The following is a 249,920-nucleotide window of genomic DNA, read 5'->3' on the forward strand; positions in this document are numbered from 1 at the left end:
CGTGCTATTTGGACCTGTGCAGTACCCTCAGACCGTGAGAAATCCCCATGCCTCCCTAAAGCTAATCCCACCTCTGGCGGCCACCCCTGGCCACAGAAACCAGAGTCTGACACACTGCCTGACCCCCGTCCTCTACTCAGCACCCCTGGGATCCCACCTAAGAGCCATCAGATTGGGTCTACCATACCCCTAGGACCAAACCCTACTTTGGTTTTCAGAATTGTGTCCCCAGAGACCTGGCCCCCAATCCCTCCAGGTTAGGGAACCCTGAGCCACACCCCAGGATTCCGCCTGCCACCCAGGTGGAAACCATGGCGTTTAGAGCAGCGTAGAACCCTCAGAGTATGAGAAACCTGCATACACCCCGGAGACTCCCAGCACATTCGGCAGCTCCCCTGGCCACAAACCCGGGGCCTGAGGTGCCGCCTGACCCCCATCCTCAACTCAGTCCCCCGGAAATCTCACTTCAGCATGGGCAGATCAGCCCTACCATGCCCCTAGGCCCTCACCATAACCCTAGGTTGGGTTTTCATGCTCCTGCCCCAGAGGCCTGGCCCCCAAGCCCTCCATATTGGGTACCCCTGAGCACACCCTAGGACTCCACCTTCCCTACAGGCGGAAACCATGCTGCTCAGAACTGCACAGAGATCTCAGAGCGGGAGAAAACTGCATGACCCCTGAGACCACCCACTTTGTGCCCCCCACAGACCACAAAGCCAAAGCCTGATGCCCAGCCTGACCCCTTCCCTAAACTCTGCCCCTGGGGAGCAAGTCTCAGCAAGGACCCTCAGGCAAGTCCTGTGGGTCTAGCCCTTGGTTCCAGATGGTCGCAACATGCCCTTGGCAAGAAAGTGCTCCAAACACCACACACGCACACCCCGAATCACTACACAATGTCAGCCAATTCTCTTCATCTTTCTGCACAAATTGATATGGACTTGGACAGAAACCTCGTGAGAATTGGCAAGAAACCCCCCGGCAAACTCGCTTCTGGCACTAGGAGCCCTCAGGGGAGCCGACTGGATCTAGACGGTGGTCCCAGGGGTCACAGCCTGAACCTTCTGAAAAAGTACTCTCAACAACAGGCACTTGCTGGCCTGAATCACCCCAGAACACTGGCGACCCCTGCCCTCTACTCAGCCCCCTGAAAAGGTCATCTCAGCGCTGGCAGATCAGGCCTTCCAGGCCCTTAGGCCCTAACCCTAACCCTAGGTTGTGTTTTTAGGTTCCGTCACCAGAGGTGTGGCCCCCAAGCCCTCCAGACTGGGGAACCCTGAGCCAAACCACAGGACTCCGCCCATTCCCCAGGAGGAAACGGTTCTATTTGGAACTGTGCAAATCCCTCCAAGTAGGAGACTCGTACATGCCCCCCTGAGATCACCCCTACATCCAGCGCCCCCCCGGAAGAAAAGCCTCATCCTGACACTCTGCTTGACCCCTGACCTCAACTTGGCCCCCCAGGGATCTTGCCTCAGTGATGACAGATCAGGCCTGCCAGGGCCCTAGGCCCTAACCCTGACCCTATGTTAAGTTTTAATTCTTCCATCCCCACAGGCCTGCCCCCAATCCCTGCAAACCATACCAGAGGATTCTGCTTGCCGCCCAGAAAGAACTGTGTCATTTGCAACTCCATAAAGGCTTCAGAGCAGAAGAAATCCACATACCCACATGAGACCACCATCCACCTTCAGCCGCCTCATGGACACAGTCCTGGAGTCTGACCATCAGCCTGACTCACGCCCTCAACTCAGCCCCCCAGGGCCCTTGCCTCAGCGCAGGAAGATCTGACCTTTGTGCCCCTACACCCTAACCCTTTCTCTAGCTTGGGTTTTCAGGCTTCTGTCCACAGAGTCCTGGCCCTCCAGCCCTCCAGACTGGGGACACTTGCGTCATTGCCGTGGCATCCGCCCGCCACCCAGCAGCTACCCGTGCCATTTGGAACGCTGGCAAAAAATTCATAGCAGGAGAAGTCAACATGCCCACCAGAGGCCACCCCCACCTTCACTGGAACCTGAGTACGAACCTGGAGACTGACATTCAGCCTGACCCACGCCCTCAACTCAAGCCCCTAGGGTGCTCGCCTCAGCGCCAGCAGACCCTAACAGTCTGTGGTGTTCTTCGGGGTCTGTCCCCAGAGACCTGACTCCCAACACCCAGAGACTGCATATGCGTGAGCGATACCAGTGGCCTCCTCCTGGCACCCAGAAGGCGTCCATGCCATTTGTTGTTCGAGAAAAGATTCAGAGAGGGGAAATATGTATGCCCACTTAACCCGCACCACCTTCAGCGTCCTCCTCTGGACACATGGAGACTGATACTCAGCCTAACCCTTGCCTTCAACTCAAGCCCTCGGGAGTGTCACCTCAGCACTGGCAAATCAGGCCTGCCATGCCCCTAGGCCCTAACCCTAACTCTAGGTTGGATTCTAAGGCTTCCCTCCCCCAGAGTCCTGGCTCCAAATCCCCAAAGCCTGGAACATCTGAGCCGTGCCAGAGGACTCAGCATGCCGCCCAGAAGGAGACCGTGCCGCTTCGAACTCAGCAATGGATTCAGAGTAGGAGTTATCTGCATGACCCCTTGAATCCACCACCCTATTGAGCGGCCCTCTGGACATAAACCCTAAGCCTGACACTCCCCCTGACCCATGCCCTCAATTCAGCCCCCTGGGAAGTTCACCATACTGATAGAAGATGGGCCATACCATGCCACTAGACCCTAACCTTAACCTTGGGTTGGCTTTTTAAAGAACCACTCCCACTGGTCTGGCTCTAAATCCCAGGGAATAGGCCACCTGCGGAAAGCAGAGGACTCACCCCACAGCAAGGTCAAAATCATGCCTTTTCAGAGAAAGGATTTAGAGCAGGAGAAATCTGAATGAAATCTTAAACTAATCCCTACTTATTTATACTTTAATACCATACTGACCATAATATGGAGACTCATACCCTCCTTATCTCTACACCTCAACTCAGAGCTTGTGAAGGTCTCCGTACCTAAGCAGATCACACCTTCCATGCTACTGGGTTTACCGCCATCCTAGCTTAAGACATGGGTATATACATAACACACCTTTCCACAAAAAGGACATTCGAGTGACCGACAGACACACGGAAAAGTACTCCACATCAGTGACCATGAGGAAATCGCAAATCAAAACCACAATTAGATACCACCTTACAACTTTCGGCATGGTTAAATATATCAAGACAGGGAGCAACAAATGTTGGCAAGGATGCAGTGAAAGAGTAACCCTCTTACACTTTGGTGGGAATGCAAGCTCATACAGCCACTCTGTAAAATGGTATTGAGTTTCCTGAAGAAGTTAAAAATAGAGCTACTCTATGATCTAGCGATTGCACTACTAGGTATTTACCCTGAAGATACAGATTTAGTGAAAAGTGGCTACACCTTCTCACCAAGGTTTCTAGCAGAAATATCCACTATAGCCAAACTACAGAAAGAGCCCAGATGTTCACGGGCAGATGAAAGCATAAAGAAGATGTGGTTCATATCTACAATAGAATAGTATTCAGCCATCAGAGAGGATGAATACTTACCATCACATCGACCTGGATGGAACTAGACGGAATTATGCTGAGGGGAATAAGTCTATCAGAGAAAGACGATTATCATATGGTTTCACTCTTATATGAACTATAAGAAACAGCACAGAGGATCATAGGGGAAGGGAGGAAAAACTGAATGGGAAGTTATCGGAGAGGGAGGAAAACCATGAGAGACTCTTAACTACAGAGACAAGCTGAGGGTTGCTGGAGGAGATCACTGGGTGATGGGCATGAAGGAGAGCTTAGGACGCAATGTGCACCGGGTGTTATACACAACTGATGTATTATTGACCACTACATCGGAAACGAATGATGTACTGTAAGTTGGCTAATTGAATTTAAATTAAACAGACAGAGCTCAAATAAAAATTTGTATGGAACCACAAATGATACTGAATAGCTAACACAATGTTGAGAATAAGAAGAAAGCTGGAAGAGTCACGATTCCAGATTTCAATTTATACTACAAAGCTATAGTCATCCTAACAGTGTGGTACTGGCAGAAAAATACAATAACCAAGGGAATGGGATAGAAGCTCAGACATAAACCCACAATTATGAGGCCAATTAATCTTCCACAAAGCAGGTAAGAATATCAAAAGGGAAAAGGACAGTCTCTGTAACAAATAGTGTTGGAGAAACTGGACATCTATGAGCAAGAGAATGAAATCAGACCACTTTCTGACACCATACAGACAAATAAACTCAAAACAGTTTCATGACCTCAGTGGGAGACCTGAAACCATAGAAATCCTACAAGACAGCACAGACAGTAACTTCTTGACATGGACAATAGCAATATTTTTATCAACTGTCTCCTGAAGCAAAGGAAGCAAAAGAAAGAATAAACCATTGGGACTATATTAAAATAAAAATTTTCCACATGGTGGTAAAACAATGAAAAAGTAATAATAAGATGACCTATGGAAAAGGAGAAGATATCCTATGCAATAAAGAGATACTGTCTAAAATATATAAAACTGATACTGTTCAACACCCAAAAAAACAAATTGTCCAGTTGAAAAGTGGGCAGAAGATACAAACAGACATGTCTCCAAGGAATACAGATGGCCGACAGAAAAGATGTTCACCACCACCCATCATCAAGAAGATGCAAACCAAAAGTACAGGAAGATATTACCTCCTACTGTCAGAATGGCTCACATACAGCACAAGAAACAGCAGATGTTGGGAGGATGTGAAGAAAGGGGAACTCTCATGCTCTGTTGGTGGGAATGAACCTAGCGCAGCCACTCTGGAAAACAGTATGGAGGTTCCACAAGATGTTAAAAATAGAGCTACCCTGGGATCCAGCAATCACACTACCACGAATATGCAAACAGTAACTCAAAGGGATGCATGCACCCCTATGTTTCTTGCAACATTATTTACAAGATCACAATATGAAAGCAACCCAAGTGTCTGTTGATAAAGCGATAAATGAGATGATAGATGCTTACACACATACACACACAGACAGTAGAATATTATTCAGCCATAAAAAGAATAAAATCTTGCCATTTGCAGCCACATGGGTGGAGCTAGAAAGTATTATCCTAAGTGAAATCAGTCAGTCAGAGAAAGACAATACCATAGGATGTCCCTCTTGTCTAGAATTTAGGAAATAAACATACATAAACAAAGGAGAAATAAGAGAAAAAACCAAAAACAGATTCTTAACAATAGAGTAAAAACTGATGGTTACCAGATGGGAGATTACTGGAGGGATGAGTGAAACAGAGGAAGGGGACAGAGAGTACACTTCTCCTGATGAGCACTGAGTCATATATGGAATTGCTGAATCACACGACTGTACACCTGAAACTAATACAACACTGGGTTAACTCAACTGGAATTAAAATAAATAATTTTTTAAAAAAGATTTTTCTTCCAATCACCTGTTTGAAAGAGCTGTTGCTACATAATGTTCATAAGCCCTACTTGGGAGTATTTACTCTACGATAATTACTTGCGCTATGCCTGGAATTCAAATTTCACTGAATTCTTATACGATTTTTTATTTTATTTTTTCAGTATTCCAAGATTCATTGTTTATGCACCACACCCAGTGTTCCATGCAATACGTGCCCTCCTTAATACCCATCACCAGGCTCACCTAACCCCCCACCACTTCCCTTCCAAAACCCTCAGTTTGTTTCTCAGAGTCCACAGTCTCGCGTGGTTCATCTCCCCCTCCGATTTCCCCCAACTCACTTTTCCTTTCCTTCTCCTAAAGGCCTCCATATTATTCCCTATCCTCCACAAGTAAGGGAAACCACATAATCGACTCTCTCTTCTTGGCTTATTTCACTCAGCTTAATGTCCTCCAGTCCCATCCACGTTAATACAAAAGTTGAGTATTTGTCTTTTCTGGTGGAGGCATAACATTCCGTTGTATGTATGGACCATATCTTCTTTATCCATCAAGCTGTTGAAGGGCATCTTGGCTTTTTCCACAGATTGGCGACTGTGGACGTTGTTGCTATGAACATTGGGGTACAGATGGCCCTTCTGTTTACTACATCTGTATCTTTGAGGTAAATACACACTAGTACAATTAATTGCAAGGTCACGGGGTAGCTCTATTTTTAATTTCTTAATGAATCTGAACACTTATTTCCAAAGTGACTGCACAGACTTGCATTCCCACCAACAGTGTAAGAGGGTTCCCCTTTCTCCGCATCCTCTCCAACACTTGTTGTTTACTGTCTTGTTAATTTTGGCCATTCTAATTGGTATAAAGTGGTATCTCAAAGTGGTTTTGATTTGAATCTCCCTGATGGCTAATGTGTCTGTTAGCCGTTTGTATATCTTCTTTAGAGAAGTGTCTGTTCATGTCTTCTGCCCATTTTTTGACTGGATTGTCTGTTGAATTCTACTTTGCCTGTTAACCCTAGTCCATGGGAGCCATAGTCCCTTTCTGTCCAGTCTCAGCACCTATGCATTCAAGAGTATAAGTAGAGACAGATGCCACTTCATAATCCAAAAGGCTAATACTGTTACTGGTTTAGGATGAGATAGTCACAGAGTGTGGGACAGGTTTCAGAGAAGGTCTGTTATACATCCTGGATATCTAATTCAGTGATCTTCACCTGGATCCATTTGGCTAATAGTTTCCCCGTGGATGGGTTTGCTTCCAAGCACATACATGGAAGATACAAATGTGGATGGGCTCGGTGCAGGACAGGAAGAAGACCAAGTACAGACCAGGGTACAATCCCTCCCCTGATTGAGTAAATGCCATGGGTGCGGGTATAGGAGGCAGAAGCAATGTGAAAACACCAAGGTCACCAACTGAAGGCAGGAGTACAGATCAAGGGATCTTGAGATACGGGGCTTGGAGGCTGCTCTGAGCTAACTCTGGGAGGAAGAGGGGGTAAAGAGTGATAAAGAGAAAGTATCTGCCCCTGTCCTGGCCCACGCCAGCTGCCCACCCTCCCGGCCACATCAGTCTACACAGATGGCACATCCTGGTCTCAGGATGGGCTGGCTCAAGTCCTGCAACCATCAGGGGGACAGCTGGCTCCGGGGCTCAGGGATATGCTGAGGGAATTGAGAAGGAAGGCTTACCCTCTGAGGTCATCCCCTCCTTGAACAGACAGCCCTACAGGACTGCTGAAAACCCACTAACAGGTTCGAAAGACATGGCATGGACAAACCAGGGTCATGAGAAATTGAAAACAATATTCATTTTTTAAGTTTAGAGCTGTAAGCTCAGGAAGTGGGGAGAGAGTCCCTGAGGAGGACTGAGGGGAGGGCAGGCCAGGCTGAAAAGGGAGATGGATCTCTTGATTGGGGACCTGCAGCCCCCTTCCAGGGCAAGGTATTGTCCTCACCTCACAGGGGATCCATAGAAGTGTTCCATCAGGGTACTGACAGGGCTACCTCTTTAGAAGGCCACCCTGGCATCGGGTTTCACAGAGCAGAAGAGGAGGACCAGATGGAGGGAAAGCAACACCCCAGAGGTCATGGACAAGAGGGCAAGAATAGAGGCTCATGACCATGAAGATGATGAAGAGTAGGAAGTGACAGCATGGGAGCCCACTGGCACAAAAGTACCATGGGCACAGTGTCCACAGCTACAGTGACTGGGTGTCTCTGGCCAGGCATGACTGACCTCGTGACCTCCAGATTAGTCCTGACCACCACCCCGGGAAGTAGGCACCACCACATCCCTCCTCTCCCCATGTTGCTCATAGGAATCACAGTCGCCAGATCCCGATCAGCTTTCATGGAAGTCAAATAGTGGCTCTCCCCACACACTGCCCTTCTAGTGGTACTCTAGTGTGACCCTGTGCCTGGCCAGGGACTGCTGTCTACCTGACTCCACACAACTCGATAGACAGGAGGGTGTCCCTGATTTCCACAGGACATGATGAGACAGATCCACAGGCCCTGCTACCCCACCCACCACCAACACCCAGTGGGTCACTCAGGACCTCAGCTATTGTCATGAAGCGCACCATGCCCTGTTTCAGTCACTTTCAACAGAAAGCCTAGTTCGAATCCCCCACAATACCATACATCCTGGTCGCTGACCTGGGGCCATGCCACGAACTCACATGGCACCTTTCTGTTAGAGAAAGGCACCCCTGCACCTCATATAAAATGCTTCTAATGAAGTACACGTCCATCAGGACTAAAGTGTGAACAGTGGTATACAGCCTGCATGGTAGTCAGTACTTCCGACTCCAGTCTCACAAAACCTCCCTCTGTCCCCACAGAACTCATGCTCTTCCCTCAGCCAAAAAAAAAAAAAAAAAAAACCAGGAAACAAACATTTAATATGAATGGTCCCCCTTCACCTTCTAATTCAGATCTTGTCCAATCACAACGATATGAAACTGGCCATCATTCACAAAAAGAAAATGGGACTGTCAAGAATATGGGGAGATTTAACAACATGCTACTAAACAACCAACTGTCAAAGAAGAAATCAAGAAATTTTAGAGGTACCCTGAGACAAAAAGGAGAACCTACAAAAACTTATGAGATGCAATAAAAGTAGTTCTAATGGGGAAATTCATAGAAATTCAGATCCCTGTCAATCCAGAAAAAGGCTCTCCAATACACTTCCATGGGAAAAAAGGAGGGGGGAGAAAAGCAAATCCCCAAATCAGTAGGAATAAGAAAATAACAAAAAGGAATGTGGAAATAATTCAATGGAGACTAAAAAGACAAAAGATCAATGAAAATAAGAGCTGGGAGCCTGGGTGACTCAATGGGTTAAGCCTCTGCCTTCGGCTCAGGTCATGATCTCAGGTTCCTGGGATCGAGCCCTGCATAGGGCTCTCTGCTCAGTGGGGAGCCTGCTTCCCCCTCCCTCCCTGCCTGCTCTCTGCCTACTTGTGATCTCTCTCTCTCTCTCTCTCTGTCAAATAAATAAATAAAATCCCTTTTAAAATAAAAAAAGGAGATGTGGTTCATATATACAATGGAATATTACTCCACCTTCAGAAACGATGAATACTTACCATTTGCATGGACATGGATGGAACTGGAGGGGATTATGCTAAGTGAAATAAGTCAAGCAGAGAAAGACAGTTATCATACGGTTTCACTCATATGTGGAATATAAGGAATAACACAGAGGATCATAGGGACAGGGTGGGAAACGTGAATGGGAAGATATCTGAGAAGGAGGAAAACCATATGAGACTCTGGACTCTGGGAAACAAATTGAGGGGTGCAGAAAGGGAAGTGAGTGGGGGGATGGGATAACTGGGTGATGGGCATGAAAGAGGGCATGTGTGGTGATAAGCACTGGCTGTTGTACTCTGTGAATCATGGAAGTAATTGAATCATGAATAATGAATCATCGAACACTACATCAAAAACTAACAATGTGGGGCACCTGGGTGGATCAGTGGTTTAAAGCCTCTGCCTTAGGCTCGGGTCATGATCTCAGGGTCCTGTGATTGAGCCCCGCATAGGGCTTTCTTTAGCCTGCTTTCCTTCCTCTCTCTCTGCCTGCCTCTCTGCCTACTTGTGATCTCTGTCTGTCAAATAAATAAATAAATAAAATCTTTAAAAAATATATATCAATGTATTATACCTTGCCTAATTGAATTTAAATTTTTAAAAATGAGGAACTTTTAAAAAAGGAATGAAAGATGATCCATGATGATGAATACCACAAAAATACAAAAGATCATCCGAGTACTATGAGCAAGTAGAGGCCAACACACTGGACAACCTAGAAGAAATGGGTAAGTCCCTACCAACAACCTAGAAAGACAGAACCATGAAAGGGACAAAATCTGAACAGACTGATCACTAGTAAAAAAGATTGATTTAGGGGCACCTGGGTGGCTCAGTGGGTTAAAGCCTCTGCCTTTGGCTCAGGTCATGATCCCAGGATCCTGGGATCGAGCCCCGCATCGGGCTCTGCTCAGCAAGGAGCCTGCTTCCCTTTCTCTCTCTGCCTGCCTCTCTGCCTACTTGTGATCTCTGGCTGTCTAATAAATAAATTTTTTAAAAAAAGATTGATTTGATAATCAAAAACCTCCCAAGAAACAGAGGTCCAAGACCGAAAAGTTTCACTGAGGAGTTCAGCCAGACAGTAGAAGAATTAATACAAATCCTTCACAAACTCTTTAAAAAGTAGAAGAGGAGGGCATCCATTCAAACTCATTTTAGGAACTAAGCACTATCCTGCTACCGAAACAATTCAAGAAAAGGATTCCAGAAACATACAAGAAAAGGAAATGCCAATATCCCTCATGAACATTGATGTCAAAATCCTCAAGAAATTAATCAGCAAATCGAATTCAACAATACATCAGGAGAATCCCACAACATGATCCACTGGGATTTTTCACAGTGAGGCAAGGACGATTCCACATCTGCACATCTACCAATGGGTACATCACCTCAACAAAATAAAAAATAAAATCATATGATTGTTACAATAGATGCAGAAAGAAGTTCTCACAAATCTGGGTATTGGGGGAACATTCCTCAACACAATAAAGGCTCTATATGTTGCATGGAGCACTGGGTGTGGTACATAAACAATGAATTCTGGAACACTGAAAAGAAATTTTTTAAATGAATAAATAAGTAATTTTTTAAAGGCCCTATATGAAAGGCCCATAGCTGACACCATACTCAAGAGTGAAAAGCTGAAAACTTTTCCACTAAGACCAAGAACAAGACAACGATCGCCACTTTCATTCAACACAGCACTGAAATTCCAAGACAAAACATTTAGACCAAAAAAATTTATGAAATCCAAATAGGAAAAGAAAACAGTCACTATTTGCAGATGACAGGATACTACAAATAGAAATCCCTAATGATTCCACCAAAAAAACTGTTAGAGAAAACAAATTCAGTAAAGCTGCAGGATACAAAGTTGACATACAGAGACCTATTGCATTTCTTCTTTTAAAAGATTTTATTTATTTCTTTGACAGAGGAAGCATGAGCACAGTCAGGGGGAGCAACAGAGGGAGAGAGAAAAGCAGGCTCCCCACTGAGCAGGGAGCCCGATAAGGAGCTCCATCCCAGGACCCCAGAATCATGACCTGACCTGAAGGCAGATGCTTCACCAACAGAACCACCCAGGTGCCCCAACTTGTTGTGTTTCTATATACTACAGACAAACTTTCACAAAAAGAAACTAAGAAAGCAATGCCATTTACAATTGCATGGAGAAAAAATACCTAGGAATAAGAGTAACCAAGAATAAGAAAGACCTGGTACACTGAACACATGGTGGAAAATAAAGGAAGTGCATGTGTGCATTGGGGTGGGGAGAAATGCGTGGGTCAAAGAAATGGAAGATGACACAAATAAACAGAAGCGTATGCCATGCTCATTAACTGGACATTAACATGTTCCTCATAGCCAAAGCAATCTAGAGATGTGATAAAATCCCTATCCGAATCCCAATGACATTATTCAAAGAAATAGAAGACAATTCTAAAATTCATATGGATTCACAAAATCCATATACCCAAATACCCAAAGCAATCTGGGGAAAGAAAGCTGCAGTTGCCACACTCCCAGATTTCAAACTAGAATACAATGTTATAATCATCAAAACCGAATGGTACTGGCATAAACACACACACACAGAATAGAATCGAACAAAATAGAAAGCTCAGAAACTAACCCACATGTATATAGTCTTAACTTACAACACAGGAGCAGAAAATGTACAATGCGGAGGGGACTTTCTCTTCAGTGAATGAAACTGAGAAAACTGGACACTGAATGCAGAAGAATGTAACTAGATCACAACACCGCACACAGAAATTTTAAACGGATGAATGACTTGAACATAAGACCTGAATCCATAAGCCTCCAAGAAGAAAACACACGTAGTAAGTTTCTTCACATTGGTTTTGGCAAAGTCTTCAGATCAGACATCAAAAGCAAAGGCAACAAAGGCAAAAATAAGCAAGTGGAACAACATCAAACTGAAATCTTCTTCACGGCAAAAGAAACCAACAAAAACTTAAAAGGCAACCCACCCAGTGACAAAATCATCTGTAAATCATACATGTGAGAAGAGGCTAATATCCAAAATACACAAAACACACATACAAATCTAAACAAAAACTAAATAAAAAACGGGAAGAATAAGTGAATAGATACTTTCCAATGATAACATACATGTGGGAAACAGACACAGAAAAAGTTGTTCAGCATCACTAATCGTCATCAGGGAACTGTAAGTCAAAACAGGAGTTAGCTGTCACAACTTTTGGAACGGCATTTGTCCCAGAGACAGATACCAGGTGTGGTCAAGCATGTGTAGATGAGGGACCCAATGGGCTGTTGGTGGGAATGTACATTGGTGCAGCCACAGTGGCAAACAGTAGGGAGGTTCCTGAAAATAATAAACACAACTACCGTGAGACCCAGTAATTGCTCTATCGAATATTTTTTTGAAAACACAAAAACACTCCCTCAAAAAGAGAGATGCACTCCCAAGTTCACGGGAGCATCGTTCACAATAACCAGTCACGGAAACAAACCTTGAGAACATTGTGCTAAGGAACGTAGACACAGAACGACAAACCAGATGCTCTCATGTCCAGTCCACATGGAAACAAAAACATAATGAACACATACATACTGAAAACAAATTGGTGGTTGCCAGATTCAGGGAAGTTGGGGGCGGGAAACAGATGAAGGTGGTCAAAGGCGCAATGTTTGAGTGATAAAATCTGCAAGTCATGAAATATTCTGTGTCACAGAGAGACTAAAGCTAACCCTGCGGGAGGGGTCCAGGTTCCCCTGTTCTTTGAAAGTACATTTTTCCTAGGAAACCTTTCGAAGCAGAAATTGTGTAAAGAAGTAATTACCATTAAACTGTACAGAAAAATTAGTGAGTATGATCGGACTCTAAAAATTTCTTCTCCTTGGCCTTTCTTCAGCCTCAGGACACAACTTCCTAATGGATACCCAAGATAAATGGAGATAAAGCACAACGGATGCTCACAGCCACGATTCAAAGCACTGGTGGCTGGATATGGAGAGCACTGCCCAGGAAGGAGCTGGTTGGGGTGCACGCTGCCTCTGTAGGGGTTCCCCACAAAGCAGGTGCTGAACGCAATGTCCACTCTTTGACTTTTTTCATAAGAGGGAAATCCTCTTCAGGTTTCTTCCTGCTACTGAAGCTGGGTGAAAATGTAGATCTTTCAAAAGAGCCAAGTGTCTTACCATGAACTTTGAAAGTGGGGGAGACTTGTACTTGAAAGTTGCTGAGGGGGCAGAAGCTCAGAGTTCTCCCAGACACGAACATCGGCAGGTCCACTGTGAAAGGTACTTTCCTCAGCATGTGGAACTCAGACTCCCTCCTACTCCCAGAAACCTCCTCCTTCCCCTCACTTGGGGCAACCAACAAGAGCTGGGAGTTCTCTCAATTCCTCCTTTCTCCCATTCCCAATATCCAGGCCATCAGCAAATCCTGTGAACTCCGTCTTCAAAATGTACCCAGAATAGGATTAACCACTCCTTCCAAGGCCACCCATCTGGTCCACACTCGAACCTATCTCTTGCCTGAGTTCCTAGAAAAGCTTCATTATTGACCTCCCTTGTCTATCCTCAACACTGTGTCATCTGTTCTCAACACTGTAGCCAGGATGGCCCAGTGAAACAAGGTCCCATGGGGTCACAGCCCTGTAATGGCTTTCTGTCACCCTACTGTCACCTCCTGGAGGTCACGTCCTAAGCTGCCTCCTGTGACCACAGGGCCTTCTTGCTGCTCCTGGACATACCTGTTATGCTCCGTCCCAGGGCTTTTGCACATGCTTTTCCTTCCATTTAGAATGCTCTTGATGTGATATCAGTCACCTTCTTTAGATCTTGATTCAAGTATCACCTTCCTAGGGAAATACCACCTTCCCCCATGTGAACATCGACCACCACCCCACCTCCCTTTCATCACCCCGGCCCTGCCTCCTGCTTTATATTTCCAGAGCAGTTATCACAACCACCAGTCCATCTTGGAAAGGGAGAAACAGAGGCCTACATGGATGGTTTCACTTCTGACTCACTCCAATTTCCTACTCCAGAGCCCTGGGGGAAAAGGTGACCAAAGCTCTTGCACAGTCAGGATGCCTGGGCCAAGGAGTCCACCTAATGCACCCTCCACACCATCAGGGAGATGAGCCATAAGGGGAATCCACTTGCACATGAAACCTGAAACCAGACACCTTCCTCGATTACAGGTGAGCACACACACTTCCTCCCCTTGCCTGATGAGCTCACCTGAGAAAGCTGAGCAGAAAAGCATCCCAGGGCCTCAATCTCCCTCTGGTCCACGTCCTGGGAAACAGACATCTCTCCTCCCTACACCAGCTACCTGTGACCGACATCCAGCATCCTCCTGTGGTCAGGCAGAGTGCTGCACCTATCCCTCTTTCCTGGGATGTCATGACAAACCAGACTTTGGTGCACAGTTTTCCGGAAGGAACCTGCAGCAGCAGCAGCAGCAGGCTTCCCAGGTTTGGCCTCAGTCGTGCACATCAGGCCCCAAGCGGAACTAGAGCTTCCTGGAGGCTGGTGTGCTGTGTGCCCTTGGAACCGAATAGCAGGAGCTGAGATTTCAGTTCCAAATGAAAACTGGCCTCTTCCGCATAGCACAGGAAAGTGGAGGATCTCTCAGGTGTGTGGCTTTGGAAGAAGTTCTTCTGCTGGTTGAATTCATAGACACCAGGCAGAGGACACCTGCTGCACCTCATCTGAGAAAGCAAGGGGCACCGGGGCAGGATCAATAAAGTTGCCTGTGGACTGCTTCCCACCAACCACCCTGCTGAGCCGAGGGCATGAGAACCAAAGAGAAAGTAACGATAGTGGTGCATCTGCAGCAGTAGGGCTGGCCAGGGAGCAGAGCCCTGTCCCTGGAGCAGGATGGCCTGCCCTCAAGAGTGGTGGTCCACCACCATGGTCTCACGATCTCCCAGATATCTGATCTGACAATGCTACCAGGCTCAGACCTGCTCACATGATGAGTCATAAGATCCAGAGAGTGCTTTCCACCCCGGCTCAATGCTACTCACAGAGAAGCAAACTCCAGCCTCAGAAATGTATTCATCATTAGCCCTGGAATTCCCTGAGTTTGTCTACACTGGCCCACCCAGGTGTCCCATCCGATCATTCCTCAAGTGCCCTAGGGTTCCAAGCCACTTTCAAGCTGCCTGTAGTGAGTGTGAACCTTTAATTAATAAATGCAATAAATAAATAAATTAAAATGGAGTAGGCCTCCCCTACTCCAACTAAAAGTAAACAGGTAAAAACATTCATAGCAAGCATGGCAGGTACGCCTAGACCAATGTGTGTGTAGTGATAAGACTAATGTGTGTGCAGATTAACGTAGAGCAATAAGTTGTAAATATTTTGACCAGTGAAATGATGTTGCAAAAATGTTGCAAAAACACGTTTACGTGTGTGTGTATATTTGTGGAGTGTAAGCATATGAAAAACAAGTGATGTAATACGTTCATGAAGGAGACTTAGCACAGCATATAAGAGAGGCATCGGGTTGGACTGAGGCGAAGCGAGTTCCCTGTCGGGAGAACATCGTCGCCGGTGCTGCCGACGCCCCGACAGTCTCGTTGCCGACCACTCGCTGGTTCTTAGTCGCAACTTCTGCGATGACCTCTCTGTCTAGATTGTGAGGCGACGTCTCCTTCATCGTGACAACTTGACGAGCTGCCAAACCGCGATGATTGCGGTGCGGACCTCGTCCCAATAAATATCAAGTGAGTGACATCTTCCAAATCTCTCTTCATTCTTATAAGCCGCGACCTCCCGGCGGGACGCAGGGGCTTGCTCGCGACACGGCCCTCATCAAGGCAGGAACTGGTCCGAGTAGAAAGACCAGCCAAGTGACTCTGTGTGCTGGAAACTTGGACAACATCCTCCCTGTACACCAACACTTCCAAGTCCAAGCTTCAAACCTTCGCTCACTGTGCACTGAGGACCGTGTCAGCATGAACACTGCTCTTCCAAATCTCTTATCTCCCATTTCTTCAAATCAGAAACCAGGCTCCAGTCTCCACTTCCTTTTCCCTCCAGAGAAGTAAGGAAAAGGACAGAATAAAACACTACCTGTGTGGGGCACCTGGGTGTCCCAGTGGGTTAAGCCTCTGCCTAAGCTGAAGCTTGGGTCCTCTCTCAGCATCCTGGGATCCAGCCCCGCATCGGGCTCTCTGCTCAGCAGGGAACCTGCTTCCCCCTCTCTCTGCCTCCTGCTCGGCCTACTTGTGACGTCTCTCCCTCTGTGTCAAATAAGATCTTGTAAAAAACACACACGCACGCAAGATGGTGAAGTAACAGGCTGAGACAACATCAGTAGCAGGAGACCAGCTAGACCGCTTGTCCAACCATTGCGAACACCTAGAAACCCGACAGAGATCGAAGAGAAGAAGAGCAACAATTCTAGAAACAGAACATCGACCGCTTTCGACAGGTAGGACGGCGGCGAAGTGACTCCAAAGCACAGGACCTAGACCGCGGGGGAGGGGCGGCTCCCGGCGAGCGGCGGCGCCGGAGCACAAAACGGGACTTTTACAAGTCGGTGCCGCGGAGGGACGTCGCTCCAGAGGCTGAACCGGGGCGAGCCCCGGCGGGGTCGGCGTGGCCCCCGGTCCCGCGGGGTCGCAGAAGGATCGGGGTGTCTGAGTGCCGCAGCTCGCGGGTACTGGAGCGGGAAGCCGGCTGCGGAGACGGAGCCGACCGTGAGCTCGCCGCTCGGGCTCACCTTGACCGGCCGCGGGCTCGGAGGGCTCGGAGCGCGGCGGAGCCCAGGCGGACGGGAGGGCTTGAGCGCTTTTCTCCGAGGGCGCACTGGGGAGCGGGCCGGGCTCTCGCTGCTCCGCCGGAGCCCGGGGCCGCCAGCTTCATGCCCGCCCTCCGGAACTCCACCGACTCCGGGAACAAAAGCTCCTGAAAGCAAAGCCGAGCGCGGCCCCGGGTAAGGGCGGTGCGATTCCGCCCCGGGCAAAGGCACTTGGGAATCACTGCAACAGGCCCCTCCCCAGAAGATCAACAAGAAATCCAGCCAAGACCGAGCTCACTTACCAAGGAGAACAGCGGAATTCCAGAGAGGAAAAAGCAAAGCACGGAATTCACGGCTTTCTCCCCATGATTTAGTCTTGCAGTTAATTAATTTTTCTAAATTTTCTTTTTTTTTCTTCTGCTATTTTTTTAACTTTTACCCTTTCCTCTTTTAACGTTTTTTAACTAGTTTATCTTAACAATACTTTCATTAAAAAAGATAATCATAATTTTTTTTAAGATTTTATTTATTTGACAGATAGAGATCACAAGTAGGCAGAGAGAAAGAGGAGGAAGCAGGCTCCCTGCCAAGCAGAGAGCCCGATGTAGGGCTCGATCCCAGGACCCTGGGATCATGACCTGAGCCAAAGGCATAGGCTTTAACCCACTGAGCCACCCAAAATTAAGTGGGTGACCCTGTTCTAGTCACCAGTCTAATACATATATATTTTTAATCCAGCTTCCAGGCCCCCAACTGGGGAAGCTCCTGCAGGATCCTGACAGGCTATGACCACCAACCCCAGGGCATGAGGCACGGTGCTGAAGTTGAAGGACTACTCTGAAGTTTGTTGCCACCACACCTGTGCCTGGGGGAACAGGGACCTGGAGGACCCTCCTGCACAATCCTGACAGCTTATTGCCACCATCCCTGAGGGACACAGGGAACAATGCTAAAATTAGGAGATGCCTCTGGGGATGTTTCCACTACACCTGTGCCTGGGGCGGGAGACAGGAACCTGGAGGACCCACCTGCATGATCCTTACAGGCCATTACCACCATCTCCAAGGGACACAGGGCACAATGCTGAAGTTGGGGGATGGCTCTGAGGCTTGGTGCTGCCACACTTGTGCCTGAACAGGGGGACCCTGCTGATCTGGAGGTGCTGCTCAAGGTCCATTACCCGCACTGTGTCAGGGACCGGGGTGCCGCCCACTGACGTGGGGACTGTGTGCCATCCTTACATGCAGTCTTCCAGGGGAACACTGGGAAACCTGAAATGTCCACAACTCATCCCACAAAACCAGGGGTGAGTGGGCGTCCTAGAGTTCAAGGATCTGGGGGGTATGGCCAATTAACGGATATAGGGCAGAAGGGACTTTCAAGGGAAAAAGGAGAACGCACCTGAGTTCCCAGGATTAGCTCATTCCATGCCCCCTTCCAGTACCCCCACTTCCCACGTGGAGCTCAACCTACCACCCGGGTCCCCACCCCAGCCCCCAGCGTGTACTCACCCACCAGGGAGCCCCCACAGGTCAATCTCACGTTCTCCTGCCTCACTGCTGTATCCAGGGGCAGCTGGGGGCCCACCCACAGAGAGGTAGCTCCACCCCCACACGGTGACTGGTCAGGGAGGGTGGTGCCCCAAGCCCATTGGTTGCTACACCTGCCTGCATCCCAGCACCAGAACTTACACCGGTGCCTCCCTGTAACTGCAGGTGGTCCTGGGGCCCTTCCCACCTGTACAGCTGGCTGCAGCTGGCTGGGCCGCACAGGCATTGGCGGAGTTTGGGGCGGGTCCCCCACAAGCAGGGCCCCTTCCCCGGATTCCTCTAGCTGCAGACCACCCTCAGAGCCTTGCCCCTTCCCTTCCTGCACCAACACTTCTGAGGAGTTGTGCCTGGCTCCTGACAAGGTCAGCTATTCTCAGACCTTCTGAGGCTTGGACTTCAGGAAATGCAAGGTTTCCCACATTTCCACGACAATTTTAAGACCCAAATAGTAATGCTCCAAGTGGGAAGAACTTCATTTTCTGGTCTCACCCATGGAGTGGATAGTGCTTCTTAGACCTTCAAAGCACCCTTCTAGGATGAGCCCATTTGTGATGGAATATATATTCCCAATTAAAACTCTTCAGAGTGTAGGGATAGAGGAACATTCCTCAATTTCATAAAAAACACCTATGAAAAGTCCATGGCACATGTCATTCTCAATGAGGAAAAGCGGAGAGCTTTTCCCTTAAGCTCAGGAACACAACAAAGATGCCCCATTCTTGCCACTATTTTTCAACATAGTCCTAGCATCAGCAATCAGAAAACAACAAGAAATAGAAAGCATTCAAACTGACAAAAGAAGTCAAGCTCTCTCTCTTCACAGATGACATGACACTATATGTAGAAAACCCAGAAGACTCCACCCCCATATTACTAGAACTCATACAGCCTTCACTCATGTGGCAGAATACAAAATCAATGCACAGAAATCAGTTGCTTTTCTATACACTAACAATGTAACTGTAGAAAGAGAAATTAGGGAATCAATTCCATTTACAACCGCGCCAAAAACCATAAGATACCTAGGAATAAACCTAACCAAAGAGGTAAAGGCTGTATACTCTAGAAACTACAGAACACTTATGAAAGTAAGTGTTGAGGAAGACACAAAGAGATGGAAAAAATATTGCATGTTCATGGGTTAGAAGAATAAACATTGTCAAAATATCTATGCTGCCCAGGACAATCTACACGTTCAATGTCATGCCTAGCAAAACACCATTAGCATTTTTCAAAGAGCTGGAACAAACAGGAACCAGAGAAGACTCCACATAACAAGGGAAAGGTTGAAAAAGAAAACCAACTCTGGGATCATCACATCACGATGCCTGACTTCAAGCTGTATTACAAAGCTGTGAGCATCGAGACAGCATGGTATTGGCACAAAAACAGAACATAAATCAATGGGACAGAGTAGAGAACCCAAAAATGGATCCTCAACTCTATGGTAAACCCATCTTTGGCAAATCAGGAATGAATATCCAGTGGGAAAAGAACAGTCTCTTAAACAAACGGTGCTGGGAAAATTGGACATCCACATGCAGAAGAATGAAACTGGACCATTCTGTTACACCATACACAAAGATAAACTCAAAATGGATGAAAGACCACAATGTGAGACAGGAATCCATCAAATTCCTAGAGGAGAACATAGGCAGTAACCTCTTTGACCTCAGCCACGGCAACTTCTTTCAAGACACGTCTCTAAGGGCACCTGGGTGGCTCGGTCATTAAACGTCTGCCTTCAGCTCAGGTCATGATCCCAGATTCCTGGGATCAAGCCCCACATAAGATTCCCTGTTCAGCAGGAGGCCTGCTTCTCCCTTTCCCACTCCCCTTGCTTGTGTTCCCTCTCTCCCTGTGTCTTTCTCTGTCTAATAAATAATTTAAAATCTTAAAAAGAAAAAGACATGTCAAAGGAAACAAAAAAAGAAATAAATTTTGGGGACATCATCAATATGAAAAGCTTCTGCACAACAAAGGAAACAGTCAACAAAACTAAGAGACAACGATGGAATGAGAGAAGATATTTGCAAATGGCATTACAGATAAAGGGCTCGTATCCAAGATCTATAAAGAATTTATCAAACCCAACACCCAAAAAAACAAATAATGAAGTCAAGAAATGGACAGAAGACATGAACAGACACTTCTCCAAAGAAGACATACAAATGGCCAAAAGACAGATGAAAAAGTGCTCCACATCACTAGCCATCAGGGAAATTCAAGTCAGAACCACAATGAGGTGCCACCACATTCTAACACCAGTTAGAATGGCAAATATTAACAAGACAGGAAACAACAAATGTTGGCAAGAATGTGGAGAAAGGGGAACCCTCTTACACTCCTGGTGGGAGTGTAAGCTGGTACAGCCACCTTAGAAAACAGTATGGAGGTACCTCAGACATTAAAAATAGAGCTACCCGGGCGCCTGGGTGGCTCAGTGGGTTACGCCGCTGCCTTCGGCTCAGGTCATGATCTCAGGGTCCTGGGATCGAGTCCCGCATCGGGCTCTCTGCTCAGCAGGGCCTGCTTCCCTTCCCCTCTCTCTGCCTGCCTCTCTGCCTACTGTGATCTCTCTCTGTCAAATAAATAAATAAAATCTTAAAAAAAAAAAATAGAGCTACCCTACAACCGACCAATTGCACTACTGGCGATTTACCTAAACATATAGATGGAATGAAAAGAAGGGACATGTGCACCCCAATGTTCATAGCAGCGATGTCCACAATAGCCAAACTGTGGAAGGAGCCAAGATGCCCTTCAACAGATGAATGGATAAAGAATATATGGTCCATGTATACGATGGAATATCACCCAGCCATCAGAAAGGATGAATACCCGCCATTTGCATCAACATGGGTAGAACTGGAGGGGGTTATGCTGAGTGAAGTAAGTCAACCAGAGAAAGACAATTATCATACAGTTTTACTCATATGAGGAACGTAAGGAATAACATGGAGGACCATAGGGCAAGGGAGGGAAAACTGAGTGGGAAGAAATCAGAGAGGGAGACAAACCATGAGAGACCCTGGATTCTGGAAACCAAACTGAGGCTTACAGAAGGGAGGGGAATGGGATACCACAGTGATGGGTATTAAGAAGGGCACGAGTTGTGATGAGCCCTGGGTGTTATACACAACTAATGAATCATTGAACACTACATTGAAATCTAATGTACTATATGTGGCTAACTGAGCATAATAAATAAATAAATGTGCTTTCTACATGAAAAACAAATAACAATGGGAACAGAAGTTCAGATTTGTAAGATATAATGTTCAGATTGTACGATGAAATGCTCTCAAGCTCTGTTTCACAGCAGTGTAAACACACTTACCACTGCCAACTTTATACTGAAAATGCTTAAAATGGCAAAATCAATGTTCAATTCTTTATAATTTTTTTAAAGTACATTCTCTATGATGCCATTTTTATATTTTACTCATTTATTTCAGAGAGAGAGTGTGTGGCATGAGAGTGGTGGGAGAGGCAGGAGGGGGAAGGGAGAATCATGAGCCCAAACTGCACTGAACACAGACCCTACACTGGGCTCGGTCCCACATCCTGAGCCAAAATCAAGACTCCGTGGCTTAATTGAGGCACCATCCACCCCCACAGGGACTGGCGTTGTTTACTCCGCTATCTCCACCACCGCTGTGTTGAACTCTGTTGAAAATACATCTATGAGGGGCACCTGGGTGGTTCAGTGGGTTAAAGCCTCTGCCTTCAGCTCAGGCCATGGTCCCAGAGTCCTGGGATCAAGCCCCCTATCGTGCTCTCTGCTCAGCAGGAAGCCTACTTCTCCCCACCCCCCCACTTGCCCCTCTACCTGCTAGTGATCTGTCTGTCAAATAAATTAATTAATCTTTTAAAAAAATACATCTATGAAAAACTGTGCCAGAGCTTCCAGGGGTGAGTCGGAGTATAAGCACTGCCAGGTGACGGGTGCCCCTGTGGCCTAGGAAGGATGCTGCTCACCATTCTCCCAGACAGGGGTGTCCATCACTCTTCTCTCCGGGGGAACTGCAGGAGACCCTCTGTCCTCAGGCACCTGAGCTCCACCTGACCCAGGAATTCACCTTCTCTAGCAGAGGACAGATGGGACTTCCTTCTGTGATGTGTGCAAAAAGAGGCAGGCAGGGGTGGAGGCTTCTAAGCCACACCAGTCTCTCCCTTGGTCCTGAAACCAGCAGGAAGAGAGCGCTGAAGACAGAGACTCCAGGGGGATTCCCATCCAGGGAAAGGGGGTCCACTGGAGGGCACTGAAGCTGCCAGGCCCGCTGACCACAGGCCATTTGCACAGGATCACCTCTGGCACTTCCTTAGCACGTTGTCCGTGTTCATGTGTGGCTAGTGATTGACCCACTGGTGCACTTCCAGAGTCAGACTGGAAAACTTCCAGTGCCTGCTCATGGGTCAGAGGACCCCACCCCAGAGAAGCAGAGGATGTCCCTCTTTCTCCAGACCTGGAGAAGGCAGCCACCACCCTGGGGCAGGACCTGGTCCAGGCATATGTTCTTCCTGAAACCCCCACTTTCAGTGGGCATTGCTGCACCTGAGAAAGGCCCCCTCAGCCCCAGAGTCAGGAGCCGTAAGGGGCTGTCTCCCATTCTGGCCCAGGATCATGACGAGAAACAATCCTATCTTTGAGATGATGGGTCTTCTTCAGGAGCCAGAGAGAGGACTGGTCCCTCCCCCTTCCCAAGTCCAGGACGCCCAGGACCCTGCAAGAGCTCTTCATTCAAGGAGGAGTCATGGAGAGCGTGTGTGTCTTGTCAGCCCAGCAAGTGAAAGAACCAAACCCCAGTTCTCAGGTTCTAACAGAAGCAGAATTTCAATGTCCTGCTTGGGGGCAGCCACCTCCCCTCTTACATGGCCTTGGGGGACCCCAGGGGAAGTCTTCCTTGCTCTCCTGCCCTCAGAGTGAGGAGATGACCCCGTGTTCCAGGGTCCCACCGTGTCCCACTGCTGAAGAAGAGCCACACATAGGGACCTGGTGTCAGGAGTGTGGCCTCCCAGGGGCCTGGCAGCTGTGTGGAAGGGCTGAATGGCTTGGGGAGGAGGGGTGCTCACTGGCAACACTGAGCACCATCCCCCACAGCACTCTGCAATCCAGACTCTGTGCCCACAATAGGTCAATCACCAGCATCCCATATGTTCCTGCCACAGGAGTGATCGATCACTCAGGATCACTGCATTGCACAGAGGCAGAGAGTGAGGCCCAGAGAGGGGAGGCAAATGACTCCAGTCACAGGGCTGCTCAGCAGAGGGGCTGGAAGGCCAGCCCTCCCGAGCCACCATTAGCCCAGCCAGGGATTCCCTGAGCCCAGGGTGAGCTCTCCCCTGCCTGCTCGGCCACACACTGGCCCCTGAGCTGGATGATGGGCTGTTCTTGGCTCTGAGGGTGTTGCTGACCAACTGGAAGAGGGAGTCCCGCTGGCAGGACAGGCTGTAGCTATAGGACAGAGTGACAGTCTGAGCTAGCACAAGCCACACTCTGGTTTCCCTTCCGGAGCCTGCCTGGGAGCTGGAGTATGGGTGCCCTAGGGGCCAGCACACAACAGGGTCTGTGCAGACCAGGGAGCCATGGCCCCCAGGGAGAGTCCATTCTGCCCTCTCCCTGCTCCTGTGCCACATAATCTCTCCTCACTGTGGGACTCCAGGACCTAAAATCAGGCCCCATAGGGCTGGCGTGGCTCCAACTTGTAATGAGTTTAAAGCCTCCTGGAGCAGCAGAATTCCCTGGGGCTGGAGGGAGGACTGGCTGCAGACAAGGACTGGGCTGGGGGAAATGCGGGACCTCATGGAGGGTGAAGGATGGGGCAGGGGCCGAGTCCTGGGGCCACTGCTCATGGCTAAAAAGGGCTGAAATCCATGAGTGTCCACAGGGTCCCTCATTACGGTAACAACACGCTCACACTTGGGCATCCTGGTGGTGACCCCCTCCTTCCTGCCCTCCTTCCCACCCCTCTGACTCTAGCCAGGGCTGAATCCAGGGACAGGCTAGAACTCTGTCCCAGGGCACAGCCAGGAAGACAAGCAGAAGGAGGGGAGGAGAACTGGAAGGGGCAGACTGATCTTCGCCCTGCCCTGACTAGGCCTCCACTGATGTCGCCAAGTCCTCTGGCTCAACCCCGCATTTAGCTGGGCCCTGTAATGGATTCTGAATTCCAGACCAGCTAGGTGGGGGGAAATCAGTGACTTTTGCATCCCCAGATGTCCAACCGACCTGGCCTTTCACCCTGAGCCTTGCTTCCCAGGGTAGGCACGGTTCTGATGCTCAGCAGACTTTGAAGTCACAGAGCACCTGGCAGTGATGAGGGCACATGAGGGACCACTCAGGTACAGAGCCATGGGTCGCGTACACATCCACTGCAAGGCTGGGTCATGGTACAGGGACTGTGTGCAGGTCTCCTGGGTACACCTGGCCCTCTCGGAATGGAGGTCTGTGTACCTGGTGTACCTTTCCTCCACCTCCGCCTACCCCTGGAGCAACGGCCAAGTTCAAGCATTTCCATGACCAATCCTCAGGGATAGTTGGGAACCTGGGCTCAAGAGAGGCAGGGACTGTCCCAGGACAAAAGACGGGTACAGAATCCAAGGAACAGAGCTTCCCTCCAGTCCTAGGCAAGCCCTGATCCTCTCATGAGGTTTGCTTTGAGGGTGAGAGCTCCTCAGATCCTTGGGGAGAGCTACCCACCCCATCCCATGTGGGGACATGACCTCGGGCATCCCAGACAGCTAGAGGCATATGTGTTTGAGCGCGCCCACGAGCGCACGCGCACGCACACACACACCACACTGCCCAGCTAAGGGTCAGAGGGGGAGACACCCTGGGAAAATGGTGGGTAACAAGGGGGAAAGAAGAAAGAGGTAGGAAACAGCTGGGCCATGGGGTCAGGGGCATCAGGACTCCTGGCAAAAACCGAGATCCATAGCATGGAGAGGGGAGACAGGATGGTCAAGAGGCCCAAGGGGCCCAGGGGCTTTGCCAGTACACTGGGTGGGGACAGGGTCTGGGGCCTGGTGTCCATCACCACCCTGGACTACTGGAAGTAGGAAAAGGTACCCCCTCCCCGTGTGGACAGGGCTACAACAAGGAAGGCCTCCCCTTACTCTTCTATCAGTGGGGCCATAGAGACAGGGTGTCCCTAGTCTCCCACAGGCTTGTAGAAGAGCCTGTTGTCCTTGAATCTCTATCCCTGACCCACTGTGCTCCCAGTCTTGGGAAAATGCTTTGGACTCCCTCGAGGTCCTTCTGAGCAGAAGACAGCCTGGAGGCTCGGGGGGCTGACCTTGTGGGCTTGCAGAATGTGGCAGAACACTAGCCCCCTGGTCTAGGGACCAAGGGCAGGACCCTCCTTGTTGCAGCCTCAGGGTCCCCACTGGGAAGAGGTTCCAGAGTCAGTGCTCTGCTCAGGATGAGAAGGCCTTACTTAGCAATGAACCAACACCAGCCCAGGAGAGGGAAACAGGAACAAGGAAGACTTCGGAGGTTTCTCCCATCACCCCTGGAGCCCACAGATCCTGCTCCTGGGAGACACACACGAACAGAGACAGACGCAGGCACAGAGACAAAGACAAAGACAGAGACAGACACTGAACACAGGAGAGAGGGAACCAGGAGAAGTCCCAGACTTTCCTCCATCGGCTGGGAAATGACAGCCAAACATTTTGTCCCCTTCTCAGTCCCACAGGCCATCCACCCTGGGAGGACGGATTCGGGAATGCCCGGGGTCCCCTGTGGGGGCTGGCCAGCACAAGGGCGCAGTCTAGGCCCTTGGACCTCAACCTAATGGGAGCCCCGGGAAGTCTGTGTCACCAAGGTCAGAAGCCATGCACTGCAACCTTGCCACTGGGGATGGGACACAGGCAAGAGGAGGGTGGCTTTGCCTGGATCCCAGAGCAGATCCAGGCCCCTCTGGGCTGTGTTCCATGCCCCCGCCCAGCCCCTGGCTCACCCGTGCCTGGCCAAGTGTGTGCACCAGCCTCCTGGGAGAGCAGGGATGGAACGAATGGAGAGGTCCTACCCCTGATGGCATCCCTAGAAGGAGAAGCCAGAACAACCCCAGTGTGCAGACGGGGAGACTGGGGAGGCCCTGAGAGCCGCAGGGTGTGTGCGGGCTCACGGTCCTGGGCAGGAGCAGGAGCCCGGTCTGAACCCAGCTCTGTGCCCCCCCAGCGGGGACAACAGCTGCACCCAGGCCTCCCAGGGGCTGTGGGGAGGCTGTGTGGGGGTCCCTGGATGGACAGGGCATGGTGTGGAGGGGGAGCCTTGAGCAGCTGGGGGAGGGGCGCCCTCAGGGAGCTCTGGTGGGAGCAGGAAGTCGGGTAAGGAGCCCCCAGGCAGTGGTGACCTCACTTCCTCGACGACGGAGCCCAACAGAATTGGAACCCACGTATCCAGGCACCCACATTCCAGAGCAAAGCCCCCTGCCCAGCTCATTTCTGGGCAGATCCTGAAGGAAGCGACATGTTCTGGTGCTGCCTACCGAAGCCCAGAGGATGCAGGCAGAGGAGAGCTCGCCCGCCCGACATGTCCCCTCACTGGGCGGGTCGTGTCAGGCTTCCCCGACGACTCTGGACCTTTGGCAAAAAGAATCGAAAGGTGACCCCGGGAGGCTCAGAGTCAGACAGCCCCACACCTTCTGACCGACCCGTGTAGGCCTAGGTCTCCTCCCCGTGTGTGTGTGTGTGTGTGTGTGTGTGTGTGTCAAGAGAGCTCATTGGGGGTGGAGACGCCCCGAGCAGGAGCAGGCTGATGAGGGGTCAGATGCCTGGTGGGCAGGTCATGTTCACACCCCAGGTTAAAGCTGGCGAGGTAGGACGGGGTGTGGGGGCTGCACCCTTCTGCCCAGGGTTGATCCTGAGACCCTGCAGGGACGGGTCACCGACCCAGGTGCGGGGCTGTGCACACACAGGTCTGCTGCGTGGGATCCGGGACAAGCAGGGGCACTGGGCAGGGGGACGGTGGGTACGGCCGGGCAGGGCTCTGACGCCTCTTGCACACTCCCCGTCTCTGCCTTGGCAGGCCACGGATGAACGAGGAAGGAGGCGGGAAGACACGCCCTCCTCCCCGACCCCGGAGTCCCCGGTCCTGGGAAGGCCTCCGCTACCTCCCAGACCACTGCCCACGGGACTCCACTGGACTGCGGTCCTGGACACGGAGCGCACGGAGGCCAAGTCCGAGGGTGAGAAGGCTGGGATGGGGTGTCTGTGGCTGTGTGGGGAGGGGTCGGTGCTGGGCCCCACAGGGAGAAGCCCCCACGGGCTGGTGTGGGGCCAGGAGCCTCGACTGGGCTCGGAGCACCCAGGGGGTGGACTGCAGTCGGGGAGACGTCCCCAGGAGGGTTCCTTCGTGGCTGCGGCTTCTCCGGGAGGCCCTGGGCTGTGCTGTCTCTGCAAAGCCACAGGGAAAGGCAGGCCCGCGGGTGACCTTCTCTCCTCTCCCAGCTTCTCCAGCGGAGGAGCTAGACCCACTCCCAACTTCAGCAACTCGGGAGGGGCAGATGGTGTCTGGAGTCACTTCGGCAGGAGACTGGGAGCTGACAGGTGCCCGGGCTCCTGCCCACGGAGATGCTGATGCTGTCCAGGGAGAGCTGGCTCCTGCTCCTGCCCCCACCCCTGCTCCTGCCACTCCCCCTTCCCCTGCCCCTGCCAGAGCGACTCCCACTTCCCCTGCCCCTGCCTGTGCTCCTTTTCTGGCCCTTAACCCAGATCCTCCCTTGGTCCCACCCCTTCCCCGACCCCTCCCTGGGCCCCTGTTCCTGCCCCAGACCCAGCTCCTGCCCTTGACACTGCACCAGTCATCACCAATGCACTTGCCTCTGTTCCTGCTCCTGCCCCTGCGTCTGCCCCTGCCCCTGTCCTTTCTCCTTTCCCTGCCAGGGCCACTGCCCCTGCCCCTGCACCTGCCCCAGACCCAGGTCCTACCCCTGTTCTTGCCCCTGGCCCTGCCCCTGCCAGGAAGGCCTCCACTTTCCCTGCCTGTGCTCCTGTTGCTGCCCCAGACCCAGGCCCTGTCCCTGCGTCTTCCCCTTCAACTGCCGCCATCCCTTCCCCTGGCCCTGCCAGGAACACTGCCCCTTCCCCTGGCCCTGCCTAGGCCCCTGTTCCCGCCCCAGACCCAGCTCCTGCCCTTGACCTGGCACAGGCCATCACCCCTGCCCTTGCCCCAGCTCCTGCCCATGCCCATTCCCCTGCTCCTATCCTTTCTCCTTTCCCTGACAGGGCCACGGCCCCTGCACCTGCCCCAGACCCAGGTCCTACCCCTGGTCTTGGCCCTGGCCCTGCCCCTGCCCCTGCCCCTGCGTCTGCCCCTGCCCCTGCCAGGAAGGCCTCCACTTTCCCTGCCTGTGCCCCTGTTCCTGCCCCAGACCCAGGCCCTGTCCCTGCATCTTCCCCTTCAACTGCTGCCATCCCTTCCCCTGGCCCTGCCTAGGCCCCTGTTCCCGCCCCAGACCTAGCTCCTGCCCTTGACCCTGAACCAGTCATCACCAATGCACTTGCCCCAGTTCCTGCTCCTGCCCCTTCCCCTGCCCCTGCGTCTGACCCTGCCCCTGCCCCTGTCCTTTCTCTTTTCCTTGCCAGGGCCACTGCCCCTGCACCTGCCCCAGACCCAGGTCCTACCCCTGGTCTTGCCCCTGCCCCTGTCCTTTCTCTTTTCCTTGCCAGGGCCACTGCCCCTGCACCTGCCCCAGACCCAGGTCCTACCCCTGGTCTTGCCCCTGCCCCTGCCAGGAAGGCCTCCACTTTCCCTGCCTGTGCCCCTGTTCCTGCCCCAGACCCAGCCCCTGCCCCTACGTCTTCCCCTTCAACTGCCGCCATCCCTTCCCCTGGCCCTGCCAGGAACACTGCCCCTTCCCTTGGCCCTGCCTAGGCCCCTGTTCCTGCCCCAGACCCAGTCCCTATCATTTGCTCCTGCTCCTTTCCCTGCCCTTGCCTGTGCTCCTGTTCCTGTCTCTGACCCAGCTCCTGCTCTGGATCCTGCACTGGCCGCTACTGCTGACCCTGTCCCCGCCCCTAGCCCAACCCCTGCCCCTACACCTTCTCCTGCGGGACTCCCAGACCCGCATCCAGAGCCCACAACTCTGCGGGGAGATCTCCCCAGAAAAATACCGTCAGTTCCATCCCCTGACCTTGACATCCCCCCAGAATCTCTCATCCCCTCCCCTTGTGTCCTTCCTCTCCTGTATGGAGTCACCGTTATCGTCGCCGTCCATCTCCTGTATGCCGTGTATTATTTATTTTAAATAAAAGTTCTTGTTTTCCCTTGAACACGTCTTGAGCATGAAGTGCATTCCCAGTGCTGGGCCACCACGCCACGGAACATCGTTGCAGGATATCTCCTTCCCCAAAGGAGACCCTGAGCCCAAGCCCTCCTGCCCATTGTTCCCCCAGCCTGGCCCCTCGCAAGCCCTAAGCTGCTTTCTCTTTCTGGTCCTGCACGTGTTCTGGAGGTTTCTGGAAGTGGAATCCCTCAATAGGTGCCTTTGTGTCTGCACCTATTTTCAAAGGGCCCTTGTTTGGGGTTTGGTTTGGTTTGGTTTGGTTTTTGTTTCTTCTCTCTGTTTGACATAGAATTTCCCTTATTGGTTGTTGAGATGCCCAATGGATTACAGAGGAGATGTCCTCCTAGGGACCCCTTTAGGAATTCTGGGCACAATCTTGGGGCCAAGGCCCCCGTTCCTGCTGGGACACCACAGTCGGTCCCCAGACAGGACACGGCTGTTTCCTCCTGTGGCCCACACAGAAACCAGGGAAATGCAGAAAGCTGGAAGACACACCGCAGAGGGCAAAAGCGTCGCTCCCAACCCTAGGCTGGAGAAAGGTCTCCCATGGGTCTGCTCCGATCCATGCTCCAAGTCACTGGGTCCCACAGGGACAGAGACAGGGACAGAGACTAAACACGTGCAAGATCAAGGGGGAGGAGAGGCACACAGGCACAATGTGTCAGGAGATGCAGGAGCTCCCGGGGAAGGACTCAGGCAAAGGAAACCCTGGGGAGGCAGTGCTGGTCACCCTCAGACTGGCAGGTGTCTGGTCTGGGGACCAGCAGCCCTGGGGAGAACGTGAGGAAGCAGAAGTCCAATGCAGGGCCCCTGGAGAGAAGGCGGACAGGCACCCCTGTCTGAGATACCAGAGAGCGGCGCCCATCCCGGGCCACAGGTCCACCTATGACCTAGGAGGGCTCAGCCTGGGACTCACCCCCAGAAACTCTGGCTCGGTTGGCCACGGATGTGTTTTCAGTAGTATTGGGCACAGCTCCTGCTGTGAGACAGCAGGGAATGGAACAGTGTTCATGCCCAAGGAGATGGAGGGGATCCTCATCCCAGTCCTCATGACACAATGTCCTGGGGCTCCTTTCTCAGTGTTGCCTGGGGCACAGGACCACGGCAGGCCCTCCTGAACCCCACTCCTGCCACCCTACTCCTGGGGACATTCATAATAGTTTAAGGAGGACGTGGAGAGGATCCAGGATGACAGAGGGCCAAGGAGAAGGAAGGTCAGCACTGGGAGGACAGATGGGCCAGCCCAGAGCCACCATTCAGGGCCTGATCCTAACCCGAACCAGAACCCTAATACTAAGCCAAATCTGAACCGGAACCCGAACCCTAACCCATAACCCTAACACCAAAGCTCAACACGAACCCAAATCCTAACCTCAAATCCTAAACCTGAACCCAAACCCGAACCCTACCCTAACCCTAACACTAACGCCTAACCCTGACCCAGACCCTGACAGTGAGCCTGACCCTAACCCTAACCATACCCTGATGCTGAACCTGACCCTAAACGAGACACAAACCCTGACACTAACACTGACCCTGACCCAATCCCTGACCTGACCCTAAACCTAACCCTGACCCTGAGCATGAGCCTGACCCTAGCCCTGACCGTAACACCAAAGACGCTGACCCTAAACCTAACCCTGACCCTGACCCTAACACGGACCCTGACCCTAAACCTAACCCTGAATCTAAGCCAAACCCTAACCCCTACCCTAACCCAACCCTGACCCTAACCCTGTCTAACCCTACCCTAACCCCACCCTAACACTAACGCTAACCCTAACACCAGACCCTACCCTCACGGGGTAGACCATGATGGTGACCCTGAACCTAACCCTAACCCTGACCCTGACCCTAAACTGGAATATGAACTGAACCCTGACTCTGACCGAAAACCTAACCCTGAACCTGACCAGAACACTGACCCTGAAGCTGACCCAGTCCCTAAACCTAACCCTGACCCTAACAATAACCCTATTCCTAACCCTGACCCTGACCCTAACCCTGACCCTAATCCTAAAACTTACCCTAACACTGACCTGGCCGTGACCCTAACCCTGACCATAACACTGACCACGACGCTGACCCTAAACCTAACCCTGACCCTGGCCCTAACACGGACCCTGACCCTAAACCTAACCCTGATTCTAAACCTAACCCTAATCACTACACTAACCCTAACCCTGACCCTCACCCAGTCTAACCCTACCCTAACCCCAACCCTAACACTAACCCTAACCCTAACCCCGAGCCCTAATCCTAACCCTAACCCTGACCCTGAACCTAACCCTAAACCTAACCCTAAACCCTAACCCTAACCCTAACCCTAACCCTTACCCTACCCTAACCCTAACCCTCTAACCCTAACACTAACCCTAACCCGTACCCGTACCCTAACCCGTACCCGTACCCTAACCCTAACCCTAACCCATACCCGTACCCTAACCCTAACCCTAACCCTAACCCTAACCCCTAACCCTAACCGTAACCCTAACCCGTACCCTAACCCGTACCCTAACCCGTACCCTAACCCTAAACCCTAACCTGTACCCTAACCCTAAACCCTAACCCTAACCCGTACCCTAACCCATACCCTAACCCGTACCCTAACCCGTACCCTACCCTAACCCGTACCCTAACCCGTACCTGTACCGGTACCCGTACCCTAACCCTAACCCTAACCCTAACCCTAACCCTAACCCTAACCCCTAACCCCTAACCCCTAACCCTAACCCTAACCCTAACCCTAACCCGTACCCGTACCCGTACCCGTACCCTAACCCTAACCCTAACCCATACCCGTACCCTAACCCTAACCCTAACCCTAACCCTAACCCCTAACCCTAACCGTAACCCTAACCCGTACCCTAACCCTAAACCCTAACCTGTACCCTAACCCTAAACCCTAACCCTAACCCGTACCCTAACCCATACCCTAACCCGTACCCTAACCCGTACCCTACCCTAACCCGTACCCTAACCCGTACCTGTACCGGTACCCGTACCCGTACCCGTACCCTAACCCCTAACCCTAACCCGTACCCTAACCCGTACCCGTACCCTAACCCCTAACCCTAACCCGTACCCTAACCCGTACCCGTACCCTAACTCCTAACCCTAACCCGTACCCTAACCCGTACCCGTGACCTAACCCCTAATCCTAACCCGTACCCTAACCCGTACCCGTACCCTAACTCCCAACCCTAACCCGTACCCTAACCCTAACCCATACCCTAACCTGTACCCTAACCCGTACCCTAACCCGTACCCTAACCCCACATCAGGCTCTCAGCTCAGGAGGAGACTGCTTCTCCCTCTGCCTGCCACTCCCCCTGCTTGTTCTCTCTCTCTCTCTCTCTCTCCGTCAACCGCAGGAGTTCCCGGCGACATGACTGGTGTCGCAGCTTCGTGAAGATGACACGTCATCAAATTAAGTAGACGTCGACGACTCCTAGCGGAGGAGAACCAAGAGCGTGCTGCAGAGATATGGTCGTGTATTCAACTCTCTAATGTTCTGGCTGCTTGGTGGCCAGTTCTTGGTAGCCGGTTCTCCAAAACAGGGTCTCAATAGCAGGAAATATTTAAAAATTTGCAATAAAAAATGCTTTTTAAAAAAATAGGGCTCTTGGGTAGTTCAGTGGGTTAAGCCTCTGCCTTTGGCTCGGGTCATGGTCTCAGAGTCCTGGGATCGAGCCCCGCATCGGGCTCTCTGCTCAGTCGGGAGCACTGAGGCTTGCTTCCCCCTCTCTCTCTGCCTGCCTCTTTGCCTGCTTGTGATCTCTCTCTGTCAAATAAATAAATAAAATCCTTAAAAAATAATAATAATAATTGGGCGCCTGGGTGGCTCAGTCAGTGAAGTGTCTGCCTTTGGCTGGGGCCATGATCCCAGGGTCCTGGGATCGAGCCCTACATGGGACTCCCTGTTCAGTGGAGAGCCTGTTTCTCCCTCTGCCTGCTGCTCCCCATGCTTGTGCTCACTCTCTCTTTCTCTCTCTCTCAAATAAACAAATAAAATCTTTTTAAAAAACATAAAAATAGACAAAATATATGAACAAACTTATTCACAGAAAAGACAGTACAAATAGCCCTTGAACATTTAACAAGAAATTCAATTTCGCTCACAAAAAGATAAATGCAAATTGTACGACACAGGCCTCATCACTTATTTCTCACTTACCAAACTGACAAAAAAATCCAAAATGTTGACCAAATCCATGGGTGATGCTGTGGAAGAACAGGCCCTCTGTGCATGTCAGCAACACAAAACAGTAGGCTACCAAACTGGCTGCATCCCGCAAAGTTAAGATACATCTCCTTTGACCATCCCACTACTAGGAATCTAACCTGAAGACTTGCCTCCACAAGTAAAAATAACATCTGCATTAGCTTCTCACTTGGAGCAGTATTTATTTGTAAAGGCAAGATGTTAGAAACAACCCAAATGACTATCAGTAGGAACTGGTCGAATACGTAGCTACATTCACACACCACAGTACTAGACACCACAGCAAGAAAGAGACGTGTCCCTGTGTGGGAAGGTGAAGAGGTCTCCAAGGTATGAGCAAGCACAGAGCAGGCCACGTGGCGTGCCAGCTTCTCTGAGAACAGGGGAGTGAATAAGAATGCACACGTAGACATTTTCTTCCAAAATAAGAGTACACCAGCATTGTGTGTGGAGGGCAGGCAGAACAGCACAGAGACATGGATGGAAGCAAGACACCCAGGAACTTATCTTTTCTTTGAACCATGTAAGCAACTACAACACACGCACACGGCATTTCCAGATTGCTCCCTCTGAGTGTCTTGAGTTCTTGTACACCTGCCGCTGTGTAGAAACCCATGGGGAGGGGCGTGTGGGTGGCTCAGTGGATTAAAGCCTCTGCCTTCAGCTCAGGTCATGATCCCAGGGTCCTGGGATCGAGCCCCACATCGGGCTCTCTGCTGAGCACGGAGCCTGCTTCCCCCGTGGGGAGATAGGGGTGAGGCACCTGCCACGCCAGGCTCCTGGCTCCTCTAAGCGCTTATGGCAGCCAGGCCTTGTCCAGGGCCCTGTAGTTGCGTCATTTACTGTAATCGTCACACAATCCGGCAAACCAAATATGGCCAGTCCCAGGTCCTCCTCAGGTGAACAAGATGAGGCTCGGAGAGGCTAGCTGACTTGCCTGAAGCCACACGTCTCCCATATGGCAAAGCTAGATTCCTGCCTAGGTGGGGCTCCTGTCCTTGCTGCTCTCCTAACCTGCTGACTCGCCCTTTGGCTCAGCCATGGGCCGCTTCTCCATCTCACTCACTCCCCCAGTGGCCTCATTCAGCCTGGTAGCTTCAAAAGCTTTTATATCCCGATGACTCCCAGATTCGTCCCTACAGACGGTACTTCCCCCAAATTCCAGTCTCATATACAAATGCCTGCTCAACATTTCTACTGAGTGTCCAACAGGCTTCCTGAGTATAACATACCCAAACCTCAGCTCCTGATGCTTCCTAACAGCCAGCTTTCCCGGGCCTCCCAAGCTCAGGAGATGAAACCATTGCTTTCCTGGTAGTTCAGGCCAAAACTCTTATGTCACGCCCTTCACCCAGCTTCTCGGCACAATGTGTGGGCTCCACCTGGACACTGGCTCCAGAACATGACTCCTTCTCATGAGCCCCATTGTTAATGTTACTGGTGGGAGAGTCTGGGTTGTGTGAATGGAGGCTTGAGTTCTTGGATCCCCCAGGAAAGATTTACATGAGGATTCACGCTCAAATAAAGACAGCCAGAAGGAAGGAAACAAGAACAAAGCTGCTTATTAAAGACAGAACACTCTCTGGGGCACTGGGTGGCTCAGCGGGTTAGCGTCTGCCTTCGGCTCTGATCATGATCCCAAGGTCCTGGGATCGAGGCCCTCATTGGGCTCCCTGCTCAGCGGGGAGTCTGCTTCTCCCTTTCCCTCTCCCTCTCCCTCAGTGCTCTTCCTCTCTCTCTCTCTCTCTCATTCTCTCTCTCTCAAAGAAATAAATAAAATCTTTAAAAAAAAAAGAAAAAAGGCCAGACACTCTCAAGAAGGGAGGGTGGGCAGCAGAGAGATGGCAACCACAGCGGGTTAGGGATGTCTTGTCTTTGTAGGTTTACAGAGCTTACGGGTCATAGCCAGGGCAGCCTCTGACTGAGGTTGTTTCCAATCACCCAAGGGAATCCTACTGGTTGGGAGGGGGAGTTTTTGGCCCTACAGGTTCTTGCTGGGGCTGTCAGGGCTATCTTTCCCCATGGGGGAGGTAGAAACCGCAATGTAAATATATTGTAATGAAGCTATAGGCTACCCTGGGGCAAAGGCTGAAGAGGCGAGTGCATGTCTGCTCTTGGCCTGTCAAAACCCCGGGGGTGTTGGAAGCCACAAAGTCAGGATGTTGGGCCCTCAGTCTTCTAACTGCCTGCTCATCGCCACTACCTGGCCAAAACCAGTGTCCCCTCTCACCTCGCTGGTGGCACTGATTTGAATCATGAGAATTATTAAATTGGGCACGGAGGTCTCTCTACTAGGCACTACTCTTAAAAATTCCCCTTCGTTAATTCTGTACAAATAAAATTCAGCTGAGTAAATTTGAAGACCTAATTGGCTATATTAAATGATTTGTGAGCAGCATCCCATCTACCAAACAGAGGAGAGTTTCCCTGAGTTAAGCATAGGAAAGGGTTTTAAAGACAGAGAAGGAGAAGGAAAAAGGAAATTATTCGCAAAGAATCCTTTATTTTAGGCAAGGTCACACGCCTAAGGGGAACAGAAGACATCTATCGGTTTCCTAATACTCACCAACCATGTTGACTGGTTAAAGGGGACATTCCTGGGGACTTGAAACTGCAGTTACACTAGATAATAAGTCTTGGTTTACTGACTTGGGGCCTGGGTGGATACTATTATTATACTCAGTTTTAAATGGGGAGACTGAGTCATAGAGGTGTTCACTGACTTGCCCAAAGTCATGCAGAGAGAAGTCTTGTTAAATAACAAAAATTCAACAGAATAAATTATAAAGCTGTATTGCCTTTCTTAAATGATTCGTGAATGGATTTTCATTCCATTTAGCAAATAGAGGGGCAGACAAAATGGGAGGTTTTTATAGAAGGAAGGAGGCCCAAGAAACTTATCAGCAAAAGCAACAGATTGTTCCAGGACACTTTCCCTTGGGGAAAAAGCAAAGGTATCGTGCAGATTACCTGGTCTTTCTTCAGAGGATGGAGAGGGCCCACCTGGCGGACTCAGGGATGCACGTGAAAACCCCTGACTGATGGGCTGAGACTCCATTTCTGGGGGAGGCTGGATCTGCAATTAGATTCGGTGCCCAGGGGCGCCTGGGTGGCTCGATCATTAAACATCTGCCTTCCGCTCAGGTCACGATTTCAGGGTTCTGGAATCGAGTCCCTCGAGAGGGAGCCTGCTTCTCCCTCTCCCACTCCCCCTGCTTGTGTTCCCTCTCTCACTGTGTCTCTCTCTGTCAAATAGATAAATACAATCTTTTTCTTTTATTAATCACATTAAGTCCCCAGCCTCAATTGTGTCTAAGCGACCCCACTTGAGGCCGGTAGTTTTCTTCTTAACTGTTTCTTACCGGGTTGCCCCTCTATAGGCCATTTTGCACACAATAACCAGAGTCGTTCAGTTAGAGCGACCTCACATTTGGGACGCAGCGGGTCACCTGTCTGTTATTGGGCTCCCGGGCTGCCTGTGCAGCCTAGTTCGCAGCTGGCGCTCAAACGCCGCCGAAGCAATGAAGGAGATGGTGCGCGCGGGCTCTCCGTGCCGTGGTGTCCAAGGAGAGCGGGCGACACGCCACTTAGGTGATGGCACCTCACGTAAACGCCCCACAGCTGAAGGCGCGCAGAGAATGAGGCCCCTGCCAAGGGCGCATGGCCCACCCTGGGAGGGAGGGAGCCCAAAGACACGCCCCCCCGGCCCCCAGCCAGGCGAAGAAGGCAGAAATGTGTTTCGCGAGCGGGTACCCTGCTGACAAAAGCAAACAGCCAACAAGTGGGAGCCCGACTTGGCTCCCCAAGGCTGTGCGAAGTAGGCGGAGCGGCACCGACTACAACTCCCAGAAGGCTCGGCGCAGCTTCGGAAAGGACGCGCACGACGCAGGAGGCGCGACGTGTTCTGGGATTTGTAGTCCGGGGGCCCCCCAGGTCCGAGCGACTCCTGGGACAAAAGAAGCGGCTTCTCCTCCTCGGGTGGGTCCCCCCAGCTTGCAGAGCTGGTCCCCGGGATGGTGGAGGGCCGCGAGCTGCGGGAGAGGCGGCCCACAGTCAGCCGCCGGGCTCCCTGCACGCCTGGCTCTGCTCGCCCTGAAGACAGAGGAGTCCGCCCTCCGAAAGCCGGCCCTGCGCGCAGGCGGAGTGACCGACGCCAAGGAGACCAGAAGGCGGGCAGAGGGCGGTCCTCGCGGGGGCGGGGCCGGGGGCGGGGCCGGGGGCGGGGGCGGGCCCCTTTCGGCCGCGGGGGGAGAAGGGGAGGAGGGGAGGGGGCGGGCGGAGAGGCGGGCGCGGCTACGAAGACAGGGGCGCGGAGAGACCCAGAGCTGACCCGCGGGCGGGCGAGTCAAGGACGCGCTGCGGCTGGGGCCAAAGCAGAGGGGCGCAGGGGGACACAGCGGGGTCGGGTTCCCACGGAGGGGCCCAGGGGGACACAGCGGGGTCGGGTTCCGAACGAGGGGCCCAGGGGGACACAGCGGGGTCGGGTTCCGACCGAGGGGTGTAGGGTGCGGCGAAAGGGAGCAGTTAGCGGGAAGGCCTGAAGTCGGCCCCGGGCGAGCTCGGTCCCGGGCCGCGGAGGTGTGGAACAGACCCGGTGTGGGAACCGAGGGTTCAGAATGGGTTTCAGGCTGTACTTGGGCGCAAGTCGTTCCTTTGGGCGGAGGATCCTGGGCGAGAGGTGGGCAGGCAGGTCATCAGCGAGGGCAACTGGAGTCAGTCCTTCCGGGGGCCTCAGGGAGCTGGAGAAAGGCCTCCGACTGGCACCCGGGCACGGAGGGTAACCCGCACCCCTCTCTGTGAGGAGGCCGTTCCTAGGGCACGGATTCTGGCACTTGGACAGGCACAGTCCCGTGAGCAGAGAAAGCCCTGGGTGCAGAGCCGAGGCTCGCGCAGGCAGCCGGGGGCGGGCGTGGAGGAGAGGCGGGCGGGGTGGGCGCGGAGAACGGGGCGCGCAGGCATAGTCCGTGCTATGGGAGGCAGGTGGGGAGCCGGCGGCTCGTGTGCGACCCCGGGGATCAGCGCAGTCAGGGTGGACGGCGGAAAGGTTGTCCTCCGCAGGAGGAAGAATGAGGAAAAGACACGGAGAAGCCAGGACCAGGGAGACGGGGGAAAACCCGGAGCCGGTGGCGTCCTGGACACCCAGTGTGAAGCAGTGACCAAGAAGGTGCCAGCTCTGCGGTCTGTGTGCCGTTCGCCCTGCGGTGGTCGGTGACGACCTTACCGTCGGGGCTCTGGGGGACTGGGGGGAAGCCCGCCTGGAGGAGGTTCGTTCTTCCTTCTTGGAGTAGCTGCTCTCGTTAAAATCACACTGGCAGTCTAAACATTGACTTTTGAATGTAGAGAACTGCTGACCAGGAGAGCTGGTTCATTTTAAAATGTTCATTTTCATAACGAAGGGCTAAAAGGCTCCTCCAGGCCCTCCCGCGGCCCAGATTCGTAGTCTCCTTGGCTTGATCTCACCTGCCCTCTCTTCTGTGTCAGATGCCTTTTCAAAGGATACCACGTGAGTCTCTGCCTCAGGACCAAGGCCTCAGAGGCCGCATCTGGAAGTCAGGAAGGGGAACAGGGACAAGTGTTGGCCTCAGGTTCCTGAGCTGTGTGCCCAATTAGTTGCTGCCTTTGTGGCAGGACAAACAAGGTCCCCAAGTCTCCTGGGCAGAGCAGGGAGGGGCTAGGAACATTTTTCTATGAAAAGAAATTACCCCAGACTGCCATGGCCACCCGTACCTCGGCCTACAAAGAGCCCTGTCCACTCTCGCAGGCCCAGAGTCTCTGGAAAGGGTCCCAGGGCAGAGCTGCACTTGGAAAACCCCTTTCTTCCCTCCACGCGTGTGGGGGACGGTCTATGTCAAAGGAGAGTCTGCACAGGCAACCGAGGATGGGTAGGGGTTAGGGGTTAGAGGTTGGGGCTGGCGGTTAGTGTTAGGGTTAGAGGCTAGGCTTAGGGATGAGAGGGTTAGGGTTACGGTGATGGGGGCATGGGCACATGGGGGGAGCAGTATATACTGTGTGTGTAACCTGTGGGTGGGGTAGGGTCCGTGTGGACTGAGTGTTATGGGGCAAGGGTGTCTGGACGGGAGAAGGGTCACCTGTATGTGTGCGAAGAGATACCACGTCTGTTCAGCCCACGTAAGAACGTGTCTGTGTGCGAGGTCGTGATGGGGTCAGCATGCGTGACGCTCAGCAGTGCTGCGGCTGGGCGGGTAATTTTATTGACTAAGAATGTCGGTGTGGAGGTGTCCTCCTGCGGCTGGGGGGAGAGCTCAGTCTCTGCACGCTCCCCTGGGTTGAGGGACTGCCCATGTGCGCTGGGCAGGGAGCATTCTGCGTTCCGTCCTTGAGGAGCAGAGTCTTGGGGTGGCTGTAACACCTGGTTAACCAGCAGCCCCAAGAACGTGACTTGATATCTGGGGTGCCGTGGGGAGCAGACAGGAGGAGCACTGGGGGTTTCCCTGGCCCGGAGTCCTAAGCTGCAGCTGGGCGAGGCCTCGGGGGCTCCTGCGGACAGGCCTTGTGCTCACCGTCAGGGTCTCATCCTAGTCCTAGCTGACGGAGGCTGCCTGGGCCTGGTGAGCTGCTTGTCCACCTGTACCACCGCGCTCTCCTGCACTTCAGTAGAAGTGAGCGGGCCTCCCAGAGGGGAGAGGAGTGAGGTCCCGGGAGCCAGTCAGTGGCGACCCCTTCTCACCTGAGTCTGGGAAATCAGTCAGGGCTCCCCCTTTGAAAGGCACAGCTGGTTTTCAGACCACAGCGTCGCATGGGGCGGGCTCTAGGTTTTTATGGGTGACTTAGTGTCACTCCTTGTTTTCATCTGGCCGGTGCCATCACAGATACCGCAGATGACGTGGCTTCAAAACAAATTATTTTCTCACAGTTCTAGAGGCTAGGAGTCCATTTCTGTTAGTCAAGTCACCCAGCTATTCAAACGCCCAGGTGTTTGCTTGTGGCAGCCCAAGCCATTAGACAGTGAACGCTGGCTAACCAAGAGAGTCAGTCTCACCTTTGTGCAGTGGAGAGTCTCCGGCCCCACTGTGAGACTCCAGGTCCCCGTCTCAAGCAGGTTCAGCAGGGATGCTGTCTAGATGGCAGTCCTGCCTGCAGGGCAGGAGAGGTAGGAGGACAAGTGGCCCCTGCAGAGAGGCTGATCACGGTTGGTGGGGCAGCTCCTTTTGGGACAGGCCAACCCTGGGTGTCTCCAGCCTCCAGATACGTGGCTGGAGATGGAGCTTCAGGAAGGCCAGTGGGGGAAGGTCAGTGAAACGCCACCGTGTGGGCCATGCAGCACTGTGTCCTGAGGAGCACCCCTCCACGGACTCGTCTGCAGAAGTCCTACCGCACTTGCCCAGAGGTCCACCTCTGCCTGTCAAGTCCATCGGCACATGGGACACTCGTTGAAAAGCAAGGGGCTCTAACTTGGAGACAAAGGAAGGAGCAAGAGACAAGACCCACGTGGGGTGTGACCCTCTGGCCACAGTCCCCTACCCCAGTAGGAGAAGCACGGCCATGAATTGGTGAGGCTGTAGCGTCCACTCTCTGGAAAAGCAGACTGATGTCCTGCCGGCCCCAGCAGATGAGCGGGGGTACCTCGTCTGTTTTCAACAGAAACCAGGTAAAGCCACTCCTTTCTAATGCCCCTGAGTCCCAAGCCCCCTTCTCCTCCCCTGGGCCCCCAACATACCCCAGGTCAAAGCTCCTAAGGCCCCCTCTCATTTTCTTCCCAACAGCCCTCCTGGAAGTGAGTCATTGAGAGACAGGGAAGGAGGAGGGGTTGAAAGTGGAAGGAGAGTGTAACGCCCCCACCAGACTACATCCGGGCAAGAGGACACCAGGGTACTAACTGCTCGGACACAAGCAGATACCAGCGTGGCTCAGGCAACCTGAGAAAAAGGCAAGCTGAGAAAAAGCAGCAGGGAAGGAAGAGCCCAGGTGAGGAGGCTACCATGGGCGTGGGGCATGCCACAGCTGGGACATCTGGGAACGTGGCTGGCTCCAGGCATTCCCACCTCCGCAGTGCAGTGTCAGAGCTGAGGCCTCAGCCATGAGCATGGCCCCATAGACTGGGCACCACAGTGGCTTTGGGGGCACCGTTGCAGCTTAAACACTTCACCTGGATAAGGAAGGGAATGTAATTTTTTCCAAAGGAGGAGAGGTGAGTTTGGTGGCAGGGGAGCCTAGGGAGAGCAGAGAGGAGACGTGGAAACAGTGGGAGAGTGGCCTAGCATTTACACAGCATGCAATAGTCTTGGAGGAGCTACTTTGTGGAAGCTTTGAGAGGTCTGGGCACAAGCAGGGGACATGGGTTCTAGAGGATGTAAGCCCCTCATGACTCTGTCCCTGATCAGAAGAACCGAGGCAGCCATCAGGCCTGCCACGCTGTCAAGATACTGATGGAAATGTGAATTAGAGAGGAGCCCCAGGGACATCTGAGTGGACATTGCAGTGGCTGGGCCTCAGCTGGTGTAGACCCCTGCCTGCTTACTCTCCTCCATAAGGACAATCTGATCTCTACCTTCAAGTATTTCACTATAACTGACTTCTTCTGGTGGCTATTGTATCCAGGATTGGGAGAGTCGAATGCCTTTCCTGCAGCCTGCTTTATGCATTCCTTTTCTGCACAAGTGGCTTTCATTCCCCCACCTCTCGCACCTCTCATCACTGTAGTCAGGGTCTGGTGTGGTGACAGCCACTCCCAGACAATCCTCCTCCCTCACTTCTGGGCAAGGGTCCCAAGCTTTGCTGACTACACAATCCTTGTCGGATCTTCCAAATGTCCCTCTGGCTTCCCTCCTCTGCCCAGAGGCCACTTCCCCCACAGGGAAAAGTTTCCTGGCTACCTTCAGAGCTTTGAACACACACACACACACACACACACACACACACACCCCACCGGAGAGTGCACACATGGCTTCAACCACTTGTGGCTTCAGTTTGCTCATACCCACCCCCCAAATATGCATCTACACACCAGACTCATGTTCTAAACTCCAAACATACATATTCAAACTGCCCACTCAACACCTCTACTCGGATGCCCCACAGAAACAGAATGGACACTTTTAGTGCACGTCCTCTCCCTGTAATAAACTGTAACTGTGAGCTAGCTGCTCCTCTCAGTCTGTGAGGGCTTCCCGCAAATCCTTGAACCTGGGGGTGTTCTTGGGCCCCAAGGAGCAGTTTCAAGCCACACTGTGCACTTGCACCTTCCCTACTCAAGCCCATCCTCCCTCACCGGGTCCAGTGAAATTCTCCCCCTGCTGTCTCTCTCTCTCACTCTCTATGCTCCAGCCATACCAACTTTCTCTGTCCCTGAAACATGCCAAGCTTGTCCTGATTCAGGGTCTCTAACACCAACCCCCTTCCACCTTCGAATGGCTGACTCTTCATCATCAAACTTCAACTCAAACGTCACTTCCTCACAAAGCCTTTCCTGACCTTACAACCCAAATCATCCCACCTCCCAGGCCCTCTTTCTGTCAAGCCATGGGTCAGGGTTAAGGTCTCATCTGAAGGCTTGACCTGAAGAACTTATCTTCCAAGCTCAGTCTCATGGTTGTGGTCAGGTCTGGTCCCTTGTCACATGGGCCTCTTCATGGGGTTGCCTCGCAACATGGTAACCAGCTTGCTCAGGGTCCGTGTGAGGCCAAGGTGGAAGCCTTTTTTTTTTTTTTTTTTTTTTTAAACTGAGGCATAGTTGACATAAAACACTATTTTAGTTTCAGGCATACAATGTAATGATTTGCTATTTGTGTGTTTTGTGAAATGATCACCACAAGTCTAGTTAACACCTGTCACCACATATAGTTACAATTTTTTCTTGTGATGAGAGCTTTTAAGATCTACTCTCTTAAATCGACTCTGTCAAATATCCAATACTGTCTTATTAGCTATAGCTGATACACGCCGTATATTACGTCCCCATGACTTACTTTTTTTATAACTGGAGATTTGTACCTTTTGACACCCTGCACTCATTCCACCTCTGGCAACCACACTAATCTGTTCTCTGTATCTATGAGCTCAGGAGATTTTTGTTTTGTTTTTGTTTTTAGATATCAAATATAAGTGAGATCATACAGTATTTGTCTTTCTTTGTCGGGCTTACTTCACTTGGCATAATTCCCTCAAGGCCCATCCATGTTGTTCCACATGGCAAGACTTCATCTGTTTCTGTGGCTGAGTAATAGCCACAATAGTGTGTGTGTGTGTGTGTACTATCCCACATCCTCCTTATCCATTTTTCTGTCTGAGGTTGTTTTCATGTCTTGACTCTTGTAAATAATGTTGCAATGAACATGGGGGGGGTGCATATATTTTTTCAAATTCGTGTTTCTACTTTCTTTGGAGGAATACCCAGAAGTAGAATTTCTGGATCATGTCGTATTTCTATTTTTAACTTTTTGAGGAACCTCCGTACTTTTTTCCACAGTCGGTTGCACCATTTTGGATTCTCACAGCACTGTACCAAGGTTCTCCTTTCTCTACATTCTAGTCGAGACTTGTCATGCATGAGGTCATATTTCATTTTGATTTGCACTTCCCTGATGATGAATGATTTGAGCATCTTTTCATGTATCTGTTGGCCATCTGTATGTCTTCTTTGGAAAAATCTGTTCAGATCCTCTCCCGTTTTTTTCATTGATTGTTTGTGTTTGCTATTGATTTGCATGAGTTCTTCATATATTTTGGATATTAACCCCTTATCAGATATATGATTTGTAAATATTCTCTCTGACTCTGTAGGTTGTATGTTCATTTTGCTGTTGGTTTCCTTTGCTGTGCAGGAGTTGTCCAGCTTATTTATTTTTGTCTTTGATCCCTTTGCTTCTGTCATCAAATTTAAAAAATCATCACCAACACCAAAGTGAAGGAGCTTTCTGTCTATAGTTTCTTCTTTCTTTATGGTATCAGGTCTTACATTCAAGTCTTTAATCCATACTTAGTTAATTTCTTTGTATGGTGGAAGAAAGTGGTCCAGGTTCATTCTTTGCATGTAGCTGTCCAGTTTTCCCAATACCATTTATTGCAGAGACTGTCCTTTCCCCATTGTATATTCTTGCCTCCTTCATAGTAAATTGACTGAGCATATGTGCATCGATTTAATTCTGGGCTCTCTGTTCTCCTCTTTTGATCTATGAGGCTATTTTCATTCCCGTATCATACTGTTTTGGTTACTATAGTTCTGCAATATAGTTTGAGATCAGGGAGCATGATTCCTCCAGGTTTTTCTATCTCAAGATTGCTTTGGCTATCTAGGGTCTTTTTTGGTCCCATACAAACTTTAGTGTTGTTTGCTCTATTTCTGTGGGAAAATATCACTAGTATTTTGATAGGAATTGCATGAATCTGTAGATTGCCTTGGGTAGTATGGACATTTTAACAATACTAACTCTTGGGGCACCTGAGTGGCTCAGTCAGTTAAGTGTCTGCCTTCAGCTCAGATCATGATCTCAGGTTCCTGGGATGGACCCCCGTGTCCAGCTCCCTGCTCAGTGGGGAGCCTGCTTCTCCCTCTCCTTCTGTCCCTTCCCCCATTCATGCTTGACAGCGCTCTCTCTCTTTCTCTCTCTCAAATAAATAAATAAAATCTTTTTTAAAAAAACATTAACTCTTCCAGTCCATAAGCACAGCATATCTCTCCATTTATTTACATCTTCTTCTATTTCTTTCATTACTTTCTTATAGTGTTCACCTTCAAATCCAAAACAGTTTCCCTGAGCATGAAATTGTCTTTCCATTTATTTGTGTCATCATCAATATCTTTCATCAGTGTTTTTACAGTTTTCAAAGTACAGATCTTTCACCTCCTTGGTTAAATTTATTCCTAGATATTTTATTCTTTTTTTATTTTATTCTTTTTGATAGAATTGTAAATGGGATTGTTTTCTTAGTTTCTCTTTCTGATACTTCATTATTAATGTACAGAAACGCAACAGATTTTTCACATTGATTTTATATCCTGCATCTTAACTGAATTCATTATTAGTTATAACAGTTTTTTAGTGGCTTTTCTATATATAATGTGTCATCTGCAGATAGTGACAGTTTTACTTCTTTGGATGCTTTTATTTGTTTTTACTGCCTAATTGCCTAATTGTTTACTGCCTAATTGTTCTCTATAGGACTTCCAATACTATGTTGAATAAAAGTGGTGAGAATGAGTATTCTTGTCTTGTTCATGATCTTAGAGGAAAAGCTTTCAGCTTTTCATTGTTGAGTATGATGTTAGCTGTGGGCTTGTCATGTATGGCCTTTATTATGTTGACGTATGTTCCCTCTACACCCACTTTGTTGAGAGCTTTTTTTTTTTTAATCTTAAATGCATGTTGAAATTTGTCAAATGCTTTTTCTGTATCTATTAGGATGATCATGTAATTTTTATCCTTCATTTTGTTAATATATCAATTGATTGATTTGTGAATATTGAGCCATCTTTGCATCCCTGGAATAAATCCTGCTTGATCATGGTATATAATCCTTGATTATATAAGGATTACTGAATTCAGTCTGCTAACATTTTGTTTGGGATTTTTTGCATCTATGTTCATCACAGAGTCTGCTTGTCCCTCTCCCTCTGCTCCTCCTCTCATTCTCTCTCTCTCTCTCTCTCTCTCCCTCAAATAAATAAAATCTTTAAAAAAAAAAAGAAAAGTCTGGGGCACCTGGGTGGCTCAGTGGGTTAAAGCCTCTGCCTTCAGCTCAGGTCATGATCCCAGGGTCCTGGGATCAAGCCCCGCATCGGGCTCTCTGCTCAGCTGGAAGCCTGCTTCCTCCTCTCTCTCTCTCTCTGCCTCTCTGCCTACTTGTGATCTCTGTCAAATAAATAAATAAAATCTTTAAAAAAAAAAAAAGTCTGTTTTGTCTGCTCTAAGTGTAGCTAGCCCATCTTTCTTTTGGGTACCATTTGCATGGAACCCCCCCGGTCCATCCCTTCACCTTCAGAGTGTGTGTGTGTGTGTGTGTCTGTGTCTGTGTGTGTGTGTGTGTGTCCTTATATCTAAAGTGAGTCTTGTAGGCAACATATAGATGGGTCTTGTTTTTTATACATTTAGTCATGCTATGTCTTTTGATTGGAGAATTTAGTCCATTTATATATAAAGTAATTATTTGATAGGTGTGTCTTTTTCCATTTTATTAATTGTTTTGTGGCTGTTTTTGTAGTTTCTCTCTGTTCCTTTGTTCTCTTGCTCTCTTCCTTTGTCGTCTGATGAATTTCATTAGTGCTATGCTTAGATTCATTTCTCTTTATCTTTTGTGAACCTACTATAGGGTTCTGGGTTGTCATCACCATGAGGCTTACATATAATAGCTTATATTTTAACAGTCTATTTTAACTTGATAATAACTTAAGTTTGAATGCATTCTAAAGTTCTACATTTTTAGGGGCACCTGTGTGACTTAGTCAGTTAAGCATCTGAGTCTTGGTTTTGGCTCAGGCATTGACCTCATGGGTCATGGGATCAAGCCACAAGTCAGGCTCTGTGCTCAGCAGGGAATCTGCTAGAAAGAGTCTCTCCCTCTGGACCTCTTCTCTCTCTCTCTCTCTCTCTCTCTCAATCTCTCTCTTTCTGTCTCTCTCTTTCTCTCTAAAATAAATACATAAATACTTTTTTTCTTATATTTTATTTTTTTGAAAGAGGGATCATGAAAGAGTATAAGCAGGGGAGGAGCAGAGGGAAAAGCAGGCTCCCCACTGAGCAGGGATCTCAATGCAGGGCTCAGTCCCAGGACCCCAGGATCAAGACTTCAGCTGAAGGCAGACACTTAACCAACCAAGCCACCTAGGTGCCCCAATACATAAATCTTTTATTTTTTTTTTAAAGATTTTATTTATTCAGGGCACCTGGGTGGCTCAGTGGGTTAAAGCCTCTGCCTTCGGCTCAGGTCATGGTCTCAGGGTCCTGGGATCGAGTCCCGCATCGGGTTCTCTGCTCCGCAGGGACCCTGCTTCCTTCTCTCTCTCTGCCTGCCTCTCCGCCTACTTGTGATCTCTGTCTGTCAAATAAATAAATAAAATCTTTAAAAAAAAAGATTTTATTTATTCATTTGAGAGAAAGAGAGAGAGCATGAGAGGGGAGAAGGTCAGAGGGAGGAGCAGACTCCCCACAGAGCTGGGAGCCCAGAGCAGGACTCGATCCCAGGACTCCAGGATCATGACCTGAGCCACCAACTGAGCCACCCAGGCGCCCCTACAGAAATCTTTTAAAAAAATAAATCTCTGGGGCGCCTGGGTGGCTCAGTGGGTTAAGCCGCTGCCTTCGGCTCAGGTCATGATCTCAGGGTCCTGGGATCGAGTCCCGCATCGGGATCTCTGCTCAGCAGGGAGCCTGCTTCCCTCTCTCTCTCTCTGCCTGCCTCTCTGTCTACTTGTGATTTCTCTCTGTTAAATAAATAAAATATTTTTTAAAAAAAATAAATAAATCTCTACATTTTAACTCTCCCACATACAGAGTTTATGTTTTTGATGTCACATTTTACATCTTTTTATCTTCTGTGTCCCTTAACTAATTGTTGCAGTTACAGCTGTTTTAATCTCTTTTGTCTTATAAGTGGTTAATCCGCTATCTTTACTCTATGATTCCAGTGAGATTTATACTTTCATATGTTTTCTTGTTCATACTTAACATACTTTCTTTTGCACTTCAGGAACTCCCTGTACTGGTTCCTGTAAGGTCAATCTAGTGGTAATGAACTCCTTTAGTTTTTGCTTGTCTGGGAAACTCTGTATCTCTCCTTCAATTCTGAGTGATAACTTTTCCAGGTAGAGTATTCTGGGTTGGAAGGGTTTTGTTTTTTTTTCAGCACTTTTTTTTAAAAGTAATTTTTTAAAAAATGTTTAAGTAACCTCTATGCCCAGTATGGGGTTTGAACTCACAACCCCAAGATCAAGAGTCGCATGTTCCACCAACTCAGCCAACCAGGCACCCCTTCAGTACTTTAAATATATCATGCCACTCTCTGCAGGTCTGGCAAGATTCTGCTGAAAAATCTGCTAATACTCTTGTGGGGGTTCCTTTATATATAACAAGTTGTTTTTCTCTTGATGCTTTTACTATTCTCTCCTGTCATAACGTGTCCTGGTGATGATGTCTTTGAGTTCATCTATTTAGAAGTCCGTTTGCTTCCTGGATCAGAATGTCTGTTTCCTTCCTCAGGTTAGGGACGTTTTCAGGCATTACTCCAGATTAATTTCCTGTTGCTTTGTCTCTCTCTCTCTTCTAGGAGCCATATAACATATATGTTAGTGCACTTGATATTGTCCTTGAAGTCCCTCAAGCTATCTTTACTTTTTTTTCCTGCACTAATTTTTCTTTTGCTTCTCTGATTGGGTGAGTTCCACTGCCCTGTCTTTTTTTAATTTTCCTAGGAGAGGGAGGGGTAGGGACAGAGGGAGGGGGTAGAATCTTCAGCAGACCCCATGCCCATCCCAAGCCCAATGTGGGACTCATCTCATGACCCTGAGATCATGGTCTGAGCCAAAATCAAGAGTTGGATACTTAACTGACTGAGCCACCCAAGTGCCCCACCACTGCCCTGTTTTAAATTCACTGACCCTTTCTTCTGCTTCATCCAGTCTGTCATTGAACCTCTCTAGTGTATTTTTCAGTTATTGTTCACTTCCAGACTTCTATTGGACAGTTTCTCTCTTTTTTGAGGTTCTCACTGTGTTCATCCTTTCTGCTTGCCAAAATATTTTCATAACTTCATCTCAGAAGTGCCATTACGCAGAGCATGGCACCATGAGGGGGATACTAGGGCAGTTTAGAGGCTTTCCCAGGCTCTCATTTTCCTTCACACTCTAAGTCCTGCCTCTGAGCTGCCCCTAGCATCTATCCACACTGGGCCCTTAGGAGCTGAGAATAAAGGAACACCCCACATCTATGCACTTCTGCCGCCATATGTTCATCTCCCTCCTCTAGACTGTTCTCCCCACTTCCACATACAGCTCTAGGGGCGCCTGGGTGGCTCAGTCAGTTAAGCGTCCAACTTTTGGTTTTGGCTCAGGTCATGATCTCAGGGTTGTGAGATCAAGCCCCACATCAGGTTCCCAGCTCAGTAGGGGTCTGCTTGTCCCTCTCCTTCTGCTCCTTCCTCCGCTCTTTTTCCCTCCCTCTGTGTGTGTGTGTGTGTGTGTCATAAATAAAAATAAAATCTTTAAAAAGAAAGAAAGAAAGATATTTCTAAAATGTTCTAAATGCCAAAGACCAGGTTGAATATGAGGCATTTGCATGGGGAGATGGGAGAGTGTCCAAGCCAGAGAGGGATATTGCAAGCCCTCTCCCCTGCTGGTGAGGAAAGAAGTGACAGTGGAGGGCGCACCAGCAAGCCACAGACAGCATCACCAGTGACCAAGCCCAAGAAAGAGCTTGGATCTGGGCTAGGGGGACCTGGAATTTAGCCCAAATGACAGGTCTCTCAACGAGACAGATGCGGCTCTGGACGAAGCCCCTGTAGCCCAAGTACCTCTGTCAGTGCAGTGTCCTCCCAAGCCAGGAGAGTAACTGGATCACGCAAAGCCACCCGTGCTCATGGATGAACACCATGCCAGCCTCACAGGATGGTGCAAGTCCCAGTGGCCCCAGACCCTGGTCTTACAGTTTTGTGATTGGAGAAAAGGCCTTCTACCCCTCACAGCCTCATCTGCCGTGTCATCAGATTCTTGTCAGCAGCCCCAGGAAGAGCAGCAGGAGGGTGTAGGGCCCACGCTGGGCCACTACTTCTCTAGAGACAGAGCCTTGAAAAATGAGTGTGGAAACCCCTTCCCACCCTCAAACCTGTGAGGTCCAAAGAGGCCCCTGTTCCCTGGAGTTGGGTGAGGCTCCAGGGCCACCCACTAGGCCTTCCCATCGCCCAAGAAACCAGGGCCCCTGGGGCTCGGGGCGTGCTGGGCCCATGTGCCTGCTCACATGTGCCTGGCCATGTGCCATGTGCCTGGCTTTCCTCCTCCGGTGCCCGGATGGCTGAGGGCTGCCCGCTCCCACCCTCCTCGCACCTGTGTCCTGTCCCTAGATACCACAGGCACTTCCCTACTGTCCCTGAGAGGGTGTGGGCCCCCATCCGTGGTCCTGCTTTCCCAGGGTGGGACAGCGATGTGGGTCCTCTGGGAAGGAACACAGCGCAGCCACGAGGGGGCGCTGCCCCTCCTTGAAATGCCTTCCAGCCCTCCTGGATTTCCCGCACAATAAACGTGTGGAAATGAAGGTGAGCAGAAAGGAAGCTGGGGCGTGGGCGGGGGGGGGGGGGGGGGAGCATTATAGCATTGGCCACGTTCCCAAAATTCTGGTCCTGTTTTAGGCCTCAAATTCACAAGAAGGGGCTCATGTTCCAGAAGGTATCTGCCTATAGAAATTCGGTTCTGACATGGAATCAGAGCCCCCACTTCTGGGTTGGAATCTTCTTGCCATGGTGTACATTGGCCACTTGAACTCATCCAGGGACCAGCCTAATTCCTAAGACTTAGAGGGCCAGCAGGGAACAGAAGGAAAGGCACCTTCGGAATCAGCAAAATGTTCCCCGGTAAAAAGCTGAATGTCCCTGAGCAAGTCACCCACTTGCTCAGGAACGAGCAAGAAGAAGAAGAAAGAAAGAAAAACAAGTGTTGGTGAGAATGTGGAACGGTGCAGCCAGAACAACCTAGTGGCTCCTCAAAAGTTAAACACAGAATTGCCATGTGATCCAGCAATCGCGCTCCCGGCATAAACCCCCCAGAAAACCGAGAACTGGTACTCAAATACATACACAAATGTTCACTATTCTCAATGGCCTAAATACGGAGACAACCCAAGTACCCAACAACTGGTGAAAGGATAAAGAAATTGTGGTGGACCCGCACAACAGTGTGGAGGGAGGGAGGGAGAGAGGGAGGGAGGTCCCGAAGGGGACCGAAGGGGACATCAGTCCTGAGCAGGAGACAGGATCCTGTTCCGTTTCCTCCACTGCGACTTTGGCCAAGCTCTTAGCCTCTCTGGACCTCTGTTTCCTTCTCCAGAACCTGGGCAACACAGTGATTGTTGGCTTCAGGGTTCGAAGGAACACCACCGTGCCTACCACACTAATAACACTAGGAAAAATAGTCATCGTTACTGCTATGTCATTCCTGCTGTCCCTGTGATGTTGGGAGCAAGGACAGGAGAACAGACAGGGCTGCAGAGAACCTGGAGGGATGGGGTAGGGGCGTGTACGGGACCAAGTAATGAGAGGTGGTCTCCTTAGTGACCGGGCAGATGACACTGACCACAGATAGGGCCGGAGGACCCAGCTGGGCTGGTCCTCCACCTGCGGCTTGCTGAGGCTGCCCACCAGATCTCGGTCCCGGCAGCGTCATCAGGCCCCGGGGACACTCGGAGCTCCGAAGGCCAGACTCGGGCCCTCCCCCACCGCAGCTCCGCGCCGAACCCTCAGCCTGAATCACCCGGGATCCGAGCTGCCAGTCCCCTGGCCCACAGCCCGACCTGGAGGGGCACGGAAAGGGAAGGGTTAAGCCGCCGCGCGCCGGGTTGGGGGTTGGAAGGGGGAGCTGCCGCCGCCGGCGAGTCGTCGCGATTGGCTCGGCCGCAGGACCCGGGGGCAGCTGCGGGCGGACGGCCGCCCAGACTTCCCGGACGCGCCTGGCGCCTCCGCTGCGCCGCCGGCGGCCTCCGGGGACGCGCTGCCCGGCTGCCTGGGGACAGCTCTGCTCCAGCGCCAGCCCCCTCCCTCCGCCCAAGTCTCCCGCCCCCGCTGGGGGGCGGCGGGGACTGTCTTTCTCGGTGCTTGTCAACCGCGGCAACAGCGAGGTTGTCAGCGCGCTCCAGCGCGCCACCGGGAACGGCGCCACCAGCCAGCGTAGGGGCCCCTCCCCTCCGACTCGGGTAGGGCTGAATCGGTTTGTCCTGACGTCTAGGCATGGGGCGATCTGCCAGGTCCCCCGAAGCTGGGCGTAGGAGCAGGCCCTTGGGCTGATCACTCCAAGGAAAAAGCCAGGTCTGGATGCTTTGCCCCCGCCTCTCCCCACACCGCCCCCCCCCCACCCCGGCCTCCAGGAGCTTCTCATACCATACAAATAGGGGTGGACTTGTTCCCTGGGCACACAGCGCCTGCCAGCACCCTCCTGGGGAGCCCTCAGCCACCCCCACCATGACCAGAGACCTGGCTGTGGGGAGCAGGCCGGCAGGCTCCCCCTACCACCACTGGCAGCCCTTCAAGCTAGAATCCTAATGGGAGATGGAAGAGGCTCCAGAAAATCCGAAGCTGGAGGCTCTAAATGTATGTGACAAGTGTTGATAGTCACGGTTGTTACTTTTAAAAGTGTAGGTTTGCTTGTGCTGGTGAGACGGACACTGTTGGAAAGCGTATCAATTCAGAGAATTTCAGTGCAAATAGAAGACAAGGTTAAGACTAAAATGAGGAAGAGATTATGGACAAGTTTTCTCCACTTCCTCTGTCTGGACACTGCAGCCGCGTGCCTGCACTACCCCCACGAGGACCCTGTGGGCCTCAGCCCTGAGCAAGATTTGGGGGAAGGACATCTACACTTCCTTACTTGGGCCTTGCCCCCCTTTCCTCATGAGGAGCCTGGACCTAGTCTTCATCCTCTGCCTCCCGGACCCTCCCTCGCCCCTCTGCCAGCCACCTGTGTTGGCTCCTCCCTCCTCACCCCCTCCAAGGCTGCTCTCCCTCTGTAAAAGGGCGAGACTCTCCCTCCAGCCCCCCTCTCCAAGGGGAGGAGGCAGCGAGGCGATCACCTGTCCCTCATCTATCACCCTGAACTGTGTTTCACGATAAAATTACTCATCCTCAGCCAGTGATAAATGAAATCAGTCTAGAGGCAACCACACAGAGTGGGGGTGGGGGTGCCCCATTCAGGGTTTCTGGGCTCAGGCGAGGGAAACACAGGTGAATTGTCTGTTAGCACGCAGCCTGGCGAGGACCAAGTTAGTAGATTTGTGTACCCTAATGTGTACTCTCGGTACAAAGACGGTATGCGATTAGGTGTTTGTGTGTGCTGAGCCAGCCTGTCTGCCCTGCAGAGGGGTGATGCTGGATGGGCGTGGGGGCCGAGCCCTAAAGCAATTAGAATGCAGAGTCCAGGCAAGGCTGTAGAGAGAAGAGGTCGTATCCCCAGAGGAAGGGGCTGGAGGGATCAGAGAACTGTGGTGAGCCGCGGAATGGGGTGCTGGGGCGGAAAGAAGGAGGGGCTGGGTGTCTATGAGCTTCGCTGGTGCCGGAAGGAGGAAGCAGGCGGCTCATGAGCACGGAGGCAGGGTGACCCCTGACCTTGTCGCTGCAGGGACGCACCTCCAGCAGCTTCAGAAGTCAGAGGATCCCATGCCCATACTAACTGGAGCCTCTGGACTTGGAGGTATCCAGAGGTCAGGCAACCCACAACCCCAGGCAACAGAATGATATCCAGCGTCTCCTCTGGATCCTTCCAGGTCCCCTGCTTTCTTCTGCTTGCAGCCCAGGAATCCATGAGAACTCCTTAGCTGATAACAAAAGGGTTAATTAATAATCAAAATGATGAGCTCAGGGGCAGGGCTTGGCCCAAGCAGCTGTGGGCTCCTTTGCTAAAGCACAGAAGTCCAGAGGACCAGACCCCAAAGCTACTCTGTCACCTGCCAGCTGTCATCTGTAAAAGGCGGAAAGGGCACCTATCACACAGGTTTGTCTAAGAGCACTTGAGAGGATGCTTATGAACAGCCGCCTCATTATGACACCGGCTTGCAAGGCCTCCTGAGCGCTGGCTAGCCCCTGGAGCAGAGGGGAGACCCCTCGGGGGCTCACAGTGTTCAGGTAGAAATAGCAGATTCCTGTGCAAGTCCAATCCAGAGCCAGAGTGCTGGAAATGCAGGGAAGTGTGCTCAGGAGTTCGAGGGACAATGGGCTCATTGGAAGCACAGAGACCCAGGAAGCTTCAAAGAGGGCGCAGCGTTTGAGACTGGCGAGGAAGGGTGAGAGGAACTGGACCGCGGGTACTGGTGTCAAAGTGCTGTTCTGGGATGGGGGTGGGCCAGCCTGCTTCCTTTCCCGACCCCACACCGGGAAGAAAGGGCTGTGAGAACCTTCACTCTTGTGCCTGGCACAGAGACAGACTTCGAGCTGATTGAGAAAACCAGAGGGAAACGGTAACTGTGTGTTCACCTTGCAGACAGGGGGGCCGCGGAGTTCATGAGTTGAGAAAGGACAGCTTGAACGTTCTGGACAGTATGGGAGAGGCCAGTGGGGAAATAGCGGGACCCTGTGAGGGCTGCCCACAAGCCACACTCAGGGAGGCAGGAGCAGGACAAGAAGGAGGGGTCTCGTCGGACAGACAGCTCAGGCTTGGGAGGAAAATGCCCGGCAGAGGGTCTGTGGTGTCTGTGGTCTTTGGGCATTGAGCTTCCCATAGTCACTGCCTTTGAAAACAGTGCCTCGTGGGCACAGAGGTCACCTCTCAGGAGAAACACTGGCCTCTAAGCTCCCCAGGGGTGGCCAGGGGTAGCATCGCCCCCATGTAAGACTCTGACATGGAGTTCCCAGATGTTCAACCTTGATGCTGGCTGTGCTGAACGTGGGTGGCATCTTTATTATTATAATTATTTGTCTATTCAACAGAGAGAGAGCACAGAAGGGGGAGCGCCAAAGGGAGAGGGAGAAGCAGGCTCCCTGCGTTTCGGGGCTCGATCTCAGCGCCCTGGGATCATGACCTGCCCCAAAAGCAGAGGTTCAACAGTCAGAGCCCTCCGGGCGCCCCGGTGGATGACATTTTGAACTGATACCAGGTTCCTCGCTGCGAAAGAAGAGGTTGACCTGCCACTCAAAGAATGTTTGGCTCATTGGAGCCTTTGGGTCCAACATATTCCCCAAACAGAAGAAACAGAGCCCGGTTCAAGACCAAGACTCAGGTAGATGAGTCTCTCATTCTCCGTTCTGTTGCCCCACCCTTCTCCGGCATGTCCCATTCCTGATGCTGTCTGTCCCTCTGTCTGCAGAGCTAGAAGCCCAGACCCTGGTTTCCTGCAGGTCAGACGTCCACCTCCCCCAGGTACCGTGCCCCAGGCTGCTTCTTTGGCCAGAGGGTCAGCCCTGATGAGCTCCATCCTTCTGAGCTCACAGTGTCAGAAATACCCTGTCCTTGGAGTCCCTGGCCAGTGACAGGCCGAGATATGAGCCCACCTGTTTTAGACAATGCCCATTCCTGCCTGTGTCGTATGGGCACACACGTGTCAGCGTGTGTGTTCATGACCAAGGCCGCTGTCCACACTGCCTACAGAGTAGCTGCTTCCAGGCAATAAAACAAAGCCGGCATCTTCAAAGCTTCTCTCCACTCCCAGGGACTTTCCAAGATTGAATTTCCTTCCCTAGTGGCAGCACCCTAGGGCACTGGTGCTGAAGCCCTCCCAGCCGAGGGATGGACCCCCAGTCCGCAGCCTGTCAGGCTCTCCCCGCAGTGGACTTCGCCCCCACTCCCAGCTCATGCTGCTCCAGGCAGAGGTGCCCTTCCGCGGTTCATGGGCTGTGGCCTGTTTCCTCTTTCCCTGTCCTCCTGGTCCCCACAGCAAAACTACGATTGGCTGAAAGGTCCTAGAGGTGGACGTGGCCAGTGGGTACCGGGCTGGGAGGGCTTCAGGGAGCTGTGCCTTTCAGGCCCCCGACCACGAATCCCTTTTGCCGCCTCTGCCCCGGGCTGGAGTTCAGGATGACCCAGACCTTCCCAGGCTGTGACGGGTCAGCAAGCGATGGGGCCAAGGGTCTGTTGTGCCGCAGGCTGCGTGGGCCGTAGGGCTGCATCACGTAAGCAGTCCAAGCTCGCTCAGAGCCTCCCGTATGCAAGGCCTGCAGCAGGGACGGGGCACACCGGAGGCACACTCACGGGACGGATGTTTGGACGAGACAGAGCAGCCAAACATACCTGCCTCCCAGAAGCAACGCAAACACCAGACAAAGTACAGAAAACATGGCCCTCAAAACACTGGGCATCGGGGGATGAAAGAGGGGGAGTCCCTGAGAGGCCCCAGCCCGGTTCCTGAGCGTTTCCAGCTGTGGTGCAGGGAGGGGACCCAGCAGGCCCCAGGTCCCCACCAGGGCAGACATGGAGCTGGGATTCCTAGGCAGCCAAGGCAGCGAGTCCACAGGAGGGAGCACGGGAGAGGAGAGAGTCCTAGAGATCTGCAGAGCGTGAGGAACGTGCCTGATGCCCGGAAAACCACAGGGAGGGTCACGGCCAGTCCTGCCCAGAGCTCACATAGGGCTGTGGGGCGTTGTGTCCAGTGGTCAGTCTGGAAGACCTCACCTCACTGGGGCGGAGTACCAGTTGGGTCTTACCACCATAGAAAGGGACAAAATTAGCCCCAAACCAAACGCTGCTCTGGTTCTCCCAGCAAAGCCTAAAAGCAAGACCTGAAGGAACCAAATTTCTTCCAAATGACTTCATGATGTCCAGAGCAAAGTACAAGAATATTTTTGAGGGGCGCCTGGGTGGCTCAGTGGGTTAAGCCGCTGCCTTCGGCTCAGGTCATGATCTCAGGGTCCTGGGATCGAGTCCCGCATCGGGCTCTCTGCTCAGCAGGGAGCCTGCTTCCTCCTCTCTCTCTCTGCCTGCCTCTCTGTCTACTTGTGATTTCTCTCTGTCAAATAAATAAATAAAATCTTTAAAAAAAAAAAAAGAATATTTTTGAAAATAGCACCCGTCAAAGTTCACAATCCTAGTCACCCGATGAAAAAATCACCAGGCATGCAAGGAAGCAGGAAAATGCAACCCATGAGAAGGAAAACCGGTCACTTGATGTTGACCCAGGAAGGACAGGATGGCAGGTTGAGAGCACGGGGCTGTCTCTGGGTGTCCAGGAAGCCAGAGGACAGGCTGACTGCATTAAGTGGGGACCTTCTGGGGCTGCTAAGAAGAGGTCAGCTCTGGGAAGGGGTGGACTGCTTGGATGCAGAGCGAGGAGGAGTTCTGCCGGGGGGAGTCGGGCTCTGACCCGGACCGGGCAGGCGGCTGGCTGAGCCCTCTGCAGTCCACCCCATGCAGACTGGGAGGCCTGGCCCGCGGCAGGTGCGTATTAATCGTCTTGTTTACTCTCCTTCCCGTTGCACAGGTGGAGAGTCCACGAGGCCACGGAGCCGGGAAGTGGCAGGCTCAGGGCCCTGCACACGCAGCCTCGGGCCCTCCCCCACCCCCAGGTCGCACCACGCTGGTGGGGTTGAGGCTTAGGGTAAGCCCGAGGAAGCAAGCCGAGACAGGAGGCACATCCAAGCTCAGGTCCGGTACCGTTGGCCGGCAGGAGGCAGGTGGCCGTGCCCACCCCCCGACTCCTTCCACATCCTCCATGCAGGGCTTCCGGGGTCTGGAGCCCCCCACCCCAATTTCCCAACCTTACCTCGGCCTCCCCAGTTTGTGGGTAGAGACAGGGAAGCCCAGTGGACAAGCTGGGAGCCCTGCCTGAGGGCACTCATTTCAGTAATTACCGGAATTGCCGCAGTCCCCACTCGGCTGCAACACCCCTCTGCAGCCTTTGCCCTCAGCCCCCACCTCTGCACACCTCAGCAGCTCCAACCCGGGGTAGAGGGACAGCCCAGGGCACGGCACCGGCTCCCAGGCCCCCCAACAGGCCCCGCCCTGCTGCAGCCTGGGCCCCGGGGACCTCCAGCAGCCAGACTTTCTTCCATGCCTGCCCACCGGACCAAGAGCCCAGGGCCGGACGCAGGAAAACCAGATGAGCCGGGGAGTGAGGGCCACGCCTGCAGGTGTGCACTCAGGGACAGGGGGTCGCTCACCCACCCAGGAAGGCACGTTCACGCCCAGAGGAGCGGACACGAACCCAGATACAGACCTTTCCCTTCCAGCCCAGGGGGCTTAGGCCAAGGTGGGGGGGGCGGTGGGGGGGGGGGCTCTCTTGTGTTCCTCATAACGACCACTGCCCTTTCTGAGCAAGAATGGTGGTCCGGGAGCCTGCAGTTGCTTGACCGACCTCCGCGCCTTGCAGAAGGGGAGGGTCTGAGGCTCAGAGAACAAGGCTGAAAGCTCGCCTAGCTCCAGAATTGGCCTCCGGGCCAGCGGCAGCCCCTACACCTGCACCGAGGTCCAGGGTCCTGCCAGGGAGGGGCTGGGGCCGGACGCAAAGAGCGTCCTCACCCGGAGTCTCCACAACAAACAGCCGCTGAGAGTCAGGCCGAGGCAGGCGGTGGGGCCGCCGCTGGCTCCTTCCAGGCCCCTGGCAGCATGAGCGATGGCAGGCTGAGCGATAAGAAACTAATAATTTATGTTTCCAGCTCCCGCGGCCGCGGCGCCAAGGGAAGGCTGAGCCACAGCCGCCTCCTCACACCGAGCGGCCGCGATCCTTTATTGCACAAATTATTAACGACCAAAGAATGAATGACTCTATAATCAGATCAGGGCTGCCAGCACTTTTCATTTCGTTTATTTGTATAAATTCTGAAGTCGGGGCCTAGCCTGAGCTCAGAAAGCCGGTCTCGGGCTGGACGGGTGCTCGGGCATCCACCTGGACAGAGCACACCCCTCCCGCCCCCTCACCCAGGACTCCACCGGGGGCTGAAGACAGAGGGTGCCGAGGAGGGGGGCAGGGAGATGGGCCTGACTGAGCTGGTCCCCTGGGCCGGGGTCAGGACTCTGTCCTTTAGCCTGCCTCGGGGCCGTCTCCTACCTGGTCCCAGGGACAGGGGCTAGCCCAGGGCTCGGCGGGGAGAGAAAGCTCGCCTGACCCCTGCACACACACCTCTGCCTCCCGCCTGTCTTCCCCAGCGCCTGCCTCTTCACACAGATGGTCCGGGCCAGCAGCAGCCCCAGGCCCCGTGCCCCTCTCTGTCTGCTTCTCCTGCCTGCCTCCCAACCTTTCTCCCCTTCTCAGGCTGATCTCTCCTCTGCCCTCCCTCTGCCTGTCCTGCTGCCGGGCTGGGCTGTCCTCCCTTGGGTGCAGGGACTCAGACCATGAGGTTCCTATGTCAGCGCTGAGGACTGAGCTGCCCGTGGCCCTCTCACAAGCCCACTTTTAATCCCATTGACCTCTCGTTATACTACAGCGCATAAATTCAGATTTGGAGAGCTTATGTTCCATCATAAATTGGGCTGGCAGACTTCCGATCAACAAGATAAAGCTGTCTCCTGTGAGGTGGGTGTTTTATTAGTCTTGGCCTCGGTGCTGCAGTCACTGGACTGGGGGAGGGGGCTGAGTTGTCTGCACTGGAACCCTCCCGTGCTGTTCAGGGCAGCCCGATGGTGCCCAGGGATCTAAGGCTTCCTGTCCACATGGGCAGGCACCAGGAACATAGGCACCCCCTGGCCTAGGCTGTAACTGCCACTAGACCCCCATCCCCCACCACCAGACTCAATCCCCAGGTGGGGCACTGGAGGGTCAAGACAGAGGCTCCGTGTGCAGCCAGACATGTGTCTGTCTGCACCCCTCCCTCCCTGGTAGACCTTTGAGATCCTGGCCAGAGGCAGAGTAGGGTTCGGGGAAAGGGAGCAGCTGGTTCTGCCTGGGAACCCTGGGGGCCCAATGGCTTGAGGAGGGGCCCAGAATGAGGGACGTCAAGCCCCTGGCTCCAGAGATGTGATGGCCCGGTCCAGCTGTACCTGCTGGTGCCGACACAGACCACATGGGGCGGTCTTGGCAGCTGTGTGCTACTCTGGGCTCCCGCCCCTCGCCCAGAACCGGGAGTGCTGTCTGCTGGCCTTGCCTGCCCCCGCCTAGAGGTCAGGTCTTTCTTTGAAATCTCAGTCTCTGTCAATACCACCTCCCTCTGCCACTGCCACTTCCAGCCCAGCTTTTTTTTTTTTTTTTTTCCTTTTTCAATTTACCAGCCCAGCTTTTGTGCCCGCCCGCCAGAATCTCTTCTCTGCGAAGTCACCTAAATCAACATCCCCCAGGGGACTCCTCCTGGCCCCTCTGAGCACCCTTGTCTGCCAACACCCTTGTCTCAGCAACACAATAAGAAGCCTGTGGGTCCAGGGTATGTGCTGGTGTTCTGGGGGTACAGGGGAATCTGACAGGAAAGGAAGGTAATCCAGGGAGGCTTCTTGGAGGAGGCGTTGCTGCTGTAAGTCTTGAAGATAAGCGGGTGGTAGCAGAGCCAACATTACTACCATGCACAGAGAGCGCAGAACCTGGATCTCCAGTGCTTTTAGAGACCACAAAAACATTTTGCTTTTAATATCCCTCAAAACCAGAAGGGAAAAAAATGAATAATGAATATACTAATAATATGAATTATTATGGATAATATGAATATTAATATATGAATAATAATGAATGTTGAATAATTAATCTACCATGGATTATATTCGTCTTTATATTGATAGAGTTCTAAAGCTTTTCTTTATTTATTTATTTGACAGAGAGAGATCACAAGTAGGCAGAGAGGGAGAGAGAGAGGGAAGCAGGCTCCCTGCCAAGCAGAGAGCCCGATGCGGGGCTCGGTGCGGGGCTCAATCCCAGGACCCTGGGACCATGACCTGAGCCGAAGGCAGAGGCTTTAACCCACTGAGCCACCCAGGCGCCCCTATGCTGATAGAGTTCTAAAACAGAATTTAAAAATTTGCAGCGGAGGAAAGGACTCCCAAATGCAAAAGTTGCTACATGCATGGTAATGGAGCCGCGGGGCAGTGATATTAGGGAGCAGCACTCTTGGACAAAGGCAACGACTCAGCCTTGCTCAGACACTGAAGGAAGACAGGGAAGCAGGAAGTTGTGCCCTGGGGCAGAGGCAAGGTCTGGAGGCCAAGGGTCCTGGACTGTTCCCGAGAGCCCCTGGAGAACAAGCTGGCCAGATGTGCCCATCGGGCACTGGGTGAGTGGGGGCAGAGTCTGGGAGTGCCGCAGAAGTACCGTAGCTGAGAGGGACCCGATTAGGTATTTGCAGGAAAGGGTTCTAGAAGGGAGCACGGATGAGCCTCGCTGCTTGACCAATGGGGGGAGCACGGTGCCCGCTCTCTGCGGGACTGTGAGCGAGACAGGAATGACAGACAGCAAGGTGCTGGGAAGGGGTGTGCGGGGTTGTGGGGTGGGTGCCTAGGGCAGGCTGTGGACTTCTGAGTGTCTGGACTGAAGCTAGAGATTCGGGGTCATAGTCTAGAGGAACCAGAGAAGCACTTGTGGAAGAGAAGAGTGCCTAGGGCCGAACCCAGCCCCTCGCCCGTCTCCCGTCTCCGCCCATTCACCCTCCAACCCTCTATCCTTCAAGCCTATATGCTGCAGGGGTGCGTGAGGCAGGAAGGAGAGGTGAGGCTGATCTGAGGAAACGGTCTCAGGCCATGGGACCACGTGGGCCCCTCATCTAATACATAGCAAGGCGTCCGCTAGAAGCACTAAAAAATCTCAACGTGTTGAGGCCAAAACGGGGTACCAAGCGGAAGCTGACGATCTTGCCGAGGGCTGTGTTCCAGCCAGAAGGTGGAGGACCCAGCAGGAGTCCTGGCTTTGCCCCTTACCAGTCACGTACCACCCACCAGGTCTCTGAGGCCCCAGGAGCTCAGGGGCCCACACGTACCTGCTGGACCTTAGACACGCCGCCACGCAACAGCCAGCATGTGGCAGGCTTGGGTTTGGGCAAGGCCACCCGGTCTGGAAGAATGCTCTGTCTGTTCTCCTGGAAGGGCTCTAGAGCATGCGGACGTCTGTTAGCATCCACTCGTACGCAGAGCATCAAGGGTCAGGCTCCTTCGTCCTGAACAGGGCTTGAGGACCCAAATTTGGGGATGCCCATATTCTGCTACACGGAGGTAAAAACCCCCTCAGACCAGCCCAGTCTTGCCATATGCTTCTTCGGCTCCCACTTCCCCCGGGCCTTCAAGCAGCCTGGCCAGTGTGCAGGTGGGAAGCCCCCAAGCACTGACCTGGGACTTTGTTAAATGCCCGGGAGAACATGCCAGGACGTGGCCTTGGACGAAGCCCTGGAATTGTTTCCCTTGGCTGGCCGGAGGCAGGTTCAGGTCTGGCCTCTGCAAACGGGCTCTGCTCAGGGTCTCAGCCCATACCAGGCTGTGCTCGTCAGCCCACCCACTGCTGAGACTGCCCCTGGGGTACCGTGCCTAACTTTGGAAGGTTGGATGTCACAGAGTTCCCGTTCTCATGGCACAGTGCGCAAGGTCACTCCATTGTGGAACCAGAGACCCCAGCGCAGAAGGTGCGCTGACCCCACGGAGGACTTGGTCAGGGGCAGTAATAAAGGAGCCCTCACACCAGGGGCATCTGGGTGGCTCCGTGGGTTGAGCGTCTGACTCTTGGTTTCAGCTCAGGTGGATCTCAGGACGTGCAAATGGACCGGGCTCGCCACTCAGCGAGGAGTCTGCTTCCCCTCTCCCTCTCTGTCTGTCCCCCAACCCCGTCAAAATAAATAAATCTTCAAAAATAAAAAAACATACATATGAAACTTCACACTCGGACAGACGCTCACAGAGATGTCAGTGCACTCAGTCCGTCCCACAGGGATATCGCCAACTCAACCAGTCCTTGGAGGAATGGCCCCATTGTCAAGGACCGGGACGTGCATGGCGGCAGGCTAAGTCGGTGACCTCAAAAAGCCAGCCTGGGCTGGACTTGTGAAACAGTAAAACTCACTGACCGCCTCAGCTTGCTCCTTCTGAAAACCCTTGATGTGACAAATCAGTGTTGTCAACGTGACTGCTGGTCTCCCTCGGGACCCTGACGGTGGTACCCGGGCCACCCACCCCTCCTCCCCATGTGGGCAGGCGCAGACTTGCTGGAACATAGTGGATGACGCCCTGCCACAAGGCTTGAGAACATTCTTTCTCGTCTCTGATGAAGATGATGCCTGTGGCCAAACTCTTAATAAACTTCTGGGAAGAGGAGGGTCTTCAGAGTCCTGCCTGGGCCGAAGCCCAGAGGACAGAGAAGAGGTGAGCAGGGCTAGGGCTGCCCCAGGCCAGGGAAGCCAGCCTGGGCTGGGTGGGCCTCAGCAGGACAGAGCCCTGTGTGCAGCCCTCGAATGCTGATGTGGGGGTAAGTCAGGAAACAAAAGTCCCGCTCATAGGGAGCTCACGCTCGGCGGGAAGTCCAGCTGTAGCCACCTGCCCTCCTAGCCCTCTACCCCCTGAGCCCTCACTCCAGGCTCCCTCTGCCTCCAGGCTTTCTGTGCTGAGGCCCCCCCCCCCGAGTGTCCCCTCTCCTCCTTCGGCTTCCACCGGCAGCCCTGGCAGAGAGCCCCCCTGAGCTGGTGCCACCTCATCGTGTTCATCACGCTGGACTCCAAGGCCCCTCCCCCAGCCCAGCCCACTCCTCCCCCAACACCCACGTCCCCCATGCAGGCCGACCACTGCCTTAGGACTTGGAGGACGGCACACCATGAAGTCTCCATCAGGACTGTGGTAGGTTTCCAATGCTCACAGGTCTGCCCAGGCCAAGACGGGTGACCATACAGAGGGACTACATCGAAGGAACATGTGACCAGCCAAGTCGGGAGGGAGCCTCCAGGGCCTACACCCGCACTTGAGGAGCACAGTCCCTAAGGCCTTCAGGTGGGATCGAGGCTGAGTGTGAGCGGACGTGGACGGCAGGACGGTGGTCACCGAGAAGGGAAGCACAGCCCCGTATGAGCACACGGGAAGGACACACACGAGCACACAGGTCCACGCTCAGGCCCCACACGCGCACCTACACTCTCGGGTCACACTCAGCCCCCGTCGGCTCATTCCTGAGACCCAGGGCTGTCATGGGACTGGAGCGGAGTCCACGCGCTGTAGCCTAGCTCTGCTCCTCCACTCCGGTCATCTCCCTGACCTGCTCTCTGAAGGAGAGGGTGACCGGTGCTGCAGAGGGTCGTGCCATGAGGGATAAGGACCCCATGGGGCTTGAGCACCACAACCGCCCAGCAGGGCAACAGCTGCCCCCGAGGGTCCTCCCAACCCCGTGTCCACCGCAAGCCATGTCCAGGCAGCAATGTCCCAAGGGAGAGACCGGGGTGAAACCAGCCCACATGCCCGTTCACTGGGAAAGAGTCTCTTGTCCCCAGGGGCCCTGGAAGACTGTTCCTGCCATTTGCTCGGCCCCACCTCGCAGTGAAGCTGCCCCTGGTCCTGCACTCTGGGCCCATTTATGGAGAAAGCATCCAGGGCGTATCAGGCCTGCCTCACCGTGCGGACCAGAGCACCTGTTGCCACATCTCACCCTGACAGTGCTCCTGTGGGCCAAAGGGACCCACAGACTTTGTGTCCCTATCTCATTTTCAGACAGAGAAGCTGAGGTCCAAAGAAGGGCAGAGAAGACTAGGTCACTCCGTGGCCGGCCAGGAGGACCCAAGTCTCAAGCCACAGCAGAGTCTGCTCTCCTTACCGCCTGGGTCAGCCTAGCCCAGCACAACCCAGGCCCGAAAGGGCCCGCAGCGCCCGGCAGGCTGCTGGGAAGCAGGTGCCGCTCTCCGTCCCCCCGGATGCCGGGGAGTGGGGGTCTTCCTTCCTCCTCAAGAGGGGCCAGACCTGCAGAGCCGGCGGCAGCCAGACTCCGGCCCATGTTGTCAGACCAACAACCTCCTCTGTACATCAGAGTACCCAGTTCACCCTGCGCCTTGAGCTCAGTTGTGTCGTTTGTGTGTGTGTCTGAGAGAGAGTGTGTGTGTGTGTGAGCATCTGTGTAACACAGCAGGCGAGTATCATGTTACCATGCTCTGGCAGCGTGGGCCCTGTGGGTGCCCCAAGTCTGCACACCCACGGGGGAACTGAAGGTTAACCCCAGGTCTATGTCTTTGCTCCTCTAAATAGCGTATGTTAAGGTCAGTGCAGACAGAGCCCGGTGGCCTGCAGCTCCCCCTGTCTGACCTGCAGCTGGGAGCAGACACATTCCTGGAAGCTCTGGCCACTCTTGCCCAGAGCCTGAGGGAGCCCCAGCTGATTCATCACTGCCCTCTGACCTCTCCAGTTAACCCTTCCTAAACCAGACCCTAGCCCCAGCCCTGCTGTCTTTCTGGGGCTCAGGCTGCAGGCCTGTGTGCCTGTGCACAGGACTTTGGGGTGCCTTTCACCCTGGCTGTGGTGTGAGTGACCATGTTTGCCGTCAAGAAGTCAGCACCTGGGCCCTGCCCTGTCCTGTGTGTGCAGCTCTGGGAGCTGCTGCGTGTGCTTTTGAGACTCTACACATCTGTGGCTGGCTCTCAGGGCCTGCCTGAGCACTGGGGCACATGCACCTCCTCACAGACCAGCCCATCTGCCCCTGCCTGCCTTCCTGCCCTCCCGCCGTGCCAGGCACGTTGGACGAGCTCAGCCACACCAAGGCGGAGGGGGCGGCCCAGTATGCACCTGCGAGCTCCAGAACACACCCTGCCTTACTCCCAGCCCGGCCTCTGGAACCCTCTCCTGGGCTTCCACACCTGGTGTTTAGTAAATGGAGGACTGGTGAGGGAATGCACAAGAAGGGGCTCAAAGGGGCACAGTCTGGGGATGGGGGTAAGCAGGCCCTCCAGGATGGGAGGGAGGCTTCTGGCGGGAGGGCCAGTTGTAGACGGGGTCAGAGAGCTCCAGAAGAAGAGGTCAAGGCTGGCCGAGCCTGGGTTGGGGGCAGCAGGGTCTACAGACTGCCCCCGCGCTCCCCGGGGACGTCTCGGGTCACCGTCTGCACCGCCAGGGCCCGCGCCGGCCCGCGGGTTATTTATGACCCCCCCTCCCCCTCCCTGGCGGCGGCGGCGGCGGCGGCGGCGGCGGCGGCGGCGGCGGCGGCGGCGGCAGCGGCGGCGGCGACTCCGGCCTCGGCCCAGCGGCAAAGGGCCCCCAGCGGGGGGACCGCGAGCAGCGATGCCGGATGCCGCCGCCGAGGCCGCAGGGAGTCAGGGGCGGGCCTCTGAGGGCCGGAGGAGGGGCTTTGGGCGCTGATCCCACCTGTGTTCCCCAAAGAGCCACCAGACCTGAATTCCGGGCTGGAGGAGATTCTAGAGTCAAAATTCTGTCCTTCTGGCTCCAGTCAGAAGTGCGGAGGAGCATGCGGGCTACCAGATGCCGATGGGGCACAGGTGGACAGGAGCGAGAAAGTGAGCAGATCCTTGTGGAGAGCATATAATGTCCAGGACTAAGGATGCCTGATCCCTGTGGGAAAGAGGCTCTGATTCCGTGAACGGGAGGGAAACAGTTAGGGGTGCGGGAAGGGGTGAACTGATTAGCCAAAGTCCAGGAAGGGGGTCTCCTGAAAGTCATGGAGTGGCCCTTGGAGGAGAAGGGGTCCTGCAGGGAGCGTTTAACCCAGTCATGGTCTTCTCAGGAAGACCCACCCCGCCCTCCGGGAGAGGTGGAGCCAGAGAGTAGCTCAGAGCCGGCTGGAGCCGTGGGTTTAGCCTGGTGCCTTGCCAGCTGGATCCCACTTCGGAAAGCAGGAGTTGGGACTTCGTTGCCCCTCCTTCAGCACTGTGGGCCTGTTCAGGATGAAAGAGGCCAGGGGGAAGTCAGGGGTGGTCCTGCAGAAGGGAAGGGAGGCCCCCTCCACAGACCACATGGTACCTTGTCAGATCTAGAGATGAACTTCCCTAGCCTTCCCTTCCCAAACCTTTTAAAGGCCGGGGGTTAGGAAGCCTAAGGGTCGTGAACAGGTGCAGGCAAACATGAGAAGAACTGAGTGGAGGGGACTGTCTTTCAAAAGCAGTCTCAGGGCTGAAGGCTTCTGGTCAGCCCCCCACTGAGCCTTGGTACCCTCTCCAAGCTGTGTCCCAACCACAGATTAGCATGATGGCTCCTCCCTGGGCCTTGGCTCTGGGGCAGGAACAGCCTCCTGCATCCATTAGACAGGGAGCAAGACATGGGCCACAGAAGCTGAGTGTGCACCCGGGTCAGGCACGCACGGGAGTCCATTTTGCACAAAGGACAAACTAACTAGGGTCACTCACATTCACACCCATGCCCACACCTGGCCCCTGAAAGCCCAGCAGGCAGATGTGCAAAGACCAGAGCAGAAGTGGACAGAGAAGGCTGTGTGCTCCCGGACTTGTGTCTAGTCTCAGCACAGACCCTGCTCTCCTAGCTGGTCTGGGGGCTGGCTGGTGCCCCACCTGCGACTGATTTCAGCTGTGAGTCTCAGCACGGGAAAGCAGAGCAGTGGCCAGTGGTCAGGCTCACACCCAGCTGATGCTGGTGCCTGGTAGGAGGTGAGTGATGGTGGTGTGTTCCCTCACTTCCATCCCGCCCTTGCACAGGCGTGCATGCCTGGGAGCCGGCTCAGCCCCCCGGAGCCTGGTCAGACAGATGCCCACACGAATGCATCTCAGAGGGGTGGAGGTGGGGGTCTCGGTGCTGGGTTGGGATCTGAGGCTACTCTCTAGCTTGCTCAGAATAACGCCTCTGAGAAAGACAAACCTGTCTCATCAGCTTTTCCTAGGTTTCTGTTTCTCTTCCTGATGCTTCTACCGCAAGGCCAACATGCCCGCATGCAAGGAGATGGGGGTTCAACACCAAAGAACAAGTCTCCCCGGTTCCAGGACTGGGCCAAGGCTGACCTGCTTCGTCAAGACACCGAAGTGGATATGGGTGTACAGGGGTCCTCTTCCCCAGATTGGCTCATACTAGGGAACAGAAATGTGCCCAAGGGTGCGATCTCTCTCGGGTTCATCCGCCCCTCTTCCTCCGCACGCCCGCCATCCCTGACCCACCTTCCTGCCCCACATCACGGCTCACATACTGTTTGTCCTGGAGTCAGAGAGCCCGGATTTAAAACCTCTGTGTCTCCCCCTCCTCATCTGTAAAGTGAGGGAAAGTCGTCCTGCCATGAGCCTCGTCAAGTGCAGCGTAACCGACAGACAGACTCGTTAGTCGCAGAACCCGAAGCCTCCGACACACACGTGCCAACCCTGCAGATGCACGGACCCCCCACGCCCGGCACTGCAGCCCACCCCACCCCCCGCCCCCCGCCGCTGTGTAAACCCTCCCTCCCAGAGCCGGGCCGGGCCGCCCCTAGTCACGGAGCCCTCCTCCGCCTGGCCTCCGCCCCCTCCGCACGTGCAGTCCGGGCCTCCCCAGCGCCCAGCGACTCCCTCGACAATGGCGCGGCGGGTGCGCGCAGCTCCTCGCTCCCAGACGCCCCATCCCACACCCTCGCCCGCTCGGAAACAGGGCAGGGGTGCAGCCCTGTCCCGCTGCCCCCGCCGCCAGCCGTGGGAGCCCAGTCGGCCGTCACGCACCCCCTGCCGGAGCCCGCGCCCGCCCGCCCGCCGCGCCGGGGCCGTTTAAATGGGCCAAGTTGTGGCGGCGGCGGCGGAGGCGGCGGCGGCGGCGGCGGCGGCGGCGGGAGTCTCCCAAGTCCCTGCCCGGCGGGCGCGCGCCAGTGTACACGGGTGCGCGGCCGGGGCGGCGGAGCGGCGGGCGGGCGGGCGGGGCGGGGGCCTGGGACCCCCCGGGCGGGGCGGGGCTCAGGGCGGGAGACTTCTGGACTCCACTGCCCGGCTGGGCCCCGCCGGTGGACCAGCGAGCCGCGCGCGGGGTCGCCCCAGGGGGCGCGGGCGCAGGTGGCCCGGCGCCCGGTGGAGCCCTGGCGCCCGGGATCTGAAGCAGGTCGATAGCGGATCGATAGCAGCTCCGGCAGCACCATGTCTGGGGCGGCCAAGGCCCCGCCGGCCGGCCGAGAAGCGGTCGGAGGTGGCCCGGCGGGCGGCGCGGCTGCAGGTGCCGGGGCGCAGTAGCGGGTGCGGCGGGCGCGCGGCCGGGAGGCCCCTGGGCCCCCAGCCCCCGAGACTCAACTCCGGCCGGGGCCCGAACAAGTTGCGCCGGCAGCGGAGAGCCGGGCTACGGGGCCACCGGCCCGCCATGCCGGCGGTCAAGAAGGAGCTCCCAGGCCGCGAAGACCTGGCCCTGGCCCTGGCCACCTTCCATCCGACCCTGGCCGCACTGCCGCTGCCGCCGCTCCCAGGCTACCTGACACCGCTGCCGGCGGCGGCCGCCCTGCCCCCGGCCGCCTCGCTCCCCGCCGCGACCGCCGGCTACGAGGCGCTGTTGGCTCCCCCGCTCCGCTCCCCGCGCGCCTACCTGAGCCTGCACGAGGCCGCCGCGCACCTGCACCTGCCCCGGGACCCTCTGGCCCTCGAGCGCTTCTCGTCCGCCGCGGCCGCAGCGCCGGATTTCCAGCCGCTTCTGGACAACGGCGAGCCGTGCATCGAGGTGGAGTGCGGCGCCAACCGCGCGCTGCTCTACGTGCGCAAACTCTGCCAAGGCAGCAAGGGTCCGTCCATCCGCCACCGCGGGGAGTGGCTCACACCCAACGAGTTCCAGTTCGTCAGCGGCCGGGAGACGGCCAAGGACTGGAAGCGCAGCATCCGCCACAAAGGTGCGGCCGCGGGGCGGGCGCGGGGCGGGGGGGGGGGGACGCAGGCCGCTACGGTCCCTCCCCTCGGCTCCCCAAGGACCCTTGGGTCCGGACCCCCTCGTTCTGCCACCTGGGAGACCATCTCCGCCCAGAGAGGGCGCTGCGACTCTGGGGCTGCCGCAGGGACACTCCCCCCCCCCCGCCCCCCATCCCCCGCCCCCAGCGCGGTCGCCTTGGTGGACCCGACCAGAGCGCCCTCGGCCTCCGCCGTTACCCCAGCTGCAGCCGCGGTGCTCTGGGCTCCCCGCGGCCCACGAGCCGGCCCCTCCTCCCACTCGGAAGGTCTTTGCGGGATTCCTGAGCTTTGCGGCCCAGGGGAAGTTGACGGGAACTCGGGAGCCTGCGGGAGGCCGGCTGGGCGGGACTCAACTTCCCTCCGGGGTCGGGGAGCCACCAGGCTCTAGCGGGAGTAGAGGAGCACGCAGGCGGCCGGGGTGCGGGTGCGAGCTGCTGGACGGAAGGAGAAGGTGTAGGGGTGTCGCCGGCAGGTGGGGGCGTCGGGGGCGCGCGTCGGGGAGGGGGCGCGCGCGGAGCTGGAGCGCGGCTGGGCTGCGAGTAGCCTGCTTGGAGGAGATTCAGGAGTCTGGCTCCGAGGCGCGATGTGCGGGCGCCCGAGCAGGCAAGCGGGGGAAACTCAGGGAGCGTCAGGGGCGGGGGTGGCGATGGGGGTCGTTAGAAAGTTAGGGACCCAGTCGCGCTGGGCTTTGGGGTTCGCGGCTCTGCCGTGGCCGCCCTCTTCCCGCCGCGGGCTCAGACACAGCCCAGGACCCCGCGGCGCCGCTCACCTGCGCGCAGGCTCGACCTTCCCCGGCCGGGTTCCTAGTTCCCCCGGACCGGCTTGGAGAGGGCAGAGCGCGGGAGGAGGGACACGGGGGGCGGGAAGGTTGCCGCCCTGGGTCAGGGGAGGGCTCTTGCCCGGATTTTGAGTTTCTGGGCTCTGCAGATCCCCGCGGCGTCCGCGAGGGTGGGGTGGGCGGCAGGGCCAGGTAGCGGGTTCGGAAGTTGGACGTTCATACACGTGCCAGGAAGGGGAACCGGCCTTGCAGCTTACTGTGCCCCGAAATTGCGCCCGCGTGCGCCGGCTTCCCCTGGCCCCAGCATTGCTCTCTCATCGGTCCTGCCTTGGCTCTCTACCCAGGAAAAAGTCTGAAGACGCTTATGTCCAAAGGGATTCTGCAAGTTCACCCTCCAATCTGCGACTGTCCAGGCTGCCGAATATCCTCCCCGGTGGTGAGATGTGGGAGAAAAGTTGGGGTTTTGGGGGTCTTCCTTCTCCCCTGTGGAGCTTGTGCCTGTTTTCTACAATCCAGAGTCCTAACCTCAGCCCTGCCGGTGTGCAGGAATGAGCCCCCAAGGGCAAATAGGGAGACTTTGCTTTGGGTGGGAACCCTGGAAGAGGCCTCTCTTCAGATGCGGGGTCTGATGGCTGCCTATCTTGGAGCCTCTCTTGGGAGCCTTGGAGCTGCTTCTCCTGAGGTCCTGGGGACAGTCTAGGCTGTAAAGGTCTCCTCCCTGGACAGTGCCATCCAAGTGTAGCCTAGGGACCTTGCCCTGTCACAGGTCTTTGTGGGGAGGGGGGTTGTCACTGGGTCAGCTGGCCCGGCTTGGGAGAGGGGCTGATCCTAAGGTAACACTTGCCCTGGGATGTGACACTGTTGGCAGGCCTGGGTGTGCCTCACACCCAGGGGGTGGATAGAAAGTTAGGGGTGGTCACAGCTTGGATGTGGTTAACATGGGTTAACATCTGGGATGCCAAGAGCTAGAACCCTGCTGGGCAAAGCCCTGGATACCCAGGAGAGTCTGAGTGAGGGTATAACCCAGATGGGGGCAGAATCTGTGGGCCTTTGGTGGCAAGAACTGGAAATGGAGGCTGATCCAGGACCCCGAACCCAGTGTAGACGTATATCGGGCCCCTCTCTGGCCTAGGGGAGCAGCAGAGATTGGGGTTCCGGGCCTGCCCCTGTGCTCTCCAGGTAGCGATAGTTGGTCTGAAGAAGAAGTCGCGTCTTGAGAGGAACCCGTCTGAGCTGCTAGGGGAGAGCCAGTTAGGGCCCCGGCTCCTGGGGGTGGCTGGCATCGTGCCGCTCTCCATGACGCCATCGGCAGCCTCACACAGAGGGGGTGAGAAAGGACCCGAGACACCCACTTGAGCTTCTTTACTTTGGACTGCAAGTAGGAAGGACGAAGGGACGCTTTGGTTTCCTCATGGACCCTGGAGGCCGGTAACCTGGGCAGACTGGGAAGCCCCAGACACAGCTGTGAAGACAGACACCAGATCAGACCCGCAAGGGGGCTACAGCCACGCCTCAGTGTGTACCCACCCCACACACCATGCCACGGACTTGTCACCGGAGTGTGTACGCACAGGCAGCCCACCTCCTACCCTAGCACGGTACCTGCCTGGGGCAAAACGCCAATCTCCCTCTCCACTTAACCCACCTTTTCAAGCAGCTGGTACTGGAGAAGAGTCTTCTGGGCACCCTCAAGGGTAGCCTGGGGTTTCTGTTCAGACTGGAGGGGCCCAGCCTGTCTCAACCCACCCCCTTTCAGAGGAGTGTTGGTTCAGGTGGCCTGAGCCCAGTATCGACTTCCCCAGGACGTTGCTTGGACTGGGGTGGGGTGGAAAGTTCAGGCAGGGATGAGGCCGCAGCCTTGGACTGCCTGCTGGTCTGGGGGTCCCAGGTCCCTGCCCTGTATGAGGGATGCCTCAGACCTGGGCCTGCCTCTCCTGAACGGGATCCCTTCCAGGCCCATCCCGGTACCCCTCGCTTAGGAAGGAGCTCCACAGTCCCTCTTGACTTTACAGCCCCCATGTTTGCCACATAGAGATTGTCTTCCTCCGTCCCCCACAGCCAGGCCCAGAGGTACGTACACTCCTCATGGTCACAGACACCTCGGGGGCACAGTGGAGGTGTGCCTATGATGCAGGGGTCGCAGCCGGGCAATGTGGCTTTCCTGTGCCCACCCTTGCATTCTGGGGAGCCTGTGCTTTCAAATCTATGTGCTGCTGCGCGGGGATGAGGGGTTGAGGTTCTGGGTGTGCATGGGAGGAAAGTATGCTCCTTGATCAGGGTCAGGGCTGCCCATCCTGGTCCCTCTTCCTCAGCTTCCCTCCCACAGGAGCACCTCCAAGAGCCGCCCCAGGCCAGCACAGGTGGTCTGGCCTCATCCTAAGTGGAAGGCTTACTGCTATTGTTTTCCTCTCCTTCTCGTTGTCTCATAGATGAGAAGCAGAGGGAAATACATTTCCTTTCTTTCTGAAGACAGTAGTTTAATTAGAACAGAAAGGCAGGAGAGGAGGTCCTGGTGCTTGGGCCACAACAGGCTAGAGAAAGGCAGAGCTGAGTGGGACTTCCCAGCTGTGCACACTTCGGGCAGGGCAGAATGTTAAAAACCTTCCCCTTGGAGCCTGCTGGCTGGCACAGAGGGGCGCGGGGACCAGACAGGCCCTTCCGCTTGCAGCTTTGCCCACTCTCTCTATTGCTGTTAGAGCACAGGGCCCAGGCCAGAGTCTCCGAAGGGGCCACAAAGCAGGCCATCTCATCTTCCAGGCCAACCCTCAGGCTCCATTGCCCCACCTCACCCCACCTGACCCCAATGCCATCCGGTGTATCTCACTGAGTGTTGCAGAGAGGAACACGGAGGGTGTCCCAAGTGGATTCACAAGGGCAAGTATGGGGGAGACTGTGGCTCGGAGAGTCTGGAGGGGGGACCTGGAGAGGGGGTAATTGTGGTCCTCAGACCCAGCGAAGAGAGAAGACTAGGGCTCCCTGGACCTCTTGGGAACACTGCCCAGATCTGGAGCTGGGGTGTGCTCGGTCTGAAAAGAAAAACCCTTCTTTATTCTGGAGAGCAGGACTAGAATGGCCGCACAGCTGTCCTTTAGGTCCAGGGTGACATTGGTCCAGGGTGAAGCAAAACTCTCCTTCACAATTTCCTCCTCGGGCTCATGGGTATGGTTGTCCTGGCAACAGAAAAGAGGGTGTCCGTGGGTCCCCAGGTGACTGAAAAGATGAGAAAGAATTAGATGGTCCCAAGGTCCTGTCACCTTCGTGAAACAGCAACTCCTTATTAAAGAAGAAAAAGTTTCCTGCACACCAGAAAATAATCAATAACTCTTCCTCGTCCTCTGGGGCAGCGGGGCCCAAAGACCCTGGAGGGAGCTGCGGTGTGTGGTGACCTTGTCTGGTGTGTGCACGTGCTCTGAGCAGGGACAGGCTCGGTAGGGAGTGCTCCCGTGTCTGTGCACAGGGCCTCTTCCTGCTCTGACCCCAGCACACGACACACCCAACAGCTCCACATACTCACCACGTGCGGGTGGGGAGGGAAGAAGTGGGTGTCATGGAAGAAACCGAGTCGCTGTTTCTGACCCAGAAGGTGGGCTCCCTCGGGGCCCATGGGACAAAGTGTCTAGGCTGGGAAGGGCTCCTCAGCAAGTGACCTGTGAGCCCCAGGCCTGCAGTTTGCAAGGGGCCAGCGGGATCAGGCCCCAGACTCAGGCTTTGAACCACCCCTGGAGCCCCCGCATAGCACTAGCAGAGCAGAGGACTTGGCGTTTGTTGGGGGTTCAGGCAGGAGCAGTGTGGGATAGCTCAGCGGACACAAGCACACAGAGGCAGCTGCAGCTGAACACGCGGCAGAATGCAGATGTACTGTGTTGTGCAAACGTGGCCCCTTGGGGCTCCCTGGAGCTGGGGAAAGCAGGGGTCTGCCTCCAAGTGGGCAGCCCCACACTCAGGCTGATAGCCTGGGGAGGGAGCCAGGCTGGAGTGCAGAATCTGGACACAGAAGAGTCATGAGGAGCCCGGCCAGGGCCTACAGCCCTCACTCCGCCCCCCTGCCGGCACGGGGGTGGGGCAGACCCAGGCCTCACCTCTCTGCTCTGGTCTTCGCCTCCGGCCACTGGGACTCCGTGGACCCTTGGGCCTGTCCTGCAGGCTAGAAACCCTGTGGCAGGGCCAGCTGTGGTGCCTCTTTGGTCTGAGTGGCTGCTCTGAGGGCTTCTGTGGCCTGCACCTGCCTGAGGGGTGGGCCTGGGGTGGAGGCCTCCCAGCAGCTTGAGGGCCCCGGCTCAGCCTAACCTTCCTCTCTTCCCTCCGTGCCCAGAACCGGGGGCGGCTGGCGGACAAGAGGACAGTTGCCCTCCCCACCGCACGGGTCCTAAAGAAGGAGCTGACCCCCAGCTTCTTGCCCAGTGATGGTGACAGCGATGGGAGTGGCCCAGCCTGTGGGCGGCGGCCGGGCTTGAAACAGGAGGACACCCCACATGTCCGTATCATGAAGAGAAGGTACCTTTACGAGCGACCAGGGTGGGAGGGCCCATGGACTCTGGTTGGGCATGTCTGGGTGGCTGAAGGCCAGGCCAGGGTGAGGGCCTTTTGCCCCTGGGACAGGGCTCGAGCTTAGCTTGTCATGCCTTGGGATCTGCTGAAGCCGAGAGAGAGCCTGAACCCTGAATGCCAGGAAGCCTTGGCGGGAACCCACCCTGCCCCCACCTGGAGGGAGGGGGTCGATGTGGCTCCATGTGGGGAAGGGAGGGGGCTCCAGGAAGGGCCAGAGGCTCCAGGAGGAGGGTCGGGGAGACCCAGGAACGGAGGGCCAGGCACCACCACAGCCAGGCAGAGAGAAAGGGTCTGAGCAGCCCCTCCCCCAGGACCAGCCCCTAAAACTCAGGTGCTCATTCTTCTTGGTGGGCGGTGGCCCTCCTGGCTCTCCACTGTCCCTTCCAGGCTCCGCGGTCTCCGCCCCTGGCAGAGACACCTCCCTCTGTCCACTCTCCACCCCACCACCTCCGTTGTCTGTCCATTCATTTGTCTGTCCTGCCAGACAGCGCATGTTGCTCAGCTCCAGAGTTTCCAGGCTTTTTCTCTTCCCACCCAGTCTCTGAACATGTTCCAATTTCTCCTGCCCTAAAAGAACCCTCCGTAACCCCCAACACCCCCCTTCCCAGGCCTCATACCCACGCTCGCCGAGGTGACACACCCGCCCAGTCTTCCGCCGCCGTCCCTCAGCCCGAGGGTCCTTCCGGGAACAGTGCTGTGGTGAGGGGACAGGCCCAGGGCAGAGCTGTGTCCTTACTGGACCTCTCGTGCCGGCCACCCTCCTCCCTACGGTGTGAGGCAGGAGGCCCACTGGCAGCAGCTGGGACCCAGGAAGCCACGCCCACTGGGACGGCCCCTGGACCTCGGCTGCCGGTAGCAGCCCTGGGCCTTGCTCCCTGACCGGTCCAGCCTGGTGGAGCTGCTCCAACCACACGGAATTTGGTCCAGTTGGTGGCTGATGGGCGGGAGAGGCTGCGGCCCTCACCCGGAGCCCAGTGTGGCCGCTCTTCTGGGTTCGCTGCCCCAAGAAGGAGAGCTGTGGTGGCCTCCAGTCTGTCCTCCGGATTCCTTGGTCTGCTGAGACCAGGCGTCGGCTCCTGCCCCATGGTTCTGTCCTGGCGGCAGCCACCGGCTGGAGGAGCCGGTACCAGCTGGCAGCAGAGACGGATCCAAGCCAGCCCAGTTCCCTGGGGGCCAGTGCTCTGGGGCGGATGAGGGCTATGCCATCCACACGCCCTGCTATTCGGGTACCAGACCCTGGAGGCCAGTCTGACCCTCTGTTTCTCTCCTTGCAGAGTCCACACCCATTGGGACGTGAACATCTCCTTCCGAGAGACGTCCTGCAGGTAGGGTCAGGGCCCGGGCCGGGCTGATCCCCACACACTGTGCGTGGGCTGGACGGCGCCTTGTTGCTCCCTTGAGCCTGCTTCTAAATCTCTCCAGCCACCGTCCCCTCCTCCCTCCATACTCTGTGCTGTGTCTGTCTGGTGGCGCCCGGGCCCTGACAGCAGTCAAAGTGCGGGGTCTGGGCACCACCTGCCTGCACGGGACTGGCCATCTGAGTCGGTCTGCCCAAAAGGACGCCATGACCTCCCCCTCCCACCCTCCCAAAGACCCACCAGGAGACGAGACTGGTGATGTGTGCATGGGGTCTCCTAGTGCAGAGACATTCAGTAGGGACAGAGTTTGTCTGCGAAGACGTGGAAAAGCAAGGGAAGGGGATGGGGGGGGTGGGAGTGGCAGGTCTGGCCCCATCGAATGCTAAAGGGCTTTGGGAGCCGAGCCTATGGGACGGGGTGCTCCAGGCAGTGAGGGCCGACCGAAGTTCTTCAGCAGAGGGGTGACAGAGTGTGTGTCTCCATGGGGTCCTTCTGGAGGCCGTGGTTCAGGCTGTGCCCGCACGATGGAGGGCAGGGGACTACAGAACCAAGGAGATAAAAATGAGGGGACCTGAAGAGGAGGTTGGAGGGGCATTGGGGAGACCCAAGTTCTAGATTCCAAACGAGCCAAAGATGGTCAGTCTGTGGGTAGAGCCCAGGCTGTGGCTCCTGGTCTATGGGGTCAGGTCTTAACCACAGGGAGGGCAGAGGAGGGCCCCAACCAAGGAGGCAGCGGGCACCCAGCACAGGCCCGGTTTCCTCAGCCAAAACTGAGGGGCCAGCCCCCAAGGTGGGAGCTTGTCCTCCGCACCCACAGCCTGGTTCTGTGCCATACGTATTATTATATTCGTCTCTGAGAACAGCGGGGCCCTAGAGCCAAAGTACAACGAACACATCTTTCACCTCTCTTTGAAGTTGCCGGCACAACTGAGCATTTTCATGACCCGTGATGAACGTGGACGGCTTTTTATGAGCCTTTTGCTTGGGCAGCCACAGGATGAATTTGTCGGTGAAGCTTCTAGCGAACCCCAGGAGGCCCCTCCAGTCCTACTTGACCCTTCCTGCCTCCTGAGCACCCCCTGGCCTTGTAAGGTGATAGAAGGTCCCAGGAGTCCAGACGGAGGTGCCCCTGGGACGGAGCCAAGTCCAAGGGCACGGGGCCCCTTCAGTCTGCACAGGCCTTGGGATGGTTGGGATGCTTTTCTGGCGTTTACCCGAGAGGAGACTGGTGTGGGGCAGGTCTTCCAGCCTGTTTTCTCCCCACCTGCGGAGGGGGTCCCTCAACGTTGGGCCAAGGAGGGCTGCAGCCGGCAGACAGCCCGGCCCCTCTCGGCCTCTCCGTCTGTCCTTCCTCTCTCGTCGGCTGTCTGTCCTCTAGGCCCTGTCCACTTCTCTCTCGGCTATGCCCATCCTTTCTGTCTCTGCGTCCGTCCACTCAGTAGTGCCCGTCTGTCCAACTGTCATCATGTTTCCCTCCGTCTGTCCCTCCGTCTGTCCATGAGCTCCATCCACTGGCCCAGTGGCCTGCTTGGAGCTCCTGCTTCAGTGCCGGAGCACCCCCAGCAGCTGGTAGGAGACCTGGCCCCTGCACCTGCTGGGACATGGGCAGGCACTGAACAGTAGGACCGTCAGCGAGGGAGCCTGCAGGAGGCCAGGACGCCCCTCTGGGGGAGAGGGGCCAGAGGGGCCAGACCCTTCTCCCTCAACCTTCTGGCCCACAGCCTCCGGCACGCAGCCGCTTCGGTCACGCGGGCTCTCCCCATCACCTGCTGCCACAGAGCCCCCCGGGCTTGGTCCCTCACGCGCAGCCGGGGCAGACAGTGTTTCTACGGCTGCAGGAGCCCAGACTTGGGACACCCAAGGCAGAGTTTGTGTGTTTTCCGCCTGGTGTTTCTTTATCTAAAACCTGGCATCGTTTGTTCACTGAGTGGCCAGAACGTGTGTTCCAGAGGCAGGCCAGGCTGTCTTGGGGCCTGTGGGGCGAACCCCCAAGGCAGAGAGCAGGGGTGTGGCGGTGTCCTGATTCCCACCAGGCGTCACCTCCATGTTGCCACGGCACCACCCAAGTGCCTGGCTGGCCGGTGAGGGACAGAGCTGATGGACGGGGGGAGGCGGCGAGGGAGGGGGTGCCATCCCGGGGGCTGTGTAGGCGCTGGACGAGGGGTTCATGGGGAACAAACAGATGGGACCCCTCCTCACCTCCTGTCTCGGGGAGTTGATCCACTTCCTGTGGGAGTCCTGGGGACACCAGAATTGGATCCCCTCACAGGAGATCTCGGAGGCGGCGTCCAGCCACCGCCCACCCCTCCCTAGTGCTGAGGACAGCACTTCTCTCCTCAACACCCTCGCACTGATGAGGATGATAAGGGATGAGAATTGCCGCCATTAATCCCATAAAGTACTTACTCCCACCCCACCTGCCCTCCTCCTTGTGTGGGGGCGCGGCGCCTCCTCCCCTGGGAGAGGGGTGGGAGTGGGGAGAGGCCCCGCCTCTGGGTCTCCCAGAAGCTCTAGAGCCCAGCCCTGGAGTGTTCGGGGCTGAAACTGATCTGCTTAGGGGCCAGCCTGGATTAGCCGCAGCCACCCAGGCCAGGGGGGCTGGGGGCTATTTAATGAGGGTTAGGGTCGGTTCCCAGGTCATTCCGTGGAGGCCCCCTTGCAGTGGCCCAGCTGGAAGGCTGCCCTGATACAGGTGGGCCGGGGAGCAAGGGGGCGGGGGCGGGGGTAGTGCCAGGGCCATCCCTGCCCCTCCTCTCTTCCGTCTTGACTTCTGCCGCTCCGGGCTGCCTCTGTTCTGCGGCAGGGGCCCCTTCTCTATGCCAAGAGCCCCAGGAGCAGACGGAGTAGGGGCTGGTCGCCCACAGTCCCACTGACATTTGCTTTTTCTGCCCTTTCTCTGGGACTATGGTGTAAGCTCGAGCCGCTTGAGCGGAAGGAGAAACGAGGGAACCAAGGAGTCAAGCACGCGTTTGTTCCAGGCCCACACGTGCCCGGTGGCTGAGGCTCTTCGCTGGGAGCCTCCGGGAGAAGGAGAGCCCCAAGCACACCAGGGCTGCGTGTCGGCGTGCACGTGTGGCCGCAGGCTCTCGTGGCCCTTGCGTGAGTGTGCGTGTGTCCCTGCGTGTGTGCTCACATCTCACTGGCTGCAGGGCTGTGGTCGGAACCTCGGTTTCCGCGTTTGAGGAGCGGGTCTGTGGGCCGTTGCCGGCCTTCCTTGAAAGAGCGCGTGCGACTTCCTTGATGAAGCGGCTGGCCCGGGAGGAAATGCCAGAGGCGCGTGTGACAGTGGCGTCCTCTCCCGTCACGGCTCCTCAGGAGCGGACGCCCCCTCGTCGGGTGACGGCCGCGGTCACTGTGGCTGCCGGTCCCGGCACACGCCCTCCCTGGGAGCTGCGGCGGGGCCTGAGCGGAGGGTCCCGTGCCCCGCAGACACCTGGCAGGTCCTGGTCCTGGGTGAGACCTGCCTCGGTCACACCCACTGCATGTTCCCCTCAGGACCTGTGGTGGGGACGCCCGCGTGTGCGCTGCCGCAGACCACACAGGGGTGCACACGTCCAGACTGCTCTGGCCCTGCGCAGGCGCGTGCTCGAGCTCAGTCAGGCACGTGTCGGGCCCGGGGCTGGGCCCGCAGCCTCCTGGGGTCTCACCTTCACTGTCTTGCTCCCCCGCAGCCAGGACAGCGACCTGCCCGCCTTCCTATCCAGCGTCCATCGCAGCCGCCGCCTCGTTATGCCCGAGCACCAGAGCCGCTGTGAATTCCAAAGAGCTGGTGTGGAGCTAGGCCTGGGGGCCACAGGTGAGGAGCGGGGGGCAGAGGCCACGGCTGCCTGGGCCGCTGTGGCTGAGCCCAAGGACAGCCTGCCCTGCCGTCCTCCGGCGGCGTCTCTGCTCAGCAGTTCCGGATGCCGCCGCCCCCAGCAGCCTTGGCCGGCAGCCAGGGAGGCCGGCTGTCCCCTGGGGCTCCATGGGATGGTCATTGTGCTAATCCAGGCCAGCCAGGCAGACAGGAGGCCAAGGCAGTGGTCCCCCCGTGGCTACTTCTGGGGTGGGCTTGAAGGGGTCAAGGCCACTGCCACCCCTTTCCCACAGGAGCAGAAGCAGAAGCAGGGACACGTGGGCCTCCCACAGGCTCGGAAATGCAGCCCTTGAACGGCTCAGTTGAGGGCAGGGACGTGCTGTGTGCATGAGAGCGCCCGCCAGCCCCACAGAGCTCAGGCTCCTAGAGGAGAGGGGACCATGGCCCAAGAGATGGGGGGCTGCCACCTGGACCTCTGCAGGGGTGGGGCAGGAGAGTGCTGGCCCAGGAGCTCCCGTGATCATCTCAGAGGGTCATCTCGGAAGGACGGCTCCTGGGGGCAGCAGGGGCTGGGGGCGAGAGGGCAGCTGGGGGACCCAGGCCCTCCCCAGAGCAGCAGGAGAAGACTTGGCGGGGAGAAGAACGGCCCGGCTGCGTGCGGACGGTCAGAGCAGCAGGCAGGGGCCCCTGCAGCCCTGCGGCCCCAGGGCAGGAAGGTCTCCAGCAGTGGCTCTCAGAAAAGCTGGGCAGGAGGTGGTCATCCCCATTAGTGCCCCCAGGCACACCTGTGTCTGGGAAGGCCTTTGTGGGGTGGGTGTGAGGGGGCTGCTGCTGGAGCCTCCTTCGAGGCCGCGGAGCAGGCAGCTGATAAAATCTAATTGCCCCATCGATCGGCTGGAGCCACGGGAGCCCCACAGTGATTGAGACATTCTGAGCCAGCAGGCCCTCCCCCTGCTGCCCGCACACAGGGAGACCTCGCAGCACACGGGCACGCGTGCCCTGCTCCCTGCCGGGGCCGTGTGCTCGGGGCCGTGGTGTGGCCCAGGCACCCAGCGCACTCTCTGTCTGGGTGTCCCCCTCTCCTTTATGCTGCAGTGCAGGGCAGGCGCGCCAGGGGTCACGCGCGCTGTGCGTGAACGGTCACATGTGTGTACTGTGTCTCCTTGGGGCTGCCGTCCCCCACTGGCTTCCACTTGTTCCTGTCGGCCCTTGGGTGGGGACATTTGTCGGCTGTCCCCTCCTCTTGCTTCCCCAGGAGCCACCTGTCAGTTCCTGTTCCCACAGGAACGGACCCTGGATGGGAAGGGTCATGCAGGACTGGGAGGGGCTCCCCCTGGGTCCATGCTGCCGTCTTAGGACTGTGCGTCTGTGTCTGTGAGTGAGTGTGGCCCTTATCAAGGACTAGGGAAGCCCCAGATTACCCTGGCAGCACCTCACTGCGGCCACGGGGCTGGGTCTCACTGGGGGTCTTCCTTCTACCTCCTCTCCCAGACAGAGAGGGGCCCACCCCCCACCATCCACCCCTACCCCGCAGCAAGGCAAGGGGGAGTTTCCACTGTGGAAGAAGGGAATGGGACTCCGGGAAGTGAGAGTGCTGGATCGGGTGTGTGCAGGAAGGGGCCTGGGCAGCAGGTGTGGACCCAGCCCCAGTCCCCCTCCAGAGCCCCCACCAGTGGGATGGTGTGGCTCTCCTACCAGCTGGGCCCCGATGCCCCCAAGCTGTTGGGGGCCAGCTGTGGCTTCCTCAAGGGGCCCTTATGCTGGGTGTGTGGCTCCCTGTCCTGCCAGGTCACTGAGGTAGGAGCCCTTCCACCAAGCAGTAAGGCCCTCGTCCCTCTCGGGGCAAGGCCTGGGCTTGGGCTGCCGAGGTGGCCGAGATCGATAAGTTATTAGCACCATTCTGTCAGCTGGAAAGTGGGGATTGATTAGCCTCTCGCTGCTGCCGCACTTCCCCGGCCTGATAAAAATGACAGATTAAGGGAATAAGAGAAAGGAATTAGGCTCTGGGAATTAGGCTCTGGGAAGCCTGCCTTGCTGAGGTGTCACGGCAGGCCTGGTTCACAGCGGGGGTAGCCCTCACCCCCCCACACCCAGGCAGCCTCCTCAGGTTGGAGAGGGGGCGAGACCACGGGCTCAAGCCCGGAGGCCAGCACTGTGGAGGACCCCGGAGACCAGGACATCTGCTGGGCTGTTCATCAGACACCCCATCCCAGGCCTTGAGCTCAGGAAGGAGGGATCGGGGGCTGGGCTGGAGAGGGGCTGATTTGGGGAGACAGATGAATATAATTTGGAGGGTGGACATGGGAGAGTTGCCCCCCCCCCCAACTACTGTGGCCCGGCTGTATACAAGATGAGACTCTTCTTGTGCCCTCAAGTGCTCACAGCCCAGCAGGCAGGCGGGCAGGTGTGCTGGCTTGAGGCCAGAGTGCTGGCTCGTGCCTTCCGAGGCGGGGAGGCGTGTGACCGAGGTGAAGGTGCCCAGGAGTGGGTGTGGCAGGTGTGCCTGATCTTGGGGGCCTGCCTAGCAACCTCCCTGAGTGGACAGAGGCTGGGGTCCTCACCCCTGGGAGGGAAGGTGATTTCCAGGCTAAACCAAACCTTCGGCTCCTCTTTGGCAGAACGATCAGGAGGGCCTGAGAGTTTGCACAGGAGACCAGTCTGGCTGGGCAGGGGCAACAGGGTGCCTGTGGACTCCGGAGTTGCCGCCTGACTCGACTGCCACAGACCCTTCATCACATACATACATATCCCAAAATCCAGGATCAGAACCGTCCCTTGACCTATCCAAACCCTGGCAGCATGTCCTTTGGCTGAAGGCCTGGGACCCTGGACTGGAAAAGGCTTTGACTTGCCCGGGACCCAAGGGCATGGCACCTGGGCCATGATGGGTTAGATTCTGGGCTGAGCTGGGGCTGGCTGGGGCTGAGACCTGGACTGGGTCCCTCTCGGCCCCTGGACCGCCCAGCCTTCCATCCCCTCCAAGCCTGGAGACGCGTGAGGGGACTCACTCTATCCTCCCCAACAGGTGACCTGTCGGGCAAGAGGCTAGGCCGCTCCCCCCACAGCAGCGGCGACTGCCCATTGGAGAAGAAGGCGCGGAGCAAGTCACCCCAAGGTGGGAGCTCAACTTGGAGGCGGGGGAGTGGGGGGGCGGACAGGCCACGGAGGAGAGAGGGGTGACTCAGACCCCGTGCGGGGCGGAAGTGGCCCGGCAGCAGGTTCTAAGAGGGGAGGTCTTGCCTTTTGTGCAGAAGCACCTGAAGGAGAACCCCTCACCTTCTCCCCAACAGAGACTCTGTTGCTGCCAGAAGCAGGACCCAGCATGGCCCCTGAGGACCACTACCGCAGGCTTATGTCGGCCCTGAGTGGAGCCGGCACCCTCGAGGACCCCCAGCGTCTCTACCACCTGGGCCTCCCCAGCCACGGTACGTGCCCCCACCCTACAGCACCATCCCTTACCCTGTCTGCCAGTGCGTGCTGGGCTCCGGCCATCCCTGGAGGCCTCTGCTCAGCCTGGCGAGAGGCCCTGGGGTCTGGGGCTGCTGACGCCGAGACCGGGTCTGGATGCGGATCTGTCGGCCCCTCAGCCCCCATTAGCCCCTTGTGGGTGAGCACTGAGGGGAGACTCTCCTCCTCCCTCCGCCTAGCACCCACTTGTTTGAGAAGATCTGGGGGACCCCCCAGCTGCATACCCCTGCAGCCCACCCGCCATCTCCCACAGGCTCCACAGCAGGGCCGGCCCTCCGTGTGACATGCCAGCACAGTCACCCACATCCACAGATGAGGAGACTGAGTCTGGGATGAGCCCCCGTGAGAGTGGAAGGTGGGGACCGAGCCAGGCCCGCCCCCCTCTCCAGTGCTCACAGCTCCTCCTCGGGCCCGGGTCTGTGTGCTGCAGCGGCCCTCGGGGTAGCGCATGAGAGTGTGTGGGACACCTCACCTGGGGACAGCCTGGGCCTCTGTGTGGAAGGCGCCAGGAAGAGGCAGTGGGGCTAGGACATCCAGAAGGCAGGATGGGGAGCGGCTAGGCTGTGGCCAGCAGGATGTAGCTGGCTGGTGCTCAGCAGAGGCCCCGGGGTGGGGGGCGCAGTCCCTGCCCCCTCCCAGCTCCCCACCCTGTGCTCGCTCTGTCCTTCCTGCCTCTCACCGACACACCTCACCACCCACCATCCGACACCCTGACCAGCTGCACCCTAGCCTGCAGACCCCAGCCCACGGTGCTGCCCCCAACTTGGCTTTTCTGGCTGGAGGTGGGTGAGGAGTGCTGGGAAAGGGGGCAGGATTTCTTCTCCTTACACAAGGCACTGTCCCCCAGGGCAGTCAGGCACCGAGAGCCTGAATAATTCACCAAATGTTAATAATTTAAAAATCTTCCTTTTTAATTGCTTTCCCTGCCCTGCCTGGGGCCCGCTCGGCTGGCCTGCGCGGGGGAGGGGGCGCCGGCCACCGGGGAGCAGCGCCGGGAGCCGGGCTGTCAATCACGGCCCTGCGCCGCCGCCCCCGCCCGCGGAGCCGACTGTAAATAACCGAGGCCGCCGGGCGGGCGCGGGGGCGAGGGGCCCCGCTGGGATCGATGCAGGCGGCCGCGCCGGCTGGGCTCTGCGGGCTGGCACCCGGCCCGGGCAGGACCCACCTCCGCTTTTCGGGTAATTAATTTATAAACAGGCGGCGGCGGTGTCGGCGGAGCCTGCACAGATTGGGGGGGGGGGGCTGCGGGGCGGGGGGGACTCGGAGGCCCGGCCCTGAGCTGCACGGGGGACCCGGATGGGGAGCAGAGTGCTAGGCGCCTGGAGCGTGCACTGCGTGTGACCCAGAAGGGGGTGGCGGGGCACTGTCAGTACAGGTTGGAAACCCCTTCCCCAGGGGGCGAGCCTGCGCCCCAGTCTTGGGTTTCTGCACAACCCCGTCCCTCAGGGCTCCTGCAGCCTTGCTGGCCTAACCTCTGAGCTCCTGTCCGTATGGACATTCAGGCGCCACGGACCCCCTGCCGTCGGAGCCTTTCCCCCGTCCCACTGCACTCTGGTTATGGAAATCCCCAAATCCCTTTCCAGCCTTACCTGCGCCACGCCCGGTACAGGCGGGTGCGTCCCAACCCCCATCCCCAACACCACACAAAGCTAGTCGCGCTGTAAGGGTTTGGGTCCCCAGTCCCGTGGCCTTCGGTTCATCTTTCTGCTCCCATGACCGACCGACAAGGGCGCTGTAAGAGTGTGCTCTCGTTGGCTTCTGGTCTCCTTGGTGTCCTTCGCGCGACAGGACTGGGTTGTCAGAGACCTGGGGTAGCCTGGCCTCTGGGTCACCACTGACCCCCCTCCCCCACTCCCAGATCTCCTCAGAGTCCGGCAGGAGGTGGGAGCAGCAGCTGTGAGGAGCCCCAGTGGCCTGGAAGTCCACCTGCCCTCACCCACGGCAGGTCAGCGTCGAAAGCAGGGCCTGGCTCAGCACCGAGAGGGCACCGTGCCAGCGGGCACCCCCTCCTTCTCAGAGAGGTACTGGGGTGCCCACATCAGAGAGGCCCCCATCTTCTGTTTGCTAGTTTCTTGGACACAAAACGGGCAGGCCTTTCAGAAACCTCGTACCTGGTTTCTGCAGGTCACGTCCACGGCCTGCCCCTCCTTACCTTGTCACCTGCCTTCAGTCGTGCATTCTCTTCTCCCCCATCGCGGCCACACGCTGCCGGGGTTAGAGTGCGCCAGGTATGGGGCTGGCACTAGGTTCATGGCCTGCAGAAAGGTCCTGACACCCACAGAGCTGGTCAGAGGCCCAGAACACTCCTGGAGTAGAATGTGGGGGGGTGATTGCCCCTCTGGGCAGGGTGTTAAGGGTGACTGCCCTTTCTGTGGAGCAGCAGTGGGCCTCACGGAATCCAGGTGCCCCAGAGACAGGCTGAGGGCTTTGCTCCCCCAACAGGCAGGTGAGAGGCTGGCGACAGACTGGGTTCCTGGAGAGCGCGGTGCGGAGGGGGCAGAAGAGGGGAGCAGGGCGAGGTCTGGAAACCCTGAAGTCGGAGAGCTGGGACAGGGAACACACACACACACCCCAACCGCGCGCGCGGGCGCCCCGCTGGTCCACCTGCAGAGGCCAAGGGGGGAGCGAGTCACGGGGCGTAATGGGTCGGGCAGCTCCCCCCGGTCTCCTGTCGGGCGCCAGGGTACGCCCCCCCCAGCAACGCTGCCCCCTCCGCCCTCCTCCCCCCCCAACGCTATTTGCAGCTAATTGCGCCCCCACCCCCCAGCCGCACCGGGTCCACCGCAGGCGCGGAGGCGGGGACCCGGCGCGCCCCGCGCGGTAATTACCGCTGCAGTCGCCGCCGCCCGCCGGGTCCGCGCCTCCGCGCCGCCGCGGAGATTAATTGGCGCCGCCAGCCGGGGGCGGGGGCGGGCACGACCCGGAGTCGTAACGAGCAGCCGCATCGACCGCCCGCGGGGCCGGCAATTAGTAGAGGCAGAGGCGGCGGGGGCGGCGGGGGCGGCGGGGGCGGCGGGGGCGGCGGGGGCGGCGGCGCGGGGCAGTTCCGGGAACGGAGGGGGCTCGCGGGGACCAGGCCGGGGCCTGCGGCGCGCGCTGCTTACCGCCCTGTCGTCCACAGGGAGCTGTCGCAGCCGCCCCCCTTGCTGTCGCCCCAGAATGCCCCGCACATCACCCTGGGCCCCCACCTCAGGCCCCCCTTTCTGGGGGTGCCCTCGGCCCTTTGCCAGACCCCAGGTGAGGAGTGGGCGGGGTGTGCCAGCTCTTTGTGTCCTAAGGGGCCGGTGAGGGAACCTGCCCCGAGGCCGTCGGAATGGGCGGTGACCAGCCCCGTGTCCCCGAGCGCGCCCCCATCCCCGCCCTGCCGAAGCCAAGGGCGGACCAGGTGGGCTTGGGCGGCCCTAGACCACTCGGCCACCTGGCCTCGTGGTCTGTCCCCCTCCCACCAGGTTACGGGTTCCTGCCCCCTGCCCAGGCGGAGATGCTCGCCCGGCAGCAGGAGCTCCTGCGGAAGCAGAACCTGGCCCGGTAAGTGCGGGGGCGGCCGGTGAGGCGAAGGCGGAGCGGCCGAGCTGCGTGACTCACGCGACTGTCCGCTCCCCTCGGTCCAGGCTGGAGATGTCCGCAGAGCTGCTGCGTCAGAAGGAGCTGGAGAGCGCGCACCGGCCGCAGCTGCTGGCACCCGAAGCCGCCCTGCGCCCGTCCGAGGGCGCGGAGGAGCTGCAGCGGCGCGGGGCCATGCTGGTGCTGAGACACAGCTCCGCGCCGCTGCTGGCCCTGCCCCCCCAGGGGCCCCCGGGCCCCGGCCCGCCCACCCCTCCCCGGGAGCCTGTCCGCCGCGCCCCTCGGAAGGGGGGCCCCAGCCCGGCCTCAGCCCACTCCAGTGAGTCCAAGGAGACCACCGGGGCTGGGCTCTGGGCACAAGATGGCTCTGAAGACGAGCCCCCCAAGGATTCAGAAGGAGAGGACCCTGAGATGTTGGCTGCTGGGGGCCAAGCCTCAACCGGAGGGGCCAGCCCTGAGGGGAAGGGGCTTCTCTCAGGGTCCATGCTGCCCCCTCCCCTGCCCCTGGGCTTACCCTATGCCGTCAGCCCCTACTTCCACACAGGTGGGCACCCCGCCTCCGGGCCTTAGATCCCTCCATGGGGTGGAAGAAAGTTAGTCCCCACCAGCACCTGGGTCTTAGGCAGGGCGTCCATGGGGAAGGGGGGGAAAAAGTCCCTGTTAGTCATCAATCCGACATCCCTGAACAATCTGGGCCAAGCTCAATAGACCTGAGTGGGAGAAGAGAGAGCTGGCCACGGTCCTAGTAATACCAACCCCCAACCCAGGCACCATGGGGGGACTCTTCATGGATGGGGAGGAGGCCACAGCCCCCGAGGACCTCAGCAAGTGGACAGTGGACGATGTCTGCAGCTTTGTGGGGGGCCTGGCTGGCTGTGGAGAGTACGCACCGGTGAGGGCGGGAGAGGCCGCACACCTGCTCAGTCCTCATTCCCCACGCCCCTCCCACCCCAAAGCTCCCCTCCTCAAAAACCACGTGTGGGGAGGGGAATGGGTGCGGTTGCATGGGCTCCCCACCCCCCACCCCCCACCCCATCGGTGCTTCTGCCTCCAGCACAGCAAACTATACCAGCAGCTTCTCTCTGGAGAGCCATGAGGCAACCCCAGGCACTTGGCCCTTGGTGGCCTGGAGGGACCCAACAGGGTGGGCAGGAACTGGTCCCAGCACTCAGGCCCTGACATCCCCCCCACCCCAGGTATTCAGAGAACAGGGGATCGACGGGGAGACCCTGCCCCTGCTGACCGAGGAACACCTCCTGACCACCATGGGGCTGAAGCTAGGGCCTGCTCTCAAGATCCGGGCCCAGGTGAGTGCCTGTGGGGGAGGGGGAGCTGTAGTCTCCAGACAAGGGCCCTGCAGCACTGAGGCTCTTTGTGGCTCAAGCCAGCGGTCCAGAAGTCCCCCACCCAGGCCCGTCTCTCCACAGGTGGCCAAGCGCCTAGGCCGAGTCTTCTACATGGCCAGCTTCCCTGTGGCTTTGCCGCTGCAGCCACCAATGCTGCGGGCCCCGGAGCGGGAGCTCACCTCCGGGGAACAGCCCCTGTCCCCCACAATGGTCCCCTCCCCCTATGTGGGGGGGCATCCCCCTGCTGGCCGAGCCTCTCCCAAGCAAGAGAACGGAACTGTGGCTCTGTTCCCAGGGCCTGCAGAGCCCCCCCAGCCTCTGTGCTGAACTGGTGGGTGAGCGCCCCTGCCCCCTAACCCTCCAGTGCCAGCAGCTCTGATGCAAAAGACCCACCCCACAGCTTTCTTTCTTTTTGATTTGGATGCAAAAACACGAAAAAATTTTTTAAAGGAAAATGTGAGTTAAGAGGAAAAGAGTTTCCAAAACTTTCTGGGGGTGGCCACAGAGCCAGGTGCAGACAAGCCTGGGGACCCACACCTGAGCCCAAGCACAGGGACTCCATATCCCGGGTACCTGCGGACAGACCAAAGAATGACGAAGAACACAGAGGCGGCCCATCATGCCACGTGCCCGCCAGCTCTGTGTGGAACTGGGACGGCTCCTGGCACGCCTCTCAGCAGCCTGCCATTGGGGCAGAGGTCGGGCAGAGCGCCGCCCCAGATCAGCTCCTCGCACGGTCTTGATGCCTCTGACCCAGCACTGTGGGGGCGCAGCGGCAGACACGGGCTCCACAGCCACCACTGCAGGGGCCGCACAGGGTTCAGTACTTTCCGGTCTTCCAAGTTGGAAAGATAAAGCCCTGCGCGCCATCGATTGCCCTTCCCCCCACCGCAGCGTGGGCCCTGACCGCCAGGCTCAGGGCCAGCCAAGAAGCTCTGTGCCCGACTGCCCGCTGAGTGGGGAGCCGTGCGCCGCAGTCCCTGCAGGTCCCCAGGCTGGCAGCCCTCAGTCCTCCTCGGAGAGCTGGAGGTCTTGCAACTCGTCCTCCGGCCCCTGGGCCAGCCGCCGCAGTTCCCGGAGGCCCAGGCCCGCCTGTGTGTCCCGGCCTCCATCTGCAGGGAGAGACCAAGGCTACATAAATCCCACTTTATCAGGGAGAAGCCAGCCTTGGAGATTACTCATCACTAATTAATCACAGCCCTAATTAATTTACTGGTGCCACCGTTACTGGCTGCCAGAACCAGCGGGAACCGAGCAGCTGGCCTGGTATCCCCAAGGAGGGTGTGGGCCCAGCTTAGAGCTGCCCTCCCAGCTGACTGCCCTGCCTACCCGCCCCGCCACACCCCTGACACCCTCGGGCTTCCAACAGGCAGGCTCAATGGGCCACGCACCACCCCTCACGCCCAGGAACCACGTACCTTTTGAATTGCCAGCCGCTTCTTGGCTGCTATAGCTGCCCTCCTCCTCCTCTTCCTCCTCCTCCTCCTCCTCCTCTTCCTCCTCCTCCTCTACCCTCTGCCGAGCTCCTGGGGACCCAGGCATCCCTGGGGACCGAGAAGAAAAGCCCATGGGAGAGGGCCCGCCCGCAGGTGCTCACTGGGGGCCGTTAGGGGAGGAGGCTGGGCCAGGCTCACAGCCCCACACCCACCCACCTTTCACTCAGGCCCCTTTGGGCAGGTAGAGAGGATTCCCAAGTGCCCAGAGTGAGAGCGAGGGACCAAGGTCTGGGAGCACGTGTTCCAATGCCAGGAAGCCCTCCCCCAAAGCAGAGCAGCAGAAGGGCCGCAGTGGACAGGAGCGGTCAGGTGGAAGCCGGCACCCTCTTCTGGGTCCATGAGGCAGCTAAGAAAGCCTTCCAGGCCCACCGTCTCCCTCCCCACAAGGAGCTCGGGCCCCTACCTGTCTCTGAGAAGTCCATGGCACTGTCTTCCCCATCACTGTCCAGGTCAAAGAGATCCTTAAATTCCACTCGGTCTTCATGCTTCCTGTCTCCCACCTTCCGCCGCTTTATCTCTGGCAAGTTCAGATCTTCCAGCTGCAGGACCCAGAGCCAGAGCAGGAGGCGAGGGTCGTCGTCAGGAGGCTCTGAGAGCCCACCCCAGCCCAGTCCCCAACCTGCCCTGCTTCAGCCCCAGGAACCCCTGCATCTCAAGGCTTAGCCCTGGCCATGGCTAGGCCACAGCATGCGGCACGTGGCAGGAATCCGGACCTCGGTTCCTGTCTCCCCGCCCGACCCCAGTGTCCCGTTCCCTCCCCCATTCCCCCTCAAGCTCTGCCTCCCAACCGGTCCCCAAACCGGTCCCCCACGCAGAGACTCTGGCCCCTTTTTCTAGCCAGCTCTTGGTCCACATCACGGGACAGGACTCCGGGACAGCCGTCCTGCCAGGCAGGAGAGGAGGCCCCAACCACACGGTGGCCACAAGGTGCCATCAAAGGTTCAGACACACCCACGGGCTGGAGGCCCAGCTGCAGCCCCTCGCCTTTCTGCCTCCAAATCTTCAACCATCCATCTCAGACATGACAGCAGAGCCACAGTGACCGCACAGGGACAGACAGTCACAGGCATGCCCCTCAGCATGAAGCCGTCCCCTCGAGTCCCACCATCCCACACCCACTGGCCAGGCCCAGACTCCGAGGCACCGCCCCGCCTGTGGCTCCCTGCCTCCACCTCTGGTGCCGAGGCCAGTCCAGCCACTCCCTCCCCCCGAATCCCCAGCCAGTTTGGCCTCCAGCCACCTCCTCCTGCAGGTCATGAGAGAAGCAGCCCCCCACCATCACCCAGCTCTGCAGGACATCTGCCCCCTCAGAGTTGCCCCAGAACAGGCTGCCGCTGGAACACAGGCCCCCACCCATCCTGCTGACATCGTCCCTGGGACTGTCCCCTCCCACAAGCCCCCTTCCCCACTGTGGTGTCACAGCCAAGGAGCTGGATCCCGGTCTCAGAGCAACCCAGGGGCCATGCCCACATCCCCCTCCTTCACCCCCAGAAACGGCCCTGCAGACACACCCGCTCTTTGCCACTGATCTCCAGCTGGACCTCTCGCTCCCTCAGCTTCCGCCACTGGCTGTAGTACCTGGTGAGAGGGGTCCCCTCCTCTCGGGTCTGCTTCTCCCAGGCGTCCTGCGGGGAGAGGTTCGGGATCAGCCCACCCTCGGCAAACCTCCAAAGCCCAGCCCAGCCCTGACCGGCGCCCTCAGGCAGTGCCGCCCGCCCCCTCCCGAACGCCCAACTGACCACTGCGTGCTGGTCAGCCACGGCGAAGGGGGCCCCCTGGCGGCGGCTGCAGATGTACTCTGCATTCTCCTGCACCTTCTCCAGCAGCTGGCGCAGCTGCCGGCAGTAGTTGGCCACCTTGCACTCCCGGAGGAAGGACTTCAGCTGCGGAGGGAAGAGGGGCTCAGTCAAGGTCCGGACACAGACCTGCTCTGCACCCCACAATCCGTCTGGGCCTCACGTGACCACAGGGAGGAGACGGGAGAGCAGGGACCGTGGGTTCAAGTGTCGCACAGCTCTGGCTATGGGGAGCCCTAGTGCACACACCTGGGGAGGGGACCCACGTCCACACCCACTCCCAGATTTGGGGTGGGGGGGCGCTGCACGGTCTCTGGTGCCTGGGCCTGTGGGGGCTGGAGAGCAGACGGCCCATCCCAGAGGCCAGGCAAAGGCACGGCAGCAGCAGTGGGGCAGCACAGGGCCACCCGCCAGGTCAGACCACCCCCGGCCGGTCTCTGTAAATACCGGTGCGCGTCCAACCTACTCACTCACGCGTTTCTGTGGGTTCTTGGAACAACGACTGGAAAACCTGAGCAGCTGGGAGAGAGCCCGTGACTGTGAAGGCTAGAACACTTACCAGCAGAGTCTGCAAAGCCCTGTTCCACACTGGGACCCCTGGGACCTGGAGCCCAGAAATAAAGGCTCAAAGACACAGCCAACCCTGTGTCTGGATGCGTCTCCGGCCAGCGCGGCTCTGGGGAGAGCAGCCCAGCCCAACTCGCCGAACAGGCCTCCGGCTGTTCAGGTTGCTTCCGGCCACCAGCACCAGACAGGGACAGGCAGTGCCACCTGGTCCTTTCCATGAGAGGCACCTGCCTCCATGAGATGGAAGACACCTGGCCTGAAAGCAGGCGGACCTGTGACAGAGGCTAGGCCTGGCTCCTGGCCCCGTGTGGCCGTGACAAGGACGCCTCTGTTCGCTCCGGGGATGGGGAGCCGAGCCCATCAAGCAGCTCCGTCTGCGACACGGGGGCAGGCCATCGAGGGCTCTGGGAAGGGAAGGTGGACCCAGACGGTGGGTACACACCTGCAGGACTGCGGGCAGCGCCAGCTCAGGGAACGCGATGCTGTGGGCCTGGCCGTGCAGGTACTCCAGGATGAGGTCATACAGCTGCTCCACCAGGCCGTCCTGGGGCAGCAGGGAAGAAAGGAGAAGGTCGGGGCTGGGGAGACAGGAGCTCTGCGCTCTTCCAGGGCAGTCGGATGTGTCCACTCAGTCTGCAGGGTGGAAACCGGAGGACGGGCCCCCACAGCCTCCCAGAAGCCACGCTCACACTCAGTGTGGCTAAGGCCAAGGAACACCATTCCCCTCCCATCCCAAGAGACCAGGAAGGTCCACACGAACTCCACACTCAGCTGACCCCTGCCACCCTATACACTGACCTCAGTGCCCTATGCCATCCGGCTGGGACCCCCACCCAAGGCATCTCTCCGTGCCCCTCCAAGGAGGCCAGCCTCACCCGATACGCCTTCTCCTGCAGGTTAACTTTGGACAGCTTCAGGATCACGGTGAAGTTGATGGGCTTGGAGCTCATGCGCCCTGGCCTCCTGTTAAAGTCCACCTGCTGGAGAACCTGTCCCAAGGCCACATCAGCCCGGCCTGCTCTGCCACATGCCCCACTGTGTCACACTCCAGCCATATCCTGGGTTACAGACCCAATGTGGAACCAGGGACGGGCAGCCACGTGCAGTGCCAGCCCTGCGGGCCCCCACACCCCCTGCGATGCAGCACTCTGGCCTCTGAGGCCATCACTTTATCCCCGACTGGGGCTCTGGTTGTAGGGAACGGGACCAGGAGTGCACACATGCTATCGACTCCTTCCTAAAACGAGGCCAAGAAGCTGTAAAAATCAACATCTAGAAACCAAAGAACCTGCACACAGCCACGGCCACCGCAACGTTCTCCCCGTGGCCGCACCCCCGAGGCCTAGGGCCGACCCCAGGGCGCATCCCCAGGAGCGTCTCCGATGAAGGTCCAGAGCGCCGCCCCTTCATCCTCCAGAGACCACCAGCTGCATCCATCACTTTCTGCGTCCTGGAGAAGCCCACCCTGGGTCCAAACGCGGAAGGCTGCAGGGTGCCCTGGGGCAGCAGAGTGGGAGCCATGCCTGCCCCCCGCACAGCCCGTGCACCGAGGTGATCCAGGATGTTGTCCTGAAGGGCGTGGGCGGCCAACACAGAAGATGCCACAAAGCCGGGGATGACGGTTCCCAGCCGAGCTCAAGGCAAGCCCCGGTGAAAAGCGCCCCCAGCTGTGGCAGTAACAGCGTCTGGGGGAGGGGGGGGACACCGGCACTCTGGAACCTGGCTCAGCCTGAGGTGGTGTGAGGACAGGGCGGGGGCTGCTCTCGATACCTTCCCACCCACCCGGGAAGGGCAGGGCAGAAACTGCCTCCTGACGTGTTTTCTCTGGAAAGGAGAGGCCTGGGTGTGAAGGGACGTGGCCTGCAGAGGGGCACGCTGGGGCAGGGGTCAGTCCACACAAGAGCCGTGAGAGGAAGAAATCAGAGTAGGAACCCTCAGGGGCTCCCTTCTCTCTTCTGCTTGGTAAGGAGACACAGAACCCAGCCCTGGGAGCACAGCACACCACCGAGACACTAACCTGGCCCATCTCGCGGTGAGGGGCACTCGGGCCTCTCTAACAGGGAGACGTGAAGTCCTAAGCGCACAGTGGGTCCAGGCCTAGCCCTAGCGGGCTTCTGGGCTTTCGTCGGACCACCTTTCGGTACCCGAGCTACACGCACATGCAGGCATGCAAGGACACACACGTGTGCACACACAGATGTGTGCGTCCACACGGACGGACCCAGGAGCGCGCAGGAGAAGAAACGCAGCTTTGGAATCAGAGCGAGGCTCCTGGCCCAGCTCTCCTGCTCACTGTACTGGACCGGACAGACCCAAGCGTGTCCTAAAACCAGCACCGTCAGGCCAGCCCCGCAGAGCAGCCGTCCGTGTCCTCATGGCCAGGGCCCCTACCAGCACACGACACAGGCTCCGCACAGAGCGATGCCCTCCCAGAACCTGCTCTACAAATGAGAAAACTAGCACTCTGGAAGAGACGGTCCAGAGACAGCAAGAGGTGCCTCCGAAGACAGCCCGGAGGCACCGGACGACCCCGCCCCCCCCAATCCCCGGTGGCGGCCCCTCTCACCTCCAGCATGAAGGGCAGCACCGGGATGAAGATGCCCGTGCGCTCCGAGAGCCCCGTCAGAGCGCGCACACAGTGCATGCGCAGGGGGTAGAAGCGGGCGGTGGGGACCAGCCTGGGAGCATGGGAAAGCAGGGGTGAGCAGAGGCCTTAGCCTCAGAGACCCCCCAAACCAGCCTCCCCCTTCTGGCCTGGCTGCCCATGACGCATTCCCACCCATGGGGATCTAACCTCATTCCTGGCGGGGTGGGTGGGCACACCTGCCCCTCTGATTCCTCCACACAGAACACAGCAGGACAAAAGGCCCCGACTGACATCCTGGTCTCAAGGACCTGCCTCCTCACTCGGTTGTCGGGTGAGAGAACACCGCAAACGACTTCTCACTTAGCGCCTTTTCCTTTTTCCTTTTTTCAGATTTTATTTTTTTATTTGACAGACAGAGATCACAAGCAGGCAGAGAGGCAGGCAGAGAGACAGGAGGAAGCAGGCTCCCTGCTGAGCAGAGAGCCCGATGTGGGGCTCGATCCCAGAACCCTGAGATCATGACCTGAGCCGAAGGCAGCGGCTTAACCCACTGAGCCACCCAGGCGCCCCCAGACTTAGTTTCATTTTAATGCAGGCCTGCGCCCCGCTTGGACGGCTCCCCCTTCAGGGGCTCAGGGGCGACCCCTCCTGGCCAACAACGGCAGCCACCTGGCCTCCTGCTGCTCCTCCAGGATCCGCCCTGGATACTGACCACAACTCAAGAGTCACAACCACACAGCCCAGCTCTGTCCAAAAACCAAACTCCCTCCAAGGCTACTTACCCTCTTCTACCCAGCATCACCTAGAATGCACCAGTCGGGGACACTAGGCCACAGACCACACCACCACCACCCCCCAGTACTTCCTCAGGCGCTGCCCAGTAACAGACCCAGGGTCCAGGGATGGCCCAGCCCCTCCCAGAGCAGCAGCTCCTCCTGGCCGTCCAGGATGCCTCCCCTGTAGCGAGCCCGATCCCCACAGCAGCCCACGGAACGCTGCCTCCCTCCGACGTCAGGGCCACCGCCCCAGCAGAACTCACTTGATGCAGCCGATCACCACCTGGGTTAGGGGGTACACCAAGGGCCGGAGGGCCTCCCGGGGACAGAGGGTGCTGAGTGCGTGGCACCACAGGCACAGGCAGTGCACAAACTGCCAGTTGTACACAGACTGGTACGTCTCCTGCACACAGAGCGAGGGCCATCTCCAGCTCAGCGTGGGGCTCCTGGCAAGGCCCTGCTCTTCCTCACCCACCAGGGGCACGGGATCTCAACGCCCTGCCCCGTGCCGCTGCCTATGCCCGAAGCCCCCACCAGCAAAGGTCCTGATCCCAAACACATGCTGGGCTGTCTCTCCCGAGAGACGGAGGCTTCCTGAAGCCCTCAGGCCCTCAGCTGGGTCAGGCTGGGGCCATCCGGCCCCGCAGGCACACCCACACACCTTCTTGCGGGTGGTCATGGCATTGCGCAGGTGGATGGCGAGCTGGCGGATGTAGAGGAAGGCGTGCTGGTAGGCGACGCCAGCGTCCAGGGCGAGTAGCTCGGTCAGGGTCCGCTGCATGAAGCTGATGAGCGGAAGGGTGCTGGGAGAGGTGAACTTGCAGTTCCTCACGTACGTGATATACATGTGCTGCCAGGAAAGACCCCAGCTGGAACCACCTCAGCTCCCAGGGCCCTAGGTACCCACCACCCAGCTCCAAGCCACTGCCAGACACCTGGGCCTTTCTCCCAGAGCTGCTGCCTTGGCGGGAGCCACAGTCTGGCCATGTCTGCTGCAGACCCCGCCCCCTGCACGCCGCCTGCCCCTTGGGCCCCCTACTGCTGCTCAGCCTCCACACCGTGCAGCCACCAATCTCAAACAAAGTCTGCAGTGCCAAGAGGAGGGACCCTACAGGTAGGGGAGAGGGCCAAGGGGAGCGCGGCATGAGCAACGGAGAAGAGGCAGGACGCCGTGGAGGGACTGGGAAGCGGGGAGGCAGAAGAGCCCAGCTATGTGCCAGGCCTACACAGGGCTTTCTAGAGGGGCTCCACGTGGGACAGGCCATCCACGCTTGAGGCCAAGCAGCACGGTCCCCGCCCTCTCCACACCCAGTGAGGGAGAGAGGTGTGCGGAGTAGCCGATTTGGAGCCCCAGGCGTTCAAGAACTCCCATCCCTGCCACGGTCCCCAACTTCTCAGGGAGGGAACGAGGACGGCGGTGTGGGTGAGCCCCGAGCCGCAGTGCCAACACAGGGTACCAACCACAAAGGCAGCTCCCCGGCCCTCAGGCCAGCACTTCCAACCTAGACCCTGATGGACACAGACTCGGGGGCACTAGAGGCAGAAGCCCTGGGCCCGCACTACCTTGAGAACAGGACTCAGGAAGACATCCTTCTTATGCCGGCAGACCCTGACGAGGACCAGGAAGGCCAGGACACGCAACGTCTCCTCCCCTGTGCTCCAGAGCACCACCATCCTCTGCAGAAGGCAAGATGTCACTGCCTGCCCCCGCCTCCCCAAGCCAAAGAGCCCCGTGGTCACTGCTGGGAGACAGCCCTTCCCAGAGCATCTCAGAAGAGAACACTCAGAACTCAACCTGGGAGTAACAAAAACATAAAACTAACCCCGTGAAGGCAGTACCAGGCAGCACATGAGGGGGAAACAAGAGTACATCTTGCTTCGCTTCTCATCAGAAACGTCAGAAAGCCACCCCCTTATGGGACTGGTTTTGCAGCCCCAGGAGCAAAGAGCGGACGGAGACAGAACCCAAGGGGGGCAGGGTGGGGACGGGCACACGAGAGGGGCACGCTGGGAGGGCAGTGACGCGCACCCCCACCACCCTGGCACGGAACGGCTGGCTGACCTTGAGCAGCAGACGGCACTGCTTGGGGAAGGTCAAGTAGTAGGGCACGGAGTTGCTGACATGCCGTAGCACGGCCGCTGCCACTGTCGCCTCGGCCACGCAGGCCACCAGCTGGGGAAGCAGGAGAGGCCGTGAGGCCCCCAGCCCACGCCCATCCGGGAGACAAGGAAGGACCGGCCCGTGGGGCACAGCAGGCCCTCTCCCCTCTGTAACCACACCTGTATAACTGAGCTCAGGTAAACCTTGATGTCCAGCCGGAGCTTGCCCCACAGTGGGCTGCCAGACGGGTGCAGCACCCTACAGAGAGACCAAACCCACAGCCGTCTGAGTGAGCCCCCACAATGCACTTTCTCCCCAAAGCCACCACCCTTCCCGGTGATGGCTCTTCCCATGCAGCCCCCTTCACACAAGAGTCCATACCTGGCCAGTGCCAGCCCCGCCCCACCTGTCTGTCAGCTTCCCTGCCCCCTTCCCCCAGGGCCACCTCCACAAAGCGGCGCCATCCTGATCACGAGTCTCACCCTGGAAACTTCCACCAGACCCAGATACCCCTGTCTCCAGGTCCGCCACCGCCCCAAGCCTCCCTTCCAGAAGGTAACGCAGGACCCTTCCCTGGAGCCTTCTTTCTGGTGTCTGGGGATAGTCTGACCCTCAGGCCCTCACTACCTCCTAGTCACGTGGCTGCATGGCCCTCCCAGGCCAATGGGCCTCCCCTTTTGCCAAAGGTCTGCCGCTCTTCTCTCCCATCTAAAGACTTTTCACAGCCTCGTCTCCTCTAACACGGAACTTAAGGTTCTGAAACTCAGCTGTGAAAAGGCACCGACCTATATGGGCACAGACACCTCCCCAAGCGAACAGCAAAGGAGTGGATAAGATACTCATTTAAAGAAAGAAAGAGAGATCAAAAAAGAGAGAATCCCGACCCAGAAAACTAGCGGTGCAAAGCCAAGCACGCACTCTGGGCCCCCTAAAAAATTCTGGGTAGAGGAAAGGAAAAAGAAAGGAGGACAGAGCCACCCAACTGGCCCCGTGTGCCCAGCCTCTCCCAGGAACACTGCAATGGGCCCGGCTCTACGTTCCTTCAACATCCTTCTGTCCTGGCTGGGTCTAGAGAGAACCCCTAGATTACAAGGTCTCTGCCTTCCCCAGTGCAGGGGCCTGACCACACCTCCCTACCTCCCCTCTTCCCTTCACCTGCTGCTGTCCTTTGGGACTTTTCCAAACAGCAACTTCTGGAGACAGCCAAAGAGATCGCGAATGCAGAAGGTGACCAGGGCATTGAACACTACAACGAGGGGACCACAGATGCCATTCACAGTACAGAAGGCGGAACAGGGGGCCCGTATCCCACGCCCCCTCATCCAGCTCACCAGCACTGTCCGTGACCTGGAATTTGCTGGTCTCGGCACCTTCCTGGTCTCCTTGGGTGGTGGCCACAGCAGCTCGGAATGCCTGCACGACTTCGTGGAACAGCTTTGGAGTAAGGTGATGCTAAAGGGGTTAAGAGGACCCAAAATGTCGGGGGGGTGGGGTCAGCCATGTCAGACAGAGCATGAGGCAACCAGAGAAACCTGCTCTGAAAGAGAAAGGTGCCCCCTGCCCACACTCTGAGACGTGGAGCAGCGGCGGAAGCCCTGTTATGGAGACACACGCAGGGAACAGAGAGAGGAGTCCAAAATGTTCCTGGAAGGGAAGCGAGCCTGGCTCAGGGTCAGAGGGGAGAGGGGAGAGGCTGAGGGTCCGAGATCTGGGTGGCAACCTATGACAGGTGGTATCCAGAACTCTCCCTCTGTCCTCTCCTTTTCCCACAGAAACCTTGGAAGAAGGGCTCTGGCTCCAGGGACCGACAAAGGCAGAGTGTGTCCTGCCCGCAGTGGACTTCAGGCACCGGGGAGCACCTGAGAGGGAAGTGGAGGGGAAGAAAGCAGAAGAGCCCCCAGGATCTCTGACCGAAGGACAGAGTGCGATCCTGGAGCCTCTCAGCCTAAGGAAATGTGCTAAGGAGGACTCCAGTGCCAGTGCTCGGAGAAGGCCTCCTCCCACCCACCCCTCCCGACTGCACAGAGCCAAGTCACTGCAACGGGGCCAGGGAAGACTCCTCTTAAAGCAGGTGGCGGTGGTGTCCAACCGCCCACCCCATGCCGCGCCTCACCTTCGCCGCCTGCTTCCATCCCTCAACCATGGCGAGGGTCACAGGAGCAGAATCCCGCTTCTTCCCCTTCAGTCCGCGAGGGGTCCCACCCTCCGCCGCCGCATCTTCCTCCTCGCTGGCTTCCTGTACCCGACAGAGGGCCAGGCTAGAGCAGGGGCAGGGGCCCTAAGTGTGCCCCTGGCCCCACCCGTCGGGCCTAGGCCCTCACTTCCAGCGTGTCCGGCAGGGAGTGGAGCTGGCCCTCTTCGTCCTCCGCGCTGTCTGAGTCACTGAAGTCCAGCAGGCTCTGGTCGTTCTCCTGCAGGAACTTGTAGAACTCGGGGTCTCTGTCCTTCAGCCGAGAGAGCTGGTCCTTATGCTCAGATGCTCGACCTTTATGCCGGCTAAGAAGGTGGGGGTCATCAGGCACAACGGACCGGCGCAGCCCACAGGGGTGGGGGCAGAGGCCTCTTGGCCTCCACACCGGAAGCTTGCCAGCGTCCACAGAGAAGCTACCGGGCCCGACGGCTCCCTCCACCAGGGCTGCGGACAGCCAACGTGGCGCGGTTTCCAGGGTCGCGCCCTCAGCAGATCCCCTCGCCCCTCAACTCTGGACGCACGCCTCCGACAGCCTCTCTGTACGCGCTCCAACACCTGCACGTCCCACCCAACGCCCACGACACCGCCCCCGAGATTCTCCCGGACTCGCTCTGCCCACCCTCTGCTCCACCTCCCGCATCATGACCCGACCTCCGCAGGCTCTCCGGGAGAGACGCCCCTCTCCCTAGCCAGCAGCAAAGTGCCCTGAGCTCTCCGCAGCAACACCCCTGCCAGCCCCCGCCTCCTCGAGAACATCTCTCCACCTCCCGCCTGCCACGGGGGGCTCTCCCTCTCTCTGCACCCGCCGCCTCCAGGCTGTTCTCAACACAGCAGCCCAAGGGACCCTGTGCGTTCTGTCTCGCGACATGACCCCACAGCGTAAAACGCTGAGAGAACTTCCCTTGTGACCGGCGCGTCGCATAACCGGCCTGCGAGGTCTGACCCCACCAACCGGTCTCCGGGCCACCCTTACTCTCCCCGTCGCTCCTCCTTCCTAAAGCTTGCCCCCACCTCAGCAGCTCCGCCGCTCCGAATCCCTGAAACACCCCAGCACCCTTCCCCCGTCTGGTGGCCTCCTCCCTCGGGTCTCTGTCCACTGACCAGCTGCTCAAGGGTCCTTCTGCACCACCAGCAACAGGGGCCGCGCACCTCCGCCCTAGCTCTCGAACCCCGGCTTCCTGGCCGTTGGCCACACTTCGTTTTCTGGCCTAACCCCGCCCCCGCTCCCCCCGGGCTGCCGAACCTCTTCCAGACCGGAAAGGGACCCTTTCAGGACGCACCAGGGAACGCCCAAGATACCGGCCGCCGGGCGCTGGGGGCTCCGTCGGTGAAGCGTCTGTCTGGGGCTCAGGTCACGGTCCCAGCGCCCTGAGATCGAGTCCCGCACGGGCCCCCTGCTGACCCTGCTCCCCCCTCCCCCCGCCTGGGCCCAGCGGGGACGGGCGGGTCTCTGAGAGGGTGAGGCATGGACGCACACGGGAGTAGGAGGCGGCTCGTCGCCGCAAGCGCTGCAGGCACGAACGAGCGCGGGGACTGGCGCGGGGTCGGAGGTCCCCGGTCCCCACCCGCGCGACGGGCCAGGACAGGGAAAGGGTTTGGCCTCACGCACGACCCGCGGGGGACGCTCCGCTCACCTGGACGAGGGGCTCCCGCCCGGCCCATCCCGCCTCCGGCCGGCTCCACGCAGCGCCCGCGTCCCGGCTCCCGCGGCTCCTTCGGACTCGGACTCCGACTCGGAATCGAAGCCCGAAGCCAGGAACTCGTCCACTGTCAGCTCCGCCAGGCGCCTGCGGGTGGCGACCGCCGGGTCAGGCCTCCCCGCCGGCCCGGCCCGCCCAGCCTTGCCGCTCCGGGGACACGGAGACGCTCCAGGAGGCACCGGAGGACCCAGTCGGCCCCCGGACCCCCAGCTCACCGCTTGCCGGCCCGCGCCGCCGCCATCGCCGCCCGCCAGCCGCGTGCGCCCCACTTCCGGCCCCAGAATGCCGTCCGGCAGCCGCACTTCCTCCGGGCCGGCCCCGCCCTCGGCCCCGCCCCGCCGCGCCCCACTGGTGGCTCTGAGTTTCTCCAACGGAGGCTCCGGTGGCATCCAGGCGGGAGGGCAAGTTCACATCCTCGGTGCTCCGGGCTCCCAGGGTGGCCGGCCGGATGGAGGCTAACGGCGCAGGCCGGACTCAGTCACGGCTCCCGCACACATCGCTGAGTGTCGGGCTGTCGATCTCGAAAGTCGGGCAGGACTGCACGGGATGGAACGCTGGCCGGCTGCTCACACATCCCCTGCCCCAGGGAAGACGAGGCCCAGGACCTGGGGCATCCTCTCCCCTGCTGCCCACAGCCTCCCCAGAGCTCCAGAAGCACGTGCCTGGAAGGGGGTCAATGCACAGGCGCCGGACGAAATGCGCCCCGGGGAAGACATTGACAGACAGGACTCCTATGCAAAGAGCTCTCACGAATCAATAATAAAGAGCCCAGCTTCGCAGGAAAAGCAGACTACTAGCCGCGTAGGTGGGCAATTCGCCGGGAAAAAATGACGCTCTGATGGCCAGGCCAGTCTCGCCTGCATCGAATGAGGGTCAGAATGATGAGAGTCGCTTCTGCTTCACTGGACAGGCCACGGCGGCGGGGGGGGGGGGCAGTGGACCGATCCCGGAGCTGTTACTGAAGCCCGTTTGGCCAAATCGAACGGGAAGTACTGCGCCTGATACTTGGGTCCTCCGAGTCCTCCGCCGGGAATTTGCCTAAGTCCACAGCGTGGGCTGGGCGGGAGCGGCCACTCCTCCCTGCCCCGCCTGTGGGAAGGCGGGTCCAGAAGCCCAGAGTCCGGAAGGCCGCTTTGCTGAAGGGGCGGGAGAACCAGACGATGCCCTCCTATCCCCGCCCCCTAAAGGGCAGAGTGTGTGGGCCTGGAACGCCCGATCCCGCGGGCTTCCTGGGAGCAGGCGTGACTCCGGGCAGATCCCCCGGGCCCTGCGCCCCCGCCCCCCCACCCCCGCCGCTGGCGCCCAGTCCCAGGCCTGGTACTTGTAGGGGTTCACGGAGCGAACCCAGCGAAGGCCGGCCGGGCAAACTGGCCTGCCTGGGGTCACAACGGGAGCAGGCAGAACGTGGCACCGAGCTGCCACAGGCCCCAAGGGCAGCAGGGCCGTCCAGGGTGCTTACGGGGACGGGGCTTCTTAAGGGAACTGGCGGGGATGGACGGTCGGGGTGGCTTCTCCGACGTAGGCGCGGGCGGGGCCGCGGGGGCTTCCCGGAGGAGGGAGCGGGCGGGGCGCCCGGACGCGGACTGGGAGGATTGCCGCGCTGCGTTCCGTCCGCGAAGACGCGGGCAGCGCGGGAGGCGGGGCGGGCGGCGCCGAGAAACAGCGGCTGCGGGCGGGCGGGCGGCGGGAGCGAGGGACGCTGAGCCGGCCGCCACCGCCTAGCAGCCCTCCGGCCGTCTTAGGTCGGTTCGTCTGCGCGTTCTCCGCGGGTCGCGGCGCGTCCGGCAGCCGAGCCCATGCAGCCGCGCAGCGAGCGCCCGGCTGGCAGGACGCAAAGCCCGGAGCACGGCAGCCCGGGGCCTGGGCCGGAGGCGCCGCCGCCGCCGCCGCAGCCGCAGCCGCAGCCGCCGGCGTAAGTGGGCCGAGGGCCTGGGGACCGTGCGCCAGACCAGGGGCTGAGCGGGCCCGGGAGGGAGACGAGGAGGGGCGTGCGCCCACCCTGGCTGGCTGCCCGGAGGAGGCGGCCTCGGCGCCCCGCAGGCTCGGCCCGCCCCTGGAGGTGCAACTCCCCCCGTTTGTCGCGCACGCAGCGACGTGGGACCGGGCGCGCAGAAGTGGCTGCTTCTCGGAGGCGCTGTCCTCTCCCGCCGCCCTTGAATTCCGGCTGCGCCGCTCAGACTTGGGCGACTTGTCTGCAGGATGGGGGGGCGGGGGGGGGCGGGTGGAGCCGCCGGGGAGGGTCGGGTGAGGGTCGACCTGCTGGTGGCATAGGGGCCGTCTTCAGAGCTGTTCTGAAGCCTTAGCCAGTCGCGCTTGGTGCACATCCTGTGCGCCCAGCCCGTGCTGAGGACACTGGACCCTGATGGGGAACGGGAAGGGCGGCCAGTGACAGAGGAGCGCCTGGTCCCAAAGAGGGCGAAGGGAACGTGGTTCTTACAAGTTAGGGGCAGAGACGGGCTATTCTGTGGGGACACCTGGGCAGAGGGGAGTATGGCGCCAGAAGGTGTCCTGGCAGAGGAAGCTGCTAGGGCCAGCGCTGGCATCGGGTGCGACTGGACCTCAGCGGAAGAGCAGGTGTGGGGCAGCTTTGCTGCACTTCTAGGGAGGCTCCCTGTATGTGAAGGAGAAGGGGGGTGGTTCCTGATGGAAGCCAGGTAGGGGCTGGCAGGGAGGGGGCTGCCGCCTCGGTGCCCTGGCCCTGCTGCAGTTTCAGGGGTGGGTGAGCAGCTCCCCGCAGCGAGCGTCTGACCTGGCCCTGCCCGTCTGCAGTCCGGAGGCAGAGCGCACGCGTCCTCGCCAGGCCCGGCCCACAGTTCCAATGGAGGGTGCAGTGCAGCTGCTGAGCCGTGAGGGCCACACCGTGTCCCACAACTCCAAGCGGCACTACCACGATGCCTTCGTGGCCATGAGCCGCATGCGGCAGCGTGGCCTCCTGTGTGACATCGTCCTGCACGTGGCGGCCAAGGAGATCCGAGCACACAAGGTGGTGCTTGCCTCCTGCAGTCCCTACTTCCACGCCATGTTCACAAGCAAGTACCCCCACATCCAGTCTGGGCACTCGGGGGGCTCTGCAGATCTCCCCGGGCAGGGACCGGCCTGACCCACTGTCCCCACAGATGAGATGAGTGAGAGCCGCCAGACGCACGTGACATTGCATGACATTGACCCTCAGGCCTTGGACCAGCTGGTGCAGTTTGCGTACACGGCTGAGATTGTGGTGGGCGAAGGCAACGTGCAGGTGAGGCTGCCTGGTCCCTCCCTCAGTCTCCCTCTCCCTCAGTCCCTCGCACAGCTCCGCTGGGCCCCTGTGCCTCAGCTCCTGGTGTTTCCCCGTGCCTCTCCCTCAGTCCCTCGTGGCCCGTTTTCTTGTCCCTGCTCCCCTGCTCGCTCTCTCGTGTCACCCCACAGACTCTGCTCCCAGCTGCCAGCCTCCTGCAGCTGAATGGCGTCCGTGACGCCTGCTGCAAGTTCCTGCTGAGTCAGCTCGACCCCTCCAACTGTCTGGGCATCCGGGGCTTTGCTGACACGCACTCATGCAGCGACCTGCTCAAGGCCGCACACAGGTACGTGCTGCAGCACTTTGTGGATGTGGCCAAGACCGAGGAGTTCATGCTGTTGCCACTAAAGCAGGTAACGTGCCAGCGGGGGCACCACCTCGACCCTGACCCAGTCCCTAGACCCTGGCCCCAGCCCCAGGACTCCTGGCTTCCTTCATCTTGGCCCTTCGGACCTGGCCCTTTGCCCCCCAACCCTTATTTCCAGCCTCTGACCCGCATTCCAGCCTCACTACCCATCCCCTGCCCTCTCCCCACCCCACCCCCAGCACACCCCCTTCTTCTGACCCACCCAAACCTTCAATTTTTGACTTCAGATCCCATCCTCTTCTGACCACATCCCTGCCTACAGCCTGTGGGCCCTGGTTCTGCATCCCTAGCATTGTTCTGGGCCTGGGCCCATGGGAACCGAGTCTGTGGTTGGTTCCTGACCCTGCTTGGTCCCTTCTTATAGGAACACTGGCCTCCCCATTGGACTCTCCCTCCCGGGCACCTTCAGGGCTCCATGGGCCCCCAAAGTCCTCCCTAGATCTCAGGTCTGAGGGTCCCCACCCCTAGGTGCTGGAACTGGTCTCTAGCGACAGCCTGAACGTGCCTTCAGAGGAGGACGTCTACCGTGCTGTCCTGAGCTGGGTCAAACATGACGTGGACGCTCGGAGACAGCATGTGCCAAGGGTGAGGCCAGCACCTAGGGGCCCACTGTGCTTAGGAGGGGACACATAGCGGCTGAGGACCTGGGTGCCCCTGGGGTCTGCTGTGTACAGAGACCCCCTCACAGGAGTGATGCAGAGACGTTTTCAAGAAGAGCCAGCACGTCTGAGGGGGAGCCCTTCCCTGGGGCCTGCCGCCTGACCGTGGCACCCCTGTGTCCCAGCTCATGAAGTGTGTGCGCCTGCCCCTGCTGAGCCGGGACTTCCTGCTGGGCCACGTGGATGCTGAGAGCCTGGTGAGGCACCATCCTGACTGCAAGGACCTGCTTATCGAGGCCCTCAAATTCCACCTGCTGCCTGAGCAAAGGGGTGTTCTGGGCACCAGCCGTACGCGGCCCCGGCGCTGTGAGGGCGCCGGCCCCGTGCTCTTCGCCGTGGGTATGTTCACCTGCCTGGTCCCCTCGGGTCCAGGACCCTCCCCCACATGCCCTCCCTCTCCTCTCCCATCCCTGACCTGTGCTTCTGTCCCTGAGCCCAGCACAACCCTACCTCATACCGCGCTGGTCACATCCTGTACCCACCCCACACCTGCTCCTCTGTTTGCCTGTGGAGAACCCCGTGCCGTATGACCCACTCACCGATCCTCATCCCCACCCACCCTTGGAGCCCCCGTACTCTTGACCTTGAGCTGCGCTAGAGACGTCCAGCCGTTGCCTCCCTGGGTCCCTTGTCCCGCCCCGTCACTTCCCCATTCCTAGGTGGTGGGAGCCTGTTCGCCATCCACGGAGACTGTGAAGCATATGACACGCGCACTGACCGCTGGCACGTGGTGGCCTCCATGTCCACGCGCCGGGCCCGGGTGGGCGTGGCAGCAGTTGGGAACCGGCTATATGCTGTGGGTGGGTAAGTGTGGATGCTGGTTTTGGGTCAGGGGCTTAGCATATGCCCACTGGGCCAGTCCTGACCGGCAGCGGACCCCTCCCCTAGTTACGATGGGACTTCAGACCTGGCCACCGTAGAGTCGTACGACCCTGTGACCAACACCTGGCAGCCTGAGGTGTCCATGGGCACGAGGCGCAGCTGCCTGGGTGTGGCTGCCCTGCACGGGCTCCTGTATGCAGCTGGTGGCTACGATGGGGCCTCCTGCCTCAACAGGTAGTGGCCGGGGTCAGGGCCGGGTGGCCTCTTGGGGTTGGTTCGGCTGCAGGTGTGGCTGCATCAGGACTGCAGAGATCACGCCTGAGGGGAGCAAAGAGGGATCCACCCTGACTCAAGTCCCCAGGGCACCCTGGGTCTCTTCATCTGCACCAGCCCAGCTGTCCCTTCTTTTCCTCTCAAGTTCTTCCCCCAGCCTAGGGGCTGGGCACCACATGGACACGTGCCCAGGATTATGCAGGCGGCCAGCTAGGGGCCCCTGTCCCCACCCAGAGGGCCTGCTACTTGCTCCGGTGGGATTCTGGGATCAGTCTCTGTGACTGCCCAGGATGGGACTTTAATCATTCCGTGGGAGAGGGCAGGTCCTGGGACCAGGGCAGCCTTTCTGCCACTGCTCAAGGTCAGCGGCAGGCCTGGTGTCCACAGTGCTGAACGCTATGACCCTCTGACGGGAACATGGACGTCCATCGCTGCCATGAGCACCCGGAGGCGATACGTGCGTGTGGCCATGCTTGGTGGGTGACAGGACCTGCTCTGTGTTGTGTCCACCCCACCCCCACCTGCCCCACCCTGGGGACCCCACACATAGCAGGCACACCACGGGCACGTTGACTCTTTGCAGATGGGAACCTGTACGCTGTGGGTGGTTACGACAGTTCGTCACACCTGGCAACTGTGGAGAAGTATGAGCCCCAGGTAGGAAACACACCCCAAGCCCATGAATCTCCCTTTCCAAGAGCGACTTGAGGTCCTCACTCCGAACACCCACATCACCCAGATGATCAGCCCTCTAGGTCCCACCCCGTTGCACAGACACCCTGTCCTAGAGTAGGGTTCTTGCACTGTGGAGGGGGAGGGAGGCCGGTGACGGGTCTGCCCCCAGCTGGCCCCCTCAACCGCAGGGAAATGCATGGACCCCCGTGGCCTCCATGTTGAGCCGACGAAGCTCAGCAGGGGTGGCGGTGCTGGAGGGGGCCCTCTACGTGGCCGGCGGCAACGACGGCACCAGCTGCCTCAACTCTGTGGAGAGGTACAGCCCTAAGGCCGGTGCCTGGGAGAGCGTGGCCCCCATGAACATCCGAAGGTGCGCTGGCCCTCCCCCACGGGCCCGGAGTGTCCCCCAGTCACCACTGCCTCCCGCCCAGATTCCCAGGTCTGCCTTGAGGCCTCCTGCCCGTGTGATGTGTCCACGCCTCCTATCCATGTACACGTCCAGTCCAGCTCCCGGTCCCACCCAGCGCCAGGGTCCCGCCCAGCTCCCGGTCCCGCCCAGCGCCAGGGCCCCGCCCAGCTCCCGGTCCCGCCCAGCGCCAGGGCCCCGCCCAGCTCCGGGTCCCACCCAGCGCCGGGGCCCCGCCCTGCCCCGTGTGTCCTGCCCAGCTCCCTGCGACCCGCCCAGCGCCCGGCCCCGCCCCCGGGGGCTCCTCCCCTCGCGCCGGGGAGGCTCAGAGAACAGTTCTCGGCCCGCGGCTCACCTCCCCGCCCCCACCCCGCCCCAGGAGTACGCACGACCTGGTGGCCATGGACGGCTGGCTCTATGCCGTGGGGGGCAACGATGGCAGCTCCAGCCTCAACTCCATCGAGAAGTACAACCCGAGGACCAACAAGTGGGTGGCCGCGTCCTGCATGTTCACGCGGCGCAGCAGCGTGGGCGTGGCAGTGCTGGAGCTGCTCAACTTCCCGCCGCCCTCCTCGCCCACGCTGTCCGTGTCGTCCACCAGCCTCTGACCCGCGGCGCGGACTGCCCAGAGGCCCGGCCCCGCGGCCTCCCACATGCCTTAAGCTCCACAGGGCGGCCAAAGCACCTCGCGTGTCAGGGGCGGGGTGCTCGGCCCCCACCAGGAAGGTCCTGCCCTGTCTGTCCTTGTCTCTGCGTCGAGGCTCGCCACTTCTGTGTTCACTGCTCAGTGTGTGTGTGCGTGTGCGTGCGTGTGCGCCGTTTACTTCCTTCCTAGTTTATTTATTTATTTATTATCGATCGGTTGGTGAACCGCGCAGCACCTACTAGTTCACACGTTTCCCCTTGACGTGTCCTGTGTCTCTGGGACCAAGCTGCCTTCCCAGGTGTCCTGCTCCACTGGGGGCACCAACGAGCAGTGGGGGTGGACACTTGGATTGCGGATGGGTCAGAGGTGAGCTCAGACTCTAGAACTGGAGGGACTGCGGGGGCAGGTGCAGAGCAGCAGGCCAGGGTTGCAGGGGTGGGGGGCGGTTTCTGAGCAGGTGCAGACCCTTCCAGCCTGGGCTTTGCAGGCCTCCCCTACCTTGCCCAGCCAGGCACACTCCCAAGAAGGGCATGATGCAAGCTTCCTTCTCGTGGGCGTGATGTGTCTTCTGGATCCTGCACTGAGCTGAGCACAGGGTGCCCCAGACCCCACACAGCAATATGAGCCAACATGAACAATAAACATGTTTCTCGGGCTCTGTGGGCTTCGGGCTGAGTGTACATCTCCACCCTTTGGGGTCTTATCTGGGGTGACCAGGAGGGCCTGGGGACAGGTGTGCAGCTGGGCTGAGGCTCTGCTTTGGTATCTGAGTCCTTCAAGGCAACATCTTCACGCCCAGGTGGGTCAGGGATGTGATATCGTGCATGGGCACCCAACTAGGCATATGGTTCCCAGTCAGCCTGGCCCTGAGAGGCCCTCATGGTCCCATCTCATCCCAGGCTCTGGGGAGAGAGGCATGCACGGTACTAACCCTACCGTACCGCACCGTGATGGCCCTGGGTGCACCCAGGAGGTTTGTGGCCTCCTTCTTGGACTTGGGCCTGGGGTGAGGTTTGGGCTGGAGTGGGAGGGTTTGGGGGAGGGTCATGGCTTCCCCTTGCCCGAAGTCACAAACTCCTGTTTCAGCAGCTGAGAACAATTACACGCCCCCTTACAGTCAGTGTGACTCAGAATGTGGCCTTTAGGTGGAAACGGGATGTGTGCTCTCCATGGGGAGGGGTGGTATTGGGGAGAGGGAGCCCTGGGCTCACAGAGCCCCAACCGCAGGCAACCCGGCCTGAGTGTGGGCAGACCAAGTATTCACAAACCAGGCTTCCGAAGCTCCTCCCATACAGACTGAGGCCGGGATGCGTGCTCCCGGCTGGGCCAGGGGAGAAGACCCCTCCCCACCAGCCCCCCAACTCCAGCCTGGCCTGCCGGTGTTGAGGACCCAGGTCAGAGTACCGAAAGCCTTGGGCCTAGGTCGGGGCTGGGTCCCTCCCAGAAAGGCTCCACCCTCATCCGGCCCTTAGGCTAGGGGCAAGACTTCCCAGAGCTCCGCCTGGGAGGCGGGACCGGAGGCTCCGTACGGAGGGACCCGGTCGACCTGCTCCACTCGGTCCCGCCAGCACCGCCGCCCATGGGGAACAACCACTGCGTCCCTCAGGCCCCTAGGAGGCTCCGGGCCTCCTTCTCCAGAAAGCCCTCGCTGAAGGGAAATAGGTGAGGGGTGTGGAGCACAGCCTTGGTCTCCAGATCACAGGGGGTCCCTCAGGCTGCCCCGGGGGCCAGGCTGTGAGCCCCCCTTCCCTTGTCCCCAGAGAGGATGGTGCAAGGAAGCTGGCCGGCCTGCTTGGCACCGAGGCGGGTCCCGACCTGGACGCCACCGCTGACAGGATCTTCTACTACATCCCTGGGCCGGTGAGCAGGCGGGTGGCGCGTCCCAGCTCACAGGGTGCGGCGGTGGCGGTCTCTGTTGCACTGCGTGTACCTGTCCTAGCGTTCTGGGGCCCAGGGTCTTCCCTGTCAGCCTGGGGGGAGTCAGTCCAGAACCAAGTGAGGAAGGAGACACCGCCCCGCCCTGGGGAGCTCACCTGGCGGAAAGCCTGAGCAGAGAGCGAAACCGAGACACTGAGTCAGTGGGGCGGGCCGCGGCCGGGGGCGGGCCGTCCCCAAGTCTCTGCACGGAGGGGGCGCCGTGACCAGGCTCTCCACCCAGAGCCTTACCTGGGGTGTCCACCCACTGCCCCCCGCCAACTTGGGGGCCGGACAGCGAGGTGGACCGGCATGTCTGTCGCTGCGCGGGCATGGGGTTGTGTCGGTGCGGCTGCCGGCACTCGGCGAGAGTGAGGGGCTCCAGGTGTCTGCTGAGCCAGCCTCTCTCCTGCTTCAGGCTTCAGTCTCTCCCGGGCTGTCTCGGCACCCAGCCCTGCCTCATTCCATAGCAGCCCACCGTGCTAACCCTACCAAGGCCACACAGCAAGGACACGGCTCCTGCATGCTAGGCCACCTCTGAGCTGAATACTGCCCCCCTCACCCTGCGCAGCTCCTGGGGAGCTAAGGGTTAGCCGAGAGGGGAGAGACACCCAGCCCTTTACCGTAACCTGCATAGCTTCGGGTATGGTAGGAGGCTCTGCTATGTGCAAAAGCCCCAGAATGCGAGGGAAATGATACCCCAAAATCTAACCCCAGGCCAGAGAAGGAGGAACGTTTGTCATTCTGGGTCAGGGCTCCAGCCCTGCACTCTTCTCCTCACAGTGTTCTTTCGAGGCCCAGTAACTGGTGCTTCCAGAGCCTGCATTTCGAGCTTGTCCCCATCAAGCTGGGAAGCCCAGGCTTGTCCCCTTTCCTGCCCTCTGAGGTCCCAGGGCCCCATGCAGGCAAGTGTGGGCTTGAGAAACCATGCTGCCTCCGGGAGGTGGACAGGCGATTCTGTCCAGGGTCTGGCCGGGCCGCGATAGAGCTCCATGTGACTGCATCGCGCACCTTGACTCGGTCCAAGCCCAGGACACGTCAGAAGCCCAGACATCTCAGAATCCCGTGAGATGTGGTGGCCCTGGTGGTCCTCTCTTGCAACCATAATAGCAGGAGAGGGGAGCAGGCCTGTTGAACCTGGGAGCTGGGGCTGGGGGAGGAGCCACCTCTTAGGCCCTCCCCCGTAGGGGGTTCTGCACCCCCCAAGGCTCTGAGCTGACTCCTCCCTAGCCCCTAAGGCTGAGCCTGGGCCGCTGCTATTCGTGGCCTATTTTTCATGGGTCCCATCCCTGCGTTGTTCCGCACAATGGGTGTGGATACAGGAGGCCCCACCCAGAGGGAAGGAGGCCTCACATTCCTGGGCTTGCCCAAGGGGCAGCTTAGCTTGGCCAGGGCTCAAAGCCCTCAAGGCAGCCTCTGCCAGCTCCCAAATAGAGCATGGCTCCTCCCCAACTCACCCCTGAGCCCCTAGACTTCAGCCCTTCTAGCCAGGGTGTCAGGTCAGTGCCCATCTCTGTCTGACTTCCAATCGGATGACGGAGCCCCCAGTTAGAGAGGGCTCTCTGTGTGGCAGGACTGGCCAAGTGTTTGTGCCCCGACACAGACAAGCGGGGAGCCCCCAGCACGTCTCGGGCCTGGCCTACTTCTAGGGATACAGCAGTGGGCAAAACAGACAAAGACCCTCTTCTCTTGGTGTTCCCATCCGCATGACAGAACCAGAAGATAAGACGGGTGGAAGACTTGGTAAGCCCAGATGCGGCTGGTGTTGAGAAGAAAAAGGAAGAACGGTGTGCAGAGGGTCGGGGAAGGCTACAGTGTGAGGTTACCAGACGGGACCTCACGGAGACGGGACACCTGAGCCAAGTCCTAATGGGTGGGGGGGCTAGCAAGTGTCGCGTCAGCCTGTGCCTGATGTGGGAGAAGAGGACAAAGGGAGGGGGCAGATCAAAGAGGACCCCGTGCGCCAGTGCCGGGACCTCGGCCTTCTCTGTGGCAGAAGCCCCCGTCCCGCTGCAGCGCGGCCGCCGTCAGCACACGCGCCAGGGCCGGTGGGACGCATCTGTTCCCAGCGGCCCGTTGACTGACTGACTGCTGCTGCTTGCAGTGGCCGTGGGGAGCGTTTGCGCAGAACCCTCCCCGGAGCCAGGCAGTCAACACTGGAGGCCCAGAGGGGGTTTGCGCGTCGGCTCCCTCAGACACAACCCGTCTGGGGAGGCCGAATAATCAAGACGAAGGTGCACAGGTTAGGAAATATCAGAAATCAGGGTCGAATGTCCACGGAGCGCGGACCTCACGGTCTCTCCACCAGACCACGTGATGTCACGCGTGTTTGCTGCCCCTAGTTCCATACTAAGAGGCCGTGAGCGTGCGTCAGGCTTCTGTACCGGGGAGTGGTGGTGTGTGTGTGTTGCTCACCTTGGCATCATGTACCCGCGGGCGTGGGCATGCGTGGGGCAGCTGGCCCCAGGTCAGGCCGCCTCCCCTGAGCTCTGCTCCCCACAGGACCTCCGGGGCCTGGAGAGCCAGCCCGAAAACCTAGAGCAGCCGTTCCTGAGTGTGTTCAAGAAGGGGCGGCGGAGGGTGCCTGTGAGGGATCTGGGCAAGGTTGTGCACTACGCCAAGGTCCAGCTACGATTCCAACACAGCCAGGTGGGGCCAGGCCGGGCCGAGTGGGGGGTGCTCGGGTACCAGCCTGGGGCCTGTCTCCCAGCCCCTCAGACCAGCAGCCCTGCTCTCCCCTAGGACATCAGCGACTGCTATCTGGAGCTGTTCCCCTCCTACCTCTACTTCCAGGCCCATGGTTCCAAAGGACTCACCTTCCAGGTGAGGGGAAATAGGCAAAGGGGGAAGGCCAGGGGTAGAGGGAGAGAGCAGCCTCTTGGGAGGTGGGGAACCATATGCACTGGGGTCCCCGAGCCCTCCGCTCCCTCCATGTGCTCTGGCAGGGGCTGTTACCACTGATGGAACTGAGTGTCTGCCCGCTTGAGGGGTCCAGAGAGCACGCCTTCCAGATCACAGGTGTGTGAGGGGCGTGATTGGACCTGGCCCCCAGGAGGGGCCTCTAGCTGGGGCTGCTCAGCAATCTCGAGCTCTGGCTGAGCTTCTGAACCTGGAGGGACCCTGAGCGCATGGGGGGATCCTGGCTTTTCCTCCAGTGGGTGTTTGCCAAGCTGGGCTGCAGGACAGTGGGGCAGGGGACATCCAGAGCCTGTTGGAGGCCAGTGGTCCAGGATGGTGCCACAGGCTCCCCCTGTCCCAGGCCCTGTGGTGCCCGGGGAACCCTTGGATCAGGCCTTTCCTATGAGCTGCTGGCCCAGCCCACTCCCCACCTCTACCCCCAGGCCCGCTGCCCGCTCCTCTTCATGTGCTCTGCCCCAGCCAGGCCGAGCTGGGCCACTGGCTGTACCACCTGGAAAAGCAGATAGCCCTTGTGCGAGGGCCACAGCTCTGCCACTCGGCGCCCCTGCAGGTCAGTGCTGGGGACCCCCAGGACGCTTTCCTCTCCCCTCTGTGCCCACGCTCTCTGCTGCTCCTGACCCCCCTTCACCAGGGCCCCCCCGAGGGTGAGCTGCCCTGGACTCTGCAGCGCAGGCTGATCCGGCTCCGGGCAGCATCTGGACATCGGACGGCGGGCACCGCCGTCTGCGCTTCGAGGGTCAAACTACAGCATCTGCCCTCGCAGGTATGTGGTGGGGGGGGTGCGCAGGGGTGGGAGGAGGTGGGGGCCGAGGGGTGGGAGTGGGGTGAGATCATGGGGACACGTGGCTGAGGACACGGAGGCACAGGGTGGGGGAGAGGAGGTGGGGGAGGCACAGGAGAGAGGGTGTGGGTGGAGATGAGGGAAGGCTTCAGGAGGTCAGTGGGGCCAGGGCCTCGCACACACAGGTCCCGCCCCCACCCCGCCCCTGACCTCCTCACAGGAGCAATGGGACCGGCTCCTGGTCCTGTACCCGACATCCCTGGCTATCTTCTCCGAAGAGGCAGAGGGGCTTTGTTTTAAGGTGGGTCCCTCCCGGCTGAGGACGGGCCCGGGAGACACCCTGTGTGTGGGGGTGGGAGAGGGCAGCAGCTCAGGAGGAACCTGTATTTCGGGGCCTGTTGGGACAGAGTGTGCTGGCCCCACCCACCCGGCCTGCTGCCCTGGTCAGTCTGGTCTCAGCGGTGGTGTGGCCACGGAGGCGTCCCTGCCCGAGCACCCCTTATCACCCTGGAGCGCTGGCCACCCGCAGCCTGGGGCCGGCATGGGGCAGAACCACTCCAGGGGACACTCTTGTGCCAGGCCCCAGCATGCCTGAGGGGGCCTGTACCTCTGAGTGGCCACTTTCCTGGGGTCTGGGGGCGCGTGTGTGCATGCGTCTGTGGGACGGTCCTCTGGGGCTGGGGTGTGTCTGTCGTGGGCACCACAGTTAGCTTCCGCTCTGGGGGTGATCATGGCCCTCGGTCACTGAGGAAAATGCAGGGGTCTTCCCCATGATCCCCCCCAACCTACCCCCAGTCCTAGTAGGTGACCCAGGGAACCAGTCCCCAGAGGCATCTGTCTGTGCCTGCCACGGGCCAGTGAAGCCCCACCCAGAGTCCAGGCGCACAGAGATCCCTCACGCCAGTCCGGGAGGGCAGACCTCCCTCAGGGATGCGGCTCAGCCCTGTCCTGCCCTCTGCCTAACCGTCTGAGGGCCCAGGCCAGCTCTGCAGGGTGAGACAGAAGTAGGGGCCCAGGCAGAGGCCCAGAGTTCACCCCCCAGGCTCCAGCCCCACCTTCCGCCACTGCCCCGCAGGGGGAGCTGCCCCTCAGTACCGTCCACATCAACCTGGAGGAGCAGGAGAAGCGGATCCGTTCTTTCCTGATCGAAGGTGGGCGGAGGCTTGGCCCGGGAGGGAGGGCAGGAGCCTGCTGGGTACCCCAGCTCCCCGCCGGGGCCTTGCAGGGGCCTGGCTCCCTGCCGGCCGGCACCCCTCACGGAGTCTGTGTGTCAGGCCCGCTCATCAACACCATTCGTGTGCTGTGTGCCAGCTATGAGGACTACAGCCACTGGCTGCTCTGTCTGCAGACCGTCTCGGCCCGGGCTGGAGGCGCCCCGCCGGCTGGCCTCCCGGGGCTGTGGGGGTCCACACAGGTGAGGGGTCCACAGGAGGAGATGCTGCCCCCACGCCTCACGTTCTGGGCTAAAGCGTAGGTCTAGGGCGTGGCTGGTTAGGGAGAGGGGTCCTGCCCTCTGTCTCACCTCCCCGCTCCCTGCCGCCTGCTGGCCAGGTCATGGGTGGCGGCCGAGGCTCCCTCTCCTCGGACGGACGAACCAGCTGGGACTCGGGGTGCCCCGCGCCCCCCTCCACCCACACCAGCCGCTCTCTCCCTGAGTCGTCAGTGCCGCCCACCACAGGCTGCCCTGCCCAGCCTGTGCCTGTGAGTATCAGGAGGTGAGGAGGGGTAAGCCGAGGACAAGCACAGGAGGCCATGTGGACAGTTTGTGTGCGACAACGTGGGTCCCCATGGCACTCCACCCCAGGCAGGACCTGGAGGGAACTTTGTGCAGCCTCAGAGGACTGAGTGGGTGAGGGCCCTTGGGAACCTTCTGGAAGGTCTTTGGTCCCTGCAGGACCAGGCCGACCCTGGCCGCACCAGCACCCGCAGGCAGAGGGCCGAGCTGAGACGGAGCAGCTGCAGTCGGTCACCCAGGAGTGAGGCCCGGACCGAGGAGCCCAGCCTGGCCACCTCGCTGTACTTGGACCTGACCAAGGTGGGCCCGGCACACTGACCCAGTTCCCCCTCCCACCCTCCGCCTCCCTGGCCTCCATCTCTTAGGCCGAGATGGTCCTGGAGCCACCTAGAGACCTTGCACAGAGAAGGGAGGGCTCAGGCCACCTCCAGCTCCGAGAAACCTGCGTCTTCTTGCCTGCAGCTGAGCAGGCAGAGCCTAGAGGACAACCCTGAGGCCCCAGACCACTCTCTGAAGACCCCACACTCCCCACTCTATGCCGATCCCTACACACCACCTGCTACCTCCTATCACAAGATCACGGACGTCCAGGGCCTGGATGAGGTCAGTTCCCTGTGGATGACAGAAAGGCTCGATGTATCCACAGCCTGAGGTCTGCTCAGGCCGTGATGGGTGACCAAGGGGCTCAGGGGTGGGGGGGCAGGATACCTCAGCTCCACGGAGGTCCTGGTCCAGGGCCTCAGGTCCCCACCCCTTCCCTGGCAGTTCCTCAGCGCAGCGCAGAGCTCACTTGGACCTGAGTCCTCGAGCCCGTTCCCCTCGGTCCCTGTGTCTGTGCCTGTCTCGGGCCCCAGCTCTGGACTCTCCGGTCCCCACTTGCTCTCCAAGAAGGGAGCCCTGCAGCCCAGAGCCTCTCAGCGGCACCGAGGCTCCGTCAAGGGCCAGGGGCCACTCCCTCCAGACTCCCCACAGCATGTGAGTGGCAGCACTCACCCCTGCCGGGTAAGGGGCCCTGTGGAGGGGTGGAAACAGTGTGGGGGCTCTGGGGCCCTGGGGGAGCAGAAGAAATGGAAGCAGGAAGATAGGGCAAGCTGAGACCAAAGACAGGAAGCGGCAGGGGTAGGGGGTGGAGGCAGGAAGGGAAGCGAAGCCACCGGACAGAAGAGGGAGGGCTCAGATCTGGCAGGTTGGTGGGCTGCTCTCCAAGCCCCCTCCCCCAGGGCTCAGCTCTCACACTTGTGGTTGTGATCCCCAGGCCGCCCCTGTGCAGGAAGTCTCGCCGGACCCCCTGCCACCTCCCTCAGGTGAGTGAGGGCCCTTGTCTGTCTCTGAGGGGAGCGCTGGGTGTGGCTTCCTAAAGGCACTGGCTTCTCTGTCCTCCCCACCAGGTGGCCACCCCCCCAAGAGCTATGGCAACTTCCGGGACAATGCTTCCTCTCCCTCCCACAAGCGGTGGCCCCGAGGAGGACCTGAGCCTGGGGGGGGGCTCGTCCAGTGGATCTGACGGCTTCTGGGTGGCTGGTTCTCAGGATCACCTGCCGGCGTGGTGATCTGCCGTAGGGACTGCAGCACAGCCTGGGCCGTTCTTTGTAGGGCCACAGGCTGACCGGCATCCGGGCCCCGAACCCCACCCAGTGCTGAGTCCGTGTCTCATCCCAGCAGGCTGAAGAGAGCTCCCAACCTTCCCCGGGCTCTGGAGGGGCCCGGAGGGGGGCCGGGAGGGGCCGGGAGGGGGGGCCGGCCGGGAGGGGGGCCGCATCCTGAAGACGTGGCTGGACCCCAGATCAGAGCAGGCCTCACAGGGGACCCGGCAGCAGCCCTTCCTCCAGGGAAGCAATGAGGGAGGCCACTTGGCGCAGGCTTTACCTGCCAGTGGGAGGAGCAGCAGGTGTGAAGGTCAGAGGGCTGAGAACGTCAGGTTAGTGAGGGTCAGAGCACTGAGGTCAGAGGGCGTGACGGTAGGAGGTCAGCAAAGTGGAGACACAACCAGCAGAGGTAGAGGGCGTTCTGGGCGGGTGTCAGTGGGCTGGGGCAGGTCAGGAGAAACCAACAAGAGACTAAATAAGAAAGAAAGAGAAGGTTTTATTTGTGCTGTGTGTCCATGCGTTTTCCGCTCAGCAATCAGGAGTCCCCATCCTGGGGACCCTGTGCACAGGCCCACCTGGCACCCAGCCCTGTGGGCTCCACGGCTCTGCCACCACCGGCCTCCACCCACCTTCCTGCCCCATCTCTGACGCCTCAAAGCCTGAGGACAATCCCAAATATCTGATCCTTTTATCCGACGGCACCCTATTGTGCCTCTGCACCTCATCCAAGGTTCCCCAGAGGAGGGGCTCCAGCTTCTGCCCTACAGACCCCCACGCTGCAGGGGCTGCTGGAGCCACCGCCCGCCCCGCCCCTGCGGGGACCTGCTCGCTGTCTTCTGCTCGGGCAGGAGCCAAGGCAGCCTGGGGCTTAGGGGTCACAGAGGCCTCAGAGGCTTTCCCTTCCTCACCCCACTTGTCACCAAGGCGGAGTGTCCCTGGGACACCCCCCTCCAACCTGAAGGCCATCTAGTCTCCTCACTCTTGCCCCCTTCCCAGATTTCCAGCTGGGGCTTTGCTGCTGCTCCAACACCTTCAAGTTCCCAATGCCTTACCCTGCCTCTCCCTGCTGACTAGATAACCCAGTAAAATACAGGACACCCAGTTCAATTGGATTTCAGACAAACCACACGTAACAGTGCAAAGCATCAAATACTGCGTGTCTGAAATTCAAGTTTCACCGGCACCCTATGTTTTTATGAGATAATCCGGTCACCTTACTAACCCGCACCTACCCACCCAGCCTTCCGGAATCTCCCTCCTCCCAGGTGTGAAGCATCGCCTCGGCCTTCGCCGGTGGTTAGAACTTTGGGGGAATCCAAGGGAGCAGGACCAAGAACACTGGCTCCTTCCTGGATGCCGGAGAACACAGGGGTCAAAGGGCAAGACCTGAGGGTAGCACCTGTCCTCAGTGCCCATGGCCATTTCTCTGTCCTGTGTCTTCCTGGACCAAGTCTGGGTTCTAAGGGCTGGGGCTGGGGCCGCGGCGTCCCTTCCTCACTTGCCGGCGGAAGTAGCGGATGGCAGAGACGGTGCCGATGTTGGCCAGCAAGACTGTGAGGGAAACACAGAGCCTCCTGAGTGCCGGCTCCATTCCGGCCTGGTCACCACCGGCTACCCGCATGGCCTGGTCCTCAAAGGGCAAGAGGAGGCCAGCGGGGCGAGGGGTGGGTCAGCCATGAGAGGAGCAAGGTCACGAGAGGAACCTAGGCTTCGCCGCGCACCCGTCACCCCTGCCGGCCCAGCAAGGGAGCCTGGGCGGCCCTGGTCCTCCCCGGCCCCAGCCCGCTCCTCCCCCAGGGCCCCCAAACCTGTTTTCCAGGCATCTGGGGTGTGCAGGTCTGACGTTCTCACAGCCCAGGTGGCAAAGGCCACAAACACCAAGCACATGTCGTTCTGGCTGAGGGTCAAAGAGGGGAGAGGACCTCGGAGCCCCCCTGGGAGAGAGAAGCACACTCTGTGTTCGGGCTGCCCCCTCAGACACCTCCGTCCCAAGACACAGAGCGGCCTGGGGCATAGTTGAGTCAAGCTGGCCCGAGCGGTTGCCTCTGGGGAGCCACTTCCTGGTTTGTGACGTATCTTCCGAGGGGACTACGACATGACATCTACCGACAGCCTGACCGGGCGGCAAGGCCCGCGCCATCCCAGCATCCGCCCTGCTAGAGGCTGGGGGCAGGGCACTGCCGTCGTCGGGCCCAGATACAGAGGGATGGGCCTTGCAGACACAGATCCCCGCGCAGCTGCGGGGTCCGGCCTCGTCTGCCCACCCAGACGACGTCCTGCGACGGCCAGGAGCTGGTCCACCCTCCCCAGATCATCCCCAAGCGCCCCCCGCCGGCTCATGACTCGGGGTCCTAGCCCGCCCCTCCCCCGGGGCCCTCCTGGCTGGACTCCCTGGACGGTATGTTCCCAGGCCTGGACAGCCCATGGGGCCCACGCAACACGCACCTGCTTGCCTGACTGCCAGACTGAGCTGCTCTGCTGTGGTTGGGCTGGGCTCTGGTGGGGTGCCAGGCCCCACGCCCCAGGGCGCCAAGCTGGGGGGCTCCGTGGCCTGCACCTGGAGCAGGGCGGCCAGCTCGGGCGTGCCTCCCGGGGAGTCCTCCCCAAGGAAGTGTTCGTAGGCCTCAGGGATGGAGATGGGCACAGGGTCTCCAGGTGGAGCGGCCCGTACAGCCTCAGCTCGTGGGGGCTGGGCCACAGGGTGGCTCCCCCCGTGCCCGGGCCTCTGGGCTCCGCGGTCCTGGAAGAAGAATTCACACACGTCTGGCCACCGTGCTTCACACAGGGCCTGGTCGGCTTCTGCCGCCTCCTCAGCACCTTCATCCTCCTCCTCGATGGTGTCACAGAAGAAGAACTCGTAGGCCTCTGGGAGGGTCACTGCAAAGCTGCTCCCAGGCCTGGGCCCCACCGAAGCGGAGGGGGAAGGGGGAGGCAGGTGTTTGAGGATCCGAGGCTGCGGAGACCGGGGCCCAACTGCCATGGCGTCCCAGCCTCCAGGCCCCCCTCGGCCCCCCGTGGCTGTCCTGGGGGATGAGGGCCGGGCTACGGCTGGCGACGGGGGTCCTGAGGTCTCTCCTGAGCCTGGTCCCTCAGGGCTGGGCACAGCCATGGAAAACCGCACTTTCTTCTTCCTGGGGGCTTGGACCCGGCCTAGTGGGGGCTCCCCTGAGTGATGTCCAGGGGCACCTGCTGAGGGCTCCTCTCTGGGTTTCTCCTGGTGTCCTCCTGGAGACCCAAGAGGGCTCAATTGTGGCGTGGCCGCTAGGCCAACCTCCACCTTCACCACATCAGGCCCGGCCGGGGAAGTGGGGACAGCTGCCGACACGCCCATGTCAGGCTGGGCCTTGGACACAAGGTGAGGCAGCAGAGCAGGTGTGGACAAATCCACCTCCTGCTTGACCACTGGGTCCAGCACAGGCAGGTCCATGTCCAGTCTAGACTTGGAGGCAAGTGTAGACAGAGGCATGTCGGGCTGAAGCTTGGAGGCAGGTGTAGACAGAGGCACATCTGACTCAGCCATTGAAATATCTGGACGAGCGGCCCGGGCAGGTGTGGACGTGGTGTGTAGCTCAGCTCCTGGGGCCATTCTCAGGAGCTCTGTACCTTCCTCAGTTGCAGGAACAGGTGTCGGCAGATCCGGATCTGTTCCTTGCAGGGTCACCTGTGCAGGGGCTCCCGCAGACTCCGGACCGCTTTCTCCCTGCCCAGTTCCTGCGGTCTGCTCCGCTGCCCCAGCCGGGAGACCCTGCCCCCCGGACGCAGCCAGGCCAAGGCGCTCCTTGGGCCTGACCTCAGCAGGCAGCGGGGAACCCTGCTGGGGGGCAGCCGAGCCGGGGGTGCTCAGGCACCCGCCCCCCTTGGCCCCGGCGGCGCGCCTCTTCTTTCGGCTAGGGCTGCGTGCCGGGGCTCCGGGACTGCCAGGGGGCCTCTGGGGAGCTGGGGTGCAGCCAGGAGGCTCAGAGTTCTGGGGAGGCCCACCAGGGGGACTAGGGGCAGGGCCCTGGGGGGCAGGCCCCTGCAGAAGCCTCTGCATCTCGCCTGGGGAAGACACCGGCCCTTGAAGCGACAAGCTCTGGCCTTGGGGGGTGGCGTCAGATCTGAGGGACAGCAGAGCTTCTGACCGTGCGGACGTGCTGGGCGTCTGCTGATCGGGCCCCGGGGCCAAGACAGGCTCACGCCAAGACCAGCTGACCAGCGGCCGGCGAGCTGCCTCGTCCTCCTCCTTGAAGCCAGGCCAGCCCCTCCCCCCAGAAGCCGGCCGCCCCTCGAGAAGGGGTGGAGGCCCCGGAGGGCTGCTGCCACTGCTGTCCCCTTGGTCAATGTCACTGGACAAGAGCTCATCCCCTGAGGCCAGGCCGGCCTGCAGGAGACCACACTCTTCCGTCGTGGCCGAAAACTCAGCCCAGTCCTGGTCACTCAGCTGGATGCTGTACTGGAAGTTTTCCATTTCAGGTCAGCAGAGGCGCCGGGGTGGCAGAGCTGGAGGCCGGGCGGGGTCCTCGTGGGCCCAGGTCCCGGGCACCGGCCGCTCGCTGCGGCGCCCCCTGCCTCCTTGGCTCGGGGGCCAGCACCCCATCTGCTTCCTGAAAGAAAACCAAAGGGGAAGCCTGAGGAGCTGAGCAGCTGTCAGAACCGGCCCCTCCTCCAAGTCCGAAAACCCGTTAACTCCCGATTTCCCAGCCGACCCAAAGGATAACCTTGTGGTGTGCCGGTTCCTAGAATCAAACGTGGCTCTGATTAGCCAAGCGCACTAACAGCATTCCTCACGTTTGAGTTTTTGTCCCCAGAAGTGGCTTTCTTTACATCTGGGAGCGTTTTCTGCTCCACTGAGTCAGCTCTACCCTCCCCAGCCCCCTCCAGACCTGCAGGTACCAAGGCCGACTGCACACAGCAGAGCCCATTTCAAGGATCACTCACTGGGGTCAGCTCACCTGGCGAGGATCAGCCCGGGTCTGTCCCAGCGCGCCTCAGGTGGCAGCTGGCCATGGAGGAGGGGCCGCAGTGCCCAGCAGGTGACCAGCCTTTGGCGATGACCTTCCACCAGCCTTGGCTGGGACAGGCTTCTGGGCTTCCACGGAGATCATCAAGGTCACACTAGTGCTGGCTAGAGCCCACTCAGGGGTCATCAGGGAGTGCCTGGCTCTGCCCCCTGCCTAGGCAGGAGGTCACAGAACAGAAATGAGGCTCCTAACCCCCAGTGGACCACATGGGCCGTCCTCCAGGTCTCTGCCCCTCACCCAGGTCTGCCCAGCTGTCAGAGAGCCCTCCTTCCGCCTCATCTCCGTGAACAGAGGTGACCCTGACTGCTTGAGAGCCCCCCTGTGTCTCAGCCTCCAATGGGAAGTGCTCTTTGGCCTTTGGCCCACTATCACCCCAGGGAGGTCACTCTGGCCAGGCCAGTGCTGACATGCAGACGCCTTGCGACCAGAGCACTGTGCCTTCCTGACCCTGAAATCTGCCCTCCTCACTGGCCCTGGGGAAGTCCCTCTCTCTGACTTTGGGACTTCTTAGCGTGGGAATGAGGGACGAATAGTGTCATACCTGGGACCCCGTGGCCAGCCTGGGCAGCGGAGCTGGTCGTCCAAGCTGCCTGTCCCAGAGCCGCACGGTGCTGGGCTCCCTGCACGGGCCCCACCCCCACTGCCAAAAATACTCCATCCCTGTGGTCACATGTCTCCTGCCCGCCCTCAGGGTCCAAGACACAAATAGATGGCATTTGAGGAGCCTCCAGCTCTGTGAGGGACGCCTTCCTGGTCGGGTCAGACAGCGGCCAGAGAATGCTGCCCGGCAATCCGTCCTGCACGGGCCTCCTTTGCCCAAGCTGAAGGCCACTCTGCACTTCATCTCTCGGCCCAGGATGACCTTTCCTCTTCAAGCGGCCCCGCCTGTTGTAAAATCTCAGCCCCCCTGCCAGCAGCTCCATCTCCCATCCCCCCACCAGCCGAGGCCCTTCTGGGCCTCAGGGCTTTGCCCTGCCACCTGTGTGGATTAGAGAGCATTGCAGAGTGGTAAGTGGGGACTCAGCACTCCAGAATGTTCCTAGAGGTCCTGTGGCGGGGGGCTGCTGCTGACTGGCGGGGAGTAGGGGAGCAAGGTCTGCACCTTTCTCCTCTGGCCTCAAGAGGCTCAATGGCCCCTTCCCCCACAGCACAGCTGGGCCGGCCAGCAGTGGGATCATTGAGGGCTCTTGGTGGCAGGAACCCCAAGGAGTATGGGCCTCGGGCCTCCACAGAGTGTTGGGAGGGTTCAGGGTGGAAAGTGGGTTACTCCCCCCAGCAACCCTCCTGACCTTGGCTCCTATAGATGGTCCCAAGAGGGAGGTGGAGTCCGACCCTCCAAGAAAGGGGGCCTGGAGCCCCCCAGCTCCCAGCTGAGCCAGTCACCAAGAGTAGGCCGGCAGGCGGGACAGGGCCTCAGAGACGGGTCTCCAGAATGACCCCTCCTGTTCCAGGCCCTCGTGAGCACTTTTCCTAAAACCTGTCTGTCCCCGGAGGGAGCACAAGGACGACTCTTTTTTCACAGCTGAGCCTGGTGGGGCACAGAGAGGGTGAGTGACTTGCGCACGACCACACAGCGGGCAAGTGGCAGACTTGGATCCCAAAGCTGCTCCTCTTGGCCGTTCTCCAGGCCAACCCGCATTCCCATCCGTACGCATTCTCTGTGACAGCCACACGTGTGGCCTCCAGGCGAGGGGACATGAAGAGGGGGCTAGACAGCGAACATCTGAACAACTGGGTCAGTCCAGTCGTTTCTGACCGCAACATCCAGCAAGAAGGAAGTACTGTGGAGGGGCGCCTGGGTGGCTCAGTGGGTTAAGCCTCTGCCTTCGGCTCGGGTCGTGGTCTCAGGGTCCTGGGATCGAGCCCCGCATCGGGCTCTCTGCTCAGCGGGGAGCCTGCTTCCTCCTCTCTCTCTGCCTGCCTCTCTGCCTCCTTGTGATCTCTGACAAATAAATAAATAAAATCTCTTAAAAAAAAGAAAAAAAAAAGAAGTTCTGTGGAGAGAAGGGGTGCCCTGGAGGGCTGCAGACCCTCTGAGAAGAGGGCCGGGGACCGAACGGTCTTTGGGTGCCCCAGTGGGTGGGAGACAGCCAGGGCCGAGGCTGTGGGGGCGATGGCGGAGGGGGCAGCTTCACAGGTGAGGGGGGCTGGGGTGCTCGGAGTCCTGGTAAACGGGTCCGCGTGTCACACACACAGGAAGGGCCCAGACGGGGAGTGCGGCGTGTGGCGGCCGCAGACCGCACCCGGGAAGGCCCTGCCTGCTGCTGTCTGCCTCGTGGCCGCCTTGCGCCAGCCGGCCTGGCCCGCAGTGAACTTAGCAAGTGGAATTGCGTCCTAAGTTCCCTCCTGTGTCTGGAAAAGGAAAAGCTTGTTTTCTTCGTATTTTGTTCTCCTGTGAGTGTCCTGTACTCCCCACAGCAAGCGCTGCACTTCTGCGTCTCTGACCCCAGCTGCGGGTCCCACGGTTTCGAGTCCGACACCATCTACCTGGAGACACAGGTGAGGCTCAGCCGCACAGGGTGCCTGTCACAAGCAGGTCCTGGGCTGCCCAAAACTCTGTCTTGGCTACAAACTTGGCTGACAAGTTTGTAGAAACCAGAGGTCCCGCGACCCCTCACCCTGGGATGCGACGAACTTCCTGGAGTGGCTCACAGAGGGCCGGGAAGCCCTTAGGTCTGCCAGTTTATCCCAAGAGGAGGTACAAAGGGTGCAGATGAGCAGCTGGGGAGAGAGAGGGCGAGGCGAGGCCTGTGGGAGGCACAGAGCTTCCTTACCCACCTCCACGCGTCCCCAACCCAGAAGCGCTCCAAGCTAGCCGAGACTTCAGGGGGGCTCCCCCACCTACGCAGGGGGGATCCTTACCTCCATTTCCACCTCTCCCCTCTCTGGAAGAGGGGGCTGGGGCTGAAAATTCCAAGCCTCTCATCCTGGCTGGGCTTTCTGAGGACCGTCCGCAGCCAAGAGCCTCCCAGAGTCCCCTCGTTAGCGCAAAGGTGGAAATGCGAGCCTGTATGTCAGTAGAGAGAGATGACGGATGACAGATGACAGAAATGGTTTAAAGAGATGGTGCAGGATTCTTACCACTTGGGAATGTCCAAGGATGTAAGAGCTCTGGGCCAGGAGTGGGGCGGAAACCACCCCCTCGCAGGCCGCCTCCTTTGAGCCTCAACGTGCTTTGGAGTCGGGCACCCCGGGGGCTGCACTGGTCAGCTTCCCGCCAAGAGTGGCCCCACGTGGGGATGTTCCCATCCCTGCATCATTTCTCTGTGGATGGAAATCTGGGTGGTTTGCACTTGGCAGCTGTTACAAATACTGAGGCTGTGAACATTCCAGAACATTTCCTTCGGAAACCCTGTGTCCTTGGTTTCGGAGGGCGCGCTTGTCCAGCGGTCTTGCCGCGCACTTGCTCAGACTGGTGGACACACTCAGGGGCCTGTGCGCTGCGCGTCCCCACCAGCGGTCCGTGTCACCTTGCCCTGGGGAGGCTGGGGAGCGGGGTGCCACGCGACAGCTTTAATTCACGTTTCCTTTGGTGCTGGCCACGGTGTTTCTTTTCCTGTGAAGGTACGTGTCTTCCTGGTGCTCCGCCACTTTTATGCGTCTTTCCCTTATCGGTTTATAGGACACATGCATTCTGGGTAAGGATTATTTACTGACGTCTGTGCAAGCAATGTCTTCCCCCTCAGTTTGGATGTCGCTGTCTTCACAGTGCCTTTTGCTAAACAGAAATTTCAAATTTTAATATAGTCCAGGTTATCAACAACCGCCTTCCGTTATCACCTTTTCTGTTCTTCGTTTTTTAAAGATTTATTTCAGGGCCACTGCGAAGCTCAGTCATTAAGCCTCTGCCTTCAGCTCAGGTCATGATCCCAGGGTCCTGGGATCGAGCCCCTTGTCGGGTTCCCTGCTCAGTGGGGAGCCTGCTTCTCCCTCTCCCACTCCCCCTGCTTGTGCTCTCTCTCTCACTGTCTCTCTCTGCCAAATAAATAAGTGAAATCTTTGGGGAAAAAATGAGTAAAAGGATTAACCCATTTTTTAAAAAAAGCTTTTATTTATTTATTTGACAGACAGAGATCACAAGCAGGCAGAGAGGCAGGCAGAGAGAGAGGAGGAAGCAGTCTTCCCGCTGAGCAGAGCCCGATGCGGGGCTCGATCCCAGGACCCTGAGATCATGACCTGAGCCGAAGGCAGATGCTTAACGACTGAGCCACCCAGGCACCCCCAATTAACCCACTTTTTAAAAAAATATTTATTTCATTTATTTATTTTAAAGACTTATGTATTTACTTGAGAGAGCAAGAGAGCAGGGGTATGGGCAGAGGGAGAGAGCCCCAGGCAGACTGTGCTGAGCGTGGAGCCTGATGCAAGGCTCGATCTCACCACCCTGAGGTCATGACCTGAGCTGGAATCAAGAGCCAGAGGCTCAACCAACGACACCGTCCCACACCCCTCACCTTCTCTGTTCTTTTAAAGAAGTCTTTGCCTGGCCCAAAGTCATGAAGATTTCATGAAGATATCCTTGCGTATTTGTTTGAAAGCTGTGTTTTCTCGCTGTTCACATTGGATCTGCAAACCCCCTGGTGTCAACTTTGCAGGGCGGAGGGGGATGGGGTCCTGTCATTCTGTCTTGCTTCCATGTGGACTCCTGGCGGGCCCAGGGCCACGCCAGGCTTGGTGGCACACGTATGTGGGCCTGTCTGTCTCCAGAGTGGGGCTCAGCAGCACAGCCCCACCCGGGCCTGGAGCCCTACAAGGGGAGACCTTCGCCAGGCTCGGGGCAAGGGCTTTCCAGCGGTCGCCCAGACTGCCCAGGGAGACGAGAACACAGAGCTTGAAGGGAGGCAGGGAGGCCAGCTGCGAGGCTGTGGGGACGGAGCAGGTGGGCTGGGGTGAGGGAGGAAGGGTCTCAGCTCAGGACACCGAGGACTGAGCTCCACCCCGAGGCTCCTCTTCCTCCTCCCCACCGGGTCACGGAGGACGCCTCTCCGGGGGCAGCAGAGGGAGGGATGTCTGCTGTAAGATGAGGAAGTCAGGGCCCGAGGATGTCTCCGGTGGTTGCTAAGTCTTGGCGGGGACCTGGGCCAGGGGAACAAGCGCCCGCACAGCTGGGCACACGCATCCTAGAGCGGAGAGCAGAGGCCCGGGCAGGAAGAGGTGCGCTGGGAGAGGCGGGTGACCGGCGAGGGCGGCCTGCTGTACCCCTGGAGGCCGCCGGAGGGCACCAGGACTCCACGGGAGGCAGAGCTCAGCCCGCCTTGCTGAGGATGGAAGTCCTCAGGGCTTTCCGGAAGCCGCGGAGTCCCCTTTGAGCCTTGACCTTGCGGCAGTAAGCACTCGAAAATCAGAGTAAGAGCCAACTTGTAAGGAGTAGCTCTAATACGCCAAGCAGCATGTTTTACACAGATGACGGGCTTTTAACTTAAAAAAAATTTTATTGAGGTATAATTTACATACAATAAAGTGCACATATTTGAATGTGAAATTTGCTAAGTTTGGACATTTGCGATGCCCAGGAAGCCGCCACCACAGTGCAGACAGCATGACCGTCTGCAGATGCCTGTGCCCTTAGTGACGCACTTAATGACCCACTCCCAAGCCAGCCATCGATGTGCATTTGGTCACTACAGCCGGGTGACGTGGTCTAGAACTTTATGTAAATGGGGTTATAAAGGATGTACTCATTTGCTAAAGAGTTCAGTATGTCTGAGTTCTGTCACACAGCATAATTTGAGATTCATCTGTTATATTGTATATACCAATAGTTCCTTTTTTTTTCAAGATTTTATTTATTTATTTGACAGAGAGAGATCACAAGCAGGCAGAGAGGCAGGCAGAGAGAGAGGAGGAAGCAGGCTCCCCGCTGAGCAGAGAGCCCGATGCGGGACTCGATCCCAGGACCCTGAGATCATGACCCGAGCCGAAGACAGAGGCTTTAACCCACTGAGCTACCCAGGCGCCCCCAATAGTTCATTTTTTAATGAAAATTTTATTTATATTTTAGAGAGAGAGGGAGAGAGCACAAGTGGGAAGAGGGGAAGAGGGAGAGAGGGAACCCCGCAGGCTCCACGCCCAGCACAGATCCCGATGCAGGGCTTTATCTCACTGAGATCAAGACCTGAGGGAAACCAGGAGTCAGACGCTCAACCCACTGAGCCACCCAGGCGCCCCTCATTGTGGTTTTGATTTAAATTTCCATGAAGACAGGGGCACCTGGATGGCTCAGTGGGTTAAAGCCTTTGCCTTCGGCTCAAGTCATGAGCCTCAACCTCAGGGTCCTGGGATAGAGCCCCGCATTGGGCTCTCTGCTTGGCATGGAGCCTGCTTCCCCCCACTCCCCTGCCTGCCTCTCTGCGTACTTGCGATCTCTCTCTCTCTCTCTGTCAAATAAATAAATAAAATCTTAAAAAATAAAATAAATTTCCACGATGACTAATGATGTTGAGTTTCTTTTCAGGTGCTTATCGGCCATCTATATATCTTTGGAGAAATGTCTGTTCTGATTTTTCACCCTTTTTTTTTAGCTGGATTATTGAGTTGAGAGTTATTTATGTTATATATATTATATATATGTCATGCAATGTTTTTCTCCTATGTCTTTCACTTTTTGTGGATAATGTACTTTGAGGCATGTTAAAATTTTTATGAAATTCAGTTTACTTGTTTTTTCTTTTGTCACCTATGTTTTTAGGATCATATCTGAAAAGGCTTTGCCTTCATCACCCAAGGCCAATTTCTTCTAAAAATTTTATAAAAGTTGTAGCTCTTCCATTTCTGTGCATCGATCTTGAGTTAACTCTTGTGTATATTGTGAGGAAGATGTGGGTGACCAGATGTCCCAGCAACATTTGCTGGAATGACTGTTCTTTCCCCATTGGACTGTCCTGGCATTTCTGTTGAAAATCAGTTAACTGTGAATATGAGGGCCTATTTTTGACCTGTCAGTTCTAGTCTACCGATCACTATGTCTAACCTCAACCTCAGACTAGTACCCACTGTCTTGATTACTGTAGCTCTGCAATGAATTTTGAAATCAGGAAGTTTAGTCCTCTAGCTTTGCTCTTTTTTTTTTTTTAAGAATTTATTTATTTGACAGACAGAGAGTGAGAGGAGAAAGCACAAGCAGGGGAAGCAGCAGAGGGAGAGGGAAGCAGTCTTCCCACTCAGCAGGGAGCCTGATGCAGGACTTCATCCCTGAGTTGCTTGAATTTCCATATGAATTTTAAAGGCAGCTTGTCAGTTTCTGCAAAAATCTTAGCTGGAATTATGGTAGAGATTGCATTGAACCTAAAGGTCAATTTAACATCTTAATGACATTTCATCTTCTGATCCATGAATGTGGGAGATCTTTTCATTTATTTAGAACTTCTTAAATATCTTTCAGTAATGCTGTGTTTATTTCAAAGTGTGGGTTTTGTACTTCTTTTATTAAATATATTCCTAAGTATTTTATTCTTTTTGGTGTTATTGTAAACGGATTTGGTTTCTTGATTTCATTTTTTTTCTTGCAATGAACACTTTAAAATATTTTATTTATTTGTCAAAGAGAGCACACAAGCAGGGAGGATGGCAGGCAGAGGGAGAAGCAGGCTCCTTACTGAGCAAGGAGCCCGATGTGGGACTCATCCTAGGATTCTGGGATCATGCCCCGAGCTGAAGGCAGAGGCTTAACCAACTGAGCCACTCAGGAGTCCCGCAATGAGCATCTTTAAAAGGCAACACTTTATTTTTTTTAATGTAAATTCTATTAATCAACACAGAGTGTATTATTGGTTTCGGAGGTAGAGGCCAGTGATCCATCCTATATAACACCCAGTGCTCATTCCATCCCGTGCCCTCTTTAATGTCTAACACCCAGTTAGCACAGCCCCTCACCCTTTAATTTCATTCTCGAATTACTGCCAGAATGTAGAAATACCACTGATTTTTAAAATATCAATCTTGTACCCTGAATCCTTACTTAACCCATCTTTAGTTTCAATAGTTTTCTTAGTAGATGTCTTTTGATTTTTTTTTTTTAAAATCCGTAAGGTCATATCATTTGACCATAGACAGTTTTACTTCTTCCTTTCCAATCTGGGTGCCTTTTATTTCGTTTCCTTGCCTAATTGGCCTGGCTAGAACTCGCTACAGTGCTGGACAGAAGCATCACAAGTAGACACCGTAGTTTTAACCCTGTATGGTAGCAGTTGAGTATGTGGCTCCTTGATGTAGTTTTCTTCAAACTTCTTTTTTTTTTTTTTTAAAGATTTTATTTATTTATTTGACAGAGCGAGATCACAAGCAGGCAGAGAGGCAGGCAGAGAGAGAGGAGGAAGCAGGCTCCCTGCTGAGCAGAGAGCCCGATGCGGGCCTCGATCCCAGGACCCTGAGATCATGACCTGAGCCGAAGGCAGCGGCTTAACCCACTGAGCCACCCAGGCACCCAGTTTTCTTCAAACTTCTAATGCTTGAGTTGCATTGAGCTTCTTGGATCCCTGGGTTTATAGTTTGCATCAAGATTGGAAAAATTCCAGTCATTATTTCTTTCAGTGTTTTCTAACTCTTCCCTCTCCTTCTGGGACTCCAGTTACACATGCTAACCCCCACTTCAGGTGATCCCATGGCTCCCTAATGCTCTTTTCTTGTCTTTCCTTCTTTAAAAAAAAAAAACAGTTTTAAAATCTGTTTCAATTTGAATGGTTTTTATTGTTATATTTGCAGTATTTTAGCTTCTTGAACACATGAAGTGTGACTTTCACAACCGTTTTAATGTCCTTGTCTACTAATCCTATTATCTGTGACATTTCTAGGGTTCCTTTGATTGATTTTTCTCCTATTATGAGTCATATTTTCCTGCTTCTTTGTATTCCTGGTTATTTTTTATTGGCTGCCAGACAACATGAATTTTAATGTGTTGGGTGCTGGGTATTTCTGTGTACCTATAAATATTTTGGGGCTTCATTCTGGGGCACAGTTGAGTTACTTGGACACAGTTTGGTCCTTTGGGGACTTGCTCATAAACTTGGTCGGGCAACACCAGCACTCACTGTAAGGCTAATTATCCCTCACCACTGGGATAAGGTCCCACCGAATACTCTACCACGTGCCCTCTGAATTATGGGCTTCTCCAGTCTGGCTGGAGGTGACCCTGGGTGAACTCATGGGATTTTTCTCTCTAATCTTTTCAGCTGGTTCTTTTCCTCGAGGAACTTCTCCCAGCATGTTCTAATCAACCTTGAGGGAGGCCCTGTACAACGCTCCGGAGCTCTCTCTCTGGCATCTCTTTTCTTGCTGACCCGAGCTGCCTGGCTCCCCATCCCCACCCACGGAAGTCTGCTCTGCTGTCTGGCTTCCCGCTGCCAGCGGCCAAGGCCTGAACAGCGGCTTCTGGCAGCCTTGGGGCAACGAGGGCTCAGGTCACTGTTTCCCGCTTCTCCGGGACCACTGTCTTCCAGGTCTGCCATTTCATATATTTTGTTCAGTTTTTTAGTTGTTTCAGGCAGGAGAGTAAATCTGGGCCTTGCTACTTCCTCTGTGGCAGAAGCAACTCACTATGCAGATTATTTTATTTAATTCCTTCAACCACAGAGCCCTGGAGATAAGCAGTATTACGAATCCTATTCTACATTTAAGATTTTGTGGCTTGCCCCAGGTCATACAACTGAGCGACAGCAGAAATCAAATGCAGTCCAGTGTGTGCTAGAAGCCTTCCCTGCAGCCCCCCTGTGCTGACAAGACCCGGAGGGAGAACCCGACACAGCAGCCCCGCGGGGAGCCTCCGGTGCAGGGACGCGTCTGCGGCCTTCCCGACCCGGAGCCGACTGCAGGGAGTTCAGAGACGTGCACGAGAAGGCCCGCGTCTGTCTGTCTCGGCGGGAAAGGCTCTGGCTGTCTCTGAGGGGTTCTCTGTGCCAACTCAATCTCTGTCTCTGACCCCGGGACTGCGTGTCTCCCGCTCTGCGGGTTTGTCCTCCTCGATTACGGCCCCGGTGGAGATGATTTCCAGGTGGGACGATCTGGGAAGCCCAGAGGCAGCTGGTAACTGCTTCCCTCCCCATTCCCTTCTCCAAACTTCCACCAACGCCACATGGCAAGCCCGAGGGGGCCGCGTGCCCCAGACTGCAGCGATGGCGGCCACCAGATCACAGCCTGGTCACACATGCCCTCATGGTCGCAGCCACGGGCCCTGTTATGGCCGCCAGCTCTAAGTGCTTCTTGGGGCCTGGAACGTTCCAGCACTACTTCATTCACTCCACTCAACCCTCCCAAGTTCCAGGCTAACCCAACCCTAACCCTAACCCTAACCCTAACCCTAACCCTAACCCTAACCCTAACCCAGCATTCTGGGCTTCGTATTGCGCAGGTAGGTCACCCCACCCAGGAAGGAGCTGCCTTGCTGCATTTGGGTGAGAGGTCAAACTGAGGCTGAGGCTCCCGGGACGGGGGTGGGGGTCGTCTGAGGAAGCCCACTGACCCTCAGACTCCACAGCTGTCTGTGCCTTTATGCCAGGGACAGTCCCTGCATGTCCATCTGGGGAGGCGTTTGCCCCTGTGACTTCTGGAAAGTCAACAACAGCCTACTGGGTAAAAAGCCGCTCTGGTGTCCTTTGGGGTTACTATAACAAAATCCCACAGACTGGGTGGCTAACCCACACCAGAAGCATTCTCCTCGCGGTTCTGGAGGCTGGAAGTCTGAGATCAGGGTGCCAGCGGGGACTGATCTAGGTGAGGACCCCCTCCAGCTTGTGGACCGCCACCCTCTCCCTGTCTTGACGTGCCTGTGTCTCTCCTATAAGGACACCAATCCCATCCCGTCACGGAGGACACTACCCTTGTGACCTGATCACCCCACAAGGCCCCATGTCCTAAAGCCGTTACCTTGGGGGTAGGTTTCAACATATGAGTGGGGGCGTCTGTCCATCTAGAGCACCTGCTCTGCTCGGGAAAAGTGGGACCAAACATTGCTAGCTCTAAGGAGCAAACTGGTCAGCTCAGATTCTGGGCGGTGACCCTTCCCTCTTAGTTTTGCAAACCAAATCCTTAGAGACACATTCGTGGAGCTTTCTCTTTTCCTGAAGCTGACCAAAAGAGAAGGAAGTGGCTCGCTCACGCCAGCGGATGACGGCCGGTTCCGCGCACCGTGCTGTTCACAGCCAGTCTCTGAACGTAGGGATAGGAGCCCGGCTACGGCTTACAGAACACTCTCCTGACCCTGGGCTGGCAAGAGAGCTGAGGTCTGTGGCCCTGCAAGGTGTGGGGCCTCGAAGAACAATGAGAGGGAGGTCAGGAGCCCAGTCAGCCCCCAGGCCTCTGGGTATGAGTGTTTGCTGCAGCCAGCGGTCTGCTCCCAAGCTGGGAGGTGACACAGTGCCGCCTCCCCACCCAGGGCCTCTGACCTCTCCCTCACTGTGCCGAACAGGGCAAGGGGTGCTGGGGACGCCCTAAGTGAGGGGAGGGGTGGAGCTGGGAAGCCCTCCTCTCCACCAGCCTGTTTGGCTGTTTGGTTAGGCCAAACAGTTGCAGGAAGGTGTCCCTCCCTGTGCCCACTATGTGGGCAAGGAAGGGGGGGTGGGATGTTCCTGCTGGCTCAGATGTGCACACCCTGCTCACAGTGAGGTTAGGGGCTGGTGAGGGCCAAGCATACGGCCTCTGCCTTCCAACACTGACCTTCTAGTCGCTGCTGAGCCCCTTTCTCCCCACACAGACGTGGGGCTCCCCACTCACCGTGGAGGCCCAGGAGGGAGGCCTGAAGCTAGCGGTGGGCGGCAGGGTCAGGTGCGGCACATGGAGGAGACACTTGAAGCAGCAGCAGATGGTACTTTTGGTCACCACGGCTAGCAGGCTGCAGACAGGGTCGATGCTCCCCACCGGGGACAGGGCAGTGTGGCCCGGGAGTCTGACAGGGTCAGCTGAGGCCAGGCCCACCCAGGGTGGGGCACCGCAGCTCTCCGCAGGAGGCACCTTTCACCTGTCCTTGTTGCAAACCCAGCGCCTGGGACTCCCCAATCCCGTGCTCTGACCCAGGGTGCCCCATCAGTTCCTGCCCCAGAAATGACCCCCATCCCTGCCCAGAGTCCGGGGGCGGGGGACCTGGACTGTAGCTGGTCAGCATCACGGCAGGGACCTGGGCCTGTGTCTGCTCCCATCTGTGGGGGCTAGGAAACTGCTTCCAGGTCAAAGTCAGGCCCACCCACTCCCTGCTTACGCCGACAGTTGCAGGGACTATTTCTGGGGCTCCTCCCGCCCCGAGTGCCACCCCCCCACCGCACCCCACCTCTTCCACAATCCCAGGGCCGGGAAGGCAGATGGGGGTGCTGTTGGGTTAGGGTACATTCGTTGTTTATTGCTATTGTTACTTAAGTTTTACGACACACACTGTTACTTTACAACTTACTGTCATTTACTGTGGCGTAACAAATTAACGTAGGGTTTAGCAGCTTCAAGTGACAAATGTTGATTACCTCCCAGTTTCTGAGAGAGAAGTCCAGGAGCGGCTCAGCGGGGCGACTCTGGTTCAGGACCTCTCCTGAAGGACGGGGGCAGTCAAGACGGGGGCAGTGCTGGGACCTCATCCGAAGGCTCAGGAGTTGGAGAACCTGCTTCTAAACTCACGCTCCCTCAGGTCCACACTCTTCGGGCCTCTCCAGAGTAAAGGACAGCTGGCCTCCGCCAAAGTCATGGTGCAACAGAGACACAGCGAGATGTACTTGCAAACGAATATTACAGACCTCGCCTCCCTTCTGCATCGGTCGTGGGAGCCAACCTCAGCACCCGGACAAGGCTGCGGGCGGGGGGGGGGGGGGGGGAATCACCGGTGGCCTTCTGGGAAACTGTCCGCCCCAGGGCCTGTCTCCTGGACCACGGTACATCCCAGGGGGATCTAGTCCCCAGGGCTCCAGGGGGCAGTCAGGGCACCAGCACGGCTGTGGGACCCTTTGGGGTCAGCCTCCCCCTCTGGAAAGCTTGCCAGGTAATGGGAGGAGGCTGCTGAGGCCTGGAGATCTCGGGGACGGCTGGAGCTTTGGTGCGGGAGCGCAGGCCTCACCCCTCACAAACCAAGGTTCCAAACAGCCCAGCCCCTCCCCAAGTCTGAATTTCCAACTGACCGCAGTTTCCTGGGCCAACTTCTGTCACCAGAGGGACCCATTCTTTCTCCAGATTTCTAACACCCATGATATGCTGTCATTGTTCAGTCCCCATGCCCTGGCCCCACAGGCAGATGGGACCCAGACATGCAGGGATCCCACACCCAGAGAGGCAGAGAGTTCTGCTGACCGTGTACACGAATTTAGCAAGCATTCATTGGCTCTTGGTTTTTGCCAGGAACTGGACTGGAGGGAGACCCCAGATACTGAATGAGACTCCACCTGCCGGCAGAGGGAAATGGTCAGCAGGCCTCCAGCCCCCTACTCCCCAGAAGGAGGTCCTGATTCCTCCCCCATCCCTGCCACACAGCCGGGACAGGAGAAGGTGCTTCATCAGGAAGTGTCTGCAAGACAAAAGCCAAGATAAAGATAGCTGGGTGGGTGGTGAGGAGGTCAGGGACAGCGAAATAACCCGGAGTCCATCTGGGGGCCCCATGGGGGTGGGGCAGAAGGAAGGGGGCGGGGCAGGAAATGGAGGGAAAGGGGGGAGGGTAGGAAGGAGAGCCCTGGTGCGAGGGGAGTTCCTCCACCTTTTAGGCCATCACACCACCCCCCCCCCCCCCCGAGGCCTGTAGAAAAGCACTTGAGGGGTTCCCTGGACTGGGCAGGTGTCCAGGCTGGGTGTAGGGAGGGGTGGGGTTCCTTCCACAGCCGGAGGCAAGGATGTTCTTCTTTTTTTTTTTTTTAAGATTTTATTTATTTATTTGACAGAGAGCAAGAGAGCACAAGCCAGAGTAACAGTAGACAGTAGAGGGAGAGGCAGATGCGGGACTCAGCCCCAGGGTCCTGGGATCATGACCTGAGTGGGAAGCAGACACTTAACAATGGAGCCGCCCAGATACAGAGGATGCTGTTAAGACCCAGGTGTTGGGGCTCCTGGGTGGCTCAGTGGGTTAAGCCTCTGTCTTTGGCTCAGGGTCGTGGGATTGAGCCCCGCATCGGGCTCTCTGTTCAGCAGGGAGCCTGCTTCCCCCGCCCCTCTCTCTGCCTACTTGTGATCTCTGTCAAATAAATAAATAAAGTGTTTAAAAAAAAAAAAGAAGGACCCTGTTGTTCTCAGCAGCTGAAAAGGGGCAGCCTGGGGCGGAGGCCAGCTTTGGCCTGCTGCTGTGCTCCCTCAGACACCCGCAGTGGAAGCAAGAACAACAGCCCTCCGCCAGGGGTGCCGGGGTGCCAGGGGTGCCGGTACTGGCTCAGCAGGTTTAGTGGTTAAGCATCTGACTTCAACTCAGTTCATGATCTTAGGGTCCTGCCATGGAGCAACCCTCCCAGCTTCCCCCGTGAGCCCCGAGTCAGGAGGCGGCTTGTCCCTCTGCCCCTCCTTCCATGCACACGTGCTCTCAAATAAAATAAAATCTTCAAAAAAAAAAAAAGAATAACACCCTCTCAGCCAGAAAAAAGCATGGAATTGGCCATTTATAACAATACGGACGGACCTAGAAGAGGTTATGCTAAGTCAAACGATTCAGACAGAAAAAGACAAATACCACGTTTTCACTTTTATGTAGAATCTATAAAACAAGACGAATGAACAAACAAAAAGTATGCTTGGGGAGCCTGCTGACTCAGCTGGGGCCGCACGGACTCCGTCTCTCGGGACTGTGAGTTCACGCCCCATCCATGCTGGGTGTAGACATGACTTAGAAGTAACACCGTAAAGAAACAATACGCCCAGATACAGAGAACAAACAGGTGTTTCTCAGAGAAGAGGTGGATGGGGGGTGGGAGAAACGGGCGGAGGGGACTAGGAGGTACAGCCGCAGGGCTGTGGTGAGTCCCCACAGAGACGAGAAGAGACGAGCCGGACGCAAGAGGGACGCGGCCAGCGACACCCCAGGAGCAGCGAGCACCACTGACAGCGCCCTGACAGCGGTGAACAGTTCAGCAACCGCCCACTCGCCCTGCTGTGCACGGGAGGCTAACAGAACACCGCGGTCGGCCGTACTTCGGAAACCCTTCCCGACCCTCCTGCCTCTGTCATTCAGTTCATCAGGTCAGTAGGAATCGAACTGTTCCAAGCAGGTGCTGGGGACAAATGAGGCACACAGACATGGCGTTAGCCTCTGGGGCCCACGGAGCCTGGCGTGCTGCCTCCAGTGGGAAATCGGGGAGGGGATTCCAGCAGGGAGGCTGAGTTCAAAGGGACAGAGGACAGGCGGGCTTGCCTGTCGGAGGGACGGCGTGGGGTCCCCACAGAGCCCGAGAGGTCCTCGACACCGTGGAGAAGAGAGTACCAGAAACAAGAGAGTGGGATGTAGCACGGGGGGGGGGGGGTGAACGGGAGGCGGGGGTCTACTCTGGAGCTATCCCTGCCCTCTCTTGGGAGGAGGGAGAGTTGATGGCCCAAGTCCCAGGTTATTCCCCCAGGTAGCCCTTTTTCCTCTGGCCACACAGGTAGGGAGGTCCCTCTTTTTCCTGCAGGATGTGTGGGCCCCAGCTTTGTACAGAATCTAATCACCCCTACCAACCCCCCAGGCTTCAGGTCCCAAAATGCTCCCCGCACCCCTCCAGCTTCTGCCCTGAGGCCCTGAGCAGCACTTCCCAGGTGTGACCAACTCTTCCTCCCCAGTCCTGCTGACGCCCCAAATCTGAAGAAAGAAGGGCTACTCTGCAGCTCCCCGAGGGCCAGGATCACTGACTGTGTACATGTCCAAAGGCACAGCACTTGGCCCATGTGGCCGCCACCCTCTAGGACACAGATCCAGACCCTTGACTCAGGGAGATGGGCGAGGAAACCAGAGGGCAGGGGTGACTGGCTTGGTGGGGATTTGGAGGTCCCTGCAGGGTAAGCGTAGCTGAGGGCGGGAGAGCCCAGGTGAATCCTGCCAGGGCCACAGCCACAGAAGCCACTAGAGGAAAAGCAAGCTAACCTCTAGCAGTGACTCACCCTCCTTCTCCTTGATGGGCCCTGGCCAGGCAAGCAGCCGGCAACCATCCGATGAACTCGGCTGTAGTTGGGAAGTGAGTCTTGGCTCAGCATCTCATGGGCTCAGGATGAGACATCCCAGTCTCCACTTGTCCCAGGTCACCCCCTCGTTGCAACTGCAGCCCAGCCCCCAGCAGCAGCTCAGGGAGACCTGGGGTCGCGGGACAGGGACTCTGGGGCTGATGGCCATGACTGCCAGGGGCTGTAGAGCAGCCCCGAGAGGGGCTCAGAACAGAGGCAGGGGCAGGGGCAGGCCCAGCCTCCAGGTTTTCTCACTGGGGGAGACCTCCCCTCCCAGGGCACACCGCAGGACTGGACTCGGGTGGGACAGTACCCCTCCGCCGGATCCTGGCACCAAGCGCTCTTGGCCAGCCTTGCCCCAGTTGCCTGTCCTTGGGACTCAGGCACCCTCTCCTGCCGGCTTCAGATCCTCTCCTGAACCCACAAGGCCTGGAGCCGGCTCAGTCCCGCAGCTTCATGCTGAACCCTGAGAACAAAGGAGGAAGTGGACCAAGCCAGAACAGAAACTTCAGGACATGGTCACCTCTCGCCACAGCTCAGCGGCGCAGGACAAGTCAATGTCCTGGTGGTCAATGTCTCCACCTTTTGAGGTCCACAGGAGTGGGAGTGGGCTGAAGTACTTTAAAAAACAGACAAGAATCCTTGCCCAGTGATGCGGCCAGACTGCTCTCCAGAACTGGGATGCGCTGTGGGAAATGTGCCACCTGTCACTCCCCTGAGCCACTTCTCACGTCCCCACACTTCCTCGAGGGCCCATATGGCTCAGGGCCAAGACCGGGGGCTAAAGGAAGGGCCGATGCGGGGCACAGAGCCCCGGCAAGGGCCACCCGCAGTCCCGCCGCAGAAGCCAGCACAAAGCCACCAGCAGACCCCCCACCACCCCCGCCCAGAACTAAGGGACTGCAGGAAGGAAGGAAACTGCAGACTAGAGTCTCCGCACAGACAACAACAGATGAGAACTGCCTGGACGCGGCCTCTGGAAACAAACCCCTGGCTCACTCCGAGGCCCCAGAACCAGGCGCGGCCTCCGCAGCAGTGAGGGTCCAGGCCTCACCGCAGCCACGGCCTCCAGGGCGCGCCCCGGTTCTGCAGCCCCGCCCTGGGGGCGTTGCGGGGCGCCCCAGTCAGGCCTGGCGGGAGCCGCAGCACGAAGGCGGACCCAGGACGCAGCAAGGGGAAGGGGCGATCGAACACCGGGAGCGGCGGGCAACCCGGGAAGACCTCGGGCGCCCGGGCCTCCGCAGCGGGGGGCGGTGGAGCCGGGCGGCGCGAGGGCCCCAGCTGGCCCAGGCAGGCCGCCAGGTGCCCAAGCAGCCGAGAACGCACGTCGGCCGGGACGCCGTCGCAGCCGGCCAAGAAGCGGTTCACCTCCGCGAGACACTCATTGAAGCCGGCGCGGTACGTGCCCAGGACGGCGGGGTCAGCGCTGAGCGCGGCTGCGGGGGCGGCAGGGGACAGGCGGTCGGTTCCTGCCGCGGAGGTCCCCTGCGCCTCCGCGTCACCTCCCCGCCCCGCCCCCGCCCCACGCCGCTGCTGCCCGCGCCTCACCTGCCGCCTGCACCCGCCGCAGGCTCCGCAGGTGCCGCACGGTCATCTCCAGGATGTCTGCTTTCTCCAGCTTCGAATGGCGGGAGCTCTGGCGGTACGGCAGGTGTGGGAGGCTCGCACCCCAGGAGTGCGCCAGGACTTCCGAGCTCCGCACCTCCTCCGACCCCCGAACTCACCCCCGACCCCGACCTACATCCTTCCTGAAGGCGTCCAGGATGAGGCTCTTGAGCTGCGCGAGGCTTTCATTGATGCGCGCGCGGCGCCGCTTCTCCATGACCGGCTTGGAGGACTGTGGGTCGGGCTGTGGCTGAGTCCCGCGTCCGTCCGCCCCACCCACGCCCCCCAACCCACGCCCCACCGGGCCCCCACCTTCCGGTGCTCCGCCGCGCTTCGGGGCTCATTCGGGGTTCTGTGGGCGCCGGCCGGCGCTCCTGCCAGCGGCGACGCTCTGGGCTTCCCGGGGGTGTCTGCGGGCATGGTGCGCCCCCGCGCCTCCGGAGCCAGGCGGAGTGCGGCGCCGGGGGCGAGCGCGCGGCGAGCCCAGCTCTCCCCGATGGGGCCCCAGCTGCAGGCCCGCGCGCCGAGCTGCCCGCCGCTCGGCTATTTAAGGCGGCGCGGCCGCGGGGTGTGTGAACCCCGCTCCGCTTTCGTTCCCACACTCTCGCCAGCCAATGAGAGGCTGCGCTCGCCGGGCCCCGCGCGGGGCCGCCCACCCCCGGCCGCCGCCCCCGCCGAACGCCAGTCAGTCCCCGCGCCCGCGCGCGACCAAGGCTAGCGGAGCGCTCTGGCCGCGCCGCTCGGAGCGCGACAGCCGCGGGGGCCCCTCCTCTGCGGCTGCGTCCCGAGCTGTGCGCGGGGACCCGGCCTGCCCGACGCCCGGGGCGGCGAGTCTCCGGGGCTGGGCGCGGGGCTCCCATTCAGCCCAGAGGGGATGGGGATGGGGATGGCGGCCAGAGTCGGCGGCGCGCGGCGCGGAAAATCCGAAGTAGAGTCACGAGGGGGAAACGGGTCAGGCGCCCGGGAGGAGGAGGCGAGCCTCGGCCCACGCGCCTCTTCCGCTTTGCCCCGCCGTTCCGGGTCCCCGCCCGGGGTCGAGGGTCTCAGCACAGCCTCTGTCCTGCCGCGTGCTCGGCCTCCCAGGACCGGCCCCTCCGCCGCACCCCTACTGCGGGCCTGCACCACAGTGAACGTGGAACACCAGCCTCTCGGCCGAAAGAGGTCCGCTGGCTGGAGCCTGGCGGCAGGCAGGGCGGCGTCACGGGACAATTAAATTATGGCTTAGATGGAAGGCGGTGATCCTGCAGGACAGGGAGAGTGGCGACACCAGTCAGGCAGAGAGGTGTTACGCAACAGAATGGAGGGATGTCACTGGTCAGGCTGGCAATGTCACCAGATAATCAGAGGTGGTATCTCAGGGTCAAGGTTCGTGATGATGCAAGCCAGAGGAAGTCATGGGGCCCCAAGTCATGGGGCTGGTGACATCACACTCTTCTCTACAGCACAGCATTGGGCCAAGCACCGGCAAAGTAGGGCTCACCAACATTGAAGAACAATTGTTTTGTTTTGTTAAGATTTTATTTATTTATTTGTCAGAGACACAGGGAGAGAGGGAACACAAGCAGGGGGAGTGGGAGAGGGAGGAGCAGGGGGCCCGACGCCAGGCTGGATCCGAGGACCCCGGGATCACAAGCTGAGGGAAGGCAGACACTTAAGCAATTGTTTAAAATCTATCTCAGGGGCGCCTGGGTGGCTCAGTGGGTGAAGCCTCTGCCTTTGGCTCAGGTCATGGTCTCAGGTTCCCGGGATCGAGCCCCGCATTGGGCTCTCTGCTCGGCAGGGAGCCTGCTTCCTTCTCTCTGCCTGCCTCTCTGCCTATATGATCTCTGTCAAATAAACAAATAAAATCTTTTTTAAAAAAAATCTGTTTCAAAGCGGCACAGTAGGAGAAACGGGTCTGTATTATTTTTTGGTTCAATATTGTTTTCTTTATTTATTTATTTACTTGACAGACAGATCACAAGCAGGCAGAGAGGCAGGCAGAGAGAGAGGGGGAAGCAGGCTCCCCGCTGAGCGGAGAGCCCGATGCGGGGCTCGATCCCAGGACCCTGAGATCATGACCCGAGCCGAAGGCAGAGGCTTAAACCACTGAGCCACCCAGGCGCCCCGTCAATATTGTTTTCATTTTGAATTATGTCACAGGGCTGTAGTCTTTTGAATGCTTGGGGTTCCCAGTCCATGTGGCCTGGCCGCAGTGTGGTATCCATGCCACAGCCTTTTCCTGAGGCTCACTGTGGGCCTGGCCAGACACTTAGGCTGGGGAAGCCCCTGGGCTTCTAATCTGGTGCTGGACGACAGGGCAAGCGAAAATAATCATTCCGTTATAAGTGATAGAAATGCGTGGGCTGCTGGGGGAGAAGAAACCCTTCTTTTGATGGGGTGTCTGGAAGTCTTCTCCGCAGTGGGATCTTCTAGGGAGGAGGCAGCTCTGCAAGGCCCCAGGGGAGGGAATGGCATCCCCAGGATGGGAAAGGGGCCACAGGGGCCAAGGGAGGAGGGAAGGGGCAGGCAGAGACACAGACCTGGAGGCTTCTGGACACAGGAGGGGTCTGGGAGAGCCTTGTGGGGGCTTTTCTGAGCGCTAGAGTGAGCCGAATGGCGGGCCTCGAAGGGTCGGTTTAACTGCTGTGGGTCTGCATAGTGGGTGTCCACGGCTGGCCCCTGTCCCTCCACCCATATCCGGTCCCACTCGGCACCCCCATCCAGAGGACTTCTTTCCTTTCTGAGGCTGATTCTAGTCGAGTGTCAAGCAAAGTCCCCGCCTGCCCTCCAGTGGTGCCCCCTGTCTGCCTGGGGCCTCGGGGCGGGGCAGGGGACAGCCCAGATCCTCCCCATCACTCAGTCGTTTCTGCCCAGGCACCCAGATGAGGCTACCCGTTTTCCCCACTCCTGCCGAGAGGAGGGTGCGGGCGTGGACGGGTGTCGGAAAGCAGCCGGGGTCAGGCAGGAATCTGAGGAGGGGCCACTGCTGGCACCAAAAGCCCAAGGAGCACCGACTGCCCCCTGTGCAGTCCTGGCTGGAACCTGGACTGCCTGTCTGGGAGGTGGAGAATGGGGGAGGACGGAAGCCCGCCAGCGCCCCCAGTGGCCACTGGAGACTCCTTTTCCTCTTGGGGGTCGCGAAGGAGCTGTGGCCACTGGTCCGGACAATGTGGCTGGGCTCCCGGCGGCCCCCAGCCTTCCGTGGAGGCCGGAGAGGCAGGAGTTCAGACTGAGAAGAGGGTCTGAGGAACCACGTTCTTGACCGTTCTTTCCCTCGCTGGTTGTCAGGTGGGTTGACTTATGTTCCCGTACCTGCCTCTTCACCTGTGAGGTGGGTCATCTATTGATCCCAGGAACAGAGCTAGATGATCGATCGATCGATTGATCCCAGAACAGGGGTGGACACATGAGACCCTGCTTGGAGGTACCCAGGACGGAGAGAACGGAGTACATGTCAGCTACCCTGTTGCTGCCCCGGGAAGCAGATGGGAGAGAACTGAACAGAGGGGAGACTGAGGCAGGGAGGAGATACTCAGCTTCATCACATGCCCCAGAGTGTTCGCCACACTTTGAGCACCCCGCAGGCTCCTTCTCAGAGGCCTGCCAGGAAGGGAAGGATGCCTCCCACCCAGGGTCTCGGGGGGCCTGTGTCTTGACCTTCCCAGCCTCGGTCCCAGCCAGGAACCCTCTAGGGTCGGAGCAAGGTGAGCTTTCCCAATATTGTCATCAGCAACAGCCCCACTGTGTCCTTTCCACAGGGCCACACCCCCACTGTCTGCGTGGTCGTGTCCCTCTGGGCCCTCGTCCCTCCGACTATCTCTGTACGGAAGCACAAGCTGGCCGCACAGACAGGCCACGAGGAGAGGCCCCGTGCAGGGGCCTTGTGAAGATGTGGTAGCCAGCGGTCCAGGAGGCTCAGCTGCCAGACTCGTGAGGGAAGCGCCTCCGAACGACCGTGACCTGAAGCTGCTACTGCCGCGTCCCACATCTTCCCGGCTGCCCCTGAGTGCTCTGTTCTAGCTGTTGATTCAGAGGAGGACCGTGTTGACTGCGATGTCTCAGGGCCCCTTGTTGCCGCCGTAACTGGGAGAGCTGGGACGAAGCAAGCCCTGGACCCAGGCAGAGCGGCCTTCCCCCCCCCCACCCCTTCTTCCCTGTCCTTTGTCCTTATTTTCTCTAGCATTTACAAAGGCTCGGTGGCTTTGAACCCTGGCTTTCCATCCAAGGAGATGCTTCTTGGGAGCCATCAAAGACCCGCCAGTCTTCCCGGATCCAGGCCGCGTGGGCCAAGCCCCAGATGGCGGATGTCCAGGGGACATCTGCAGGGCCCACTGATGGCCATGGGGGAGACAAAGCCGGAGAGTCAGTGGGGAAGTTTGTGAGGAAAGAAGAGGCATCTTCTAGGCTAGATGTGGGGCTCCAGCCTTGTGGGGGTGGGGGTCTCACATCTGGCCACTGGAACAGCATTCCACAGGACAGCATCCAACCGATGTCCCTGGAGGGCTTAGGAAGTGCTGTCTGTGCACACCCCGCCCCCAACCTCTGACACGGGGGGAGCAACAGCATCACAGCCTGGCCCTCACGCTCCCCTGGCACACAGATTCCAGAATGTCAGCACCTGCCTCCGCGCCCCGCCCCCCCCCTCATGCTCCTTAGAGTCTGCTCCTGCCTCTCCTGCCAGGAGACAGCAGCCCATAGGCCCGCGCAGCTGGGGCCAGAGCTGTCAGGTGACCGGACTAGAACGGCTGTAGGTTCTCTCCTGCAGAGTGGGAGCTGGGGGCTGAGTCCTTCATCAGTGTTTGCTGGAATCCAGCAAGTGATCAAGGCGAGGGCTGATGGGACCCAGGGTGCAAGATAGCGAATCAAATACCCAGGGAATCAAAGGGAAAAGAGGGAATCAAATACCCAGGACCCAGGTAGAGGCCAGGAGCACAGCGCGCTGATGCTGAGCTTTGAGGTTCTGGGGTAGTCATCCTCTGTGGCCAAGGGGGTGTCTTCTAGCCTTCCAGGCCGGGGAGTTGACACCTTCCCTCCACTGCCTGAACAGTGGACGGGGAGAGCACCCCCCCACAACCACAACACGGGCCAGCATCCTGCCCCTGGTCTGGGTGTTGTTAATATCTTTCTCCAAAATCTGGGTGTTGACACCTCTCCACATCTGGGAAGTCCTCCCTCTCCAGCCCGGGAAGGCGCAGGCTCTTCTCCCATCCCTGTCCAGGTAGCTCCTGTCTGTGCCGCTGCCCCTGTGTCCCGGACCACTGCACCTGGGCATAGGTGAGCTTCCGTGTGCTCCCCCCTTGGGACCTCCAGACCAGTCTCTTCGCTGCCAAGAGTCCCAGCCTTCAGCCCCGTATCATCATACCTTACCTTGCTGAGCTGTCTCTGCGCCTGGGGGCCTTGTCTCACTTCCTACGTGTTTCACTCCTGATCCGACACTTTCCCTCTCCGCTCCTGCCATAGCGCCTGGTGATCTCAAAATCTGCGAAGATGATTCTCCGGCCCTCGGGACGTCCACCCCTTCAGCCGTCCTCTCCTCCTCACTTGTCCACTCACTTCCGAGGCCAGGGTCCCTCTCACAGCGGCCACCCCTCCAGGCCTAACCTCAAGCCTCACGTTCCCTTACGGCTTCCCAGCCCCGCAGCTCAGGTCCTCCTCTCCCCTTCCGCTTTGCTGAGACCGGCAGTCCTCGGACGAGGCTGAGGTCGGGGCTTGTCATCCACCGATGTCCTCCCCCTCCCTGGATCAAGACCAACGTACCGGCCAGCCACTGTGCCGCTCCCTAACCTTCCCTCCCTCCTCTTGCTTCAGCATATTCACTGGCCAAACCCTAACCTGTGTTAAACCGCAGCTGCCTTTGTGGCTTGACAATCCCCTGCCTGTTCCTCTGCGCAGCTGGTGGGTCTCGGTGGTGCCGGCAGCTTCCCTGGGGCACCTTCTGTCACCTGAGGGCCCACTGGGATTCGGGGGTGGGAGGGGCACCATGTATGGACACTGGGGTTGTGGTCCCTGGACTTCTGGTTCCCTGCCCTGTGGCCCCGTCCTGCCCCTGCTGGAGCGGCTTCCTCATGTGCTTTGGCCAGCATTTCAGAAGAGTGCATAGACCCTCGAGGTCTCCTGAGGCCTGGGCTCCAGACCTGACACAGCGGAACTCCCACTGCCTTCCATTAGCTGAAACGAGGCCAGCCAGGGATAAGACGCCAGGTCGTGCTTCTCTGTCGGTCCCACAAGCCCTCTGCCATCCCAGAGCTGCTCCGAGCCCCTGATCGCCCTGGCTTTACACTCTGGGCTGCGGGGCCACCCAGGAGCTCACATTTGCTGGCCACCCCTCAGTGTGCTCCTGAACAATTTGAGCAACTTCCGGTCCCTCTCCTCGGCCCACGGTGCCTCCCCCGTGTCCCCTTCTCATCGGATGTGGAGCTGAGACCTGCCAATCACCGCGGCCCCTGGTTGAGGCCCCGGTGCTCCCTGCGCAGGCGGGCACCTGGCCCCTGCCCTCTCTCCGCACCCTCACGGCCTCTCCCCGTGAGTCCGTCTCCACTGTGCTGCTCCTGTTAGAAAAGCGCGACACAGTGTCAACTTCTCAGGTCCCCACTTGGCTCTGCACCTACCGAAGCTTTCTCTGGCAAAAGTCCTGCAACAGCGACCCTCCCAGGTGAGCCCAGCTCCTTTCTTCCCCTCCCAAACCGCCGGTCAGTCCGACCCAAGACTGTGGAGACCATGCCCAGCAAGGTCACCGGGATGTCCCTGTAGTGACTAGGGGGGCCACGCAGGCCTCACTCGCCAGCTGCCCTACCCCCGCATTTCTGATTTCTCCGTGGCCCCTCCCCCTCTCTGCTCCCTGATGCCGCACTTGCTGTCCCCAGCCCGGACTTGCCCAGGAACCCCAGGCCATCTCCCTTGCCTAACCCTAAGTCTAAGTGCGTTTCAGGCACAATGTGTCCATAAGCCAGTTGCTGATAGTGTCCGTGGGGCTGAGTTTTGACTCCTGCTCTCAGTTTCATGCCTGCCCTGGTGCCTCCCTCCCCCCAGCCCCATTATTACCAGGAGGTCCGACCACAGGGGCGCAGGTGGGGAGGTCAGTCCCCACTCTGCACAGCCCCAGCCTCTTCTCTCCGCCCCACGCTCACCCCACACTGACTCAGCAGGAACCCCCCCCCCCCGCCGTGTCTTATGACCTCAGCCCTCTGATGCCTGGGGAGGGAGTTTATGCACCAGCTTCTGTTCAGACAACTGGGGCGATCTCCGCCTGGTGAGGGGGCCTGACGGAGGCTCCTGCCTTCTCTTCATCTTCTCTTCTTCTCCTGGAGCTCTCAGAACAGCTGAACGTTCAGCCACCCCTTGGCACTTGGTGTCCACACCCCACCCTGGCCCATCAGGCCTGCTGCACTCGAACTCCTGGTGTGTCCGAACAGCCCCTTCCGACTCCGCGCGTCCCTGCCGCTGTCACCGTGCGGCCACCAGCTTCCCTCCCCCGGTTCTCAGAGAACCTCCCAGCTGGGCTCCAGCTCCCTTCCTGACCTGAGGTCTTTACTCCACGCGGGGGTCCCGATGACCCTGTCAGGCCGGAGCGGAATCGGGCCAGGCCCCTCCTCGGGGAAAGCACCCTGTGTTCAGCAGCCACCCACCGCCTGGCCCCTCCACTGCTGCTCCCCAGCCTCCCTCCCCCGACATGGGCAGACCCACTGCGGCCTCTGCCTTCTGCAGCACCTGTGTCTCCGCCTGGGCCTCTCCGAGACTTCCGTCCCCCTTTCCTGCTCCTTCTTCTTTGCACTGGCAACACCTGCGTTCTCCTCCTCCTCCTCCTCCTTTTAGATTTTATTTTTAAGGAATCTCTACACCGAACAGGGGGCTCAAGCTTCCGACCCCGAGATCGGGAGTCGCACACTCTTCCGACTGAGCCAGCCAGATGCCCTACAACACGTGCCTTTTTTACCCACTTCTCCCACGCAATGTCTGTCCACTGCCCAGGAATGTGAGCTCTGCTTTGTCCCAGAGGAGTGCCGGGCATATAGAGTGAACCCTATAAAAACATGCTGACTCAATGAGTGAGTAACAGAGATGGCAACAGAGTTAACAGAGTAACAGAGTAACAGACCTCCCAACCTCCAGACAATGATACAATCTTTACCCAAAATCAGGGGTGACAGTGTCCCACCAACAGCCAAGTTATGGGGGCATATTTTATAATATCTGATATCAAAACATGATTTTCAAGGCCAAAAAACCATGACTTCCATAGAAATGCATAGTGAACACATGTCAGGTGTGTGTTTGGCTCACCAGTGGGGAAACCAGAGGGTTCCAAGAGGCTTTGAGGAAGGAGCGAGGGTCAGGCACACAACCGGCAGATGCCGCATGGGGCAGCAAAGCCGTGCTTCTCCAGGTGGCGGTCTCTATGTCCAGTAGGACAGATGTCTGCACCACATTAACCTGCAGCTTCCAGAATATCAGCAAAGGCACCTCTAGGGAGACCTTCAAGGATAGCAAGGCTCCTTGTGCCTGGTTTCCAAGTTTGGGATGATTTTCTTAACTCTGGGGACTGGTGGCCTCTTCACCTCCATCTGGCAGTGGAAGCCTCTCCCCCAACCTTCCCACCTGTGTCTCCCCCTCCCCACTTTGGCCCCAAGACCCAGATTCCAACCCGGTGAGGTGGGAGATTGGGGTGTGGGTCAAGGCAGGGGCTCTGGACTCCATGGGGTGTCAGGGCTTTGTGTCCTGGGGTGAGTCCTGCAGAAAGGAAGAGAAGGTAGCTGATCTTCCCTTCTCTTCCCTCCCCGACCTCTTTTTCTCCCCTCCATGGGTGGGCAGAGTGGGGGGGGGGGCGCTGCCGATGGAACCCTTCGCGTTTTCTCTGTGCTGTGCCCTCCACCATTAGCCTTGGGCGTGTCAGGTGTCTCCTGTACAGCTGGCTGCGGGCCTCCACACTGCAGACTCGAGGCCTTGTTCTCACGTGGGCCTGAACTCAGAGGACTTGTCCCTAACACACAGTGACCACATAGGATCTCGGGGTATGCTTGGCCCTGGAGCCACTGACAGCCCTAGCTCAGGGGCCATGTGGCCCAGTGTGCAGCTGTACTCCTTCCTTGCCCTCACCAGATCCTGTAGGTTGGAACGAAGTTGAGTGCCCCCACCTTGGTCCTCTCCAACTCACTGCCTCCCGCAGGCTAGAATAGCTCTCCACATCTCAGCTCTGCCGTCTTCTCTGCCTCCCTACAGGTCAGCCCTACAGCAAGGGGAGTCTTGCCCATCAGCAGACTCCATCCTGACTCCCCTGAGGGCCAAGTGCCCCCAGCAGCCCAGAGTCTGTTTTGGGGAGAACCAGACATGGAGCCGTCTGAGCGGCCCTCTGAGCCTGCAGGTCAGGACAGTGCGGGGACAGCAGCTTCATTTGCATTTCTGGTCTGCCCTGAGTCGTGCGTCGCCTAGACCCCCATTACAAGGGGCTGTGGCTAGGAGACGGCTGCGCCCACCAAGTGGGGGTGAGGCTCTGGCTTGAAGAGGGATGGGGTCCAGGACAGTGAGACTGTGGCCCAGGTCAGGGGGTGTTCAACCTTCCTAGTGCTGGCTGGGAGAACAGAGTGACCCTGCTCCCCCCGAGAACATGGAAAGGAGGGGGACGCTCACTAAGCAGCCCAGCCCACAGGTCCTCACAGCACATCAGGCTTCAACAACACAACTTCCCTAAGAAGTTGCCCCGCCTCCCAGGGTCTCTGAAGACCGGTCTGGTCAGCCACAGTGACTAGCAAGCTCTGTGCTGCTTTCTCAGCAAGTCATGGTGCCCTGTGGCCTCCGACATCTGTCCGTCCGGAGGCCTACGGGGGCAGCCCACCCCATCATTCCACAGGGCCTCAGGGTGACCTTCAAGCTGTGACCAAGGGCCTTTAGCTAATCCGATGTCATCTGAGATGGGGGTCTCGCGAGCTGTGACTGGCCGGGTGGAAAGGTGGGAGAAAGGAATTAGCTTTGAACGAGAGCGGAGAGGCCATGGGGTCTTGCTGAAAGGTCAAAGTGGCAGATGTGCATCGAGCCGAGGGTGGGACTGCGAGACTGTACCTCGCTCGGTGTGGCGTAAGGGGTAAGGACCGCGGACCGTCGTGGAAAGGTTTTTCTGTGGTTGCACTTATTAGATAAGCCGAAGGGTTTAAAAATAAAATCAAGTACCTTAAATGTGATAAATGCTATTTTAAAGGTTTAAGGAAGTTTAAGGCGGTTAGTAAATGAAATAAAATATTAACCAAAGGTTCCTTTATACATGACGGTTATAATTTCATAAAGAGAATATTAATATTTGTGACAAGAACTTATATATTTTGTGGCCCTATTATTAGGTGCATACAAGTTTGAAACTATTTTATTTTACCAGTGATCTCAACTTTTTATTGTTACTTGACTTTTTGTATCTCTGGAACATTTTACCTCTAAAATTTCTTTGTTGATAGAATTGTTAATATGGCCATATGAGTTTCATTTTAGTTAATAGTCATGTGGTGTGTTTCTTTCCATCCTTCTACTTTCAAATTTCTTATATCCTTGTATTTCAGATGATTCCTGTCTTCTGTAAGCCAGATACAAATAGATTATTTTTAACCAGCCTGACAATACTGGTCCTGTAGTCCCCCTGGATTTCAGACCTCTTGTCAAGGTTTCAAGTCCCCGGTTTGTGGTAATTTGTTATGACAGTCCCGGGAAACTGAGACCGGTTCGATCAGTTTGCTTCCTTAATGTCTTTGTATTTAGCTCTTCCTGTCAAAAGCAGGCAGGCAGCTGGTGGCATGGGATGAAATAACTAAAAGAAAATGAAGATTCTAGTACCATGTGACAGTATTAAGAAATCAGAACGCACGAATACCTTGTTTAATAATGGCCATCTGGGGGAGATGGGGGGATTTTCACATTCTGTATTCTTTATTTCAGTAAACATTTGTGGAAGGATCGAGTGGAGATATATACTTAAAATATAAAAAGAAGGAAATTTAAACCCCTCTGTTTTTTGTGTGTTCACAGTTTTGGAGCTCCGTGAAATCTTTCTGGGGGGTGGATAAGTGAAATGGCCAAGATTTCTATTGAAAACATTTATTTTTCCATTCTTTAACTTTTTTATTTCAAAAATTATTTACTTACATTCTTATTTATTTAAATTTTATTTGCTTTTAGCTAATGTATGCCCGTTGTGCGGGGCTGGATCCCAGGACCCTGGGATCACAACCTGAGTTGAAGGCAGACACTTAACGACTGAGCCCCCTGGGTGCCCCCAGCCCTTTTTATGGCTCAGTAATGTTCCATCGTGAGGGTGAACCCTGTTTTGTTTAGGCATTCATCCGTTGATGGATTTGGTTTTTCCCACAGTTTCTACCTCTTATCTATTGTAAATTGTGCTGCTATGAATATTTGGGTACAAGTATTCATTTGAAAACCTGTGTCCAGTTCTTTGGGGTCTGTGCCGAGGACTGGAATTGCTGGGTCCCATGAAAATCCTGTTTAACTTCTTGAGGAGTGACTACACTGTTTTCCACAGCAGCTGAACCATTTACATGTCCATCAGCAATGTACGAGGGTTCCAATTTCTGTACATCCTCAAAACCTGTCACTGCTCTTTTTGAATTATTATCTTATTATTACATTATACTAACACTATACTTACAGTCATGCTCTAATAATGGGTGTGACATGGTATCTCATTGTGACCTTGATTTGAGTTTCCCTGATGACTAATGATGTTGAACATCTTTTCGTGTGGTTCTGGCCATTTTTGTATTTTCTACAAGGAAATATCTATTCAAGCATTTGCCCAATTTTAAAAAAAGATTTACTTATTTATTTGAGAGAGAGAAAGAGAGAACAGGGGAGAGGGAGAAAGAAACCCAAGAAGACTCCAGGCTGAGCACAGAGCCCAGCATGGGGCTCGATCTCACAACCTGAGATCACAACCTGAGCTGACGAGAGCTCACCATCCAGGTGTCCCATCCCCCAAGTTTAAATTGAATCGTTTATCTTTTTATGGTTGAGTTCTAAGAGTTCTTTTTATGGTACAGATGCTAGACCCTTATCTGACATGATTTGCAAGTATTTTCTTCCATTTTGAGAATAGTCTTTTCACTTTCTGGGTAGTGTGCATGAGTCCATTTTTATAGAGAGTAAGAGATACACCTCTTTCATGAAAAAGCAACAACAACAACAACAGATCTGAACAAATACCCTCCTAAACCACTGCTCGTTATTTCTGGGTAGTTTGGATTGTCACTATTTTGTTCTTTCTGAATTAACTGAGGCAATGCTTTCCAAGCTTACTAAGTTTGCAGATCGGCAAATGGAAAGTGAAAGTTTCCAATCATTCGTGTTATCACGGCTTCCATGCCTCCTGTAAAGAATGGGAAGCACTGGACATTTAGGGGGTTTCTGGGTTAGGGTGCTGTCCGGAGATCCGGGACAGGTGGGTAGTCCCAGCTCCTACGCTTGTCATTCTGTTTTGTTTCTGCTGCTCACTGGGATGCACCTTGGGAAAAGGAAACTGAAACCGAAGCTAAATTCAGCCACTGGTGAGGCTCTCTCCCCGACACTCCCCCTGACGTGCACAGCTCAGGTTCATAAAAGGGGGGAGCAGGAGAGGAGCTGGAGGCTGAGAGGCTGCAAACGGGTCTGTGTCTGTGGAGCACCGGGTGCCAGAGCCCACGGCCATGGTGAGCGCTGTTGGATAGGTGCCGGCGGGTGGGCTCTGTGCCAGTCAGTCTTCCTGCCTCTGCTGGGGTCATCAGGGGTGCAGCTCCCACCTTGTGCCAGTCAAGAGGAGTTGCTCTGAGCTCCCCCAGGTCCCTAGGCATGAGGGGAGGGACAGGGTTCCTTCTGATGTCGGGTTGGGGTCTGGGTCTTGGAAAGCCCGTTCTGCCCAGTGTTTAACCCTGAGATCCCTCGGCACTGGCAAAGAGGGCATCTTAGTGGGTTAAGGGAGGGGAGTGATGGTCGTGGCGGGCGGACCCTTCTTCCGGAAACGCTCCCTGCTTGCCTCCAGGGCCTGCGGTTCCTTTCCTGGCGGGTGGGGAGCGGCGAGCAGCATCCCCAGCCTTGTCCTGTGACCAGTCATCTGCACACAGTGGCTCCAGGACCGATGCCGAGTTCTAGGAGTCTGTGTGATTTCCACAGGCGGGGAACCTGAAGGTGAAGACGCTGGGGGGCGAGGAGTTCCTGGTCCCCCTGAGGGTCTCCATGCTGGTGTCGGAGCTGAAGCAGCAGATAGCCCAGAAAACTGACGTGCCTGCATTCCAGCAGCGCCTGGCTACCTACCCCGACGGCCGGGTGCTGAAGGACGGGGTCCCCCTCACCAGCCAGGGCCTGTGTCCGGGCAGTACGGTCTTGCTGGTGGTGCAGAGCTGTGACGAGCCCCTGAGCATCCTGGTGAGAAACGACAAGGGTCGCAGCACCGCCTACGAGGTCCGGCTGACGCAGACGGTGGCCGAGCTCAAGCAGCAGGTGTGCGGGCAGGAGCATGTGCAGGCTGACCTGTTCTGGCTGAGTTTCCAGGGGAAGCCCATGGAAGACCCACACCGGCTGGGGGACTATGGCCTCACACCCCAGTGCACTGTGTTCATGAATTTACGCCTGCGGGGGGGGCGCAGGGGGGAGTGGGCAGGGCCAGGAGGGCAGCACCGAGGGCCACCCACCTGAGTCCCTGACCAAGTGCGAGTAATAAAAGTTGACGCAATATTAAATGGGTCCTTACGTTTTGTCCTTCCCCTCGCTTCTGCATCCCTGCTTATTGGGGGGGGGGCAGAAGAGGAAGTGGGATAAGGAGACCCAGGGTCACTGGGTGGTCACTAGGCTGGGGTTGCCAAGGGCAGGGACAAGTCTGGTGAGGTTAAATGGTGACCCACGGGGCGCCTGGGTGGCTCAGTGGGTTAAGCCGCTGCCTTCAGCTCAGGTCATGATCTCAGGGTCCTGGGATCGGGCCCCACATCGGGCTCTCTGCTCAGCAGGGAGCCTGCTTCCTCCTCTCTCTCTCTGCCTGCCTCTCTGCCTGCTTGTGATCTCTGCCTGTCAAATAAATAAATAAATAAATAATCTAAATGGTGACCCACTCCCACCCACCCCTTGGATAAACTGAAGATGTCCGTGCCCACACCTTTGGGAAATTAACTTGTAAAGAAAGAAAAGAGGCCCCTCTGCCGGAGCCCTCCCCGGCTCCAGATTGAGCCTCTGCACAGCAGGTTTCCATCCCCCACATCTGGGCCAACAGATGGTACAGGGAGGGGAAGGTGTGGTCAGGTTCCTGCTGGGACCAGCACCCTGGGGAAGTGGGGAGAGGGTGAGGCCCTAGGCCATGGCTGGGTGGGCTGTGAGGCAGGCTCCTCCACACCAGCCAGGGCCTTGGGGCCTCTTGGCCCTCCAGGCCACATCCGCCTGCCCTGTCCTGTCTGCATGGGTCTAGGGAGGGTTGAACACTCGCATCACCATGGGGCAAGCTGCTGAATGGAGACTGTTCTCCAACAGACACCCTGGCCTTCGAGGCTTCACCTGGTAGAGAGGCCATGGCCAACAGGAGACGGGCCTCCAGGAACGAGGGGCTCCTCCAGTCCTTGTGAAAGAGCTTGTCCTAGACGGGGCACCTAACTTGGCAAAGGCTACACCAGTCTCCACGTAGAATGCTTCTCTCTATACCAGTTTCCCAAGAGCTCCAGGGGAGCAGGATGGAGTCAGTCCCAGACACAGGCAAGATGGGGGTGGGGGGACAGCAGGAGACACCGAACGTACACTTCTTTGGGCTAAAGTCCATGACTCTGGGGACATCCAGACTCAGATTTCAGACTGTTCAGGGTAATTTGGCGGGAGACCCAGACGCCCCTTTCTGGTCTGTGGAGGTCTGTGCCTCAGCCCAGGGACTTCGATGTCTGGCTTATCTGGGACCAACGGCTGTGCGTACGCGTGTGGGAGCTGGGCTCCCCCGGTTCCCGCTTCCCTTCTCACTTCTTTGCCACACTACAAACTAGCGAGTGCGAGCCTGCACCCTAGGAGCGGACGTGGGGTCCTCTCCAGAAGGGCCTCTTCTCCCTCTCACCCCCCCCCCTTGCTTCGGACAGCTGTGGCTGGCTTGGAGTGACGGGGTGTCCCGCAGACCCAGCCCTGGAGGGACAGCAGCGGCCCCCCTCTCCCTCCCCCTCGATCTTCAGCGAAGCCAGGCTCTAACTGTGCCCTCCGGATCTCCGTTCACCCCGTACCCAGACCCGCGGGCTGGAGAAGCGCCCGCCGGCGGGGCTGAGGAGGGGGCGTGGCCGGCCGCCGCCGACCCGACGGCGTCTCCGCTGGACGGCAGAGGGAGCCCTGGGCTCTGCGGCGAGGCCCGAGCTGACCCGGGAGCGCGCGGTGGGCGGGCCTGCGTTCCGTCCAGACCAATCACCGCGGCCCCCAGCCCACATTGGTCCCAGCCAGCCGGGGGCGCGGCCTGCTGGGGCCGCCTCCTCCCCCGAACGGGTTGGGGGTCCCGCGCCCGGGCGAGTTTCCGTCCCCAGTTTCCTAAAAGAGGCGGTGGTTCCCCGTCGTGCTCTTCCCGCCGGGGGAGGGGCGCGGGCCTGCACGGCCCGAGGGGCCGTGGGGGTCCCAGGGTCTGGCGGCCCCTTCCCGCGGCCAGGAAGCTCCCGCAGCTCCGGCCGCGGCACAGCCTGGAACCTCTTGGAAGTCCCGTCACGTCGCCTCCAGATTATGCATTAACCCGATTGCAGCCGCATTTCCTGGGCGGGGGAGAGGCGTCCGCGCGGGCGGGGGAGGGGGCGTCCGTGGGGGTGCGCCGCAGGAGGGCGAGCACCCCCCCCCCCGGGCCCGCGCACCCCCCCCCGCCCCGTCCGCCCCTCCGGCCCGGCGAGTCCCACCACCCACCTCGGCCCGACCCAGCCCGGCCCCTCCCTCCCACCAGCCCGGCCTCCGCCCGGCGCCGCTGTCCCGACGCTTTGTTCGCGGCCGGCGCGGGTCGCGGGGCGCCGGGCGGGCCGGGGACCGGCGCGGGCCGGGGAGCTGGGGTGGGGGGAGGTGGGGAGGCGGGGAGGGGGCGGAGCTGCCCCGGGTCCCGCCCCCGCGCCGCCCGCGCTCCCACCGCCTCCCAGGAGCTGCGTCCCGTCCTGTCTAGTCCCGTTCCCGGCGCGGCCAGGCCCGCGCGCTTGCTCTGGCCGCCTTCCGCCGTCCTCGGCCCGCGCCATGCCCAGCCTGTGGCCGTCCGGCTGGGCCCCGCTGCAGCCGCTCCTGCTGCTCCTGGTGGTGGCCGCGCGCGCCCTGCCCAGCGCCGACGGGACGTGCCCGGAGCGCGCGCTGGAGCGGCGGGAGGAGGAGGCGAACGTGGTGCTCACCGGCACCGTGGAGGAGATTCTCAACGTGGACCCGGTGCAACACACGTACTCGAGCAAGGTGGGCCCCCGCCGGGACCCTGAGACCCCCCCCCCAACTAATACCCCTCCTGAAGCCTGGGCTGGGGGTCTGTTCCCCCGCCATCCCGGACCCCTGCCCCAGAGGCCTTCCCTTCGAGAAGCTGGCCGCCCCACTGAGACCCCCGCCCCAGGCCGTGGGAACGGGCATCAGATGCTCTGCAGCTCCCGCTCCCGCTCCCTTGGCGACCGCCGAGCCCCCGGGTGGGGCGCCGGGTCCCGGAAAACTCGCGAGTGCCTGCGGGAAAGTTCCTGCGGCACCTCTGCAGTCCCGCCTGCGGCGCCCAGGCCTGGGAGACCCGGTCACGTCTGCCCCCACCCCCAGTCCACTACCTTATTGCGGACAAGTGCGCCGCCGGCCCCCCCCCCCCCGCCCCGGGAAATGGGCTACCACACCCCTCCCCATCAGTTAAAGAAGAGGAATGGGGAGGAGGGAAACCGACGCCTTCCGCTTGGGGTGAAAGTGGGGATTTGACCTGTGGTCAGTGCTGTCACCCCTTCCCGGAGGGCAAGAGGGGGTGTTCAGGAGAGAGAGTGGGGTGCACAGCTAATCTTCCAACCCCGGGATCCTGGGGTGTGGCGCTGCAGTGCTGGGTTTGGGGGACAGGAGAGAGAAGTGGGCGGACCGTTGCTGAGCCTCAAATGTGGAGGGTGCGGGGACAGGTGCCCCATCCTGCTCCTAGGAGAACCGGGTCCCCCTGGCCAAAGAAGAGGGTCCTTGCCTCAGCTGGACTTGGAGCCCCCTGGACTGGGTGTGGTGGTTTCTTGTAGTTATTTTTTCCTCCGCAGAACGTTCCTAGGGAGGGCTCAAGGGGCCTGGCCTGTCCCGGCTCGGTCCCCTAAAACCACCCCCCTGAGCAGAAATCGGATCATTCCTTCTCCATGGAGATGGGGAGCGGTGGCAGCTTCTTTCAGATTGGCCTGTGCAAGCTACAGCTGGGATCCCCCGCCCAGCCCCCTCCCCTCCACCACACCAGGGCACTTTGCCAAGTCCCTGCAGGATTTTCCCGACTTCCTCCCCGCTGCTCCTGGGTGTGGCTGGGGTGGGGGGAGGCAATGAAAGCAGCCCAGCCCTCTCCTGGCCGGTTCTCTTCCTTCCAGAGTCTACTCTGTGTCTCAGGTTGGGAGGGATAAGGTTGGACAGGGCTCACCCCCAGCTGGGCCCCTGGAAGGAGGAGGGATCCCTACAGAAGCCGCGGTCCCAAGGCTCCCAGCAGGGCCCTGGCAGGTGGGCAGGCCACCATTGTCTTTGATCACCCATTCCAGAAGTCTTGGCTTCCCAGAGCTCCTGAAGAAAGGGGTTTCTTCTCAGAGAGTGTGTGGGCTCCTGTCCCCTGTGCGTATGTCCCCGAGGACATGCCAGCACAGCCTGCAGCTCCCGCAGCCCTTCTGCACCCCCGCCCCCCAGCTGTGGGTGTCTCAGGGCTTGGTTTTTCAGAGCAGGTACCCTCAGGGCCCCAGGAGTGAGAGTGTGCAGGGTGGAGCCACCCCGTGCTGCCCAAACTTGATCTTGTGGTTCCAAGTCGGCCTTGCCTGTGTTCACTGTAGGAGCCTGGCAGCAGGAGGGGTCTTTCACCTCCTGGGGTGTGTGTGGGGGGGTCTCAGCCCACCCACAGGCTGCAAAGAGCCAAGCTGGCTCGGAGCCCATCGCCCTGAAACTCCAGGGTCCGCGTTAGGCGCCCCTGGCTGTCGGTGGGTGGGCGGATGGGGAAAGTAGGGCCGTGGAAGGTGGACCCCCTTCCCGTACCCAGCCTGAGCCGAGATGGACGCTAGGGGAGGCGGCCGGGGTCAGGTAGACCTCGGGGGTGGGAGTGCTGCTTCCTGGGAGAGGGTGTGTGTTCACAGGCTTCCTGTCCTTCTGGGTGACCCTCGCAGGCAGTGGCCTCCCTCGTGTTTGTCTGCTTCCTCTGAGGAGCTGACCCAAAGATCCCCGTCCACCTCTGCCCGGGGTTTGAGCCTGCCCTGGACATCAGGCCTGAGCAGCTGAGGTGGGACGAGCAGAAAAAGCCCGGGTGGCCAGTCTGCTGCTCGTCCCTGGACCCTGCGGCCTCATGTCCCCGGTGGAAAGGGGACACTGACACCTGCCCCCCCCTCCCGCCATGTCCACCACAGGTTCGAGTCTGGCGGTACTTGAAGGGCAAAGACATGGTGACCCAAGAGAGCCTGCTTGACGGTGGCAGCAAGGTGGTGATCGGTGGCTTTGGCGACCCCCTCATCTGTGACAACCAGGTGTCCACTGGGGACACCAGGATCTTCTTTGTGAACCCTGCACCCCCCTACCTGTGGCCAGCCCACAAAAATGAGCTGATGCTCAACTCCAGCCTCATGCGCATCACGCTGCGGAACCTGGAGGACGTGGAGCACTGTGTGGAAGGTACGGGGCCTTGCCAGGGGCGGGGACTGGAGGGCAGGCTTGGAGGAGCTCCGTCAAGCCCTGGGGGGCGCAGGAGAGTTCGCCGTAGGCCAGAGCACAGGTGTCTTGTGGTCTGACCTCCTTCCTGTCCCCCTGATCTCCCAGCTGAGCCCGGCCATCTCCATCTCTGACACTAGTAGGGATTCCCACGGACCAGCCCCCGCCCCACAGTGCCGCTGTCCGCTGTCTTGCAGCCAAGTAAGTCCCCGTCCTGCAAAGGGACAGGCTTCCTTCTCTTCGGCTTCCCCTCCCCGCAAGCTCCACACCCTCTCCTGGAGGGTCCTTCTCTGAGGGAGAGGCGGGGACCAGGTGAATGAACACCCCTGCTTGTGTTCCTGCAGAAGCCCAAACCGCGGTCTGGATGGGTCCCGGGTGTGAGCAAACCCCTCAGAGTGGGGCATAGGGGTCGGAGGAGGGGCCGCCCCGCTATGTGTTCCAGGAGGCTTGTCGTTTCTGGAAAGAGGGAGTTTTGTGGCGTGGATACGTCTAGGGGGTCTGAGTGGATGTGGAATTCTCTGAGTCGTCTGCTGTCCCCCGAGCGCGCCTCTGCTCTGAGTGGTCCGAGCCCTGCTCCCCCAGCCCAGCCTCTGTGAGGGGAGCTGGAATCCTGGCCCCAGACCGGCTTCCAGGCCCCACCCCCCTTTGCCCCAGGAGAGTCCCAGTTGGGGGCTGAGATCCTTTGCTGGGGAATGTGGCAGGGAGAATATAGGAACTGCCCCTCGCCCCCGCATCCTGTCTGTCCCCTCATGGCTGCCTGGGAAGGGATGCACTGGAGGGGGGCGGCGGGGGGGAGTGGAAAGAACATTTCCTCCTCGGGCCAGTGGGAAGGGTCTAGGACTTCCTTTCCCTGGAAGGCAACTCTGTCCCTCCTGTTGGTTCTTTTGGGAGCAGGGAGGTCCCACCTTCTGTCTAGCTTAGGCTGTGATGTTGGCTTGGTTTGTGTGGGATCCTGGGGTGGTCTGAGAGGGACTGTGCAGGAGTCGGGGCAACACCTGAAATGGGGGGGGCCTGTGCCATTCTGCCCAGCCTTGTCATCTGTTTCTGGGGCCGCTCCGGGGCCCGGAGCCTTCGCGTCGCACAGAGAAGCCAGCAGGTCCCTTCCCTGCAGTGGCTCAGATGAGGGGTCCCAGACCAGCTCTCCCACAGAGCCAGGACTTGAGACCCTGTCCTGCTCTGGACAGGTCCAGGGGAAAGAAGGGAAGGTCTGGCGCTGGCCCTGGCGATCCCTGTGGGATGCTGGTGCCAAGGTTTGGCGATGTGTCGGGGGGCTGTGTAAGGAGAAGCTGGAGAAGAGGGCTCAGGGTACAGAGAGTCCCCTGTCCTGGGGAGATAGAGTGAATTATCAACTCTCCAGCTGGGCGGGTCCAGCCTGAGGGTCCGTGACTCAGTAACTGTGGCTTCTGTGGGGTCAGAGGGCGTGTGGCCCCAGGGCCACCGTGGACAGAACAAGGTTTGGCATCTTGCCAAAGCCTGTAGTACCCACGCCAGCCCCTGGTTCCGGATGTGCCAGGCTGGGCGTGGGGACAGCTAGAAAGGAGGGTACCCAGGGAGAGCCCCCCAGCCAGGACTGGCTGAGGCCCGACCTACTGTGTGCCCTGGGCAGCCGGCGCTCAGGCATTAGGCCAGGACGTGAGCTCCAGCTGCAGGGAGGGCAGTGCTGGACACGCGTACAGTCATGGCCTGAGCTCCCAGGACGGGGGGAGACGCCGGCTCTCCTGGGGTGGGCCTGGGGCTGAGGACAGTCTTGGGGAGAGGGCATGCGGAGAAGCGCTAACACCAGGACTGGCTTGGGGCCTTTGCCGGAGAGCCAGGTGGCGGGGAGGAGCTCGGTCTCCACTGTGAGGTGGCCAGAGATTTTGAGGTGGGTGACACAGACCTCTGCCTTAAAAGCAAACCAGCTGCCATGGGGAGGGGGCCGGGAGGGCTGGATTCTAGGACAGGGCTGATGTCCCCAGAAGCCCAGGGTGAAGGAGGGCGCCTCCCTGAGGCACGAGGTCCTTGGAGCCAGGCTCAGGCTTGGGGAAGGAACCATTCTGTGCCCCCTTCCCAGGCCGGGTGGGGCGAGAGGAAGGCCCCTCTCCTGTTCTGCAGGAGGGAAGGACTCAGACCCCAGCCCAGGACTCCATCCTTGGCTCTCAGTGAGCCAAGGCCTCCCCCTCATGAGGGGTTTAGATGGACGGCACTTGGGCTAAGCTGACTCTTCCGCATCTGACTCCGACCCCATTCTGTTCCCAGGGTCTCCATAGTTGTCCCAGCCCCACGGGGCCCAGAGGAAAGCCGGGCACCCCCTCCTCTCCGCAGGTCACCCTGAGACCACAAGGTCCCACTGCGAGCAGGAGGTCCTTGTCCACGGCACACTTCTCTCCCCAGGCCTCCCCATTCCTAAAGGCCCAGAGCGGCCAAGGCAGGGGCATGTCTTCCCAGGCCTACCTCCTGGGGTGCACCCTTGGTCTGCTCCCTTCTCATCCCTGCCTGGCACGGTCCTGAAGGGACGCCTGCCACTGGGCGGCACACACAGCCGCTCCCCTCCAGGCCGGCAGGGTCTTCCCGGCTCTGCAGGTCCTGCCCCTTCCCCAGCCTCCAGCCCCCAGGAAGGCTCCGCCCCCATCCTCAAGTCCTCCTCCTCCTCCTCCCCTGGGGAACCACATTCCTGGCATAACCCAGACAGGTATGTGTCCCTCCCTCTAATTCGCCACCTTTGGGTGAGGGAGGCCTGATGCCCTGGCTGCGCCTGCCAGGAGACCCCCCACCCCCTGCTTTGTCAGGGAAGTAGCCAGGCCCCTTCCAGTGCCAGCTGCCCACGCACTGAGAGCCTGCCCGGGCTGGCAGCTAGGCCAGCATTTCCTCCAGCCCTCAGCCACCTTGCTCTGGTCTGGACACTGCCCCCAGCCTCCTACCACCCTCCCCACCCTGCCCCATGAGGACTGGGCCTGGGGCTTCTCCTGCAGCCCCCAGAAAGGACATGGGCCTGGCTGAGGGCCTGGAGCCCTTCCCTCCCCACTGGGAGCCAGAAACAGAGAAAGGAAGTGTTGTCTGCCCTCAACTGGGGCCTGGCACAGGGACGGGGTCAGATTGAGTCTGGCACTGGCCCAGCCCAGCCCTGCCCAGCCCCGGAGGGGGTCCTGGCGGGCCTGATTCTGGTGAGTTCCCTCCCTCCCTCCCTCCCTCCCGGCCAGGCCAGCTGTCTAGGACCTGAAGGAGGGCAGTGCTGCGGGCCGGGATGCGGAGCCAGTAGGTCCCGAGCTGCCTGACTCCTTTCGGGCCCTGCAGGCCTTGGAGCCCGTGTGGGCGACAGACACCCCTAGGCAGGACCAGCTCCCCACCGTGCGGGGCAGGGAGATGTCCAGGAAGGTACCTTGGGCTCTTTCCTCTGTTTTCTGGCATTTTGCTTCCGTACTCCGCCCCCCCCCCATTCCTGCCCTACTGGCCCCACATTCCTCCCTGCTGAAGTGGGAGGTAGCTTCTCCCTGGTCCCTCTTCTGCCCTCTTCTAGACTGTGGGTTCTCACCCCACCCCTTTGCAGACCCCGCCCAGTGTCCTCCTGGGCCCCTCCGCCAGGCAGGTCAGCCAGGAGGGCTGAGGGGAGGCAGGCCCAGACGGGAGGCAGCCTGTCCTGCTCTCTCCTTCCCTTCACTGGGGGAAGGAGTCTGCCCAGGTGGGGCATGACCCCCCACTGAGCTGGCCTGTCCCCACCTGGGGCGTCCTTGGCTGGAACTCAGGTGCTTCCTGGGCACCTGCTGGCTTCGGCTTTGATTTTGGTGCCTTTGCTGGGGCAGCCCCAGGGGTGGGCTTGGCTGGCTGAAAGCAAAGGGCTTGCTCTCAAGTCACTTCCCTGGGGATGTCTTTCCCTTTGGGCAGGGCCTAGCCACTAGAAACAGCTCTTGGCTTTTTCCAGGCCCCACCCGCCCCCTCATCCTAAGCCCCTGCAGACTGGAAATGGAAAAAAATGTTGTTTTGGAACCGTCCTCCCTCTGTCTTCACTGACCACCCCGAGCTGTGCCGAGCTGTGCCGAGCTGTGCCGAGCTGTGCCGAGCTGTGCCGAGCTGTGCCGAGCTGTGCCGAGCTGTGCCGAGCTGTGCAGGGCAGGACACATGGTGGGGCTGGCTCCGCCCTGGCCACCCCTCTGTGGGGGCTGGGGCCCCGCTGCACAGATGAGGAAATGAGAGATCACCTGCTCACTTTGCTGTCCCCACCCCGCCAACCCTCACAGGCTGGGGGCAAGGATGGCAGAGGAGGGCATGGGCTGCCCCGGGGAAGTTAGTGGAACAGGGGCCCCGGCCTCAGGGCCAAGGGTCCAGCACAGCCTCCTCGGCGCAGTGGCCGGGTGGCCACGTTGCTTCCTTCCTGAGGGGTTAATCCCCCCAGCCCCATGAGAATCAGAGCCTACCGCCAGCACCACAGGAGGGTGGAGAACAGGCCTCCTTCCCACCCCCACCCTTTGCCTCTGCCTGGGGGACCCAGGACAGTCACCCCCTGTCTCCCCCTCACCCAGCAGTTTCCTCCTGGGGGTCGGGTAGAGAAGGGACCCCCTTTTCTGCTGTGCCCTCCTGGCCCAGCACTCCCCTTGCCCCTGGGACAGGGGCGTCAAGGCTCCCCACTCTGGCCACTGAGGCCTGGCGGGGGCTGGGCTGGGGGCTCTAGGTGCAGTCCCCACGGTAGCCCACATAGTGCTCTCCACCCCAGAGTCCCGGGAAGTGCCCACTGGAAAGAGAGACAGGCAGCACCCCAGTGACAGCTACGCTAATGATAGTGACCTGTGAGCCAGGTCTGCGAAGGAGGGTCATGTGCCCCCTTCGGTTCTGTACTGGGGCCTGGGGGGGTCATGTTCAAGCCCTAGGCTGTGTTCAGAGTCTGGAGGGGGGTGACCTAGGCCTCTGGGGGAGCATCCAGTAGGGAGAGAAGCTTCCCTCCAAGGGGCCTCTCTCCCCGCAGAGCAGATCCAGAGAACTTCCTCTGAGGAAGACCCCCCGCCAGGGGCTGCTTCCCGCTGGACCTGGGAAGGGGAAGATGGCCCCTCCCCGTCCCCGTCCCCCCTCCCCCCTCCCCCCTCCCCCCTCCGCCCCTCTCCAGGGAGTGGAGGCTCAGGAGAGGGGAGCTTTCTGTCCTCCCAAGCAGCCAGCTGCTTCCAGCTGCAGGGCCGGCACATGTGTGTGCGCACGTGTCTGTGCGCATGCGTGCAGGGGTGCCGGTAACCTCAGATGTCCTCCTCTGTGCACAGGAGGGTCGTGGTCAGAGCCCAGCTGGTGGCCTGTGGTTTCTGCCGCCCTTGTGTCCCTGGGCTTGGCCTGGGGCGGGAGCCGCTCGGGGGCTCTCACAATGGGCTCCTGGCCTCTGCTTGCTGTGCGCTCTCCTGTTCCTGCCCGCTGCCCACCCTGAGCCTGGCAGAGGGCTGGGCACCTCCTCCTGCCGGCTCTGCTGCTGGGAGTGACCACGGCGGTTTCCGAACCCTGAGACGAAAGTGCAGGGCCGACAGGACCGAGTCCCTGGGGCCGCTCCGTGCACGATCTCAGCATGCGCCTGTGGGACCCTGAGTCCGGCGCAGGGCTCCGGGGTGGCGGCGCAGTCAGGGAGTCGAGCGGGCCGGGCGGAGCGCTGGGTCTGTGCCGGCCGAAGGTGGGTCTGAGGCGTCCCTGCTCCGCACAGGTCACCGCACAGCGGCCCTGGGAGAAGCAGGTGGCGCCCTGTGGCTGCGGGAGCAGCTGCCCGTCTGTCCGAGGACGTGAGGGTCCAGTGCACCTCTGGGGACACAGGAGCACAGACCCCTGCCCCAGCCGACCCCTCTTCCGGGGCGGGAGGCCGTGGGGCCAGGTCCCCGCGTCGCTCATCCGGCGGCTCCTGCCTAAGCCACATCCACCCGCGGCCGCCCAGCTCAGGGTCCACGCGGGAAACGGGCTCACCGGAAGGGGCCGGATGGGCTTCTCGGCATCTCACGGAAGCCACGTGCGTGCTCTGTGCCGAGGGGTGTAGGCAAAGGGGGAGGGGTGTTCTGGGCAGACAGACAGACAGCGCGAGGTCCAGTGGCTGCAGGGAGCCCCAGGGGTCCGGAGCCTGGGCGCGCGGTGGGGGGAGACTGATCTGTAAATCCACAGGCGCCGGCAGAGGCCTGCTGGCTGAGGGAGCTGGCTGGCCCTCCCCCATGGCGCCTGTGCCTTCCTAGGGACGACAACAGGACAACACCCTCCGTGCCTGCTCTCCCCCTGGGGGACGCTCCGCCCGCACACACCTGCCTGTCTTCTGTCCGCACCTCCCCCCTCGGGGGTCTCTGTCTCTCTGCCCCTTTGTCTACTGAACCTCTCTGCCTCTGCGAGCCCCAGCAGGTGTCTGCCAGGCATCACCCTCATGGCCCGTTCAGACCTCAGGGCGGGTGGCTGCGTCCCTCCCAGCGCAGCCAGGCCTCCTGGTTCTCCAGGCCCTGCCCACACCCTGGTGCCTCCGGGCTCCCCCGGCTCTCTCTTCCTCTCAGAGACAGGTGTGATGGAGAAGCAGGCGGACAAGGGGTGTCCCGAGAAGAGGGCCGAGGGTGTGGATGCACAGGCTCCTCACTCCCTCCCTTCTTTTGCTGCCGCTGTTCTGGTGGCGCCCCCTGGTGGCGACCGCCTGTGTCCTGGCCGGGGTCAGGGCCCTGATGGGGCTCCCCTCCCCCGGGGCCCCCGGGCCTCAGGAGCTGCGCCCAGGGCTCCTGACCTCTTGCTCCTTGGCCCCGCTGGCACCACCTGGCAGGCCCCTGCGACTCCGCCGCTGTGTCCATCTGGAAGCATCTGTGCAACCCCTTCTCCTTATCACCCCGGTCTCTGCCCCCAGGTGACCCCCCTGAGGGCAGACCATCCCTCTGACTCAGCGCCCCCCTAGCCTGCACAACACAGGAGCTCAGACAGGCTAGCGAGACAGGGCTGGAGGGACCCTGGCCCCAAGGACTTAGGGACAAGTGTAGAGGCCTGTGCTCAGGCCGCTGGTATCCAAGCATGTGGACTTGCTGAGCCGCTCCTCAGAGCTGCCACGGAAACCCATCACCCTGCCGCGTGGACTCACGGGCAGGAGGGTGGGCCTTGCCTGCTGTCCAGAGGGGTGGGCCCTCAGCCACCAGAGTCAAACACGGCTACCTGCCGGCCTCACCTGAGCTGAGAACAAGAGGCTTGGGCCTGACAGGGCCTCCTTCCCTGTGGTTGGCCCTGGGCCAGCAGCAACATCCCACTGTGAAGTGCCCATTGTCCGCGGAGGCCCAGACAGAGGGAAGGGCTGCAGCTTGAGGGCACACACCAGGACACGGGGGACCGGAGGTGAGGGGCTGCTCTGTCTGACCAGGGCAGCCAGACCCCTGTGACCCTGGACAAGCTGGGTCGCCTACACCTGAGCTACCCATGGCAGCCACGTTTTCTGTCCTTGTGACGCGCACCTTGAGGTCCCCAGGGAATGTAGGACAGACAGAGGGGGTGGCTCCGGCACGGGAGGCCCAGCATTAGAGGTGTGTGTGGGCGTGTGCCCTGGGACCCTGCCGAGGGGAAGGTGGGGCCATTCCACCCTACCCTTTCCTGGGTAGCTGGGCCCAGGCCCCTCCAGAGTGAGGAAGGGGTCCTCTGCCTGAGAAACGGGCCATCAGGTTGCTGGTGGACGGGACCACCAGCCACCACCAGCAGAGGACTGGGCCGTCTTCTCCAGACCCCACCCCCCAGCTTCCCTCTCGTGTCCAAAGAAGTACCTGGAGAGCCTTCATGTGTGCACATGCATGTGCTTGGGGGCAAACCCGCCATGTGTCATGTGGGCGAGGGACAAGGCTCCTGTTCCCTGAAGGCGAGAGCGTGTGCGAGCTGCCCGGGGTGCATTTACGCCAGTGAGTGAGGAAGGAGTGTGTAACACCCAGTGCCGGCGCAAACCTGGGTGTCCCCCCATTGTAACTTCTGGGATGTGCGTGTGCTGCCCCATGGCTGAGTGGGAGCCCAGACACCAGAGGGGCTCGTTTCTGGCCCAGAATATCCTCTGTTCCTTCCAAGGGTATGTGCTGGCGTAGGCTGGTCAGAGCTGAATGATTTTGAGTCTGAACATCCCAAAATAGCTCTTGGTAGCTGTGTTCCCCTCCCCCTGCTGGGTCTGGGGCCTCAATGGCCCTTTGTCTCTCTGAAGGCGTGGAGTGTGGAGCCCCTGTCGGGGGCTCAGACTCTGACTGAGGCCAGGAAGGACAGGCTGCCTGCTGGCTCCCCTTCCCCCAAGCCAGGCCCTACGGCCCACCCCCCTGTGGGCCAGTCTTGCCCCCATGTGAGCCTCTGAAAGCGAGACAATCCTTTGTCAGCCCCCACCGCACCCCAGACTCACACGGGTCCCTAGGCTGACCCCTCCCACAGCCTGGAGGCTTTATCCCCTTCGTCCTGCAGTCTTCCCTCTTCCCGTGTTGCTGTGGCCGTAGCAGACGGCGCCCGTGTGCTTGGGCATGTGAGCGTTGCCTGGCATTCGACCCCTGGCACTGGCTCCGGGGCCCTTGCTGAGCCAAGGGATGTGGATCCTGGGGGACCGCAGTGACAAGTCAGTGGGGAAATGTGTGAACCGCCTGACTCGCCACACCGAGCATCTGGGCTCTGAGCCAAGCCCTGCCCCAAGAAGATAAAAAGTCAGACCCTGCCCCGGGTGCTCCCGGTCCAGGGCGGCGCCCTGGGGAGCTGCCGGCACTCCGCGTGGTGTGGGCAGTGCCAAGGTCCAGTGAGGTGAGGTAGGGGATGGGAGGCACCCCTGAAGGTGAGGCTGACCCGAGGCCAGGGTCTCCTGACGGGTCCTGCTCTCTGGGTCCACTGCAGTGTGAGGTGAAGGAAACTTGCCCTTTATTGGTTTTTTCTGCAAAGTTTGAGGAGGTTTGAAGGCCTCCACTGGGGGTTCTGGGGGTGCTGGGGGACCCTGGCAGGATGGTAACCCCGTGTGGGATATGGCCCTAGTGTGCCTGGCCACGGGATGGGAAGGAGGCAAAGCCGAAGGGCCTCATGGAACGAGACCCTGGCTGGTGGCAGGCGGCTGAGGAGGGTGGGGGCAGGAGGGTGGGGGAGTGTGGAGGAACCTCCTGACCAGGAACTGGGGGGAGCTCTCGGGATGTGTGTGACACAGCTGGACGCAGCATAGGATGGAGGAGCCCGCTGGAGGCTTGGCGGGAGCTGAGCACCAAGGTGTCCGTTTGTGCCCTGGGGTGGTGTCGTTGCACTAGAAGGGCTTGTGCCGGGGGAGAGGGGCTGTGCTCAGGGCTTGTCTCCAGATGTGGACTGAGATGAGACCTCCAAGTGACCGGGGTGGCACGGGTGGCTGTCTGGCTGAAAGGGGGAGCTGCTGACCACATGTGCGGACACCCCTCCCGCGGCCTGAGCGCAGCGTGTAAGTCTCAGGGAGTGGGCAGCCGTGTGTGTGTGGGGGGTGTGTGTGTGTTGCGTGTGGGCCTGTGGGTAGATGAGTGTGACTGAGCATGGATGGCGTGGGGGGCAGTGGTGCAATTAAGGTCTTTCAGCAGGGCTGGGGAGTTGGTCAGCAGCCCTTGGAAGGAACTGACCAGAAGCGGTCCTGGGCTGGGGTGGGTGGGTCCTGACCCCAAGGAGGAGGGGGATCCTCTGTGCCTTGGAGGCCAAGCTTCCTCTTCCTGTCTCTCCAGAAAGGGCTAGCCGACCCAGAGGGACAGGCAGAGGTCACTGCAGGGCTTCGAAGGCCTGTGACCAGGTCCAGGCTAGTCCTGGAGGCCAGACGAGGTGGGGGTGGCAGTAGCGCTCAGGGGTCCCTCCCAAAGGACTGTGGGCGGTGGCGGGATGGGGGTGCGGGGGAACGAAGGGTTAGTCCTAGAGATGGGTTAGTCCTAGAGATGGCCACCTATCGGATTCCAGCTGCGGAGGGTGGGCGTGACCGGTGTGGATGATGGGGACGGTGCACGACCGTGGCCTTACCCCCAGGCCGGCAGGAGCTAGGAAAGGGGCGTCTTCAGGCGGCAGACGCGGAGAGGCCTGACTTGGGGCGGGGGGCTCCCCGCGCCCCGGCCCGGCTGTGACGTCACGGCCCGGCCGCTCGCTGGTGGCCTCCGGGGGGCGCTCCTGGCCCGCGGGACCCGTGCCGGAGGCCCGCGACTATTTACATAATGATGCTCGACCAGGAGCTCATTTGCATGTTCCGCTCTCCGTCCCCGAGGGGAGGCGGGCAGGACGCGGGCGGTTTGAGGTGTTGCGGGCAGTTACCGGGTGCGGGTGGGCCTGGCTCGCCACCCCCCGCCCCCCACCCTCCTCCTCCTCCTCCTCCTCCTCCGCCCTCGGTGCTGGACCCGGCGCGCTCACCACCTGTGTGCGCACCTGAGGCCCCTCCTCCACAGGCCACCGCCAGGGCGGGGCCGGCGCGGGCACCTAGGGGGGCGCGCGCACGCGAGCGCGCGCACACCGCAGCCGCCCATGGAGTCCTGCGCGCGGGCGCGAGCCCCCCTGCGGGGAGCCGACGTGACCCTCCCGCCCCGCGCGGCGGCCTCGGCAGCCGACCCGCTCCCGCCCGCCCGGCTCCGCAGCGGGGGGCGCCGCAGGGGACCCGCCCCGCCCCTGACCCCGCCCCGCCCCTTCTCCCTCCGCCCACCCCGCCCCTAGCCCCCCCGCCCCGCCCCGGCACCTGCCTCCCGCCCCCCCAACCTCGCTCCGCGCCCACCCTCCGCGCGACCCCTGCTCCTTCCCCGGCCCCGGCTCCCACCTCGCCCCCCACCCCCCACCGCTGCTGCTGCCCCCGCCTGCGCCCGCGTCCCCTTTTGTGCCGCCGCCCTGCCGTCCTCTTCCGCCCGGTCCCCTGCGCCGCGAGCCCCGACTCCCCGCGGACAGCGGGGTCCCCGGGGGCGGCTTCCTTTGTCTCGGCTCCCGCCCTCCTTCCGCGGCGCCCCTCGCCCCTCGCTCACCGCCTCAGCCCCGGCGAGGGCCACGCGAGCTGGCGCTGCTCGGCCGGAGGCGGGAGCCGAGGCGCGGCCCTCCGAGGCCCTTTCTTCTCCGCTCGCCGGCGCGCGCCTCCTGCTCGCCGCCGTCGCCGCTCCCGTCTCGGCCGGGGCTGCAGACCCTCGCGCCCGGCACCGCGCCACCGGGGCCCCTCGGGCCGGCGCCTCCCGGGAGGCCCCCCGGGCGGGGACGCGGGCTCCGGGAAGACCGAGCGCGGCCGCAGCCCTGCGGACGGCTGCCGGCTCCCGCGGCTCCCGGCTGGTGGACGCAAGGGCTGGCCGCGGGCCGGTCCCAGCTTCTCCTCTTCCTCCTGAGAACCCTGCCCACCGCCCGTGATGAGCCTCGAGGGCCACGGCGGGGTCCCGCGGCTCTCCGGGCAGGGACCGCACTGAGCTTTGAGCACACGACTGCTGTCAGCTGCCCCGGGGGTCCCAGCATGGGGGGAGTTGCCCCGGAGAGGCCCAAGGGCGCCCCTTGAGGAGCCCCCACACCCTGAGCGTGGGGACTGAGAACCCAGGGCCATGCCTCCGCTGCCTCTGGAGCGGGACCCGCGGCAGCAGCGCGGGGTCTCCCTGCTGGTGCGCTATTTCATGATCCCCTGCAACGTCTGCCTGATCCTGCTGGCCACTTCCACGCTGGGCTTCGCTGTCCTGCTTTTCCTCAACAACTGTACGTGGTTGCGGGCATGGCCACCCCTGGCCAGGCTCGTGTGAGCCTCCTGCTGGCTGAGGTCGCTTGCCTCAGCCACCGGGCCGACTGGGGGACAGGCAAGGTCACACAGAGGCTACCGGCTGAGACGGGACTCACAGGGGCCACCTGCATCTTCTGAGGACAGGATGGGCCGTTCTCGGGATCCCTTGGCCCCATGAAGCTTCTCCGTGGGCTCTTGGGGGCCTGAGCTGCAGAGACAACCTGCTCGGGGAGGCAGGAGCCGCAGCGGGCACTGCACGTGGGAGCTTTGGCAGGGCCTGGGGCTGGGCTCAGCTGGGGGACGTGGCTGCCCACAGCCCTGTCCTTGGGGCCCACAGGTGTCGGCCACGACCCTACAGCTGGAAGGCAGAGAAGAGCAAGGACCTCTGCTTCGACCCCCCACAGGCTCTGGCCAGTCCTCAGGGCTCAGAATGGAGCCAGGGAAGGGAGGGGGTGGGCACTAGTACAGGGGTGAGGTCTGGGAGGGCAGAGGTGGCCCCTCCAGACTGGGCAAAGGGACAGGCTATGGAAAGACCTGCTCAAAGAGAACTAACTCAGATATTTGGGTTTTTTTCCAGACAAACCTGGGACCCACTTCACACCAGCATCCCCAGTGCCTCTGGATGGTGAGTTGAGTGGGGGCCTCGGTTGGGGACAGGCTGTATGTGGGAGACGGTGCCTGGGGTGGGGCAGTGGCCTTCTTTGGGGTCAGGGCCCTTTGCTGGGTAGGCACACCGGACATATTAGGTGTATTTGGAGCAGAGAGGGGGAGACAGGCCTGAACCCAAGGGCACAGACACTCCGCAGCCAGCCTCAGAGAGGAGGCTGGATGACGGACCCTGGGTCCTTCCTGGAATGTCCACAGTCGTGGGCAAGTAGAGGACGTGTGGGGTCCCTGGGCCTGGGCCTGGCCCTGTGTTGGCCATGGACCATCACACACAAGCATGGCTCCAACTGCTTTGAGCCTTGGCCTTCTTGGCCAAAACACTGGGACTAAGTCCGGGGATCTGCAAGCTGTAAGATGGGTCAGACAGTGTGTTCGGGTGAGGAGCGGGGGGTCATGAAGGACCAACGACCAAGGAGGGTTTGGAGAGCCTGTCCCTGGACTGAACAGCCTGGGGTTAGCTTTCTTGACCCTCCCTGAGGGGCCTGCTAGTCTGTGGGCCACCGTAATTAAGCTAACGTGAGGGGGGAGGGGGTGAAGCCATTAGGGCCACAGGAAAGGGCAGCTTGGGGTTCTCTCCTTGGGAGGGGACAGTGAGAGCTTCCAGGTTTGTGCTCAGTGCCTGGGCCCCCTGCTGGGTGGGTACCTGCCCGAGTTCACTGAAGTCCCTTATGGAAGGCAGTCTGTATATGGGATAGGGGCTCCGGTGGGCTGGGAGCTGGCGACCGGACTGAGTGTCCCACAGGCTGCGGGCGAGAGGCGTGGGGCTGTCTGGGTTGAAACACTGTCCTCAGGCTCCTCTCCCGAAGCCTGAAAGCCTGGTGCATCTCCTTTGCTTGACACACACCCCGGTCTTCCCTACAGAGGCTCGCGCGGGCCTCCATACCCACATCCTGATGCTGCGGCACACTTGGGGACAGCTCCATGCCATGGCCGTCATTGTCCCTCGTAGGCATACACACTGTGTACTTGTGGCCATGGGCAGAGCTCAGGACACCCATTCCATCCCCCAGCTCACCCGAGACCAGGAGGGGAGGTCAACATACCCACTCCACAAGCCACTGCCGCCTCCAGCCTGGCGCAGGGCGCGGGCCCCGGGCGCGCAGGGAGCAAGACCGCACGGGGGAGCCTAGTGGCCAGAGCCTCCGTGGGAGTGGGAGCTGGGAAGGTGTGGCAGAGCACAGGGCTCACGGGCACGTGGGTGCTCTCCGTGCGTTTGTGAGGGCAGCTTGCATGATGAGGAAGGGCTTGGACAGGTGTGGGGCTAGTGTCTCTGGTCTCCTGCCCCCAGTGCCTCCCCTTGCAGTCCGCCTTCACACGCCCACCCAGGGCTCTAGGCCTACTTACCGTAGGTTAGCTGTAGTCAACCAGCGTCACCGTCCTCCCTAGTTACTGTTCTGCGGGGGACAAAGCAGAACCCTGGGCTGCGGAGGGAGAGGGCAGGTCTCGGTGGGCAAGGGACATGCTAGTCATCCAGGAGCAGATGTCCTTGTCCGAGGGGCTGGGGTCTGGGGAGGGGTCTGGCTGGACCGAGGTGAGAAGGGGGGGAGCCAGGCCTGAACCCAAGGGCACAGACACTCTGCAGCCAGCTCCGGAGCCTGAAGTTGAATGAGAGAAGGACCACGTTTTTGGCCATGGGCTCAGAACTCTGGGGAGACCTTGGTCAGCAGGTCCCATTGAAGCCAGTCAGAGCAGTCAGCTGGACATCGGCAAGTGCCTGTGAGCTTGGCCCGGGGTCCTGAGGGCCTTGACGAGGAGGAGGAGGAGAACGTGCTAAGGGGAGAGTGGCGGGAAGAGGCCTCGCGGCCTTTGAGCTGGGCTTGAGCCAGGAGGGGAGGCCAGTGAAGCGATGGTTCTCGTTCCTGCCGTCACTGGGGCAGCTGGAGCGTGCGCTGGGCCCCTGCAGGTCCCGCAGAGTGAGCCTCACGATGACCCTGGGAAGTAGGTCCCACTGTCCCCATTCACAGCAAGAGGCGCGCTGGCGTGATAACTTGCCCACAGGCTCGGGGCCGGTGACGCAGTGGCGGTCGTGGGGCTCTGGGGTCTGCAGGGTGGGGCACACAGGTGCGACTGTGGGGTCGCCGTGGCAACCGCTGGCTCCAGCCCCTTTTGGGGCCCTGGCCTCCCCAGAAGAGAGGTGCTTTCTCCCTCCTGCCCTACTTCTGGAGCCTGCTGGGAGGCGACGGTGGGGTACCCCACCCCGTCCACCATAACTTAGTAAAGATCGTTAGGCCCCACGAGACATAGACGCAGACGGCGGCACCTGGGACAGGCCCACACACCTGGGGTCGCCGTGCGGGCAGGAGTTCTGAGGACTGCCGTGAGCCTGCCTCTCTTCAGGAGGGGCCGTCCCTGACAGCTCGGGTTTCGGTGGCCCAGAGCCTTCTGCGTTCCTCCAGGCCGCACGACTCAGGTCCCTCACCGGTGGCGGTCAGGGCAGCCACTTCCTTGGGGTGTGCTGGCACTTTGTCACCAGAGAGTCAGGAACTAAAATGTTGAGAGAGGAAAAGGACAGGTCAGCAGAGGCCCTGTGCTCAGCCTCCTGGAGGAGGTCGCTGGGGAGTGTGAGGTAGGGCCGCAGGCCTGGGGGGGGTGGGAACATGGACTGAGAGGGGGATGGTAGATGGGGAGGTGCGGGCCCGTGAGTGCCCAAGGGGCCTCAGAGAGGGGCCCCACTGGCTTCCCTCTGGGAAGACCTGGGAGGGCTGGAGGACCAGGAACCTTCCAGAAGGCCACATCAAGAAAGCCACAGCTGAGGGACCTGGGGGAGGGCAGAAGTGGGGGGCCAAGCAGAGAAAGGCCCAGGAGGCCCGGCCACGCAGAAGAGCTGTGGGAAGAAAAGAGGAACCTGGAGGGAGGCCTGGGGTTAGGGTGCCAAGGAGGGGCGCAGAGCCAGAGGTGGAGCGTGTGGCCTGACTCCTGTCTCCAGCCTGTCTCCTCTCCAGCCGTCTGACCTCAGAGCAGAGGTGGCTGGGCTGGGGCTGCTGTTGGGGCCGGAGCAGCTCCGGCGGGGGGGCCAGGGCTGTGAGGGTCTAGGTCGGGAGTCAGCCAAGGGCCTTTGATTCCGGTGTGAGGAGAGGGTGGGCTCCTGAGCAAGGTGGGGCCGATTCCCTGCCGTGGAGCTGGTCTGGGGGTTTGTGTCTCGTGCTGCCGCATGTGGGGCTCCCGGTGATGGGGGTCATAGCTCCCTGGTGCTACCGGAAGGTCTGGGAGGTGCCCCCCCTCCACAGCTGAGAAGCTTCTACCCCAGGGAAAAGCTCTGGGGCGGGTGGGGTTTGAGAGGGGAAGGGCCAGGCCCGGTCAGGGTACGTGGGCGTGTGTGGACGTGGGGTGTGTGTTCCGGTCAGCACCCAGCCCAGAGTGTGTGGACACGCATGGCACGGCGGAGGTGTCTGTGGGGTTCTGAACAAACACACTGAGTGCATCTTGAGGTCTCCACAGGCATGTGGACACTGCAGGTGTGCACGGGTGCCCCAGGCCAGGGCAGAAGGTGTGCACAGGGCAGCAGACCTGGGGGCAGGGCTCTGACCGCCGCTTCTCCTGCCCTGCCCCCAGCGTGCCGAGGAATGTTGTGCGGCTTCGGCGCCGTGTGCGAGCCCAGTGCAGAGGGCTCAGGCCGAGCGTCCTGCGTGTGCAAGAAGAGCGCCTGTCCCGCCGTGGTGGCGCCCGTGTGCGGCTCTGACGCCTCCACCTACAGCAACGAGTGTGAGCTGCACCGGGCCCAGTGCAGTCAGCAGCGACGCATCCGCCTGCTCAGCCGCGGGCCCTGCGGTGAGTGTGCATCCCGGGCGGGCTCCCTGGAGGTGGCAGGGACGTCTTCGGGACACCCACCCCCTCCCGCTTAGCCACAGGCCCTGCGGTGAATGCCTGTCTCAGGTGGGCTCCCTGGAGGCGGTGGCGATGGCCTCGTGACCACCCCCCCCCCCGCAGGGTCCCGGGATCCCTGCGCCAACGTGACCTGCAGCTTCGGCAGCACCTGTGTGCGCTCAGCAGACGGGCAGACAGCCTCGTGCCTGTGCCCCGCCGCCTGCCAGGGGCCCCCCGACGGCCCGGTGTGCGGCAGCGACGGTGCCGACTACCCCAGCCAGTGCGGCCTCCTGCGCCACGCGTGCGCCCGCCAGGAGAACATCTTCAAGAAGTTCGATGGCCCTTGCGGTGAGCCCCGCCCCTGAGCGCGAGCCCCGCCTCCTGCGCGCGCGCCCACGCTCTGACCTGTGCCTTCCCGCCCTCTAGACCCCTGCCAGGGCGCCCGCAGCGACCCGAGCCGCGTCTGCCGCGTGAACCCACGCACGCGGCGCCCGGAGATGCTGCTGCGGCCGGAGAGCTGCCCTGCCCGGCGAGAGCCCGTGTGCGGGGATGACGGCGTCACCTACGACAACGAGTGTGTCATGGGCCGCACGGGAGCGGCCCGTGGTCTCCTCCTCCAGAAAGTGCGCTCTGGCCAGTGCCAGCCTCAAGGTGGGGAGACCTGGGGGAGGGCCCAGCCTTGCCCCTCCCTGTGCCCTCTGGCCCTGCCTGTCCTCACCCGCCGCGGCACCCCTCCCTGGCCCACTCGCCACCCCTACGCCCATGGATCCCTTGCACGTCCCGAGGTGGGGGCTGACGTGGCCCCCCCGGGCTGTCTGATCGCCTCGCTTCACCCCCCAGACCGGTGCCCAGACGTGTGCAGGTTCGGTGCCGTGTGCTTGTCCCGCCGGGGCCGCCCCCGCTGCTCCTGCGACCGTGTGGTCTGTGACGGGGCTTACAGACCCGTGTGTGCGGGCGACGGGCACACGTATGACAGCGACTGCCAGCGCCGGCAGGCTGAGTGTCGGCAGCAGCGCCTCATCCCGGCCAAGCACCAGGGCCCGTGCGGTGAGCAGCAGGGGTGCGGCCCACACTGAGAGCAGGCGGGTCCCGGGCTGGTCCCTGGGGCCTGTCATCACGTACCATCTCCATCCCGAGTCATGCTCCTCCTGGGGTCCTGGGGGAGGCCCAGCGGGGCTGGCGTCTGTCAGTGGGCTCTGGGTCAGGGGGTTCTGCCGGGGGGATGCCTGGAGCCCCCCGGGGGCGGGTAGTGGGCAGAGGCAGGCCTCTTTGGTCAGGCTCCCCCGTGCTCACGTGAGGCCATCGTGCCCCATCCCCCTCCAGGCCCCCGGGCCCCACACTGTGGGGACACCAGTGCTCCCGCAGAGGCAGAGTCTCTGGCTCCGGGCGGGGGTGGGGCGAGCAGCAGGCAGTGGAGACGGCGTTATCCTGCGTCGGCCGGGGCTGCTGTGGCTCTGCCGACCCCCCACTGTGTCCGTCGGTCGGTCTGTCCGTCTGTCCACTCTCTCTCTCCGCCTCTCTACTTTCTTCTCGGTCCTTCTTTCCCTCTCTGCTCCGCCTCTTGTGTCTTCCAGCCTGACCTGCTGGCAGGATGACGTACCGCGCCTGCCGCCAGGAGCCCACAGCCCGAGGTCTGCCCCCGGCTCAGCAGGGGGGGTGGCTTGCTGCTGCCTGGCCTTGTGGTTCTCAGAGCAAGTGGACAGACACCTCCTCCCCTTTGTGGCCCTGGGTGTGACTCTGGGCTGCAGACTCCTCCCCCGACGGAGGGGAGAGCCCCCCCCCCTGCACAGACGAGTGTCCCCAGGCTGCTGGTGGCTAGCAGTCAGTAGCTCAGGTGTCCGCATAAGCCTGGCCCTCCCCCCACCCACCATGGGCAGTCAGGGAGCTCCTGTGTCTTGGGGGCAGCCCATCCCCATACTCAAGCGGGGGCTGAGGCTGCTTGGGTCTGCGTCCCTGTCTGCATCTGTCCTGTGTCTGTCCCTGTCTCTGCTGTGTCCCGAGTGTCTGGCTCTTCTCCCCGTGCACTGTCCCTCCACTGTCCCCACCCTGGGAGCAGGTCTGCTGCGTGGAGCTGGGGGCTTTGTGCGGGAGCCCGGGGGAGCAGGAGGACCTCACCAGCTGCCCGTGCTCTCCCCAGATCAACCCCTGTCCCCGTGCCTTGGGGTGCACTGCCCATTTGGGGCATCATGTGCTGTGAAGAACGGTGAAGCGGAGTGTGTGTGCCAGCAGGCGTGTCCGGGCATCTACGACCCCATGTGTGGCACCGACGGGGTCACGTATGGCAGCACGTGTGAGCTGGAAGCCACAGCCTGCGCCCTGGGACGGGAGATCCGTGTGGCTCGCCGAGGACCCTGTGGTCAGTGGTGGGCAGGCGAAGTTGGCTGGGAGTTGGGGGGGGGCATCCGGTTGCCATGGTGATGGGGCCTCTTCCTCAGACCGCTGTGGGCAGTGCCGCTTCGGAGCTCTGTGCGAGGCTGAGACTGGGCGCTGCGTGTGCCCCTCCGAGTGCGTGGCCTTGGCGCAGCCCGTGTGCGGTTCCGACGGGCACACGTACGCGAGCGAGTGTGAGCTGCACGTCCACGCCTGCACACACCAGATCAGCCTGCACGTGGTCTCAGCGGGGCACTGCCGTGAGTGGGGCTGTAGGGGCGGGCAGGCTGGGGTCCTGGGTGCCCCTCCGCCGGGCTGACCCCTGCCCGGTCCTGCCCCTGCAGAGACCTGCGGAGGCGAGGTGTGTGCTTTCGGGGCGGTGTGCTTGGCGGGGCGATGTGTGTGCCCCCGGTGTGAGCAGCCCCCACCCGGGCCCGTGTGCGGCAGCGATGGTGTCACCTACGACAGTGCGTGTCATCTCCGAGAGGCCGCCTGTCAGCAGCAGACCCAGATCGAGGAGGCCCGGGCGGGGCCCTGTGAGCAGGGTAGGCGCGGGGGGCGGACCGGCCCGGGCTGCCACACGTGGGCCTCGAGCAGGCCGCGCGGTGACCCGGCCCCTCCCCGCAGCGGAGTGCGGCTCTGGAGGCTCCGGCTCTGGGGAGGACGGTGAGTGTGAGCGGGAGCTTTGCCGGCAGCGCGGCGGCGTCTGGGACGAGGACTCGGAAGACGGGCCCTGCGTCTGCGACTTCAGCTGCCACAGCGTCCTGAGGAGCCCGGTGAGGCCCCCCACCCCCCACCCTGGCTCTGGGCCGGCAGCAGGCGGCTGGCTGTGGCCACCCACACCGACACCATCCCTCCAGGTCTGCGGCTCGGACGGGGTCACTTACGGCACCGAGTGCGAGCTGAAGAAGGCCAGGTGCTTGGCGCAGCGAGAACTGTATGTCACGGCTCAGGGCGCCTGCCGCGGTGAGTGGACCTGCAGGGCCCGGCAGCGTGTGTGCGTCTGTGCCGTGGCCTTTGTGTTCCGGTGCCTGTGTTCCCGGCTGTGTGCGCGCAGGTGTGCGGTACGTGTCCGCGTGGACACTGCGTGGGGGGCACGGAGGCACGGAGGGTTCGGGGGTGCGACGTTGGTGGGTGTTCGTCTGTGCGTGGGGGTGTAAGTGCCACACTTCCCTGCCCGGAGAGCCCGCCGTCTGCACCGGGTGGGGCTCCGCAGGGGGGGGCCTCCCCGCCGCAGGGGGGAGACGGGCGGGGCTCCGATAAATACGTTTACTGTGTTTTCACGTGTGCACGAGTGCCTCTGTGTGTGTAGACTTAGGTACGCACAGGTGTGTGTCCGCGCGTGTGTGTTGGATGTGTGCAGTGTGGGAGGAACGTGGCCACGTGCGTGTGCGTTTGTGGAAACATACAGGCCTAAGCAGGCTCAGTTCTGGCTGTGGGTCTGTGCGTGGTGGCACGTTCCTGACCTTCGGGCGTCCTGCGTGCTTTCGGGGCTGTGCGTACAGGTGGGTTTGTGTAAGTGGCGCGGCTTGCTCACCTGTGACCCGAGCTCCAGGCACGCAGGTCCTGGTGGCAGGTGGCTTCCAGAGGGCTGAGTGAGGGCGGCCGAGGAGACTGAGGTGCTGTGGCCAGGCCCACAGTGGACACGTGGCCATGCCTGCCATCTGAGCCCTCTGCCTCTCCCTGCAGGCCCCACCTTGGCCCCGCTGCCCCCCGCGGCCCCCCCACACTGCACCCAGACTCCCTACGGCTGCTGCCAGGACAATGCCACAGCGGCCCGGGGTGTGGGCCTGGCTGGCTGCCCCAGTGAGTACGCCCGCCCGGCCCCACTCCAGAGCTGCGCGGGGCCACAGAGCCACAGTGACCACAGCCTGCCCTGGCCTTGCAGGTTCCTGCCACTGCAACCCACACGGCTCGTACGGTGGCACCTGTGACCCAGCCACGGGTCAGTGCTCCTGCCGCCCAGGTGTTGGGGGCCTCAAGTGTGACCGCTGTGAGCCCGGCTTCTGGAACTTCCGTGGCATCGTCACTGACGGCCGGAGCGGCTGCACCCGTGAGTGACGGGCAGTGGTCAGTCCCCAGCCAAGCGCTCCCACCTGTGCGTCTTGTCCCTGTGCTCCTCGTCTCACTGCTCAGACCCCGGCCTGACCCACACCAGGCAGGCACGGGGCCAGGCTCTGGCGCCATTGAACCTCGTGTTCTTTCCCCGGCCCTCCAGCCTGCAGCTGTGACCCCCGAGGAGCCGTGCGGGACGACTGTGAGCAGATGACCGGGCTGTGCTCCTGTAAGCCTGGGGTGGCCGGACCCAAGTGCGGGCAGTGTCCAGATGGCCACGCCCTGGGCCCCGGTGGCTGCGAATCAGGTGAGGGCCAAGCCTGGCACTGACCTTGTCTCCCCGTGCCAGGGGTGGGGCCAGCGTAGGGGCAAGGCCTCCTGAGCCGGCAGGGTCTCCCGTGTCTGCCTCAGACTCCTTGGCACCCGGCACGTGTGCTGAGATGCGCTGTGAGTTTGGGGCGTCCTGCGTGGAGGAAGCTGGCTCCGCCCGCTGCGTGTGCCCAACGTCCACCTGTCCAGAGGCCGGTGCTACCAAGGTGAGGGCTGGGGCACGGAGAGGGCATGGGGGGCGGGGGGGGCCTTCCAGCGCAGCATCCTTGCCCTGTGCCGCAGGCCTGCGGGTCGGACGGAGTGACCTACGGCGATGAATGCCAGCTGAGGACCATTGCCTGCCGCCAGGGCGTGGATATCTCCGTCCAGAGCCTCGGCCCGTGTCCGGGTAAGGCCCCACTCTCTGCCTCGAACGGACCGAGAAGGCCCGGCTCGGGGCTGACCGCCTGCCCTGGGCCTCCACTCAGACTCTGTTCCTCCCACAGAGTCTGTCGCTCTCGGTGGCCGCCCGACCCCTGCACCCGTGGCTGTGTCAGGGCACAACCTGAGCGTGGCACTGCCTTTCCCCCCGAGCGCCCCACCCCTGGCGCCCACCAGGACCCCCCACAGCCAGCCCACTCCTCAGCCCTCGCCAGGACCTCGGACCACGGCCAGCATGCCCAGGACTCCCACGAGGCCGACCGTGCCCCCCACAGCCCCCACTCCAGCAGCCACGCTCACCACGTCTGCCTTCGGCGAATCTGGCAGTGCTGACGGGAGCGGCGACGAGGGGCTGAGTGGGGACCTGGAGGCCAGTGGGGCTGGCTCAGGGGGTGAGCGCGGGCTCAAGGCCACAGGGGAACGGGGCCCGGGAGGGCTGCCTCCAGGGCCGGGCTCAGACCGTACCTCCTCAGGACTCGAGCCCCCCGAAGGTGGCAGCGCTGTGACCCCTGGGCCACCCATGGAGAGGGCTTCTTGCTACAACGCCCCTTTGGGCTGCTGCTCGGATGGCAAGACTCCCTCGCTGGACGCAGAGGGCTCCAACTGTCCCGGTGAGTGGGTGGCCGGAGGCTGGGGTTCAGCGTGACCTGTGGCCTGGACACGGCCAGGAATGCTGTCTCCCCTCCCAGGCAGGAGGCCTGCCCCACAGGTGGGCACTCAGGGTATACGGTCTAATGATTTGGGGACACACGTGTGCGTGGTCTTGGGGACGCAGCACAGGCATGTACACAGGTGGCCTCGGCCCCCACACACACGTGGGTGCCCAGGACCCTGCAGCTAACGTGTCTCTCCTGTTGCAAGCCGGCCTGGAGCACTGCTCCAAGAAGTCCGCCCGGTAACTGGCGCCAGCCCCACCCCCGAGACCCCACTAACCTCACGACCATCTGACTAACCCGCCCGCACCCCATGTGGCTCGCTGCTGGGGTCCGCGCCCGTGGCCCACCCAGCGGCCAGGCCGGTCCCAGCAGAGCCTCACTGCCACCTCCCCCACAGCCACCAGGGCCTTCCAGGGTGTACTGGAACTCGAGGGGGTCGAGGGGCAGGAGCTGTTCTACACACCGGAGATGGCTGACCCCAAGTCGGAACTCTTCGGGGAGACCGCGCGGAGCATCGAGAGCGCGGTACGTGCAGGGCTGCGGCCCGGCCCCGCTCCAGCTTCCCTCCCAGGACGCACCCAGCGAGGTGCTGGAACGGGCGGCCGGACAGTCCGGCCTGCGCAGCTCCCCAGAGCCCTCCCCCACTGCCCACCCACAGCTGGACGACCTCTTCCGGAACTCCGACGTGAAGAAGGACTTCCGAAGCGTCCGCCTGCGGGACCTGGGGCCCGGCAGCTCCGTCCGAGCCGTGGTGGACGTGCACTTTGACCCTGGTGAGGCCCCGTCCCGGGCCCTCCCAGGAGGTGGGCGGGTGTGCGTGGCATTCTCCCATGCTCCTTGTCCCTCCTTCGCAGCCACGACCTTTAGGGCATCCGACGTGGCCCAGGCCCTGCTCCGGCAGATACAGGCGTCCCGGCGCCGGTCCCTGGGGGTGAGGCGGCCGCTGCAGGAGCACATGCGCTTCCTGGACTTCGGTGAGGGCCGCCGCCCACCCAGCCCCTCCCCACTTGCCTGGGACCCTCCCCCCTGCCGGCCCTCCCAGGGCTCTGCTCTCCGGGGGTCCTGACGGTCCTTCTGCCCTCAGACTGGTTTCCCGCATTCTTCCTGGGAGCCACCACAGGAGCCACGGTGGCCACAGCCACGGCCAGAGCCACCACCATGGTCCCCCTGCCTTCTGCCGTGACCCAGCGGGCCCTGTCCCCCAGTCACACCAGCCAGCCTGCTGACAGGACCACAGCCCTGCCCACCACACGCCAGCCACCCACCACTGCCCCCCGTCGCGTGCCTGGACGCCGGCCCTTGCCCTCAGGCACCCAGCAGCCACTGAAGCCCTGTGACTCCCAGCCCTGCCTCCACGGGGGAACCTGCCAGGACCAGGGCCCTGGCGGCGGCTTCACCTGCAGCTGCCCGGTGGGCAGGACGGGTGCCGTCTGTGAGAAGGGTAAAGGTCACCCATGCTGGAGAGAGGCAGGGAGGCAGATGGAGGGTTGGCAAGGGTTGGGGCTGGGCCAAGCCACAGTTGGGAGTTGGGGGCCAGGCCGAGGGGGCCCAGGTTGGGGTGATGGGGCTGGGGCCAGCCTGGGGACTCAGGGCTGGGGCTTTCAGGCTGGAGGAGAGCACCGAGGGGGCAGGGGTCCTCCGTGCCCCTCCAGTGGGTCCCTCCTTGTCTGCCGGCAGCACCGCACCCCTCTGTGCCAGCCTTCGGGGGCCACTCCTTCCTGGCCTTCCCCACCCTCCGTGCCTACCACACGCTGCGCCTGGCGCTGGAGTTCCGGGCACTGGAGCCCCAGGGTTTGCTGCTGTACAACGGCAATGCCCGGGGCAAGGACTTCCTGGCGCTGACGTTGCTGGGGGGCCGGGTGCAGCTCCGGTGAGGGGCCAGGGCAGCCCAGGTGGCCGGCGGGGAGGGGGGCTGAGGTAGGGGAGGGGGGAGGGCGGGAGGCTGAGGTGGAGCCGTGGTCCTGGCCTGAGGTCGCTGTCCTGAGTCCCTGCTCCCATCCCCCAGGTTTGACACTGGCTCGGGGCCCGCGGTCCTGACCAGCTCAGTGCCCGTGGAGCCCGGCCGCTGGCACCGCTTGGAGCTGTCTCGGCACTGGCGCCGGGGTACGCTCTCCGTGGATGGGGAGACCCCTGTTGTGGGCCATAGCCCCAGTGGTACTGATGGCCTCAACCTGGACACAGACCTCTTTGTGGGCGGCGTCCCGGCGGACCAGGCTTCCGTGTGAGCATCAGGGAGCGGGGGACCCCCCAACCCCAGGCCCCTGAGCTTGGTCCTGACCCTTGACTCCTGTGGTTGGCATCTAAGAGGCCCAAGCCACGTGCAGATAGCACAGTGGGGGAGGAGGAGTGTGGATGAGGGCAGTGACCCTGATTTGACCCTGATCCCGATTCTGTCCCCTGGGCAGCATCCCTGAGCCTCAGGCTGTTGTGTGACCACCAAGGAGGGGCTGGGCCGCCCCGACCTTTAGTCCTGAGCCGTGATCCTCAACCCACTTCTTTTTTCAGTCCTGTTTGTGGGACTGGGCATCCTGAGAGCCCCAGAAGCATGGACGGGGATAGGGGGCAGCCCTCAGCCCGGCTGGCAGGGGAGCCAGTGGTACAGCTGGCTGGGGGAGAGGGTGTCTTGGTCTCTGGCCTCTGACGCCTACCCTCCTCCTGGCGGCAGGGTGCTCGAAAGGACCTCCATCCGTGTCGGCCTCAGGGGCTGCATCCGCCTCCTGGATGTGAACAACCAGCGGCTGGAGCTCAGCAGCTGGCAGGGGGCCGTGACCCGGAGCGCCGGTGTGGGCGCGTGTGGGGACCACCCGTGCCTGCCCAACCCCTGCCTCGGTGGGGCCCCGTGCCGAGCCCTGGAGGCTGGCATGTTCCACTGTCTGTGCCCCCCCGGCCGCTTTGGTGAGGCTGGAGCCTGGGCTGGGCGCGGGGCTGGGGGGCACGCCCGCCTGTCTGTCGGCGCGGGACCCCATCGTGTCTCGCCGCAGGTCCCACCTGCAGTGCTGACGAGAACCCCTGCGATCCGAACCCCTGCCACGGGGCAGCCCCCTGCCGCGTGCTGCCTGACGGGGAGGCCAAGTGCGAATGCCCCCAGGGGCGAGGGGGCACCACCTGCCAGACAGGTGGGGGCACTGGGCCATCGGTGCAGGGCGGGGTGGGGATGAGGACGGCAGGATTCAGCATTAGGGTGTGGGTTCTGGGTGGGGTTAGGGTCGGGGTTCTGGCTGGCGTTAGGGCTGGCGTTAGGCCTGGGGCTCAGACCAGTGGAGGTCCAGGGAGCCTCAGGGGTCAAGGCCCAGCCCCTGTGTCACTGCTCTCTTGTCCTCCACAGTTTCTGAGCGGGATTATTCCCAGCCCTTCCTGGCTGACTTCAACGGCTTCTCCTACCTGGAGCTGAAGGGCCTGCATACCTTCGAGCGGGACCTGGGGTCAGTAGGACAGAGGGCTGGATGAGGGCAAGAACTCCCCCAGCCCCTGTCTGGCCTGCAGGGTGAAGGGCCATTGAGATGCCCCCGCCTGTCGCTCCCTGACCCCAGGGAGAAGATGGCTCTGGAAGTGGTGTTCCTGGCACGCGGCCCCAGCGGTTTGCTCCTCTACGACGGGCAGAAGACAGACGGCAAGGGGGACTTTGTGTCCCTGGCGTTGCAGGACCGCTTCCTGGAGTTCCGCTATGACCTGGGCAAGGGGGCTGCCGTCATCAGGTGTGCCCTCGCGCGTGCGCCTGGGACTGAGGCCAGGGACACTTGGCAGTGTCCCCGCAGGCCCCTGGGTGGACGGACGGGCAGGGCCCAGAGCCTGCTCATGGTACCCCCTCCTCACCAGGAGCAAGGAGCCAGTGGCCCTGGACACCTGGACCAGGGTCTCACTGGAGCGCAGTGGCCGCAAGGGGGCCATGCGCGTCAGCGATGGGCCCCGCGTGCTGGGGGAGTCCCCGGTGAGTGTCCCCAAGGCCGTGGGCCTCCCACCAGCTCCCCCGCCACCTCCCTGCTCCCTCCCCTCCTGGGAGGCACAGCAGTCCCTGCCCCACAGCTGGCTCTCACAGAACTGTTTTCTCCCCCGTCTGTCCTGTGGCTCTGTCTGTCTGCTCTCTGCCCCCACTGCTCTCTGGCTCTTGCTCTGCAACCCCCACCCTGCTCTTCGGACGCCAGAAATCCCGCAAGGTACTGGTCTCTGCTCTCCCCCTGCTCGTTCGTCTCCTAGAGTAGCCCCCCGCCCCACTGAGTCTCCACACAGGCCACGTCTGTGTGATTAACTCTGTGTCCCGGATACGCTGGCGGGTGACGGGGTGGGCCAGTGCAGGGGCGGGGGTGTGGATCTGGGCCCCAGTGTCCTTGTCTCTGCCCCATGAGCAGCCCCCGCAGCCCCCTCACGCCCTTCACGTCCCTCACGCGGAACCTCCCCCCAGGTACCGCACACTGTCCTCAATCTGAAGGAGCCGCTGTACATTGGGGGGGCCCCTGACTTCAGCAAGCTGGCCCGCGCGGCCGCCGTGTCCTCCGGCTTCGACGGCGTCATCCAGCTGGTACATGGAGCAGGGGCGGGCTCATCCCGGGGTGGGGGGTGCTCTCTGCAGTGGGAGGGGTGGTCGAGTCCCGAGGAAGGGCCCAACCCCGAGGGGTCTCTGTCCGGGGCGGGGGCTGCCGTGGAAGGGAGGACAGCGGGCCAGACTAAGCTGCTCTGCCCCGTGTCCCCCAGGTTTCCTTGAAAGGCCACCAGCTGCTGAACCAGGAGCACGTGGTGCGGTCCGTGGACGTCTCATCTTTTGCCCACCACCCTTGCACCCAGGCCTCCGGCCACCCGTGCCTGCACGGGGCCTCCTGCCTCCCTCGGGAGGCCTCCTATGAGTGCCTGTGCCCTGGGGGCTTCTCGGGGCCTCACTGCGAGCAGGGTGAGATGCGTGAGCGCGGCCCCTGGCCCCTGGCCGAGGCTGGTGGGGGGCCCTGCCCGAGGCAGCCCTCACCCCGGCTGTCTCTCAGGGCTGACTGAGAAGTCGGCAGGGGACGTGGACGCGCTGGCCTTCGACGGACACACCTACGTCGAGTACCTCAGTGCCGTGACTGAGAGGTAACGTGCCACCTGGGCGCCGGGCGTCCCTGCCCTCTGCCGTCCGTCCGGTCCTGTGTGCGCCTGCTGTGCGGGGTGAGACGCGGGCCCTGCCACAGCCACCGACCGCTCTGCGGCCAGCAGGGAAGGCCTGGCCTCAGCCCCCGCGGCCCCGCCGCCCTCTGCCCTCCTCCGCCCGCCTCCACCTTCCCTCCTTCTCACCACCTCTGTCTCTTTGTTTCCAAGCGAACTGACCAATGAGATCCCCGTGTAAGTAGCACCTGGGCCCCCACCACACCATCCTGCTCCCCCGTTCTCAGCGCCTCCCCCGCAGTAGCCGACCCCCACCCCCGCGGAGGGCCAGGCTTCCCATCCCGGGGCAGGAGGCTGAGCCTAGGAAGACGGGCGGGTCATCCCCTGCACGCGCTGCAGCTCCCGCCCCGCCGTGAGGCACCCCCATGGCGTGCACGCGCGCGTGTGTGCGTGCGTCAGAGCCCACACGGTTCTGGGCGTGTGCATGCAGGTGTGTCTGTGCGCGTATGTGTCTGTACATGCACGTGCGTGTTCAGACATCCGGGGACCTCTCCCAGGCAGGGGAGCCCTGAGCCCTGCCTCTTGACCTCTGCCTTTGACCTGGGTCGTGCCCACTAGCCCTGTGTGTCCACATGACGTCGCCCCGGCTCTGCGTGGCCTGTGTCTCTTCTGTGGGTGCTTGCTCACACTCTTCATTGCCGAAAGGGGGACAGGGGGTGGGGCAGGGCTGCCAGGTACCCCCCCCCCGCCCCAACCCTACACCACAGCCTGTCTGTCCCCTGCTCACCTGCTTCCCCTCTCTTCCGGCTTCTAAGTCCTGATGCTCCGGATTCCGGGGCCCCTCCCAGGTGAGCAGTGGCACCCAGCCCCCGCTCTCTGTCTGCCTCCTTCCTCTGCCTGTGTGTCTGCCTGTCCGGTCCACCTGCTGCCGTCCGTCTCGCGACCTGTCTGTCCCACGCGGGTGTGCGCCCGCATGCCCGTCCAGGCTCCCCGGGCTTCCTTGCAGCTGCCACCATGGCCCCTGCCCTCCCGCCCCCTGAGCCCCGTCCCCGGCCACCCTCGGAGGCCCTGACGGTCTCTCCTCCGCAGCGAGAAGGCCTTGCAGACCAGCCACTTCGAGCTGAGCTTGCGCACGGAGGCCACACAGGGGCTGGTGCTGTGGAGCGGCAAGGCCACAGAGCGGGCCGACTACATCGCTCTGGCCATCGTGGACGGGCGCCTGCAGCTGGCCTACGACCTGGGCTCCCAGCCCGTGGTGCTGAGCTCTACCGTCCCCGTCAACACCAACCGCTGGTTGCGGGTCAGGGCGCACAGGTCAGCAGGAAGCCCAGGCCATGCCAAGAACAGCGGCGGGTGGCGCCTGGACTTGCCCAGCCCGGGCATGCCCGGTCACGCGTAGCCAGGGCCCAGGTTTGAGGTGGGGGCGGGGCTAAGTGCCCCACTTGAGGCGACTCCCAGGGCTGGGGGAGGGACAAGAGGACAAAGGAGAAGCACTTGTGGCCAGGGAGTCCCTGATCTGGAAAGGGAGGGCTTGGTCTGCCCGATGCTGTCCCCTGGGTCTGAGCCTGGCCACCCTACAGCAAAGTGTAACCCGCGTGAGGACCCTGCTGCCCTAGCCACCAGGCACACTCCTGGGTGTCAGTGCCCCCTCATTCTGGCCCCCAGGTGGGACTTCCAGGAGAGAGGGGTGTGGGGCTGAGGATCGGGGGTGGCAGGTGTGCCCTCTGGAAGCAGCTGATGATGGCCTCACCCCACCACACCCCCAGGGAGCAGAGGGAAGGTTCCCTTCAGGTGGGCAACGAGGCCCCCGTGACTGGCTCTTCCCCGCTGGGTGCCACGCAGCTAGACACAGATGGAACCCTGTGGCTGGGTGAGTGTTCTGAGGGGGTCCAGGGGAGGGAGAATCAGGGACGTACCTCATCCCTGGGGCTGCAAACTGAGTGCTGCCTGAGTCCGCCTGTCCCGGTCCGTGCACCAACTGGCCAGGGTACTTGTCCCCTCCTGTCTTAGGCCCTGCAGTTCCCGGAGCAACTGTGGGGCGAGGAGGCTGGAGCGTGTCTCCTGGTCACGCCCCCCCCCCCAGGGTGCTGACAGGCTTTGGGTAACTCGGGGTCTCTTGAGTACCCATGGGTCTCTCTGCTGGCTGGTCCCCAGACTGCCCACAGTCACAACGGGGTGGCCTTCCTTCCGTCCTCCTGCAGGTGGCCTGGAGAAGCTGCCCACGGGCCAGGCCCTGCCCAAGGCCTACAGCACAGGCTTTGTGGGCTGCCTCCGGGACGTGGTGGTGGGTCGGCGCCCACTGCAGCTGCTGGAAGACGCTGTCACCAAGCCGGGGCTCCAGCCCTGTGCCGCCCCGTGAGACACACCGCAGCCCGCCACGCACCCTGTTGTCATTATTTTCTATTTTTGTAAACTCATCAATTTTTTGATACGGTTTTCTTGCCTACGTGTTGGCCAGAGGGACTGCTGGGCCAGCTTCCCTACCGTCCAAGCAGAGAACCACAGATGAACTCTGTGTCACGGGACTTGCCGGGGGAAACGGTGCGGGCAGCACGGAGGCCTTGTGCCCCTCCACCTTGGGCCAATGCCTCTCACCCCTCTTGCTTTGCCTCCCCGATGTGTCCACCCGGGCTGGGCCTGTGTCCCCAGAGCAGGCAAGCAAGCTGGGGCTTGAGGGGGCCTTCCCTCCACAAGCCCTAGGAGGCCTTCTTGGGTCCCCACTTGAGGTGTCCCTCCTGCATGTGCCGTAGGCCAGGGCAAACCTCGAGCCCAGCCCGGCCCCTCCCAGGCCTCCCGTGCCAATACTGTGACTTGGAACCAATGTTACATTACGTTGGGGCTACTGTACCCCTCCCTTCAATCATGTCCACTAAGCCCAGAGTGCTGGAGAACAGAGGCCAGGCCCAGACCTGGTCAGGGCACCTGGGCCCTTAGCTAGCCCTGCCTGTGTCCCCAGCCGGCTTGGACCTAGCTGTGTCCCCTCCCTGACACCGCCCGTCTCATTAGGCATTCTGAGAGGGAGCAGGGCTGCTCCATGGTGTGGGCGATGTCCACTGCCTGCTTTCTTGGGCAGCTGGCATCCCCCTCTCGAGGATGGATGTCTGGGCCTGACCACCAACCTTTATGTGTTGATTTTGGTTGACACCTGGGGTGACAGGGCCATCATCCTTCCTGTCCTGGCCCAGCTGAGCACTCTCCCTTGGGATCTGGTGGGAGGGGTGTCCAAGACCAAGGCCAAGGGGTGGGTGAAGAGGCAGCAGAGAAAACTGCAATATTATGCCCCATCCCACCTGCCCCTCCCCCCACACCCTGCCGTCCTGTGGGGTGGCACCCCTCACCCTCCACAGCTGGGAATGGGCCACTGAGCCCAGAGGCTGGAGCCTCATATGTCATGTCACTAACTCCAGTCTGTGTCTGTGTGTGTGTCCGTCACCGTAAATAAAGTCTAAACACTTGACAAGAGGTGCAGGCATCTGTCCACACCAAACACCGTCCCTGGGCTCTGCCCGGCTCAGGGACCGCCCACCTGGCTCCCCTCCTGCAGCTCCTTGTTCAGGTTTGTGACATGGCACAGGCGCCAAGCTCCCTTAGGGTGCTCTGGATAGGAAAAGGGCCTTGCCCTGAGGTGTGTAGGGCTGCTTTGCGCAGCAGGCATCCTGTCAGGCATGGGGTGGGGCCGAGGCCAGGTACCAGGTGGCCCTGGAGGTCACTGGCCTCAGGCCGCAGGCCCCGTGCGCACATGTGCTTGTTTGCGCGTCATCTCCTACCTCGGTGTGAAGAGGCTGTGAAGAGTGAGCAGACTGTACTGACAGGTCAGCGGGCTTGGGGGGCAGGGGAGGTGGAGGGTAGGACAGCTGGGGGTCCAGCCAGGGTGCATGGGGGGCCGGGCAGGCAGCCTTTCTCATTGCCCAGGTGGAAGGGCCACCATTGGCTCTGCTGGGAGACCCCAAGAGGAAGCCCTGAGATGAGCTGGCCCCGGGGAGCTGTGCCCAACCAGTCCCACAGCAGCTGTGAGCCTCGAACGAGGAACAGGGGAAGAAGGGAGGGTTGAGTGGCTGCTTTTCTGGAACTCCTGGCTTTTATAAAGGGTAACTCTGTTTTTTGTTTTGTTTTGTTTGTTAACAGTAAAAAAAGCAGAAAATGAATATAAGAAAACAAATACCCACCCCCTGCGGGGCAGGGGTTGGGGGGTGAACTGTTAGACCCTGGGCTTGCACATTTTCATCCATTCTTTAACTTGTTTGTTGGAGATGTGTGTGGAATGGATGCCCTGTGCCAGCCAGCTGTTGGGCCCTGGGGCTGGGGGTTGGGGCCTAAACCCCAAGGGGCGGAGGAGGGACAAACAGGTGGTGATGCAGGGCACAAGAAGCAGGCCCAGTCCGAGGAAACCCTAGCGCTCAGATCCAGACCTGAGGGTAAGCAAGTTGCTGGAGACCGGGTATGAAGGCCTGAGGTGGGCAGGAGGGTGTCCTCACATCCTTACATCAGTGCAAGGGCCCTGCCGCCGAACGGAAGGCGCCCTGCGCGGAAAGGGAAGGCAGGCCTGGCCCGGACAGCTGGATGCCCCAGGTACAAGACAGGCCAGCAGGGTGATAGGACCAGGCGAAGACAGGCAGGACAGATCCTGTGGGGCTGGGCCGGGCCGGGCCTGGCCGGGCTGGGCTGGGGGGTGGGGCGGTGATGGGTGGGTACAACCCGGAATGCACCTGGAAGGGCTGGGCTTGAGCTGAGAGCCAACTGGACAGAGACCAGGAGGCCTGTCGCACCAGACGGAGGGGATGCTGAACATAAGGGAGCCGGTGGGCTGTTCTGGGATCCTCTCGAGGGGAGAAGAGGCTCTCACACTGGGAGGTCAAGGGGAAGGTGGGTGGGGGCCAGAAGTGTCTGGGAGTTGATGCTTCCAGAGGGAGGGGCTCTCAGCGCCCACGGGTGGCTAGGTGAGGTGGCCCCGCTGAGCAGGAGGGGGAGCCCTGACCCGCTCTCCCGCTGGGCCGGGATCTGGGCTCCAGGCTGGGAAGCTGCAGGCTTGGAGAAGCTTCCCTGCCTTGGTGCACTGCTCCTGACGAGGCAGTAGAGAGCCGCTGGACAGGAGAGGGCCCTGAAGCCCCTACCAGGGCATCTCAAGGTTGGGAGCCCCGATGAATTAAGTGCCGCTCCCCAGCAAGGGGCTTGTGAAAGGTGATTTGGCCCCCGGGGGACAGGAACCGAGCAGATGAGGGGCAGCTGGAGCTGGAGCAAAGCATCACTCAGGAAGGGAGGAGACTGTCTAGTGGGGAGGAAAGGCGGGAAGCCCCCAAGGCGGGGAGAGTAAGAGGTGGTCCACTGGCCATCACGCTGGAACAGCCGCTCCCTCACCGCTCCACCCTTCAGGGGTCTCCTCCTCCAGCTCCGACCACCCCCACCTCCCCGGGAGAGCGCAGCCCCGCCCCGCCCCCTCCCGTGAAGGAGGCGACGCGGGGAAAGGCCTGCGGGCTCTGGGGCTCAGGGGCGGTATCGCGGTTACGCGCCGCTGGGCGCAGGCGGCTGGCCAGGCTGGGGCTCGCCGGGTCCCGGCCGCCCCGCACCCTCGCCCTGCGAGCCCGGGACGCCCGCGTGGATCCCCTGGTTCTCAAGTTTGACGCCCTCGAACACTGTCGACTCCATCCCAACTTCTACGCGGAGGCGGCGTATGGACACTGCGCCTTTAAGGGAGCCCCGGGGACTGGGCTCTGGGTGGGCGGGGCCCTCGGGCGGGCCTCTGGGTGGGCGGGCCTCTGGGTGGGCGGGGCCTTCTCGTAGTGGCCCGAGGGCGCGGCCGCCTGTACCCGCCAGGCGCCCAGCGCGGAGCAGACAGGACCTCGTGCAGATGAGACAGGGCCGCCAGGTGGCTGGGCTCCGCGACCCCTGGAAATGGGCTTCGGGCCCGACGGGCACCGACGGGTAGCGCCGAGACCTGCCCCCGGGCCTGACCTCCTGGCACAGGACTCTCTCCACGGCCAAGGCACGAGGCCAGGGTCCCAGGCCCACGAGGGCGGGCCTCACCCAAGCAGTTGAAAGGGACCCTTTCTAATGGGGATGGGGGTGGCCCGGGTGAAGGTCAGGTGTACCCTGATCCCAAGGAACAGAATTAGCCCTGCAGGTGGTGAGTGGCAGTGGTTGGAGTCTAGCATGGGCAGCAGGTGTCAAGAGAAAGTCAGACGCTCCCACTCTCCCTCCCCTGGACTCCTTGCCCTGCTCCAGGCTCCCTTCTGGCCACTGGATTTGGGTTCTGCCGGGTGCAGGTAACCTTTGCTTCCCTAGGACTCCTCAGGGCAGGAGCTCTGAGGGGTCCTGCAGGGTCTAATCTCCTCTGTCTAATGACAAAGACCAGCCCTCTCTAGATGGTCTCTTCTTTCCTCCAGACCCTCTTAAGGGCCAGGGTTAGGGGACAAGCTCCCTGGTAGGGACCTGAGAGCCAGGCAGCTGCAGGTCAAGCCAACTTCCTGCCTCCATGCAGAGGGAAAGTGGGAAGCGTGACAGGAACTGGGCCCTGGGCCAGGGCCTGGGAACTGGGCCTTCATGCCCTTTCTGCTGGATCCCTGCTCTGTGGGTATGTGTGTGCACGCGTGTGAACGCAGACTCAGCCATGCATGTGGATGTCCATGGGGGCTCATACAGGTGTGGGACACATCACTGGGGGCTTGGTGAGGCAGGAGGTCACAGGAGGGGTCATGCTATGACCCTGAGCGACTTCCTAGATAGGCGAGGGGCTGGACAAGGTCTGATTTTCAGGGTCCCCAGGATGTCTCTGGACCTAAGGAGCAAGTTCCTTAGCCCCAGGCAGAGACCCCTGCCTCCCCCCATCTCCCACCAGCAGCACCTCGGTGATGAGGGTCCCAGGATCCCTAGGAAGAATGTCGTGAGGAAGCAACTAGGCACAGTGGCCTCCGTCAAGGTCATGGGCCTTCTGAGCTCAGAAATAGTGGAAATCAGTTGGATCTCAGGAACTTGTCTGTGATAATAGCCCAAATTCAGGGAGGAGCAGGTTTTGAGATCTGGTTGGAATGACCCTCAGACTCCCTTCAGCCTCACTCTGAATTGTCCCCCAGGCAAGTTCTGGTGCCAGAGAAGGCCCTGTCATGTGCATGTGACGGTGCTCCAGCCTGGGAAAGCCCCGGGTGGGGCTCTGACCGCTCTGGCCAACCCCTCTCTGCCCCACCCTGTGCTGACCGTCTGGACTGTCACTACTCTGGCCCACATCCCTCTGAGACCTGGACAGTGAGGTCTGTCCCCCGTGTCCACCCCCACCTCATGTCCCCTTCCTGTGGCCCTGTGGTTTGTGGGTCAATGGGCATGTCCATCGGCACTGCTCACCCGGGGGCCTCCGGCACTGTGGGGCAGGGCCAGATGCAGGTGCCTGATACTGATGCCTGGGAGGGGGCTGGGCCCCATGGTGGGGCGGTGGGCATGCAGAGCCCCCTTGGGCTCACCCGCCGTTCCAAGGGTCGGAGAGGAAGGTATATCTCTGGTTAATTTGGTTCTGTATAGGTGGGGTGGAACTTGGTTTGGTTTCCTCTTGTACCAGAAGGGTCAGGGCCTGCGGCCGGGGGCAGGAAAATGGAGAAGGACACTGTCTGGGCTCCGGGGTCCCCAGGCCTGGAACCCTTCCCCACTGGACTGCAGATTCCCCATAACAACAGTGTCTGCCCTGCAGGAGGGTCCAGCCCCAGTATCACTGGTGTAGGCGGTGACAGGCCATTCCTCTGTCAACCAGAGTCCCAGGTTTGGGGCAAGGCCACACAGGGAGCTAGTCCAGCCAGTGGTCAGTACAGGTTCAGGCTGGTTCGGTTAGGTAGGCTGGGCTGTTCCTGGGCTCCTGAGCACAGCCCAGGTTCAGTTGGGCCTTGAAGGGCCCAGGCCTCAAGACCCGCCGGAAGCCCGGTATGCCCCATTCACCCTACCTGCCTTCCTTCCCTGGTACTGCAAAACCATGTCGCCAAGGCTGAGCTGAGTCACGGACCCAGCACAGAGCCGGGAGCTCTCTGGCACAGAGGGGACCCTGGGCCCTGGCACAGAGTGGGTACAGGGATTGGAGATGAGGACCTGTAGCCTCCCTACCTCCTCCCACCCCCTTGGCCACTCCCTGGTCTGCCGGGCGCCCAGCTGCACGTCAGGCCTGGCTGGGGGATGGGAGGCCCTGCGTCAGCCCGGGGTTCAGGAGGCGGTGGTGTGAGTGACGGCAGCCTCACGGGGGCCCACCCCTGGAGATTTCCACCTGATAGACCCAGTGGCCGTTTGTGGGGCGGAGAGGGGGACGGGAAGTACGATTGAGAGCGCCTGAAAGGACCGCCAGGTGCCCTTCACCCTTCTCTGTGGCCTTGGTTCTGGGCCTCCACCCTCTAGCACTCGCCCATCGCGAGCAGGAATCTGCGGCTACTGGGGCTGGGCGGGGAGGGCCCCTGGGTGGAGGCCGTGCTACAGCGGAGTAGGGGGCCCGTGGTGGAGGGGGTTGGAAGGGTTCTGAGTTCCCCTTCTCCCGCCCCACACTGTCTTGTCGTTGGTCCAAGGACAGCATGAAACCATTGCCCTTTTCCTGGTGGCCCCGCCTACTCTCCTGCAGCTGGCTCTCAGGTCACCCTGCAGCATCCCCTGCTCTAGGAGGCCTTCCCGGGCAGCCTTACCCGCTGGGCTATTTGACCAAAAGTTGCCCCGGGTCTGGCTCCCCAACAAGCCAGCGCGGGAAAGAGCTCAGGCACTAGGCTCAGAACATGCCTAGGAAAGTCCTGGTCCCCCAATTCCCCGGGAGGAAAGTGTGTGCAGGCATGTTGCTTAGGCTAGGGGGCCCTGGGGCAGCTGTCTGAGCTTCCAGGTCGCTCTGAACTAACCCATGGACCCTGGGGAGCCATCAAGGTCAGAGCTGAGCCTGGCTTCAGTGAAGACACAGGGCGACAAACAGAAGCATGTCCGTGTGTCTGGGCTGTTTGTTCACACAGTGGGGGGGCCCGCAGTGGGCTTCAGGGCACTGACGCGGGCAGGGTGAACCGTGCCCAGCAAAAGGGCTGGGTTCTGGGTGCATTTGGAAGGGAGGCCACGAGGTTGCTGGAAAAGAGGGCGCCGAGGGGCTGGTGACGGCAGCCACACGTGAGCAGGGGCCGTGGAGAAGAGCAGCCTTTCCGAGCGTGGCCAGGAGTTTCACACGTGGCGAATGTGAAGATAGAAATGCTGTTACCTTCCCTAATGGAGGGGCCAGGAAGAGAAGTATCTGTGAGTGTGAAGCTCAGATCCCAGGTGAGGCTAGAGCCGTAGGAGGCCCGTGGACGTGTAGTAGACACACGCCCAGCACAGGTGAGCCACGCTGCCGCTGAGAGGTCAGAAACAGGAGGCCCTGGCAGAGGACCCCGGCCCGGTGAAGCAGGGCGCCAGTGAGCGTGGAATTCTGAGGAACAGCGGAGTAGGGGCATGGCCCTTGGTCGGTCAGATGCTGCTGAGGACCAAGGCCTGGCCACAGGCCCCGAAGACAGGTGAGCACCCTGAGACTAGAGGTCTCTGCGGGGCCGGAGGGCGGAGGGCAACAGACCTGTGGGGATTCGGGCAAGGATGCACAGTGCAGGCCGGCGCAGGCCAGAACTTTCCGTGGTGATGGGAGTGTTTCCTCCTTGTCCTGTCAGCCTCAGGTGGCTCTGGCAGTCAAGTGTGGCTATGTGACCCAGGAACTGGCTCTGATTTTGTAGAATTTTCCTTCATTTACATTCCCATGTCACGCGTGCTCTGGGCTGCTGTGTTGGACAGACGGGTATAGCCTGTGGGCACAGATGCCTCCTCGGGGAACAAAGGACAGGCACCGAAGGCCTGGGGCACAGAGAGGGCTGAAGGAGGAGAAGGACCTGGAGGGCGTCCGGGCTGGCGCTAGACACGGATCTGATTTCCACTCTAGAAAGTTCTCTACGGGGCAGGATCATCCTTGCTCTGTCTCTTGGGTCCAATTTAAACCTGGGCCAGAAATTCCTGCCCTAATAGGGGAACAAAAGCTACTGATGTCAAGAAGGCGGCAGTTAGGGTCTCGGACCGGGCTCAGGCACAGCCCTGACTGTGGGCCGTCCAGGCCAGTCCCTCTGGGGTCCTGGGGCTGTCCCCCACTTCACGGGGGAGGCTGTGGCGGAGGACCAGCCCCGGCAGGCAGGGCTGGGGGCAGACACAGGGCTGCCGTCCCTCTTAGCAGCCCGCCTCTTCGGTCCTTCAGCCGCAGCTCCCAGCCGCCCTCTCGGGGTGCCCCATCCGTCCACCTGTGCACCTCCCGCCATTTCCTGAGTCATTCACCACCACCACCACCACTACGACTATTGCCACTTCTTCTTCCTCTTCTTGTAAAGATTTTATTTATTTATGTGACAGAGAGAGACACAGCAAGAGGGAACAGAAGCAGGGGGAGAGGGAGAAGGGAGAAGCCGGCTTCCCACTGAGCAGGGAGCCCGATGTGGGACTCGATCCCAGGACCCTGGAATCGTGACCCGAGCGAGCCAAAGTCAGACATTTAATGCCTGAGCCACCCAGGGCCCCACTTCTTCTTTTTAAGATTTTATCTCTCTGTTTCCGGGAGCATGAGCACAAGTTGGGGGAGGGGCAGAGCGAGGGAGAGAATCCCAAGCTGACTCTGTGCTGAGCCCGACATGGGGCTCGAACTCACAGACCTGAGATCATGACCTGAGCCGAAACCCAGAGTCGGAGGCTTAACCAACTGAGCCGCCCAGGTGCCCCCCTTGTTCATTCACGGCTTAATTCAGGTATATTGGTTAATGCCCAGGCACTGCTTTTGTCCCTGGGACACTGGACCACTCAGAACAGCTTCTGCCCTTCGGGGCTGAAACCCTCGCGTGGGAGACGGACAGTCAGCCGGTGGCGCGTGCTATACGCCAAGGAGGCGACAGATACTGTGAAGACAAATAAAGCCGGAGAAGGGACGAAGGAGGAGGGAGGCTCTCCCGGCCGTGGGAATGCGCGTCAGGGGCGGACCGCAGCTCCCACGGGGCGGGCCCGCGGCGGGGGGCTGGTCGGGGTGGGTGGCAGACCCAGCCTGCGCGGCGCTCTTGTTCCGGGAGGGCTAAGCGACGAACGCCGGGGTTGGGGGTGTCCCTGGGCTTCCAGCACGTGCCCCGTGAGGGCAGGCGGTGGCCAACACCACACCAGGAGGGGTGGAACTGGCAGGGTCTGCTGCCAGGGCCCTGAGGGCAGGAAGGAGGCCCTGGGTGGCACAGCAGCGCCCTGAGTACCTTTGGCCAAGCTGTGATGCCCTGGCAGGGCTCCGACTTGGAGGCGAGCTTCCTGGTGGCGGCTGTGTGGGGGCTGGACGGCGTCTGTCCCCCTCACCCCCACCACCCCCAGCCCCAGGGATGCTTCTGCTCATCTGTGTCCCTGGGACCCCGTGGCCCCACTCCTTCCCCACAGCCCTCAGAGCCAGCCGGTGGCCATTGCCCGTGGCAGGCTGTAAGCACCGGCCCACGGCAGGCCCCGTGGGGGAGGTTGCCTGTGGGCCAGGACTTTGGGAGCCCAGAGGGCCCTCGGTTGTCACCCCAGCTCTGCAGCGTGGCCACCTGTGGTGCTCTTTCCGGGTGGTTTCACCCTAACATCAGTGGAGTTGAGGCAGAGAAGCTGCTCCTGTCCAGGGGCCAGCACGGGAGCTTCCTGGTGAGACCCAGCAAGAGCTGCCGGGGGCTTCACGCTGTCCGTCAGGTGGGTGACGGTGGCGCCGGAGCCACGTGTGTTGGGCCTGAGGCTCCGCCCTCAGCGGGGAGACAGAGGATCAGTCTTCCCCGTCTTCCCAGAGGGATGTTGGGCATTTTCCTGGAAGTGAGGTGCCCGCTCAGGACGAGACACCCAAGAATCTGTGGTTTGTGTGGGGTGGGGAGCCAACAGCTGGGCAAGGGTGGGTGGAAATCCGGCCTTCCAGACCAGGTGGCTTCCGGACGGGAGGGAATCACTCAGAAGGGCTTGGGAAGGGCTCAGAGAGGTAAGGAGTGAGCAGGACCTCCCTCCCACCCTCTGAGGGGTCCGCTGTTGTGGATGGGGGGGGGGCCCAGGCAGAGACATCAGCACAGGAAGCTTAGGGACTGTTCTGGAAGCTGCGGTTGGTGATGGGAAGCAAGGATTGGAGGGAGCAGCTCCCCCACACACGGCGGTGACTAGGGCACCTGCCCCCCCCCACGGCGGTGACTAGGCCACTGCCCCCCCCACGGCGGTGACTAGGGCACCTGCCTTCCAGGCGCCACAGTGAGGTGGCCCACATCAATGTCCAGAACACGGGCGACTACTATGATCTCTACGGAGGGGAGAGGTTCGCCACGCTGGCCGAGCTGGTGCACCACTACACAGGCCAGCGGGGGGGGCTGCTCCGAGAGCGCAGCGGGGCCCCCGTAGAGCTCCAGCAGCCACTGGGCTACCAGGACCCTGTCTCTGAGCGGAGAGCGGCAGCTCCCCGTGTGCGAGTGTCCGTGTCTGCAGGGCATGGCCTCCGGGTTTCCTTTGCCCTCCGTGGCCAGGGTCAGGCTTGGGCACAGCTGCGGCCAAGCTGAGGGAGCGTCCTGCAGGCCCCCCTCCCAGGGCCTCTAGGTTGCTCTAGGTCCTCTGGGTCCGCGGCACTGGCCACAGGGGTGGAAGCCGCTGGTGAAAGTGGTGCCCGCGCTCCGGCCTGGGGACTCCGGTGAGCCCTGCCCTCCGGCCTCTGCTTTCCTACGTGCTGAGAGCGGAAGAAGCCGCACCTGCCCGGGCGGGGTTGTGGGGTGGTCTGAGGTGGCCCCGTCTCTCCTTGCTGGGGACCAGACTGCCACCTGGTGGCCACACTCAGCCCTGCGGGGCTCGCCTGTCTTGCCTCTGGCCTGCCTGCTCCTCGGTAGGGGGAGAGTCAGAGAGCTGGGCATGGCTCGCTGAGGCGGGCCTGAGTGAAGGTACGGCCTGGGTCCTTGAGATCTGGTGGGTCCGTCTGCCTCCCTCTGTGTCTGTGTCTTGTCTTGGCGGCTTCTGGCTGCATGTGGATCTGTGTCCCCTCACCCAGCCAGGCCACGGCCCCCCATCTCACCAGGGCTCCCCCTCAACCCCCACCCCCCTGGGCCAGGTGGTACCATGGACACCTGTCCGGCAAGGAGGCTGAGCAGCTGCTGATGGAAAAAGGACGTCTGGGCACCTTCCTGGTGCGGGAAAGTCGGGGCAATCCTGGGGACTTCGTGCTCTCCGTGCTCACACCAAGGCCTGAGAAGGCCGACCTCCAGCCGCGGGTCACACACATCATGATCCACTTCCAGGTGGGGCGTGGCAGCAGGGACAGGGCTGTGGCTGGGGGAGGGGGTGGGCAGTGGCCAGGCCCCTCACTGCGGTCCCCACAGCCAGACGGGAAGTATGACGTGGGAGGTGGGGACCAGTTCCACTCCCTCACTGACCTGGTGGGGCGCTACAGGAAGAACCCGATGGTGGAGGTCAGGGACGGTGGTGCAGCTCAAGCAGGTACGCCGGGAGGCACGTGACCCTTGGGATCCAGAGTGAACTTTGTCCCTGGGGTGGGGACGGCCCGAGGGACCACGGGACCAGGGAAGAGGGTGCTAGGCAGTGCTGGGGCAGGGTGGCCTCAGGGAAACAGTGTGGTGTCTGCCCCTGGGGTCTGCTGGACCCTGCTAAGTGTGGACGCAGCGCTCTCCTGGCCAGCCCCTCAAAGCCACAAGGATCAACGCCGCAAGCATCGAGAGCCGAGTGCAAGAGGTCAGCGGACCCACTGATGCCAGCGGGAAGGCCAAGCAGGGCTTCGGGGAAGAATTTGAGGTGCCCACCCCTACGCCATAGACTCCCATCCTTTGGGGCTTGGGCAAGGGCCAGCAGGGGGCTGAGGCTTAGGGGAGGAAGGATGGTCACCAAAGGCTCTGGGAAGGGTGGGACCACAGGCTGATGCCTCCGTGCCACCTCCCCCAACCAGATGCTGCAGCAGCAGGAATGTCGGCTCCTGTACCCCCGGAAGGAGGAGCAGAGGCTGGAGACTTGCCCAAGAATCGCTACAAGAACATCCTTCCCTGTGAGGGCCAGGCAGGGGCCGTGCCCGGGAGACAGGGCTCTGTCCCGTGCGGGGCCCATCTGGCAAGCAGGGGCCCCAGGGAGGTGGAGACAGGGGGTTGTGCCCCTCCACTGATGTGACTTTTCCTTTTCACATTCAGGGCCCCTTCCTCCCTCATCTTGCTCACCCCGGGGTCCACAGGCAAAGAGGTGGGTGAGGTCCCTTCTTCCCTCCATCTCCTCTGGAGACCTGAGCAGCAGCTTTCCCTTCCCAGTTGATACCACCCGTGTCACTCTGCGTGATGTGGACGACACTGTGCCCGGAGCCGACTACATCAACGCCAACTACGTCAGGGTGGGTGTGCGAGAGGCCAGCTGCGCGCATGGCCGGGCGAGGCTCCGATAGGACATCTTGAGCTGTGTCCGGCCACACACCGGTCACCCTCTCCCCCTCTTACAAACCTGGAGCTCCCGATGGCAGGCCCAAGAAGATCCAGGCGCCCGTGATCCGTGGACCCTGGCAGGACACTAGACAGTGTTGGGAGAGGGGCTGTGTCAGTTTCCAGTGTGTCCTCAGAGTGGGCTGGACGAAATCCTGGTCCCCGGCTCCCCCCTAGCCAAGGCAGGAGGGGCCACGTGTGAGCCAGCTGGGGCTGCTTTGCACGTCATTTGCATACATGTGCACTGTCCTCTGGCACTTTAAATCCTGGAAACTGTGGACACACCCACCCTTACAGAGCGATCCGGAGAAGACAGGTCACGGACCGGGCAACGTGTACATCGCCACCCAGGGCTGTCTGCAAAGCACAGTGGCTGCCTTCTGGGCAATGGTGCACCAGGAGAACACGCGGGTCATTGTCATGGGAGGTGGAGCGAGGCAGGGTAGGAGCTCGGGCTTGACAGCCCCCTCCCCACCATGTACTCATGTGGACCTGTGCTGGTGGCTGGCCCAGCCTCACTTCTCCTTCAGCCTTTGGGATGCTGGGGGCAGTATGTGGGCATGTGTGTTGTGAGGGGGACTCTGGAAAGCCCCTGTGTGTGCATGTGCAGCACCAGGGCACCAGGCACGGGTGCTGGCAGTCCTGTAGCACAGTGATGTAATGCACCCCCCCCCCCAGAACAAATGCTTCTGGTACTGGCCCGAGCTGCAGGGCGGCCAAGAATACGGCCGTGTGCGTATTTCCAACTTGGCAGAGTACCAAGCCCAGGGCTACTGCCTGCGGGAACTGCAGGTGTGGCGGCCAGATCAGGTGAGCCCAGAAGGCTGCAAGACATGAGGGGCCAGAGTCACAGTAGGAAGTCCCCAGGTCTGAGCTGCAGACGCCCCTTCCCCACCCCAACGTGGCTCCACCCAGTCCCCCTGGCCGACTGCATGTCCCTGAGCCCAGTGGGCACAGGCCCTACCAGGGCTCTGCTGGGCAGTGCTCACAGGCAGGTCCCATTCTCAACCCCAGGTCGCCGGACCCAGTTGCCTGGCCCCAGGGGGCCTCACGGCCCCATGGTCCCTCCCTCCCTGGTCTCTCCCTGAGCCACCTCAGTAGAGTCAAGGGGCCGGTGGTACCTGTCTCTGTGGTAGCAACAGATTCCTTCCCCACCCCCACTCCCACCCTCCCTCATGTTGAACTACCTGCGGGCCCTGCAGGCCCCTCACACTTGGCTCTTCTCAAATAGAGGTCATGGTCCGCTTCACCCACTGCTCCCCCTTCCTTTTCCCAGGGGCCTGAGCCTGGGGCTGTCCTAGAGCCCCCAACCTCAGAATCCCACATTTCTCTTCCATCCCCTCTGCTCGGCCTTGACCCCGCTGGTCACTCCTGGCAAACCCTGCCTGCCTCCTTCCCGGTCCTGCCCTGTGCCCCTCTCACCCTGGGGCTCACAGCGGCTCCACTCTGGCCCTGCGGCCTGGCCCCACCTGGGAACTCGCCCAGACTGGCCCGGGGGACGCTCACCCGCCCTCCCCGCCCAGGAGGAGCCGCGGCGCACAGTGAAGCACTACCAGTACTCCAGGTGGCCAGACCACGGGGTCCCGGCCGAGCTCTCGGGCGTCCTCGGCTTCCTGGATGAGGTGAACAGGGCCCAGAGCAGCATGCCAGGGGCTGGACCCATGGTGGTGCACTGCAGGTGCGACCGGAGACAGGGTAGGCGGGCAGGGCAGGTGCAACCCGGGGCAGGCCACGGCCTCCTCCCGTAAACTAGCCACAGGCCCCGGGTCGGTCCACACAGCGCCGGCATCGCACGCACCGACACCATCATCGTGACTGACATCCTGGCAGGCGGGGTGAGCCGCCCGGGCACCCCGCTCCTCGCGCCTAGCCCCTCCCCGTGCCCCGGCCCCGCCCCTCGCACCTAGCCCCGGCCCCGCCCTAAGCTTCCGGTCCCGCCCCTCGCGCCTAGCCCCGGCCCCGCCCCGAGCTTCCGGTCCCGCCCCTCGCTCCTGGCCCCTCCCCGTGCCTCGGCCGGGCCCCGGCCCCCCGGCCGCGCTAGCCCCGCCCCCTGCTCCCGGCCCTGAGCGCGCCCGTGCCCAGGTCTGCACTGCGACTTGACGTGCCCAGGACGATCCAGCTGGTGCGGCGGCAGCGCTCGGGGATGGTGCAGACCGAGGCGCCGTACAAGTTCGTGTACCTGATGCTGCAGCGGCACAGCCAGGCCGAGCAGCTGCGCCTGCGCGAGCAGGTGGGGGCGGGGCCCGGCGGGGCCGGGCGGGGCCGGGCGGGGCCGACGGCGAAGTGGAGCGGGCGTGGGGGGCTGCGGCGACACCCCCGGGTGACCGACGGCCCCTCGTCGCAGCGCCGGCCGCCGGGGGAGCCCCACTACCTGAACGTGGGCCTCGGGTCGGCGGACCCCGGCCGCAACGCTGCCCCCGTGTCGTCTCGGGCGCCGGCGGCGCGAGTGGGGTCGTCGGGGAGCGGGGCCGGGCCGGGGTCCCGGGGGGGGAGGGGGCGCGCGGGACGGGATCCCGCGAGGGCGCCGACCGAGCCCTGTATCCGCCCGCAGGACCCCGGAGGCCCCTGGCGGCGACTACGAGAACCTGCGGGGCCCCGCGCGGTGAGGGTGCGCCGGTGGGGGCCGGAGCCGCGCGGGAGGGGGGTCCCGCCGGGCCGGGGCGCTCCTCGGAAGGACTGTGTTTAGGGCAGCGCAGACCGCGGCTTCTCCCCGCGTCTCCCCCAGCCCTCAGACCCTCCCGAACGCCGCCCGGACGCCTAGAAATGGGGAGAGGCAGTGGGGAGACCGAGCGCCCTGCCCTTTCCGGGGCTCCCAGGTGGCAGGGGAGCGGGAGGGCGTCAGGCTGTGGTGTGTCTCTCGGTGTGGAGGCCACCAGCCACCTCCTGCACCGCGCAGTGACCCCCTGTGACCCCGTGTGTGCCACATGTTTGTCGTGCGTGGCCAGTCTGTGCTTGACCTGACTGGGGCCATCGTCCGGGCTTGCCTGCCCTACCCGTGGCCTCAGCACCCACCTCGGCTTCAGAGCTGCCCACTGCGCGGGTGCACGTGAGATGCTCGTGGAGCACGTGTGCGACCTCGTGTGCCCGGGTAAGGCTCACGTGCGAGCATGACGGGTGTGTGACCGCTGGGGCACCACTGTGCATTGTCTGTGCTCCTCCCATCCCGGATGGCCCTGTGGCTTTGTGGGACCTTCAATAAAATGACTTGGTCTCAGGTCTGTGTCTTTGTTAGGATCTGGGGGCCCAGCTTCCCCTGGGGGGGTCTCCCTGGGCAGCCTCCCCAGCCCAGCCCAGCCAGAGGCCCAGCTGGTTGGAGCAGGAAGTACTTGGCTTCCGGGTCAGGGGCAAGGAGGCTGCGGCCTGGGGAGCCAGAACCCGCCTGGCCTCCCTTCGCTGTGCTAACTGGTGGTGCAGGAGCCCGGGGCGGGGGGTGGGCGATTGTACAAGCCCGCGGGCGTGGCAGTGGGACTCCTGCCCGTCCCTCGAGCCCCTGCACTTGGCCCCTGGAGGGTCAGCTGGAGGACACCCTGGTGGTCACCGCTTCTGCTTCTGAGCGTCCTTAGGCCTTGGTTCGCGGGCAGTGGGTCCCGGGGTTCCATGGCTCTTTTGTCCGGACTCTCAGCAGGTCTGAGGAGTCCTGACTTCTTGGGGGGGGGTGTCCAGCTGGGGAGTGTTGGAGGAGGGGTCTGGACCGTGCTGAGGCCCTGTCCCTTCCCGCCCATCCCACCCTGCCCCAGGTGCCCATCTTCGGGCGGGGGGGCGGCCTCGGAGTTCTGGGGGAGGGGGCAGGACTGCTCCAGCCTATTCACAGCCCACAGGGGACAGGAGTTGGACACCCTAGAACCTGGGGACTCTCTGCCCTAGGGGCTGCCAGGATTTGAACCCAGTGGGCATGTCCGTGCTTTTCTGGAGGGAGAGGGTCAGTGGCTGGGGAGGAGGGCACACCGAGTGAGGACCCCTTACCAAATGTGGATACAAAATAATTTATTTAAAAATGTACAGTTCTGGATGGGCCCTGGAGGACTGGGTCCCCCTGGTCAGAGGGCAGGAATAGCTCCTTCACCCAATGGAAGGGGCCAGCCCTGCCTGGGGAAGGGGTCTGGGGAAGGAGCTGTGGGTGAAATGTGAAAATAGAATAGAAATGGGGAGCGCCCTCCCTCAGCAAAGGGCCGGTGATTCACAGTGTGTGAGGAGCCGTCCGGCTCTCTGTGATGGGGTAGGAAGGTGGTCTCTGGCGCCCAGGGGGGTCTGTGATTCCTGGGAGCTTCGGAGACCCCTTTGTCGGTCCATCCAGATCGAGCCACACAGCATAGGGGGGCGGTGAGCTGAATGGGATACGGGGTCCTCAGAGACCTTGGGGCCTCTCTGGGGCGCTGGGTCCCAAAGCTGCCGCACCTGGGACCACAGCCGAGGGTGGGGAACCCACAGCCAGAGCTGGGGCCAGGGCGGCCGAGCCTAGTTGTCGGCCAGCGGTCCAGGAGAGAAGGCGGCGGTGGCCGCGGTGGCAGGCGGCCGGGGGAGGCAGCGCAAGTTCCCGGTCTTGAGCGCGCACTGCACGGGCCAGAGCACCACACAGAAGAGCACCAGCAGCAGGGCAGCGACCAGAGCCACCCGCCTCCAGTCCCTGCAGCGCGCCCAGCAGCGGGCCAGACGGCCCCGGGGGCGGGCAGGGCGCGGGGCGGGCGGGGGCGCAGCGGGTTCCGCGGGCTTGCTCAGGCTCACGTCCACGCACACGAAGCCAGGCGCCGGGAGGCCGGGGGTGGCGGGCGGCGGGCGGCAGCAGAGCTTGGTGCCCTCCAGCCACACGGGCTCCTCCCGCCGCAGGTGTGCCGCCATCCTGGCCTGCAGCTGGCGGCTGGTGCGCAGCGCGGGGGCCCCGGCAGCCGGCATCGCCGTGGGCTGCCGGCAGAAGGGGCAGGGCACAGCCTCAGCGCCGGGCCGGCCTGTGGGCTGGGCGGCCGCCAGCCGTGCCAGGCACTCCAGGCAGAAGACGTGTGTGCAGGAGAGCTCCTTGGGCGTCTTGAAGATGTTGTCATAGCCCGAGAAGCAGATGGAGCACTCCAGCGGGGAGGCCGCCTTCTCCGAGCCAGGGGTGCTGGGGGACCCGGGCACAGGGGCCATGGGGCTGGTGCGACCAGGGGCTGGCACGGCCGTACGCCACACCTGCTGGCCCGACGACAGGACTCTGAGCTGGCGGACAGACGGAGAGCGCCGTGAGTGACCGCAGGCTGCCCCTTCGCCGCACAGTCCGGACTCGCCGTGTCCCTCTTGGGCAGCCACAGAGCTCTCCAGAAGGGTACTGCCCACCTGTGGGCACCTCCAGAAAGTCCTCCCTGCACCAGCGTCACGGTCTTTCTGCTCAAGTTGTAACCCTGCCCTCCCACACCTCCTCTCGTGCTAAGACAGGGGTGAGCGTCCGGGGCGAGGGGAGGCCCCAAGCCTGGCCAAGGGTCTTAGACCGGAGGCCACGTGCACGAGGGTGTCGTGCTGACCGCTCAGTGGACACCTCCTGCTGGGTCTGTCCTGCCTAGCAGTACCACCCGGGCATAAATACAGCGGATGGCACGGCCCACGATAGTTGCGGCTGACCTCTGGGCTCTGCCAGGCTGTGCCAGCCACGGGATACGCAACAGCCGCAGTACAAAAACGGCAGCTCAGAGATGGGGCGACTCCGCCAGGGTCACCTTGCCAAGGGGTCAGAGGGTGGCGGCTCTGGGTCGGATGAAGTGGGTTTGAACACGGATCCCAGCACAGGTACCTGACGTGGTTGATACACACCCAGTTCTCGGGCCACTGTGGCGGGGAGGGGCACGCCTGGCTGGCTGAGGGTCAGGACTCTGTCTGGGGGCCAGGGTGAGCTGGCCGGCTGCAGGAAGTCGAGGCGGGCCCGGACAGGGGTGGGTGCCGGTGTCCCAAGGAGGGTTTGTTTCCCAGCCTCGCCTGAACCTGTAGGGCCAGCTTGTCTGGCTGGTGATGAGGGCTTTCTGCTGGCCCTCAGGACCCAGAATACACCTCAGCCCGAGGAGCCAGAGGTGGAGGAGCTGAGCCGTCCTCTGGGATGACCCACCACCCTGCAGGGTCCCACAGCGACACAGCTGCCGTCCTCCTGACAGGCTTTCCGTTTCCACGGGGGACCCTGCCTCTGTCTCCCTGGCAAGGCTCAGGTGACCTGCCTGCTGACCAGGGCCCTGTCCAGCCCTGCCTCTTGGCCTGCCACATGAGTCTTGCCTAGAGGAGGACAGGTAAGGAGGACAGTGGACCGACCCCATGAAGCCCAGAAGGACCCCCCAGAGGTGAGTCAGTCCAGGTGGGCGATGACTTGTGGTGAAGCGTTGTGTAGGTTCGGGTGTTGCTGTGTGATGACTCTAACCACCATGAGTCACAGTGACATCACTGTGATGTCACGAGTGCTCCCAGCATTGCAACACGACATGTCACCCCATTTGGGAACAGTGGTGGCCGCAGGCTAGGCAGCAGCCTCAACATAGTCGGCGGCGGGGACCACAGGCCAGCCCCCTCCAGGCCCGTGTGCCCCACACAACCAGCCCCTGGGCACTGAGGTCTCAGCCCTCCTCGGAGGCAAGCCCCCCCTCCCCGAGCCTGTACAAGTGAGAGGCGAGTGCTGGCTGACCTTACCTGGGGGCTGGGGGTCGTCAGCAAGGCCTGAGCATGGTCCTCGAGGCTGGGCACCACCAGGCTGTGAGGCTCTGAGCGCTTCTGTCCAGCGGGAGCTGCTTTGCCCCCTCCTCCCGGCTGGCTGCCAGTCACTGTCCTTCCTGGTGGCACTGGTCTGGCAGGTGTGCCCTCTGCTCCGTCCCAGGCAAGCGGGGCTCAGGGGGCTGTGTGCGCGCTTCCAGAGGCCGAGAACTGTCCAGAGCAGGTGTGAATTCTCGGGGTGTCGGCTTCCGGCAGGTGTATTTATACACTCAGGGTCATACCAGCCAGGGGTGTGGCCTGGGGCCTCTGGGATTGGCCAGCCTGCTGTCCTCGCCCCAGCAGGCTGGGCAGCAGAGGACGGGAAGTCAGAGGTGAGAGATCTGAGCCTGGGGTGAGGCTGGGTCAGGTCTGGGGGTGCTGGGTGCCCGGGTAAACCCCTCCTCTGGCAGCCCCTGGGATGCTGGAGTGGCCATTCCACAACCAGATCCACTGGCGAACCCTGTTCAAGATCCTGGTGGCACCTGAGTGCTTAGGGGGGCTCCCAGAAGGGCCCGTCCGAGCAGCACCCCCACTTCCCCCGCACAGCCTGCTTCCCGGCGTGTGCCAGCGCAGTGCACGAGGGAACTCCCCTGGGTCCCAGGAGGCGGGTGAGAGGTCAGGGCTGGGCACCCCCAAGGGGCGGAGTCGGGGTGAGCGCGAGTCAGGGGTGAGACTGGCCACAGGACTTGCCTTGGGTGAACGTCTCCTGGGGGTGCCCTCAGTCATACACATGAATTCAGGGCGCTGGAGCCCAAGAAAGCCCCCAGCACGGCCAGGGAGGCCAGACATCTTCCTTCCGGCCAGTGTGGGACCCCTGCAGACCCCAGACCCAGCAGATGCAAAGGCCTGGGGCTAAGGCGGGGTCTGGGTGGAGGCTGCGGGGCTGGGGCTGGGGTCCAGCCGGTAGTGGGTTTGTGTCCCCCGCAGCAAGCGTGCGCTGTTCCAACAGGCCGAGCCCACCGGGGGATCCAGCGCCTGCGATGAGCTGTGCTGGCCGGCGGGGGGAGGACCGAGGGACCCAAGGAGGGGGCTGGGGACCCGTGTGGGGAGCTGCTGCGTGGCCTAGGCCTGGCTTGTGCATGACGGGGTTCTGGTTCCCGAGGGAATCGTGACTCGGGGTCACATGCTGCCTCCAGGAAGTGTCCTCGGTGCCTCTGCTCTGAGAACACCCTTGAGGGCTCCTGGGAATGTTCAAGTTCTGAGGTCACTTGAGCTCCTCGGTGGACAAGTCAGCGCCCAGAGGCAAAGGGAAGACCTGAGGAATGGGTCATCTGGGGCGGCGGCCGGGCCTCCCCGCTAGGGAGCAGAACCCAGCCCTGGGCACTGGGGTCTTGGCAGCTCAGGACCTGGTGACCCGCCTGGTCCCCACACACCTGCTCACCCCCCATCCCGGCGCATGGGCAGCCGTGCCGTGTGGGTGCAAGTGCCGCACACGTCCTCCGGGTTGGCGGACCCCCCGGGCTAACCTGGCTAACCAGGTTAGCTGGTTAACCGCCCGGACGCCGGTGCAGACACACCGGTGAGGGGAGCGTAGCGTCCACTCTGTGGCCCCACCGCCTGGGACTCGGCTGGGGAGAACACAAGGTTCCCAGTGAGCCACCCACCCCTGTCCTGTGGCTCTGAGACGTGGGGTCCTGAGTCCCCAAGGGCTGGACGCAGAGGCTGTGCTTGGCCAGGTGACAGGACGGTAGCCCCGAGGCCCGCTCTGGCCGTGGTCCCCCCACCCCAGGACTGGGACAGAATGGGCTTCAGCCCCCAAGTGCTGTCCAGGACACACAGAATGGCCACTGCACAAAGAAGCCCTTCCGGGCTCATCTGGGCCCCAGGTGGCCTGGCCGTGTGAGGGCTGAGTCCCCCCACCGTGCTTGCCCAGTGCTGGGTAATGTCTGCTGCTCTGCTGCCCCACCCCCGTCCGCTGGGGACTGTGATGTGGAGAGACTGGGACACGTGCAGGCTGCGGTTCCCGCAGGGGCAGAAACGGGGCCCCGGGCTCCGGACGGGCTCAGCATTGCCCTGGGGGGACCTCAGTGGACTCAGCCAGTCCTGCCCCTGCCACGCCCAGGGCTGAAGGCCACGTCCCCTGAGGCCAACGGGGGGCCCCTCCCCATCTCTCTGCAGCCAGCTCCTTCTGGGGTCTCGTGCCCGGGTTCCTGGCCAGGACCCCTGCCCTCACATCACCTCCCAGGCCCCACGAGGTCCTCCTCTTGCTAACGTCTGACCTCACCAGCTCCCGGGGCTTCTCCTAGCGCTGAGTGAACGAATGAACGGCCTGCAGGCCTCGAGCCCAGGACTGTGCCAACTGCCCATCCCCCATACATGCGCCTCTCCTTGGGTGTGGGGGAGCCCCACAGCAGTTGACCTGGTGGGGGCTCAGAAGGGGACAGATGCCCCACCTGCCTGTTGCAGCCAAAGCCAATGGCCCCTGACATAGGCCTCACATTGGCCTCCTACGTGAACGTTGGAGTCCAGGTAAGGGCAGGAGCCCTAGTGTAGGTGCCTGACCCTACCAGCTGCCCGCTCCCGGCTCAGGTGCCCTGCACCCCACTGCCCTCGCTCACATGCTGTCGAGCCCATCTGTGCCCATCTGGGAGGCTGGGCTTGGGAGCCAGGGGAGAACGTGCAGGCCCCATCAGGGTGATGGGGCTGGGAATCCCAGTGACCCTACTCCGCATTATTTGGGGGCCTAAAGGAGAGTGGCACCCAGGCCCAGGAGATGCCCAGTGGCAGGGGGGATGCTGGTGGACCAAGGGCCCCGAAGACCAAGACCCCGGCCTTGAAGGTCGGGGAAACACATCTCGAGTGTGAAGCTGAAGGGGGCTGTAGGGTCAGATTCAGAGTTGTCTTTGCTGCCAAGGGTGGGGCAAAGCTGAGGCTGGGGGCTGGGGGGGGGGCGATCTCTGGGGAAGGGACAGGGAGATGTTGGAATAACCCTGGGTGTCCAGGCTGTACCTCAGGGTGGCGGGAGACAGAGAGGACCTGGGGTGGGAGACCCCATCCGTGCCTGGCCTGGGCCTCCAGGGCCTGGTGGGCTGGATCTGCTTTCCTGGTCAGACAAGGCTCTGCATTTCCTGTTTTGTCCCCCAGATTAGCAGCCATGCTTGGTGCAAAGGTGGGAACAGGGACAAGGGAATCTCGTCCCATGTCTGTTTCCCGCCCCACGAGGATCCATCGCATGGGACAGGCTAGCCTGACCTCAAGGGGCTACAGAACACGAGGGAATCTGGAGGGTCCTGCCCATTCTCCCCTGGCTCCCAAGCCCAGCCTCCCAGATGGGCACAGATCGGCGGTGGAGTGTCCTCGCCCTTCCCCGTGGTCCCTGAAGCTGATGGGGACCGACAGCTGGTCTCCCCACCTCCTTCTGGGTCCCCTTCTCCTCAGACTGAGGGGACAGAGGAACGAGAGGCGGTTCCCAGGACAGCACGTCTCTGCTCCTGGGGAAGCGAAGTCCACGTCGGCCTGGCTGACAGGCGCCCCCACGGTAGGGCAGGTGGGGGCTTCCTGCCTGCTGAGGAGCAGACGAACTGGGGCGCAGGGAGAATGGGGGAAGAAAGCCCTGATCCGTTTATTGACACTGACTGGAAGCTGGTGCGCCCTCTCAGCCGCTGGACCAGTGGTTCAAGGAAACGCGTGGGACAGGCGTCACGGTGCGGAAGGGACACAGGAGCTGAGCGCGCAGGCCCAGGCGTCGGTCCCGAATGGGAACGTGGGAAGATCAGCGCCGAGCCCAGTGTGAGAGGTGGCCACAAACGCTCCCTTCTCTTGGGGACCCTGTCTATGTGTAACCAGCCGGGGCCAGAAATGCGTCTCCAGGCCTGGGGCAGTTGGGGCGGGACCACTGGCCAGCATGGCCCTCCACAGGTCCTCTGAGACCAGGCTACCCAGGCAGAAGTCACAGGTGAAGGTCACCCTGGGTGGACATGGCCTTGATCTCCAGCAGCTGAGGCCAGAGCCCGTTCCTGGGCCCAGCATGGAGAGCGGATCACGGGCCGCAGACAGGAGAAAAGCCGTCTCTCTGCCTTTTCTGCTCAAAACTGACACAAGCCAGTAAGAAACCAGGAACCTCGCCTCTGCAGCCCCCAGAAGCGTGTGGTGGTCTTGGGCTTAGGGGTCGGGGGAGGGGGGGCTTGGCTATAGGACAGCCCAGTGGGCGCCTCAGCCTTGGAGGGGCCAGTGCTCAAATCACACCTCCCCAGGCCTGGACACCAACCCAGAGGGGACGCCAGGAGGCCCACCGGCCTGGTGGTGTGGGGATGTCTGCCCAAGGTGGGCTTGGGAAGGCCGAGGGGCCGAGCCCCCAGCTTTCCCAGGCATGGAGCAGCCCAGCAGGCCTCGCAGGCTTTGGCCGCTGGGAGCGGTCTCTCCCGAGGGACCCAGACCCCCGAGCCCCGCCGCAGTCTCCGGCCTGGCTCAAGGACGAGGCTCCCAGGCCATTTCACGGAGCAGCCGGGGGGTGGGCGGAAGCACTTGTGGCCACATCTGCGGCCAGGAGGCGGCCACGCTGAGTCAGGGGCTGTGTCCACACCTGTCCCGAGGCCTCGCCAGGCAGCACCTGCCCTTCGTGTGCCGGCTTCTCTCCAAGGCGGTGTGCGGAGCTGTGGGTGGGTCCCCGGGTCAGACATTGCTGACCCGGGCCTCCACCGAGGAGACGGCCGTGGAGCCTGGGTCCCCGTCCAAGGGCCGCTCGCGCCTGACATAACGCGGCTTCCGCACTGAAACAGGGTCAGAGACAGGCAGGGTCAGAGCGGGGCCGGGACGGGAAGGATGGGCCCGGGTACTGGCCCTCCCTAGAGCGCCTAGGGCCGGGGTGCGGAGAGTCGAGGGGAGGAGGGCCCACCGAGCCCCAGGCCGTGAGCGGAGTTGCGGCTGCTTCGGAAAGCGTCTGATGAAGGCCTCCCTCATCGCAGCCACCAGTGACCTGCACCCAAGCACCTCGGCCTGGGTGAGGGCCTCGCTCTCACAAGACACAGAGGCAATGGGTCCCGTGAGGCACGCAGGGGGTCGGTCCCCAAATGAACCCATGTCCGAAGCCCCAGAAGCTGCAGGTGCGACCTTGCTTGGAGAAAGGGGATTTACAGATTGATTAAGGATCTTGAGATGAGATCCTCCTGGATTACCTGGGGGGGCCTAAATCCAGCGACCAGCGTCCTCCCAAGAGGGAGCAGAGAGAGGACACTCACGAGAGGCCCCGTGAGGACACGGCCGAGTGGTCACCAGCCCAGGGACGCCCAGAGCCACTGGGGGCCGCAAGAGGCGGGAGGTTCCCTCCCCTAGAGACTCGGGAGGGAGTGCCCCCCCAGCCCCCACCTTGGCTTCTGCCTTCTGGCCTCCTGGACTGAGAGAGAGGACGTTTCTGTCGCTTCAAGCCCGGGCCTGTGATCATCGTTACGGGGGCCCTGGGGGACTGACCCAGGAAATTCGAGATGCTTCTAGATGGTACTGGCTTAGAGAAATCAGAGACAAGTATTCTCTAGAACAGAGCAGATCTAGCCTTGTCCCCAAAGAAGAGGGACATCCTCCCCTGTCCCCACTCCAGACTTGCGCACAGCAGCAACAGCACAGACTGTGGAGGCCAGCAGACTCCTGCTCCATGGCCTGTAGCTGGCGACCACGGACTAGCTGGAGGCCAGTCCCCTAACCTCTCTGTGCTCACGGGCCGTCTGGAACAGGGCTGACAGGTGCGTCTACTCCTCGAATCATCTGAGGTGGGGCACGTCTGACCCAGTCATCTGAAGTACCAGCCGCTCTGGAGGGACCGCAGGAAGGCCCTACGCCCGGGCCAGCCTGCTCCCCACCCCGGCCACCCAGGCGGGGCTGGGACTTGGTGAGGGCCAGGCGCAGGCTGCGCGGTGGCCTCAGACTCTGTGCTGGGGGTTCTCGTTCTCTCCCAACAGACTCAACGTGTCAGGAATAAAATGTCAGGAATCAAAGGAATCTAAGGGACAGGTAGGACAGCTGTGGTTGGCCGGGGGGGACCTGGCCCGCGCCCGTAGAACCCGGCCCTGCAGCGTCCCTGGAGAGTGGCCGGCCCCAAGGGCAGGAGAACTTTGAAATTTTCCCCCTGCGATGAGGGCTGACATACCTGAGGGGTGCGGCGGGGGGATCATGGCGGCCTTGCAAAGGAGAAAAGGCAGAGTGAGAAGAGCGGGCGGCCCCCAGCCCAGGGCCCGCGACACGGGGCGCTCGGCCCGTCCTTCCAGGTTACTTACAGCTTCGCCAGGCTGCAGGGCAGGGGCTGCAGGCAAACACGGGGGTCACCTGGGGCCGGGGTTCCGTGCCTGGGGGGGCCCACGGGGCCTGCAGAGGCTCTTTCCCCCACTCCAGGCTCGGCCCAAGTCCCTCCTCCACACCAGCGCCAGCAGGGCCCGGGGCTGTCCGGCCACACTGCCCACCTGCTCTTGGGGTGAGAACCCCCAAGCACCCCAGGGAGAGCCGACCTTCTGGCCCCTTGGCAGAGCGACAAGCCGGCCCTCAGAAGGCACACTGCCGTTGGTCTCCGGCACCACCAGGAACACAGGCACGAGGACGCCTTCAGCCCCAGGGGAGGCCCAAGGCTGGGGCCATGCCTCAGAGACCCCCGCAGGGCCCTCCTCTCCCCTCCACTGGGGAGGTTGCTATGCGTCCCTGTGCTCTTGGTGGCCGCCTAGGCTGACCAAGCCCAGCTCTGGGGGTGTTCGGTAGCAGAGGCCCCAAGGGGGTCTACCACAGCCACCACGCTGGCACACCAGGACCCCCATGGCCACTCCCCTGCAGCAGCCGCCCTGGGCTGACCCAGGAGGATTCGTCCCGACTGGCCTGGGTCTGGTCTAGGGCGCTCCAAGGCCCCAGGAGACACCCAGTGCTGGCTCTGGGTGGGCGGACGGGGTCTCCCGGAGGCCAGATGAGGAGGCTCTGGCTTCTCACCCACTAGCACTGTCCATGGAAGAGTCCACGCTGGCGGCCGGACCACCTGCCTGGCACCCCGAGGGCACAGCAGGAGTGACGCCCGCCTCTTCCAGACAGAGGCAGGGACCCCAGGGCCCCCCACTCCCGGGGTGGGCAGGATGGGGAGAGGACACAGCTGGCTGGGGAAGCAGCGGGCAGGTGGCCCCAAGATGTCGCCTCCCCTCAGGCCACTCAGCAGCCTCGCCGTGACACCCCCCGGTGCAGTCACGCCAACAGCTTCGCCCTGAGAGCGCACGGGGTCCACACGGAGCCTCCCTAGGCCAGGCCACCCCTCTTACTCAGACACAAGGACCACGGAACAAGCCGGTCCCTTCCTGCTTTGTGAGGACTCTCTCCGGCTGGGCAGCGGCATTGGCCCCCCGGCCCCAGCCCCCGCTTCTCTGTGCCCCCTAGGCAGGCCCCGGGGCCCCACAGGGGGCGTGCACTGCCCAGCATCCTTCCAGCACCGTCCCGCGTACCTCTGCCTCTTCCGTAGAACACCCTGGGGAGTTTACTGGTGCGCTTCAGGTAGAAGAAGCCAGCCACAGACAGGATGAGGCCGGAGCTGAAGAACAGTGTCCCCAGGAAGAGGGAGGCAGCCACCTGAGGGCTCCCTGCGAGCAAAGTGAGTGGCTGCCTGGGCAAGCCTGGGTGGGCCTCCGAGGGCCTCCCCAGACCCCCATCCCCGGAACACGCCTGTGCCCTCACAGGTTCCGCACCCAGGGGCTCGGGTCCCTTGCAGGCCCAGACGCCTGGCTGTGGGGTCTGAGGGGCTCAGGCTCCCTAGGCCTCAGGCTTGTCGCAGGGAGGTGGGGTGCTGAGGGGTGGGGGTGCCAGGCCCTGGGGTCCCCATCTCGCTCGGCACAGACCACGGGGCCCCACATCCCCGGCACGCCAGGTCAAGGCCTTCCACTCACAGGCCGGGGCTCCCACTACACTCTGGCCTCTTGCAGCTCGTCCCTTGTCCCTAGATGGCCTTGCCGGTGCCATGCTGCCTGCCCCTCTTCACAACACGGGGTCGGGATGGGCTGGCGGGCCCACGGCTGGGGCTCTGGATGGTAACTGCGGGGCAAGTGCTCTTAGATACCTGTGGAGAGGCAGCTTTCCGGCCCTGAGACACAGGCATGAGGTGCGGCCACTGCTATGTTGAAGTCTAGGGGGCGTGAGTCCTGGTGAATTTGGCGTGTCCTGCCCCAAATTTGCTGCCCTGGAAACGGGCTCTGGAACCAGACTTGCCAGCCTTCCTCCACTGGTGCCCCTACTGCCAGACCCAGCGCGGTGTTACCGAAGGCCGGGGCCACCTGCGCCGGCCCCCCCCAAAACTCGGCTGCCCTGGAGGCGGCCTTGGTGGTCTAGGTCAGCGCAAGGCCACTTGCGTCTGGTCCTGAAACCTGTGCAGAAAGCCGGAGCCCTCAGTCCAGGTCCAACATGCATGCCCTCCGCTGAAGGCGCCGTGACTGGGGGACACCCGGCCCCCATTACGACCTGGTCGTAGCCTCTCCTGGGGCAGGTCCTGCTCCCTGACTGCTGTGGCCCCTGCGGCACGGCCGAGCCTCCACGGCTGGTGGGCCACACATCAGACAGGCCGGGATTCGAGCGAGCAGGAGGTGGGCACCGTGTCCTCCCCACGAGGCCCAGGCTGTGGTGGGTGCTCTCGTCCAGCATGCGGTGTTTGCCGTCTGAACCCTATACCCTCAGGAGAGCCTCAGGGGATGGGGGGAGCCTCAGGGCACCCTCCCATCTCCAGACAACTGAGCGTCCTAAGCTCCCACGGACTGGGGTGCTGGGCGGGCCGGGCCTGGGGCAAAGGGTGAGGTGCGCAGCTCAGGGTTTCCACTCACTAGACTTGCTCAGGGGCAGGTGTGAGGGCCTCCTGCCTGTGCCCAGTGACCCCAGCCCCGAGGGCTGCCGACTCCACCAGCCCTGCTCTGTGGTCAGGCGGGTCCCTGTCCATAGATCTCCTGCCTGGGCTGCAGTATGACCTTGGCCGTGGTGGTGGCCCTGCTGAGGCCCGCGTAAGTGGCCACGTGCACTGGGAATAGCAGACGGCGACCCCCTCCTCCGCCAGGACCTGGGCAGAGGCCCTGCCCTCACCGGGTGAGCCAGAGACTTACCGAGATTTGGCTGCCCGGGCGTCCCTCTGCTCCGGTTCACCGGGAACTGGGCACCCCAGCCAGCGACTGTGGGGAAGCGGAGCTATCAGGGCAGCTGGTCCCCGGGGCAGGTCCAGACCACGCACGGGGACGCTGCTGAAGATTCCCAGGGAGGCAGAGACACCGTGCAGTGGGGAATCATGGGCCGGAAACCAGAAAGGGAGGAGGCTGTGGGGACAGAGCACCCCTCACCCCACGGCTGTCCTGCACGGACAAGAGGACTTGGGGAGAGAGGGGACAGGGTGGGGGGGTCTCCTCAATGGACGGTGGTCCAGGGAAAGTGGGCCACCTGTGGCCGTGGGGACAAGAAGGGCAAGTCCCACCTGTTCCTCCAGAACTTGGAGACGCAGCCCCTCGGTGGGAAGTAGGCCAGGTGGGCCCGGCGGGGGGAGCCACGGGGCGGCCACTGCACTCGGAGCCGTAGGTACCGTTCCCGCAGCGGACGCAGCGGACACTGCCGTCCTCGCTCCGGTGCCTGTAGCAGCCTGGGAAAGCGACAATGCGTCAGGCCCTGCCTGTGGGGTTTGTCCGCAGTCTGAGATTGCGAAACTCCGATTTCATTCAAGAGCGCTCACTAGCTCGTTCCGGAAGTCTGGGTGGAAAGGCACATTCAGTTTCAGAGAAAGACACGCTGGACAGGAGCCACAGAGAGCTCTCGCCCCGGGGCTCCCGTGGGCTCCTTTCCCGCACGTCTTGTAAAACACCCGGACGGCCCGAAACCCAAGAAGGGTGCCGTGCACGGCCCTGTGCTCTGCAGAGGGCTGCGGCAGCCCGGCCACTGGGCCCTCCCCTGCCTCCACAGGTGCCGTAGGGACCAGGCCCCACCCCTCGGTGGCGCTGTCTCCAGTCCAGGTGTGACCCTTGCCCCTCTGTTGCCCCCATCCCTGACAGATGCCACCACAAGCAGCTCAGCCTCGCCTGGCGCTGGGAGCAGCCCGGCTCCCACTGGCCAGCGGTTTGCAGACCATGCGTTTTGCTGACCGGTCAGGGCACCCCGTAAGGGCAGGAATTGTGTCTTACGCCTTGATTTTTCCTCCGCATCTCCCACGTTGAGCCCAGTGGCTGGGCAGACACAAGCGCGATCAGCGCGGAGTGCGGGCCCTGAGCTGGACCTGGATCCTAGAGCTGCGCCCGCGGCAGCGTCCAGAGGCAAACCACAGGCCACACGTCCTTCATGGTGCATTTTACGATGTTTGATCCACACACAGTGTGTCACTGTGAGATGAAGGCCTTTCTGCAGGGACACCAGTGGATGGCAGGGCCGAAGACTGACCGCAGCAGGGCCTGTGGTGCTGTGGGCACCAGAGACCTGCGAACGGTGGGGTGCGGGGGTGGTAACCGGGCAAAGCTGCCCAGGGCTGCCGACCTCCTAGAGGCCCCGGCTGGGCTGTTGTGTGCCGGGACAAGGGACAGCTAGAGAGCCAGCACCGGTGACCAGAAAGACTAAGGAGCTCGTTATGAAGCCAAGAAGCCCCTTTGAAAAACTACTAATTCCGGGCTTACTGGCTTTTCAGCCTCGCAGGTGAACCGGGTCACCTCCAGGCAAGTCCAGGAAACTGAGGATATCGGGACCTTGAGAAGAGAGGAATTCACCAGAATCTAGAGGTGTTGCAGGTGAGGTCCGATGGCCAGTCCTTGGCTTGGCTTCCTGGCCTCGGGAGTCCAATCTAGGATCCCTTGTGGAAAGGTCCAGCGAGGCGGACTCAGAGAGCCCAAGTGGCCAGTCACCGTCCTCGCTGCGCGTTCGCGGCCCCGCGTGGGAGGCCAGACTCACTCTGAGAGCAAACCCGTGTCTCGCTGTGACCGTCCGCGACGCTCCAAACGACCATTTCCGCTTTCCTCCGCCCTCCTGACTTGGAATCGGCAAGAGCTGAAAGTGCCCTCTTGCCAGCGCCTGCAGGCTGCGGCCGGACGTGAGGACGCGCGCTCCGGAGAAATCCCCTCACCGCCTCCCCTGCGGGCCCGAGAAAGTCCACGTGCGGCCCACGGCCTCCGCGCGACCCTCGCTGCCCGAACTCGTCAGACGCTGCCGCGGTGTCCTCGCTCCCCGATCGGCCTGACTCCGACGTCAGCGCGCACTTAGCCGGCCGCCCCGCAGGAACACTAGACTTCAACCACCAACGTTTTTCTTTTGTTTCCCTAGAAATGCCCCTTACTCAACACCCGACTGCTGGCCTCGCTCGGGGAGGCCGCCTGCCCGCGGGCGCCTGACACCGCGCGGGACTGACCGCCGCAGGACGAGACGCCCCTCGGACGGGGAGGCGCGGGACGGGGAGGCGCGGGACGCTGGGCTCACACCCGGGCTTTTCCTCCGGGACCGTCGACACCTTTTCTCCCCCTTTGCCGGTCTCTTATCTCACAACTTCCAAACTTCAGTCCAACTCTCTCTGCAGGTTGGCTTTTTCGGGTTTTTTGAAAGATTTTATTTATTTGACAGAGAGACACAGCGAGAGAGGGAACACAAGCAGGGGGAGTGGGAGAGGGAGAAGCAGGCTTCCCGCCGAGCAGAGAGCCCGATGCGGGGCTCCATCCAAGGACCCCAGGATCATGACCTGAGCCGAAAGCAGATGCGTAACGACGGAGCCCCCCAGGCGCCCCAGCTCGGCTTTTTATATGTGAAACGTTCTGAGAATAAAGTTGCCAGTGGGGGACTGAGGGAAACCACAATACGCCTCTTGCACACAAGAAATATTTCCAGCTGAAGACACTTAAAAGAAGCAGGAGCAAGAGGGGCCCTGGCCTCCCTTCCTTTCCCCGAGAAGCAGGAGACAGAGACCCCACGTGGAGGTCGCCCATGCCATAGGAGGAAACACACTCCCCACCAGAGACCAAGAGCCAGCCGGGAAGGAGGCTCGGCGGGGGTCCTGTCACTTTCCCGCTGCTTCTGCCCACGCTCCTGGCCCTTTGCCTACATCCCGGGCACCTCCAGTGTCCTTCCTGAGGGGACAGTGTGCCCGCCTGCTCACACCAGCCAAGGGGACCTCCACAGCATTCGCGCGAGCACTGGCCTTGTCACCAAGGCCAGTCAAGGTCGGCTGGTGCAAAGCAGCTTACCTGGACCACACAGGTTTGTGCCCCCACAGGTGGAGTTGACATCCGGCACGCCCACACAACACTCAGGCTGCTGGCCCTAGAGGGGAGAGGGCGGTGAGCTCCCAGACCCCACGGCTGGGGGCTCAGGGGAGACAAGCAGGCCAGGCTGTAAACGGCACCCGCAGAAGTTACCACATGAGCCGGGTCCAGTGCCCACAGCTCTGGCCTCTTCTCAATTCTGAATCGGGCGACCATCCCTTGTTAGCCAGAGCGAGGGGAGCACACGTAGCCACCCCACTGGACACTTCCTGGGACAGAACCTCAGGTCCCCAGTGAGCGTCTGACGATGGAATAAACAAGCCTGTTCCTAAGCATCAGATTCCCAGAAGCCAGGAAGGAGGTCCCTTGGGGGCCCACTCAGAGAGGCCGACCAGAGGCCCGGGCTGGGGCAGCCTGGTGGGGCAGGGAGTGGTCCTAAGGATACTGCCTGGACTGTGGGTATGCTCTGGTCTATGCCGTCCCTGTCCTCCACTGTCTGCCTGGCTGACCACTCAGGCCTCGCCTAGGACGTGCTGGGGACTATGGCCCTTCCTGCAGGTGGGTCTCCGGGGTCTGGGGCACAGCTACCGCCACTCAGCCCCATGGACCACAAGTGGGTAGAAGGTGGGGCACTTCAACCCAAAACACTATTTATAGGCAAACCTCTGTGACACCGTGGATTCCGTTCCAGAAAACAATAAAGTGAATCAAGTGAGTTTTTTGTTTTCTAGTGTATGCAAGTCACATTTATACTCTGCTGTAGTCTCTGAAGTGCGCAACTGCATGTGTCTAGAACACAAGGGACGCGGCTTAACTTAAAGTACTTCACCGCCACAAAATGCTGACCGCCACCGAGATTTCAGCAGGTCCTAATCACTGATCCCAGGTCACCGTAACAAACAGGACGGTCATGAAGAAGCCTGAGCCGCCGCAAGGGTCCCCCACACGTGGCACCAAGGCATGCTGTGCCGCCTGCTGTGAGCACATGCAGCAGAAACAGGGCGCCCACGGGGTGCGCAACAGCAGACGGCCCCAGACCCTCCGTCTGTAAAAAGCGTACCGTCGCGTACCGTCTGCAAAGTGCGACAGAACAAGGTGTGCCTGCGCGTTACCCACCACTTGCCAAATGGCAGCTTTGAAAATTAAACAATTAGAGGTGCTAAACCCCACACTCCAGCTCCACATGTGGGCTCCTTCTCAGGAAAAGGAAACATATGTTTTTCTAGACTGTAATAAAATATGAAGATAAACCCATGCACCTATGGCCTCCCTGGTAAGGCAAGTCTGCTCTTTGCTGCCAGAAAGGAATCACCCCTGGTCCTGGTCCTGCTGCTCGCAGCCCCCCGGAGCTGCCCTCCAGCAGGGGTTCCCGGGGGGGGGGTCCCCAAAGAGGAAGTGCTCAGACCAGGGCAGCCAGTGGGGCAGGAACTCACGCCTGCTGCGTGTACCAAGGAGGCTCCAAGTGGGGAACAGACGTGCTGAGCTCTGGCATTTACAGGACCAGACTTGAGGGGTTCCCAGTAGAAGCTTGGCTCAGTGTGTATCTATCACAACTGAACTCTCGTTTCTTACGACGAACACAGGGAGCAGTGAGGGGTGTCTTAGGAATGGTGTGGAGTATCCACACCACCACAGGAGAGGTCCGAGGCCAGTTCATGGCTGAGGTCAAGCCCACGAGGGACACTCCGGCCATCCCATTGCCCCGCCCCTGGCGGAGGCAGAGTGGCTGGAAGTCCCCATCCTCTGGAAGGCCTGGATGATGTGTGGCTGGGTGGACGCGGCCGCGGCCGGGCGTACCATACCCGTGTCACCGGCCCAGGAGGGAAAGGACACCTGGCCGCAAGAGGCCACCTGGGCAGACCTTGTCTGATGCCGCCACTTGCCCAGAGCACAGTCTCCCCCCACCCCGAGCCGGGCAGGCAGCTTACAGGCTGCATTCAGGGCCAGGGGCCCTTTTCCAGCTCCAGCAACAGGGTCCACTTGGCAAAGAGAACAAGAAGGTTCTGGGGCAGAACAGAGTGGGCAGCAGGTGGGGAACATGTGTTTGCTGCTCTCCAGGAGGCACGGGCTTCTCTGACCCTGAGAGTGGCCACAGTCAATTGTCCCCAGAGCCAGGGCAACGGTGACCCCCAAAGGTTGAAGGGTGAGGCCCCTCTGGGTGCAGGGCGCACGGCCTCCAGAAAGGACTCCGACGTCACTTCCCGGCACTCACGCCCCTGGGTGATGGGACACCTACCGCACTTTCCGAGGATTTGCTGGCAACTTCCACCAGGAGGCCCGCCAGGAGAACGGCACGCTGGAGTGCCATGTTCCAGAACACCGCGTCTGCAAGAGACGGGGGCACCGTGCGGACGGGGGCACCGTGCAGATGCGGGTGCCTCCTCCCGGGGCACCAGGCGGGGCCCAAGAAGCAGGACCCTTACCTGGCCCTCCGAGATGGGAGCTGCAGACATCCAGAGGCGGGGCGGGATCGCTAAGAAGCCGCAGACCCCTGGTCCTAGGCCTGCGAATCAGGGTAGACGGTGAGGCCCGTTGTTGGTAGGCTCGTCCGACTTACTGGAAGGAGGCCCCAGAGCTGAGGGGCTGCAGGGGCTGTCCTCAACCCCTCTGGATCTGGATGGACTCACTCCTTGGTCCAAAGCTCTCAGCCATTGACTGCCTCCTGAAAGGACGAAGCAGAAGGGCGTTCTACGCATGAGCTCGGAGAGGACTTGTGCACCTGCCATCTCGCTCTGTCCTAGGGAAACGCCCACTCAAGCATCTCACCAAGAGGCAGAGCACCTCGGCAATGAGACAGCCCCAGGGCCAACACAGGCCCATCGGGGCGCCTCGGCCTCATCATTTTCTACTGCTCGCCCTGCCCTTGTCCTGGAAACGGCAGGCGATGTCATCTTGGGTGATGGAAGCGCCGTCTAGAGCCGCGACTCAGGACGGCTCCGGAGGGAGGGCAGACGGAGCGGCCGGTCGGCAGGTCAGCCCAGGCACTGCAGGCGCGTCTCCCGACACCAGCCAACTCCAACCCCGCAGCCCGCGTGGTCTGGGACGGAAGCTGTCACATTCCCAACGCGGCCAGAGAAAACTAATCTGCACAGACCCTGCAGTAAATGAAGTTTTCGACAAATGCCTGTTGGCCTGCAACACCGTGACCGTAATCCTAATCCCTCGGCGACACAGCCGGCTAATATTTGGACATGTGAAAGCCACCTCTGAAAAGACTTCTTACTCGACAAAAAGAGCTGTTACTCAGGGCACCGGTTCAGGTTCCTGGAGACGAAGCTTGCACGGCGGCAACTGGGTCAGCAGGGAACACACGGTGGGGGGGGGGCCAGGGAACGAGAAGCCCCTCCCTCATCGGCCTCAGGGCCGGCAGGACCAGGCGGCGGGGGAGTTCCAGCCTGGGGGGCCCTGGGCAAGAGCCCCTTCGCCACAGGTGTCGGACAGCCTCCTTGCACTGTGGGCCCCAGGATTCTGAGCATGGGGAAGGTGACACATGCGTGACAACAATACTGGGGCAGGGGCCATGGTTCTGTCCTAGCCCTGCAGAAGCAGGAGCGACCTATCAGGTCTTGCTAAGAGCCCCCTCCCCGAACCTTATTCATGCCTTCCCATTTAAAATGCATTCAAAATACACCTTCTCTTCTCTCGCGCAACAACTGCTGACGTCCTAGACGCACAGACCCTCACCCACAGGCTGTGATCAAATCTCTTCCTTTTTGTGTTTCATGTGTGCTCCGCAGAGACCATCTCTCCCTGCCTCGTGGAAACCCTGACAGTCATGGACCCTTCAGTTCACTCTGTGGTAAGAGGCATCTCCAGGGTCATACTAAGTCATAAAACACCCTTTCAATTCAGGAAATCATAAGTCCAAGATTTACTTTTTTAAAGATTTTATTTGAGGCAGAGGGAGGCAGAGGGAGGGAGGATGAGCGCAAGCAGTGGGGAGGGGCTGACGGAGGTGGGGAGGCTCCCTACTGAGCCCGGAGCCCAACCTGAGGCTGGATCCCAGGACCCTGAGGTCAGGACCTGAGCTGAAGGCAGACGCTTAACGCACTGAACCCCCCCCCCGCCCGGCGCCCTCAGAAGTCCCAGATTTTACTCCACGCTTTCATCTGCCAGTGAGCCGATGTTCCTGGGTGTAAACTGCCGCAAGCCGGCCGCGGCCATCGGAAGCACACCTCCGGGGAGCTCAGACACACGGTGCGGAACGTCTCTGCCACTGCGGGGGGAGCCCGAGCCCCTCTGCCGTCCCTGCCTCCAACCTGGCTTCACGCATCCACGGGCCGGCCTCCGGCCCTGCAGACCAGCTTGCGCGGTCTCGAACCGACGTCACCGAGCCACACGGCCAGCCCACGTCCACGCCGGCACCGAGCCAGTCGACTTCAGAGTCCGCGCCCGTCGTTCCCCTCACGGCTGAACGGGACTCCGTGGTGACCGTGACAGCGTGGCCTTCGCCCCCCGCTGCTGACGGACGCCGGGGCTGTTTCTGGACTGCAGAGGCCAGGAGGGAAGCTCTGTGGACAATTCTGTACGTGTCTCTGTGTGGACACTGTCGTCACTTCTCTTGGGAGATACTTAGGACTGGAACGGCGGCGTCAAGGCAAGGGTTTTTTTACCTTTCGAAGCTGCTGCCCCGTCTCCCACGGGGAGTACTTCAAGAATTCCCTTCGGTGTATCTTCTGGCTCTGGTTGTGCTCCTTTGTGCCCTTTTGTAACCGCTGCTCTAGGGCCTGCCCCATGCACCCTCTCCCCCACCGACGGAGCGCGGCACGGCTGCCTCTAAGCGCAGAAGCCTTGAAACCCCACAGGCTCTCGCGCCCGTCACCGTTCTGGGGGCCACAACTGTCCTGCCTGCCACATCGGCACACATTCCATACACGAGAAATGTCTGAATTTTTTAAGACGCTCACACTTAAAAGAAAACACGTCCCCCAAACATTTACTGTGCCTGATGCCCGCCCTCATTCAGGAGATCCGAGTCTCTCCCTGCTGCTGACCTTCAGGCTACAAAAACTTCTTCAGCGTGTTTAGCAGTGCACGCTTGACAGCAACAAATTTTATCAGTTTCCTTTGTCCGAAAATACTTCTATTTAGCATTCACTCTTGGGGGGTATAGAATTCTTCTAATATTTTAGGGGCAGTGCCTCTCACCTCCTGCCTCTGGGGCCCCTGATTCAGTCTTTACAATGCTACACTGTACGTGATCTGTTGCTTTTCTCTGCTTTCAAGATTTTCAAAGTTAATCTTAAATTTTCAATAATCTGAAAATGATGTGTCTAACTGTGACTTTATTCTATTTTTCCTGGATGTCTTTCACCACGTCTGGAAAGGTTTTAGTCATTGTTCCTTAACGTATGTCTTCTGCCCCACTGTGCGTCTCCCTCTGGAGCCTGTAACTGCCCACGTGCTGGACACTTACCTCATCAAGCCCCTTCTTCCTTCAGACGAGATGATTTCTAGCAATCTCTGATGTCACCAACTATTTCCTGTCACTCCCATTCCACTATGACCATTCAGTCAAGTTTTCATTTCAGACGCTCTATTTTTCAGTTCTTAAATTTCCATCTGGCTCATTAAAGGTATGTGTGTGTGTACATATACAAGAGTGTGTGTGTGTGTGTGTGTGTGTGTGTGTACATATCTTATTTCCTTACAGACATTTCCTATATTTTTGTTCAAGATGAGTGTATCCTTTACCCCACTGAATATAGTTATTAAACCTGCTTTAAAGTGTTTGTCTGAGGGGCGCCTGGGTGGCTCAGCTGTTAAGCATCTGCCTTTGGCGCAGGTCATGATCCCAAGGCCCTGGAATTGAGCCCCATGCTGGGGTCCCCGCTTGGTGGGGAGAGTGCTTCTCCCTCTGCCTGCTGCTCGCTCATTTGTGCTCTCTCCCTGTCAAATAAGTAAATACATAATCTTTAAAAAATAAAATAAAGTGTTTGACCAAAATCTGTAAGGAACTTATCAAGCTCAACATCCCCAAAACAAATAATCCAGTTAAGAAATGGGCAGAAGGGGCACCTGGGTGGCTTAGTGGGTTGAGCCTCTGCCTTCAGCTCGGATTGTGATCTTGGGGTCCTGGGATCAAGCCCCGCATGGAGCTCTCTGCTCGGCGGGGAGCCTGCTTCCCCCTCCCTCTCTGCCTGCCTCTCTGTCTCCTTGTGATCTCTGTCAAATAAATAAGTAAAATCTTTTAAAAAAAAGAAAAGAAAAAGAAATGGGCAGAAGACATGACTATACATTTTTCCAAAGACATCCAGACGATTAAAGACACAAGAAAAGATACTCAACATCACTCATCATCAGGGAAATACAAATCAAAACCACAGTGAGATACCCCCTTACACCAGTCAAGAATGGCCGAAATCAACAACACAAGAAACAACAGGCCTTGGCGAGGCTGTGGAGAAAGGGGAGCCACATGCATTGTTGGTGGGAACCCAAGCTGGCACAGCCACTCTGGGAAACAGTGTGGAGGGTCCAGAAAAAGTTAAAAATAGGGACACCTGGGTGGCTCAGTGGGTTAAGCCTCTGCCTTCAGCTCAGGTCATGATCTCAGGGTCCTGGGATCGAGCCCCGTGTTGGGCTTCAGGCTCGGAGCGGGGTTGGGGGGTGGGGGTGTCTGTTTGAGATTCTCTTTCTCCCTCTGCCCCTCCCCCCATGAATAAATAAATAAATCTTTTTAAAAAGAGTTAAAAACAGAATCACCCTATGACCCGGCAACTGCACGACTCTTCACTCACAGATACACAAATGCAGATCCGAAGGCCACAGGCACCGATATTTCTAGTAGCGTCGCGAACAGCAGACAGTCTGTGAGCAGCGCGCAACGCGACTGAGGAGCGGACAGGACAGGACCCGGCCACCAAAGACAAGGAAATCTTGCCATCTGCAAGGACACGGAGCTGAGCACGGTAAGTCCGTCGGGGAGAAGACAAATACCAAATTATTTCACTCGTGTGGAACTTAAGAAACAAAACGCGGAATCCTATGGGAGAGCGGGAGACCGAGGGAAACCGTAAGAGACTCTGAGAGACAGAAGGAACCGAGGCCCCATGAAGGGAGGTGGGGGATGGGCTAGGCGGGGGAGGGGCACTCGGGAGGGCACCGCGGGAGCACTGGGTGTTCTGTGCAAGTGAGGAGCCGCCAAATGCTACTCCTGAAACCAATACTGCGCTAGCCAAGTAGACGGTAAGTAAAAACGGGGGGGAAAGCGTTCGTGTGATCACCCAGCCGCCGGGCCACAACATGACTAGCGCCTATTGACTGTCCTTTCCCCGGAGAGCGACTCCTCTTGCTGCGGCTGTTCGAGCATCAGTCACTCTGGATGGGACCCAGTACACGGCCACCGGTATGTGGAGACTAGACTTGATTAAATTCCTCTGAAGAACGTTAATGTTAAAAACCCTTAGCAGGGCGCCTGGGTGGCTCAGTGGGTTAAGCCGCTGCCTTCGGCTCAGGTCATGATCTCAGGGTCCTGGGATCGAGTCCCGCATCGGGCTCTCTGCTCAGCAGGGAGCCTGCTTCCTCCTCTCTCTCTCTCTGCTGCCTCTCTGTCTACTTGTGATTTCTGTCAAATAAACAAATAAAATCTTTAAAAAAAAAAAACCCTTAGCAAAACAAAAAACCTCTCAGCAAACTAAAACTAGAAGGAAATACACCGAACCTGATAAAAGACATCTATAAAAAACCTGTAGCTAACATCATACTAACAACGAAGTACAGGACATTTCCCCTGAAGACTGAAGACATCATGGGTATCTAATCTTAGCATCTCTCTTCAATGTTGTCCCGTAGATGCCAACGCAGCAAGGAGAGAAAACCAACACGCTGTCTCGGTGCAGAGGGAACAACTATTCACATGGAGAACCCTAACAAATTGACAGAAAAAAGCTAGTGTAATTGATGAGTGAACTTAGCAATGTTCCAAGAATGTAAAGTCAATATACAAATCAACTGTTATTTCTATGTACCAGCAACTAATTGGAAAATGAAACCTAAATATTCACAACGGTGCGCAAAAACAAACTGCTAGTTCCTGTGGATAAATTTAAAATATGTAAGACCTAGATACTGAGAACTAGAAAACACTGCTGAAATTCAACGTCTAACAGGGGAAGGACATGCCGTTACGGCGTATATTACATGCGCCATTTATATGTGACGGAAATATCCATTAATCCGTGTCAGTGGGTTAGAGAATTCAATATTATTAAGATGTAAGCTGTCCCTACATATCTTATATTTAACATAGTACCAATCAAAATTACGGAAGCCTTTTATTTTGAGGAATTTACAAGCTGATTCTTTTTTTTCCACAAGCCGATACTAAAATTTACAAGAAAATGCTTAGGGGCGCCTGGGTGGCCCCGGGGAGTTAAGCCTCTGCCTTCGGCTCAGGTCATGATTCTAGGGACTTGGGATCAAGCCCCACATCAGGCTCTCTGCTCAGCGGGGAGCGCGCTTCCTCTTCTCTCTGCCTGCCTCTCTGCCTACATGTGATCTCTCTCTGTCGAATAAATAAATAAAATCTTTTTTTTTTTAAATGCTTAGAACCTAGAAGAGCCAAAGCAGCTCTTTTTTGTTTTGTTTTTTCAAAGATTTGTAATTTATTTGACAGAGACACACAGCGAGAGAGGGAACACAAGCAGGGGCAGAGGGAGAGGGAGAGGGAGAAGCAGGCTTCCCGCTGAGCAGAGAGCCTGAGGTGGGGCTCGATCCCGGGACTCTGGAATCACGACCCGAGCCGAGGGCAGCCGCTTAACGACTGAGCCACCCACGTGCCCCACCAAAGCAGTTTTTAAAAAGAAGATAGCGGATTTACATGACCTCACCTGAAGACTTACAAAGTCACAAGACAAGAACAAGCAGATCGATGTGACAAATCAGAGAATCCAGAAACAACACATATGATTTTGGACAAGATGCCAAAGTAATTTAATGGAGAAAAATAGTTTTGCAACAAATGGTGCCAGACAATGGGCTACTCACAGGGAATAAAAACTAGATGCACACTCAGATCAGATGAGAACATTAGAGATGGATCGTGAAGCTAAACACACACACACACACAAATCTACAAAGCTTCTAGAAGAAACAGGAGACCATCTCGGTGACTTGCTTAGGCAAAGACTTTTAGAAAGGACACTGAAACATGAACTGAAAAAGAAAACCACGCCATAAATCAAACTTTATCAGTATCAAAAACTTCTCATCAAAATACACCATTATAAAAAAAAAATACGCCATTATGGTGGATACAAGACTATGCATTTTTCAAAACCCATAAAAGCATATGTCACAGAGAATAAAGTTTAATGTATACAAAAAAAAAATTAAACAGCACGTCAGGGATCTCAGGGCGGAACACAGACTGTGACCACTGATGTCCACTGTCAGAGTCTGTGATATCAACACGCGGAAGGCGACGGGAACCAGGAGCTGACCTCGGCACGTCTGGAGCGCGACGTTTGCCGGGAGGCTAGAGGTGAAGAGGACCACACACGGACACTGTACACTCGTCAGTAAACTCGTTTCTTGGGGGATGGAATGCGGGGAACAATTCTGCTTCACGTGCACACGGAGGCCGGGCCGGGCTGGACAGGTAAGAAAAGGATGGTGGGGGACAGGGGGTGCCTCGTTGATGTCGGCTCAGGTCCTGACCTCACGGTCCTGGGACCGAGCCCTGTGTGGGGTCCGGAGCCTACTTGGGATTCTCTCTCTCCCTCTGCCGCCTACCCCACCCCCACCCCCAGGCAGAAAGCCAGACAGAAGGCAAGAAAGGAAGGAAGGAAGGAGGGAGGGAGGAAATGGAAGGCGATGGTGGGAGCCAGGTTCGGACAGGAAGGTTGCAGGCAAGCACGTTACGGGTTCCAGGTCACAGACAGACAGACAGCACAGCCCCGCCCGCCGGGAGACCCGCCGGCAGGGACCCCGGGGCCCAGATCCTGGCTCCTACACCCCGTCCTCCAGTAAAAGAAACCGGGCCCCTTGGAGAGCGGACTCTGGGGCTGGGGCAGGCACGACGAACCTGGAGCATCCGGCAGCGCCAGCAAGGAGGGAAGAGCCCCGGGACCAACCGAGCAGGCGCCCCCACGGCCCAGGCCGGAACGACGTGCGCGGCAGCCAGCGCGGGAGCGTCCCCGCAGCACACGACGAACACCCAGGAGCCCCGGCCGGCGGCCGGCGGAAGGAGAGGGGCCGGAGAAAGCCTCCTTCCTGAAGTCCTCCCTGCCGCCACCGCACCGCGGGGGTCTCGGCGCATTCCCACCCCGGGCAGGGCGACTGCCTCACTGGGCGGCCGCCAGAGAAGACGGGAGGGGGACCAGACACCCGGCAGGCCCCACCCGGACCAGGCGGCCGGGCCAGCGTAGCCCAGGCTGTCCGCCAGACGCCAGCCACCCCCGACAGCCTGGGACGAGAGGGCCACCGCACCGCCAGGGCGTTCTCTCCCAAACCCACGACCCCCTCGACCCACTGCGAAACACACAGACAAACCCAGAATGAGGGACATTCGACCCAACACCTGTGCGGCCCTCCTCAAACCTGTCACCGTCATGAGAACACGAGAGTCCAAGACACCAGCCCATCCCAGAAAGGACGAAGGTAATGGGACAGTCAACGCGCCGCGGGCCCTGGCAGGGACACCAAGGAACCGCGTGAAATCTGAAGTCGGCGGTGTCAGGCGGGATTCCGTGGTGTAATGGTCAGCGGTCTGGACTCTGAAGTCGGCGGTGCCGACGACAGGTCACAGCACTGCTGCCTCTCAGCTGCCACAAAGGCTCTGCGCCGCCCTCAGCGCGGGAAGTGGAGAAAACTGGCCATCCCGCCTCCTTTCTGCCGACCGAGAACTGCTCCAAGTTTTTTAAGCGCATTTTTAAAACAAGCCACTAGTGACATGAATAAGCAGGTCAAAGAGCGGGAGATCGTAGGTGCAGTATGATCCGACACGCGTTACCCGGAAGACGAAAATGCGCTTGTACAACGTGGACTTGCTCGGACGCTTCGGAAAAGAGGGGCGAATGTGACAAGCGGGGGGGCAAGTGCTCAGCCCCACCGAGCTCCGGAAACGCAGATTAAGGCCCCCAGGACACTCTGTTCAGCAGGCCCTTTGGGCAGGGTTCCACGCAGGGATTTTCCCAAGAGAAAGGAAAACACACCACAGAGAATGCGTACAAGGACCCCTTAGTCACACAAGCCAAAGCCCAGGAACCCCACCAACTGCCTCACAGGACTGAGAAGGGCACCCGGGCGCGTCCCAGGAGCGCCAACCCAGCAACACCCCGGGGCTGAGGCCCAGGGGCCCGGGGCGCGGGGAGATTCCGGAGACCCCGCGGCTGGCGCGGGCCCTTCCCGGTGCGGCTGGGGCCTGCTTGCTGGGTCCCCGGCCCTCCCCCGGCCTGCGAGCACATCTCTCTCTCTCATAAAGGCACTAACCCCACCGCGCGGCGCCCGCACGACCTCGTCTAACGGCCACCACCTCCCGAAGGTGCCGCCAAACACCGAAGCTCTGGGAGGCTCCAAGCGTGGATCCGGGGGACACGACCACTCGGCCCACCCACGAGGGACCCGTCACGGATGACAGAAGCGTCTTCTGTCTCGACAGGTGTGCAGGTGACACAGCGGGATGCGGCTGTCAAAACTGGGCAACCTGTGCGCGCGGCTCCTCAGTAACTAACTGAAGAGACGCCATTCGCTTCAAACACCGTATTGGAGCCCGAAAGTTAGAGAATTGGGTGAAAACGTGTCTACGTGGTCATGAAAGAATTGGTGAGAATTTAAATTGTACAAAAATTGTCTCGCAGCTCACTTTTCCTGACAAGGATTAGTCTGAGTGAAGACACAGAGCCTCCAGGTCGCTGCGGTTCTGAGCACGTGGCACATCGGGTGACGTGGGCGGGGCTGCGCGTGGTCAGCAAACAAGGGATGGGGCAGACCGGGCCACCTTGAACACCAGCCCTCCAGCCAGGAGCCCCGCCTGAGTGACCACAGAAGTATTCACCGCAGCTCCGACCCCCGCCTCCGGCAGCCGTGGCTGGACAGCAGAGTAGGGGACGGCGGGGTAGGGGGGGTCCTCAGCTCTGGGTCTCGTGCACTGTTGGGGGCACGAGGCCGGCCCACCGGACCTTCCCCCATCAGAGAACTTACTGCTGGTTATTCTCTCGGCAAGCAGAGGAAGCAAGCGTGGAGTCTGACTCTCAGGAAAAAGTAAGAACTTGCTGCTCGATCTAAACATTCCATCTCGGGGCGCCTGGGTGGCTCAGTCGTTAAGCATCTGCCTTCAGCTCGGGTCGTGGTCCCAGGGTCCTGGGATCGAGCCCCACATCGGGCTCTCTGCTCAGCGGGGAAACTGCTTCCCCCTCTCTCTGCCTGCCTCTCTGCCTACTTGTGATCTCTGTCTGTCAAATAAATAAATAAAATATTTTTAAAAATAAAAATAAAAAAATAAACATCCCATCTCACGCTGTGATAGAAAGTAAACGCCCAGTGGGTTAAGCCTCTGCCTTCGGCTCAGGTCATGGTCTCAGGGTCCTGGGATCGAGCCCCGCATCGGGCTCTCTGCTCAGCGGGGAGCCTGCTTCCCTCTCTCTCTCTGCCGGCCTCTGTGCCATCTGTCAAGTAAATAAATAAAATCTTAAAATAAAAAAAAGAAAGTAAACACTGCCAAGGACCTCACTGGACCTAAGGGAACATTCCAGTCAGCTGACATGCATGGCAGACGCCAGGAATGGCATGTGGGCACCCAGTGACCAGCACTACGTGGGCTCCACACACCTGAGCGGGGTCTGCAGCCCTGGAGCTGGCCCGGGGGGGGTCTGCATGCTGGAAAACCACTCTGGCATCCTTGGCCTTGGGGATGCGGAATTGCCAGGGCCGCGGGGACCACAGTCCCTCCTCCGACGAGCGACATGACCAATCGCGGCTCACCTTGGATATGAGAGTAAGTGAAGGGTTGGGAGGTGCCTCTGGGGTCCTGGGGTGCTGCCTGCGGACCAGTCCACTCAGGGGATCACCCACCAAGACATCCGTTTGCTCTGCTTTGGGGAGGAACATGCCAGGGCGGGGGTCGGGGTGCGCATGTGCTAGGAGAACCAACTTTCCGGATAATTCAGATTTTACTTCCTTCGAGGAATTTCTAAAAACAATGAGGCCATTAAGATTCTGGCTGACCACAGACTACTGTCCAGCGGCGCTTCCCCGGGAGCGGGAGCGGGAGCGGGAGCGGGAGCCATCCGGGTGGGCCGTTCCCCGGCGCAGGCCGCCTGCCCCAGGCCGCCCCCTCCGCAGAGCGCAGCCGCACCGAGAAAACCACCAAGACGGGCCAAGTGAGGCAGCTTCGAGTCTCGCAGACGAGGCGGCTACGAAGGCTCAGAAACAGTCTTGGGGGAGAAGCTGCGTTCGCCGAAACGCTCTTCCGCGAAGCCCGAGAAGCCGCGTCCCACGGGTCCGAAGCCCTGGGCTTCACACGCACTCGAGCGACCTCCTCCGAGCGTCGCGGCGCCAGCGCAGCCCTCGAACGCCCACCGTGCGACGCCAGCCGGGCTGCTCCGGCCCCTCGCCGGCAAGGGCCCGGCTACCGGGGAGAGCGCCAGCCTGGCGACGGCTGCCCGGGCACCCGGGGCCTCCCTCTGCCGCCCGGGCTCGCTCCCGAGGGCGCGGCCTCCTGGGGCTCCCCGACTTCGGGGACGTGGGTGGGGGGCCCTAAGTCCGGCCACCGACGAGCTCCCTTAGCGGACTGCACCTGCGGGACGTTCGGTAGCCCGAGGGGGGCCGGGTCCCCGCGGGCCTTTGTCCCGGCTCCGCGCCCCGCGCCCCCTCCGAGACCGCCCGGCCCCGGCGTCCGCGCCCCAAGGCCGCCCCCCTGCGTCCCTGCCCCTGCTCCCGCCCCCGGCCCGCCCCGGTCCGCCCCCGGTCCACCCCCGGGCCCCGCCGTCCGCGCTCCCGCCCCCGGCCCCTCACTCACCCGGGCGCCCTTCGCGTTCCTCTTTCGTACCCCCCGCCCTCCGGGCGGTCGCGCCGCGCTCCCTGGGATTGTAGTCTTTCTGCCGCCTCCACCCCGGTACCAGGCAACGCGACTCCCAGCTTCAAACTACAGCTCCCGGCAGTCCCCGCGAGAACTCCCTCTCCCCGGATGGGTTCCGGCCCAGAGCTCTCGCGAGGCCATGGGAGGCGCGCGGAGCAACCTGGGAAGTGTAGGCTAGGGCGCCCGGGTCCTAATGGCCGGGCCCCAGACCGAGCCGGGAAGGAGAAGAACTACACTCCCCAGGAGTCCATGCGCGCCCGCCATCTTTGGCGTTGCTAGGAGACGCGAGGATGCGAACCAGCGCGTGGCTGCGCAGCAGCAGCGGTGCTGCCTCCCGGGATCCGTGCGGGGCGGCGGCGGCGGCGGCGGCGGCGGCAGTGGGCGCAGCTGTGAGCGCAGCTGTGACCTCCCGCCCGCGACTAGCTTAGGTGACCGGACAAGGCCCGGCCAAGGCAAAGCAAAAGCTCCTCCGGGAGGCGAGAACGTGTGCCCCGAGGGGCGGGGGGCGGATCTGCACCTCCCGCCTCAGGCCCGGGGCGTCCCCCCCGCGGCCTCTCGGAGCCCTGTGTCCGGGCTGGTGGCAGGGGGCCGGCGCTTGGTCCCAGCGAGGAGCCGCGGAGGGACCCGGCCTCCGAAAGGCTCCTGGTGGTGCCGTTCTGGGTGCGGAGCCCGGGGAGGGAACCTCTGTCGCTCCCCTTGCGGACCGGCTCGGCCGCGGCGGAGACCCTGGGCAGCTTTCCCGACGGGGCGCGGTCGGCACGAAGTAGGGTATCGCGGTGCCTGGCCCACAGCAGGGCTGGCCTTTCGGCACCCCCTGCGCATGCGGGGTGGGGGCCGCGGGGAAGGGGAAGGGGGTGTGCCGGGGAGCCCCCGGAGGAAGGGCCGTGAGGCCGAGTGAGCTCTCCCCTTGGCGTGTCCTCAGGGCTCTGCCCTCCCGGCGGTGGGGCTGGGCCGCAGGGCGCACAGGCGGGCGAGGACGCGGGCTGTGCCTCAAGGGGGTGTCACCCTGAATACAGAGCGGCTGCCTTCTGTGCCACTGGGCTGGCGCTGGTGACCCTCGAGGGCCTGCCGGTGAACGGAGGGGTCCGCGACCTTGGGCTGAACCAGGAAGGGCACCCGGAGCCCAGCGCAGGCGCAGATTAAGGCTTTTCAGGTCTCTCCCGCACTTGGCACTTACGGGTTGACAGGGAGAGGTGGGAAAAAGACCAGTGTGACCTGGGGTTTCTCTGAGCTGGTGGGGCCGGTCCAACGGGTTACTCTTCCCACTAAACAACCCCTGCAGCCGTGAGGCCTCACGGATGGGGAGGGGCCCGGGAATGCTCCCCACAGTTAGTTCCCAAGTCCATGGGGTCCGTGTGGGTGACTGACCTGTAACCCTTCTAGGCCGACGGTGTCCCGGCAGGACGACTCTGAGGCTGGTGGGATTCCCACAGGCGTGGTCTGAGCTGCCCCTGACGCAGAGAACGGTCGTGGGCAGCCGTCAGTTTCTCATTTATTAGACTCTCTTGGGTGTTAGTAAAAGGGTTTGGAGCTTGTCAGCCTCCTTGGGGGCATCTGAGTGAGAGGTGAGTGTGAGTCAAGGTTAGGGGTTGCAAGTGTGCTGGGGCATGGGGGCCCCTGAACTCTGGGATGTCCCTGTGGCCTCCCTCCCAGCTGGCCTTTGTGCCTGAGTCCTGGGGGTTCTCGTCCCTCTGGCAGGCACCGGAGGACATCCCTCCCAAGATAGCGTCCAGAGTCTCCAGTGGAAATAGACTGCCAGCCTTGCAGCATGAGGATGTTTCCAAGAAGAGTGTCGGGAACCGGAAGGAGAGTCACCGTCTTGTTTGTTTCTTGGAGGACAGCACTCACTGAGCTGCTTTAACGGAGGTGGCAGTGCTGCCCAGGGTGTCCCTCGGGGGCCTCTGTGGCAGCAGTTGGTTGTCACGGGCCTGACTGTCCGCTGGGCAGGCAAGTGTTCAGGGAGACTGGGGGACACAGGCTTGCTGCGAGAGCCCGTGGGTCTGACGGAGCTGGCCAGGGAGGCTGCCCTGGAAAAGCGACTGCAGGCTGTTCCTGCTAAGCCTGGAGTGGCCTTCCACCTTCCAGGCCTGGGGGGCAAGATCAGGCCCAGAGAGGGCCTAAACCCTTTTAGGCTCACACCTCCAGGAAGCTGCTGCGAGTGTCGGGGAGGAATCCCATGCAGGAGCCATACCCAGGGTCCACCTAAGGCTTAGGGCTTGGAGGGCAGGATCTGGAGGTCGGGGGCTGTGCTATAAGCCAGGCTGACTCCCAGCCAGCCAGCTGGGTCCTGACCTGCGGGAGCCCCCATCACCCAGTCACCCCCACCCCCATTGCTGCTGGTCCCCACAGGTGCTCCCAAGAGTGGCAGGACAGAGCTCAGCGCTGAGGGCTTCTCTGCCACCATCCACTCCGTTCATCTCCTAAATTCAGAGCCCACTTCCCAATCGAGCCTCCTCCCCGGCCTTCCTGGGCATCCCTTGGAAGCCTCACCTCCAGGAGGGGTCAGCTTACGTCTGCCCTCACCCCTTGCCCTCTGGCTGTAGTCCTAGGTGACGGTCTCTCGTCCCCCACGTGTCCTGTCATGGCCTAGCCCTTGCTGTACAAGTGTCGCCTGCCTCCGCCCTCATCCAGGGAGGTCTTCTCCCCAGGGTCAGGGCTGCGGTGCCCCAGGCTGGTGTCCCCACGGCCAAGCAACTGCCTGGCAGTGCACACCTGGCCCCCCAGCCCCTTCCAGTGTGTAAGGCAGGCGGGGGAGCCTGGCAAGACCTGGGAGGCTATTGTCAGCAAGGGCGCCCAGCAGCCACTGAGGCAAAGTCTGCATCAGGTAAAGGTTCTGATGGTCCGTGGCCTCCTGTGGCCCAGAAAAGGCTGAGAGAGATGTTCTTGGAACAGTATAAGTGACCCCGTGAGCTAGAGGGTGCTGAGAAGATGAAAGAATACAGGATTTTATGAGGGTAACTCGATCATGTAAGGACATCTCTTAAGGAGCCCAAAGTCTCTAGACTAAAATAAAAAATAGGTCCTGGGATCGAGCCCCACGTTGGGCTCTCTGCTCAGCAGGGAGCCTGCTTCCTCCTCTCTCTCTGTGATCGCTGTCAAATAAATACAATCTTTTTTAAAAAAATAAAAATAAAAAATATATTTACCTGACTATCTTAAGGGCCACAAAAATGCAAACTCCCATTCAGCAGTCATGTGGGGGGCGCTCCCTGCAGGGCACAGGGGGCAGCGCAATGTGCGGCGTGGGCTGGTGCCCACAGAAACCCGCCGTGGTCGGGGAGGGCATCCCGCCAGCACCCCGCAGAGCTCTCCGGGACAGGGGCCCCGCCTTGGCCTGCTGGGCTGGCTACGCCCCTGCATGAACACCTTTCCACCCTGCAGGGATTTCGGATTCGGTCTGGGGAGGGCTGAGAGACCCCGCAAGCCCACACGAGTGTTTGGGCTTCAGGGCCCGTTTACGTTTGTGATACAGAAGAGAACTCAGCCCGTGGGAGGGTCAGCTTGGCCGCTGAATCACTGTTCCCAAGAGGAAACTTCCTACGCTGGGTGCTGCAAAGTGAAACCCGACTAGACTTACGCAGTATTGGAAACGTTAAGAGACACTTTGGAATAACGTATATTAAGTTGAATACAGCGTGGGTGGGTCTCACGGGCATTTGCTGGGGGAAAAAATCCAGTCCAATATGCTGCGATTCCACTTCCCTAATAACCTTCAAATGACAGAATTATGGAGGTGGAGAACCGCCGAGTGGTGCGCAGAGGTGAGGGATGGGGGGGCGGGTGAGAAGGGGCGGCAAGACGGGTCTCTGTGGGGTGGAGCAGCCCGTGTCCTGATGGCAGGGTGGTCCCAGGGACCACACGAGGGATAAAACGGCAGAATAAACAAGTGCCTGGGTCCCTCCCCAGTGGTGGCGGCCGGCCTCCCTGCTGAAATCTGAAACCGCCCCAAATGTGGAGGGCGGGAGAGGCAGAAGAAAGGGGCAGGACGCTCCAGGTTGGCGGGTGGCAGGTTTAATAAACAAGGGAACTTACACAGGAGGCTGGCCTTGGGCAGTACCGAGGCGAATGGACACCCCCCACCCCCGCACCAAACCTTGCAAGTCCTTAGTGGGCTAGTCACGCCCACCCTGCGGGTGTTGGCTCTAAGCTGTGTCGTGGAGCCACCTCCAGGGACGGGGCGGGGTCTGCACAGCACGCAGCAGCAGGGCCTCAGGAAGATGGGGCCCTTAGGGGAACCTGAGTGGCCGCACGGACTCCGCATCTACCCTCCGGGTCTTTGCTTTTTGTCCTGTCCCTTGACACCAAGGAACATCGCGTAGGCTCAGCTTTTTCCTGTAACGGGGCTGTTCAGACAAAGGGGGCCTGGAGCTTCTGAAAGAGGGGAGACCCTCCGTGAGCTGCCGACAGAGCCCCAGCCTTGCCGCACTCTCTCGGGCCGGGATTGTCTCAGAGGGGCCCGAGCACAGCAGCCAGCTCCCCACCCAAGGCCCTTCTGATGCCGCTTCAGGAAGGCAGCTTCCTGGGCCAGCCTGGGGAAGGAGGGGAGCCTGAGCTCACGGCTCCTGCTCCCGGCAGGTGGGAGCCGGCCTGCCCCACCCCCCACACACCCCACGCCACCCCCTGCACTGCCCCCACCCCCCACCCCCCACTCCTCGGCTTCCCTGGCTTCCCTGAGTGTCCTCTGCCGTTCCTGGGAAGGGGGAAGGCGCTCTAGCTGCCACACAGCTGCTCAGGGATGGGGCAGGCTCGGGACCCCCACCTGCCGGACTGCCTGCACAGCACAGGGAGCAGGTGAAGGTCGTTAGCTCTTCCCAAACAGCCTAATGCTGGGGGAGGCTCAATTACCAACTAATTAATTGCCTGCAATTAGAAGGAGGCCTTAATTGCCATGTTTGCAACTCCCCCCACCCTGTCCTCCTCAACCAGGCCCGTTTCCCTAGGCTGTGGGGTGTGGCAGACATCTGTGCAGGGACCCGGGAGAAGCCAAGCTGATTGCCCCAGGCTACCCTACCCTGTCCTCGCTTTTCAGGTGTGTAAGGGGAGGCTTACCCCTGTGTGCTCACCTGTGACCACCAGCAGGCCTGGCACCTGCCGCGGGAAGCCAGCACACAGCACCCCTGGGAGCCAGGGACTACAAGGACACAGAGTGAACACCTGTCACCTGACAACGTACAAAAAAAGGCCTTGAGTCAGCCACAGGCCTAGGTGGGGCTGCGGCCTGGAGGGCGCTGCTTCATGGGCACGGCCTGCCGGGGTGAGCCCCTGGGCCCCAAACGCTCCCTGCTTGCTGCTGAAAGTCAAAGAGCATTTCAGCCTTGCTGGAATGTTCTCTGAACTCCAAGAAACCAGCCTTGCAGGGAAGCAAGTAATCCTGTTTGTTATTGGCAAACCTCTGTAGCACATGTCCCACCTCCGCGATGGACTATGACCAAGGTCACCCTTCCTTCAGGGCTAGGCCACCACCCAGTTGGGGCCTGGGCACATTGCAGGAGACTGCCCCGGTGACCTCAACCCTCGGTCTGCGAGGCCCTGCCCGGTCACCTGCTGCGGGGCTGGAATGGGACCCCCTACCTCCCTGTGGGCTGGCCAGCTTCACACTTGGGCCATGGGATGGCCTAGCGGGACCTGATCACCCCCTCCTCCGCGGCTGGCACATTCTCAAGCCGGCCTGCAGGTGGCGTCCCTGTCCGGTGGGCAGCCAGCCAGAACCACTGCCCGGGGCCATTCTGACGTGCAGCCCAGAACCTGGGCCCTTTCTCAGTGAGGTGCCAAAATGTGGGTTCTCAGGGCCTGAACATAGGCCCCTCCCCATGGAAGGATGGCGGAATGCTCCTGACCTTGGTGCTGAAGCAGCCCCTCCCCTGGCGGAGAGGAAGGGACCCCGCCTGCAGCCTCCGCACACCTCCCGTCCCAGGCATCGGAAAACACCAAATCATGGGTCCCCCGCCCACTCCCAAAACCCTCACTGGCACCTCCGAGGAGACCTGGCAAGCTCGGGTCCATCACACCTCCCCCCACTGCTCATTCCCGTATTATCAACAAAGGCAGCGCCTTCTCCAGGGTGGCTGTCTTTCTGCTCTGGAAAGCCTGCCGAGGGTCCTCTCGGGACCCCACTCTTCTAAGTCACAAGGTTCCCCTCACGCCCCAGAGGGTCCCTCGTCGGCTTCCGGGCCTGTCTGTGAAGCTGCTGCACGAGTGTACAGCAGCCCACACACCTGTGACCCAGGGGGCCGGCATGAGCGGGAGAGAGACCCTGCACTCCTACGGTGGGGAAGCCCACCCGGCATCCCCTCTGCTCCCTCAGATGAGCTAGATGCGACCCAGAGTCCCCCGGGCACTGAGAAACTATTGGTCGGGGGCCTCCAGAGGAATAGAACTGGTAGGTCGTACACATAAAAATGTCGTAAAGAATTTGCTCACCAGATGGTGGAGGCCGAGAAGTCCTGAGATCTGCAGTTGGCGAGGCGGAGACCCGGAAAGCTGCGGTGTCGCTCCAGGCCAAGTGCAGAGGCAGGAGACCCGCGGAGGCCACCGTCGCCGGGAAGACCACCTGCTTTACCCCACTTTAGTCGTTTGTCTCGTCTCACCCAGAATCACCCTCGCAGAAACACCGGGAACAACGTTTGACCACGTATCTGAGGCCCCTCGTGGCCCAGCCACGTTGACACAAGGTCAGAGCAGATGCTGACCTGTGTTGGAGACTCACGGCCAAGTCCAGGGTGCCGCAGAGCAACCGGAGTGACTGACCACGGACCCGGAGCTGTTCTTATGAAAATCAGGCTTGCTGCTTGAAAAGGCCGGCGAAGGACAGCGCGTGGCAACATTTCCGTAGAACAAGACGCTGTCGGACCTCGGGGACCAGGGACCTCAGCAGGCAGGTTCGTTCTTGGGGTCTCTGGAGAGAAGGCCTGTCCCCATGAAGGTCACGTGCACCGAAGCATTTGTATGAATTAAGTGTGCGTCTTCTCCAGACTCTTCCCACGTTATGCTCTCCAGCAACCAGCCACAGCCCACCCGTCCGCACGAACAAGCAAACCCAGAAATGGGCTGAAAGCTTCCAGGGAAAAAGCGAAACCAAACAAAACCAATCGGGCAGCGACCCCGACTGGTGGCTGGTCGAAATCGAAGCCCCTGTGGCCGGCCGGCTCCCAGAGCCGCAGGCACCCCCCTGTGAAGTACTTGTCCCCTGGGCACCCATCCCTCCCTGTCCCTGGCACACACAATGCCACAGAACTCAGAGAGCAGCACTTTCCAGAGTGGTTCTGAAAAGGCCACAGCTGGTCACGGGGCTCCGTCCAGGGCTGCCCGCCCTGGGAGACACCAGCCCTCGTGGGCCGCCCCGTGGGGGCCTCCGGCCAAGCTCTGGGCTGGTGCCCTGTACGGCAGGGACAACCTTCTGCTCTGTCAGCGGCTCTGGGTCCCTGGGCCACCGAAAGAGAGGACAAATGCCTGGCGTTCCCACCCACAGAAGTGGGGTCCCTGGCCCTGGAGCAGTAGATAACCGATACAGCCACTGTCGGAAACGCCGTGGGAGCTCAGGGGCGAGTGGCCGCCGTGGGAGCTCCTCACCCTGCACGCTGCTTGCCTCCAGGACGCTGCCACATTCTGGCCGATCTCTGCTAAGGACATTCCATGCACCTCGCATTCCCCGGGGCTCCTACCGCCTCGTTCTGCCCAGCCCTTTGCTGGCCTTTGCCTGACGGGGGGGGGGGGGGGGGGGGGCGGCCCACCAGGGAGCTCTGCCTTCCCGTCTGGGTAGGGAGGCCCAGGATGCGGCAGGACCACGGGCCTGTCGTCCCCGTGCTCCCCTGGCCACCCAGGCCCTTATAGGGCCACCACCGGATCTTCTGACTTTAGGCCCATTTAATACATAAACCTGAGCGCCACCCTGCGCAAATATTTGTTTGGCTGTTAAGGGCTCAGCAGGACAGAGGCCAGAGAAGTTTCTTGGAGCCACAGTGCGGGTGCGCGAGCAAACCGCAGCAGAAAGGTGGTCAGCAAGGGACAGAGGAGGGGTGGGGAGCCGCAGGCCCCTGGAGAGCAGCTGGGCTGTGTCTGGGGGATTCGGGGATTCGCGGAGTGTACAGTTAAGGCCGTCCTCCCCGGCAGGAGGCTAAGGTGAGGAGCACTGGGACACCTTCCTCCTGTGCGGGGGCATCATGAAAGCTGGCCGGCAGCCTGTAGGGCCCGGGACGTGTCCTGGTGCTGAGTCTCCATGAGCCATGAGATGATAGTGGAGGCAAAGGGGGCTGAGGGGACCCAGAGCCCCGAATGCCTTCACGGCGCGGGGTCTGTGGTCCGCAGAGTCGCCTGAGGCCTGCACTCGGTGAAGGCACGGCCGCCCGCTCCCCAGAGCTCAGGGATGGCGTGAAGGGGCTGGTCGGCTCGTCTGGTTGGAGCCCCTGGAGACGGTGCCGACCTCCCCCAGGCCTTGCTCCTCTTGGGAGGGGCTGTTGTGGCTGAGGCGTGTCCTCTAGGAACCCGGCCACGAGGATGCAGAACAGCCCTGTGCCCTCCCTGACCCCTGGGGACCTCCGGGGGCTCGTTCTCCTCTGCTGTCTGGGCACACAGGGGACGCGGCACTTAGGAGCCTGACTCGCACTCTTCGGGGCAGCTGGGCCACCCAGGGACTGAGAAGCCCGGTCCCAGCTGAGGCCACGCCCCTGCTGACAGTCCCCCAGTTCCCTGGTGCAAACATGAGGCACACAGCCACCTTTAAACGAGCAAAAGCCCACTGCAGAGCCCGGAGCATTCCTTACCTCCCAAGGCACCCTTACAGCTGTCTGGTTAGTGAGAAGGGTGCGGCACGACCTCTCGCCAGGGAGGCGGACGGAGGGCCAAGGGGGGCCCCACAACTCTGGCTACGAGCAGGGGCCCTCAGCCACCCCTGAGTGTTGGCCTGCAGGGTGGTCCCAGCGTCCCCACGGAGCAGCGCCAAGGGAGGTGTGGGGCCTGCCCCTGGGTGGGGGGGGATCCCAGGACGTGGCTGACCTGCAGATCGTGGGGCTGGGCTCTCTGTCCCCGCTCCCGGCCGGACCCGGGGTGAGCGACGCGGCGTCCCCATGTCGCCTCTGCACACCAGCACGCTGGCCGCCCTGGGCACGGGCCGTCTGGATGGCTCCTGAGAGTCCTCAGCAGGAACGAGAGATGAGGTGCTCGCCTGACCCCACAGAAAGCATCGTGCGCGAACCCGTCGAGGGCAGGTAATGTCATGACCTTCGGCCACTAAGCCGTGTCCGGTGAGTGCACGATAACGGAAGGGGAGAGAAGACGGTGCGACCTTGAACGGGAAAAGCAAAACTGGTTTTTAGCCGTGTATTTGCATCACTGTGTAAAAAAGATTTTAAGGGGGGAAAAATGATTATAAGGAAATGCCCCCAAATGCCAGTGAGGGTACCTGTTGGACGTGGACCCGGGCAGGCGGCGGCCTCCTTCGACAGATCCGTGTGTCTTCCCGAGCAGCGGCTTCGTCATCGGGGGAGAGCCGCCGTGGGCTGGCGTGGGGCGGCGGGCGTCCCCGCACATGCGCCCGCGCTGAGGCCTCCAGGTCCGCGTGCGAGTGGGAGACCCATGGTGCCCCACGATCGCCCCCGCCGCCTGGCTCACGCCCCCGGGGCCCCTTTGGGAACCGTGGGACTCGCCAGCCACTTGCAGGAGCTGGTGCTGCCTGCCCGGGGACCCGCCAGTCCCCTCCTGCAGGGCCGGCCGCGGTCAGGGGCCCGGGCTGCGCGGGCCCCGAGGAGGCTCACGGTGAACCTCTCCTGTCGTGCCGTCTGTCGGGCTCGGAGGCGGCTGACGGCTGGAAGCAGCGTGTTCCCTTCCGGGCTCCCACGCCAACCACCCTGCTGCTGAGGCCTCCGGGAGGTGCCCCCGGGCCCGAGGGCAGCAAGCGCTGCACTCAGCTGAGTCTCCCGCGTGGGCCATGGGCCTCAGGCGCCTTCTTATTTCTTCAGTGGAGTCTGGCCAGATGAGGGCCGTCCCAGCACCCTGGCTCCCCGAAGCCACACTTCGTCCAGAGGGAAAGGCTCCTTCCTTGGCTCCCAGCGCATCACAGACGTCCCTCCCGTCCCGGGGAGGGCAGATGGCCATCCACTGTGAGCCTTTGGCCTTTCGAGGGTGCAGAAACCTGGCGCACCCAAGCTCGGCGGGGAAGGCCTTCTCCAGCACCAGAGTCAGGAGCTGCTCTGCCCAGGCCCCCAGGCTCCGCCTGGCTGCTCTGGGCCCTGCAGCTGCCCCCAGCCTATGGGTTCTCACAGTTCTGACCCTGTGTCCAAGCCCAGGCTCCCCAGACTCCAGACTGCCTTGGACCTGGGCAGACTTCCCAGCCAAGGGTTGGATCCGGTCCTCCACCCCCGCCCTGACAGCGTGTGTGTGGGGGACACACGCCCATGCACCCACGTACACACACACGCAGAACGCTCTCCAGGCCGCGTCCCCACCACATATGTGCTGGTGGATGTTGGCAGGTCTAGCCCCCAGGTGTCCCTGAACATCACCCACCCTCACAGCTGCCCTGCCCTGCCCTGCTCCGGACATTCGAGAGGTCCGTGTAGCAGAGGGGATGGTCCCAGAGGTGCAGGACAGAAAGCTGGTGTGGGCCACAAGGTGGAGACTCGTGTCAGGGCTGGCTCGGACGCCTGATCCTGTTCCCAGGCCTCAGGGTAGGCCCAGTGGCCCCCGCTTTGGTGCTTAGGGCACACACAACTTCTTGGGCCTCTCGGCTGTCTGGGGACATGCGGGATTCCAGCATGACCTCTCTGACCCTCTTGACTGGGCCTGCTGGTCACCTTCACTGTCAGACCTGCTCCCAGGAAAGCACGGTTGCCCCTGGGCTGTTTGCTGTCCACACTCGTCACTGCTGCCAGGGCTGGGGACATCTCGTCCCTTGCCAACCCTGTCCATTTGCGGTTTCCCCACAGACCCAACCACTAACCCTAGCGAGTCAGCCAGGGCCCACCCTGGCAACACCGTGCCCCGGTCATACCCAGCTGTTTCCCCCCAGCTGTGCCTGCCCCTTGGCCACACTTGCCTTCCCTGGCCATAACCCTGCCCCCAAAGGTGCACCTGTGCCCCTGGGTTGCACCTGCCTGCATTCTTCCCTCACCCCTGTCCACCCTGTCCACGTTCCCTCCCAGGCCATTTCCCTTGCTGGGAACCCTTCCCGAGACCCTCACCCCCTGCCTCCCTTCCTCTGCTCAGTCTACAGGTTGCCCCGTGACTAAAACCCCCAGTCTCCCAAGACCCGGTTCGTGTCCCTTACTGACACGGCCTCAGGGCCTAGGCCCCACCTGCTCCCGGGCAGAGCTCGCGGGCACCGTCCAGGTGGTGGCTGGAGTGTCCCCCTCCCGTCCTCTGTCGCCTGGGAGGTGTCCCTGCTGCAGCACTGCCGGGCTCCCACAGACGCAGGCATGAGGCTCCGGGTTTGGTAGGGGTAAGCACACACCCCAGGCTTCGCCCCGTCTGGCTCGGGCTTTTCTCTGGTCCCTCAGGCTGCCCTGGCGCCTGTCGCGGTTTTCGTATTTGAACAAACTTGGCTCAGGGGTGCTTAGTGGTCCCACGTTTCTGCAACTCTCGGGGCCGGTTATTTTCCCAAGTGCAGCCCCCCGCAGGCACTTCCCTTGTGAAAAGGGCTTATCCTGAGAGCCTGAGGAGTCTGACCTGTCGGTTCCTTAAATGGCTTGTGCATTGGACACGAAGCTCTTTCTGTTGTGTCTTCCCTTGGAAAGGGTGAGATACGTTCCCTCGTGTGACCAACTGTTTTCTGAAATGTTGTGTCTGTTCCTTTGCTGGATTCTCTGAGACCTACAGAAAGAGCCAGGTGTCATTAGAATCCACACCTTACAACACCCTACCACGGCGCCTGAGGTGGCCATCTGCCCTGGACGCCTCGGATGGTCCCCCAGTGCCAGGGGGCCTCGTGATGTCCCCAGGATGGGAGGGGAGGGACCGTCCACTCTGCTCACTCCCCAGCACCCAGCACGGGGAACACAGGCAGCAGGGAGCCCGCGGGGAGACCCCCGACATGTCTGGAAGCCTGGGGCTCCGCGTCTCTTGTCAGGAGCCTGCCCTGATTCCAGGGTCTCGTCGCTCCTGCCAGGACAAGGAGTGGCCCAGGGGAGGCCGGGGCAGAGGAGTCAGGCAGCACTGTGGGGAGGTGGGCCCTGCCGGCCTGTGGGCGTGGGTGTGGGGGGTTGGGCTCTCAACCTGGGGATCTTCTCTGTAACTGCGCCCATGGGGTGGTGCTTTAAAAATAACACAGGATGACCGGAAGTTTCCTCACCAAATGCAAGCGTGGTTTGCTACATCACACAAGGTGTGATCACCTCAACGGATGCAGGAAAGGGTTTTAATAAATCTTAGAACCGACCCAACTGTGATTTTTTTTTTAAGATTTTATTTATTTATTTGACAGACAGAGATCACAGGTAGGCAGAGACAGGTGGGGTGGGGAAGGGGGGAAGCAGGCTCCCCGCTGAGCAGAGAGCCCAATGCGGGGCTCGATCCCAGGACCCTGAGACCATGACCTGGGCCAAAGGCAGAGGCTTAACCCACTGAGCCACCCGGGCGCCCCTAATCTCATTGTGATTTGAAAGATTCCTCTTAGCGAAGTGCTCCTGCTCTAAGGAAGCTCTGGAAGCTCAGGAACATGAGGAGACCCACACCCTGAAACCTCGCCCCAGGCGTCATGGGCCCCCGGCAGGCTTCCCACCCATTCTTTTTAAGACCCGGGTCAGGTCAGGGTGCCCCACGGCACGGCCCCAGCTCCATATGGTTCTGGAGACCTGCTCAACGGGACGAGGAAGGAAAATCCGCGAGAGGCCTAGCGCCCAGGTATAAGAGAAGAGATAACAATGGATGTTATTTGCAGAAGACGTGACCATCCATCTGGAAGAACCAACAGAACTGATGGATAAACTATTCGAGTAAGAGCCCAGTAAGAGACTGACCTACAGACGCCGTTATCTCAAGGACGCTGTGCTGAGCGCGACCAGCCCGTCACAGAAGGACAGACACTGTACGGCTTCACTTCGCCAGGAAACTGGACTGACGGAGTTCACGCAGGCAGCGGATGGTGGCACCAGGGGCTGGGTGGGGAGCGTGTCTCCTGGGACAGAGTGTCGGCTTGGGGACGTGGAAAGTTCTGGAGATGGGCAGTGGGGAGGGTGGTCCCACACTGAGTGTCCATGCCCCCGAGCTGTGTACCCAGAAAGCGTTAAAATGGTAAATTTTATGTGAAGTATATTTCATCACAATAAAAAGATCAACCTCACAGTAAAGAAGAGTAAAGAAGCCAGGCACAGAGCGTCACAAGTTGCATGATTCTTTGACTACGAAATGCCCAGGACAGGCGCATCCAGGGACAGAGCAGATCCGTGGCGCGGGAGCCGAGAGTCTCTCCGGAACCAGGCGGACGTGACCACGGCTCCGCATCACAGAAACATGCTCAGTGCCGCTGGAACACACACTTCCAAGTGGTGAATTTTAGGGGAGCCGGCCGGCTCGGTCGGTAGAGCATCTGACTCTTGATACTGGGGTTGTGAGTTCAAGACCCATGTTGGGGGTCGAGCTTACTTTAGAAAAAAAAGAGGTGAATTTTACATAACATAAAAATTTTTTTAGGTAGGCTCCTTGCCCAGTGTGGAGCCCAAAGTTGGGCCTGAACGCAGAACCCTTCGGTCAAGGCCAGAGCTGAAATGAGGTCCGTCACGCGGCCCGCGGAGCCGCCCCACACCTCATTTTCAGTGATGAAAACCACCCGCCGTACAGCATATACCAGCATTACCAACCAGCAAGCAAAGGCTCACAGTATCGAGGAAGGACAGCGTGTCTGGGAGCTGACTGAATACACGGCGTCTGGGGGGAGAACCGCCAGCCTGAGGCAGAGGCGCCGGCGGAGGCGCGGAGAGGCCGCCGAGCTCCTGGCTGGAACTGAGCTTCACCCACAGCCCGTCCCTCCGCACGCACCTGCAAAGCCTGCGCAGTCCTGCTCCAAATGACAGCGGGAGGGTTTTCGAGAACCAGATGCATTTACCCTAAAATTTGTGAGAGGAAAGCGCATGAATAACTACGTAGATATCACAAACAGAGAACGGAGGGGACCAGCTCCTCCGGGCTGTGGGCACAGAGCAAAGGGACAGTTTTACAAACCAGCTGGTTCGGGCAAAGTGATACACGGACTGGAGAGAGCGGCAGGGCCCAGGGATGGACAAGCAGGGGCCGCACCTGGACAAGCCAGTGCGGGGCGTGGGGGAGGGAGGGAGACAGGGTCACGATATGGAGCAGAACAGGGCTGGATCCCCCCACAGCAGGGGCAGGAGAGGCTGGAGAACCCGCTGCTGCCTGGCGGCCCGGGGTCAGGGAGGAGACCCGACCCAACACCGCGGGCATGCCATCAGGCCGCCAGTGGGCACGTCTGGTTGCGTCCAAGTCGGGGATTCAGACCGGACAGACCCTGAGCTCGCTGAGCAAATCCATAGAGACCATTATCAAGGCTACAAAAGGAATTGGGCAATTTAGCAGGGAAAAGAGAGAAATCCCACCCAAAGGCGTGAGAAAAGGAGCAAAGGCTATGAACGAGCCTGCTCCAGAGGACGAGGTCGCGAGTCTGAAGACCTCGCACGGAAACGCGGTCAAGCACGTTGGCCGTTGCAGACGCGCCAATGAATCACAAGAGTCCGCCATGGGACGGTCCGACACGGGGCGCCAGTACGCGCACGGATGTGGCCAAGAGTCCAGACGCGGCGGCCAGGTGTGCACAAGGCAGCCTGGCCGGACGTGGCCAGCAGCTGGGGCGCCCCACAGAGCCGTCGGGGAAGCCCCGGGCATCCAGCGTGCGGGCCGGCGGCTGCAGAGCACAGACCCAGCGCTGGGAGCGCTTCTGGAGCAAACCCATGCACCCCGAGACCCGACGCAGGTGAACAAACGGAGGGGGACGGGGTGCCGGCCGGCTCCGTGCACAGGAGGGCTGACAACGCCCGCCCCAGAGCAGCGGCCTGGTCCTGGGGGGTGGGGGGGCGGTGAGCACGTGACCTGCTCCCAACCCAGGTGAGAAGGACTAGGGCCCTCGTGTCCAAGGAGCCCCGGCTCCCTGCAGCCCAGGCCTGTGCCCCAGCAGGTGGCCCGTGGCTATCAGGGGCCCTGGCCTGCAGCCCTGCCTTGGCTTGCTTTGTCCCCTCTTCCCGAGAGCTCGGCATCCGCCGTGTCACAGGGTGGGTCCTGAGGGAGCCCCGGACCCCCACACGGGTTCCTGAGATTTATTCCCAGCCCTGGCCTGTAGTGGTGCCCGCCCTGCTTGGACAGAGGGCCTGCTACGAGACAGCTCCACTGCCCCTGGCCGAGCCCGGGCTGCTCAGGGACCAGGCGACGCTTTATGCTTCATGAGGAGGCTAGGGAGCCTGGAGGGGCCTGGTGGGAGCCCCTCTCGACCACCCACCCAGGACCCCGGACAAGAGCCCCTCCCCAGCTCAGTCCCTCCACGCACAAGTTTCCCTAGGGCGACTCTTGGGGACCCGAGCCCATGATGGAGCTAGGCTGCCTGGCCCTGTCCTCTGCAGCAGAGGGTGACGCCCCCTCCCAGCCCACGCCGGGCTGCGGGCCTCTGCAACGGCCCGCGGGGGTCAGTGGGGCCTGTCCCAGAGCTGGAGAAAGCTGAGGTCTTGTCAAGGGGAACTTCGGTTTCAGGCTGTGCGCTTCCTGGCTCCCGGTGTAATGGTTCTTCCGCACAGGGCCCGCTGGGCCGTCCCCTCTCCCGTGGTCCACAGGCTCCCAAGACCTCCGTGTGGCCTCTGTCTTGTCCAGCCACAGGGTGACAGGCCCGAGCCTTGGCTGAGGACAGGACTGATGGCCAGGAGAATGGCACGCAGGGTCTCCAGTATGAGGCTGTGGAGAAAAACCTGGGCATGGGGTTC

At 60.2% G+C, this 249,920-nt stretch overlaps 10 protein-coding genes, 1 long non-coding RNA gene and 1 pseudogene across 30 annotated transcripts; 6 read left to right on the forward strand and 6 right to left on the reverse strand.

The window, feature by feature from the left end:
• Window positions 1-69,194: 69,194 nt before the first annotated feature.
• Window positions 69,195-89,429, forward strand: SAMD11 (sterile alpha motif domain containing 11). 7 transcript variants are annotated; one of them, XM_044236863.1, is made up of 15 exons: window positions 69,196-70,090; window positions 71,268-71,359; window positions 73,681-73,797; window positions 75,236-75,417; window positions 76,746-76,796; window positions 80,501-80,625; window positions 83,651-83,740; window positions 83,916-84,050; window positions 85,952-86,114; window positions 87,215-87,330; window positions 87,543-87,621; window positions 87,705-88,201; window positions 88,425-88,549; window positions 88,854-88,964; window positions 89,085-89,429. In XM_044236863.1, the coding sequence occupies exons 1-15, from the start codon at window positions 69,574-69,576 to the stop codon at window positions 89,328-89,330; spliced, it is 2,646 nt and encodes an 881-aa protein (XP_044092798.1). In that variant the 5' UTR covers window positions 69,196-69,573; the 3' UTR covers window positions 89,331-89,429. The 7 variants fall into 7 exon arrangements, with proteins under 7 accessions (XP_044092796.1, XP_044092798.1, XP_044092802.1 ...); XM_044236867.1 differs by having other exon boundaries at window positions 87,705-87,976; XM_044236866.1 differs by having other exon boundaries at window positions 87,569-87,621; window positions 87,705-87,976.
• A 21-nt stretch (window positions 89,430-89,450) lies between these two features.
• NOC2L (NOC2 like nucleolar associated transcriptional repressor) lies at window positions 89,451-102,458 on the reverse strand. The gene is made up of 19 exons (XM_044236868.1): window positions 102,433-102,458; window positions 102,152-102,304; window positions 100,648-100,822; window positions 100,440-100,562; window positions 99,658-99,778; window positions 99,482-99,572; window positions 98,506-98,584; window positions 98,288-98,398; window positions 97,789-97,902; window positions 96,887-97,075; window positions 96,489-96,628; window positions 95,429-95,540; window positions 93,738-93,851; window positions 93,305-93,406; window positions 92,239-92,382; window positions 92,011-92,124; window positions 90,903-91,038; window positions 90,422-90,547; window positions 89,451-90,115 (listed from the first exon to the last, which is right to left on the reverse strand). The coding sequence occupies exons 1-19, from the start codon at window positions 102,456-102,458 to the stop codon at window positions 90,009-90,011; spliced, it is 2,277 nt and encodes a 758-aa protein (XP_044092803.1). The 3' UTR covers window positions 89,451-90,008.
• An 846-nt stretch (window positions 102,459-103,304) lies between these two features.
• KLHL17 (kelch like family member 17) lies at window positions 103,305-109,998 on the forward strand. 3 transcript variants are annotated; one of them, XM_044236870.1, is made up of 12 exons: window positions 103,795-104,129; window positions 104,987-105,246; window positions 105,334-105,455; window positions 105,626-105,847; window positions 106,330-106,446; window positions 106,646-106,859; window positions 107,180-107,324; window positions 107,409-107,576; window positions 108,003-108,091; window positions 108,199-108,272; window positions 108,479-108,660; window positions 109,076-109,398. In XM_044236870.1, exons 1-12 carry the CDS (start codon window positions 104,014-104,016, stop codon window positions 109,302-109,304), a joined length of 1,938 nt encoding a protein of 645 aa, XP_044092805.1. In that variant the 5' UTR covers window positions 103,795-104,013; the 3' UTR covers window positions 109,305-109,398. The 3 variants fall into 3 exon arrangements, with proteins under 3 accessions (XP_044092806.1, XP_044092804.1, XP_044092805.1); XM_044236871.1 differs by lacking the exons at window positions 103,795-104,129; window positions 108,479-108,660 and adding an exon at window positions 103,305-103,668 and having other exon boundaries at window positions 109,076-109,998; XM_044236869.1 differs by lacking the exon at window positions 108,479-108,660 and having other exon boundaries at window positions 103,792-104,129; window positions 109,076-109,998.
• A 92-nt stretch (window positions 109,999-110,090) lies between these two features.
• On the forward strand, window positions 110,091-118,770 carry PLEKHN1 (pleckstrin homology domain containing N1). Of its 2 annotated transcripts, XM_044236873.1 has the most exons (16): window positions 110,091-111,004; window positions 111,103-111,202; window positions 113,759-113,905; window positions 113,999-114,079; window positions 114,202-114,274; window positions 114,598-114,725; window positions 114,807-114,938; window positions 115,177-115,257; window positions 116,032-116,107; window positions 116,231-116,370; window positions 116,508-116,657; window positions 116,851-116,991; window positions 117,154-117,294; window positions 117,457-117,693; window positions 117,947-117,995; window positions 118,080-118,770. In XM_044236873.1, the coding sequence occupies exons 1-16, from the start codon at window positions 110,922-110,924 to the stop codon at window positions 118,193-118,195; spliced, it is 1,875 nt and encodes a 624-aa protein (XP_044092808.1). In that variant the 5' UTR covers window positions 110,091-110,921; the 3' UTR covers window positions 118,196-118,770. The 2 variants fall into 2 exon arrangements, with proteins under 2 accessions (XP_044092808.1, XP_044092807.1); XM_044236872.1 differs by having other exon boundaries at window positions 114,598-114,938.
• Window positions 118,771-119,736: 966 nt separating this feature from the next.
• PERM1 (PPARGC1 and ESRR induced regulator, muscle 1) lies at window positions 119,737-122,724 on the reverse strand. The gene is made up of 3 exons (XM_044236256.1): window positions 120,723-122,724; window positions 120,086-120,211; window positions 119,737-119,828 (listed from the first exon to the last, which is right to left on the reverse strand). Exons 1-3 carry the CDS (start codon window positions 122,722-122,724, stop codon window positions 119,737-119,739), a joined length of 2,220 nt encoding a protein of 739 aa, XP_044092191.1.
• Window positions 122,725-137,885: 15,161 nt separating this feature from the next.
• On the reverse strand, window positions 137,886-140,376 carry LOC122898549. Its single transcript, XR_006383004.1, has 2 exons — window positions 139,289-140,376; window positions 137,886-138,426 (listed from the first exon to the last, which is right to left on the reverse strand). It is a non-coding gene; the product is annotated as an uncharacterized LOC122898549 (long non-coding RNA).
• A 22-nt stretch (window positions 140,377-140,398) lies between these two features.
• On the reverse strand, window positions 140,399-141,373 carry HES4 (hes family bHLH transcription factor 4). The gene is made up of 4 exons (XM_044236257.1): window positions 141,266-141,373; window positions 141,090-141,185; window positions 140,897-140,984; window positions 140,399-140,784 (listed from the first exon to the last, which is right to left on the reverse strand). Exons 1-4 carry the CDS (start codon window positions 141,371-141,373, stop codon window positions 140,399-140,401), a joined length of 678 nt encoding a protein of 225 aa, XP_044092192.1.
• An 11,501-nt stretch (window positions 141,374-152,874) lies between these two features.
• On the forward strand, window positions 152,875-154,638 carry ISG15 (ISG15 ubiquitin like modifier). The gene is made up of 2 exons (XM_044236258.1): window positions 152,875-153,612; window positions 154,073-154,638. Exons 1-2 carry the CDS (start codon window positions 153,610-153,612, stop codon window positions 154,592-154,594), a joined length of 525 nt encoding a protein of 174 aa, XP_044092193.1. The 5' UTR covers window positions 152,875-153,609; the 3' UTR covers window positions 154,595-154,638.
• A 2,374-nt stretch (window positions 154,639-157,012) lies between these two features.
• On the forward strand, window positions 157,013-190,181 carry AGRN (agrin). Of its 4 annotated transcripts, XM_044236874.1 has the most exons (39): window positions 157,013-157,318; window positions 159,448-159,709; window positions 171,931-171,978; window positions 175,572-175,787; window positions 175,947-176,171; window positions 176,250-176,474; window positions 176,664-176,870; window positions 177,961-178,179; window positions 178,259-178,453; window positions 178,538-178,738; window positions 178,821-178,969; window positions 179,054-179,159; window positions 179,883-179,999; window positions 180,082-180,246; window positions 180,412-180,555; window positions 180,660-180,784; window positions 180,861-180,966; window positions 181,064-181,390; window positions 181,472-181,609; window positions 182,052-182,179; window positions 182,313-182,427; window positions 182,509-182,628; window positions 182,739-183,095; window positions 183,332-183,524; window positions 183,660-183,875; window positions 184,320-184,549; window positions 184,636-184,770; window positions 184,980-185,076; window positions 185,185-185,349; window positions 185,471-185,582; window positions 185,797-185,808; window positions 186,054-186,170; window positions 186,344-186,536; window positions 186,625-186,712; window positions 186,938-186,961; window positions 187,540-187,572; window positions 187,814-188,038; window positions 188,491-188,594; window positions 188,926-190,181. In XM_044236874.1, the coding sequence occupies exons 1-39, from the start codon at window positions 157,112-157,114 to the stop codon at window positions 189,081-189,083; spliced, it is 6,204 nt and encodes a 2,067-aa protein (XP_044092809.1). In that variant the 5' UTR covers window positions 157,013-157,111; the 3' UTR covers window positions 189,084-190,181. The 4 variants fall into 4 exon arrangements, with proteins under 4 accessions (XP_044092809.1, XP_044092810.1, XP_044092811.1 ...); XM_044236875.1 differs by lacking the exons at window positions 186,938-186,961; window positions 187,540-187,572 and having other exon boundaries at window positions 157,014-157,318; XM_044236876.1 differs by lacking the exons at window positions 185,797-185,808; window positions 186,938-186,961; window positions 187,540-187,572 and having other exon boundaries at window positions 157,014-157,318.
• Window positions 190,182-196,141: 5,960 nt separating this feature from the next.
• Window positions 196,142-204,364, forward strand: LOC122898543 (annotated as a pseudogene).
• A 1,241-nt stretch (window positions 204,365-205,605) lies between these two features.
• Window positions 205,606-209,234, reverse strand: RNF223 (ring finger protein 223). Its single transcript, XM_044236251.1, has 3 exons — window positions 209,102-209,234; window positions 207,787-207,956; window positions 205,606-206,340 (listed from the first exon to the last, which is right to left on the reverse strand). Exons 1-3 carry the CDS (start codon window positions 209,232-209,234, stop codon window positions 205,606-205,608), a joined length of 1,038 nt encoding a protein of 345 aa, XP_044092186.1.
• A 2,148-nt stretch (window positions 209,235-211,382) lies between these two features.
• C2H1orf159 (chromosome 2 C1orf159 homolog) lies at window positions 211,383-233,980 on the reverse strand. 8 transcript variants are annotated; one of them, XM_044236882.1, is made up of 11 exons: window positions 233,953-233,980; window positions 222,416-222,654; window positions 222,229-222,317; window positions 219,975-220,050; window positions 217,244-217,405; window positions 216,882-216,947; window positions 215,855-216,028; window positions 215,247-215,381; window positions 214,053-214,078; window positions 213,926-213,956; window positions 211,383-212,555 (listed from the first exon to the last, which is right to left on the reverse strand). In XM_044236882.1, exons 3-11 carry the CDS (start codon window positions 222,298-222,300, stop codon window positions 212,458-212,460), a joined length of 840 nt encoding a protein of 279 aa, XP_044092817.1. In that variant the 5' UTR covers window positions 222,301-222,317; window positions 222,416-222,654; window positions 233,953-233,980; the 3' UTR covers window positions 211,383-212,457. The 8 variants fall into 8 exon arrangements, with proteins under 8 accessions (XP_044092817.1, XP_044092820.1, XP_044092814.1 ...); XM_044236881.1 differs by having other exon boundaries at window positions 212,494-213,247; XM_044236885.1 differs by lacking the exon at window positions 215,855-216,028.
• Window positions 233,981-249,920: the final 15,940 nt, after the last annotated feature.

Source organism: Neovison vison, chromosome 2, assembly GCF_020171115.1.
Source record: "Neovison vison isolate M4711 chromosome 2, ASM_NN_V1, whole genome shotgun sequence".
Taxonomy (NCBI): Eukaryota; Metazoa; Chordata; class Mammalia; order Carnivora; family Mustelidae; genus Neogale; species Neogale vison.

Excerpts from the sequence above, each read along its gene's own strand:
- SAMD11 (XM_044236861.1), top strand. The coding sequence starts at position 69,574 with ATGCCGGCGGTCAAGAAGGAGCTCCCAGGCCGCGAAGACCTGGCCCTG. Across the intron at positions 70,091-71,267 it reads GCGCAGCATCCGCCACAAAG|GAAAAAGTCTGAAGACGCTT; the intron begins GTGCGGCCGCGG and ends CTCTCTACCCAG. Across the intron at positions 83,741-83,915 it reads GCGGAGCAAGTCACCCCAAG|AGACTCTGTTGCTGCCAGAA; the intron begins GTGGGAGCTCAA and ends TCTCCCCAACAG.
- NOC2L (XM_044236868.1), bottom strand. The coding sequence starts at position 102,458 with ATGGCGGCGGCGCGGGCCGGCAAGCG. Across the intron at positions 102,305-102,432 it reads GCGGCGCGGGCCGGCAAGCG|GCGCCTGGCGGAGCTGACAG; the intron begins GTGAGCTGGGGG and ends CGCCACCCGCAG. Across the intron at positions 99,779-100,439 it reads GATGGAAGCAGGCGGCGAAG|CATCACCTTACTCCAAAGCT; the intron begins GTGAGGCGCGGC and ends TAACCCCTTTAG.
- KLHL17 (XM_044236869.1), top strand. The coding sequence starts at position 104,014 with ATGCAGCCGCGCAGCGAGCGCCCGGCTGGCAGGACGCAAAGCCCGGAG. Across the intron at positions 105,247-105,333 it reads CTTCCACGCCATGTTCACAA|ATGAGATGAGTGAGAGCCGC; the intron begins GCAAGTACCCCC and ends CTGTCCCCACAG. Across the intron at positions 108,092-108,198 it reads CGTGCGTGTGGCCATGCTTG|ATGGGAACCTGTACGCTGTG; the intron begins GTGGGTGACAGG and ends GACTCTTTGCAG.
- PLEKHN1 (XM_044236872.1), top strand. The coding sequence starts at position 110,922 with ATGGGGAACAACCACTGCGTCCCTCAGGCCCCTAGGAGGCTCCGGGCC. Across the intron at positions 114,080-114,201 it reads CCAAAGGACTCACCTTCCAG|GGGCTGTTACCACTGATGGA; the intron begins GTGAGGGGAAAT and ends GTGCTCTGGCAG. Across the intron at positions 115,258-116,031 it reads CAGAGGGGCTTTGTTTTAAG|GGGGAGCTGCCCCTCAGTAC; the intron begins GTGGGTCCCTCC and ends ACTGCCCCGCAG.
- PERM1 (XM_044236256.1), bottom strand. The coding sequence starts at position 122,724 with ATGGAAAACTTCCAGTACAGCATCCAGCTGAGTGACCAGGACTGGGCT. Across the intron at positions 120,212-120,722 it reads TCTGGCAGTCAGGCAAGCAG|GGGGGCTCCGAGGTCCTCTC; the intron begins GTGCGTGTTGCG and ends TCTCTCTCCCAG. Across the intron at positions 119,829-120,085 it reads CCCAGATGCCTGGAAAACAG|TCTTGCTGGCCAACATCGGC; the intron begins GTTTGGGGGCCC and ends TTTCCCTCACAG.
- HES4 (XM_044236257.1), bottom strand. The coding sequence starts at position 141,373 with ATGCCCGCAGACACCCCCGGGAAGCCCAGAGCGTCGCCGCTGGCAGGA. Across the intron at positions 141,186-141,265 it reads GCGCGGCGGAGCACCGGAAG|TCCTCCAAGCCGGTCATGGA; the intron begins GTGGGGGCCCGG and ends CCCGACCCACAG. Across the intron at positions 140,985-141,089 it reads TGGACGCCTTCAGGAAGGAT|AGCTCCCGCCATTCGAAGCT; the intron begins GTAGGTCGGGGT and ends CCGTACCGCCAG.
- AGRN (XM_044236874.1), top strand. The coding sequence starts at position 157,112 with ATGCCCAGCCTGTGGCCGTCCGGCTGGGCCCCGCTGCAGCCGCTCCTG. Across the intron at positions 176,871-177,960 it reads CAAGCACCAGGGCCCGTGCG|ATCAACCCCTGTCCCCGTGC; the intron begins GTGAGCAGCAGG and ends TGCTCTCCCCAG. Across the intron at positions 183,096-183,331 it reads GGGTGCCGTCTGTGAGAAGG|CACCGCACCCCTCTGTGCCA; the intron begins GTAAAGGTCACC and ends GTCTGCCGGCAG.
- RNF223 (XM_044236251.1), bottom strand. The coding sequence starts at position 209,234 with ATGGGGGGTGAGCAGGTGTGTGGGGACCAGGCGGGTCACCAGGTCCTG. Across the intron at positions 207,957-209,101 it reads CCAGATGACCCATTCCTCAG|AGGGCACACCTGCCAGACCA; the intron begins GTCTTCCCTTTG and ends GGGACGGAGCAG. Across the intron at positions 206,341-207,786 it reads TGACGACCCCCAGCCCCCAG|CTCAGAGTCCTGTCGTCGGG; the intron begins GTAAGGTCAGCC and ends TCTGTCCGCCAG.
- C2H1orf159 (XM_044236878.1), bottom strand. The coding sequence starts at position 222,300 with ATGGCACTCCAGCGTGCCGTTCTCCTGGCGGGCCTCCTGGTGGAAGTT. Across the intron at positions 216,948-217,243 it reads TCCAAGTTCTGGAGGAACAG|TCGCTGGCTGGGGTGCCCAG; the intron begins GTGGGACTTGCC and ends GCTTCCCCACAG. Across the intron at positions 216,029-216,881 it reads GCCCGGGCAGCCAAATCTCG|TAGGGGCACCAGTGGAGGAA; the intron begins GTAAGTCTCTGG and ends TGGGTCTGGCAG.